Here is a 288,358-nt window from a genome sequence, read left to right on the forward strand (position 1 = left end):
CTGCTCGGTTCCTCTTGGCAAAAGAAAAGAAAACCACGGGGAGAAGGCAAGAGAGCCTGAGGCACCTGCCAAAGCATCCCCACATGCTTGGTTATGACTGTGACCCATGGTTGTATTTTATTCCATGATATACAAATTTATTTTGACATAAAAATATTTTTTGCTCCAAGATCTTCAAATGGAAATTTGTTTCTCCAAGCATATTGTCAGGAAGTTAAAGGTTTCCTGGTCTGGGGAGCATGGTATTTCTTAGAAAATCTTCAGCACCCAGAGCAGGTATTTGGCCTACTGGTTAAGACATCAGTTAAGGGGCTGGCGCTGTGGCATAGCAGGTAAAGCTGCCGCCATCAGGTGGTGCCGGCATCCCATATGAGCGCCGGTTCGAGTCTGGCTGCTCCACTTCTTATACAGCTCTCTGCTATGGCCTGGGAAAGCAGTAGAAGATGGCCCAAATCCTTGGGCCCCTGCACCCACATGGGAGACCTGGAAGAAGCTCCTGGCTTTGGATCAGCACAGCTCCAGCTGTTGCAGCCAATTGGAGGGTGAACCAGCAGATGGAATATCTATCTTTCTGCCTCTCCTTCTCTCTCTGTGTAACTCTTTCAAATGAATAAATACATCTTTTTTTTTTTTTTTAAAGACATCAGTTAAGATGTCCATGTCCCATATCAGAGTACCTAGGTTCAATACACAGTACAGGTATTGAACCAGGCTCTGGCTCCTGACTCCAACTTCTTACTAATGCTGGCCTGGAAGGCAGTATGGGAAACCTGAACTGAGTACCTGGCTCCTGGCTTCAGTTTCAGTCAGGGGCATTGCAGGCATTTGGGGAGGGAACCAGAGGATTGGAGTGCTCTCTCTCCGTGACTCACATGTTCTCTCTCTCTCTCTCTCTCTCTCTCTCTCCCGAACACCCCTCTGCCTCTCAAATAAATTTTTTTTACATCTTTAAAAATGTGTTGTTTTTTTTTTTAAATCAGGTGTGTACAAAAGTGTTTCGTAGTTTTTAAGTCTCAAGACAAATACCCCCAACCCTCCACCCACAGCCCACCCTGCTGTGATGGTATTTCTGGTAATCCACCCATTTTTCCCTTACAGGAAGTTAACGGCTCAGAATAGACCTCCTACAGTAAGTATCATCACTAACAGACTGTTTAGGATAGAGACCGAGAGAAGCTAACAAGCACGGTTCTTTCTCAGTGAGGTTAGTGAAAATCCCTACAACGGCAGTAGACTTCCAGCAGACACCACAACAAAGCACCATCAATTGCTGAAAGCTGAAAAATAGGTATTATTTTCAATAGTATTTCATTTTCTATTGGAAAAGTCTTTAAATTACATTAAATAAGTCTCTTTCCCCCCCACCACCAAAGAAACAGCCTAGTTTTTATGCCGATGCCTATCAACAGTAGGTGATGGCAAGCAGCCAAGGACGGGAGCAGCACAGTGCAATGATTGCTATCCTAGAACTCAGCGTAGCGCCGAAGTTGTCCACTGTGCCCCACGTGATTATATACAGCAGCATGGTTGAAATAACCGAGTAGAGGGTGACACATCCACCACTTCCACTTAGGTGATGAAAGCAGGTTTAGAGGGTAGATCAGTACAACAAAGCAGTAACTACCACCAGGACAAAGGAGACATTAATGCTCCCCTATCCCTATGCTGCAAGACTGTTGATTGTTGATCTGTATTGCCACAGTGCAAACAGAACGCGTGACAGAAAATGCTGACACTACAGAAAAGTCACACTGGGGAAGAAACTTTATCAGGAAATACTTCAGGTTGCCTTCTTCCCAGTGGAATCAGTTGGCTGATGATATTTATTTTAAAACAAGTACTAAATGGAAATGCAAATTTTTTAAAATCAAACGACCTCTACCCTGGAATTGAAATTCCTTGAACTAGAAAAAGTAATTAATACATCATAAAAACCAACACCTCCACCAAAGACAGAGAAGCAAACCTCAAGTACATTGTAGATAGTATATAGTTGGTATAAAACATCTTTTTTAAATATATAATATTTTAAATTATCTATCTCTTCCTTTCTCTGAAAAGAAGAGCCTCAAGAAAATTTGAGTCCTGCTGATCTTTCTCGTCCTTTAGTTGCCCCCTGAGTCCTTTCTTCCTTCTACCCATCCCCCTTCCAGTCGGGGCTCTAGGGGCTGGCTCACAGTGGTGCCCCCAACCCAAGACTTCCATGACTGTGCGCTTCAGTCCTTCGTTATTCAAAATGTGATTTCATGGCCAGCAGCTTCGGTCACCCAGGAGCTGTTCAGAAATGAAACTCTCTCAGGCCCTGCCCCAGAGCCACAAAGTTGGCATCTGCATTTTAACAAGATCCCTGGTGACTTTTGTGCTTATTTATGTTTAGGAGCCTGAGCTCCAACCCTCTTTCCGTCTAGTTCTTTGTGTGGATTAAAAACAAAATATTTTAAATTTATTTGCAAATCATAGAGAGGGAGAGGAGGCAGAGTGGGAGATTTATTCCATCCACTTGTTCACTCCCCAAATGCCTCAACAAGGGTTGCACCATGCTGAAGCCAAGAGCCAGGAATTGAATCTGGGTCCCCCGAGTGGATGGAAAGAACGTAAGTACTTGAGCCATCGCCTGCTACACTTTAGGGTGCACATTAGCAAGAAGCTGGAATCAGAAGCAGAGCTAGGGCTTGAATCCAGGACTTGAACCCAGGTACTACAGTGTGGGATGTGGGTATCCCAAGCAGTAGCTTAACCACAGTGCCAAATCCTGCCCCTTGCATGGGTATTTATTTGTGGCCATTCTCTCTCAGCTGTTCCAGAGGAAGAGCATTCCGATCAAGTATCTGCTCACAAGTTATTCCTGATAATGACCTAACCTAAATGTGTGACTTAACCTGTTACTCCTAAAAGTTCTAACCCCCAGGCAGGATTAACTCGTGGGATTTCAGGCAACCCAGCTTGCTGAAAAAGGAATTTTTGATGAAGGGGTTTTCCTCTAGTGCTCCTCAAATCATACCATGGAAAACACATTAAAACATTAGGATGCAAACTCATTAAAGGATAATAAATAAAGATGATTCGAGGATATACACAAGACTGAGGCATAAGAACTGTGTCTCTGAGGGAAACCAGTTTCCTTAACCTGAAATTGCAAAAGCAATTTCAGATAGAAAATATAATTACAACATCTCAGGGGTTCTATTATGAAATTTTGTTTTCTGATTTTGTCCAGCAACTAAAACATTTCTAAAGAGGAGAGTAAAGGTTTTAGTCAATCTATTGTGGAACATATTGTATTTTGTAAGCTACTATAGTCCCATTAAATTTGGACTGCAGAATCTCAAAGTACAAAACTGTAAAAACATAAATTAAATCAAAGTAAATGAAATAAAAGTGAGACTCTACACTACAGAGCCAAGGTAATCATAGTTACTCCAGTTTGTAGGTCTGAAGTACAGAATTCTCAACACTTAGCACAGGTACCTTGACTCCTTGAATTGCACTATACTGCAAGTGCATCCAGGTTCTTGATTACAACCTGTGCCTTTTTTTAAACCAAGGTAAGTCAGTGGGTTTTTTTTCTTTTGCTTGTTTATTTTATTTATTTGAGAGAGAGAGAGAGAGAGAGAGAGAGAGACATGGAGAGTGTTCCCATGTGCTGGTTCACTACCCAGATGGCTGCAGCTACCAGGTTTGGGCCAGGCTGAACACAGAAGCTAGAAACTCAATCCAAAACTTCCCATGTGGGTGGCAGGGACCAAGTATTTAAGCCATTATCTGCTGTCTCCCAGGGTTGCATTAGCAAGCAGCTGCAGTCAGGAGCCAGAGCCAAGACATAGACCCAGAAACTGTGATACAAGAAGAGAGTGTCCCAGGCAATATCTTAATCACAGTGCCAAATTCCCACCCCAGTCAGAGTCCTTTTTTTTTTTTTTAAAGGATTTATTTATTATTTGAAAGGCAGAGCTAGAGTGAGAGAGAAAGAGAAAGAAAGAAAGAGAGATCTTCCATCCTCTGGTTCATTCCCCAAAATGGTGGCAACAGCTGGGGTCGGGCCAGGCTGAAGCCAGGAGCGTGGAGCTCCTTCTTGGTCTCCCACATGGGTGTCAGGGGCCCCAGCTCTCAGGCCATCTTCTGCTGCCCTCCCAAGTACATTGTAGGGGGCTGGATCTGAAGTGCAGCAGCCAGGACTTGAACCGGTGCTCCCATTTGGGATGCCAGCATGGCAAGGCAGAAGCTTAGCCTGCTGCACCACAATGCCTGCTCACAGTCAGTGGGTTTTGAAGTGGTTTATTTCACCATAGCTATATGTAATATGGCTACATGAGACTGTGCAACATTTTGTGGAAAGTTAGCTTAGATGTAGAGGATGTTGAGGAAGGCTTGAAATATGAGAGAAAGTTACACCAAAGAACCAGCAGTAAGACCAAGAGCCTAAAGTAAGATGTCCTTCTCCTTTGGGAAAGGAACTCAGTTTACCTAAACAATCAAATAAAAATTGATGTATGCCTATAAGTATGGATTTGTTAGATGTTATCAGAAGGGGAGGCTAGGTAAAGGATCATAGTGCTCTCTTTGCACTATTTTTGCAACTTCCTCTAAGTCTGTAATTATTTCAAAATAAAAAATTTTAAAAATGATGGCTGCTTACTGGGAACGAAGCATTGAGGAACACACTCAGTGCAGGGATTCTATCCTGGGACTCGTTGAGCTTGGTGCACAGGCAGGTCAACACATAAATAACTGATCAAAGTTAGACTGAGTTACAAGGCACAAAGTGTGGCAGCAGGAGGGATTCCATTGCAGGAATCTGAGTAGTCGCCTTAAAGAAGGTGGATTTTTTTTTTAGATTATGTTATTTATTGGAAAGGGAAAGTTAAAGAGAGACAAACAGAGAGAGAAAGAGAGAGAGGTCTTCCATCTTCTGGTTTACTCCCAGAAAGGCTGCAATGGCTGGGGCTGGGTCAGGCTGAAGTGAGGAGCCAGGAGATTCTTTTAGGTCTCCCCTATGGGTACAGGGGCCCAAACACTTGGGCCACCTTCCACCGCTTTCCCAGGCACATTAGCAGGGAGCTGGCTCAGAAGTGAACAGCAGGGACTCACTGGTGCCCATGCAGGATGATGGTGCTGCAGGAGGCAGTTTAACCTGCTACAACACATTATCAGCCCCAGAAGGCGGAATGTTTTGAGGTGATAAGGGTTGGAGAGTACTCTCTCAAGAAGGAACAAATGAGGGAGAGCTCAAGGACCCATGGAGAATGGGAATTGGTCTTCTCTGAGGATAAAGAGGTTTGGAAGGTAAGACTACTAGGGTAGGTTAGGTGTTTAAGTGCCAAGCAAGGGAGGTTGGACTTTGTATTTAAACAGAGAAGACACAATGATCTTAGTATATTTAGGACAATAATTATTTATGTAATATTTAGAATGGATTGGAATGGCACAAAACCTATATGATATATAGAAACTTATCCATCTAAGTTGTCTAATACATATAATTTAGTAGGTGGCATTTGGTAGTGGTTACGAGCGTAGGTGCAAGAATCCGACTGCATGCACTCCAATGCTGGCTTTACCATTATCCTAGATGTAGTGGGCAAATTATCGAACCTTGCTATACCCCCAATTTCCTCATCTATAAGATGGGGAAAATAATGGTAACCCCAATTTCTCAGCATTTTTATTCAGTTAAATAACTTCTGATGCTTGGAACAGTGCTTGGCATATGATAAGAATGCATAAATGTGAGCTACCATGTTCACTTAGGAAAAGGAAAATTTGTATACATCCGTCACTCTGCAATAAACCATGATAATAGAAAGGACTCATTATACAAGCGGTGAAATAATAGGAAATCTCTAACCTACTTTTCTTTGATAGTGGAATATATTATATGTAGTCAGGTAATGGGATAGCTATGCCTTAATATATTTTGAATTATAATGCCACATAACAATATCATAGGCCATAGCAGACCACATATATGATAGTTGTCCCATAAGACTATACTGCCCAGAGGAGGGAGTTATAGCACAGTGGCTTAAGCTACCACTTGGGATACCTGCATCCCACAGTGCAATGGCTGAGTTCCAGTCCTGCACTTCCAATCCAACTTCCTGCTGTCACATACCCCTAATGCAGCAAGTGATGGCCCAAAAACTTTGAGTCCCTGCCATCCATGTGGAAGACCCGCATGGAATTTCAACTCCTGACACCAGCCTAGCCCAGCTCTGGCTGTTGAAGGGATTTGGTGAGTGAACCATCAGACAGAAGATCTTTCTCTTTCTGTTGCTCTGCCTTTCAAATAACCATAAGTAGATATACTTAAAAAAGATTATATTCCCAGTGATGTCAAAACCATCTTATTTTGTGGGATATTTGCACAGTGACAAAACTGCCTAGTGACATATTTCAGAACATACAGTCAGTCATACCCAATGCACTGCTGTAATTGGCTATTTCCCCAAATTCACCAAAAAGGCACAGGGGAAAAAAATCAGCTTAGAATATGATGAATATTAAAGAAAATGGTCCTTCTTAGCTTTATTACTTTCATTACTTTTAAACTACTATTTCCTATTTGCAAAATAAGATGCAAATATTTATGCCACACATGTTCATAAAGTGAACACATTACTATGGACCCAGCTTAGAAACTGTGGTTGAGGCTGGCACTGTGGCTCACTAAAAGCTAAATCCTCCACCTGCGGCACTGGCACTCTGGGTTCTAGTCCTGGTTGGGGTGCCGGTTCTGTCCTGGTTGCTCCTCTTCCAGTCCAGCTCTCTGCTGTGGCCCGGGAGTGCAGTGGAGGATGGCCCAAGTGCTTGGGCCCTGCACCAGCATGGGAGACCAGGAGGAAGCACCTGGCTCCTGCCTTCGGATCCGCGCAGCGTGTCAGCCGTAGTGGCCATTTGGGAAGTGAACCAACTGAAGGAAGACCTTTCTCTCTCTCTCTCTCTCATGTCTAACTCTGCCTGTCAAAAAACAAAACAAAACAAAACAAAACAAAACTTGTGGTTGAGAAAGCTTGATGGCCCTCTCATCTCATTCTTCCACTTCTCAATAGTGGTAGAAATTTTAGCAGGCAAGCGGGTGATCTCACTTGTAGCTGGCTGTAGTAGCCAGAGGACTAGGGCCCAGCCAGTGTGATGAAGCAGAAGTAATGCGCACCATCTAGGTCACAGCTTTCAAAGAAAGGGTCACAGCATCCCTTTGGTTTCCCCCCTTCCAGTTGCTTGGGAGTTGTGCCCAGTCATTTTGACCTTAGTGGCAGACTAATAACATGGGAGAAATCGGTGTCCCTGATAACAAAGAACTGCTGTGGCAGCCCTGGATTATCTACCCAGATATTAGGTGAGTAGAAAATAAACTTCTATCTTGTTCAGGTTGCAGTAGTTTACCTTACCATAGCTTAAGACAATCACTAATACCTTTGAGTCCTCCTGTGTGTTCCTCTGCAATCTCATCTTCCTAACTTTTCATCAGGAGTTATCACTATCTAGAATTGTATAACAATGTTTTTCCTTTTATTCTCTGCTTTACCACACATGTTCCTAAATGCAGTGTCCTGCATGTTTTCAACCTCTATGCAAATAAATTCATACTGGGTGTATTTTCTCTGTTCTCTGTGACCACGGACTGAATAGTGTCCCTTCCCCCACTGTTTCATACACAGAAGCAGTGTGATAGGTAGAGCCCTTGTGATGGGATTAGTGTCCTTCTAAGAGGTACCAGAGAGCTTCGGTCCTTCTTCTTGCTGACCCCCAGCCATGTGAAGATATAAAGAAAAGCGGCGGCAGGATCTACAAGCCAGGAAGAGATCCCTTACTGGGAAGCCAGATCACCTTTCACCTTGGACTTTCCAACCTCCAGAACCCTAAGATTTCTGTTGCTCGGAGCTACTTAGCCCAGGGTATTTTGTTATGAAAGCTCAACCTAATACACCTGCTTTTTTTCACTCAACATTGTGCTTGTGAAATTCATTCATGTTAATATGTGTAGCTAGGGACTGGGTTGTGGCGTAGCACGTAAAGCCACCACCTGCAGTGCTGGCATCCCATACAGGCACTGGTTCGAGGCCCAGCTGCTCCACTTCCAATCCAGCTCCCTAGTTTATGGTCAGGGAAAGCAGTGGAAGATGGCCCGAGTCTTTGGACCCCTGCACCTGTGTGGGAGACCCAGAAGAAGCTCCTGGCTCCTGGCTTTGGATTGGCCCAGCTTGGGCCATTGTGGCCATTTGGGGAGTGAACCAGCAAATGGAAGACCTCTCTCTCTCTCTCTCTCTGCCTCTACCTCTCTGTGACTCTGCCTTTCAAATAAATAAATCTTAAAATAAAAATTTTAAAATATGTAGCTAGAGCACATTAACTCCTCACTACTAGATTCAACTTGGATTATAAGTTAAATTACATGAAAATATCACAGTTTACTTGCCCATTCATGGTGGATATTTAGGTTACTTTCAGCTTTTTGTTATATCTACAAAGGTGCTGTGAATACTATTATTGTATCCCTTAGGATACAATGTGCAAGAATTTTTCTAGATATTCTCCTGGCTATGTTTCCCAGATAATAAGATTGTTTTACAAATTGCCGAACCCTCTATTTCTCCCTTGTTAACACTTGTGCTTAGGTAGGCCCTGCGATGAAATTCTGGCCACTGAGATAAACAAATGTGTCTGGGATTTAGGGAAAGTCCGCTGAGTGGTAGCCATCACTTTCCTAGCCTCTGCCTCTTTGCTGCTCTTTAAAATGCAAACAGGATGGCTGGAACCCTAGCTGATATTCTGAATCATGAAATGACGTAGTAGACACAAACCAAAGATGTTAGACTAGAAAGACAGAGGGCTTCCTGGTGACCACGTTACTGCCATACCACCCTGTACTGTGAGTTATAGACTTCTTTTATGAGAGACAAATGTGTTTCTATTTTGATTACATTACCATGGTTTAGGTTTTTGCTATAGGTATTTCAACATAAACCCAATGGATTATTTTTCTTATTATTTTTAAGCGTTCTTTATGTAAGCAAGGTACTCTCATTGTGGATTTTATGGAAAATATCTCAATTTATGGCTTTCAATGTTCTTGGTGCCTTTTGGTGTACCTTAGAAATTACCTTCAATGTGTCTGAGTTTGTTAATCTGGGACTGGATTTTTCCTTGAATTATTCATGCCACTGGTAAATTAAAGAGTAGTTCATCCAAGTTCACTGCACATAAAGCCTGCAGAGTTAAAAGTGATCTCTGTCATGTTGGTTTCTCCCCTGTTTGTCAGCATCATTTTTCACATTGAATATTAGGAGACGTGTCCAGTGAATGGTCTACGGGTACTCTCACGCTGTTCCAAGGCAGCGGTATTGCCAAACTTTCTGTAATGGACCAGGTAGAAAATACATTAGTCTTTGCAGGCTGTATGTTCCCTGTGAGAGCCCTGCTGTCCTCGTAGGGCGAAAGCAATCAAACAACGTGTAAGGAACAAACATGGCTTTAGTCAAAGCACTGAAATCTGAACTTCATATCACAAAATATCATTCTCTTGATTTTTTTCCCAATTATTTAAAATCGCAAAAATCATACTGAGCTTGTGGGCTGTAGGCTGGGTTTGACCTGCAAGTAGCCGATTGTTGACCTCTGCTGTGTGCAGCTGTGGGGCAAGATGCATCTACTGGTACATGTTGCTCAAACCAAGTATCTTGGAAGCTTGGTCTTGTCCTATTGCCTTAGAAAAACGCCTGGAGGTCAGAACTGGGAAGGGAAGAGCAAGGTAAGCGACAGGTGTGTCTCAGGCGGTGCAGTATGTCGGGTTTATGACACACTGTCTCCTGTCCAAATGGCTGCATTGTGAGGTAAGGGGCTGGGGAACTCCCATTGGGTGACAAGTGAGCCTGGTCCACGCCGCCGCGGTGAAAGGACATTCGTGCATTCTTGCCCTCTATTGCAGGGCAGAAGAGTGCGTGAAAAAGTTCCATCGTGGTTGGTTTCGGATGCTCTGAAAATCAGGCCTTTGGGGTTCAACCATTGAGTCCCCTCGTTAGTGTTTCCAAGCTTTGATTTTTAATTTCAAACCTTAGTCTCCGAACCTGTGGTAAAGGTTCTCTTAGAACCTAGACCAGCAGAAGGTAGGGCCGCCTGCCTCCATGTTGGACAGAATTGTTTACCAAGCGGCACAGATGGGGCCATCATGTCGGCGACCCAAGGCCTGCAAACTCGTGTCCTTAATTAAAAAACAAAAACAAAACAAACAACAAAAAACCACTCCAACTCCTCAGGCGGCGTAGTCCTCCACAGGTCGGCAAAGCCAGAACATGGGCACTCCGAAGCGGTGTGCCCACCTCCCCCAGGTGGAGGAAGTGGCTCTAACCATCCAGCTAGCGAGAGGACTTTTCCCCAGGACCCGTTATCAGACAGCCAGGACAAGACACCAGCCCTTGGAGACAGGTGCAGGCGGCCACCGGGCAGTCGGGACCCGCGCGCCCACGGGAGAGTTACGGAGCGCGAGCCCTGCGGCGACCCGCGGGCGTGTAGGGGCGGGCCCAGGCCCCGCACACCTCCCACGCGCGGCCCCAGCCCCGAGGCCCCGCCCCCACGGCGGCCCCACGGCTTGTGGGCGGGGGCCCCGGGACCAGGGGGCGGCGGCGCGGCCTGACCCCATCGCGGCCGCGCGGGCCGGACCGGCGCAGGCCCCGGCCGCGAGCCCCACCCCGCGTCGCTCCCCGCCCCTGGGGGCCGGCTCGGGCTGCGCTCGGGCCCGCAGGCGGCCATGGCGGCGGGCGCCGGGGCCAGGCCGGCGCCGCGCTGGCTGAAGGCGCTGGGCGAGCCGCTGAGCGCGGCGCAGCTGCGGCGGCTGGAGGAGCACCGCTACAGCGCGGCGGGCGTGTCGCTGCTCGAGCCGCCGCTGCAGCTCTACTGGACCTGGCTGCTCCAATGGATCCCGCTCTGGCTGGCGCCCAACTCCATCACCCTGCTCGGCCTCGCCATCAACCTGCTCACCACGCTCGTGCTCATCGCCTACTGCCCCACGGTCACCGAGGAGGTAGGGCTGACCGCCCGCCCGCGCCCCGGCGGCGGCCGCGGCGGACGGGAGCCTCCAACTGCCCCCTCGTTCCCCGCCCGAGCCCGGCCCCTCGCGCGGCTCAGCCTTCCCGGGGCCGTGGAGGGGCGGACGCGGCCACTGCCCCCCTCGTGCAGTATCAGTCCCGAGCCTCCCGGGGCCACCTACGGGCTGTCATGCCACTGCCCCAGTCCCGTGACCATCCGGAGCCTCCACCGGACAGCGGAGGGGCGTCAAGGTCATTGCCCCACGCCCAGGTCCGTGGGTCCGTGCAGTTGCTCCCGGGGGCCGCCAAGCCCTCCCTCCGGAGCCAACCTGTGGATGCACCGGCTGCCCGGCGGGGCGGGGCGGGGCGGGGCGACTCGGCGCGCAGCGCCTGGGCACCCCCACCTCCATCTCTGACCTGCCTGGCGCAAGGACTTGTGGCCGGGTTGGCCAAGCCCAAGATGCCCTTTGGACATTTGTATAATCGGTTTCTCAAAAGGGTGTGCTAGTGAACTTGAAATAGCTGGTAGCTCTGATCAAGTGCAAGTTACTTTTAAGAGGCCACTTCCTCTTTGCTTCCCTGACTTTTTCATGAAAAGCACACCAGGACATTATCGAGGCAATATCATCCTTGTCATCACTACACAGGGATCAGAGAAACCAACCTTTTTGTTAGCGATCATTGTGTTTGGGCCATGTTGGAAGAGTAAAAGGCGTTGGACAGCTGATAATCACCAGGCCCCCCTTGGGCTGAGCGAGGAGAGGGATAGGCAAAAGGTGGGGTTCCCTACTGTCTGTAGCTTACTGTATGTAGTACATAGGATAAATATTAAGTGGCTTATTCTGCGACAATGCTTTCTTTTCTTTGCCCTCCAAATAGTGAATTACTTTGTAGTCATATTTGAGTTTAGGTGCTTGGAGGATTAGTGGGGATTCAGGTTGGATTACAGGGATGCAATGAAAAACAGTTCTGCCCCCATCCAATCACACGTTTAAATATATATATGTATATATATATATAAAATGTATATATATTTGAGGGAGCCTGCATTTGTCAATGGATTGATGTGTTTATTGTCCAGTTCTTAGCAGGCATTCACTTGGCTAATCATTGCCATATTGTTTAAAAACGGTAAACTTCTTTAATATTTGTTTTTCGTTGCCTATTCCCAGAATTTCCCAGAAGGAGAGTGTTAGAATGGAAAGATCGTTGGGGCAGAGCAGAGCGCTTGGCTTCTTATCTGGCTGGGCCACCACAGACCTATGCCCGCCCAGCCGATTTCACAAGGAGGCAGTGAGGATCGAACGACAGATGATATGCATATGCGATGAAATGGAGAAAGCTGTGATTTGCCGCACAAATTTAAAATGTTACTTGACACACAGAAAGTGGTACTGTTATTAAACAATGTCCTGAAAATGCCTAATAGAAATTAGCTTTGAGTGGGCCTAGGTTGGCCTAAAGTGTTTGGGTGCTTCTCCGGCCGGCCAATTGTGTTGTGGGCTCTGCCTTGTTATTATTCATTTAAGAAGCACTTTTGAGCACTTGCTAAGAGCAGGGCATGCAGACAGTCCAGTAGCTTTTCCTTAGGGGAGTAAAGGGCAGCCTTGTTGAAGTAGAACATTTCTAATTAGTTTTTTTTTTTTTTTTTTTTTTTTTTTTTTGACAGGCAGAGTGGACAGTGAGAGAGAGAGACAGAGAGAAAGGTCTTCCTTTGCTGTTGGTTCACCCTCCAATGGCTGCCACGGCCGGCGCGCTGCAGCCGGCGCACCGCGCTGATGCAAAGGCAGGAGCCAGGTGCTTCTCCTGGTCTCCCATGGGGTGCAGGGCCCAAGCACTTGGGCCATCCTCCACTGTACTCCCTGGCCACAGCAGAGAGCTGGCCTGGAAGAGGGGCAACCAGGACAGAATCCAGCGCCCTGACCGGGGCTAGAACCTGGTGTGCCAGCACCGCAAGGCGGAGGATTAGCCTAGTGAGCCATGACGCTGGCCGTCTAATTAGTTTTTAGGCTTATGGAGGTGCTTTTCAACAAAGACAGAAAATTGAAATATAACCCAACAAGGGGGTTTCGGAGTGAAGATAGGAATGTGGGAGTAGAAGCAGGTCGCTGCATAGGCTGCTCAGTGGCTGAAGCAGTGAGGGGGAACCCTGACAGCATCTATAAGGCTCCTTTGAGAAAATCCCAACACCAATGTGAAAGAGCATGGCGGTTTCTGGCTGTTTGACCTTCAAAGCCGTAGAACTCATAAGCGACAGGACCAGGGAGGAGTCACACCGAAGTGGGCCTGACTCCAAAGCTCAGACTCTTCTTCCGACGTCCTGCCACCTTCCGACTTGGAGTTCCCACCTTTCTCTGCCCGTGTATTATATACACAGGTGTGGAAAGTGCTTTCACATCTTAGGCTTCACATTCGGTTTTTAAATTTAGGTGCTGTTATCTGCTCATTAAGGGAGTAATGCTGACTACATATCTGTATTAAAGTTTGAGATGTGTTTGAACTACTGTGTTGATTCCTGGGACTGACCATGGATAAAAGGAAACTAATAGAAAAAATTGCGATTTAGATTAAACTTCTGTAGTGGTGCTCCGAGATACTTCTGAGGCCCTTTCTGCTCTAAGCAGAAACTGCTTATCACAGCAAGGGTTTCTCTCCTGCAGGTCCCTCTCTTTTTTGCTTCCTTTTCCTTTCTTCTGTCCCGCTTATCCAACGATCTCTCATATTTCCACGCCCAGTGCTAAAACTCCCTGCTTACGATACTTCTTTCTTCCATGTCAGATCAACCACTTAATCCTCTGACCTCCCATAACAGTGACAATCATTTACATTTATTGAGTATTTACAGGCTTTATTTTAAGCGGATCTTGTTCTTTTATGTCATTGGATCTTCTCAACAACCTTTTGATTAGCTACAGTTAATATCCCTGTTTTGGGGCCGGCACTGTGACGTAGAAAGTTAAACCTCTGCCCGCAGTGCTTGCATCCCATATGGGCGTTAGTTCAAGTCCCCAAATGCTCCACTTCCGATCCAGCTCCTTGATAATGCACCTGGGAAAACAGCAGAAAATAACCCAAGTCCTTGGGCCCCTGCACCCACATGGCAGACCCAGAAGAAGCTCCTAGTTCCTGGCTTTGGCCTGGCCCAGCTTTGGCAGTTGCAGCCATTTGAGGAGTGAACAAGCAGATAGAAGATCGATCCATTTCTTTCTGTCTCTCTATCTTGCAAATAAAATAATTTTTTTAAATCCCCGTTTTATAAATGAGGAAATTAAAAGGAAATTCATCTCTCCTATGGTTACAAAGCTTTAAGTGGGGTTGTGTGCATCCTTACTGAGCTAGGACAGCCTACCAGATTTTAAGTTTATTTATTATCTCCTTAAGCATAGTGCCTTGCCTAAAATAAATGCATAGTAAATATTTGCTGAACTATTGACTGCATGAATGAAATATTACAGGGTAGTCTTGAGAGAGGATGGTTTTCAATCCTTACAGAGTTGTAGTAATTCTTGGATTAAATACTTACCAGCAGCTTGGCATGGGTAATTTTAAGGAGAGTAAGCAATTGTTAAGGCAACCAATTGGAGAAAAAAAAAAGAATTGAGTTGTCTCCTTCAGATCTTGATGAAGCAATTCTCCATGCCCACGGTGCTAAGTGTGGAGTCCCTGCCGCATCCCTTGGCTACCTAACCCTAAAACAGAACCACAGATTCTTAGAGTTGGAGAGGACGTTAGTGCTCATTTAATACAATTCCTACGTTTATCTAAATTCTAGCTCCAGCCTAGTAGGCATATTGTGTCCAACTGCCCCTTTACTGGCTTTCTCCCTCAGGCCTGGATCTCAAAAACATCTTACGTTTGCTCAGTCTTTTCCTACAAGTTCCCCTGTTTTTATGCTTTAACAGTGGATCTAATCGTGTGTGTGTGTGTGTGTGTGTGTGTGTGTATTTAAATTCCTGCTTTCCTAGGAGAGCTGCTTAGGACATGGTAGGGCTCTGCTGGGCTGATTCCAGACTCCTCTGCTTAGAACCTTGCCAGGGTTTCTGCACACCTGAGCCATCATGACTTTTCCCAAACCCTGGATCAGGACTCCGTACACAGGCCCCCTTGTAATTCACTTTCTGCCAAAGACTGTAGCTTTAGTATTGGCCTTGTGGAATGTACTGGCAAATGGACTCACGTTGGTTCAGTAAAGTCGCTTTCTCCACTGTGAAACCCTCAGCCCATACCCCTGTGGAGCTGGTGGAAACTGACCCCATTGTCTTTTACTTATTAAATGTTTCTGCCCTGCTTTCTCTATCTTGGTGTATGTAAATCCATATTTGTGTCTCTGTTAAAAGTGTGTTTGAGGCAGACAAGTTCCTAGCTTAGGACCAGGTCAAAAGGTGTTGAATATCACATTTATTAGTTTATGAAAGTTGAATCAAAAAGCAAGTATAAATGAAGAAGTCAGAAAGACCTTAAGAAATGGTTTATATCTGTTTAAATAACAGATCATGGTTGCTTTTGTACCATATAGTAAAGAGTTAATTTGTTGGGGGAAAATAAAGTAGGCAATCACCTGTCGATTCCAACTCAGATTTTTTTTTATAGGTTGGGTTTCCTTGAGATTTTTATCACCTACTCCTTTATTTTTAATTAAGTCATTTATCACTCCTCACTTATTAAGACAGGGCTCTTGTAAGGGAGTGACCTCTGTCACTCTAGGGAATTAAAGTTCCAGTAGCAGGGCCGGGACGAGGTGAGGCAGACCCAGGCCTCGGGTGTACAGAAGCACTTGCCGGCCAGGACAGTGAATGAATGCCTCCTTGAGTTCTGTGGCCCAGGTGCCTCTCACCACGCCCTCGGTCCACGCTGTCCGGAAGAGCAGCTGAGGGTAACGTGGAGGTAACCTCCCCGGTCCCTTTGATTTCTGTGGCTTCACCATACTTGCCAAGGAACAAGCCGTTTCTCCTTTAACATTCCGGTTCAAGTGTGGCCGAAACAGGGCCCTGAGGAACACAGCAAGTGTAAGCCCCTGGTGCATAGCGCTGCTGCCGCTTGGCTCCCCTGAGGTTGAAGGACGGATGGATTTGCCCGGAGAGTCCGTTCGCGCTGCCCTCCTGTTCCCTTCCCCACAGTGAGAGGCTGGCATTTTCAGCAAGGCCCCTCTCCAGCTACGGGTGTCTCAGGTCAGGAGAGCGCCCTTTGGCCCTGCACCACCGGTTCTACTACCTTTGTGCAGCGAGCTTATCACCTGCTGCGTTGCCCATTGCCCCAGTGGAGGCTTTTCCTGAGCTTCACGGAGGAGGTGGGGTGGACGCGGGAGTCCCTAAGGCCTTCCTGGCTGACTGACCTGACGGTCATCTTATCTGTCAGATAAGATTCTTTCTTCTTGGCAGCCTGCTAACACTTGAAAGCCACTAATCTGTCCTCTGCCGGCTTCCTTAGTAGTTAGAACTGGTTTGTTCCTATATGTAAAGGACCTTAAACACTGTGTATAGAAAATTTTTTTTTGAAACCTGTGCATAGTTTTTTCATCACATATATTTCCACGAACTTTTTTTTTTTGAAAATTCCCCTCCCCCTCTCATAATTTGAATGTTAAAGTGTCTTGTGGCTTAGGTTGTCCAGGTAGAAATGTTTCCATCCTCTTTCCCTTGAGACCTCCTCCTACAAACAAATAGAATAAAAGAAGGAGGAAAAATGTATAATGTAAAGGAAAACCCATTTTTTTTGAGCTTTATAACTGAAAAGTGCTACACTCTTCATATTCTCATCTATTGAAAAAAACCACATCTTTGGCAGATTATCATTCACTTTTATGAAGTAAAGTGATTATTATTATTGAATCATTGTTTACAGGCAAAAGAGAAAGGGCAGTTGTCATTTTAAGATAAATAAAATAAAATACCATCATGATTCAATTTCCAGTGTTTAAGCTGATAGAGGAATTTAGTTTCCTTTTATGCTTTTTTTTTTAAAGATTTATTGATTTGAAAGTCAGAGTTACACAGAGAGAAGAAGAGGCAGAGAGAGAGATCTTCCATCCGCTGGTTCACTCCCCAGTTGGCCAAAGACCAGAGCTGCGCCCATCTGAAGCCAGGATCCAGGAACTTCCTCCGGGTCTCCCAAGCGGGTGCAGGGGCCCAAGGACTTGGGTTGAAGTAACACCTTGACAGTAGGGACTCCATTTTGGAAAACCTGAGACTCCATTCTGGGAAGGTGCCCACCCCCACCCCCCCCCGCCACGCCGTGAGACTGGTCTGAAACTATGATCTAAAACAGTTAACAATAGCAGTCTATTACATCACACTTGGCAGTGCACAGAAACCCCCTAGCATGATCGCTTAAGCTTGGAAGTGGATAGGCTGCACCTGGGTTAATGATGATAAAAATGCAATTTGTCTATGTCCTACATTTGATTAAAACCAATACCTGGATTAATATCAAGATTATAATTGGAATTGTTAAGATTGTAACTGGTGTTGTCAAGATTATAATTTATACTAGTTTTGCATAGGTTTTAGGTCAGCTTGACCCCTGTAACCATGTATTCCCCTCCCGACTTTGCGGTTTTTGCCTATATTTATAAACCCTGTTGCTTTGGGCTTCAGGGTTGAGAGTTCTTTAGGGCATGAGCCCACTCTCCACCGCTGGCAATAAAGGACCATCAAAGTTTATCAGTGTGTGGTGCTGCTTTGTTTACACTCGCTCAGTTGCAACAGGGTCATCTTGTACTGCTTTCCCAGGCCATAGCAGAGAGCTGGATCGGAAGTGGAGCAGCCAGTGCTGTGGCACAGCTCTGGCCGTTGCAGCCATCTGGGGAGTGAACCAGTGGGTGTAAGACCTCTCTCTCTGTAACTCTCTTTCAAATAAATAAAATAAATCTTTTTTTATAAAAAAAAAAAAAAAGGAAGTGGAGCAGCTGGGACTTGAACTGGTGCCCATATGGGATGTCAGCACTGCAGGCAGCGGCTTGCTCACTATGCCACAACTCTGGCCCCTCCTTTTATCTTATACTGGACAGCATTTTGTACCTTTACAAGATTATGAAAATATAGGAGCAAGCGCTGTGGCACAGCGGGTTAAAGCCCTGGCCTGAAGCACTGGCATCCCATATGGGCACCGGTTCTAGTCCCAGCTGTTCCTCTTCTGATCCAGCTCTCTGCTATGGCCTAGGAAAAGCAGTAGAAGATGGCCCAAGTCATTGGGCCTCTGTACCCAAGTAGGAGACCCGGAAGAAACTCCTGGTTCCTGGCTTCGGATCAGCACAGCTCTGGCCGTTGCGGCCATCTGGGGAGTGAACCAGAGGATGGAAGACCTCTCTCTCTGTCTCTACCTCTCTCTGAAACTCTGTCTTTAAAACAAACAAACAAACAAAAAAACAGTATAAAGAGAATATAGATTTCCACATATGTAAGAGTTTGAGGTGGAAGCCTTGATTCTATAAGAATTCTTCGTTTGTTTACACTCATTTTATTGTAGATTTAAAGATCTTAACTAATTATTATTTGAAGAAATGGCAGGCTCCCTCTGTGAAACCTTAAGACTGTATCCCTGCGCTTGGTTAAATCAGGTTCTTACTTCTTTAAGGAGACTACTTCAGAACTTTGCATTTTTAACGTATTGCTGCCACCTATGAAATAATGTAAAACCCAGGAAGCTGTCATAGAAACAGTGCATTGTTATAAGGCCATGAACACCATCCCCTTCTGTGGTTTCTTCTGTTGGGATCTTGCGTTAGCCGGAGATACCAGTGATCTGATGAGCACACCTGATAGGGTAGAAAGCCTCCTTTATTTGCAAAGCAGCTTTAATGTTGAAACATTTGTGAAAGGCATATTTTTTTAAGTGGAATACATAGGATCATACTGACTAGAGATAGGCACATTAGCATTCTTTGATTGCTCCTTGGGGAAACATAGGTAGACAAGGACGTATACCAGACAGGGCACGTGAGTGCTTTGCTGAATTGAGTGAGAAGAGTGTTTAGGAAGGGAACAGCCATAAAGCAGTCTCAAGTCATAAATAAACCCACAAGCTAGACATGAGGACTGGGGCTGTGCTGAAACTGATCTATTGCTTGCAAGAGCTTGTGTTCATGCCATGAACTTCTTCTAAGATTAGTTTGGGAGGGGCGGCCAGAGAAGCCTCCAGAACATGACGGCCCTGCCCCGGTTGCTCTGCTATACACATTGAATGAGCATTTTTGCACAGAGACCTTTTTTTATCGCTCTTGGTCCCACATACTGTGTGCCAGTCACTGTGCTAGGGGACTAAAAATGTGACAGTGAACAAGAAAGACACTCAACTTCCATCAATTCGGCCCTAGAAAGTGAAATACTTGGGTGAGGAGAGAGGAAAAGGGAAGAGACAGTTGGTTTTGAGTTTTGGTCTGGAGGGAGCTTTGACTGGAGAGTGGTAAGCTGGTGCTATTTTCTCTCTGCGATGTAGAGAGGTAGGGAGTGGCTGGGTTGAGGGCAAGGAGAAGACATAGACGCCCCGTCTCTCACTTGAAGATTTTTAATTTTTTTTTTTCCACTTATTTGAAGGAGGTGGGGGAAAGAGCTTCCATTCACTGGCTCATTCCCCAAATGCCCACAACACCCAGGGCTGGGCCATGCTGAAGCCAGGAGCCCAGAACTCTGTCCAGGTCTGCCATGTGTGTGCCAGGAACCCAAGTATGTGGGCCATCGTCTGCTGTCTCCTGGAGTACACATTAGCAGGAAGCTAGACTGGAGGCCGAGTAGCCAGGACGCAAACCAGGCTCTGCTGTGTGGGCTGTGGGCGTCTCAAGCTGCAGCTTAACCACTGCACCCAACGTTGAAGAGCCCTGGACCCACGGAGTCTTTCCCAAAGAATGCTGAAGGGTATACAGGATTTGGTCAGAGGTGCTGTTCACCTGTGCGTGCTTTCTGGAAAACCAAATCAGATATAAGATGGAAATCAGCTAGTAGACTATCAGGCTCGCCGTCTGCTTTCTTCCAGTGTGCGCTTTGTGCCTTTGAGACTAAGGTAGAAGTGGATGGCTTCAGCGCTGTCAGTTTATTTTGTTTATGCTTCTGTAAACAGTTGCAGTGTTTTGTTGTAATTCTCAGAAAGCACTATGGACGTTTTAAAACTAGAATGTAGCTTTCTCTAATCTTACAATGAATAATAACAGCATGCTAGAAATAATTCAACTAACTAGAAAAGGTAAACTTTCCCCAGTACTTATTTTTATACAGCTGTTTTTCAGTGGTGTAACTGAAAAGCAATTTAAATTTATTAGTGGAGCTTTTTTCTTTTAACGACTGGGAATTATGATTTTTTTAAAGATTGATTTTATTTGAAAGGCAAAATTAGAGAGAGAGAGAGAGATCTTCCATCTGCTGGTTCACTCCCCAAATAGCTGCATCAACCAGGGCTGGGCCAGGCTGAAGCCAGGAGCCAGGAGCCAGGAGCTTCTTCTGGGTCTTCCAAGCAGGTACAGGGGACCAAGAATTCGGGCCATTCTCCACTGTTTTCCCAGGCTCATTAGCAGGGAGCTGGATCGGAAATGGAGCAGCTGGGACTCGAACTGCTACCCATAAGGGATGCCAGCGTTGCAGGAGGCAGCTTTACCACTATGCCACAGTGCCGTCCCCAAGGGAATTATGATTCTTAGTCATTATTTTGTTTTCTAGAATAAGCTTATATAATATTATAATCTAATATAGTAATATAAGCATTCCATGAAGTCACATCAGATTCATCATTAGAGAAGTTACTACTTAAGTTACCATACAGCCTTGTATTTGACTACCATGTAGACTTTAGGGAGAATAATGTAGGTTGGTGTGTTTGCTCTGGAGGATTTCCGTGGTATTATGTTAAGTTCTTCTTCTTTTTTTTTTTTTTTTTTTTTTTTTTTTAACAGGCAGAGTGGACAGTGAGAGAGAGAGAGAGACAGAGAGAAAGGTCTTCCTTTTGCCGTTGGTTCACCCTCCAATGGCTGCTGCGGCTGGCGCACCGCGCTGATCTGAAGGCAGGAACCAGGTGCTTCTCCTGGTCTCCCATGGGGTGCAGGGCCATAGCAGAGAGCTGGTCTGGAAGAGGGGCAACCGGGACAGAATCCAGCACCCCGACCGGGACTAGAACCCAGTGTGCCGGTGCCACTAGGCGGAGGATTAGCCTAGTGAGCCGCAGCGCTGGCCTTCTGTTAAGTTCTGATCTTAAAGGACACAGTAGATGTTATGAAAGCTATATAAATAAGAATTTTAAGTGGTAGGCGTCTGACATGCTGAAAAAGTCCTGCTATTTGGAGTAGGCTCCTTCTCTGGCAGTAGTCTGGTATATTGCTATGATTATCATGCACAAGCTGCATCCTTATGTTAGAATATATTTGTATTAAAATTGTAAAAGAAGTCGCATCAACGCTGGAGTTGTGTTGAGGTGGTTCTGTAGGTCCCGCCTCCTGCAGGAGTTGCTTCTCTGTCCGTCCTCTGCAGGGGAAGACTGGAAGGGAGGGGCTACTGGCCTGGCCCCGCATCCCCAGCAGGTAGGCTGTCTGCAGAGATGGCAGGTCAGAGACTGGTGAGAGCCTCCACCTGTTCGCACCTGCGGTGGGAGCCACAGGGAAAGGGAAGGTAGGTCTGGCTCCTGGGCTTCGGGAAGGCCGGAGAGGAGGGAACAGGTTCCAGCAGACCAGTGTGCCTTTCTGGGTATAGGGGCAGGAGGCCAGGGTGCTGGCAGGCACTGCTCTGGCCTTCACTGCCGCTTGAAATTGCCTTGTCGGAGGGGAATGTGCTGCTCAACAGGTTTGCAAGGAAGAGTTCAGATGAGGCGCTGTGTCCAGGCTGCAGCCCCTGGCGTGACAGCTCAGTCTCCAGAGTCAGGAGACCTGGTTCGATTGCTGGCCCCAGGCCAGCTGCAGGCCTTGGTAGGAGCGATACCTCTCCCTCCTTTCACTCGCGTCTTTCATCACAAGCACACAGTAATAACTGCCCCCTCTCTGAGGGTGTGGGTACCGTGGTAATCTTGCCTCTCTCTGGTCATGACCTGTGGATCAGGAACATGGATCCAGAAACTGTACTGAATAAACCTTTCACTTTCAGACTCTGCCAATTTTTTCTTTTCCCTCTATTTAAATCCCTAGCTCCTCGTGTATCCCGATGAAGTAATGTTGCACTAGGGATCCTGGCTTGATTTCCCTTCTCTGAACGAGGGGCAGAATGTGATCTGGGGGCAGGGCTACTTGCAGCGGAAGATGCCTCAGCTGGAGGGTTTGCTCTCAAGCGCGTCATTTAAGGAAAGAGGGATAGAAATAGACGATGGGGGGAAAAATGACATTTTATGTCACCTCATGAATTTTAATAACCTCAGTTTCTAATTGTACATATATTTGAATTATAACTTTGCTCTCCCAATTTAAGCAGTATGATTTTTCACAGTAGGAAAATAGGTAAAAAAGTGCAAGTTTGAAAAGGGTTGGCTGGTGCCGTGGCTCACTAGGCTAATCCTCTGCCTGCAGTGCTGGCACCACAGGTTCTAGTTCCAGTTGGGACTAGAACCATAGCTAGATTCTGCTCTGGTTGTTCCTCTTCCAGTCCAACTCTCTGCTGTGGCCCGGGAAGGCAGCGGAGGATGGCCCAAGTGCTTGGGCCCTGCACCTGCATGGGAGACCAGGAGGAAGCACCTGGCTCCTGGCTTCGGATTGGCACAGCACGCTGGCCGTAGCGGCCATCTGGGGAGTGAACCAACGGAAGGAAGACCCTTCTTTCTATCTCTCTCTCTCACTGTCTAACTCTGCCTGTCAAAAAAAAAAAAAAAAAAAAAAAAAAAAAGGAAAAAAGAAAGAAAAGGGTTAACAAAATTGTTCCCTGCCAAAACGTTTACTCTGTAATTCTTTCAGAAGATTCTAGGTGGGTTGTGTAGTGTTTTGTTCAATGAGTGTGTGTGTGTATTTTCTTTTTTGTACTGCCATCATGATATCTCAATTCTAGTTTTTAGCTGGCTGTTAAATTGTTTCGTAGTTTCCAGATAAGCCTTTGAAAGCGTACTATTCAGAGCTGAATGTGATATTTTCATATGCATTTTCATAATTCAGGTTAATTCTACTCTTATTTCTAACATATACTGCTTTTCTATTAAAGAAAAGAAACTTAATAATTCCTTTTAAACAATTATTAGTGCAATCATTAGTGCTTGGGATGGAGTATTAACTAACATTTTTGATAAGTTTAGTTTATAGTAAACTTGTATTTACTTACAAAGATTAAGGAATGAGATAGGTCAGATTGGTTGGGTATTTGCAGAATTGCCACATACATCATACATAGGTTGGTAAGGTAAAAAAATTATATTTGCCACTAAAAGTATTCAAAACCAATTTAATGACAATAGCTGACCTTTGCTAAACACTTACTAAATGCCAGCATCTGTGTAATTAGCAATCTAAGAATGTTTGCATCAGATACAATAAAAGTATTAATCACATCTTTGAGATGAGGTAATCAAGGCTTAGAGAGTTTAAAACACTTGGCCCAGTCACATGGCTGTTAAAAGACAGAGCCACAGATGGCAAAGTTTAACTTAAAAATTCTAGTCCTTAGCAATTTTGCTAGCCTTTCCTCCAAAATGTGTAATTTTGGGCTGACCATTTGTCCCAGGAAGAACTTGTAGTAGCTGGAATATTGGGTAGAGTTCTCAACAGTGTATTACTTTAGCAGTGGGCACAAAAGAGTCCTAGTCTGAGGGCTTCTCTGGAAAACCTTTCAGAACTTGAAGTTCAAGTTCAAAGGGATCCAGTTAATTTACCGGTACCTTAACTGCAGCCAGCATATAGTACATCTTAGGGAAAAACAACGTAGCACCCCAAAATATAAAATTCACAAGGTTTGACCTCTAATAAAAAATTCCCAATCATGCAAAGAAACAGGAGAATAGGATCTACAACTAGGAGTAAAATGAACCAATATAATCAGATCCAGGAATGACAGGAATAATAGACTTAGCAGACGGAGACATTAAAATCATTTTTATAAATATGCTGTTTGTGTTCAAGAAAGTAGAGGAAAGTATGCATATTATAAAAAGCCTCCCATGAAATCTTTTTTTTTTTTTTTTTTGACAGGTAGAGTTATAGACAGTGAGAGAGACAGACAGAAAGGTCCTTCCATTGGTTCACTCCCCAAATGGCTGCTATGGCCAGCGCTGTGCTGATCCAAAGCCAGGAGCAGGTGCTTCCTTCCTGGTCTCCCATGTGGGTGCAGGGCCCAGGCACTTGGGCCATCCTCCACTGCCCTCCCGGGCCACAGCAGAGAGCTGGACTGGAAGAGGAGCAATCGGGACTAGAACCCAGTGCCCATATGGGATGCCGGCACTGCAGGCAGAGGATTAACCAAGTGAGCCATGGCACCAGCCTCTCTCCCATGAAATCTCTAGAATTGAGAAACTACAGTATTTGAATTGTGAACCACAGTGTAAAGTCAGTAGCACATTAGATACTGCAGTAGAAAAGATCAGTACATTTGCAGACTACCAATGGAAACTGTCCAAAAGGATGCATGGGAAAAAGAACCAATAGTAATTGAACTGGGCATTGATGATCTATGGGGAAGCAAAAAGCAGCCTACCTTAACTCTTATTGGGTCTCACAAATAAGGGAGAGGGTATGACATAAAAAGTATAAGAAATAATGGCTGGGGAATTTTCAGATTGGATGGAATCTATATATTTATATACCCAGGAAGCTCAACAAACCCCAAGTAGAATAACTACTTTTTTTTCAAAACCCACCAAGGCATATTACAATCAAATTACTGAAAACCAGTGATAAAGAAAAGACAAAAAAAAGACAGACTACTTGAGAAAAATGAACAGCAAGCAGTCAGTAAACATGAAAATAGGTCAATTGAAATGATACAAGTTGATCTATAGAAAAAAGACGTATTGACCATCCTTTTGTGATAGTCTTCCTAGATGTATTCCACTTCCCCAGGGCCCTGTGTGATGACAACAGTGGTCACTGGATTTACTCTCCTGCCTTGTATAATTAGAAAAGCAATAAAATAAAAGGTGGTGAACTTCACATTTTGGGCTGCTGGATTTTCTCCCCCTAAGACGTGGTGATGCTGGCTGCAGTGAAGGTGTGCGGAGTTAGCTGGCTCCTTTTCCGGCGGGATTTGAAGTCCTGTCTGTGCTTTCCAGAGGAGCCTTTATACCAGGGCTGTTCTGGGCCCACTGCCAAGGCAGTGCACCTCTGAGAACGTCACCCAGTGCCCCGGGTAGCACAGGGTCTTTCTGCTCTGCCTGCTGGGGCGTGAACTATTCCCAGCCTTGTGTGAGCTTCCGGACCTTCCACTGAGCAGCGCTGCTTTCCCTGACCTTGGTTGGTAGTAGTTTTGTCTCATCCAGGCACAGGTTGGTCTGAGATTTAAAGGTGCTTTGTACAGACTTTACTGCTCGTGCTCCTTTCTCTGTGCAGCACCCTTCTCTCCCATCCTCCCCTCACACATTCCAGCTGGCTTGACCTGTGCTCTGACTATTTCTCCCCAACACAGCCACACACACCACTGGGCTCAGGTTGGGTCCCTGTTCTGCACTGTGGCCTGGGCAGGGCCTGTGGACAGTTAGCTGGAGCCATCCTAGGGCTCACCTCACTTGCTTCCCCTTCTCTTGGGAATACTAAGCCTTTGCTACCTGTGGGGTCTGACAGCCTCTGTTCGTGGATTTGCTTGCCTTTCTAATTCAGCAAATTGGGAAGTAAATCCAGCGCGTGCTACTCCATTGTGAATGAAAGCCGAGGTCTGTAGTTTGCCTTTAAGTTCTGTATTCATACCAAGGACTTACTGAGTAACTTCAGATCTGTGCCATCCACACTCACACATCACTGAACGACAGGGTTACATGCTGAGAAATGCGTCGTCAGGCGATTTCATCGCCGTGTGAACATCATACAGTGGACTTACACACACCTAAATGGTGTAGCCTACAAAGGCTGTGCAGTACACCGTTAGTCCTGGGCTGCAGACCTGTTTTACATCTTACTGTGCTGAATGCCACAGGCCAGTAAAACACAATGGTGGGTATTTGTGGATCTAAACATAGAAAAGGTATGCTAGAAACTCCAGGTGATTGGAATTTGCCCTTGTACACGTGGTCAGCTGTTGACCAGAACGGTTATGCGCTGCGTGACTCTGAATGGTGTTCATTAAAAGAGCTGTGGTCCAGGGAATCAAGACCTAGGCCCTGATCCTTGCTTCAGCCATTGCGCTCCGTGTTGCTTACAGCTGGACCTCTGTGCACCCTTCTACCCAGCTGACTTAGGGCAGTTCATTTGATTCTTCAGTTTATTTCTTATTCATGGAAGGCGGGTTATGATGGTTCTTCATAACACACTGAAGTGACACAAAGCACAAACATGAGAAAATAACGTCAGTCGGCTTAGGTTGAAGTATCTTGAAACAGAAGCTCGCTTGTAGCCTAACAGTCTTTATGGTTTATGTTTACTCCTAGGCACCATACTGGACATACCTTATTTGTGCACTAGGACTCTTTATCTACCAGTCGCTGGATGCCATTGATGGGAAACAAGCCAGAAGAACTAATTCGTGTTCTCCTTTAGGAGAACTTTTTGACCATGGTTGTGACTCTCTTTCCACAGGTAAATTAATGGAGGTTTTTTTTCCCCCTATAATGTTGTGTTCCTGTGTTGTTTTTTTGTTTGTTTGTTTGTTTGTTTTGTCTTGATGGCTTTAAAAACCTACAATTGAGCTGTTGGGTCAGTTTTTTGGGAACAGTTTTTGTACAATATTCAAGAATTCATTTTGTTAAGTGTTTCTTATTTTTATTTTTGAAAGTTTACTTATTTATTTGAATGTTGGAGTTACAGAGAGAGAGGGGGAGAGAGGGAGAGAGAGGAGGGAAAGAGAGAAGAAGAGAGAGGGAAAGAGAGGGAGGGGGGAGAGAGAGAGAGAGAGAGAGAGAGAGAGAGATATCTTTCATTCACTGATTCATTCCCCAAGTGGCCACAGTGGTTATTTTAATGACTCTTTTATATCACTTAAAACTGTGTTTCTAGGCCGCCGCTGCAGCTCAGTACGCTAATCCTCCACCTGCAGCGCTGGCACACCGGGTTGTAGTCCTGGTCGGGGCGCCAGATTCTGTCCCGGTTGCCCCTCTTCCAGGCCAGCTCTCTGCTGTGGCCAGGGAGTGCAGTGGAGGATGGCCCAAGTGCTTGGGCCCTGCACCCCATGGGAGACCAGGATAAGCACCTGGCTCCTGCCATTGGATCAGCGCGGTGCAGTGGCTGCAGCGCGCTGGCCGCAGCGGCCATTGGAGGGTGAACCAACGGCAAAGGAAGACCTTTCTCTCCGTCTCTCTCTATCTCACTGTCCACTCTGCCTGTCAAAAAAAAAAAAAAAAAAAAAAACCATTAAAAAAAAAAAAACAAAACTCTGTGTTTCTAAACAGCACTGAGCAATTCTTTCATTAATTATTTAAAATTCTTACTGGTTCTTAAACCTTTCTGTTCCTTCAGTGTTTATGGCGGTTGGAGCCTCCATTGCTGTCCGCTTGGGCACTCACCCTGACTGGCTGTTTTTCTGCTCTTTTATTGGGATGTTCATGTTTTACTGTGCTCATTGGCAGACTTACGTTTCTGGCGTGTTGAGATTTGGAAAGTAAGTATGTTTCTTAAGTTGTACATTAAAAATACGGTTGAATTCATTTTCACAATCTCTTGTGCCATTTTTCTGTAAGGAAACAAAGCTCCAAGCAGTAATTTAAATATCTTTTTGTTTTTTTAATTGACACGTCCATAAATGCTGCACTTTAATGTCTTTTAGTATTCCATGTTACAAATAGGTACTTTATTTGGTAATAATTTATCTGCGTCTGTCTTTCACTAGCCCAAGCTCATAGTAGACCATGGGAAAAGAAAAATGAGGGACCTGGAGAGTATAGAAAAGGACAGGCAGTTCTTAAGTGTGCAGTGTTTCGTTCACTTAGTAAAATACTGTGCATTGGAGTCCAAGGTCCTTGCGGTCAAATCTCCCTGTGCCCAACAAGGGGGCTGCGCTCCTGACCGCACTCACCACCACCGACCGGTAGTCAGGGCACTCTCGGCTGTGGGGGACACACGGCGAGATAATGTGCAAGTGCCGGGAACCTGCTCGAGTTAAACGTGAAATCCCACCTGTGCCTCTGTGGTGCGCAGAGCAGGAACGCCCTGTCCTAGTCCCGTTTCCTCCCTGGCTCCCTCCCCGGCTCCCTCCCCGCCAGCTCCTTTAAGAACTCATTTCCAGCTTTGGCTTCCAGTGCCGACGGAGTCTTTTAAACTGCACTTTACTGTTGCCTAGGGGAAACAGGAGCTCTTAAGGAAGATTAATGAGAGGAGCAGCTCCACGCCATGCATGAGTTAGTGGGAGACAGGCGTCAGGGCGTTTTCCAGACTGATTCTAAGCTGTGGCCTCACCGCAGCCACCCCCTACGGGGCACTTCCGTATTTCGGGCACGATACTAAGAGCCTTACGGGCGTCACCTCGTATCTTCCTCGTATTAAGCCTGGAAGGTGGGCATTGCCTGCACTGTCCAAGTGAGGCAGTGCCGACATCCACTGCGCAGAGGCGGCCCTGCAGATTCCCTGCCAGTAAGAGGTAGGGCTAGGATTAACATCTAGGTCTGTTTGACTCCAAACTCCCTACTGTTATTGAGTGCCGCTCAATACCTAGACTCAGCTAATACATCAGATGCCGTGGATGGATGCTCGGAAGGGCACAACACGCTTTCAAAACACAGGCTTGTAGTCCATTGCATTAAAGGGATGTGGTTGCCATGACGCTGCTGACGTAGTCGGCCCGTGGTGTACGATGGCCTGCTTCAGCTTTCCAGAGTAAGGGGAAGGCAACCTAGGCGGAACTAGCTTAGGGAAATTTCTAAGGAAACTATGAATCTTTGTTTCCTTATATACTAGTCCAGAACCCAGGGACCCAGAAGCCTTGCTAGAAATGCAAGGCAGCCATGTAAATTAAGAGTCTGCAGCTCTTTGTAGATACGCTGCAAGAGAAAAGCCGCTGTGCAAAGCCAAACGCGTTTTGATTTGCTGAACTCGCTGTGGGAAACTGGAGTAATGATGCTGTGTCCGGGTTAATTGCCATTGTTGCTATTCCTCCATGACTAGCACTTCACCTTTTTGGTTCCTGGCTTCTTTGAACATCTTTCTGAAATGAGTCCGTTTGTATTTCCAGCCTGGTGGTACATTTTGCGCTCATTTGCTCCTTATCAGGAACCCAGAACTGGGGATGCAGGGATGAGTCGCCTGTGGAGCGGAATCTGCCCGACGGGCTAGGGAGGATCTTTCTGGGCAGCAGCGAGAGGAAAGAACTCAGCACTTTAGGGAAATGGCGGTTGTGGTGGAGCCCAGGGAGAGTGAACCCGAGCTCCCGCAGCGTCCCGGGGGCCAGCCATTTACACACTGACTCCGTGCCGCATCGATCCTAAGCAGTACGTTTTTGTTCACCTTGCCAAAGTGAAAATATCTCGGAGGACTGGGGGTAGGTTGATGCTCCTGCTTCCCAGAGCTACGAGAAGCGTCCATCTGTCGGCCCTCAGCCAAGGCCCTGCAGCTGCCTACAGACGGAGCCATGGCCAGTTGTCTGTGAGCTGGGCCAGATTTCTTGAAAGCCTGTCCGTATTTTAGTTTAATTTCTACAGTATTTGAGTGCAGATATATGCAACCAGACCAAACAATCTTGGAATGTACTGTGGAAATTTGTTTTGTGAGTACATTTCTGGTTTAAATCTTATTTATGTGCTTTCGCTCGTAATGAAACACTGAAGAAAAAGCCAGCCAAATGCATTTGTTTATTGGGCTGAAGAACCTGAGGTTTTACTACTATTACTACCTTTTTTACAGTATTTTTTTCTACCCTTTAAAGCCATTTATATTATGTACTGGTCAGTAGTGATTCTGTCTTAAGTAGAACAGTGAAAAGTCCAGGCTCTGAAATCAGATTTAGTTATCTGATCGGAAATACTAATCTCATTTTCTTCAGTTGCTTCACCTGTAGAATGGGAATCTTCACAATTGTCTAAAAGGTTATTGTGAAGAATGAATGATAGTGTGTGCAGAGGGCTGAGTGCAGAATCTGGCACAACAGTACACAGTAGTAAAGTTCTCATTATTAGGCGATGCTGTTTTTGTTTTAATTCAGTTTCTTTTGTATGCTTTCTTTCTCTCAAACGACAGTTAAAAAGTGGTATTTACTAAGGCAGACGTAGATATCTTACTTATCAATTGGTAGGTGTGTAAATAACAGATTCTTTAACGAAATAAGCATACAGAAGAAATGGAGTTAAAATAAATTTGAAGGTAGGAAGTCAACATAATTTGTTGAGTGATTTTGTGGAATACCAATGCGATAGTTAAACAATGAATTTGAATAAATATTTTTCTGATGCTTATTGAGCATCTATTGTCTCCCAGGCCCAGTTCTCAATACAAAAGTAATGAGTACACTAAACAGACAAACTCCCTGCCTCCAGAAGCAGAGTTTGCATTCTGATCTGGGGGCATGCAGTGAGAATGTTTACAGGCTAATCCAGCCAGTGATCAGCACTGTGTGTGAAGGACTTTAGCCCACTTAGAAGCTCCCAGGAAGCCTGTTCATGTTCCATGGGTGCTGGCAGAAGACACAAAGCTCCTGACCAGAGGAAAAGGATGCATTTATCACCCTGGGCAGCAGCACCGGCCAGAGGTTCCCTCCTTCACCCCTGCCCAGCAGCCCCCGGAGTCCTGTCCCCACAGCTGGGCCTAGATGAACACCTGGACCTGCAGTGGGTTGTACATGGGAGAGGAGCAGTGAGGACTCTGACAGTTAGAAGCAAGCCTGCTTGTTGTCTCAGGGAGATGTGACCTCATCCTTGAAGGTCGCTCACTGTGAACATGAGCTGGATAAAAAGCCCAGGTGAAGAGTATTCAGGCTCTTGATTCCTGGCACATCCTGCAGGAATCTGCTGGGATGCTCAGCTTGTGTGGCAAAGTTGCCTCTCTTAATTCAATGAAGAAAGAGTAAGCAGGGAAGAAAGAGTGATTTTTTTTTCATTGTTAATTTAAAAGAAAAATCTCTTTGAAAAGAAAGAGAGAGGGAGAGAGAGTAAGAGCTAGAGAGAAAGAGAGTCTTCCATCTGCTGGCTCACTGTCCAGACGACTACAGCAGCCAGGACAATGAGGAGCCAGGGCTCAGTCTGGATCTCCCACGTGAGTAGCAGGGAACCAACTACTTTAGCCATCACCTGCTCGCCCCCAGGGTGTACATTAGCACATTGGCTTAGCCTTGGCGGCTGTAGGTATTTGGGGAGTGAACCAGTGGAAGGAAGATCTCTCTCTCTCTTTTTTTCTGTCTCTCTTCTCTTTTTTTTTTTCCCCAGAAAATTTTTATTTAAGGTATACAGACTTCATGCATTTCATAAATACAACTTTAGGAACACAGTGATTCTTCCCACCATACGCACCCTCCCACCCAAACTCCCACCCTCTTCCTCCTCCCTCTCCTATTGCCATTCTTATTTTATACTAAGTTCTATTTTCAGTTAACTTTATACACATAAGTCCTTCTCTCTTTGTCACTCTGCCTTTCAAATAAATACATTTTAATAAAAAACCAGTATGTGATATGAATTTTGCCTATGTGAAACCAGGTTTCTAGCTACATCTCCATATGTGTCATTTAGTTTCACCAGAGAAAGTTTGTTCCAAAATCCCTGCCTGCTTTCTGGCCACTTGTCACACCCTGTGAAAATTATGGATGACAGTGGAGTTCTGTCATTGTTACTGAGAGGAGAGGGTGACACTGGCAGTGAGTCCCAAGTGTAGTAGGAAGAGCGTTGGCTCTGAAGTCGTTCTCTTGTAGCAGTAGTCAGCTTGTTCTAATTCAGGCACTGAAAAGTCGTTTCAGTTTCCCTGTCCAAAAGCAAGAATAGCTTCTAGCTCACACGGTACATAAAGGAAGCTCAGTAGACATTAGTGCTGCCCTCTTCATTTCTTCCACAAAGCACCACGTATTATCATAATTACCTTTTTTTTAAAGAATTATTTATTTATTTATTTGAAGGCAGAGACAGACAAAGAGAGGGAGAGGTCTTCCATCCACTGGTTCACTCCCCAGATGGCTGCAACGGTTGGAGCTGCACTGATCTAACTAAAGCCAGGAGCCAGGAGCTTCTTCCGGGTGTCCCACACGGGTGCAGGGGCCAAAGCACGCAGGCCATCCTCCCTCCACTGCTTTCCCAGGCCATAGCAGAGCTGGAAGAGCTGGGACACCAACCGGCACCCGTATGGGATGCTGGCACTGCAGGCAGTGGCCTCAGCACCGGGCTCTCACAGTCACCTTTTACAACCCACTCGATCCCTTCTTCAGGCAGCTGAAAGCCTTGCCTCTGCCCGCCGCCGACCTTATGAACACTAGATGTCAGTTGTTCATACTTGGACTTTTATGTGTAGGGGAAGGTTCAGTTCACCTTTTTCTTTTCTTTTTTTTTTTTTTTTTTTTTTTTTTGACAGGCAGAGTGGACAGTGAGAGAGAGAGACAGAGAGAAAGGTCTTCCTTTGCCGTTGGTTCACCCTCCAATGGCCGCCACGGCCGGCGCGCTGCGGCCGGCGCACCGCGCTGATCCGATGGCAGGAGCCAGGAGCCAGGTGCTTTTCCTGGTCTCCCATGGGGTGCAGGGCCCAAGCACCTGGGCCATCCTCCACTGCACTCCCTGGCCACAGCAGAGGGCTGGCCTGGAAGAGGGGCAACCGGGACAGAATCCGGCGCCCCAACCGGGACTAGAACCCGGTGTGCCGGCGCCGCTAGGCGGAGGATTAGCCTAGTGAGCCGCGGCGCCGGCCCCAGTTCACCTTTTTCTTCTAACTGCCCCCAAAATAACTGGTCGAGAAGTCTTCCGTTTCAAACCCAGTTTTATTTTATCACTTAATCCCGACATTTCTTATATTTACAGAGCAAAATATATTCTTCTGGGCATGTAAAGACTCCACGGCATGCGAGTGGAATGTTAAGTTGGTAGACAGATATAAAAATCTGGAGTTGAGGAAAAAAATATGTCATTTGGAGATATGGACTTAAAGGTCATTCGCTTATATATGGTAATCTTAATTGTGGGTGAACTTGTTCAGAGAATATGAAATTTCAGGTGGAATTCTAGAAACTATTTAAAATATGGAGGAAGAAGCAGACTAGGATAGAGCAAGAGAAGAGCTCTAGCCAGATAGGAAAACCAGGAGAGAGCATGGAATTAATAAGAATATAGCAAAGCATTTCAGGAAAAAGGGAATAATCAGAATCTTAAAGAATTACACAAGATAATTACCGAAAAAGAGATCTCCTAGATTTAACAAATTGAAAGTCACTAAAAAATTTTAGTAATGGGACCAAAAGCCAGACTGCAGTGGGTTAAACAACAGATACAAAGAGAGGAGAACATTACAGATGTAACTCTGCTTTCAGTTGGTCTCTTTATGGTGCAAAGGAGAAAGGGTTTTTGACAGCTTCAGGGGAATGTGGACTAGAGAGAGTGTTGGTTGGTAAGTGTTTTTTGAGAGAAAATTAAACACATTTCTGTATTAGAAGAATGTGGGAACAAAAAATTGTAGTGGCTGTCAGTAACTTAATAAGAAAGAAAGGCTGGCGGAATTCTCCCTACTTTTTAAGTGAAATCGGCATGAGAGTGTTTAAGAATGTGCCTGATATCACTTGTTCAGTTTTGTGTTATAATTCTTTCCCGATTTCTATGAGGAATGCATATTAGTAAAAGCTTCGAACTTCACAGAAGTGTATATACAGTAGGAAATAAGTCTTCGGCAGTCTCACTGATAACTATTAGAAGTCTGAACCAGGCTATACATCTTTCCCTCTGCATATATTAATATTCACCTGTGTGTGAGAGTATGTCCTGTAGCCTTTTTCACTTCACAGTGTGGTCAGTTGATAATTTAACGATGAAGGTAAAGGTAGAAAGAAGCTTACAGAGATTTTCACATTTTTGGTGTTTAAGTCTATGATCAACTAACCTTCGTCTTCAGGAATTTTGTTACAAACACCTTATCTCTTGTTTGTTCTTCCTCTTTAGAGTGGATGTAACGGAAATTCAGATAGCTTTAGTGATCATCTTTGTGTTGTCTACATTTGGAGGAGCGACAATGTGGGACTATACGGTAAATCTGAATATTTATATTTAAGTACTTTTTAAATGGTTAGGAAAAATATTACAGTCAAGTTTCTTTAGTCCTTGGTATTTAATACTCGTTCTATTTCTTAGCCTTTTTCTTTCATTTTATGCTATTAATATCCTATATACCTTATGCCATTTTCTCCTATACAAGAATACATTACCACATAGAAGTGAATGACTCTTATTCCTCTAAGACAAAACAAAAGCAAAAACAATACACGTATTGGAATTACTTTTTCTAGGCCAAAATTTGTTTCATATAATAGATCTTTTGTAAACTATTTTATATATGAAACTTATTCCTCCATATTAGGAAAGAAAAGTGGCTAGTTTGCATTTTATAATTGTCTCAGGGTGAAGATTCTCATATTAAGGAGTAGCTCTCTTCTGCTTTGGTAGCTTTTGACCTCAGTGTTTTGATGAAAGTTGGATCTTAGGAGGCTACTCTCTTGAATTCAGGCTTTGCATAGGAAGAACATTTGTGAAGAATCAAATAATTCTGTCACCACGAAGTCCACAACACTGGCTGACAGACAACTTTGTGCTAAGTGTTAAGAAGATAATAGCCAATAATTACCATTCTTTCAACACTTATATTCCTAAACATTTTGCCATCAGTTTCATCTTCCTGTCAGAACAATTCTATGCAATAGAGACTATCATTTTCCTGTTTTGTAAACAAGTCTTAGAATGATTAAGTACAGGAGCTAGGGATTAAACAGACTGATTTCAGACTCTATGCATGTAATCACAGAGCTATACACCTCCAGTAAGAATAGTACGGGATACACAGCTAAACATACTCGTACTGTATGATCAGCAGTCCCACTCCTTGGTACTTACTCAGATGAACTGAATGTTTTTGTCCACATGAAAACTTGCACACAAATTTTTATAGCACCTTTATTCTTAGTTGTCAAAACTGGGAAGCAACCGACATGCACATCACTAGGTAAATGGCCAGACTGTGGCACATCTAGACAGTGGACTACCAATCAGAATTTAAAATAAAGTAGACTAGGAAGCCATGAATAGAAGCGGAGGAACTTTCCGTGCTTACTAAGAGCAAGAAGACAGTCTGGGAAGACTGCGTGCTGTATGCCTCTTGTGTATAACTGCCTCACAGTCTACAAAAGGCAAAACTATGGAGGCAGTAAAAAGGTCAGTGATTGCCAGGAGCTGGGAGAGGGAGAGAGGAATAGATAGAGCACAGAGAATGTTTAGGGCTATGGATTTTTTTGGATACGTGTCATTATATATTGATCTTAACACACAGAATGTAGGACACTGAGAGGTGGAACCCTCCTATGAACTGTGAACTTAGCTTGATAGCGATGCATCAGTATAGGCTCATCAGTTGTAACAACTGTACCACTCTGGTGGGGGATGATGATAGTGGGCAAGGCTGGGGGGAGGAAGAAGGAAATATGTGGGAACTCTGCTTTCTGCTCAGCTTTGCTGTGAACATAAAACTGCCCTTAAATAATAAAGTTTATTAAAAGCATAGTATAAGATTTCCTTGGCATTTAATATCAGAATTGCCAATTACCAGTAGGCTCAGAAATAGATTTGGAGCATATTCCTAAGTAGTGATGCATTAGGCGAGACATGCATAACCCTTCTTGTCATGTAACAACATAGCAAAATTAAGAATATATTACCATAGGTCCATACAATATACCAGAGAGATTCTACGTGTCTTCTATGGTAGCTGTTTTGCTAGTTCCCCTAAGATGCTAAATGTGGACCCAGAAGCAGTTGGGCAATACCAATGATGAAGTCAGGTGTGGTTGTCTTACATTTGGAATTGAATCTTCAAATTGTAAAGTTCAGTGTTTTGGCAGTATCATAGGAAGGAAGCACACTTGCTTATTTCACCAAAAAAAAAAAAAAACACAGCAATTTATTTTTTATGTAAGTTTCTAAATTCAGTTGTTAACCTGTAGTTTCCACAAATTGCAATACAATATTTCAAAGTCTATTTTCAAAACACAGTAGCCTGTAGCTTCTGGCAATTCATTGTTACTGTTTTTTAAATCCTTTGCTGCCTGTGGAAGTTTTCTTGAACAGCTATTGACCAACAGGTAAATATGTTGCTAGAGATTTAATCCTGGATATTAACCACACAACGTTTTTGCATGCCCACACATCATGATATTTGTCACATTTATGATGCAGATCATGGCGCCTGCCTCTCCTGGGATGCTGCCTCTGAAAGGCTACTGAATTCAAATGGACTATCCTTTTTCATGTTTAAGTCGGAGGAAAGCTTGTGAGATTAAATATTTAATAATGATTATATCAACAGATGGACATGACTTTGTGGATTCATTTTTCACTTAATAAATAAAGCAATTAAAAAAAAATTCCGGTTTGGCTACATTCCAGAAGTTAAGATTTGTTTACAAGAAAAAGGATAGCTTTTTTTTTTTTTTTTTAAGATTGATTAATTTATTTAAAAGTCAGATTTGCAGAGAGAGGGAGAAATAGATCTTCTATCCGCTGGTTCACTCCACAAATGACTGCAATGGCCAGGGCTGGCCAGGCTGAAGCCAGGAGCCGGGAGCTTCCTCCAGGTCTCCCATGTGGGTGCAGAGGCCCAAGAACCTGGGCTATCTTCCACTGCCTTCCTAGGTGCATTATTAGGCAACTGGATTGGAACTGGAGTGGCCAGGACTTGAACCAGTGTCCATATGGGATGCCAGCACTGCAGATGGCAGCTTAACCCACTGCACCACAGTGCTGGCCCTCAAGGATAGCTTATTGTATAGGGCCATATAATAGTGTTTCTGTATTATTTAATAGGGGAAAAATGCTGTTTTCTTAATGATTTGTTTCTTTCCTCTACCCCTAAAGATACCCATTCTAGAAATAAAACTGAAGATCCTTCCAGCTCTTGGAGTAGTAGGTGGAGCAATATTTTCCTGTTCAAATTACTTCCATGTTATCCTCCATGGTGGTGTTGGCAAGAATGGATCCACAATAGCAGTAAGGAATTGATTTCATCATCATTAATTTTTATGATACATTTTATCATCAGTTATAAAAATATACTTAAAATATGCCAAAGTTAAAGACTGAGAAAGGAAAGTAAATAAAGAATTCGTTTTAGGCACATAGTACAAAAGTCATTTTAAAAAGTTTAGACTGATAACAAATCATTTTTCCTCTTTCTACAGGCTTGCTCAGCGTAGACTTTTCTGGCATTTCATTTAATCATCCACTGTTTCATTACTGTACATAAGTAAGAGTTGCCATTTGTTCTCTTGCATCTCTCTCCTTGAAGTAATAGGGGAGAGGAGGAAAAGTAGGGAATGATTCCTGACTAGATGGCAGGAAAGCTGCCAAGGTCAGTGGTATCACCTTTGGGGCAATAAATTACTCGTAACATAAATTTTGCTGGGATTTCACTGACATATACTTAAAAGAACTATTCTAATATTTTTAAAGGTAAAAAATTTCACCTTCATTCTTGAATGTGGATATACTTTGTATTTGTGTTCCTTATAACTTAATCATGCTGTATTACTCTTATATTTATTCATATTTGTTTTTAAAAACTTCTTTAAGAAAGTAGAATTCCTACCAGTTCTTAAATGCGTAGCAGTCATGTTTCTTTTAAAAGCTTATTGTCCAGGCCGGCGCCGCGGCTCACTAGGCTAATCCTCCGCCTTGCGGCGCCGGCACACCGGGTTCTAGTCCCGGTCGGGGCACCGGATTCTGTCCCGGTTGCCCCTCTTCCAGGCCAGCCCTCTGCTGTGGCCAGGGAGTGCAGTGGAGGATGGCCCAGGTGCTTGGGCCCTGCACCCCATGGGAGACCAGGAAAAGCACCTGGCTCCTGGCTCCTGCCATCTGATCAGCGCGGTGCGCCGGCCGCATCGCGCTGGCTGCGGCGGCCATTGGAGGGTGAATCAACGGCAAAGGAAGACCTTTCTCTCTGTCTCTCTCTCTCACTGTCCACTCTGCCTGTCAAAAAAAAAAAAAAAAAAAAAAGTGTGGAGAAAAAAAAAGCTTATTGTCCTCCTCTAGGCAGCTGAAGTTATGAAGATAAGTACTTATCCCCATGATGCAAAACATGAGAATGCCTTTTGTTAAGGATTTCTTTAAACCATAACACAGTCTCTTTAAATGTCTTTGGTTCCACAGTTCAACATTTCTATTTTTTATGGCTCAACTTGATTTTAGAAAACAGTCAAAATCATTTGGAGCCTGGTCGAATAAATACGAGGAGTAATAAGTGTGAGATACACCATTTTTATTTAAAAAGTTTCATTTGTTAAATGAAATTGTTCCTAAGACAATTTCAAAGCAGTCTCCATAATTCATAAATTATCCACCTTTGTGAATAAATTACATATGTATTTAATTTGAAAGAAAAATATAAAATTCATTTAGATATGTAAGTTCTGGTATATTTGGGAAAAAATGTCATTTCTTGAGATCTTTTGTCAGTTAATCTCTGTATCATATTTTGTGTATTAGGTGCTTAGGAATACATGTTGCTTGACCATGTATGATAAAATAGAGCAGTAGCTGAAATGTAATTTCCACTAAAGAAAATAAGCTTTAGCTTATCAATGTATACTTTAGAGAAAATTTACCAAGAAATAATTATTAAATGTTTAAAGGAAAACAGAAGAAATTGAACACAAGCTGGAAAGTGGTTAATTTCAGACTCCTAAACTGGCGTTTTATTCAGCTTTTTTAGCAGCATCTTTGTGTGTGAATGAAATCTAAGAACTATAATATATAAAAGGTTAAATAATATTTGTGTAAACCTTTATAATTTATTACCATATAATAGTGTTTTATTATAATTTTGTAATTTTATAGTAAATTCTAACCTAAAACATGCAAATTTTTTTGAGAGGCAAAGAAAAACAGAGGGCTTCCATCTGCCAGTTCACTCTCCAAATGCCTGCAACAGCTGGGTCTAGGCCAGGACCAGAGCCAGGGTCTGAGAATGCAATCAGATGTCCCATGTAGGTGGCGGGAGCCCAGCCAGGTGAACCCTCACAGCTGCGTCTCAGGGTCTGCATTGGCAGGAAGCTGGAGTCAGGGCTGAAGCTAGGAATAAAACCCAGGCACTCTGATGTGGGACATGGGTGTCTTTACTGCTAGGCTGAATGATGGCTTGCAAAATGGAAATATGATACTCCAGAGTAAGACTGTGCTAAAGAACACATTTAAATTGGTGTTTATAGATTTAGTAAGTCTTAATACATAATGTGTTTGAATATTTTATTTAGGATGGGCAGTGCTGAAAGAATCCTGATTCACATAAATAAACATGTAATGACTAGATCATAAAGTTTTACAACTAAAGGGAAATGTTGCTATAGAGAGAAACCACAGGAGAATTAAACTCCTCCTAATCATTGATTAAAATGTTTTATAGAATTGTGACAGGATAAGCTTTATTTCATTATATCTAAATCTTTGCACAAAAAAGATGCTCAGAAAGTTTGCATTGTAATAAATGCAGTATTAAAATGTGACGCTGTTTTTCTGCTTTATTCCTTAGGGCACAAGTGTCTTGTCACCTGGGCTCCACATAGGATTAATTATTATCCTGGCAATAATGATCTATAAAAAGTCAGCAACTAATGTGTTTGAAAAGCATCCTTGTCTTTATACCCTAATGTTTGGATGTGTCTTTGCTAAAGTCTCACAAAAATTAGTGGTAAGAAATTCTTCTGTGATTCTTCTGTAAATACTGTATTCAGTCTTCAGATGACAAAGATGGATGCTAATACAGGTTTTCTTCCATGGAGTCAGCATCACAGTAAATGGCCATGTGCCCCAAGCCAAATTGATTTGTTACATCTAGTTCTTATTTTTCATGCTTAATCATATTAAGAATGTTTATCATGTTTAACTATCAATTAGAATTTTCTGCTGTCAAGGAATTTGAATACTGAAAATTTTAATTAGCTACCTAGTTATGAATTTGAGGTGTACGTAAGTTTTCCCTTATCAAATATATTAAATGGTCTCTGCCTTTAGTAGTGAATTAGTATAATGCTGTTTGAAAATAAAAGCAAAAACATTTAAAATTTAGTAGTGAAATTATTTTACTTCTTTTATAGATAGCTCACATGACCAAAAGTGAACTCTATCTTCAAGATACCATCTTTGCTGGGCCAGGTCTTTTGTTTTTAGACCAGTACTTTAATAATTTTGTAGATGAATATGTCATCCTATGGATAGCAATGGTAAGTAGTTTCTTGCTTTCTATTTAACCGATGTCAGATCAGGCTGTGTTTAACAAGCATTTCAGTGAGGTATCAGTAGCTTCAGTATCTATTACAGTAAATGTTTCTGAATATTTAAGATTATTTCTCCTAAGCATGATTCTTTTATATTACATGTAGAAGTGGCTGAGGTACCCCGAGGTCTGGCTTCTAGTAACGGATCCTTAGAAATACAATTGTATACCTAAAGATAACTATTCTGCCTTCCCCACCCCGCCACTGCCCCAAACTAATACAATCAAAAACCATTTCACCCTGCCCAAGGGACTTTCTGAGCAAATCAATATTTTTAGAATTAGTCACTGCTTTTAGTAGGTAGGTTGCAAGCAAATTAGATGGGATTAGTGCTAGCAAAGGTAAGCACTTATTGCGTCAAGAACTGACAGCTAATGTTAAGGAAACAAAACAGAATAGGTATAGTGGACATGACTAAGTACTTAATTCTGAGACCATTTTATACTAGAAGCAAGCAACCTTGTACATCTGTAAAGGCTATTAGTGCATAATTTGTATTAATAATGACTTAGTCCTCAGCAAAGGTTAATAAATTCTCATTATGTATTGCATATGAAAGAGATGTAAATAATACCTATATATTCAAAATGATTACAAAATTCAGAATATGGTGCTTATGAGAGACACTTTAGCCATTTGAGGAGAGATTTGTTGGTAACATTTCATCCACAAGACTGGATAAGTGGAAAATTATTAATTTCTTAAAAAAATAGTATTGAGGTGTATCTTTATGGCTGATCTTCAACTAATGGTGGTTTGGAACAGCTTTGCTATATTTTACCCCATCTCTGGACTTTGCCAGCCATCACCAAATCGTTATATAATCATACTGAGGTGCTTTTAAAGAAAAATGCTGCAATGAATCTTTTGATAGTTCAAATTATCTCACCCTATGTTAGATTTAGATATTTTAAAAATTCTCTATTCTGTTCATGAATCACTGAGTTGCATCTAATGATCTTTCACTAGGCTGTACAATATTATACTTTTTCTAGGGTAATAATATTCACAGCCCATTCAGAAGTCTTCTACTCTTACTATGGTGATGAGACATAATTCTTAGTCCTTCAAGGTGGACAATGAAATTTTTCAGGCAATATTCTAAAAAGTGCTTGAATATCAGAATTTCCTTTAATTTTCTATCCACTATAAATGTTTTTAGGGTTTATAAACAATCAAGATTAAGAAATGAAAGTGATTATTAAATATATCTGAAAATTCAATCTACGAGTTTTCTTGTTTCTTTTTTGTTTAGTGAATTTGATTACATATTACTGAATGGAATTATTTAACATAATTAAAATATCAGGTGTTAAAAGCTCAAACATCAATTTTTTAATGAGTAATTGTCTTGGTTTATACCAGTGATGGTGAACTGAAGAGTCCAATTAAGTTTTTATTTTCATTTATTCATTTCATTTCATTTGAGAGGTAGAGAGGGAGGGAGAGGAAGAGAGAAGAGGTGTTTCATCAGCTGGTCCTTTCCCCAAATGCCTGCAACAGTCAGGGCTGAGACAGTTGGGAATCAAGGGCCCAGAACTCCATCTGGGCCTCCCCTCTGGGTGGCAGGAATCCAACTACTTGATATTGTCTGCTGCCTCCCAGGGTGTGCATTAGCAGGAAGCTAGATTGGAAGAACAGTAGCCAGAACTCAATATGGGATGTGGGCATCCCAAGGAGCAGATTCGCCACTGCACCAGAAACCCATATACAGTGTTTTGTAAAACACTGTATCAATTTTATAACCATTTAAAAAGACACACACGGCTGGCGCTACGGCTCACTAGGCTAATCCTCCGCCTTGCGGTGCCGGCACACCGGGTTCTAGTCCAGATCAGGGCGCCGGATTCTGTCCCAGTTGCCACTCTTCCAGGCCAGCTCTCTGCTGTGGCCAGGGAGTGCAGTGGAGGATGGCCCAAGTGCTTGGGTCCTGCACCCCATGGGAGACCAGGAGAAGTACCTGGCTCCTGCCATCGGATCAGCGCGGTGCGCCGGCCACGGCGGCCATTGGAGGGTGAACCAACGGCAAAGGAAGACCTTTCTCTCTGTCTCTCTCTCTCACTGTCCACTCTGCCTGTCAAAAAAAAAAAAAAAAAAAAAAAAGACACACACACACACCAACGTGGGCCAAACTATATATATATACTAAATGGAATCTCTAGGAAAAAGCTTCCTGCTTCAAAGAGAAAAGGACTTGATAGAGCTTTCTAAGTAAAATGAGGGATTTCTCCCTCATGAGTGAGAATTTCCTCTTGAAGGGCATAGCTGTGAGGCTCCTTTTCCACCTTGCTTGTCTGAAGGGAAGCATCTGACTGTTCTCTGGGCAGTCTAGAGACCTTCCTGCTTTATTCCGTATAGAACACAATCTGGTACATGCTTCAGCTGTCATGTATTTTCCAGACTTACCTTTTTTAACCTCAAAGGACTAAGAAATACATACGATAGAATGGATTCATTATAAGGTCATGGCTGATAGCCCCTTGAAAGAGAAAATTAGTGGCTTCATTGCATAGCACAAAGTTGAGAAAGTAGAGGTAGAAGATGGATTTGGTGACCTTTGTAGTCTAGTCCTTTTAACTTCTATATGCCTGTTCCTACAACTGTGAAATACCCTGCATATTCCAGACGACTCTAGTGAGGTATGAATATGAAACATGAAAGTACTTTAAATTTAGTATTTTCAACTGAGAATGTTTAAGATTTGTAGGGAAACAGAAAAGTAGCTCCAGCTTCAGAAAAGATAGACCATAATCCATTTTATATTTTCTTTTTTTGCTTCTAAAGGTCATTTCTTCATTTGATATGATGATATACTTTAGTGCTTTGTGCCTGCAAATTTCAAGACACCTTCATCTAAATATCTTCAAGACTTCATGTCATCAAGCACCTGAACAGGTTTACAAGCATATTGACTGACTAATAGTCCAAGGAAAAGAGGAGAAGCAGTTAGGGGAACCTATGAGTGAAGGAAATCTCCCTATGCAGGAGGCTAGTATATGATCAAATAAGGATATATTTGAATATAAAATGTATATCCTGCAGTCCATTATGTCTATTTCTGTTGTGAAGCCCTTATTATATAGCAACGTTCTGATCACAGGTACTGTTAGAGTAATAAAGCAAAACCAAAAGAAGAAATTTCAATCCTAGGAATAAGAAACTAAATCCTGATATCAGTGTCTTTAGAACCTGTGAGAAATACTTATTTGATACTTGAGGTTTTTATTGCCAAAGGATTATATAAAAATTCAGAACTTAACCATCTTGAGGCTGATAGTTCCTTTGATTATTAAAGGTTCAAAGTGAGCTTATAATACCGCCTCAGAACATGACTTAATTGAGTCAAGTGACACTATTAAGAAATACACATATTTTTAATATTAGCCCCTTTCAAAAGAAGTATGTTAACTACTATGGTATATAAGGAAATACTTGCTTTAGTATATAAATTAGAATTTAAAAGGCCTATAGGATTTTTAAATAATTTGTATTTATAAAAGACATTTGTCATACCAGTCCAGAAAAACATAAAATCTTCACATTGAGAGTACTTTGGTTCTTGATATTCTGAGTTCAAATTTCACTGTCACAAAGAAATTGACAATGTTCCCTTTTATGAAAAATAAAACAATATCTAAAATAGTTGACATATAAGAATTAATAACTTGTGAAAACACTGAAAAAATATCTTCCCTTGAGAAATTTGCCAGTTACTTTAAGTATATATATTGACTTGTTTGAGGTGGTAAGAGGATACAATGTTATTTTAATAAGTATATAAGGTACTGATTTTTATCTTTCCATTCATATTTAGATTGGTCATTATGAATACTGTAACAGAGATCTCTGGTGATCCAAATTTTCAAACTGCCATATGACCCTATTTCTAATTTTATACAACACATCTGTAGACCACATGCCATATGATAACCAGGGAAATAAGAGTAATGTTATTATATCTGTCTTAAGCAAAAGAAAAAGCAGAAAAACTTATATGAAGTAAGCACACAAAAAAACACTTTGGGGTACTCATTTTGCCTCTGTTACTATTGGTAAAAGCTCTTAAACCTTAGAAGTTAACACAGAATTTTCCAATATTTACATTGGCAGAAAAGGAAAATCTTTTACAAAGCTTAGAAATTTAGGAAGTAAAGTGCCCTTGTAATGTCAAATATTTGTTGATGGTAGAGGATTAATTTATTTCTAAATTATCACAGTTTCAAAAAGGTTAAAGTGGGTTATAGATACCAAAATTTGAACTTCAAACATGGAAAAGCAGGAGGCAAATTCACTCCTCTTCTCCTAACAAGCATATTTTTTTATCCTTAATTATTCATGGGAAGCAATGTCAGAAAAAAAACAATACTAAGCTTAAGTGATTTATTTCAATCAAATGTTAAAACAATGTAATATCTCACAAATCAAATATCTCATGTATTTTTCTATGTAAAATGCACATTTTAAAAGGTATAAAATTAACTATAAGTTTACAAATGAATATAAATATCGTATTTCCATGTATTTATTAAGTTTTAAAGTTGAAGATACATTGTAGGTATTCTTTAAAGACAGATGTGAAGTAGTTAAACCACAGGTAATTGGGTGGGAGGGTGGGTATGGTGGGAAGAATCACTATATTCCTAAAGTTGTACTTATGAAATTTGTACTCATTAAATAAAAGGTTTTTTTGGGAAAAAAACCATAGGTAATTAAATAAGCTAATGATATGCTTTCAATCTTGCTAAATGACATTTTGATGTCTTTGTGGAAATGACATATTTAGAAATTCATGAATTAAAACTGATAACCTTATTTAATTGTCTTAATAGGCAGTTTATTCCAGAACACAAACTTCAGCTTCTGGCAGTATATTTTATAAGTCAATAGATTTTCTTTAGAAATATTTTCATCAGAATGTAACAATATATAGAAAAAGATGCACATGTAAAATAGATTTTGTATATATTTTTTTCCTTTAGGAAGAACAGTGTAACCTTCTGTCCTTTGCTTTCCACTTTTTGGGACTAATGCAGATACACAGAAACTAAAATCTAAATTTAAATCTTTATTGATAAAAGCTAACTAACAGATCTTAGAAAAATTCTGTACTATAACTAAAAGAGCTGAAGAAATTTTGATACATAACTATTTGGATTTTATTTGGAAGTTAACAGAAAGGAAGAAGGATTTTACACTTAACAGCTAATAATTAATGATGTTATTATCATTTAAACTAGAATTTATGAAAAAAATGCATCTTAATTAATCTTAAAATTGTATCATTTAGGTTCAAGTTCTTTCTTCAAAGAGTCATCAAAGTAACACGGATTGAAGAGACTGTCGAACACTTGCCATCTGTTGCTGCTGCTGTTTCATGAAAAGAGATTGTAAACATTTGTTTTTTAGTTAAGTGTTAACATATTTCAGCAAATAAAATATTTCAGTGCTTACATTAATCTTTTTTCTATTCTAAATGTGATTAAATCATGACTTACTGTCTCCATCATAATTTTTTTGTGCAACATGGCCATTTCTTTTTTAAGTTCAGTTTGTGCATTACTAAATTGATTTTCATGATCCTTCTCCAAGTCCTCCATACTCTAAAACATAAGAAGTTCATTTGCAAACCACAGCTTTTCATCTTAGGCTGTAACTTATTCAATTAATGTTTAAAAGTAACAACTTCTTAATATCCAAATGATGCTCATTTATTCCATATAAAAACAGCTAATATATGAAGACCAGAATACATAAAGGAATTAAAATATCAGACATTAATCATGTTATAGGAGCTACAAAAACAGTATATTTTGCTCAAAACAATGTGTTAATGACTGTTAAGGTCAAGATGAAACAAAAAAGATTGGGACTCATACAGAAATAAATACTATAATTTGGAAAGTTTTCCAAACATCAGATAATCTAATTGTAGTAATGGATGTGACATGAATTCACTAGAGAGAATAAAGTAATTTGTAGTAAGAGCTCATTTATCAATTATAAAGAACAAAAATATGTTTTAAATCTTTACTATTTATTCAAATAAATAGTTAGCTAGTGGATATTTTTAAAAGTACTATGTTAAGTGCTATGGAGAAATTTAAAAATAATACATGACTGTTCCCTTATTCCAATGAGAACATACAAACAAAACACAAAACTTCTTAAGAGCAATGAAAATAAAACTTGCTGTGACTATGTAAAAGAAAATGGGAATGAATTCCAATTTAGTTGGCAAAAGAGTAAAAAAAAAAAATTTTTTTTTTGACAGGCAGAGAGAAAGGTCTTCCTTTACCGTTGGTTCACTCTCCAATGGCCGCTGCGGCCGGCACACTGTGCTGATCCAAAGCCAGGAGCCAGGTGCTTCTCCTGGTCTCCCATGCGGGTGCAGGGCCCAAGCACTTGGGCCATCCTCCACTGCCTTCCTGGGCCACAGCAGAGAGCTGGACTAGAAGAGGGGCAACCAGGACAGAATCCGGCACCCTGACCGGGACTAGAACCTGGTGTGCCAGCACCACAGGCGGAGGATTAGCCTATTGAGCTGCGGCACCAGCCGAGAGTAAAATTTTAACAGTTAAAAAGGAGTTAAAAGTATTCTTGGGGAAGAGCATAAGCAAAAGCATGACAGTAAACGGTGTGAATTCAGAGAAAGTGATTATGTAGAAAGTTGAGAGTAATGGACTAGTAAATAAAGCTTAGTAAGGGGCTCATAATGGGGGGTATCTCAAACACCTAAGAATGGGAAGCTACTGACACTTTTTCAGAAGAAAGAGGTATGTTTTAGAAATACAATATGGTATTGTATTCTATTGGTTCTATTGTATTCTGTTGGTAGAAATACAATATGGTACCTATGAAAGATAGATTACAGAGTAATCAATTAAAGAGGTTTTTTAAGATTTATTTGAAAGGCAGAATGAAAGAAAAGGAGTAAGAGACAGAGATCAATCTTCCATCTGTTGATTCACTCCCCAAATGACCATCCTGGTTTCCCATATGGGTAGCAAGAGCCCAGATAGTTGTGCCACTCAGCTACTGCTTTCCCAGGCACATTAGCAAGAAGCTGGATCAGAAGCGGAGCACCCAGGACACAAACCAGCACTCGCTTATGGGATGTCGATTTTGCAATAGCCATTTGTCTTGCTGTGCCACAATGTTGGTCCCAAGAGTTTTAATAGTACAAAAAAAGAATGATGAGGTCCTGAATTATGGTAGTAGCAGTGGCAATTAAATAACAAGGGGTCAGCAGTGTGGCATAGTGTGTAAAGTCACCACCTGCAATGCCAACATTCCACATGTGTGCTGGTTCAAGTTCTGGCTTCTCCACTTCCGATCCAGCTCTCTGTTATGACCTGGGAAAACAGTAGAAGATGGTCCAAGTCCTTGGGTCCCTGCACCTTGTGGGAGACCTGAAAGAGGCTCCTGGCCTTGGATCAGTACAGCTCTGGCCGTTGCAGTCATTTGGGGAGTGAACCAAAGGATGGAAGACCTCTCTCTAACTGCCTTTCAAATAAATAAATCTTTAAAAAATTAAGAAATAAAGAACCACCACATAGGTCAAAATTACAGGCCTCAGTAATAATTAGGTGTTAATGTTATACTACAGTTCCTATTCTAAGTGTTAACATTTAAGAAATTTTTTCTAGTACTTTATGAAACATTCACAACAATTAGTAAATTATTCTCAGGGAGAATCAGAGCAAGCTAACAAGTTCTCTACACAGAAACACTTTTAAAAATCACTTTTTTGTTCATATATATTTATCTTAAAACTATTTTACCAGCTTACTTAGAGCATCTCAATTCATTTAGAAAAGTGTTATTTCAACATGTATTTGGACTAGAGTATCTCAAAGCACCCCTTCTACAATTAAAAAAGGAGATCTTTAATATTCCATTGATCTGATATGAATATTTACTAAAAACTAAGTATATTTCTACATAAAGAGGTCAGTGTTAGACTATTATTTGCTAGCAGGCATATATATCGGTAGGTAATTCTCAATCCACAAATGGTGACTCCTTAGCTGTCTCATAAATTGGCATATAAAGCCATTTTATAAAAGCAAATATACTATAAAATACTTTCAGTACATTAGAAAATGAATGAAATATTCAGTGATTTCATTGGGTACTTTGAAAAAATCATAGGATATAAAGACAAGTAAAAAACTACCTAGATATTATTTATAAACTTCTCAGTTAAAGAAAAACCACTAAAGTATTAATGAAGTATGGATCTGATGCACATTAAGTACATTTCCATGTAAAATTCCTCTGTTTACCATCTGTTTTGAATAGTTGCCCACAAAACTGTTAGAACCTAAGTAAAGATATTTATTAAAGTTAAATAAAAAATTCAAAATGGAAAGTAGTTTAAATTTTTTAATCTATAAGCAAAGCTTTCTTCCCAATTACTGGAAAAAAATTACCTGCTGGAAATACATTATATTTTATAAGAATGTACTGTGTCACCATATACCACAGACCTTTATTAACTGCTCATATAGCTGTCTAATTGTTTTCAGTCTCTGGCTCTGAAGATTTCTAGATTGTTGAAAAACCTTTTGTTGCTGTCGAAACAAATTCTACAAATACAAAAGAAAAAGTTATGTAATAACAATTTGGAAAAGATTTTAAATTTAGCAAAAATAATTCTGAACTTAAAAATAGTTTCAAAGTCAATACTATTAACATTTTATCTTAACTGTTAACGGCAAATTCAGATCATTTGTGTTCACCACTAATATGCAGTAATATATATATTTTTATTTATTTATTTATTTGACAGGCAGAGTTAGGCAGTGAGAGAGAAGGACAGAGAGAAAGGTCTTCCTTCCATTGGTTCACCCCCCAAAATGTCCGCTGCGGCCGGTGCGCTGCGCCAATCCAAAGCCAGGAGCCAGGTGCTTCCTCCTGGTCTCCCATGCAGGTGCAGGGCTTAAGCACTTGGGCCATCCTCCACTGCCTTCCCGGGCCACAGCAGAGAGCTGGAATGGAAGACAGGCAACCAGGATAGAATCCAGCACCTCAACCAGGACTAGAACCCGGGGTGCCAGCGCCGCAGGCAGAGAATTAGCCAAGTGAGCCATGGCGCAGGCCAATATGCAATGATATATTAATCCTCTAAGTCCTGAGTAGAAAATATTTTTGTCTTTTCAAAATTTTTTTTATTATTTTTAAGACTTATTTGTTTATTTGAAAGGCAGAGTTACAGAGAGGCAGAAGCAGAGAGAGAGAGAGAGAGAGAGAGAGAGAGGTCTTCCATCCATTGCTTCACCCCCCAGATGGCAGCAACAATTGGAGCTGTACCCATCCGAGCCAGAAGCCAGGAGCTTCATCCTCCACTGCTTTCCCAGGCCACAGCAGAGAGCTGGATTGGAAGTGGAGCAGCCGGGACTCAAACCAGCGCCCATACGGGATGCCAGCACTACAGGCAGTGGCCTTATCCGATACACCACAGCGCCAGCCCCACTAAGTAGGAAATCTTAAGATAAATCTTGGTAATTTGACTATCCACCAGATGGTCTTTCAAGTAATGAGTGTCTTTTCATGCCTTGACCTGTTTTCCAGCAATTTTTTTTCTTCTACCCTACTTCAGCCATATGCTTACATACCCATAATCTAGATTTTGCCATTTCCAATAATTTTTACCTCTATAAAGTATTGAAATGCCTAATATATTAACTATGTGTTAGATATTACTCTAAATCCTTTGTTTTTTTTTTTTTTTTGAAGATTATTTATTTGAAAGTTAGTTATACATGGAGAGAAGCAGAGGGAGGGTGGGGGGGTCTTCCATCCGCTGGTTCACTCCCCAGTTGGCCACAATGGCTGGAGCTGCGCCAATCCAAAGCCTGGAGCCAGGAGCTTCATTTGGGTCTCCCATGTGGGTGCAGGGGCCCAAGGACTTGGACTCTCCTCTACTGCTTTCTGAGGCCTTAGCAGAGAGCTGGATTGGAAGTGGAGCAGCTGGGACTCCGTAGCCCATATGGGATACCAGCACCACAGGCAGCAGCTTCATCTGCTATACCACGCGCCTGGCTTCTATAGCTTTTCTGAAGGTGACTGATATGTGAATTGCTGTTCAAATTGGTGTCTTGCAGAGAGACAATATACTTTCCCCAAAATGTGTTCTGTAGAATATCAGTCCCAGTCATTGTACACAAACTGCAGTTTCCTTTGCTCTCTATCCTCCTTTTAGGTTTGGTTTAAAAGGAGAGTGGTAGGAGAGAATGGAGACCAGCAAGAGATCAGATAGGGAAATAAGGCTTAGAATTTAGTTTTTTTTTTTTTTTTTTAAGGGAAAGGGTTTATTGTGGAAACCCAGCAGGCCAGAGGGAAGGGGCGAGGAAGGAAAAAGAGAGAAGGAGAGTGTAACAGAGAGAAGGAAAGAGAGAGAGAGAGAGAGAGAGAGGAGCTAGTGAGGAGAGAAGAGCTCTAAATCCTTTTAAATAAACTTATAATGAACTCATTTAATCCCCCAAACAACTCTATGAAATAGGTATTCATTATACCCTTTCATAGATGAGGTACTAATTTGAATAATTTGTCCAGTTCATGGCCAACAATTGCTGAAGCCACAATTTGATCCCAAAGAGTAGTGCAACTCAGGTTTAACATTTCCAAAACAAAGCTGATCAACCTCCCCCTCCCCCAATTATTTGAACAGTAGCTCAGCTCTTAGATAAAAAATGTTTGATAATGATTAACAATAAAAGGATGAAGTAAAAGGTAGTTACCCAATATGAGTGGAGCAGAATTCCACCTCCCATAGGTTTAGACATGCAACACAAGTCTGGCTATTAAAAGTAATCCATATCCTGATGACTGGTTCAGGAATAAGTCTAGGAGTGTAAGAACTATTTTGCTTACTACACTGAGAGAGCCTACCAAGAACTAGCAACAGCTCAGATACTACATGAACAATCCCTCCCTATCCTTATCCAGCTGTACCACCCCGATTTCATTTATATAAACCAGTAATCCTTTTATACTTGGACAAATTTCTGTCACTTGGAACCAAAAAATCCCAATCAGTATAAAGTTCAATGGCTTTTGAGTATGGCATGTACCCATACTAAAACACATAGCCAACAACGGATCATAGGATCTGGCTTAGTTCCAGCCCTAACACAAGGTTAGACTCTCCATTCCTATTTAACACTTGGTTATAATAGATTAATTACAAAACTAATCATGATACCAACAGTTAGTTTTTCTTCTTGTTCCCCAGATTGCTGCAGATCTAAATCCCACTCCTCAAACAAAGTTAGAAACTGCTGAGAAAATTCTTGGTGAAGCTTCTGCCTGTAAAACACAGAAGTGATTATTGTCATATTTCATATCAAACATTTATAGTAAGGAAATAACAGCAGCTTAAATATTCTGATGGAAACCAGCTGATTTCAGAAGTATATTTTTTCCCCAAACAACCTAACAGAAAAGCCTTCTCTCATGCTTTAGCTTTTGAAAACTAAAGAAGTTTTATTGTATAAATAAGTTCAGAAAAACTCTATGTCCAAGTAGTTCATTTTTTTCCTTCTGAATATAGGCTCTGATACAATTAATATACTAAGTGACTTTTTTTTTTTTTTTTTTTGACAGGCAGAGTTAGACAGTGAGACAGAGAGACAGAAAGGTTTTCCTTCTGTTGTTTCACCCCCCAAATGGCCGTTACGGCCAGTGTGCTGCACCGATCCGAAGCCAGGAGCCAGGTGTTGCACCGATCCGAAGCCAGGAGCCAGGTGTTTCCTCCTGGTCTCCCATGTGGGTGCAAGGCCCAAGCACTTGGGCCATCCTCCACTGCATTCCCGGGCCACAGCAGAGAGCTGGACTGGAAGAGGAGCAACCGGGACAGAACCCGGTGCCCCAACCAGGACTAGAACCCGGGGTGCCGGCACCGCAGGCAGAGGATTAGCCTAGTGAGCCGCGGCGCCGGCCATAAGAGACATTATTATATATATCCTATATAGTAAAAATATCTAAGTTAATTTTTCCCCATTTTGGTACAACAAAGATTGTGTACAAATGAACAATTAAAACAATTTTTTTACAATGTAAGACTAGTGTTTTTCCACATTGTTTAACATAGTTAACCATCAGATGTGTTTCTATGATATTTACCCTTTATTCAACCAGTGTAGTTTGAGAATTACTCTTTTATAGTAAAATAATCCAATTGTTATTTAAAAAGAAAAAAAGACTTTATTTACTTTTAAGAAATATATTTTACTTCTAAGAAAGAGAGGTTATGGGACTAAAAGGTTTATATGTGCAGAGAAATGTCATATATACTTTCACTAGGAATTCCAATAAATAGAAGGTGAAATTTATAGTAAGTAATTTGCTCTAATTATTGCTCAATAAATACTAAGAAATGATACAAATGTTATAGCTCTTAAAAAGACCAACAATCTTACCTTTGCTCTTGTTGTATTCTCCAAAAATGTTCAATCAACTGATTACTGCTTTTGAAACAAGACTTGGAATAAATTTCAAGTCTTCTTTTCTTGGCAAGAAGAGCCTTGTGAATGTCAGCTACATGGAAAACAAATATCCATTAAAACCCAATATTAAGGAAAATTATTTTGACATATTCAAGTGAATATGTGTGAAGTTGATTTGAAAAGATCAGAAAGATATTTAAAATTGAATTTAAAAATAGGCATAATTTTAAATACAGGATTATTTCCCCCCTCCTTTTTTTATTTTGAAAAAACTTTCAGTTATTAGTACTGAGTGAGCATCCCTAATCCAAAGTCCCAAATGCTGCAAAATTTGGAACTTCTGAGCTCTGAAATACTCAAAAAGTTTCAAATTTGGGGCACTACAGACTTGGGGTTCTTGTACTAGTGCTTCTCAACCAGTATAGTCTTTGCAAATATTCCAAATCCAAAAATGTCTGAAATCTGAAACACTTCTGATCCTCGGCATTTACTCAACCTATATACTAATTCTGATTTTCCTAACTGAAGATCATTTTTTTTAATTTAGGGGTGGTGAAGATTGTCAATAAACACTGAAATATTCAAGGCATTCTTCATGAGAAAGCTAATAAAGCCTAATTTTTCTAAATTTATATAACACCTTCCAATTGATTCACTTAGCAAAATTGTTAAAACCTATTATATATTTAACAGAAAAAAGTACTCTTCCCAAAAAGGTTAAATCCAAGAATAAGAATTATTTTTTAGGTGGCTAGTGCTGTGGTGTAGTAGGCTAAGCTTCCACCTGAGGTGCCAGCATCCCATTAGGGCACTGGTTCATTTCCCAGCTGCTCCTCTTATGGTCTAGCTCTCTGCTATGGTCTGGGAATTCCAGCTTACTGGGAATGCAACAGCAGACAGCCCAAGTGCTTAGGCCCCTGCACACATGTGGGAGACCTGGAAGAATCTCTTGGCTTCAGATTGGCTCAGCTCCAGCCATTGTAGCCATTTAGGGGAGTGAATCAGTGGATGGAAGACCTTTTTCTCCGTCTCTGCCTCTGTCTGTAACTCTGCTTCTAAAATAAAAAAAAAAAATTTAAAAAAAGGAATTATTTTTAAACATATAAAAGTTTTATTATTTTTTATTTATTTGAAAGGCAGGGAGAGAGACTGATTTTCCATACACTAGTTCACTATTCAAATGATCACAACAGTTGGGGCTGGGCCAGGCCAAAGCCAGAAGTCCTAATTCCATCTCTCTTGTGGTGTCAGAGAACCAACTCCATGAGCCATCATCTGCTACCTCCCCAACTGTGTATTAGCAGGAAGCTGGATCAGAAGTGGGGTAGCCAGGACTTGAACCAGGCACTTTGATACAGGATGTCTGGCATCCCGAGTGGAGACTTAACTGATGTGCCAAATGCCTATCCCAGTTAGATACTTCTAAATATGTTTTTATTAAAATGGCAAGACAAAGACCAATGATATACAAATCTTAGTTTTAATAAATACCTAGAGACATTCAAGAACATTTTAAAATGTGGATATTTTTACTGCTAAGTACCTCATTTCATAAAATCTGATACTTCAAATATGCTTTGCTCAATTTGTTTATGCTTTGGATTTACCATAGCTTTCTTTCAGTAATCATGATGGAGCTATATATATATTTTACATTTTCAATATAATGAATTTTCTGAGTTTATAAAGCAAGTACATTGCTATCCCCAAATACACACTTTTTTAAAGATTATTTATTTGAAAGGCAGATTTACAGAGAGGCAGAGGCAGAAGCGCAGAGAAAAAGAGAAAGAGAAAGAGACAGAGCGAAAGAGAGGTCTTCCATCTGCTGGTTCACTCCCCAAATGGCCACAATGGCCAGAGCTGCGCTGATCCGAAGCCAGGAGCCAGGAGCCAGAAGCAAGGAGCTTCTTCCAGGTCTCCCACGTGGGTGCAGGGGCCCAAGGACTTGGGCCATCTTCTACTGCTTTCCCAGTCATAGCAGAGAGCTGGATTAGAAGTGGAGCAGCTGGAACTCAAACCAGCGCCTATATGGATGCCAGCACTGCAGGCGGCAGCTTTATACACTATGCACAGCACCAGCCCCCATATTTCAAGAAAGCCTTGTAGTGACTTTTTTTAAGTATCATCCTCCAGCAAAGTTCACATAAGTGGTATTTAACAGTGTAAGGGGGTGAGTGTTTGGCACAGCAGTTAAAATGTCACTTGGGATGCCTGCAATTCTTATTGGAGTGCCTGAGTTTGAGTCCAACCTCTACTTCCAATTCCAGCTTACTGCTAGGAGGTAGCAGGTGACGGTTCAGGTAATCTGGGTCCCTGACACCCATGTGGAAGACCCTGCCCGAGTTTCCTGGTTCCTAACTTTGTCCTTACCCAGCTCTCCCTGTTGCAGGCATTTGGGGAATAGCTTAGCAGATAGAACATTTCTGTCTTGCTATCTTCCTTTCAAATAAAAATAAATTCATAAATGAAAAATGTAAAAGCATTAAGTATTTTTGGACTCGATTATAAATATCTATCTGGCTAGCAAAGTTGTTCTTAGTTTAGTTTCCTTTTTTTTTAAAAAAAAAGATTTATTTATTTATTTGAAAGAGTTACAGAGAGAGAGGAGGCAGAGAGAGATATATCTTCCATCTGCTGTTTTACTCCCCAAATGGCTGCAATGGTTGGGGCTGGGCCAGGACAAAGCCAGGAGTCAGAGCTTCCTCCAGGTCTCTGGGTGCAGAGGCCCAAGGACTTGAGCCATCCTCAACTGCTTTCCCCAGCACAACAGCAGGGAGCTGGATCGAAAGTGGAGCAGCCAGGACTCAAACTGGTGCCCATATGGAATGCTGGCACTGCAGATGGCAGCGCCTGTTCTTAGTTTTCAATCGCATAGCTTATTAATGTGAAAATAAGAGTTAAATTACAGGTTGTGGTTTACAGCCCTCCCTAAAGAACGCAGGAAAAATCATAGGAAGTAACTAAATAAAGGAAAAACTGAAATATATACAGATATGTATGTAATACTTAGTCTATGAATACAAAGAAAGGTAAAGCCCTTTGCCATCTGTTTGAAAATTCCATAGTCCATTAAATTCACACATGTATAAAAGCACTGTTGTTTTTCACATCATGGAAAAGGTAAGGAAATCTATGATGCTAAATCACAATTACTTATGCAAAATTCGATATGAGAACAAGGCACTAAATAACAGTCATATACTCTAACATTTCTTACTATACAAGTTATGATATGATTTAGAATTTTCTTTAAATAAAAATCTAATAAAAATACCTCCAAATCGTTCCAGCATACTGTGTACTTCACCTCTGTGAGAAAATAACATTTAAAAAAATGTTTAATTAAGGATCGACAAAATATCATGCCCATTCGGGAAGATACATGTCAAGTATTTTACACATAATACTTGCAAGACAAAGTAAACTTTTCTTGAAGTATTTTACCAAACAAAAGTTATTCTGAATATGTTACCCCACATCTTCAAATAGTCTTGAAGATCTTTTCTTCCCACGTTTATCAATTACTGGAGTCTTTCCTGTATTGACAATAAAAGAAAGAAAAACATTTTTGAAATTAAGTGTGGTTTTCATTTTAATAAATTAGTATCTTTACTTGGGTATCTTTTGGGCCTTTGAAGTTTTTAAGTAGACACATAAATGTAATGCTTTTTCTAGGTTGGGTGAAATTAAATCAGGATTCAGGGCCACATAAGCTTCTAAAACTCTGATAACATGTACCACAGTCAAAAGTTCATGAAACATGAATGTCTTCATTATAGTTTCAAATGTAGGTTCCAAACAAATGCACTGCAGGCCATCATCACTGCACACTAGATTTACAGTACCTTCCAAAATATCCTCCTCTGACTCGCTGAAGTCTTTTTTAGTTTGTTTCCGGATATTATAGGCTCCTTTAGGATCATCCATTGATACCTTTCGTAACTTTCCAGAATATTTTCTGCCAGAGGGTGCCATATTTAGATGTTCTCAAAAAAAAAAAAAAGTTAAAAACCTCTCAAACCTGAATCAAAAACATCATTTAAATCAATATGATAAAAGTTAAAAATAAAATAGCAAATACAATTACCTTAGTTAAAATTTAAGCAGTAGCCTAATTTCTTTTATTGGATCAAAAAGTCAAAAAAAGAAGATACACACATCTGTAGAAAGAAAAGACAGAGAGATGAGAAAGAGAGATGAGAAAGAAAGAAGAAAGAGATTTGAAAGAAAAACAGAAAAAAAAAAAACAGAAAAAGAGGAAGGGGGAAAGAAAGGAAGAAAAGAAAAGAGGGAAAGAGAAAGAAAAAGGTTTGAAAGAGAAAAAGAGAAAAAGACTAAAAGCAAGAGGGAAAGACAAAAAAGAAGAAAGAGGAGGGAAAAAAAGGGAAAGAAGGGAAAGGGAAGGGGCCAGACAAGAAACAGGAGGCAAGCGCATGCGGGGCTGCAGGCGCGCTCGCACCGAGCCCGGGGCAGTGCACCCGCAGGGCCGCGGTGTTCAGTCGGTCCCTGTCAGAATCCGGCTGAACCTGCGCAAAGTCCAGCTGCCTCTCCGGCCCACGGGGAGCTCACGGCTGAGCACCTGGCCCGCCGAGGGTGCAAAACTCAGCTCCCAGCAACACAAATGAAACAGACATTAACAATACGATAAACGAAGGCCAAAAACGGGCTGCAGTCCGGGCCTTGGGAAATGGACATCCTTGTAAGATTTCCACAACATACAGAACGAGGAAAAACAAAGCCGCGTCCCCAGCTCATCGGTTTGTTCTTTTGGGAGTTTGGGGGCAGCTAAGAGGGAAAGATGTGCCCGATCCCGTGCCTCGAAGCCCCTCCGGCCACGGGCATGGGGCCCAGGGACAGTTCAGCCCACCTTCTTTCCTCCTGTCCCTTGCCTGCGGATGTCCCGGCCTAAAGTAGTAGGTCCGCTACCGCCATTTTCCTGTCAGAGCCCCAGAGCTGTCACCAGGCCCCACTCCCGCGCTGGACGAACTCCTCCCCCACTCACGACTGAAAGATTCCTCAGTGGTGATGACCAGCTAACGGTCTCCCGAGGGTCGAGGGTCGCACCTCACAGCTCCTCCCCCGCTCCGCTCCTCACCTACGGAGCCGATGCTTCGCTGCCTCGAGGCCTCTGAGGTAAGTGGTGATTCCCGCGGGGGAAAACCCAGCCCGGCCTCAGCCAGGCGCGTCCCTGATTGGCTGGAAGCCAACGCGCATGCTTACTGGAGAGCAGAGTCTCCGCCCCCAAGTCAGACTGCTAAATAAAAACGTTGGGTGCTATTTTTAGGCAACCGCCAGCGGTATGTGGGTGTGAGGTGTGCTGTTTTCTGTTTTCAAGTTTAAATTTTTTTTAAGTATTTGAAAACCCACAAAAAGAGTATGTAAATCACAAAACATGATTAATACACCACCTAATTGTGAAGTAGAATTTTACTAATATTTGCTGAATCTCCTCAGGACATTTTGCCCCCACCCTCCCTTCAGCCCGGCTTCCCGCCCTCCCTGTTCAGAAATTTTAGCTTGAATTTTGTAAATGATCACTACCATATAGATAGGCGCCCTTAAGCAACACGATTTACCTTTGTGTTTGCGCATTACAGAAAACTGTACCATAATCTATATAGTATTCTGCCGGCCGCTTTACTCCACGTTCTGTCACCGAGAGAATATTCCGACACGTACCTAGGGTTCTTTCACTTTCATAACTGAATAATATCCGTTGTAAGTCTATTCCTCAAAGTTTTCATTGGTTGTCTCGCCTACAAACATCTGGGTTATTTCCAGATTAGGATATAGAAACAATGTTGCTATAACTAGTCTAGTCTTTTACGTGTTTTCACGAAGTATCTAAGTGTTAAGGTGTCAGGCAGTAGGCTGTGATAATCAGCAGTGCCAAGTTGTTTTCCAATTACACCAACACCAGCCGAATGAGTTCCCTCTGTTGCATGTATTAATCGTACCTTGGTACTGTCACACTTCTTAATTTGCCATTATAGTGAGTGTAAAACATTTCTTTGAGATCCTTTGTATTTCTCTAATCATTAAAAAGTAATCTCTTTTACACAGCCAGATGCTTGCTTTTTCGTATCCTTAAAATGTCTGTTTGGGTTTTTTGCTCATTTTTCAATGGTTGTTTTGTTTCTTATTGACTTGTAGTCTTTATATATGTTGAATGTTAATCTCCATGTCTGTCGTTCTGTGTATTTTTGAAGGAATTTAATCTTTAACCTGAAATCACAAAAATATTCTCCTATCGCTTTATATAGATCTTAAGGTCTTACTTTACAAAGTCTTCCCTCATCACGAATTAATTTTTGTGCTTGGTATCATATAGGGATCTAATTACACTTTCTCCCTTAATGTGGAAATCCCACCTTCATTCCGTGGGTTGTGAATGCTTTCTCTATAATAGCTATGTCACTTGTCAAATTTCCATTTGTTCTTGGGTCTGCTGCTTTAGCGTGTTCCGCTGCTCAGTTTGCCTAACCACAGTTTTGATCACTCCAGCTTTATTAAGTTTTGGTAATGACGACAAGTCTCGCATTTTATTTTTCCTCACCAGTTTCCTTAGCATTCTTGAACTAGAGTTTCTATAGGAATAACGATGCCTGTGTAGGTTTTTGGTAGTTGCCCTGCTTGAAATTTACCTTCTATTATTAGTTTGTTAAGTCTTTTGTTTTGTTTGCTTTGCCTTATTTAAGTCATGAATATTGCAATTTATTAAATTCTGTATTCAAATGATCATATGCTTCTTTCCTTGTTAGTGCGGTAAATAAGATTCATACTTTTAAAATGTTAGCTCAGACAACATTCCTGTGATAAACTTCAGTTGATCAACCTTAATTTTTTAGGATACTGCTGGTTCGCTTAGCGTTTTTCAACCATTTTCAAGACTGAGACTGGCCTGTTTCTCTTTTTATCCTTGTTACGTAACCAAAATAAATTTGCCCTGTACCAGCCGCCATACTTCCTGTTTGGCCCAAATATCTATATGGGCAAATAGAGTGAACTGCAACCTAGCTTGATTTGTAAGCGTGCTATAACCTAACCTAAGAATACAGCTTGTAACCAAGCAACTGAGTCGCAGCCAATCATCACAGCTAAATATCCAGCCAATCAGAAGCCAAAGGCTGCCAAATCATGCCCAAATAAGGTAAACGCCGCCCTGCCCCCCACCAGGCAGCTTTCTATGTCATTTCCAGTCTGTGAATAGAGTTACGTTCTGAACCCTCTTTGGTCAGGGGTCCAGTGTGACTCTAAAACATTTTTCTTGCTCCAATTAACTTTGTTACACTGACCTTTACCATTATCTAACTTGGAATTAAGGTGACGCTGCCCCCTTCCCTCAAGTCCGCGCGGACGCCATTATTCACCCCATCGAGGCTTTCCCTATCCCAGTCTGGAATTGTAGTTAAAAATTCTGTACCTTATTTATTTTTCCGTATTCCCTTTCCCAGTGCATTCCTTTGGCCTGTATGTCTACTCCTGCACTGTGGTGCACTGAATTATAGAGGCTCAGGAGTATATCTGCTAGGGCAGTTTCAGACCCCTGCCCCAAAATACTTTTTCAGTGTTTCCCTATTTGTGCATTTTTAAAGTAAAATATTGAGTGTCATCTTGACTCTCCAAGGAGGTGGGAGAGACCTTATTGATATTTTTATTGGTTTTTATATTTATTATTGTTATTTAAATTAATTTAGGTGAAAATGATATCTTGATGTTGAAACTTCCTAACAATGAACAAGGGATGTATGTCTTTCCATTGGATCAAATATATACGTTTGTGTCTTTTTATATTGTTTTAAATGTTTTATTATATTTACTCCTAAATAGTTTTGTCTTTGGTAGTATAGAAAATGTTTTGTAGTGTTTGTTGACTGTACACATTAAATTCCACTGTAAAGGTGGTGTTTTTAATGTACATTTTAAAATAAATTAGTGGAGAACAAGAACTGTCTTTGGCATTTGGGAGCACAACTGAAAGTTAAGACACAATAAAGCCACTGAAGGGTTCATGCAGATCAGAACATGAAAATTGCCCACCTCCTATATGGCATAAATTAATGGGTCTCAAAATGATAGTGTGCATCAACTCTTTCAGGAAGATTGTTTATGTCTGGCATGAGAACAAAACATGTTAACCTGCACCCTCAGGTGATCTGAATACAGGGGGTCAGTGGGTAATGCTGGCATAATACAATAAGATAATCTAAGTTAAATATTGTGGCAAATCTTGTATTTCCCTAACAATTGTATTCTTCATCCTAACAGAACTTTGACATTCTTTTTAAAAAAACATTATTTTCATTTTCATTTCATTATTATTTATTTTCATTCTATTAGAAATAGGGGGAAGAGGAGAAAGGGGAGGGAGGAGAGGAGGGGGGAGGGGGAAGAGAGGGAGAAGAGGTGTGAGGAGGAGGGGGAGAGGAAGGTAGAAGAGAGGAGGGTGAGAGAGGGGAGGGAGGAGGGGGAGAGAGGAGAAGGAGGGCAAGAGGAGACAAGAGAGGGAGAGGGGAGAGGGAGGGAGAGGAAGAGGAGGAGGGGAAAGGGAGGGAGAAGGGGGAGAGGGGAGAGAGGGAAGAAAGAAAGAAAAATATGAATATCTTCTCCACTGGCTCACTACCCAAGTGGGGCTAGGCAAGGCTGAAGCTGTGAACTGAAAAGAGGGAGGGAGGGGGAGAGGGAGAGGGAGGAGGAGGAAGAAAGGGGAGAAGGAGGGGGATGGGAAGGGGAAAGAAAGAGGGCGAGGGGGAGAGGGGAGAGAGAGGGAGGGGCAGCGGATGGGGAGAGGAGAGAGGGAAGAAAGAAAAAAAGAAAGAAAAACATGAGTGTCTTCTCCACTGGCTCACTCCCCAAGTGGGGCTAGGCAAGGCTGAAGCCGTGAACTGGGAACTCAGTCTGGGTCTCTCATATAGGTGGCGTGGACCGAACTAGTTGAGCCATCACCTGCCTCCCAGGTTGAGTACTAGCAGGAAGCCGACTTGGAAGCAAAGCTGGAACTCAAACTTAGGCACTCCAATACCGGATGTAAGCATCCCAAGTAGTAGTTGTTGTTTTTTTGTTTTTCTTTTTTGTTTTTTTTGTTTGTTTGTTTGTTTGTTTTTTTTTTTTTTGGACAGGCAGAGTGGACAGTGAGAGAGAGAGACAGAGAGAAAGGTCTTCCTTTGCCGTTGGTTCACCCTCCAATGGCCGCTGCTGCGGCCGGCACACCGCACTGATCCGATGGCAGGAGCCAGGTACTTATCCTGGTCTCCCATGGGGTGCAGGGCCCAAGCACCTGGGCCATCCTCCACTGCACTCCCTGGCCACAGCAGAGAGCTGGCCTGGAAGAGGGGCAACTGGGACAGAATCCGGCGCCCTGACCGGGACTAGAACCCGGTGTGCCGGCGCCACAAGGCGGAGGATTAGCCTAGTGAGCTGCGGCGCCGGCCCCAAGTAGCATCTTAAGTACTGTGCCAAACACACCCAGGAATCTCAACACTCATACAGGTGCACATAGATAGATGACTCAGTTCAAAGACTAGGTTGGCCATGCAACCCACAAGTCATAGTATGGGGGCATTTAAATGAAAGTTTTTTGAATTGGAAAGATTCAGTTTGCACTTTTTCCGCACTAGAAAAAATTTTTCTATAGAGTAGAATCATATTCACTTCTATTGGTTATCTGCTACACACAGATACACAATTTCTCACACAATGAAGGTTGCAAAAACCCCACAGAATCAGGTGCTTACAGGGCCAGCACTGTGGCATAGCAAGTTAAACCACTGCCTACAATACCAGCATCCCATATGGGCACCAGTTCCTGGCTGCTCTACTTCTGATCCAGCTCCCTGCTAATGCACTTGGAAAAGCAGCTGAAGATTGCTCAAGTCTCTGGACACTTGCATCCACGTGGAAACCCTGAATGAAGCTCCTGGCTCCTGGCTTCAGCCTGGGGAGGGAACCAGAGGACAGAAGACCACTCCCTCTTTATGTTAACTCTTTCAAATAAGTAATTTCTTTTTTAAATCAGTGCTTACACACTATTTAGTTTTAGTTTTCTGTTTTAAGATTTGTTTATTTTGAAAGGCAGAGTTAAAGACATCAAGAGATCTTGCATCTGCTGACTCACTCCCCAGACACCCAGGCCGAAGCCAAGAGCCAGGAACTTCATCTGGGTCTCCTACATAAGTGTCAAGAGCCCAAATATTTGGACTATCTTCTGTTGTTTTTCTCAGGCCATTAGCAGAGAACTGGATCAGAAGTGGAATAGCCAGGACAGAAACTGGTGCCTATTGGGATGCCCACATTACAGATGGTGGCTATACACAACACTGGCCCAGTAACTTAGTTGCTATTCAAGAAACCCAGTAATTTTTCTGGCTCATTTCAAAGTCCTTCACAGTTGTCTCTCTCATATAGAAGGGAAGAGGAAAAATGGACATTTCCTAGACAGTGCTAGTGTTTGGCACCTTCCTTTTAATTTTTTTGCCTTTGTCCTAGAACACAGATGTGACCTAGAGACAAAAGCTACGTACTGAGGTTTTAAGAACAAGAAGAGAGAATCCACTTCCTTAAATTATGGCAGTCTGGATTACCTGTTCCTGCTGCTTCTTACCTGAAAAACACAAAGCTCAAATTTTGCTAATCCATTATTTATGGTGCAGTCAAATGCAAATCAGATTGATATGGAATGAGCTGGCACTATGGGTAAAGCCATGGCCTGCAGTGCCGGCATCCCACATGGGTGCCAGGGTGAGACCTGGCTGCTCTACTTCCAATCCAGCTCTCTGCTATGGCCTGTGAAAGCAGAGGATGGCCCAAGGCCTTGGGCCTCTGCACCTGCGTGGGAGACCCAGAAGAAGCTCCTGGCTCCTGGCTTCAGATCAGCGCAGCTCTGGCCATTGCAGCTAATCGGGGAGTAAACCAATGGATGGAAGATCTCTCTCTCTGCCTCTCCTTCTCACTCTGTGTAACTCTTTCAAATGAATAAATGAATCTTTTAAAAAATGTTATGGAAGAACTGAAATTCATTTTTAAATCCAGTTTGAGTTAGCCAGGACAGACTATCACTGCAATAAATAAATCCAAGCATGTGTTAAACCTTTAAAAAAGGTTCATTTCATTCTCTGGGAGAATAACTGGGCCCTCAGGGCAGCCAGATAGTCATTGAGGGTCTCAGACTAATGGAAACTCTACCATCTTCAATGGGTGGTTTCCAGGGTTGCGGTAGGTAGTCTCCCTCCATTCCAGCCGGCTAAAAGGGTAAAACGGGTATGGAAGAGCACCAGGCAGAAGGATTTTATGGCCAGGTCTGGAAGTGACACACATCAGTTCTGCTCACACTTTATTGCTAGAACTCACCTAACAGAGCACACCTAATTAGAATTACACCTAATAGCAGGAAGGCTGGAGATTATTGCCTAGCTCGGACAAGGAAGAAGAGAATAAGGAACTAGGTGAGTAGCTTGCAATGGCTGTTTCCTACACAGAGGGATTCCAAAAAGAGTTTTCAAAGTTAAAAATTTTATTCAAGGAGAAAGTAAAAAGTGGTTTAAGACATGACATGAAAATTCAGCACAAAATTAAATTAGTCTTGCTTAGAAACTGTGAGGCCTTGGTCTATTAGTTGATTCTCTAAGCTTTAGTTTCTCCTTTGCACTAGCTTCATGAGCTTAATATTTATCTCACAGTATTTTATTTTAAAGAGTGTAATAATCCATAACAACTGTATAATAGGCACTCAACAGCATATAGCAAATACTCAGTAAATGTAGGCTTATCAACATTGTAATATAATGGGTACTTATTGAGTCACTGGTATACAATTTCCTGAATGTCAAACATATGAATGCCAACCAGTGACAGACATATTTAATAACTAAAAATACATATTTTAATAAAAATTAGAGCATTTTATTACCAAATAGCAATTTTTAAAAAAGATTTATTTATTTATTTGAAAGGCAGTTCCAGAGAGGTAGAGACAGAAACAGAGAGAGAGGTCTTTCATCTGCTGGTCCATTCCCCAAATGGCCACCAACGGCTGGGGCCTGACTGATCCAAAGCCAGGAGCCAGGAGCTTCCTCCAGCACTCCAACGTGCCTGCTTTCCCAGGCCATAGCAGAGAGCTGGACCAGAAGTGGAGCAGCCAGGACTTGAACTGGCCCCATGTGGGATGCTGGCACTGCAGGTGGTGGCCTCACCTGCTATGCCACAGCGCCGGGCCCCCAAATGTAGATTTCGGGTGGAAAATATCACCGTTCAAATATGAGTGACTGGAAATTTATAAAATATTGCAAGACATTTCTGAGTTTTTTAAGGAAGCATATCTCAAAAAAAGATCTAACAAGTTGATAGCTATTTAATCGAAAGGACAACTGCTGGCACAGGCTGGTTTCTAGGGGCCCTGTGGTAGTCACTCCTCTCACACTGTCCTGAGACCAGTTTTTCCTATGGTATCTTATCCAATGCTGCCTATCTGGCAAGCGATATGGATTCAACTAATGGTTTGGTGAGATGTCATTTGTATATGTCATAGACAACCTTGTGGATATCCCCTTTCACCAAAGATCTTTGCCCTCAGGTTCCTGTAGGAGATCTTCTTGCAGCTGCCAGTTCTGTGCTACCCTCTCTCTTGCTGGCCTGCCCATTATAGCTCTTCTACATTTTTCCTCCTCCCCCACCACCCTCAGGAGTCACTCTATCACCTTGTACTATAAACACAGTTTTCTCATGCCTTCATTGTATCCCCACCTATAACTCCACTCACCAGAACAAAGGAGTTATATCCAAGGCCAACAAATTAACTGTGGGAGAGGAACGGCATTTTAAATAGGTGCTCCAATTTGGAATCACTAATTTGATGCATTTAACAAGGACGGCTGAACATCTCCATCTGGTGGCTTACTAATACCACTGCCTTATTTTTCCAAATGTCAGGAAATTATTAGAAATGAAAAACAGTAAAGAAATAAGGAACCAAGGCTATAAATGGGCCATCTACTCTATACATATATAAGATCATATTACATCACCTTCCAACTTTCCTACTTGAAATGAAAATTCATTTTATACTCAAGTTTCAAACATTATTACTTATCCACTTAAGTAAAATCACAAGAATTGAGATAACTGTTTTACCAGTAAATTTCTTACAATGGAACCAAGGTTGGCTAATAAAAAGCATTCCACTTTCCACTAAAAATTTAATATGGGTCACTTTCAGTTTACATAGAACTTATAGTTCAACTATAAGTCCAGACAAAAAAGCAATAAATATTCATAGTAAGATAATTTTGAAGATGTAAAATGAAGGAAATGAAATTCATTCATAATGTCACCACCTAGGGATAACACAGAGTTTAAATTTGGGGTTTTCCAGTGTGTGTATATATCACTGCCCCCAGATAATTTTAAAATACATTTCAAATTTTGTACCTGCCTTAGCTTATAACAGCTCCACAAGCGTTTTTGTTTTAAGTCCTATATTTTATCTCTTTCATCTAAGATCTGGCAAGCAAAGGTTTCAGGACTTTATTGACTAATTATTTTTAGACTCTCTCCTTCAAGCAGTAAGTTCGAAGTAACCCTCCTGTTTATTGTTTTGCTTTGAATCTTCTTCCCTGTGATATTTAGGATTTCACTGGCTCATTTAAACATCCCAGTGTATTGGCTGAAGAATGATGAATGATGACTCCCAGATTCTTTCCTGGGATACACACCATTCACTGTTATCATTACTGAAAATCATCTATCATTTTTCTTTATTCATAGTAAAAATTAACTAAGAGTGCATGGAATCTAACCACAGAAATCGCCATTACAACCAAATGTTCATTTCCCTGAAATCTTTCTGGGACAAATTCTTCTCTTTTACAAAGATATCTAGATATACCCTCTAAGTTTTTACCATATAAATTCCATCTAGAATCTATTTCCTGCCTCCATAAAGCAACACTCACTGGTGCTTTATAATACTAATCTCTCCTTATATTTATCTTCCACTTAATTGTACAGAACCTGACATACTATATAAGCACTCAAGTTACTGCTGAATTGATTCAAAAATTCAATCTTCAAAGACTTAAAATGAAAGCATCAGACAAAATGAAACTTTTATGACACTTTAGTTTTTCAAATACATAACTGGTACAGCACAAACACAATATTTACATTTCAATGTCTTTTTACAAAATATGTGTGCCATTTGAGAACACTATGAGATCCTGATCTAAAATATCAAGAGTTCAAAAAAGACTCCTGGACCGTGGTGTCCACAAATCTGCTGTATAATGATATAACAAAATATGGCTAATGTGAGGGTTCACCCATACATAAAAATACTCTCAGTCGTCATATAGTGATGGTCTGTGGGTCAAATCCGGCTGGTGGCCTGTTTTCATACAGAGCTGTAAGCTAAACATGGGTTTTATACCTTTTGAAGGGTTATTCAAAAAACAAAAAACTAAACATAGAAGATTATGTGACAAACACACTTGACGCCTGCAATCATTTACTAACTGGCCTTTTACAGGAAAAGTTTGTTGACCCCTGTTCTATAAGAAACTGTGAGAGAAAGCTACTGGAATATACAAGTATTAAATAAGACACCACTGTAATGTGCCAATCCCATCAGCACTACTCATTTCTAAAATGAGGCACTTCTGTTTGAATATGTACATTTCCAAAACATAATTACATCTGGTAAGTAGCACTGCTACTTAACTCTAGCCCTTTGAAATTAGGCCTGCACGCGAAATCACAGTATTGTAGGGGCTGAAGTAAACAAGCACAAAGTATTTTAGATAAGAATCATGGAGTTCTTCAGTAGTTGCCAGTGGTTTAAGACTACTTATAGTCTAAACTTTAATATAAAGTTTGTGATTTAGATATTGCCAACAGGAGGTGATATTATTGTATTACTTAAATAACATCTAAAAAAACATGTTTAGACTCTCCTGTTCAGAAGCAAGAATATGTAGTTAACTTAGTAGCTACTTATTTGAAAAATGGGAAAAGAAGAAAATAAAAAGCACAAAACTATAGCAAAAAAGCTCTGGAATGCAAAGACTGGGGTTTCTCAGCAATCCCTCTCAGGCTGGCCTAGGCCTCTCATGTTACAGTTAGTTTGCAAGAGTTGCTGTGGGAAAGTGGCAGCTGTCTCCCACCAGTGAGCCTTTTTATAAAAGGATGAAAGGTCAAGAGCAAATGCTGTAAAAGTAAAACACTTCAGAGTTGCTCAACACACCAGTTTGTAGTGGGCTGGTTATTAATTCCTGGGCAGTGGGTAGTACACTCGCCACTGGACTGTAGGGTACTGTATGTTTACCCTTCTTCAGGCCAAGCTGGCTAAGCTTCGCATCACAAAGACACCTCTGTGATGCCGAGTTTTAAAATACTCAGTAAATGCTGAGGTAGATGATTTTCAAGGGAAGATCTTCTATACCCTGATTCGATCAGGGCTAGTTTCTTTGTGTATCCGTCTTCTGGGAAATATCTTCCGCTTAAGTGCAATTAACTGAATGATGAAAGACAGAAAATAAATTTCAATCACCATGTTGATCAAAGACTGTAAAATACTTCAAACTTCTGAGAGCCACATGACTTTCATCATAGGAACAGATAACAAACAAGACTCTGTCAATTTCTCCTCCCCCCAAATGAAGCCAACCACTCATTTTGTTTAGCCTTGTAAGATCAAAATGCCTATTATGTGCCTGCAAACAGACCCAAGAGGATTAAGATTATTTTGACCCATGCTTCATTTATCTAAGACCTATGACTACAGATTTTCACAGACATTACCAAACATTTATTTTCAAGATGTCCTTTTCTCCAGTCTTTCTGTGGAAGGATATTGGCTCTGTTTAGCCATTAAGACACTGTCTCTGGGTTTGGTAATGCCTACATTAATAAGATAGGATTTTAAAAAATAAAAAAAGAAGACAACTATGGGTAAAAATCCATTTTTTCTATATCTATTCTAAAAACAATCATCTGAAAATCTAATTTATGAGTAAGAGGTAATATGAAAATTAATTTATTAGTAGCTTAGAACTCAGAAAAGTACTTCTTTTTCCTCCTCATAAAAAGAGTTTACTCATTATATATCTGAAATTGAAAACCTAAACATCATTATAATAAAACTTCAGTGAGAATAAGTGTCTTCCTTGTGGTTTCCATTTGGGATCCCTATTGATCGCCTTCTCTCTCGCCAGCTTTGTGGGACAGTTACTCCTTTATCTAGAAGTGGGAAGTGAGGCTTTGCCCAAGCAGAAGCCACCAGGGTTTGAATAAAAAGCTGGGACTGGGGAGGACAGGGAGGAGCAGAGCTGGCTGGTTTGCTGGTGAGGGTGGCAGAGGAAGCAGTCTGACTACATCATGATGCTGGAGAGGGGAGGGGGCTTAACCTGCCCTTTCTTTCTCCCTCTTCTTGCCTTTCCAGTCTCTATTCTTTGCTGGATTCAATGGCAGAGGCAAGACTGACTGACCCTTCTCTTCTCTTGTACTGGCCCCAGCACACTTGAGTCACTGGGGCCAGCAACAAAGTTGCTCACTAGAGCCCTGCTCCAAATGCAAGTACTGTCTTTTTGAGATTTTTTTTTATAAGATTTTTATCAGCCAGGACCAATGACAACCAAGAACAAGAGGTATGATCCCTGGGAAAGATGAATGTTAAGTTGCCCTCCTGATCACCTACTGAACCTCCGTGTCCTCAATTTCCTTCCATCTGTGGCAGGAAGCCCAGTCATCATCCGAAAGCTCTCAGTACACACAACTTACCTCCCTCCTTCTTGGTATAAATAAACTCAGTGTCCTTTCCTCTGACAGCTGGAAAAGCCCCCTTAAACTGGTCAGAGGCTGGGGTGGGGTCACATGCCCTGTGTAAGTCATGTGTGCCCATGACTGTTCCCGTTTCAATCCCTTCTCCTCAGAGTATTTCATGCCTGCAAGCTAATAAGGATTCTTTTATCCTTTTCCTTTTACTGAGTAAGTCTCCCTCCTACTCCTGAACCCTCGCCTGAAGGAGACTGTGTGTGTGCATGCATAGAAGTGAGCCCCAGGGCAGAGGTGCTGACAACGAGAGGAGTAAGGGGAGGATAACAAAAATCTCAGCAAGTCAAAGGCATTGTAAATGGAACACTGCCAGTGTGAGCAGAGCCAAACACAAAACCATGGGTGTCTGAATATAAGACTCTGCAGTCAATCTAGAAAGGTTAAGAGAATGGAAAAAAGTGAAAGACTCATAAAAATTACTATCAGATATCCCAAAGGGACAAATATCATATGTTCTCCCTGATCGGTGACAACTGAGCACCAAAGGGGAAATCTGTTGAAGTGAAATGGACACTATGAGAAACAGTGACTTGATCAGCTCTTGTCCTGACTGTTGATGTACAATGTAATACTTTATCCATTTTAGTATTTTTTTTGTTCTGTTCTAGTACTATTGGTTGAACTCTGTAATTAATACACAATTATTTTGAGGTGTTTAAATTTTAACTGAAAAGTGATCCCTGTTAAATATAAGAGCGGGAATAAGAGAGGGAGGAGATGTACAATTTGGGACATGCTCAATTGGACTTGCCCCAAATGGTGGAGTTGGAAACATGCCAGAGGATTCCAATACAATCCCATCAAGGTGGCATGTATCAATGCCATCTCACTAGTCCCAGTGATCAATTTCAGTTCACAATTGATCACACTGATAGGTCTAAAGAGTCAAAGGGATCACACAAACAAGACTAGTGTCTGCTAATACTAACTGATAGAATCAAAAAGGGAGAGAACGATCCATCATGGGAAGCGGGATACACAGCAGACTCATAGAATGGCAGATGTCCTAAACAGCACTCTGGCTTCAGAATCAGCCCTTAAGGCATTAAGATCTGGCTGAAGAGCCCATGAGAGTATTTTAGGCATGGAAAGCCAAGACACTCTGGGGAAAAAACAAAAAACAAAAAAACAAAAAAACAAGAAAAACACCTAAATGAAAGATCTCTGCGAGTGAGATCCCAGTGGAAAGAACGGGGCCATCAACGAAGGAGGTACCTTTCTCTGAAGGGAGGAGAGAACTTCCACTTTGACTATGACCCTGTCTGAATAAGATCAAAGCTGGCGAACTCAAAAGGCTTCCATAGCCTTGGCAACTCATGACTAGAGCCTAGGGAGATTACTGACGCCATAAACGAGAGTGTCAAATTGTTAAGTCAACAACAGGAGTCACTGTGTACTTCTCATGTGGGATCTGTCCTTAATGTGCTGTCCAATGTGAAGTAATGCTATAACTAGTACTGAAACAGTATTTTACACTTTGTGTTTCGGTGTGGGTGCAAACTGATGAAATCTTTACTTAATATATACTAAATCGATCTTCTGTATATAAAGAGAATTGAAAATGAATCTTGATGTGAATGGAATGGGAAAGGGAGCGGGAGCTGGGAGGGGTGCGAGTGGCAGGGAAATTATGGGGGGGGGAAGCCATTGTAATCCATAAACTGTACTTTGGAAATTTATATTTACTAAATAAAAAAATAATAAAAATAAAAAAATAAATTACTATCAGATGAGGATTATAGACAGTTTTTGGTTAAAAATATTTAGAGCTTTTCAGTTTTAGCCTGAAGTCCAAAGTTAATTATTGAGTTCCAGTTGAAAAGAAGACTGGTAATAGATTTGAAGATGGATCAATAAAAGGCTACTATGTTGGCTGCCTGAATATTATAAAATATATCTGCCATACTGACATATGATCAAGCTACAAAGCCAGTAGGAGAAACTGAAACTTTCTTGATATGAATTTATATCATTTTCTAAATGATTCAGATGCTAGGTTACACCAAAAACAGTTTAATAGCCAAACATATAAAACTTACTTGTTCAGCAAAAAATGAGAATATAGTAAATATAATCAATGTTGCTAGTACACAGTGGGTCCAGAACTTCAATCTGTCTCGATATGCCCTCCTGGTTAGAGAAAGAAGAAAGCAAACATGTACTTCTGTATATGGTCTCATGTGTACTTCTGTATATGATATATGGTCATTAGTTAAAAGTGATTTACACACTAGTTTTACAAAAACAATACTATGAACATAAAAACATTGCTACAGGCAATTTTAAAATGTTAACACAATATACATTCTCAACATGAGTGCAGATTTGTTATTGCGTCAGAGTAAATATACTTGAATCAGTTAGTTACCAAGTCAGAAAAGAGGACTTCAAAACAGAATTACTTCTGGCACTCAAACAAAACCATGGTCTCTTTTTACTTATTCATTCATATTCATATACTCATTCAGTCATTTGATAAATACTTCCTGTGGACTCAGTGAAATGAACAAGATAACGCCCCCTCTGAAAAGTGTTCAGATATCTGTGTAGTCACCAACATGTCATCACCTAAGACGGACAAACAGGTACTATCAAAAGTCAAGTCTTACAGAAAAACTGAAAAGGAATGCAGACAGCACCACAGAGACTGTGACGCTTTAGCTTAAGAGGGGAGGGAAAGGGCGTGGCTGAGAAAGGGAGCTGAGTAGCAGCAGAAAGGCTGAGTCAGGAGCTGAGCCCTGCAGAACCGAGTGCAGCCAGACCCAAGGAGCTCAAGAGAGCTAAGCAATGGACAAGGGGCTGGGAAGGAACTGTAGCTGCTCTGGAAAACCCTGCAAAGGGGACTGGACATATTATTCCAGTAGGAAAGTGGATGAAATGGCAGCGGGCAAGTGTGGGTGACACAATGAGGGCAAAAATAGGGGCCGGTGTGGTGGTAGAGCAGATAAAATCCTCTGCCTGCAATGCCAGCATCCCATGTGGGCTCCGGTTCCTGTCTTGGCTGTTCCACTTCTGATCCAGCTCCCTGTTAATGGCCTGGGAAAAGCTGTGGAAGATGGCCCAAGTGCTTAGGCCCCTGCTACCCATGTGGGAGACTTGGATGAAGCTCCTGGCTTCAGCCTGGCTCAGCCCCAACTGTTGCAGCCATCTGGGGGGTGAACCTCTTTCTCTCCTCTCTCTATAACTTTGACCTTCAAATAAATAAATATATTTTTTTCAAAGCCCATATGGAATGTAGGCACTGTAGGAAGACGCTTAACGTTTTACCTCACAACACTGGCCCCAATAAATAAATTCAAACAAAAAATGAGGGCAAAAACAGTGGCCATCAGAAAGATGAATGGATAAATAATACAGACAGTCCAGTGCAGTCCAATTATAAGAACTAGATGACAGTTGTCCTAGGCAGTGAAAATGAAAAGAAATAAGCAAGAAAGGAGACAGCATCCTGTTGATGACAGGATACTGAGGATAAAGAGAGTGGTACAACCAGGGGCTGGCACTGTGGCGCAGTGGGTTAAACCCCTGACCTGAAGCGCCAGCATCCCATATGGGCGCCGTTCTAGTCCCGGTTGCTCCTCTTCTGATCCAGCTTCTGCTATGGTCTGGGAAAGCAACAGAAGATGGCCCAAGTCCTTGGGCCCCTGCACCCACACGGGAGACCCGGAAGAAGCTCCTGGCTCCTGGGTTTGGATTGGCGCAGCTCCGGCTGTTGTGGCCATCTGGGGAGTGAACCAGCAGATGGAAGACCTCTCTGTCTCTACCTCTCTCTGTAACTCTTTCAAATAAATAAAATAAATCTTTAAAAAAAAAAGAGAGAGAGAGTGGTACAACCAAGTTTCCTCACCTGTAATTTGGAAATAATAATTTGTTATGAAGATTGAATTTTAAAATGCTAACATAAGCTTTGGAAGATATGCTAATAATTACCAAATTCAGGCCTTTGCACTGAGTTCCAGAGTCTCTCTCACAACTGTTTGGGAACGGATGTCTCTATCCCAAGTCACATGTCCAAAATGATTCTCTCCCATATGTGGTTCTTCCTCCTATCTTCCCCACATCTATTTACAGGATCACAACCAATTCAGTCAACTCTAATCAGACTCTATGTGTAAGTTAAAAAGCCAGGAAGCCACAGGCTATATGATAGCTACTGTGTTTCCTCAGCAGTCAGAAAGCCCATTCACCTACTATGAGCAACTACTATGTCCTAGGGAGGAAATGCTGGATGCAGAGGTGAGGAAGGCACTGTCTTTGGCCATAATGAGGGCTCACAGACTACCAGGAGAGACAAAGGCAACCAGATTGCTGTACAGTGTTGCAAGTGCTCTACCTGAGAAAGGAAGTGGGCTTCTGTGGAAATAGGAAGAAAGTCCGTGCAGGAAACCAGGGTTGGATGACCAAAGATGCATGAAGAGAAAAAGAAAAAGGACAGTTTCTAGAAAGTAGGGCTGGGTTGCTGGGTCAGCAGTGAGACACAGACACTAAGGAAGGTGAAGAACAAGCCACCCCCAAATCAGGGGGTTGCAGAGAATACACTTGATTCGTGTCATTTGTACTGGAATCAAAATCCTCTCAAGTTAATCTTATGCCTACTCTTTTCTTATTCATTTGGGCTCTTAAAGGTAAATTTAGTCACAAACTGGATTTGGATAGTTTATACTCAGAACCATATAAAGATGTTTTCCCTCTAAACCAAAGGAGAGTGAAAATGTAGAGAGGCAGTTTCTTGCCAGTTTTGGAAACTGTGGCTCAATAATAACTTGTTAACAAAAATAAAATATATACAAGGGTACTTCAAGGAGTTTGTGGATAACAGAATTAAAAAATAAGCTTACTTGGATGTAAAAAATTTTGAAATCCATGCAGTTTTTTCATAATAAACAATTTTCATGAACTTTCTGAAGACCCCTTGTAGATTTCAGAATAGACCTGTTTAATATCTGTCTTATCCAACTCTAACATATCAAGGAGTTCTAGTGAGTCTGACAGGTTCCCCTTTGAGGTCTCCCCTATTCTGTCTGCTGCCTTCTCTGGATTCCCACAACTGTCTCCTCGGATCACACCTTGATGATCTATTTCTGGTTCTAGTCACATGCTTATTACTCGTCTCTGTTGCCAGTTCCCACACAATTCTGCCCCACTCCAAACAACTTCCTCATCAGTCTAATCTTCACATGACTATTAGTTATCATTTCAATTCATGACATCTGATTATAGAAAACACTTTTAAAAAAATCTATCATGGGGAGGTTTATTCTCTAAAGAAAAGTCTAAATCAGATACACTCCTTCACAATCTTTCTTTTCCCTTAACAAAGCATTGTCTGCCCCTCTGTGTCTTTGCACATGTCATTCCTTCTATCAGGAATGCTCTTTCCTACCTGGAAACATTATTTTCATAATTCCAAAACCAAGTCCCAATATCTCCTTTGCCCACCAGAATCAAGTGTTCCTTCCTGTATACACTAATAGCATTGAACTCTACTGACCACATGATATACTTGCCCAGTCTATGTCACCAGGAATAGACTATGAGCACCTCTAAATGTGGTATCACACACCTTTCATCTTTGTACTCCCAGCATGTGGCACAGGGACAAAATTTTCCTAACCTGAAAGATTAAATTACCATCTGAATTAAAAATTAGCAATGGCATTAGTATAAAGGATGAAGATCACTTTTAAAGAAGCTTTGGGGTATAGGAGAATGTAAAGAGAGTTGGGAGCCAGGCCGGATTTGCTACTTGCCAGCTACTATAGCTTGAGCAAATTACTCAGCTTCTATAATGGTGTTCTCATCTATAACATGGCAGTAACAATACCATTAATGTAGGAAGCAAATATTAAGTCCAGCACAGTGTCCGGCATACAATGGGCTCTTAGGCAAGAGGGTAGCTACTCTGCTGACGATGACAATGACTAAGGCTCAGCAAGTGTGCTCTACCAGGCTGGAAATGGACCACCCAAGTTAATATCTGGGCTTCCCCGTTCACAAGCTGAGATGCCTCATGCGAGTTACTTCCTAGCTCTGTGCCTTAGTTCCCCTTCTACAGAATAAGGATACAGTGACCCACCACAGAGTTGTTGGAGAGATAGATGAAAATCTCTTAGGATGGTGCTTATTATTTAAACACTCAATACCGGTAGTGGTCATTACCACATTGTATATACTTAATAAAAGTCACCTGACTGAACAAACATTAAGAATGAAATCAAGCAGAGCAGGAAAAAAAAATGGTCACATCAGAGGAATCTCTACTGTTTCCCTGGATGACTAAGAGTTGCTTCAAATATCTCTATCAATGGTTTCTTTTTCTCATTCAGATCTCACAGTTTAACACCCTCAAATTTCTTTTCTTGATTCAGTGAATTCTCTCCCTGAGGACCAACCTTGGATCATGATTTTAACTACAAGCTCTGTGAAAAATGGTTTCCCAAATCAAGCCTTCCCTAGCTCCAATGTCCATCTTTCTACTTCAAGTCTCTCTCATGTGTATAACTGTTACTACAGCACAACTACACCACCCTTCTCAATACCCCCACAGGCCAGGGGCAGCATGATTTCTAAGATAACCAGGCTTAAAACCTGTCTGGCTATGCCCTCCCTCCTCTCTGGTAAGTCACCAAGCTCAGACTGCCATTCCTCAGTAAAAGCCTGCTTTTCTTTTCTACTCCGATGATTCTGGTTTAAAATAGCACTCATTATGGCATCCAAAGGTTACTCCAACGGCAATGATGCTATATACCAAGTGAGAGAAACCAGACACACAAGGTCATATGTTGTCCATTCCTTTCATAAGAAATATATTGATAGGAAAATCCATGGAGAGAAGGCAGATGAATGACAACCAGAGGCAGACATTACGGGAAATAGGGAGTGACTGATTAATAAGTATACAGTGCTCTTTTGGATTGATGAAAATGTTTTCAAGCAGATATTATATGACATTATCAATGTGCTATATGCCACTAAATTTTACATTTTAAAATGCCTAATTGTATACTATATGACTTTTACTTCTGCCTTTAAAAAATTCTTCCTTTCATGCTTTCCCTCTCATTTTTATTTTTTATAACTCTACTAAGTAATTTTTTAAAAATTTATTTGACAGATAGTTAGTGAGAGAGAGACAGAGAGAAAGGTCTTCCTTCCGTTAGTTCACTCCCAAAATTGTCACTACAGCCAGAGCTACGCTGATCCAAAGCCAGGAGCCAGGTGCTTCTCCTGGTCTCTCATGCGGGTGCAGGGCCCAAGCACTTTGGCCATCCTCCACTGCCCTCCCGGGCCACAGCAGAGAGCTGGACCGGAAGAGGAGCAACCGGGACTAGACCGGGGCGCCCATATGGGATGCTGGCGCCGCAGGCGGAGGATTAATCAAGTGAGCCACGGCGCTGGCCCCCTACTAGGTAATTTTTAAACAATTTAAACAACTCAACCAAATTTCAATCCTTCACTCATTACCTATAAAAGTTTCCTAGTTAGTTACAAAAGTTAATGTAAAGTCTGATTGTTAAGAATCTTGATGAAATGGCTTCTAACACTTCTCCAAGGTGTATTTCCCACCATTTGAGTGCACGAATTCTCCAGCTGAGCCGGGCCAGTCCCCAAACTGCCCATCTCCAAACTTTCGTTCATTGTTCCCTTCCCACCACTTTCTGGGATTCTGCCTTCAGGACTTAGCCCAATCCCATTTTCCCCAGAGTTCCTGACCAGCAGCTTTACCCACAGTCACATTATACATCTACTTGTACTAGACAACAAGCTCTCCCAAGCTGGTATTCCTGCTCACCTATACAATGGTCAACGAACAACTGAATAAAGGAATAAACTTTCAATTAAGCTGAGAACACAATTATGTATTTTTACAAATCTCTTGAAATATTGGCAAGCATCTTTCAAATATTAAACTAAGAAGAAAAAGTATAACTATTTTTACAAAGAAATTACAGAACAAATAGCACATTAAAGAAACCGTCACTCTAAAATATATATACATATGTACGCAGGCACACATGTGAATACAAAAGAGAACTTACCATTCCTGTAGCTCATGCATATGAAGGAAACGGTTTCGATACTCTCTGGGAAGCTCAAACTGGGAAGGTATGGGAAACATGGACTCATAGAAGTCCCTGAGAACAGCCTTCACCGTCTGGGCATCTTTATGATTGTGGTCAATGTTGTCATTCAGGCAAACAAACTTCCTAAAATAACAGAAACCCAGGGTTATTGGTTATCATTGGATGATCCTGTCCTAACAAAAATGGAAAATGGATTTCAAATGTATTTTAAATGGACTTATGTCTCAAATAGGTACTTTTTTTTTTTTTTTTTTTTTTTTTTTTTTTAAGATTTACTTATTCACTTGGAAGCAGAGTCACAGAAAGAGAGAAGGAGAGACTGAGAGTCTTCCATCCACTGGTCACTCCCCAAATGGCAGCAACGACCCGGGCTGGGCCAGGCTGACCAGGAGCCAGGAGCTTCCTCCAGGTCTCCCACGTGGGTGCAGGGGCCCAAGGACTCGGGCCATCCTCTGCTGCTTTCCCAGGCCACAGCAGAGAGCTGGGTCGGAAGTGGAGAAGCCAGTACTTGAACCCAACTGGCACCCATACTGGATACCAGCGCTGCAGGCTGTGACTCAACCACTGTACCACAGCGCCAGCCCCCATCAAGTAGGTACATTTGCTGATATGATTCTCCCAGGGAGTTAATGTTTGAGAAAATATTTCTTTACATAGTTTTCACCTATAAAACAAGAGAACTAGGGTAGATAACACCTTAAAAGAACCTACTAGCTATGAAAGTAAATTGCTTTAATGATATTCATTTACCATGTACTAAGTCTGTTAAGTACTTAAAACGAAGTTCTCTGAACTGATAGTTATGCTATGAAGAATGGGCACATGTAGATAACAAAGAGAGAAATGGTGCTTTTTAGCTACAAATTCTATATGTTTGATGATTTCTTTTTGATAGATCTCCAATCAAGCATTAAGATTCTAGACTTCCAGGGGCCAGCACTGTGGAGTAGCAGGTAAAGCTGTCGCCTGCAGTGCCGGCATCCCATACAGGTGCCGGTTTGAGACCTGGCTGCTCCACTTCCGACCCAGCTCTCTGCTGTGGCCTGGGAAAGCAGTAGAGGATGGCCCAAGTCCTTGGGCCCCTGCACCCATGTGGGAGACCCAGAAGAAGCTCCTGGCTCCTGGCTTCAGATTGACACAGCTCCGGCCTTTGCGGCCATCTGGGGAGTGAACCAGTGGATGGAAGACTTCTCTCTCTCTCTCTCTCAGCTTCTGCTAGCTCTGCCTTCTGAACTCTTTCAAATGAAAAAATAAATCTTAAAAAAAAAAAATCAAATAAATGGAATAATGCAAAATACAGTGTCTTCAAAGAAAACAATTCTAGACTTCTGGCAAAAAGCAGATTACAATAATGCTTCCCTACTTAGTTCAAATAGTCACTGAATTGAAGGCCCATTAAAATGGTAGATAATGCTGACAAAATTTTTGCAGTAGACTTGCCAAGATTAAAAACAAAAACTCAAATGTGATTAAAAATGTTTGGATCTAATTCCCAATGTATGGGAATTATAGGGGCTGCATGAACATGTTAAATAACTGATCAGATAAGTATAAAATATAAAAAATGGTAGAATATATATAATCTGATTTCTTCATATACAAATGGAAAAATTAGTTAGAAAGAGATTGAAGGGAAATTTTTAGATTTAACTGCAATGAATTTATTTAATACCACTTTTATTTTTCTATTTTTTGAAAATTTTCTCTTTTTTAAGATTTATTTATTTTTTGGAAAGAGTTACAAATAGAGAGAGGGAGAGACAGTTGATACCACTTTCAGCCAACAAACAAAAAACATATAGTTGCTCATAGTAAGAAATCATTATTGGTTAAGGGTGATGATGGTATTGTGGTTATATTTTTAAAAATCCTTATATTTTAGAGATGTGCACTGAAAAATATATACATAAAATGATGGAATGTTTGAGATTTACCTAAAATTAATCAGGAAGTAGTAGTGAAGAATTAATGTACTCAGATGAAACAAGATCAAATATAAATTAACCCTTGCTGAAGACTGGTGATGGGTGTGTGAAAGTTCGATAAATAGTCATATACAACTGTGGTTCCCTAAGATTACATCATCCTGTGACATCACAGCCATCTTAGCTTGTGTAAATGCACTGTGATGTCTGTACAATGAAGAAATGCTTACAGTGTATTTCTCAGAATGTCTCACTGCTATTATGTGGCACATGACTACACTATCTAATCTCTAAATTTAGGGACTACTTTAAATGAAAGGATACTAAAGAGCTATGTCAACCAAATGCAACACATGAGCTTTGACCACATTCCTGGATTTAAAAAGCAAATTGAAAGCTGACAACAGCAATGAGGAACATTTGGAGGCAGGAAGGGAAATGTGAGTATAGGCTATTACCTGTTATTGTTTAATCAATGTTAAGGTTCTTGGATATGTTTTAATAGTCTAGTGTCCTGAGGATGAAACCAACACAAGCAGGAAGGCAACCAAGCTGTGGTCAGAACAGAGCAAAGCTTTTATCCCAGTCTCCCTATTAATGAGATAAACATAACCTTAAAGCTGACGTCACTAATAAGATTTCACTGACCTAAAATGAGCCCTCATTAAAGTAAGTAAGACAAAATAAGAGTTTAAAAGGATAAGGTCTGTTCTAGTACAGAAGAGGCATCTGGGCCTGGCACACTGGGGAAGCAGCCTTGCTTGCCATGTGTCTTTAACTAAGGCTGTCCCTTTAAGTACCATAAAGATGTTACAGGAGCTGGCACTGTGGTATAGTGGGTTAAAGCCTCAGCCTGCAGCACCAGCATCTCGTATGTTCTGACTGCTCCATTTACAATCCAGCTCCCTGCTAATGTGCCTGGGAAAGCAGTGGAAGATGGCCCAAGTGCTTGGGACCCTGCACCCACTTGGGAGACCCGGAAGAAGCTCCTGGCTCCTGGCTTCAGTCTGGCCCAGCCCCAGTCGTTGCCACCATTTGGGAAGTGAGCCAGCGGATAAAAGACCTCTCTCTGTCTCCCTGCCTCTACCTCTGTAACTCTGCCTTTCAAACAAATAAAATAAAAGCTATTCAATTTTATATGCTGATGTCTTCTTTCCCAAGAAAATTGGTGAAATACATATTCCCCAGTAAAGTTAAAAAAGAAATTCAGGGCCGGCACTGTGGTGTAAGTGAGTAAAGCCGCCACCTGCAGTGCTGGTGTCCGATATGGATAATAATATAAATCTTGTTAATATAAATCTAAACACCAAAACAATTGCTCTAGAAGTATCTTTTGAAAAATGCTACTAGGAGACCCTCAGCTTTCTAGCCTCTCCCTTCCCCACAAAACTGTTTGCTTCTTAGGTCACCAAACAGCTCATGTCTCCTGACACTCAGAAGTCCATCCCAGTTCCCTGTAGAGGGGATCTACTTCAATGACCAACTACCTTGTAGTCAACCCCAGCCAAATACTGTCTCCATCATTATGCCTTTCTGTATGCTGCAAAAAGAAATGTCATTTCCTTCTCTCTAGTCCTATTGCCTTTTATTTGTATGTAGTTGTGTAATCAGAAACAATACTTTTTAAAATTAATTAATTAATTTGAAAGGCAGAGTGATACAGAAGGAGAAACAAAGAGAAATCATCCATTCGCTGGTTTACTCCCCAAATCCTGCAATAGCCAGGGCTGGGCCAGGTTAAAACCAGGAGCCAGGAACTCCAGGCAGGGTTCCTATGTAGTTGGCAGGAACCCAGGTACTTGGGCAGTCAACTCCTGACTCCCAGGTGAAGTACCAAAAAGCTGGATCAGAAGTGCAGAACAGCTGGGGTCAAAACAGACACACTGTTATGGGATGTAGGCATCTCCAGTGGTGGCTTAACTTACACACTCACCCTTAGAAATAATTTTTAAAAATCAGTACCTGGGGTTTTTTCTTATGTCATCCAACTGGCCAACCACATGAGAAACATTAGTACGAATCATTTTAAAAGCAATTTCTTCTTCTCCCATGATTTCAAACCTAATTATCAAAACATATTTAAAGAGTAATTTCAATAGTAAAACATTTTTCAAAACTTTAGTGGACTTAACAGCCAGAGAACAACTTAACATTTCAGCACTACTAGAGAAAATACTCTCAAATAAATAATAAAAGAATGTTTAACAGATAAAATATTGTAAAGTTATGAAAACAGACCTCTGTAATTATACTTAAACTAAACTAATAAGAAATATGTGTACTACTTACCTATATTTGTTTTTGTCCTTATATGCTTTGTGGATTTTGTCAGTTACTGGTTTACAGTTGGTTACTAGACTTTTAGTGACTGGTGGCTGTAAGAAAATACAAGTAGAGCAGACACTGCATCAGGGCCAAGAGTAGGGTGAAGTGAGGCACTCATCTTGAATGCAAAACTTAAAGGGGCATCAAAAGGCTCAGTAATCAAGATGAATATTTTAATGCAAATTTAAGAAGATAAAATTACATACTATAGCTCAGTGGTTAGTAGCCTGATTTCATATATAAAGTTTTATTTTAATCACACCTCACTGTACACCATCTGTTAAAAGTCTTAATAAGATGTTACTTTTATTTTCAGAAAGGAAGCTAATTTCTAAAACAAAATACAATTAACTAGCCTATATGTACTCATAAGCTACCTTGTGACTCTTATAGTCTAACTAGAAAATATTTTCTTCATCCTATGTGTAATTGCAGTTAATTACAATGATGAAGCCTACACCTTAAGAGTTCACTCAAGTATTATGAACTGATACTGCCAGTATAATGAATGCTTATTACATAAGTAGCTTTTAAACAGTAAGTGCCTTTTAAACAGTTTATGTACATGAGCCTCAAGACTAAATTATAATAATTAACAATGTGGCCTTATTTAATTTTTAGCTTTCAAAGAATATTTGCTTCTAAATTTCATGCCTGAAATTTGGCAAACACTAAAATATTATTTTGCTAATGAGTAAACTTGTATGTATTTTTTAAAAACATAAAAATTTCTCAATAATCTTTTATTGTGGCTATCACAAGGCAAAATAAATAACTGCTTTCTATGTGTACCTCATTTTTCTTAGAAAGAAAACACTTCTACAAATTTAAGTGCAGGTATTACTAGGAACCCAGAGTTTGCAAGAAAAAGGAAGAAAACTAGAGGAGGAAAGACTGGCATGTGAAAGAACAAATGCAGACACAGACGTGGGCAACAGTGAAGCCTTGAGAGCTAAAATAGGCTGGGCTACTGGCAAAGCTCTGTGGTGCTTTGGGTGAGGTCAGTGGCCTCTAAGCAATCTCCTATCACATCCCTACATTGTCCCAAAGAAACCAAAACACAAGAGGAGGAGGAGCAGGAATTGGTTTAGGCCCACACTGTCTTTCCTTCCCTCCTCTTCTCTCCTGGCCCTGCTCTGGGGTTGTACATAGATGTAAAAAAATGCTTTTAAACCGGACCACTGAACTCTTGACAATTTAGACTTGATTGCATTATTTTATTAGTGCTGGGATAGCCCCAAATTTTGGGAAAATACAGAAAGTCCTACAACTGAGAATATTCTTTAGATTATACAATCTAATTTATATATTTTTTAAAATACATCTATGATTCTATTCTCTCTAGAGGCAGGAAAAACACCTAATGTGATTACATTTAAGTACCTTTTAAGTCATTAAAAACACACTGGTAAAAATAACATTTACATAAGTAGTCCATAGTTTGCAAAGCATTTCTCATAAACCTACAGTACTCTACCCTACTGGATAATGCCAAAGGTCCAGGAGAAACTGCTAAAGCACATCGACGTGCTGCGATTCTGTTATTAACTCAATGCAAGGCATTCTGTGAACCCACAACCCAGAACCAGTCTCCTTTTCGACTTGCTGATTCAAATCTGCTTCCTCCACTGCTGTAAATTCAGTTCTCTGTCTCAGCTTTGTAGTTTTAAGATACAGAAATACAGAATTATCTTTAAAGCAGAACATAGGTACATAGTAACTCATGTCATACACTACATGATCGGCAATGTTTTTACTTGGTCTCTATATTCTGACAGCTGACATGCTGACCTTTCACCAATGGATGCCCTGTCACACCGTATTTCATAAGTGAGCCTCCATGGGGTTCTCTGAGAACACAAGTGAGAAACATAATGCCTGACATACACAATGGATGCTACATAAATGCACTTCTTCCTTCAAGAATCATATTTTTAACGGACTTTATCATTTTTCTCCATAGTTATTTACTTATCTGTAGTCAATGAAAAAGTATTTGGGCCGGCGCCGCGGCTCACTAGGCTAATCCTCCGCCTTGCGGCGCCGGCACACCGGGTTCTAGTCCCGGTCGGGGCGCCAGATTCTGTCCCGGTTGCCCCTCTTCCAGGCCAGCTCTCTGCTGTGGCCAGGGAGTGCAGTGGAGGATGGCCCAAGTGCTTGGGCCCTGCACCCCATGGGAGACCAGGATAAGTACCTGGCTCTTGCCATCAGACCAGCGTGGTGCGCTGGCCGCAGCGTGCCGGCCGCGGCGGCCATTGGAGGGTGAACCAATGGCAAAGGAAGACCTTTCTCTCTGTCTCTCTCTCTCACTGTCCACTCTGCCTGTCAAAAAAAAAAAATAAAAAGTATTTATATAGTTTGAAGATTTTAAAAATAGCAAATTTTAAAAAAATAACATTTTATTCTGATTATGAAAGCAAACATCATTATTCATTACACAAAATATGGAAAACACTAGTGTAAAAAAAGAATACTACAAAATTACCCATGATTTAATCTCTTATTATTTCTATGACTTTTAAGGGTATGTACCTTGTGTATGTGTGTGAGAGAGGCATACTTGGGAGTTTTCCATAGTTTAAATAATACTGTATACATGATACTACCCATTTCCCCCATGTAATTTTATTTTGTAGGCATTTTCTCAAATATTAGTACAAATTAACTGTAACCATTATGTTAAGGGCTGAATGATATCATTGTTTCATGACTTCTAAGATGCACTTTTTTTTCACATTTTTAACTTCTCTGAAACTTGAGTATCCTGTATGTCTTCAGGTTATTTCAACCAAGTGGTATTTAAATGTAGTTGTGTGCAAATCATCCACTAGTCCTACAAAGAAACTGTTAACACAAATCAGATGAACTTTTCCTTGGTCGATGTTTAATCTCGGGATTTTTCTCCTTGGACAACAAGAACACTCTGGGGCTACATTTCTACCATCCTTGATGATGACAATGTCTGCTAATGGAACATAAGCAATGAATCTGTATATTGGGTTATATATCCTTGTGGGGGAGGGATATTCCAAAGCAAGATACAAATTATTCTGGATTATCTGTTACTACTTTGCATCAAAGACATGAAAACATAGAGCTTGCCTGTAATTCTGAAGTGCTATACATAAATGACATAAATAACATCTGATCAGTAGTTCATAGAGTAACCTATGCTACTTACCAGATTGGGATCATAGTATGCTTCTTGAGTTGGTGGAATATTGTTTAGTTGAGTGATATTAGCAGGAAGCATTTTTGAACAGTTTATTAACATGTGTTCCAAACTTGTCAAATCCTAACAAAGCAAAAATAAAAAGACAAACATGTTATGTGCATTGTAAGTACAACTGTCTTCAAGTAAAAATGTGAGTGTACAAAAACAGTTTAAATGCTATCTTCAAGGAGAATTTTTATAATTTTTCTTGTCTTTCTTTTTTTTATTTGAAAGGCAGAGAGAGACACAGAAAGATCTTCCATCTTGTGTGTGTGTGTGTGGGTGGGTGTGGGTGTGGGTGGGTTGGGGGGCATCATTCTCAGATGCACAATAGCCAAGGTTGGCCCAGGCTAAAGCCAGAAGCCAGGAACTCAATATGGATCTCCCACAGGAGTGGAAAGGGACCCAAGTACTTGAGCCATTATCTACTGCCTGCTAATAGATGAGCATTAGCAAGAAGCTGTAAAGGAAAAGGAGCCAGAATTTGAACCAGGAACTCCAATATGGAATGTGGGCATCGGGAGTGGTATCCTAATGAGACAATGTAAACACAAATATTTCCTATTCAACTCATAGTAGAACATAATAGCTGTCAGATACATTTTATATAAGGTGGTCCAAGGGATCACAAGAAGGAATACCTTGTAGCTCCATGCATCTTGGCATTCTCAATGCATGAGTTTCCTACTTCTGGGACTCTAGGATGCCGACACAAGATAGAAGGGGTCTGGCTTAGAAAACTACAGCCAGCCACAGCTGAAGTCTCTGAATTTCACATGCATTTCACATGCAGGTACAACCTGCTTCTTCCCCAGAAAATACAAGATTGATCCCTACTGAAAACCTAACAAGAGGTAATCTCATATGATACTAACTTCCAATTTGGTTTTGATTCTGGTACTAAAAACGGACTAACTATAAACACCCATATTAAAATTAAGAATTACTTTTACTTGCATTAAAATGAAATATGTGTGTGTGTGTGTGTGTGTGTGCGCACATGTGTGTGAGACATTGCCAGAATTATACTTTTCATTTAAAGGGTAACAAAGTTTAGAATAAAACAAATACAACACCTGCAAACTTAAAGGTAGGTCATGAATCCTGGTAGCCAGTGTTCGGATTTCTCTGTCAGATAAGACCCCAGATTGGTCTGTATCAACTTCATCAAAGACTTGAGATATATTCAGGGGTTGAACAGCACTCATGAGATAATAAAAATAAGAGAAGGCAAACTGCATATCCTCAGAATGGCGCACTTTGTGAAATGATGTCTTGTCGAATTCTTCAGGGAACCTGTTCAAATGCAACACATAATGAACTGTATTCAAAGAATATAGGATATCTAATATCCACAGAAATAGAAACTTTTTCTTCTTATCATTTATTTATACAATATATTTAATATGTTAGACATCAAATATCAGAGCCATAATTTGAGGTTGGTAAATATGCAAATTTCAGATCACCTTAGTTCTGAACATATCCAAGCAACTCAGATACAAGTCAAACTTACATATCCTGCAGTTCTTGCATAACAATTCGGTCAATCATGTGAGGCATGTGTGCAGGGACTTTCCGAGATGTGAATCCAAACTTGCTATTTAGAATCTTATTTACATATCGGAGAGAATCTGCAAACGTGTCTTGTAGTTGCCGCCCAGTATATTTGCTATCAGTAAAGTATGCCAACTGTGTCTTCAATGACTCTTCTTCCTGAAAAGAGAATTCCAAGGAACTCAGAGTATGCTTAGCACATTTTGTTAACAACAGATAAAGGCACCAGTTTAAATAATGTGTTATTAAACAGTCTCCATCCAGGAGGAGCAAATGATATTCATACCAAGAGGCCACTTGCAGCATCCAAAGAGCAGGACTGGAGTGGATTTCAGTGCAAGTGTCACTAAATAACAGAAGCTGCTGAGTGACAAATGTCTACTTATAGAGTATTCTGTAAGGACTGGTCATGGATTATGAGATTTCAAAAACCAATTCAATGCAACATTTAGGGAATTTATTTACACAGAAAATTTTTTAAAAGATTTATTTATTTATTTGAAAGGTGGAGAGTTACAGAGGGAGGCATGGAGACAGAGAGATATAGACAGATCTTATATCTGCTGGTTCACTCCCCAAATGGCAACAATGGATATGGCTAGGCCAGGACAAAGCTAGGAACCTGGAACTCCATATGGGTCTCCCAAAGGAATCACAGGGGCCAGAGCATTTGAGCCAACTTCCACTGCTCTCCCAGGTGCTTTGGCAGGGAGCTGGATCAGAAATGAAGTTGCTGGGACTCAAATTGGTGTTCATATGGGATGCCAGTGTGACAGGCAACAACTTAACCCCCTGTGCCACATGCTAGCCCCTATATAGACATTTCATAGAGTTTTAAATATGAAGCTGTTTTTTGTAGATGACATCAAAGCACCTAGCACTTGAGTTTTGAGCATAAGCACTAGAAACAAATTTGTATTCATCATGTAATAGTATTAATATCATGAAATCAAAACTATTAAGAGACAGAACTACACAGGCAAAGAAAACTGGAAAAGAATTCAAACACATTTTACAAAAGAGAAAGTAGTTTGACTCCTCAAGGTGATAAAAATGTACAGACTGATATTAAAAATGCTGTTGTTTAGTCTGTAGAAAAACAAGCACTCTACATACTGTTGGTGGAAGCGCAAAGTAGTACAAAATTTTAGAACATACAAGTATTCAAAGTTTAGATGCACTAGATTTGTGAACTTTGAAGTTCTACTCACCAAAATAAAGATTTATTCAAGTGTAAGATACATATCCAAGAATATTTATTGCAATACTAAATATAACTGCAAAACATGAAAGATAGTGTGCAGCTGCTGAAAGCAACATTGGCACTAACACAGGCAGTTTGTCCACACAAGAGGGGGTCTTCAAAAAGTTCATGGAAAACATGTAATATGAAAAAACTGCATGGATTTCAAAATTTTTTACAGCAAATAATCTTTTAAATCCATTTCTTCACAAACTTTTTAATTTTATTTATTTATTTGCAAATCACAGTTATAGAGAGAGACGGAGAGACAGAGGGTGAAATCTTCCATCATTCCCCAGATGGCCGCAACAGCTGAGGCTGGGCCAGGCCAAAGCCAGGAGCCAGGAGCTTCTTCTGGGTGTCCCACATGGGTAGGAGGGGCCCAAGCACTTGGGCCATCCTCTGCTGCTTTTCCCAGACCATTAGCAAAGAGCTGGATAGGAAGTGGAGTAGCCAGGACTCAAACCGTCACCTATATGGGATGCCGGCACTACAGGAAGTGGCTTTACCTGCTAAACCATGGCGCCAGCCCTCCACAAACTTTCTGAAGTACCCTGTGCTACTACATTAGAAGGCAATGGCAGGAAAAATATATATAGTGTAATTCCACTGTTACAAGACAGAAACTATACAGCTTATATGTTTGTGTATCTACAGAAGGATATTCACCTAACTATTAATAGTGATTACCTCAAGGTGGGGAATTGGGGAAGGAAGAAAACCTTTCCTTTTTTTTTTTGTATATTTCTGCATTGCTTGCAATTTTTACCACTTATAAAAGCTTATAGTAGTACTTTTATAAATACATTAAAAAGAAGAAGAAGAAAGGGGGGAAAGTATAGAAATAAACATAGTCAAGAATTCTGCAGTTCTGCACTTAACAATTGGTAAATGCCTAATGCACCAGCATAAGATGATTTTTGTGAACTCTTAAGAAGGAAGATACAGTTCCTCCTTCACTTCTGTTCTCCCAGCACTACAGCCATTACTGGCTGTGTTCTTCTCTTTCCAGCCTGAATCACATGACTTTTCTTGGTCTCATCTCCCACCAGCCCAAAGGCCAGCTCACAAGACACTTCCTGATGGATGCTTTCCCAACACCTTTAGGCAGAGTTAAGGAGCTTTCCCTTTAAACTCCTTGGTTATTCCTCAATGAAGACACTTATCTCGTTGCTACAATGATCTGCCCACAAATCTGTCTTCCCTACAGGTCTGAGTTTCCATGAGCAATGAATGTCTTCTAATCACTTTGCATTCCACAGCAGTAATGCTATCACAGCATTTGGGAGAGACACCCGATGTCACAGCATGATGGAGGCCGACGTTCTGGGTAAGAGGGCACCAACTTTGAGGTTCAGCTCACACTGACTTGCCGTTGTGATGCTGGGGAAGCTGATGAACTTACCTCAACCTTGGGCCCTTTTTCCCCAATCAGTAAAACTGGAGAAACACCAGATCTGACATGCTAAGTAGGGACAAGGTATCATCTCTGTTCCCTTACTTCCTCAGAGAAATCCCTGACTCATTCACACTAGAGCAGTTTCCTAAACTGTAAAATGCGGTAACAACAGTACACTCACTTACATGATATTTTTGTTATCAGGCTTATTAGAAAACTAAATGAAACCATGTCAGAAAAGCACTTAGTTCAGCAGCTGGCACAGGGAAATGCTGAATAAATGGTAGCTATTATTATATTATCAAATAAAGGTTACTATTTTCCCTGAGCAGACGAGAGAATAAGGCTGAATATAACTTACATGGAGAAGATCCTGGAAAAACTTTCTTTTCTCCCATGGCAAAAAGCCCGGGTAACTCTCTGTATAATACTGTAGCTTTCTTCGAGGTAACAGTTCATTGGCACCTATGTGATTTTTAGTTCTTTCTTTCATTCTGTTTGTCTCCTCTTCTTCCCCTGTGATTTTTTCTTCCGTCTCATGGTTTTCCAGTGGAACAGCGAGAGATGAGAAGTTTATACTCCCGCCTACTACTTTGTGGGTCTGAGTTTCTGACCTAAATCTCCCTTTGGTCCCCAAGACCAGGGTCTGACTCTGGTAGTGACCATTTGCTTTTACTGTCCCTGCTGGAAGAGCTGACCTCTGTAATTGCTGTGATACCCCTAAGCTGTTTGGCAAGATACCTTCATGGCTCTGTTTTGCCAGTGGTGGAGCTTCTACACTGTCATTTGTTTTATCTGTTATGGTTGGACTTATTTTTATTTTAGCATCCTGTGAGTTCATCAGAAAGGATCTCAGCAAGGCTGACTTTGACAAATTGTAGCCTTTCAAAGTGATGTCTCCATGTTCCAGTTGCAAATCCAGGTGATTGAGCTTCAGCTGGATCTCTTTTGGAAGGAGAGAAATATTTACCACAGGAATTTTCACCTCCTCTTGGACTCTCTCTGTTGTGTTAGGATATCTCTTGACCTTTGGGAAGCGTTTCTCTTCTGGGATATCCTCAAAAAGGACTTCTGCCTCTGGAAGCAGAGTTACGGGGCTAACCAAGTTCTCATAAGACTTCTGGGTTGTAGAATTCAATTTTGGTCCCTCCCTTGTATCCACCTCTACTGTTAGCTGGATTTTGAATTCTTCATCATGTGCATTTTGAAATGTGAGATTAAAACGTATTGTGGTTGCATTCATTCCACTGTGTAATATGAGATGGATGGTTTTCCACTTATTGGCAACAGACGCATGTCGGATTATTGGATTGTCACTGTAGGCACCTTCAACTCCTCTTTTGGCTATTTCTGCAAAGCTGAAATAAGGCAAGCATTCACCTTTTGGAAGAATATAGTGAGTCTGGTTTGGGAGAAGAGTTACTTTATACAATTCATGAAAATGATCTAGAGAAAAAAAGAACAAAAATATGACTTTTTAAAAAAATTAGGAATTTTACTTCTTTCCCTTTAATTCTTTGGGTTTGAATTTTTATTTCCAAAGAGTAACTTCAAATTGATTTTAAAATAATCAGAAATTCTAAAACTTTTGAGGCAATCATAATAAATAATAGGGAATGTTCACCTGACTTGCTACAGAGGTATGTACCATTCTTAATAAATTCCAATGATCAATGATCAATTTCCATCTCTATTTGTCCATTTGAAAAAATAAATAAATAAAATATGACCTCCCTGAAAAAGCTATCAACAAGACCCAGTATTTCAATCATCCTTATTTAATGAATTTTGAGCCTCTTTCTGTATTTCCAAACTAAACTCTCACTACATGTTTTTAGTTAAGGTAAACCTGCTTAGTCTGAAAAAATGACACGAAACCAGTAACAGGAAGACACATCTTTATAGTCTATTGTTTCCTAAAGATCTGTGACCTTTTACTTGTAACTTCCAATTATTTTGGATGCAACCCTAGAAAGGGGGCAAACAGGGCATGATTACTTTAAATAATAATATCCATCACAAATCCCGTCAACTTGTCAAGGATTTTTATCACTATCCTTAATGTTTTTATGACAATAAAGATACCTTGCCCACAGTCTCCAGCATCAAATCCACAGGACAACACATTGCAGGCTTGGTCACAGAACTTATCAGCGAGCCAGGAATTTGCACATCCTTGATTACAGTAAGAAACACTGTTTATTCCTCCACCAAACTGCCAGGGCTGTCCAACTCCAAGGCTCCCGGTACCCCCACCTCCTGCAGCGTAGCGATGCCCTCCACTGTTACCTGCAGAGAGAAGGAGTGAGACAGAATCTTGCTGTGCTTACAATTCTGAAAAAAGTCAGCTCTTTATTTTTTGTTAACCATTTGAAAATTGATACACTGTAACCAGCCTGTGGCCTAGCAAGTTAAGCCTCCGCTTGCAGTGCTGGCATCCCAAATGGGCACCAGTTTGAGTTCCGGATGCTCCACCCTGATCCAGCTCCCTGCTAATGTGCCTGAGAAAGCAGAAAATGGCCCACGTGCTTGGGTCTCTGCATGCACATGGGAGACCCAGAAGCAGCTCCTGTCTCCTGGCTTCGGTGTGGCCCAGCCCTGGCCATTGTGGCCATTTGGGGAGTGAACCAGAGGATAGAAGATCTCTCTCTCTCTCTTTTTCCCCTGCTCTATTTCTGACTTTCAAATAAATAAATAAATAAAATCTTAAAAAAAAAAAAAATTAAAAAAAAAAAAGGTTGGAGCTGGTGTAGTGGGTAAAGCCGCCACCTGCAGTGCAGGCATCCAATATGGGCACCAGTTCAAGTTCTGGCTGCTCCACTTCCGATCCGGCTCTCTGCTATGGCCTGAGAAAGCAGTAGAAGATGGCCTAAGACCTCGGCCCCTGTACCCGCGTGGGAAGACCCAGGGGAAGCTCCCGGCTCCTGGCTTCAGATCGGTGCAGCTCCGGCTGTTGTGGTCAATTGGGGAGTGAGCCAGCAGATGGAAGACCTCTCTTTCTCTTTGCCTCTCCTTCTCTCTCTGTGTATCTCTGGCTTTCAAACAAATAAATAAATCTTAAAAAAAAAAAAAAGGTCAATACATGAATTTCAGTCAGAAAAACTGTACTCCATTCTTCAGCTGAAGATTTCATTTATCTTAAGAAGAAAAGAGGGGCTGGCGCTGTGGCATAGTGGGTAAAGCCACCACCTGCAGTGCTGGCGTCCCATATAGGCGCCAGTTCTAGTTCCAGCTGCTGTTCCACTTCTCATCCAGCTCTCTGCTATGGCCTGGGAAAGCAGAAGATGGCCCAAGTCCTTAGGGCCCTGCACCTGTGTGGGAGACCTGGAGGAAGCTCCTGGTTCCCGGCTTCAGATCAGTGCAGCTCTGGCCATTGTGGCCAATTGGGCAGTGCACCAGCAGATGGAAGATCTTGCCTCTTTCTCTCTCTGCCTCTCCTTCTCTGTGTAACTCTTTTAAATAAATAAACAAATCTTACAAAAAGTAGAAGAAGAAGAAAAGAAAGTGAAAAGGGAACATCACTTTACAGGAGTGGTATGATGAGGCCTTGATTCTTGGTAGCTGTGGGACCCATATATACAAGTCTCTAATTTGTTTAAAGGAGGCACATGAAGCCAGGCATGGAAGAGCAGGGAAAAAGGAAGAGATTATTTGGAAGACTGTGGTTGTTAGAACTGTCAAAAACATGTATGAACCTGGATACTGACCTCTTCGCAACCAATGTTAATGCTCTACTAGTGGCTGAGTTCTCTGGTCTGCGTTATTTGTGTTCTCTCCCTGTAGGTGCTTTTTCCTAGGGGTATCTGACAGATATGACTGAAATACAGCTTGAAGCTTTGTTTCCTCTGCTACTCACATTTCCAAATCCATCTCTTCATGTGGAAGATGAAATGGCAGACAACATCAGTGCACTTACTCTCTCTTTCTCATGTAGCCAAAAAATCCAAGTCAATGATGATTAGTGCTCTATAAATGCAATACTTTATAAACCAAAAAGCATTATGTAAAAAAATGCTATCATCGGGAAGAGATATATAATTTGGGACATGCTCAAGCTGACTTGCCCCAAATGGTAGAGTTAGAAACATACCAGGGGACTCCAATTTAATCCCATCAAGGTGGCATGTACCAATGCCATCTCACTATTCCAAGTGATCAATTTCAGTTCACAATTGATCATAATGAAAGGACTAAGAGTCAAAGGGAGCACATAAACAAGTCTAGTACCTGCTAACACTAACCGATAGAATAAATAAAGGGGAGAGTGATCCAACATGGGAAGTGAGATACTCAGTAGACTCATAGAATGGCAGATGTCCTAAATAGCACTCTGGCCTCAGAATCAGCCCTAAAGGCATTCGGATCTGGCTGAAAAGCCCATGAGAGTATTTCAGGCATGGAAAGCCAAGACACTGGCAAAAGATCTCTGTGAGTGAGATCTCAGTGGAAAGAACAGGTCTTCAAAGAAGGAGGTACCTTTCTCTGAAGGGAGGAGAGAACCTCCACTTTGACTATGACCTTGTCTAAACAAGATAAGAATCGGAGAACTCAGAGGGCTTCCATAGCCTTGGAAACTCATGACTGGAGCATAGGGAGATTACTGATGCCATAGACAGGAGTGTCAATTGGTAAAGTCAACAACAGGAGTCACTGTGCACTTACTCCTCATGTAGGATCTCTGTCCTTAATGTGCTGTGCATTGAGATTTAATGCTATAACGAGTACTCAAACAATATATTTCACTTTGTGTTTCTATGGGGGTGCAAACTGTTGAAATCTTTACTTAATGCATAATAAACTGATCCTCTGTAAAAAAAAAAAAAAAAAAAAAAAAAAAAGAAAAGAAATTATCAACTCCCAACTTGACTCTCACTGGGATTAAACATGACAATAGGTCTGATCTGATTTCATCATCATTTAAAAAAAATCATCTATTATTTTTCACTTTATGTTTCTGTGTGGGAGCAAACTGTTGAAATCCTTACTTAATGTATACTAAGCTGATCTTCTGTATATTAAGATAATCGAAAATGAATCTTGATGTGAATGGAAGGGGAGAGGGAGTGGGAAAGGGGAGGGTTGTGGGTGGGAGGGACGGTATGGGGGGGAAGCCATTGTAATCCATAAATCGTACTTTGGAAATTTATATTCATTAAATAAAAGTTAAAAAAAAAAGAAAAAAAAAAGAAAAAAAATGCTATCATCAACAAGTCCAAATAAAAGTATGTGAAAAAGGGAAAAGAGTCACTGAGGAAAAAAGAAAAATGTTTGTTTCAGCATTTCTTTACTTATTCTGTGACCTAATCACAATTTGCCACGGAAAGCTACTAGTCATGAGTTCTTACAAAAAACAGCGCTTCTTGCTTGAGTTTACATAATTAAGTGTATTCCACAATTATTCCGTAATTAAGATATTCTTAACCTTAACTTATTATCCTCAAGTCTGTTTTCAAGCACAGAGCCAACATGAGAAAATATCCTCAACAATGGTAATACAAATGAACTGGGAACATGGGAACACTAACACCACCTCTAAAGAGTCTATAGTTTGCTGAGTGTTTCAATATGTGAAGAATGTTTAAGTCTACACACGTGTAGACATGTTCAATAATGATTAAAAATGAAAACTATCTCAAAGACATAAATAAATCACATCTTAACCAGTCTTACCAGAGCAATCACCACCGTCCCAATCACAGGCTGAATTATTACAAGCCTTGTCACAATAGCCATCTTTAATCCAGGAACCCGGACAGCCCTCAGCACAGTTGGGTACAGGCCATGTCAAATAAACCTACAATAAAACCAAACATACAATAAAATGATTTCTGGTTTCTGACAGTTTTTAATTAAGCTTGAAACTCTTCAACAGTTAAAACTGTCCAAGGGCTGTCAGTATTCACATGTGCTTTAAACTGTCCATGCCTACAGCAGTTTCCTAAAAATTACCATGCTGATGGTTGTAAGCCTATTTATTCTTTTCCACTACTTGAAGAAAGCTGAGGACTCAATTCATGGATTAGTTTCTCACACCATGGTCTAATAATCTTTGATATAAATTAGCAACACATCAGTACAAAAGCATGTGAAAGCAGGTGGAATGTACAGCACCCGTCAGTGCTTTTGTGTCAGCTGTCAGTAACTCTTGTGTGCATTTGTGTGTAATCTTGTCTCAAGGCTGAGAGAATAAGCAGATGAACTCTCAGTATCCTTTATCTCCACCCATGAGGCTCTGTGAGGGGTAATGAGCAGTGCCCTGCTCATGTGCACCTGGCAGCATAGAAAGTACTGTACACAGTCACTGGTTTTGTGCTTGTCTCCCTGAGAAGCTACAATCTAACAGAGGTGGCAAATGAACAGAGAAACAGGGGATTGAGGCCAGTGGGGTGGCATAAACAGCAACAGGCAAAGAAGCTTTGTGCTGTTAGCACTCACAGATGCAGTCTTGTAACTTAGAAGCTTACAGTGATAATTCTCTCACTTATCCTTGATTCCGTCTAATACACATGGGTATTTGTATCTCCCCTGCTATGCAGACAGAAAACACAGGGTGAAGTCATTGTTTAGGATCACTGGGTCTTCCTAGACAGCTGGCTCCTGCATCTGTGCTCTTAGCCACTTCTCCATTGTGTTTCTCAAGAAAGCCACAGTGAGACAGGTTACCTTAACCGAAATTTCATTTATATCTTTGAAGCACTAATTTAAGCTAACTTTCCATGTCTGTCATTTTGCCAACAGTCAAACCAAAAGTTTGTGTTTGTGATTTTTCTTTTATTTTTGTTGTTGTAACATAAAATTTAGAGGGTCAGAAGAGTGAGTTGCTCTGACTGAGAATTTAGAGAAGCAAATTTCCTACTGCAGTTTTTTAAATTGCCCAATTGCTGACTCTCCTGAGTTATCACTCAAAAATACTTATTTGATCACATTTGAATATAGCAGTATATAAACATTTGTGGAGAGATTTCCAAGCTAGGTATGTCCTCCTCTTAGGCACTCACCTTCTGACCTTTGGAGTGACTGTAAAAATCATCTGGCCAGACATCTTTCCCAAACATCACATCATCATTTAAGTAAATAAACTTCTGAGATAGGCCTTCGATACGATGTATGTGACTTTCTATTGCAGGTGAGCTAAAGGTAGGCAAGTGACTCAAATTTCGAAAAACATCCTTGAACAGGAAAAAAGAAAAAACGTGGAAAAGAGGGTGAATGAGTTATTTTGGTCTAGTTTTTGGAAGGAAGGCAGGCAGGCAGAAGGGGAGGGAAGGAAGGAGGGAAGGGGTTGGAAAAGTTAAAAGCATTTGTATAACAGAGAACAGTAAGGGGAATGAAATTATGGAGACCCTATACCACATTAAAAGAACACAACAGGAGACTACAGCCTTGTGAGGTTTGGAAAGTCAAGCACCTGGTGTGTTACTATTGTCACTCGGGGATTGTCAAGGTTCAGCCAGGATGGAATCTGTCCATTGGTGACAATGAAAATATTTCGAACCCATGGTGCATGCCTCTCAATAGAGCGCAGTGAGTATCTCAGCTCTTCGTTATCTTCAAAACGGCTGGCAGAAATGTCTTCATCCTGCTTGGACTGAGAGAAACATGGAGCGTGGACAGGTGAAATACCCAGAAGCACACCTTCTCTTCCTCCTCCTCCTCTCCCCTGTGCTCAGAGTGCTCTGGCAGACTCGCAAAGATGGAATCTAATTTTACATAGGACAAAAATGTGAAAGACTAAGTCTACCATAAAAATCCCCAAACTCAAATACAGCATTTCTTTAATATATTTATAAAAAGGTGTCTGGATCCAATTCTAGGTCACTTCAATTAATATTAAAGCAATGGTGGTGAGTGGACAATTTGAAAAGTTTCAATCAACTCACTTCAAGTCCTTTTCCTTCTCTTAACGTAGTGGCTTACATAGTTTTATCCTTCTAAACCCTCAAACTGTGAAACAATCTCCATAACCCATACCTGGCTGATGGCGCTCAGATCCCATAACAGGTATGCAGGACTTATGGTCAATTCTTTTCCATCAATGGTCATGTTCTTCTTAGTTTGCTTATTCAGTTCTTGGAAATCCTTGGGGTTATTCAATTTTAGAAGTGCCACACTGGCCTCTGAATACAACTGCAACTATTAAATAACGAGAGTTACACAAAGGAAGAAACACCTTCAAATTCCCACTTTTGTCTTCAATCTTGAAATACCCAAGCAGTTTCAAAAAAAAAAAAAAAAAAAAAAAAGAAGACCTTAAAACAAGGAGTGGGAGGGGTGGTCAACTGACCAGACAGAGCAGGACCCATCTGAAGGCTGCAGCTACTGCTCAATGCTGCCAACAGCTGCCAGATCTCCTGAGATGCCAGGACCTCCCACTCTCATTTGATATCTTCCCAACTTTTCAACGCTGGCTCAAATGTTTTTATTTCCCTACATTCAAACAAAGCACGTGCTGGCTAACAGCTGGTGACTTTTGATCAAAAATATTACAAATCTGCTCAAACTGGAGAAAACTCCACAATGTGACTTCACTGGAATTGTTGATAAGCACAGTGAGGTGTCTGAGCACTTTTTCTTAGTCACATGCCTAGGAAGGGCATCTTTGTCAGGGTTTCCTGAAGTACTTCTACAGGAAGACCACCTTTCAGGGGAGAGTTTTCAAGCAATAATAAATCTAAGAGGGAGCATCATAATGTCAGCCTGCACCCTGCTGGAGTCCCCATCCCCCTATATGTTCTGACTCTATATCATACCATTTCCTATGAAAAGAGGTTTGCAGATCAGAAAATGGGGACAGGACTGAAACCACTAATTTAGGACTGCCAAATCCTTCTGCTGAACTGGCTCTTCTAATGGAGCTGGTGGTCTTCTCTCCTAATTTCCATACTCTTTAGAAGATTTTATTTGAAAGGCTGAGTTACCAAGCAAGAGGGAGTGACAGAGTGACACAGAGATCTTCCATTCGTTTGCGCCACAATGGTCAGGGCTGGGTCAGGTGGAAGCCAGGAGTCAGGAGCTTCTTCTGGTCTCCAATGTGGGTGGCAGGGGGCCCAAGCACTTGGGCCACCTTCTGCTGCTTTCCCAGGTGCCTTAGTGGGGAGCTGGATTGGAAATAGGGCAGCTGGGACACAAACTGACATCCATATAGGATGCTAGTACTGCAGACTGCGGCTTAACCCACTGCATCACAACGCCCTCCCTTTTTTCTTAATTTATACAATAAACACAAATTTATGATGGGCTTATTTTGGGCTCTTTCAATGGGTCCATGACTACACTTAGCTCATTTTCTTAGCAATTCCCCAAGTTTACCAAGGCTAAAAAACAAGAAGCTAGACTTAGAATTGCATTTCTATCTTCTTCCGTCCATTATTGAGTAAGGCATTAACTCTTACATATATGTAATTCCTTCTTGACTCACTATTTTCTTTTACCTTGTCAGTGCCTGGCATGTACTAAGCACCCAATACAGTCAGCTTTCATTGCTGTCAACACCCTGCCTCGGTATGCCGTGAAAGTTAGGAGGCATGCCCTGCAGGGCAGACATCCATCTACCTGGGTACCTGCTTATCTCCCAGCTTCCCCTAACCCTTTCCTCCTGCTCACAATGGTTCCCACAGCACCTCTGAGGGCTTCTGGAGTGGAAAACACCATTACTCTAGAATAAACAATTCTAGTAATATATGAATATATAATATCAGTATAGGTAATAAGTCTATATACTAATATAGAATTTAAATTTTGTAAGTAAATACCTTTAATCTAATCTCATCTACCCAAATTGAATTATTTTGAAATTTCAAAGACATTTTAAATTTTCATAGATTTTTAAGCTTACTTAAGATAAATTCAAAATATAGAAAGGGATCTGAGACTAATATATTCCTGAAATGGAACAATATCCAACCGTGATCCTTGATTTCTGCTGCTAGCAAAGGTCATTTGCTGTTGGAAACTGATTTATAACAGTATTTCTTGTTTTGTTTGCCCAATGATCAACTTCACAGAAGCTGTAGATAAAATATATGTTATGGGGCACATGTTTTAGTTTACCAGTCAAGATCCCCACGTCCCACATCAGAGTGCTTGAGTTCAATACCTGGCTCAGCTCTTGACTCTAGCATCCTACTAATGCAGACCCTGGGAGGCGGTGTGATGGCTCAAGTAGTTGGGTTCCTAACTCCTACATGGAAGACCTGGACTGAGGTTTCCAGGTCCTGGCTTCAGCCCCAGCTGTTGCAGGCATTTGGGAGTAGACCAATGGATAGGAAGTCTTCTTTTTCAAGTAAATATATAAAGAAATTTTTAAAGTATGTTAAAGGTGCAACATATTAAAGTTAAAAATTAATGCCTTGACATTCATATTTTAACTTCCTAATACAGAAACTTTTTCACTTCAACTTCTACAACTGACTGAGTGCATATTTGCTAGACATTGCCCTGGGATTTCAGTAAATATCCAGGCTAAAGATTCAAACTCAGATCTATGTAACATCTAGGTATGGTCATCTACTTTTGCTTCTGCTGCTGGTCTGTGTGATACATTGAGATGGATGGTGACTACCCAGCAGCCCCAGCGGGCAGACAGCCAACCAGATACCTACCAATACAGAGTGGTAGCTGCTACTGTAGCTGTGTTAACCGAGGCAGGAAGAAGACGAGGGGTGAGTGATCAGCCCTGCTGGAGGAGGTGCTGGCTGAGCTAAGCTCTAGAAATAAAAACTTGACTATCTAATACCAAGGGAAATGACCTTCTCAGCTCCATTTACAAAAGTCAACGGATATCGCCAACCAGCGTCAGAGAAGAAACTACAGAAACTGGCTGGAGAGTGAAACAGGAGCCAGGCTTTCACTGGTGAGTGTGCTCCACTTTTTACTACACTCTTTTCCTGACAGGTTCCAGGCTATGCACCATGTAAGCCTATGTAACTTCAACAGGAAGGTTGAGGGTTTCCATAATAAGACAAAAAAGAACACAAAATATAATCTCATTTCAAAATTAGTCACTGAAGTATGAAGAAAATTTACAAAAATAAGAAAAGATAACGTTTCAACTCCTGACACTAGAGGAAAAGAAAATTTACTTTCAAAAAGGAAAGTATATTAAGATGTTTCAGAAGCTGAGAAGGGGACTTCAGAGTCTCAATAAGGTGTTTAGAAATTCATAAGCATTGTTTTAGAATTATATCGGTTTATTCCATAATTTGTAGTGGCCCTTTGATAAAAAGGTCCATCACTTGGACTACCATATTAGCAGCCCTACTTAGGGCTGATTTCTAATTACATATGCATTAAAGGGCAGGAATATATTTCCCACAGTAACTATTCAATAATTGAGAGGGAGATTACAAAGAGTTTAAGGGAATATTTACATGTATGAGAAAGATTTCCTTTCACAATCATCATCCAAATTCTGAGTAGACAAGGGTGAGGAAGTGCCCTCCGCTAGCCACAAGGTGGCAGCTCACTCATGATCTTCATTACTATTGCCACAAAACAGGAGGCAAGGAAGAGTGGTTGCAGTTTGGGCCCTAGACAACTGTCAGCATGTGTAACTTCCCACTTGAAATTATAAGTTCATCTAAATTCTTTCAAATCTAAGTTCCTCAAAGAAGGAACAACCTCTCAACCCACAACAGACATGTTTCTCAGCTTGACTGAGAAATTCTTTTTTTTTTTTTAAAGCCACTGAGATTTCAAGATGTTTGCTATTTTATCATCATCTTGAACACAGCTCTGCACATCAGCACATTAGGCACAGAGAAGAAGAACAAAAGGGTAGTCAAGGACAGAACCTGGGTAAGCTATGATAGCTGGGCATCAGATGGATGGATGTGAGTCAGTAAAGGCCGATTTGGATGATAATCAAGAGAAGTGCTGCAGAAACCAAGAAACAGTTTCAAGAAGAAAAATGTTGGAGTAGGCAGTTATGGTGCAGCATGTTAAGTTACTGCTTGGGGGTCCAGCGCTGTGGCGCAGTAGGTTTCCATGTTTATAACTACATTAAAACCTGATTATCAAAACTCCTGGTTTCTTATTCCCTTAATTTTGATATCTGTTATTTATCTTAAAAAATATATCAGGATTCAACATTTTTCTTCTTCTTTTTTAAAAATGTTTACTTATTTTTTCATCTACTTGAACAGCAGAACTAGAGGCAAAACCATTCCCTGGTTTACTTCTCAAATGTCTGCAACAGACAGGTTGGCCAGGCTGAAGTCAGGATCCCGGAACTCTGCGGCTAATTGGGATGCATTATCAGAATCAGAATTGGTACAGTCAGGACTGGAACTGGCATTCTGACATGGGATGTGGCTGTCCAAAGGAGTAATTTTTTTTTTAAGATTTAGTTATTTACTGGAGAGGCATAGTTACAGGCAGAGAGAGGCAGAGAGAGAGAGAGTACCTTCCCTTAAGCTGCTACTTGTGATGCCAGCATCCCATATGGGTGCCAGTTCGAGCCCCAGCTGCTCCAATTCTGAAGTTATCTTTTAATGTCATGTTAAAATAAAAGTAATGTTAAAATAAAACAATTTAAAATCATAATATCATACTGGTCATTTATTTGAAAAGCAGAAAGAGAGAGAGAAAGAAAACAAGACAGAGGATATCTCGGTCTTACATCCACCTGCTCACTTCCCAAAGTCCCACAACAGTTAGGGCCTGGCCAGGCTCCAGCCAGGATCCAGAAATGCGGTTTGAATCTCCCAGATGGACGTCAGAGATTCAAATATTTAAGCCACCATCTACCACCTACGAGGATGCACATTAGCAGGAAGATGGATCAGAAGCATGGAGTAGCCAGGATTCAAACCAGACTCTCAGATATGGGATGCTGGTGACCCAAATGACAGCTTAACCCACTGTGCCATAATGCTTGATTCATACTGGTATTTTTAAGTGTTAAAAAAAGAGGCTATACTGGGTTGCATAAATAATTGTGTGGAAAAACAAACAATTGCCTGTGTGCAGACACTATTTCTAGGACACTTTCAATCATGGGTGATTTTGTACTCAAGGAAACATCTGGCAATGTCAGAGACACTTCCTGTTGCTACAACTGGGGACGGCTGCGTTACTGGCATCTACAAGACAGAGTTCTGAGAAGCTATTAGAAATCCTACCAAGCACAGGACAATCTCCTACAGGCTAGCTGTATCTGGACAAAACTCACTATGCAGATTGAGCAAACCTGCTCTAGGACAACAGGCAAATTGAAAACAATGACAAAAGCTTTCCTATAATAAGTTATAGTCCCAACACTTCTAAAGTGCTAAGATCCAATCTGTTTTAGGTTGATTTGATATAGTCATTAAAAATATTTTAGGAAAAAATATTTCTGCTAATAACAACTGAAAAAACGAAGTAGCACCTTTTAGCAATTTGACAACTCAAGGTATGTCCTGGCAGTTTTCTAAAAATTAAATCAGCTCGAGAGTTGGGTGTTTAATCTACTAAAAGGATACTATGCTTTAAAAGAACAGGTACAGGGGCCAGTGCTGTGGCGTAGTGGGTAAAGCCACTGCCTGCAGTGCTGGTATCCCACATAGGCGCGGGTTTGAGTACCAGCTGCTCCACTTCTGATTCAGCTTTCTGCTGTGGCCTGGGAAAGCAGTGGAAGATGGCCCAAGTGCTTGAAGGGCCCCTGTACCCCTGTGAGAGACATAGAGGAAGCTCCTGGCTCTTGGCTTATGGATCAGTGCAGCTCCGGCCATTGCGGCCAATTGGGGAGTGAACCAGCAGATGGAAGACGTCTGTCTCTTTCTCTCTCTCAAACTTTGCCTTTCAAATAAATAAGTAAATCTTAAAAAAAAAAAAAAAAAGAACATATATAAGGAATGATTTCAAGAAAGTCAATGAAAGGAGGACACTTATAGGGCCTGCATTGTGACACAGCAGATTAAGTCACCACTTGCAACAACAGCATACTACACTGCCGTGCCAGCGTGTGCCCTCGATGCTCTGCTTCCAATACAGCTCCCTCCTAATACTAATGGGAAAACAGGGAAAGATGGTCTAAGTCCTTGTGCATCTGCCACCCACATGGGAGACTCTGATGGAGTTTCAGCCTCCTGGCTTTGGCATGCTCCAGGTCCTGGTCATTGTAGCCATTTGTAGAGTGAACAAGATGGAAAATCTCCCTCTCTGTCTCTCCCTCTCTCACATTACCTTTCAAGTAAATAAATCTTAAATAAATCATAAAGGGTGGGAGGACTATTAGTACAATATTACAGGTTAGTCATCCATTATCCAAAATGCAGTATATACATATGTATAATGAGATCTCTTGGGGATAAGACCCAGCATCAATTCATTTTTTTTAAAGATTTATTTATTTATTTGAAAGTCAGAGTTACAGAGAGAGAGAGAGAGAGAGAGGTCTTGCATCCGTTGGTTTACTCCCCAATTGGCTGAAACAGCCTGAGCTGAGCTGTTCCAAAGCCAGGAGCCTAGAGCCTCCTCCAGGTCTCCCATGCAGATACAGGGGCCCAAGGACTTGGGCCATCTTCCACTGCATTCCCAGGCCATAGCAGAGAGCTGGATCAGAAGTGGAGCAGTCAGGACACAAACTAGCACCCACATGGGATGCTGGCACTATAGGCAGTGTCTTTACCTGCTACACCACAGCGCCGGCCCCAACAATTCATTGTTTTTAAATAAAGATTTATTTATTTATTTGAGAGGCAGAATCACAGATAGAGGGAGAGACAGACAGAAGGTCTTCCATTTGCTGGTTCACTCCCCAGATGGTGCCAACGGTCGAAGCCAGACTGATGCAAAGCCAGAAATGAGGAGCTTCTTCCAAGTCTCGCACACTGGTGCCTCTTTCTCTTTGAAAACTTCATGCACACCTCTGACCCATGCAGATATTTCCTGTCTCTACGTGTGAAGTCTTCAGTCTGTACTTCTGCCCTAAGTAGCTACTCATACACTCTCAATTTGCTCCCTGAACACCTGACATATACACAGTCAGCTTCCAAAATGTGACTGTAAATACTTGAAGACAGGATCCATGACCCCCATCAGCATTAGCACAGCCACTCAGCACTCAATCCTACCAAATTAACACAAGGTGAGAATTCACTTGAGAGCCCTTAGAAGATCTCCCACAATCGTTAACATGTTAAAGACATAAAGAGAAACACAAACCAAAAAACAAATTTTAAAAACTCTACTTGAATGAAAATATCCAAGCACTGAAAGAATGATTCAGAGTGGCTTGAAAACAAAAACTAATAGATAAATCCACTCTATTGCATCAAAACAAAACTAATACATAAATCTACTCTATCAAAAGGTGAATTCTGTGTTCATCTTACCCAAAAATTCTACAGCTAAATTACAGGACAAAGAATCAGATCATCAAAGGGCACAAGCAAAGGTGTTGCAATCTAGGCCTCTCATAGGAAAAAACAATTTATAAGAGTCAACAGGAGGCCGGCGCCGCGGCTCACTAGGCTAATCCTCCGCCTTGCGGCGCCAGCACACCGAGTTCTAGTCCTGGTCGGGGCGCCGGATTCTGTCCCGGTTGCCCCTCTTCCAGGCCAGCTCTCTGTTGTGGCCAGGGAGTGCAGTGGGGGATGGCCCAAGTCCTTGGGTCCTGCACCCCATGGGAGACCAGGATAAGTACCTGGCTCCTGCCATCGGATCAGCGTGGTGCGCCGGCCGCAGTGCGCTGGCTGCGGCGGCCATTGGAGGGTGAACCAATGGCAAAGGAAGACCTTTCTCTGTGTCTCTCTCTCTCACTGTCCACTCTGCCTGTCAAAAAAAAAAAAAAAAAAAAAAAAAAGAGTCAACAGGAGAGTTTTTATAAATTTTAATTCATTATCTTGCAAATTAACCATTTTCAAATTCCAAGTCCCCTCCTCAAGAAAAACAAAACAAAACAAAACAAAATGAAAACTCAGGTTTTAGTCTAAACTGGATGCCAAAGACAAAGCTGTTGTTTCTAAGTAGTAATTATAGAGTAAATATTTCTGGTAGCAAAAACCTAGAGTAACTTATGTGAATAATCACACTGCTGAAAAGTTTCCCTTTATTTTATTCCAAGGCCCTTTACTGTATGTTGACAGTCACAATTTTCTTCTTGCTCGTTCCTTCAGCAGAGATTTCTTGAGTGACCCTTGGAATACCAAGTAATCCCAAGGGGTCCGAAGGTGCCTGTCCTGAGATGTTCTTTCCTCAGGAGGGTCTATGGGACAGAATTGAGACCTGAAGGGTTGGAGGCTCCACAAAGGCCTCTTGGAGGAGCCTGGGAGGGCAAAGTGGTTCAGCACTTTGGGTTCTCCCAGCGTTCAGGTCAATGCCCCAAAGGCCCTCTCTTCCCACATGTCACGTGCATTTCCAATGCAACACACCTCAGAGTGGGCTCTGGCTCCCTTCCCTCGAGACTTGCTTCTCCACGGAAGCTCTTCGTGGGGTTAATGCCACCACTTCCATCTTCACTAGAAACATCTGCTTCCTCTTTCATTCTGGCTTTCCTCTTTCCACATATGTCATCAAGTGATGCCGACTCCCTTTCAGATGTTTCTGGAAACATTCCCAGTGTTGGCATCTACTTGCAAGGCACTTACGGAATGGCCATGTTGCTGGGCTATAGAAGCAGTGACTGAGCTGGTTTTCCTGCCTCTAGCCTCTTCTCTAACAGCTATCACATGCTCCCCTACAATGTTCCTTAGACACAGATCAGACTGTATCCTGCTTCCTGCTCTCCATGCTTCCAGGAGAAAGTGCATGCAGATGCCTTGACAGACACCTACTCAATCTGGCCTCAGCAATATCCCTCCTGTGCTCTGGCTTCTAGGAACTGCTGCCTTGGCTCCCTGAAAACACCATTTACTTTCAAGCCTCCAGCCCTTTGCTTAGGCTGTTCCCTCTGCTTAGAATGGTTTTTCTCCCTTTTCTGACAGAAGAAGGACAGCTCTGCTCAGGGTCCAGCTAAAGCCATTCCCATCCTGCGGAAGCCTGCCATGCCCACCAGCACACTTAGGAGTTTGAGTATTCTTGCATACTTTGTATAAATCTTTACTTGGAACTAGTCTTAGACCAAAATAATTTAAGTGCTTTTATCCACTCAGCTGTTCCTGGCACAACCCTTGGTACAGGAGGTATTTAATAAATGCTATCTAAATGCATCAGGAACACAGTGGTGGGAAGCTTCATTTTCAGAGTACTCATTAAATCCAGGAAGTGTAGCCTAAGGAAGGAGAGTCACTCGAAGAACTGGGCTCCAATGCTAACTGTCCTTCCTCTTTCTCATTTTCTCTCTAGCGTCCTCAACTCACAAGTCCTATTCTCTGAAGGGGACTGCAGGTGTTGAGATCATGTAAATGATCTGCAACAAATGCTATGAATGATGCATGAGCCATGCGGGGGCTTCACAAAGATGAGCCTGAAAATCCAAATAAATCTCAAAAGGGTGAAAGAACTGTGGAAAGGGATATTATCATGTATGGGGCCTGCTGGTGCTCCTTGTCCAATTCAAGTTGCTACCCCACTCTTATACCACGCCCCGTGCTACTCAAAAGAGTTTGCAGAAGGGTCAACCATTGCTTGGAACTGGCATTTTCTGGAAGCACACACCCACCCATCACTAGACACATGAACACCAGGCAGCACTGGAGCAACTGCAGCAGGTGAAGAAATCTGGAAGAATCTGGAAGTGGAATGAGCTTGTATTTTAATAATGTTTTCCAGTTGGAATTAGATAAATAGAATCAAGATTGTTGTTTGTTCTGCCTAAGAAGTTGAGCTGACAGTCAAAAGTACAGATATGCATGCATGCATCTATAATTCTAGGACTAATAAAACTAATCTTTGATTTTATCTGAAATAAAAACTAATCTATGGTTTTATCTGCACAGATCAGTACAAAAATAACTGCAGAGAATAAGGGTAATATTTATTTTTAAAATAACTGCAGATTAACAAAAATATCTACCCTAATATTACACTTCAAAGCACAATAAAGAATGCCATAGAGGAAAAAAGACAAAAATGTTATTCACATTAGCACTGTATTACAAAGTAAAAACATGGCATAAAAAAAAAAAAAAAAACTAAGAGGAATTTTTGGACATTGTATAAAAAATAAGTAGGGCTGTTGTTGTGGCATAGTAGGCTAAGCCTCCTCCACCTGCAGTGCTGGCATCCCTTATAGATGCCGGTTCATGTCTCAGCTGCTCCTTTTTCAATTCAGCTCTCTGCTTACAGCCTGGGAAGGCAGTAGAAGATGGCCCAAGTGCTTGGGTCCATGCATCCATGTGAGAGACTCAGAAGAAGCTCCTGGATCCTGGCTTCGGATTGGTGCAGCTGCAGACATTGCAGCCATCTGGGGAGTGAACCAGCAGATGGAAGACCTTCTCTCTGTCCCTCCTTCTGTCTGTAATGCTACCTCTTAAATAAATAAATAAAATCTTTAAAAAATAATAATTAGCATAGGAACTAGTAAGAACTCCCCTAATCACAGCTCACATACTACTATCCCTGTCTTCGATCTCTTACCCACCCTCAAATTGTTCAGTGAAGCATGATAGGAGGACGAAAAAAAGAAACAGGTGATCTAAACCCAGTGGCAGAATTCAAGAGCATTTCATAATAAAAAATCAAAAAAACTGGGGCTGGCATTGTGGCATAGTGGGTTAAGCCACTGCTTGCAGATGCTGGCATCCCATATGAGCACCAGTTTAAGTCCCAGCTACTCCAATCCAGCTCCCTGCTAATGTACCTGGGGAAAACAGAAGGTGGCCCAAATACTTGGGCCCGTGCTACCCATGTGGGAGACCTGGATGGGGTTCCAGGATCCTGGTTTTGGCCTTGCCCAGCCCCAGCCTTTGCAGCCATTTAGGGAGTGAACGAGTAGATAGACTTCTGTTTCTTTCTCTTTTTTTCTAACTCTGTCTTTCAAATAAATAAAATAAGTCTTAAGAGAGAGAGAGAGAGAATGAATTAGGGCCTAACAAACTCTGAGCCAGGAACTTCATGCCCTCTACTCTAAGATAAAAGATATTAGAATATTTTTGACAGAATAGCAGGCATCTTGATATAAAGCCAAGTAGAAAGTACACCCACATGGACTGTGTCCTAAACCACTCCAGCAAATGGCTCTGGGAATAACAACTGTTAAGGAAAAGGCATGTCATTGACCATCCTCAGAAGTCAACCCCAACAAATGACATCCATGTTCATGCCTGAAGAGTTAGTAAGTATAAATTCTAAATACACTAATGCTTTAGCAATTCATGAAAAAGGGTTTTATTTTATAAAAGATTTCAAATACCTGAAGCATTCTCCCTAATGAGACCAAGTCTTGAAGGTGCAGGTTGGAGTCTGTGTGCACTGACTACACTCATGACCTTCCCCATCTCCTCCTTCCTAGCGCCCACTGCTTACACTAACTTATAGCAGGGTTCATGCCTGTTTTGTCTATACCTATGACATCACTTGATACATTACAGGAGTTCATTTTTTTATTAATTTTTTTTGACGATTGACTTATTTATTTGACAGGCAGAGTTACAGACAGACAGAGTTCTTCCATCCACTGGTTCACTCCCCAGACAGCTGCAATGACTGGAGTTGGGCTGATCTGAAGCCAGGAACCAAGAGCCTCCTCTGGGTCTCCCATGTAGGTGCATAGGCCCAAGGACCTAGGCCATCCCTACTGCCTTCCCAGGTGCATCAGCAGGGAGTTGGATTGGAAGAGGATCAGCTAGGACTTGAACTGGCCCTCATATGCGATACCATCACCACAGGCGGAGGCTCAACCTACTATGCCACAGCGCTGGCCCCAGGAGTTCAATTTTTAAATAAACAAATCGAATCCTGCTCTGAGAAGCCAGCAAACCAAGTAAGAGTCTTATTTTTTAGTTTTGCCCACTAGAAGTAAGGAGTGAGGATCTTCTATAAAGAGCTACCTTTTTGACAACCTATTATGGCAGCAGAGTCACCCTCTGCTTCTTATCACGGGCCACAAGAGGACGGTCATGTACTGAATGAGATATGCCACGCTGGTGGCTCTATTTTCTTTGTTCTTACCAATTTTATTTTAGAAGACAGATTTTCTGGCAATTTTGTTTTTAGTTGACTTGTTTCCTTGAATGTCGGAGGAAATCCACTTAGGAAAACTAAATCTTGCATTAGTACTAACCCAGGAACTTCTTTATCTGTTGTCTAAAATAAGGGTGGAAAAAGCACAAGTCACTTCCAACATCATGAAGCTGATGAAAACTTACAGCTGAGAAAACTAGTAAAGTTCCATTGCGTCATACAAGCTTTGGATTAAGAAAGTTAAGATTACTTAAATCAACACCCATTAACACTAGGAACCTTATCTTAGAGAACAAGTCAACATTAAAAGGAGTCTCTCCACCACAAAGAAATGGTACATGTTTGAGTAGACATCATCTTAATTTGAACATTACACAATATTGACATGTATTAAAGCATCACATGGTACCCCACAAACATGTATAATTTTATGTCAATTAAAATACATAAAGAGTGTTTAAAAAGGGGTCTCAGTGGAAAAGCTTTATCATTCATACATTTAATCTAGTCTAATGCAAAAATACAGTTAAATTTAAAATGACATACCAAGTAGCCCCTCCAAACTGTTTGTTTGCTGTTTCCTTTAGACAGTCCAGTGTAGGCATCTTCAACTACAATAAAGAACACAACAAACAAGTATATTTTAAATAAATACTTAGCAGAACATTGTACAAAGCATCTTAGGAGCCATTCAAGTAGCATAGTACATGGTCTCAAAAGAAGGGAAGTTGGGAGAAACAAAATTAACCCATTCAACAAAGGGGAAACAATGTCAGTGTAAAATTAAACATTAAATGTTGCAATGCTGAAGAAGAGCTTTGTGCAGACAGCAGAAACATGGAATGCTTTGTGGAAGGAGGCAAATTTAGGCTGATCTCAAAGAAGGAAATGATAGGATGACAGCAATCACAGATGTATGATCAAACATGAATATGTTTAAGAAAAAGAAAGAAAAAAGAATTGACTAGAGTTAAACATTTTTGATTGGTAAGTACTAGAAAACAAGCGTAACCAGACAAAGGGGGTCCTTGAATGCTAGACAGTGGTATTTATTTTAATAGCAGGGAGCTACTGTACATTCCTTAGGAATTCACTAGTTCTCCTAGTCCCTTAGGAGTCACTGTTCTCTCACAAGGAATCCCTAAAATGCATCAGGTGATGCTGAAAAAAAGCAAATCAGGTTAGAGTGAGAATGGGAATGGCCCAGCAGTGAGTTCTAAAGTGATGGAGACAAAGTCAGATCAGCAAACTTGCTGCTGGCATTCAGGGAGGGACAGAGGCAAACAGGACATTGGAAGGCTCCAGTTGCGATCTTTTCAAGATGGGCAAAGTGGGCAGGTTTTGCACACTGTAGCCTGCTGTCATTGATAAGATGCCAATCCTGGGTAAGAGTCTCAAGTGTATTATACAAACACAGTTTGTATGGGTTCAGGCATTTAGCTCAGTGGTTAAGACACCTGTGTTCCAAATCTGAGTACCTGGGTTCAATGCTAGGCTCCAGCTCCTGATTCCAGCTTTCTGTCAAGGCAGACCCTAGGTCCCTGCAATCATGCAGGAGACCCAGACTAAGTTCCCAGCTTCTGGCTCTGGCCTCAGCCCAGTCCCAGCTGTTCCGGGCATTTGGGGCATGGGCCATTAGACTGGAACTCTGTATCAAATAAATAAATAAATAATTTCTAAAAAAATATTTACAAAAATTTATTTCAAAAAGAGAACTTTGAGTACTAGCACAGGTATTTTTTTTTTTTTGAAACTTACAAAATTTTACTGAAAACAAAATACAGAAACACAAAATTCTCAACTTAAAGGTAAAACTGACAGTATCTTCCAGAACTTTTCTAGTATTGCACCATTCTTGTCAGTATCAAAAAACAAAACCAAGTTCTAGACCCAAAGTAATAAATGAACCTGTGGTAAACATTCTTTTCATGGCCCTAACTCCTAGCACATGTATGTTTTCTAAGAAAAGTCTGAGTTTTAGTTGACAATGAGTTCAATGAATCAACAATGTGCTAATTTTCCACTGCATTTTTTGTGCTTTTAAACAGAAATACAAAGTAGTTAGAATAAAAAAACTGATATTCCTCAGCACCAACTCATCAGGAAACCTTGTTGAGTTGACCTACACAATGTTCAGAATCCAAACACTTGTCACCTTACTGCACCACGCTGTTCTAAGTCACCTTCCTCTTGCCTAAATGGTTTAACTTTTGTTCCTCCTTGTCTATTCCCACCATAGCAGCCAGACTGATTCTCAGGAACACAAATCAGACCCCATCATTTCTCTACTCAAAATCCTCCAGTGATTCCTCATCACATTCGAGTTACAGTCTGTGCCATGGCTACCTAGCCCCATATCTTCTGGTGCCCCATTATCTCTTAGGGCTCATCTCTTGTCCTCGCTCCTTTGTTCAGTCCATTCCAGATACACCGACCTCCGTGGCCTTCTTCAACATGCCAGACACACTGGGCTTTCAGGGCCTTGGTACTGGGTGTTCTACTTGCCCAGATCATTCTTTCCCCAGATATTCATGCTGCCTCCCTCATCCTCTTCCCACTTTCACTCAAAAAGTACCTTCTTGGTGAGGCCTGCTCTTAAAACCCAAATTAGAATTGCCAACCCCTTTCCCTCCAGCTGACAGGTCCCCTCTTTCTTCTCCTGCTGTTTTTCTGTACCACACTTCCACAAACTATGTAATTGAGTTATTTGCTTTATTGTTTGCCTCTTTCTACTAACATGTAAACTCGATGAGGGCAGGGCTGTTTATCTAATCATATCTATCTATTCACAACTATCTTCATATCTACCTATCTCTCATGCTGTAGGCACTTAATAAACATTTACTGAACAACTAGTCCTGCTCTCCCTACAGAAACTCAACCACACCAAAACAGAATGTTCACTCCCTGCTGACAGCTTCTCAATGGAATCTGAGAAGAGAAAACTGGGATGCATACAAGCCTCTAAGAGACAGCTAAGGTGCCGGCGCTGTGGCGCAGTGGGTTAATTCCCTGACCTGAAGCACCGGCATCACATATGGGCGGTGGTTCAAGACTCAGCTGCTCCACTTCTGATCCAGCTCTCTGCTATGGCCTGAAAAATCAGTAGAAGATGGCGAAAGTCCTTGGGCCTCTGCATCTGCATGGGAGAGCCAGAAGAAGCTCCTGGCTCCTGGCTTTGGATTGGTGCAGCTCCAGCCATTGCAGCCAACTTGGGAGTGAACCATCAGATGGAAGACTTCTCTCTCTCTCTCTGCCTCTCTCTCTGTGTAACTCTTTCAAATAAATAAATAAATATTTTTTTTTAAAAGACAGCTAAATGAACAAGAATGGGGGAAAAATGTCACAAGGGAGAGGGATTCCATTAATTCTACATGATCAGAAGGGTACATCTTTAATCAGTGTGAGAAAGTTACAAGGAAGCAGTGTGTACCTCCTTCTAGAAGTCAGTTTAGTTTAGAGGTAAGATAAATTGCCACAGGAGGAAATAATTTCCTATAAATCAAAAGCTATTTAAGCTTGACAAGAAAAACCACTCAAACAAGAAGTCACAGATCCAGGCTACAGGGTTGGACTGTTGAAGTAGAAAGCAGTTTAGGAACAGATCAACAGTGTGAAATGACAGTTAGTCAAACTTAAAAAGGTTAATGCTCCCTTTCAAACTAAAAATAACTTGTTAACTACCAGGAAGCCAGCATTATATTAGATAAAGTTCACAATAAAAATGGTGAGTGGTAAGGTTTTTGTTCAATAAAAAAAAATGATAAAAGAACATCTTAAAGTCCTGTGTGATCAAAAACTAAATTATAAGGCCAACATTGTGGCAAAGCAGGTGAAGCCTCTGCCTCTTATGTCGGCATCCCATATGGGTGCCAGTTCAAGTCCCAGCAGCTCCACTTCCAATCCAGTTTCCTGTTAATGTCTGGTAAAAGCAGTAAAAGATGGCCCAAGTACTAGGGGCACTGCATCCACATAGGAGACCCAGATGAAGCTCCTGGCTCCTGGCTCCTGGCTTTAGTGCGGCCATTTGGGGAGTGAACCAGCAGATGGAAGATCCCTTCTCTGTGTCTCTCCCTCTCTCTCTGTAACTCTTTCAAATATATACATAAATCTTTAAAAAAAATAAACTAAGTTATGAATTAGATGACAGGAATGCAGGAAAACAAAACAAAACAAAAGTAAAACCTCTGGGAACATATGAGCTCCAGGAGCTTCATGGAGGAGACACAACTTGAGATGGGCTGGACAGAATGAAGATGAACTAAGGAAGAGAAGGCAAAGGGGAGATGCAGCACTAGCCAAGGCTCAGGGCCATATGTATGTGAAGACATGCACAGCTACGGAAGACCATGTACAGGGATGTGGGGGTTAACGGGCAGAAGTTAAACAATTAATGATGAATACTGAATACCAGGAACAGAAGTCTGTATTCATGTCAAAAACAAACACCACACAAGGCTGGCACTGTGGCACAGCAGGTAAAGCCACCACCTGTGCCAGCATCCCATATGGATGCCAGTTCAAGTCCTAGCTGTTCCAGCTCTTTACTATGGCCTGGGAAAGCTGCAGAAGATGGACCAAGTCCTTGGGCCCCTGCACCCACGTGGGAGACCAGGAAGAAGCTCCTAGCTCCTGGCTTCAGATCAGCCCAGCTCCAGCCACTGCAGCCAATTGGGGAGTAAGCCAGCAGATGGAAGACAGTCTCTCTCTCTGTCTCTGTCTCTCTCTGTGCCTCTGTCTCTCTCTAACTCTTTCAAGTTAATAAATAAATCTTTAAAGAAAACACACACACATACTACTACTATACTTTCTCTTCAAATAGAAGGTAAACCAATAAAATCAGGCCAAGCAGAACTCTGCAGGTAAAAACAGAGCAGCCAGGACTTTATTACTGGAGTTCGTGGGGAGGAATTCAGACTGGTGTAGAGGAAAGGGATGAGTAAGGTAAGATTCTAAGAATCATTTGTCGGGGGCCAGTGCTGAGGTCTAGTGGGCAAAGTGGCTGCCTTTGATGCCAGAATCCCATGTGAATGCCAGTTCATGTTCCAGCTGCTCCATTTCCAATCCAGCTCCCTGCTAATTGCCTGGAAAAAGCAACAGAAGATGGCCAAGGTATTTGGCTTCAGCATGGCCCAGTGCTGGCTGTTACAGCCAACTGGGGAGAGAACCAACAGATAGATGATCTCTCTCTCTCTTTCTCTCTCTCTCCCCACCTCCTCTCTCTCTGTAACTCTTTCAAAATAAATAAATAAATCTTAAAAAAAAAAAAAGAATCATTTGCCAAAAACAAATACAAGTGATGGAATGAGGTTAATTATAGTTAAGGGGTTAAAAAATAAAAAGGGGTCAAAAATGTTTGCAGAGATTTAAACTGAGGGGTATGGTGCTAACAGAATGAAAGCTTGAGAACGAACTCAGTGATGTTAAAGTCACATGGCAGCTTTCATGTTCCACAAGTAAAGGCCACAGAGCCTCCTCGTGGAGATGTTAAACGCAGAGAAGGAATAAGACAAGAGGCCAGGGCAAGAGATACAAGCATGGGCTCACAGTTCACTGGCCAATAGGAAGATGGCTTCTCTGAGGATATGGGTACAGTTTTTTTCTTTTTCTTTTTTTTATTTAATTTTTTTTTTTTCAGGCAGAGTTAGACAGTGAGAGAGAGAGAGACGGAGAGTTATAGACAGTGAGAGAGACAGAAAGAAAGGTCTTCCTTCCGTTGGTTCATTACCCAAATGGACGCCACAGCCGGCACTGCGCTGATCCTAAGCCAGGAGCCAGATGCTTCCTCCTGGTCTCCCATGCTGGTGCAGGGCCCAAGTACTTGGGCCATCCTCCACTGTACTCCCGGGCCACAGCAGAGAGCTGGACTGCAAGAGGAGCAACCGGGACTAGTACCCAGTGCCCCAACCGGGACTAGAACCCAGGGTGCTGGCGCGGCAGGCAGAGGATTAGCCAAGTGAGCCACGGCGTTGGCCAATATGGGTACAGTTTTATACCAAAAATTAAAATTTGGGGGCTGGTGCCATGGCTCACTTGGTTAATCCTTTGCCTGCAGTGCTGGCATCCCATATGGGCTCTGGGTTCTAGTCCTGCAGATGGCAGTTTTCTTATTGTAATCTCTGAGGTGCACAGCAGAGTTCTCTGGGGCCTCTTTATTAGGCATGAACTCATTCATGATTAGACTGCTTTCACAATCTAATTCCCTCTCAAAGTCCCTACCTCCTAGTACTATCACACTGGAGTTAAGATTTCAACTTATGAACTAGGGTAGCAAAAACATTCAGTCTACAACACCAGTACAAACAGATGCTTCAGAATACAAAGCAAGAATGCTCAAGGCTAATCTGTCTGAATTGCAGGAAACAACCTTGTTGAGGAGTGCTATGATTGTAAAAAAGAGCTTACAGAATAATGTACAGCCAAGGAAATAAGGTGATGGTGAGTATCAGATTGAAGACTGATGCTCCTCTCCACAGCACAGAAAGGTACAAATGTGTATTACATGGAGTAAAATATATGCAATTCCTGTCTAAGGTGAAGGCTGACATACCAGGGCAGCTCATTTGCTTCTCTCTGTGTGTTTTCAGTCCATCAGATATTTCTCTTTGTTTTCCAGGATAGGAATCAATTATTTTATTTGAAAGGCAGAGAGAGAGAGAGACAGACAGAAAGAGAATCAAAGAGACAGACCTCCCATCTATTGGTTCACTCCCCAAATGTCTACAAAAACCCGGGCTGGGTCAGGACAAAGCCAGGACTGGGAACTCAATCCAAGTCTACTGCAGAGGTAGCAGGGACACAATACCTGCGCCACCACCAATGCCTTCCATGATGTGCATTAGCATGAAGTGGGAATCAGAAGCAGAACTGGGAGTCAAACCCAGGGACTCCAATGTGTATAAGTATCCCGTGGTGTCTGAACTGCTACACCAAATGTCTACTCTTCAGACATTTGTTTAAAAGTGAATCACTTCCATTCCATTCAGGATTGTGTTATTCAAACTTCCAATAAAATGATTTTAAAATATTCATAAAACAATCTTACCATCCTTAGTACTGTCGAAAACAACAACTGAGACATTAGTAGAAGGGTTTTTTGGTTTTGCAACATTAAAGATGTCACTGGCAGAATGGAAAGAAGGATAAAGAGATGGCAGGTCTTTCAGGGTGCTGTTGGCTGGCAGGGCTGGATCCAGGACAAGCATTGGCACCTTAATGCAGTGTGTCAGCAAACATTCCAACTGCTTCTCACTGAAAAGAAACATCGACATGCTCATAACTGCATTCTTGACATTCAGTCAACAATGAAAACTGTTAATACCACTTACATTGATACCACAGATCCTAGTCTATGGCCTATAAAAAAAAATCATAATATTTTATGAGGAAATTTATCTCAAGACAAAAACTTAGTAAGTTAGGTAAGTATGGTATAAAATTATTTAACTAAAGTCCAACTCTAAAGATAGAGCTTTCAAAATCCTATTAATAAACAAACATTGCCTCTGAAATTTACTAATTCAAAACTGCACAAAAAATTAAGAACTTAATTACCAACATTTTTAAAGATTATTTTTAATTGCAATGAAGTTCACTATTGGGCAGATTAGGGAATAGATAGATTCTGGTTAACGGAATGCCATCTTACAAGATACAATTTACCAATTCCTGCTAGAATATAAATAAATACTTTGGATATGACACTACTTATATCAAGTATTTCTATATGAATATAAAAAATTCCTAGAATAAGCATATTACCTGAACAAACACAAGGGCAAAGGACATGGTTAGAATATTCACAAAATGGGAACTACACCTAGTTTAACAATATATAAAATTGTTCAACCGCCCTAGTAATGAAAAGGAATACAAAAGTACACAATGGGATATCACCTTTTGGTTACTAAGTTACCACCCCTCACAAGATGATGATTCAATGCTAGTCAAGTACAATAAACCTATCCTTGCAAACTCTGCTGCTGTCAAACCCTTTGGGGAAGCAATCTGGTAATAAATACATATTATGTATAATATACGAATGTACTTATTATGTGTAATATACAAATGTACTTATTCAGATTCACAAAAACATATATATGCTTCTTCCTCTGTAATCATATTTCCAAACATCTGGTATAAGCAAGAGGGAAAATAGAAAAAACAAACAAACCTACACACAGAAAATGCCACAGGCTCAAATATAAATACCACAAAATATTTACAATAGTGAAAAATATAGAAAAGCTCAACACTTGGTCAAGTAAGTATAGTCACGTTACAGACTGTATGGCTATTAAGGTGAAAAAGTATGAAGCATGAAGTTAAGGTGTCAAAACAGAAATATTTATGATTACATAAAATTATACAGGAGGGTCAGCGCTATGGTGTAGCAGGTAAAGCCACCGCCTGCAGTGCCAGCATCCCATGTGGGCACCGGTTCCAGTCCTGGCTGCTCCACTTTCGATCCAGTTCTCTGCTATAGCCTGGGAAAGCATAAAAGATGGCCCAAGACCTTGGGCCCCTGCACCTGCGTGGGAGACCAGGAAGAAGCTCCTGGCTCCCGGCTTCAGATCAGCGCAGCTCAACTGGCCATTGCAAACAACTGGGGAGTGAACCAGTGGATAGAAGACCTTCCTCTCTCTCTCTCTCTGTGTAACTCTGACTTTCAAATAAATAAATAAATCTTCAAAAAAGAATAAAATTATAAAGGACACATAACCACACAATGATTATATACTATAAGGATTAAAATATGCATCAAAAGATAAAATAATAGTTGAGTAAGGGATCATAGAATAATGAAAATTTTTACTTTTCCCTTTCTAAGCAACCTTTCTGTAATGTTGTACCATTATTTTTATTTAAATAATTTATCACTGAGAAAAAACTAGTATTAACATTAGTACAATTTACAAATATAGCTGCACAAGTAAACAAAGAGATGATAATCTTACAATTTCTCAAGATCATCTCCATGAATAAATATCTTTTCAAGCCTACTGATAAAGTATGGAAGTGGCAGTTAGCAGAGAATTCTGCTTGTCATTGAGACAGTCTTGTTTTTAGAACATATCAGAGTCAAAGATGACTCAAAACACGTATCTAGCATGAAGGATAGATTCGATTCTTGTCATTGCTAAATCCCCTGACCAGGTCCTTAAATACAAGACACACAATGTGACAGCTTTAAAGATAAGAAAATATATATTGAACATGTAATAGGTCATGTTTATACATTTTACTGATGGAGAAGCAGACATATGTTAGAGTTTTAGTGGGCCAAGAAAACAATATACCAGGACAGATTCATGGGAACTAGAAAAGAAAACCTGGGTGCTCTAACTTTTCCAAAACTAATAAAGCTTTGATTAGTTAAAATCCAAAGAACCAGAGTTCAGAACAGCCACAATTTCAGCACTGCAAAATTTCCCACCTAATGGACACACTTAGTTTAGGGGTCAAAAACTAGCAGAAGAGGAACTGAATATGAGCAACTGAGTAAATACAAAATACTGTGTACCCACAAAAATGTAGTACTTTGAAATTTTCACTTCAGCTCTTCAATTTTTATTCTTGAGAGGAAATCAAAATGCTTACCTCTTTTTAGTTGGTTCTGTTGTGTTCTTCCCAAGGAGTTCTCTGACAAAAAAATAAAAAATAAACAGAGTTCATACCATATGTATGAGCTAATGCTAGACCCAAATGTGCATAAGAGGGACTAACAAGTTGATTTTCTTGGTTACTCCACAGTAATTAACATATCGCTAGATGCTATGACAACTAAAGTACATAATAAATTAGGTGCCAATGAAATACTATCAACAACATTGTATCTCCCCTGTAACCAAGATGGTTTACTTAAAATACTGAACTTTTACTAGTAAACATGGTACCAAGTACTTAAAAAGGTCTTATAGCCTCTAACACAGAAATAACTCGTTACAGTATTGGGTGGCCAATGAAGCTAAGGTACACTCATGGCATTTATAAATGGTTGGGGAGGTACTCCAGGAGGCCACTGTATCTTTCCCAGATAAAGCAAATAAGGTGATTAAAGTCATACATTAAGTAATGTCCATGACATGACATTAAAAGCATACACTTTTGTCTTTTTCTAATAGAAATCAATCTGTAGGTCCCTTTTAGTTTTCAAGGGAATAATCTGTCTTACTGCGAAACTATTTTGCATAATGAAGCTTATTTCATTTAGAGATGAAATCTGGGACTGGGACTGAGTGAGCATGCAGCCCAGGGCTCCATCAGGAAGCTCTCCCACCTTTAGGCCCTTTGGAGACCAAACCATCTCCAGAGCAGCTGATTCATAAAACAGCCATCAACAAAGTGAGGACTGCATGTGACACAAGTGGCTGAGTCCTCCTTGGGCACCAAGAAACAAGGATCAGATAAACTGCCTTAATATCATAATGGCATGAATCTAAGAGGCAGAGTTTTGTCTGGACAGCACTGTAAAAAATCATTATTGCGGGCCGGCGCCATGGCTCAATAAGCTAATCCTCCACCTGCAGCGCTGGCACACTGGGTTCTAGTCCCAGTCGGGGCGTCGGATTCTGTCCCGGTTGCCCCTCTTCCAGGCCAGCTCTCTGCTGTGGCCAGGGAGTGCAGTGGAGGATGGCCCAAGTGCTTGGGCCCTGAACCCCATGGGAGACCAGGAGAAGCACCTGGCTCCTGGCTTCAGATCAGCACGGTGCACTTGCCGCAGCATGCCGGCCGCGGCGGCCATTGGAGGGTGAAGCAACGGCCAAGGAAGACCTTTCTCTCTGTCTCTCTCTCTCACTGTCCACTCTGCCTATCCAAAAAAAAAAAAAAAAAAAATCACTATTGCCTTTTCAAGGTACACTTGTGGCCGGCACCGTGGCTCAATAGGCTAATCCTCTGCCTGCAGCGCCAGCACCCTGGGTTCTAGTCCTGGTCGGGGCGCCGGATTCTGTCCCGGTTGCTCCTCTTGCAGTCCAGCTCTCTGCTGTGGCCCGGGAGTACAGTGGAGGATGGCCCAAGTACTTGGGCCCTGCACCTGCATGGGAGACCAGGAGAAGCACCTGGCTCCTGGGTTCAGATCAGCACGGTGCACTGGCCGCAGCGGCCATTGGGGGGTGAACCAAAGGAAAAGGAAGACCTTTCTCTCTCTCTCTCACTGTCCACATCATCAACAACAACAACAAAGTACACTTGTGCTCACAGGACTGTGTGTGTGTTGCCTGAAAAAATCCCTTTTACCTCATTGCTTTCTGCTCCTCCTCCATCTGTTCTCTGACCTGCTGCAGTTCCTTCAGTAGTTCAAGATCCGTCCCGTTCACCCAGGTGTAAACCACGTCGATCGGCATGGGCAGACAGAGCCTACAAAAAAACCACAAATCCTCTGGCTCATATGCATTTCTCCAGTATATTTGGGAGTAAGAGTATAATGGAGTTTAAACTTAGAGGTTATGAAAAGTCAATGAAAGGGTAACCTAACCATGACGTATATCATAGAGCTGCATGCTTCAAACTGGAGCTGGGAGGATAATATTTGTGAAGTACCTTTGCTATGAGTTGTAATAATCTGGACATTCTGTGTAATTTGCACCATTTGATTCTCATAACCAACCTATAAGGGAGCTGACATTGCTCCATTTAGAAAACTGTTGAGGGGCAGGGTCCTGAAATCTTAGTCTAGATTAGAAATTGGGTCCATATTCTCATAGTTTAGCAAATGAGTGAGTGGGCAACAAATAGCAACCAAACTTAAGAAACAAATTAGAAGTTTCAAGAACAAGTAGCAGACCATGATGAAGATCTGGCCGTGTTCAATGCTACAGTCTGCTCACACCTTGAGGCCTCCCAACCCAGGACATCTCTATATGCCTAAAAGCCTCAAGCAGTGCCTGGTCCATGGGTGGGACTTAATACGTTTGTTACACAAATAACTCTGCCATTCCTTCAGAATATATATCATTATCCTCCACTAAAAAGCAAAAAAAAGAATTATCTGCTTCACATTGTACATTATGTAAATTATTCATGGTCATCTCATTCCCAACCTCTTCCTAGGTGGTCTATGCTCAGACTAAAAAGAGATCTTTTTAAAAACTGCTTAACTGACATATTTAAAAAAGAAAAAGTTAAAGGGCACGGAGTGTGGGAGGACTATATTTTTCTGAAGTTTCCTGTAAAAGTAATGATTTGTTGTTAAAGGTTTTTTTTTTTTTTATTGAATCAAGAGATACCCACAGATACATTCAATTGAAGAAATCAACATGAGTATATTATTCATTTATAGAATTGGCTCTAATAAGGCTTTGTTGTATGATAAATTTAATTCTCTGGTGAAACTGAAAACATGAAGGAGATCCTGTGATCTTCTCAAGGTCAATGAGTCAGTTATTTAGCCACCAATGGACATGGTCGCTGAGAGACTGAGCTTTCATTCTAACCACCAGACCACTAACTTGGTTCCCAGATGAGAAGGAAGGCTTCATCTTATAGCTAAAGACTAACTCATTTCTGACTCAGAACCAAAGCAGAAGTGACACTGATACAACTTATTTTAATCACAGGTTACTTTTCAGTGAATATTAAAGTCATTTAATAAAATGGAACTTCAAAAAGTTCATGGAAAATACATATTATGAAAAAACTAGGCCTACATTTCAAAAATGTATTGCACCAAAATAAAATTATCTTTTACTTTCATTTTTCCACACTTTTTGAAGTGCCCTTGTAGTTCCTTGGTTCTACTTTCTATAAATAGGTTCAAAAATACAGAATTTAAATAGTATCTTAGAACCAAAGAGTTGGAAGAGATTTCACATTTAATCTAACACCCACATCTTACAGATGATTAAGTAAGTCACAGACTGATTTTTGGTGCTGCACAGCTATTCACAGTAAGCAATTTGCATATTCACTCATTATTGATTTTTTATTTTTTCTTTCAGGGTAAACTAGCAAAAAATGAACTTTCTATAAACATTATGGTATTCAAAATATATTAGGACACAAGATACATTACATATGGCTCATTTATTTATCATCACCAAAGTTAGGCAATTTTGACATACCTGCATACAAATCCAACTATATTTTAGTGCAAGCTAAAATGGGGGGAAGGGGTAAGCTTTGTAGCATCTCAGGTAAAGCTGCTGCCTGAGATGCCAGTATCCCACAGGGGTGCTGGTTCAAGTACTGGATGCTCCACTTCCCATCCAGCTCCCTGTTAATTGTCTGGGAAAAGCAGTGGAGTTTGGTCCAAGTGTTTGAGTCCTTGCCACCCACGTAGGAGACTGGGGCACAGCTCCTGGCTCCTAGCTTAGGCCTGGCCCAGCCCTGGCTATTGGGTCCATCTTGGGAGTAAACCAGAGGACGGAAGATCTCTCTCTCTCTGTAACTCTTGACTTTCAAGTAAATAAATAAATATTTAAAAATACAATAAAATAAAACTAGGAGAGGAGTGGGCAATGGCCCTGGCGGTTAGGATGCCTGAGTTTCCTGTAAGAGTACCTAAGTTTGATACCCAGCTCCATTCCTGACTCCAGTTTCCTACAACGCAGATTGTAGGATGTGGCAGTGATGGCTCATGTAATTGGGCTCCTGCCACTCATGTAAGAGACCTAGATTGAATTTCTGACTCCTGGCTTCAATCTGGACCACATGTTGCAGGGATGAACCAGGATATAGCTGGCAGTGCTCCATCTCTGTCCATCTGTCTGCCTGCCTGTCTTTCTTGTTTTTGACTCCAATAAATATATTTTGAAAATTTTTAAAAATAAAATTAGGAGAAGTATTTCACACCAAGATTTCTAAAAATTCTTTAGAAAGAAGACAAGAACACTTGATTAAATCTGCTGAACCCCAAACCTGGATTTTCTAGTAGGGTGGTTTTCTACTCTATCCTACAAGTCTGAGGCTTCTTCAGGGAAGATTCACACATCTGTGCTCTGTCAGAATGTGGCACAGCTCATGGTACAAAGTAGGTACCCAATATTCATGTTTCAGCAGAAAAAAAATCAATTTTGGAACCTTCTTTAAGGAAATCAGCTGTTGTTTAAAATGAAAATCAGAAAATTAGGAGAATTATAATTCATTAAGAGTCCTTTATTTCAGCAGGTCTTAGAATGTGCTAATCAGACTAGCAGCTTTAGCAGCAACAGGGAACTTGCTAGAAATGAAAATTCTCAGAAATCCTGTAAGACCTACACATTCAGAAATTCTGGGGTGGGATGAAACATTTTCTCAAACCCTCACCTACATACTAAAGTTTGAAAACTACTACTTTTAGGATATGTTTCTCAAAATTAAGGATTTCAAGAAGTTTTGTTTCCAGGTTATATATATCCACATTGGCCATATTTAAATAAAAAAAAAAAACTTTGAGGGGAGCGTTGTGGTACAGTTAAGTCACCACTTAAGAAGCCTGTATCCCACATCAGTGCCAGATCAAGTACTGGTTCCTCTGCTTCCAATCCATCTTCCTGCTGAGTTGGGAGGCAGCAGATGGTAGTCCAAGTTGCTGGGTTTCTGCCACTCACATGGGAGACCTGGATTGAATTCTGGGCTTCAAGCTTTAGCCTGGCCAGGGTCCTGGTTTTGTGGCCATTTGGAGAATAAACTAGGAGATGGAAGATACTCTCTATCTTTCCACCTCTCTCTGTCATTCTAACTTTTAAGTAAATAAATAAATCTTTAGATGATACTTATTAATTCATTTCAATGTAGCAATAAACTTCACAATTAAGATTGATAACTTTTATAATAAAAGTAACTATTTTCTAAAACAAAAAAAAATCACTGAGAAGAAAGTTATTGTTTTATACTTTTGCAACTCTTCAAATTCTGGCTTAAAAGAAGAAAGCTAGCATCTCAAATCTTCTACATTCAATCCATTCCCACATGTTGTTTTGATTTGAAGTATATAGAGAAACCAAAGCTCAAACAAAACCTGACTACAAGTTAATTACCCTTTATCTTTTATTCAAAATGCTTGGGGCTGTGATTTTGGAGTTTTTCAGATTTTACAGTATCTAAACTGACTTTGCCTGTTAAGCAACCCTAATCCTAAACCCAAAATGTTCGAATATCCAAAATATTTGGAGCATAAAGTCATGTTAGCATTCAGAAAGTCTTAGATTTTGGAACATTTTTTGATTTTTTGATTAGGGATGTTCAACCTGCACTCCAAAATAAGTGGTAGTTTCCTAAACATTAGTTGTAATGTGTAAAATGAAAACATGTTGATGAATTTTTTTGTGTTTTAAAATCTACTGACTGTTCTTGAACTCTGAATGGCTCTTTCATCCATGTAAAGTTCTGTGACATAACTGACTGATTATCTACAAAACAGCAGCTTATTGAGTTATGAAGACATGCCAATGTCAACACATTTCATTAATTTTATGTAATATTAACAAAAATGCAGATTTTAAGGATGACACTGCAAATCTAATCAGGAAAGTTCTTGATTTTGTGAAGCTGTTAACCTCTCTGTGACAGCAAATTCTGCAAAATTCTAATCGGCAACAAATACTACCATTTGTTTTTGTTCAAGTGACAGTATTGCTTTGTTCATTGTCAAGGAAAAACCTGGTAATAATCAAATCTAATAATCACAATGGCATCTGTCCTTTCAAATCACAATGGTGATCCATGAAGAACACTAGTGGAGTTTGCAACTCAATCACAAAAGTGCTTTGTCTCAAGACAAATACCGTGCAGTCAAGTGCTTTCTGTGCACTTCCTTTTTCATCATTCAACAGATACATTCAGGTAATAATTTTTACTGCTTCATTTTACTGAACATTTTATTTGTTTCCTCTTTTTTCTTTGCCTTTTTTATCATGAACAGTTTTAAGTGTAATTAGTTTTCTTCTTCTCCCTGCAAATACATGGCAGAGAAGAACATAATGATTCATAGCAAGGTATGAGCAATTTTACCCGCCTTTGCTTTCACACCTTCAAATGTCAACGCAGTTGGAAATGCACATAACATCTTAGTATTTGTTATAAAGAGTTTTGATTTCACAGACCCCCTGAAGGGTGTTGAGGTCTTTGAAAACTGCTACTTTAAGAAACTCTAAGAAGCACAATTCCCTTGCTTTGCTAGATATTTACAGACTCTCTCCCTACTAGATCGTTAGATGAGATTAGCTCAGTGTCTAAAACAGGATAAGGCTCAAGATTCAATCTTTGTTGAAGGGACACAACTCTGACCTAGGGCACTTTAAAGAACAAAATAAAGTTCTAGGTAAAGTTTTAGGTCAACTCAAAGACTCTTCCAGCCCTTCTTTATGGAAACATTCAAGATCACATTAGTATTTTGAAATCTACTTATTTGCTAGAAACCACAAAGGCCCTTACAACACATGAATGCAGGGACAAGGAAATGCCTCTATGCGGGGCAGGATTTCCAGTGTAGATGGTGAGCAGTCTAGAGGTTCTCAGGAAACTCACAAGCTACCATGAGCATGCATGAACTGATACCAGTTACTCCCTGAAATTTAATTAGGCTCTCTGGTTCAGTGACAGTATAAAGAAGCATCTGAGACCTATCCATAGAAAAATGGAGCATCCAGAGAGGCTTCCAGTTACGGCCCCTGACAATTCAGATGAGGGCTTTTGCGGGATTAACTACCTTTATTAGCCACTCCACATTTACTTTGGTCACTTCTTGTTCCTTATCTTGTACTGATTAGCTGTGTGTCAGTACAAGGAAAAGAAGAATCAATAGCTAATGCATAAATGTGAATTAAAAAAGTAGAGGGCTCAACTTTATTTTTTTGCGTTAGAATGATCATAACAGAAGAATCCACTGCCTACACCCACAGATATATATTGCTTTTATGTATAAAACAATAGGAGCTATAAACAGTAGTTTAATAACAAAAAAGGACCTGTGTGATTTACTTTGCAACCAAGGGAAGGAGGACAGTGGAAAAAATTGCTTCCATTCCGTGGCCTATGTAGTGAGGAAGGACAAAGATCTCCAAGGACAAGAAGGGGTGAAAGTGGGACCAGCGTAGTGGCTAAAGCCGCTGCCTGCAGTGCCAGCCTCCCATATGGGCGCCAGTTAGAGTCACAGTTACTCCACTTCCAATCCAGCTCTCTGCTATGGCCTGAGAAAGCAGTAGAAGATGGTCCATGTGCTTGGGCGCCTGCACCCACGTGGAACACCCAGAAGAAGCTCCTGGTTCCTGGCTTCGGATCCCAGCTCTGGCCTTGCAGCCATTTGGGGAGTGAATCAGCGGATGAAAGACCTCTCTGCTTCTGCCTCTGCCTCTCAGTAACTCTTTCAAATAAATAAATAAATAAATCTTAAAAAAAAAAAAAAAAAAAAGGGTGAAAGCAGAGAAAAGACCCAGCCTGTGAGGCTTCACTCCTCCCCCACAGAGGCAACCTAATCAGGTGAGCATCTGGGTGGAGTTCAGACCTGGAGGTTACCTAGGGAGTGGCCCTGGTTAATAGAGCACTGTCAACAGAATTCTGGCCAGGGCTCAGAAGCAGCTGTGTATCATTCATCAAAAAAAAACAGGGGGAAAAAATTTCCTTTATCTCACAGAACCTTTATCTCACAGAACGGGGCAAGATAAAGTGATATCAACTTAAAGTACTCAATAGACTGCAGGGGCGTGGGGGGAGGGAGGGGAGAGGAAGGGCAGGGGTTACTCTCTGGGAATCAGATTTTTCATACGTTACATGTGAATTGGTTTCTTCAGATGAGTGCATTCTTTTTTTTTTTTTTTTTTTTTGACAGGCAGAGTGGACAGTGAGAGAGAGACAGAGAGAGAAAGGTCTTCCTTTGCCGTTGGATCACCCTCCAATGGCCGCCGCTGCAGCCGGCGCACCGCGCTGATCCGATGGCAGGAGCCAGGATCCAGGTGCTTTTTCCTGGTCTCCCATGGGGTGCAGGGCCCAAGCACCTGGGCCATCCTCCACTGCACTCCCTGGCCACAGCAGAGAGCTGGCCTGGAAGAGGGGCAACCGGGACAGAATCCGGCGCCCCAACCGGGACTAGAACCCGGTGTGCCGGCGCCGCAAGGTGGAGGATTAGCCTAGTGAGCCACGGCGCCGGCTCTAGATGAGTGCATTCTTGAACATGCTAAACCGTATCTACAACTTGGAAAGACAGCTTCATGGTCACGTTTAAGACGCAGATGATCTCATGACTCATCACTTAAGTACAAATAACAGATACTCTCTAAAATAGATGTCTTCTCACCGATTCTGAAAGGATTTTCCAGCAATATTGTCTCTATAGGAATCAAACAAAACGTGGTATTGATCCCGGCTCCATTCCAGAACCACCTAGAAAGAAAAGAAAAGAAAAGAAAAGAGGCAATGTTTTCTTTGCAACAAAAAGAGTATTACATAACTTTCGTTTTGTTAGAAATCACTAAAAGAACAAGTAAAGGAACCAAAAATCATTCATTCATTTACTTAGCACTTAACACACACCAGACACAGTGCTAGACCCAAATGAATAAGCTATAGTTCCCTGTCTAGACAGCCTAAAAGACTCAAGTGTCTCACTGGGCTTAGAATGAGGTTGCACAGAGAGGTCTAAAAGGCTATCATAGTCCAATTGGGTCTTATTTATTTATTTATTTGACAGGTAGAGTTACAGACAATGAGAGAGAGACAGAGAGAAAAGTCTTCCTTCCGTTTGTTCGCCTCCCCCAAATGGCCGCCACGGCCGGAGCTGCACCGATCCAAAGCCAGGAGCCAGGTGCCTCCCCCCTCAGATCTCCCATGCGGGTACAGGGGCCCAAGCACTGGGCCATCCTCCACTGCCCTCCCCCTCCCCCTGCCCCAGTCACAGCAGAGAGAGGGACTGGAAGCGGAGCAACTGGGACCAGAACCCAGCTCCCATATGAGATGCTGGCACCGCAGGCGGGGGATTAACCAAGTGAGCCATGGCTCCGGCCCCCAATTGGGTCTTGAAACACGAGTTCTCTAGGCAGGGGAAAGGGACAGTGCCAGCTGGCTGGAAGGGCAGGTTCACAGGCTGAAGCATAACAAGGGCAGATATTTTGAGGGCAGCTGTGTAGTCAGTTTTATCTAAAGCATTAGCTAGGTAGATACTTAGAGAGAAATGGGGCTGGGAAAGGAAAATGGGCTCTGACTGTGACACACTACACATGCCTTTGGAAGCAGAGACAATGAAGATTTTTTTAAAAAGATTTATTTATTTGAAAATCAGAGTTACACAGAGAAAGAGAGGCAGAGAGAGTCTTCCATACACTGGTTCACTTCCCAGTTGGCCACAACGGCCAAAGCCAGGAGCTAGGAGCTTCCTCTGGGTCTCCCATGCAGGTGCAGGGTCTCCCATGCAGGTGCAGGGGCCCAAGGACTTCAGCCATCTTCTACTGCTTTCCCAGGCCATAGCACAGAGTTGGATAGGAAGTGGAGCAGCCGGGTCTCGAACCGACACGCATGAGGGATGCTGGCACTGCAGGCGGCAGCTATTAACCTGCTTTGCCACAACACCGGCCCCAACACTGAAGGATTTTAAAGGAGCCACACAATTCATCTGAATTTTGGGAAAGTCTTCTCACAGCAAATAATAAACACAAGGTAGAACAGAATGGACAGACAAGAAATGGGAATAATGACATTATCACTCATAGGTGAAAGCTGATGACCTTGCTAAATATTTCAGGAGAAAATGGAAAGTTTTAGACACAAGCTCCCTCATACCTGCATCCCAAATCTGTAAGTCCACCCACACATTGGCCCCACTTTCTTTCTTATTCCTATTCCTTTTACCAGAAAGGAAGTTATCATCCTCCTTGCAAACATCTAATATTTGTCCCTTTGGTCTGGATCTCAAGACTTTCTGATGTTCAAGACCTTGACTCCTTTCTCTTTTCTTCTCTAAAGGATTATTCCTATTAGCATATAAACACATTCCACTATTTAGAAAGCTTTCTCTTCTCTCCACAATCCTCCAGCCAGTCTGTCTACTCCTCCACTCCAAATTCTCTGTCCCTTTCTAGATCATTTCCTACTCTATAATCACCCTTCATCCCATTCCAATGATCACTTTTGTCCTCACTTCAGTGGCCTTGCCAAGGCCTCTGTGTTGTCAAATCGATCATATTTTCGCAATATTACTCAATTTACCGTGGTTGCCCAGTGCCTCTTTCTTGAAACATTTCTTGGTTTTACTCTCTATCACTCAGGTGGTTCCTTTTCCATCTCTTCTGCCAACTCATCCTCTTCTATCTGGTAATTAAATGTGTCTTTCATTCTGTTTATCTTCTTAGAAGCCCTCCTTCCTGCCAGGGCTTCTTCCAACTTCCTAGTCTACCACTTCTAGAATGAGACCCTGCTGTATAGATGGCTGTAGAAGCTCTAGTCATCTAGATTTCATTCCACCCAGCACAAAGGAAAAAGACATGTACTTCCTTTAAGGAGATTAGGAAGGCTGTACCTGCCACTTCTGTTTCCACTGACCAGATGAGTTCACATGATCACAGCTAGCTACAGAGGAGGCCATGTATTGTAGCCTTGCTACAATAGCTCATTTCTTAGCTAATCAACATATTCATCACTTCATATACTTTGTGTGTGTGTGTGGTGAGAATTCTGTTTATTTATTAATGAGACAGAGAGAAAGAGAGCCAGCACACCCATCTACAGGTTCACTCCCTTAATGCCCACAACAGCCAAGGCCAGGGTAGGTCAAAGTCAAGAGCTGGGAATTCTATCTAGGTTTCCTAAATGATTGGCAGCAACCCAATCACTGCAGTCATCGACGCTGCATTCCATTTCCACTGGCTGAAAGCTAGAGTTAGGAGCCAAAATCAGGAATCAAATCCGGGCACTCTGATAAAGAATGCAGGCAAATGCTTGCTCCCTGGTAAGAACATTTAAGATCTACCCTCTTAGCAATTTTCAACAATACATTATTCTTCAATCCAATATCCTGTACAGTACAGATATCTCCAGAACTTACTCATCCTAACTGAAATGTACCCTTTGACCAATACCTCTCCACTTCCCTGAGGTCAATTAATGGAGAAGTCTATTGCTGGCTACAGCTACACTGAAGACGGAGCATCTCACCCTTCTAGGAAAGTATCAAGCAAGATTTCTCTGACTAAACATTAGCAGAGTCATTGAAGAGAAACAGGAGTCTTCCGGCAATTCAGCTGGGTGCCTGTTCATATCCCGGATGCTCTGCTTCCAATCCAGTTCCCTGCTAATGGCCTGGGAAAAGCAGTGGAAGATGGCCCAAGTGTTATATGCTGTGATGGCTCATTCATTTCCCACAAAAGGATCAGCACGTATAGCTGTTTTGTGGTAGGAAGCACTGAGCAGGCCTGAAACCAGTGCCTGGACTCCCCAACACAGAGTTGGCTGTGTCAAATGCACAGTTATGAATGTGGTCATTCAACCCATCCTGAAACTGATGTGTTGACGTAACCTACTTCAATGATCCAGACTGTTTCCCTGGCATGTTTATAAATGAACACATGCATATAGCAAATATGTTTTTCCTCTGTACTTTTTAGAACGTCTAACAGTTCTTTAAAAGGTTTTTACATACAATTGCTAAGATCTTCAAATGACTAAACTTTTCAAAATTATAAAACAAGACAATTTTGTTGAAGATTTATTGGTGAAAGAGACAGAACCCAAAAATCTTTCCTATCAGAGGAATTCTCCAAGGAGATAAGAAGGTAATTAGAAAGATAGTTGATATACAATGCAAAGATTATAAAGATTTTAAATCAGAAGACATGAGTTTAAATCTGGCACTTATCACTAATATACAACCAAGGCACTTTGGTATCCTCAATTTCTTCTTTTGTAGAATGAAGATATTAATACACTCGTTTCACAACACTGTTTTGATGAGTAAATTAAATGCAAATCATGGGGCTGGCATTGTGGTGTGGAAGGTAAAGCTGCTACCTACAATGTTGGCATCCCACGTGGGCACCTGTTCCTGTACCAGCTGCTCCACTTCTGATCCAGCTCCCTGCTAATGGCCCCGGGATAAACAACAGAAGATGGCCCAAATGCTTGGGCCTTGTACCCAGTGAGAGATCCAGCTGAAGTTCCTGGCTCCTGGCTGTAGCCTGGCTCAGCCCCTGCCATTGTGGCTATCTGGGCAATGAATGAGTGGATGGAAGAATGGAAGACTGATATCTCTCTCTCTCTCTCTAGCTCTGACTTTCAAATAAATAAATAAATCTTTTTTAAAAATTAAAAAATATGCAAATCATGCCAGACTATGCAGTACTTGTATGCAAACTGTTCCCAGGGTCTGCATTAGTAGGATGCTAGTCAAGAGCTGAGCCAGGTATTGAACTCAAGCACTCTGATGTGGGATGTGGGGATCTTGACTAGTAAACTAAAACATGTGCCCCATAACATATATCTTATCTAGGCCGGCGCCGTGAATCATTAGGCTAATCCTCCGCCTTGCGGCGCCAGCACACCGGGTTCTCGTCCTGGTCGGGGCGCCAGATTCTGTCCCGGTTGCCCCTCTTCCAGGCCAGCTCTCTGCTATGGCCCGGGAGTGCAGTGGAGGATGGCCCAAGTCCTTGGGCCCTGCACCCGCACGGGAGACCAGGAGAAGCACCTGGCTCCTGGCTTCGGATCAGCGCGGTGCGCCGGCCGCAGTGCACCAGCCGCAGCGGCCATTAGGGGGTGAACCAACGGCAAAGAAAGACCTTTCTCTCTGTCTCTCTCTCTCACTGTCCACTCTGCCTGTCCAAAAAAAAAAAAAAAAAAAAAAGAAAGAAAGAAAAATTTTCAATATAATATTATCAAATGAAATTCAAAAATATATAACAAGAATTATATTATATTTTGTGGATATAGAAAAACTGACTCTAAAGTTATATAGAAAGACTAAAGGCTCAGAATGGCTAACAAAATATTGAAGAACAAAGTCAAACACTAATACCCCCCAATTTCCTACAAAGCTACATGACTAAACGAGTAGAAAAATAGACAAATGTTTCAATGGAGAGCCCAGAGACAGACCTACAGAATTATAATCTCATCTTTGACAAGGAAGCAAAAGTAAATCAACAGAGAAAGAATAGCTGTTTCATCAAATGGTGCCGAACAACTAGACACCCACTACCAAATAAAGAGCATATATCTTTAAAGAAAAAAAAAAAACCTAAATGGCAAATATGAAATTATAAAACTTCCAGAAGTTGGAATTGGTGACTTTTTAGATAACACCAAAAGCATAAACCAGGAAAGAAAAACTGATCAGCAGGACCCTTTAAAATTAAAAATTTCAGGGGCCGGCACTGCAGCATAGCGGGTAAAGCCTCCGCCTTCAGTGCCAGCATCCTATACGGGCTCCAGTTCAAGTCCTGGCTGCTCCACTTCCCATCCAGCTCTCTGCTATGGCCTGGGAAAGCAGTAGAAGATGGCCCAAGTGCTTGGGCCCCTGCACCAGCGTGGGAGACCTGGAAGAAGCTCCTGGCTCCTGGCTTCAGATTGCCACAGCTCTGGCCGTCGTGGCCAACTGGGGAGAGAATCAGTAGATGGAAGACCTCTCTCTCTCTCTCTGCCTCTCCTTCTCTCTGTGTAACTCTGCCTTTCAAATAAATAAGTAAATCTTTAAAAAATTAAAAATTTCAGGGACTGGTGTTGTGGCACAGTGGATTAAGCCATCTCCTTGCAATGACAGCATCCATATTGGAGTGCCAGTTCAAGTACCAGCTGTTCTGCTTCTAATCCAGCTTCCTGCTAATGTGCCTAGGAAGGCAGTAGATGATGGCCTAAATGCTTGGGTCCCTGCCATTCATGTGGGAGAGTTGGATAGAGGTCCTGGCTCCTGGCTTTAATCTGGCCCAGCCCTGGTTATTGTGGCCATCTGGGGAGTGAAACAGTAGAATGAGCATCTCTCTCTTTCTCTCTCTCCCTCTCTGTCATTCTGTATTTCAAATAAATAAATGAATCTTTAAAAACAAAATTACAAATTTCAGTTCTCAGAGATTATGTTAAAAGAATGAAAACATAAGAACAGAGTGGGACAAAATATTTCCAAAACACATCTGATATGAGACTGGTATTCAAAATATACAGAACTCTAAAATTCAACAATAAGAAAACAAAAAACTCAATTAAAAATGGGAAAAAGTTCTGAAGATACCTCATCAAAGACATAAAAATGGCAAATAAGCATAGAGAATGATGCTCAACATCATACATCATTTGCGAATTACAAATTAAGACAACAAAGAAATCTACTACACAACTAATGAAATGGCTAAAATCTGAACACTGACCACACCAAGCTGTGAAGATGTGCAATGACAGGAATTCTCATTCATCACTGGGTAGAATCCAAGTGGTACAGGCACTTTGGAAGACAGTGCAGCAGTGTCTTACAAAGCTGAACACAGGTGTACTAGATAACTCAGCAATCAGGTTCCTAGGCATTTATTTATACAACTGGCTTGAAAACTTATACCCATAGAACACTCTGCACACAAATGTGTACAGCATTTGTCTCAGTCCATTTTATGCTGTTAAAACAGAATACCTGAGACTAAGTAATTGATAAAGAACAGAATATATTTTTTTTTCACAGTTCTGGAGGCATAGAAATAAGGTCAAGGTGTCAACAGGTTAGAGCTTGGATTTTCTGCTTCTAATAAGGCACCAGAACACTTTGACCTCTAGGGAGGTGGGAGGCAAAGGGGAAGGTAAGAATCACCATGTCCTCACATGGTAGCAAGAAGAAAGAGGGAGACAGGGTTGGGGAGCAGGGAGGGAGGCAGGTAAAGCCGCTGCCTGCAGTGCTGGAATACCATATGGGCACCAGTTCGAGTCCCAGCCACTCCACTTCCAATCCAGCTCTCTGCTATGACCTGGGAAAGCAGTGGAGGATGGCCCAAGTCCTTAGGTCCTTGCACCTGCATGGGAGACCCAGAAGAAGCTCCTGGCTCCTGGCTTAGGATCAGCACAGCTCCAGCCATTGCGGCTATTTGGGAGTGAACCAGCAGATCAAAGATCTCTCTCTCTCTCTCTCTCTCTCTCTCTGCCCCTCTGTAACTATACCTTTCAAATAAATAAATAAATCTCGGGGGGCGGGGGGGAGAAAGACATCCATTCCTACAAGTCCTTTCCATGGGAGCACTGATCCTTTCATGAGGGCAGTGTCCATATAACTGGAACACCTTCCATTAGGCCCCACCTCCCAATATTGTTACATTGGGGATTACATTTCCAACACATGAATTTCATCAGGTGGACACATTCAAACCACAGTAAGCTTCATTTATAATTGTCCCAAACTGAAAGCAAACAAGATATCCTCCAACAGGTGAATGAATACACAATGGACTATTATTCTGTGTTGGGAAGGAATGAGCCAGCAAGCCACAAAAAGAGGAAACTTAAATGTGTGTTACTAAGTGAAAGAAACCAGTTTGAGAAGGTTCCACACTGTGCTATCGCGACCACATGACATTCTGGAAAAGGCACACTGTCGCTCCCCCTCTTCGTGGAGGAGCAACACAGGACCCTGCGCTGTTCTTTCGTCTGCTCGGCCCTCCCCGGGTTTGCTGCTGGTTCTTCCCGGGTTGGCTACTATCCCTTCCACCTCCGTGGAAGGGCAGTTCCCCCTGGCCGCATTCCCCACTTCCGCAGGGGAGCGGCACACCGCCGGCCAGCTTTCTCGGGGGCTGCACGGGTGTTCCTTCAGCTAGATGTTCCCCATAGATGTTTCCGGTGCATGCCGTCTCTCTCCTCCTTTATAGTCCTCCTCCGCCAATCCCAACTCGGCTGCCCACACGCCGAGTATGCTGCTCTCCTCCAATCAGGAGCAAGTCCTACAGTTTATTGGTTGAACTGGAGGCAGCTGTGCGGAAGCTGTTTACTTCTCTCCCAGCGCCATATTGTGGGAGAGCAGATGCATAGAATAAGTCCTAATTCGAGTAACTTAGTCTAGTCCGGATTGCTCCCACAGCACACCACCGGCAGAGTAAAGAGCAGTAGTTGCCAAGGGAGGAAGATGAACAGGTAGAACACAGGGCAGGGCATTTTTAGGGCAAAAAGCCATTCTGTACTATACTGCAACATGAGGTATATGACTTTATGCTTTCCTCAGAACCCAGGGAACTTGGAGCCAGCATTGTGGCACAGAGGGTTAAATCTCCACCTGTAATGCAGGCATCACATTCGAGTGTCTGTCAAGTCCTGGCTGCTCTATTTCTGATACCACTACCTGAGAAAACAGTGGAAAGTGGCCTAAGTGCTTCAGTCCCTGCTATGCAAGTAGGAGACCTACATGGAATTCATGGCTCCTGTCTTCAGCCTGGCTCAGCACTGGCCATTTTGGCTATTTGGGAAGTGAACCAGTGATAGAAGAGCTCTCTGACACTTCCTGTCACTCTGCCCTTCAAATAAATAAATAAATCTTAAAAAAAAAATTGAACAAAGAAGTTCTGATACCTTAAAAAAAAAAAAACTATGGAATTGCACAACACTAAGAATCTTAATGTAATCCATGTACATTAGTTAATAAAAATGAATCAATATCATTTCATTAATTATAAGAAATGTTATTAACCACACTGATGTAGAATGTTAAAAATAGGAGAAACAGTGCTGGCAAAGAGGGGGTATTTAGCAACACTTTGTACTTGACACATAATTTTTCTGAAACTTAAAATGGCTCTAAAATATAGTCTAAAATTGGATATATGTGTGTATGTAGTCGATACATATACCAGCTAAGCCCACATCTTTCTCTTAAGACCAAATTTAGAAACTGCTCACCACAGGTGACCTTTCCATATTAAGACAGTAGCAAAAAAACACTTCTGTACTCAGCTTACTTCTAAGATGCCAGGCTTCTAGGGGTTGAAGATACAGTGAGGAATAATAAGACAAAAAGGCCCCTGCTCCCACAGAGATTAAATTTAGTGGGAAGAAATAAGATTTCAAGTAAGATAATGGTACAGACAATCTCAGACAGATACTAAAAGTATTACTTAAAAAAAAAAAAAAAAAAAAGAAGTAAAGAAAGGCTAGGGAATGTAGTAAGAAGTAACCTGGGGAAAGAGGCTGCTCCTGGTGGGGTGGTGGGGAAAACCCGATGAGGAATGTGTTACCTACACGACAAGCATAAGCAAGGCACAGGATGGTCTGCAGTGGTGTTCTTCAGGCTGATGGAATAGCCATCACAAAGTTCCTAATGCAAACACAAGCCTAATGTGTTCAGGAGACAAAAAGCAGGAGACTGAGCACATGAGTTCTAAGGCTGGCCCTCAGAGGGGTTTGCAAGAGTCTGCTTGAGCTTTTGTGCTTTTACCCTTGTCTTGCCTGGGCTACAGGTCCCAGGAGCATGAAAGCTGCATGTGAAACAAAGCCAACCATAACCCTGATCAGTTAACTCTATCCTAGCCTATATACCCCAGAGAGACCATAACTGTCAGTTTTAGGAAATTTACTTTTTTATTTGAAAGGCAGGGTTACAGAGAGAGGAAGAGATGAAGATATCTTCCATCTGCTGGTTCATTCCCCAAATGTCCTCAGCAGCCAGGGCTGGACTGGGCCAAAGCCAGAGGCTTCTACAGGGTCTCCCACATGAATGTCAGGGGCCCAAGCACTTGGACCATCTTTCACTGCTTTCCCAGGGGCATTAGCAGGGAGCTGGATCCTATGAGAAGCAGATGGGACCTGAACCGCTGCCTATATGGGATGTCGATGTCACAAGAGATGGCTTAATCTGCTATGCCACACCAGTCCACATAACTGTCATTTTTAAGCCAGAGGTTAGGGGCTGGCACTGTGGTACAGTGGATTAAGCTGCTGTTTGCAGTGCCAGCATCCCAAATGGGTGCCAGTTTGAGTTCCAGCTGCTCCACTTCTGATCCAGCTCCCTGATAATGTGCCTGGGAAAGCTTCAAATGGCCCAAGTGCCTGGGCCCCTGCACCCATATAAGAGACCTGGATAAAGCTCCTGGCTACTGGCTTCGGCCAGGCCCAGTCCTGGCAGTTGTGGCCATTTGGGGAGTAAAACAGCAGATGGAAAATCTCTATATATATAATTCTGACTTCCAAATAAATAAATAAATCTTAAAAAAAAAAAAGCCAGAGGGTTCCCTTTTTTTGCACAGGGAAACAGTAAACACCTTAGACTTCACAACCCATGTGGTTTCTGTTCCAACCATTGAATTCCACTACTGTAATGTGAAAGTAGAGATGGACAACATGTAAACAAATTGACATGGCTGTTTGCCAATAAAAATTTGTAGACACTGGTTATTTGAATATCATCTTCATGTTGCTATAAAATATTATTCCAATTTTTAAAAATATTTATTTATTAAGTTATTTGAAGGGCAGAGGGAGGGACAGAGATCTTTCTTTTTTTTTTTTTTTTTTTTTGACAGGCAGAGTGGACAGTGAGAGAGAGAGACAGAGAGAGAAAGGTCTTCCTTTGCCGCTGGTTCACCCTCCAATGGCCGCCGCTGCAGCCGGCGCACCGCGCTGATCCTGGCAGGAGCCAGGAGCCAGGTGCTTTTCCTGGTCTCCCATGGGGTGCAGGGCCCAAGCACCTGGGCCATCCTCCACTGCACTCCCTGGCCATAGCAGAGAGCTGGCCTGGAAGAGGGGCAACCGGGACAGAATCCGGCGCCCCAACCGGGACTAGAACCCGGTGTGCCGGCGCCGCAAGGTGGAGGATTAGCCTATTGAGCCACGGCGCCGGCAGAGATCTTTCATTCACTGGTTTACTCCCAAAATGTCCACACAACCAGGGATAGGCCAGGCCAAAGCCAGGAACCAGGAACTCCATCCTGATCTCCCACATGGGTGGCAGTGCCCCAAGCACTTGGGCCATCATCCACTGACTTTACAGGTACATTAGCAGGTAGCTGAATTGGAATAGAGCAACTAGACTCAAACCAGCACTCCGATATGGAATGCCTGTGCTGCCAGCAGTGGCTTAACCTGCTGTGCCACAATACCAGACATCCTTCTATTTTTAAAAAATCTGGGGCCGGCGCTGTGGCGCAGTGGGTTAATGCCCTGGCCTGAAGCGCCAGCATCCCATATGGGCGCCGGTTTGAGACCTGGCTGCTCCACTTCGATCCAGCTCTCTAGGAAAGCAGTAAAAGATGGCCCAAGTCCTTGGGCCCCTGCACCCGCGTGGGAGACCCAGAAGAAGCTCCTGGCTTCAGATCGGCACAGCTCCAGCTATTGGGGCCAACTGGGGAGTGAACCAGTGGATGGAAGACCTCTCTCTCTCTCAATCTGTAACTCTTTCAAATAAATAAATAAATATTTTTAAAAATCTGTTTAAAATGTAAAATTCATTCTTAAATTATAGCCCATATAAAAATAGGCCTAGTTTTCTGTTCTCCTTCTTAGCCAAGAAATTTTAGGGTCACTGTTACAGAAATTTTTGCAGAAACAGTTATATGATACATGTGGTTACATGATACAGGTTGCTTAGAGAAGGGGACAGGCCGACACACTTAGGGCTGTACTTAAAAGCCACTGGGGGGCCAGCACTGTGGCAGTGGTTTAATGCCCTGGCCTGAAGTGCCGGCATCCCATTTGGACGCCGGTTCAAGGCCCGGCTGCTCCACTTACAATCCAGCTCTCTACTATGGCCTTGGAACGCAGTGGAGGATGGCCCGGGTTCTTGGGCTCCTGCACCCACGTGGGAGACCCAGAAAGGCTCCTGGCTCCTGGCTGCGAATTGGCGCAGCTCCGGCCATTGCTACCAATTGGGGAATGAACCATCGAATGGAGGACCTCTCTGCCTCTTTCCTCTTTCTGTGTAACTCTGACTTTCAAATGAATAAATAAATAAATCTTTAAAAAAAAAAAAAGCCCACTGAAAGGAGCCTGCATTTTCTATTATGTACAAGAGGCTTTAAAATGTACTCTGGTAGCAATATGACTTGTAACAGAGGAAGAGTTGTGAGAGATGCCAGTGATTTACACCTGTTTTTTGTTTGTTTGTTTGTTTGTTTGTTTTTAAGATTTATTTATTTATTTGAAAGTCATAGTTACACAGAGAGAGAAGGCGAGGCAAAGAGAGAGACAGGTCTTCCATCTCTGGTTCACTCCCCAATTGGTTGCAATGGCTGGAGCTGCGCCGATCTGAAGCCAGGAGCCAGGAGCTTCTGGGTATCCCACACGGGTGCAGGTGCCCAAGGATCTGGGCCATCCTCTACTGCTGTCTGAGGCCATAACAGAGAGCTGGATTGGAACTAGAGCAGCCGGGACTTGATCAGCACCAATATGGGATGCCAGCACTGCAGACAGTGGCTTTACCCGCTATAGCACAAGCACCCATCTGTTCTTATAGGATAGAGATATATTCCTTTTTAAATGCTTGAAACAACAACTCTCAAACTTTTTGGTCTCAGGATCCCTTTAACCAGGGGTAACTAATGTGTGGACTGTGGATCAGGCCATATGAAATCCGTGAAATCATTTGGTCTGGTCCCGTCAAGGCAACCAAAAGACCTCAAAATTCAGTAAATCTACAGCATGGGCCAGCACTGTGGTGCAGCAGGTGTGACGGCACCCCGTATGGACCCTGCTTCAAGTCCCAGCTGCTCCATTCCCATGCCAGCTCTCTGTTAATGTGCCTGAGAAAGCAGTGGAAGATGGCCCAAGTTCTTGGGGCACTGTACCACATGAAAGACCCAGATGAAGCTCCTGGCCCCTGGCTTCTGCCTGGCCCAGTCCTGGCCATTGCGGCCACTTGGAGAGCGAACAAGCAGATTAAAGATCTCTCACTGTCTCTCCTCTCTCTCTGTAACTTTACCTTTTAAATAAATTAATAAATATAAAAATAAATAAATAAATCTATAGCATGCTAATTTTTAAGTTGATAATTTTGTGTGGCCATGAATGATAACATCAATATAAATATCCAAAAAATTTTTGGAAGAAAAAAGGTTCCCCACCCCTGCTTTCAAATGGTTGATAAAAAAATTACTTAAGACCCCAGAGTTGTGTTTTTTGTTTTGTTTTGTTTTTTAATGTATGTGGATTGGGTCTGACGTTGTGGTGCAACAGGCTAAGCTGCTGCCTGCAACTCCAGCATCCCATACTGGAGCACCAGTTCAAGTCCTGGCTGCTCCACCTGTGATCTAGTTTCCTGCTGGTGCACCTGGGGAGGCAGCGGACGGTGGTCCAAGGAATTGAGTATGCCACTCATGTGGAAGATGTAGATAGAGTTTCTGGCTCCTGGCTTTCCTCTGGCCCAGCCCCGACCATTTTCAGCCATCTGGGGAATGAACCAATGGATGGAAGATCTCTTTCTCTCTCTCTCTCCCACTCTGTCACTCAGGGTTTCAAATAAATAAATAAATCATTCAAAAAATATATATGTGGGTGCCGGCGCTGTAGTGTAGCGGGGAAAGCTACCAGTTGCAGTGCCAGCATCCCATATGGACGCCGGTTTGAGTCCCAGCTGCTCCACTTCCAATCCAGCTCTCTGCAATGGCCTGGAAAAGCAGTAGAAGATGGCCCAAGTGCTTAGGCCCCTGCACCTGCGTGGGAGACCCAGAAGAAGCCCCTGGCTCCTGGCTTCAGATCAGCGCAGCTCTGGCCATTGCAGCCATCTGGGTTGTGAACCAGCGAATGGAAGACCTCTCTCTCTCTCTCTCTCTCTCTCTCTCTCTGCCTCTCCTGTGTAACTCTGACTTTCAAATAAATTTTAAAAATCTTTAAATATATATATATATATGGATTTTGTCTGCTATATACTATATTAAAATTAAACCTGGGACAGGCATTTTGGCACAGCAGGTTAAGCCACTGCTTGGGACATCTGCATCCCATATTGGATTGCTAGCTTGGGTCCCAGCTACTCTAATTCCCACCCACCTCCCTGCTAATGCACCTGGGAAGGTAGCAGATGAGAGCCCAAGTACTGTGGTCCCTGCCACCCATATGGGAGACCAGGATAGAGCTTTTGGCTCTTAGGTTTGGCCTGGCCCAACCCTGGTTGTTGTGGGGATTTGGAGAGTAAACCAGCAAATAGATGATCTCTTCTGTCACTCTGCCTTTTAAATAAACAATTTTTAAAAAAAGAAAGAGTAGCTTGCATTAAAGTACTCTAGTCCTGATGGCAGCCTGCAGAAGTAAGCCAACAGTTCTCAAAGTGCTGTGTCCCAAGCAAGTCCTCGCTGTCAGAACTATTTTTATAACACAGTTTTTACTATTTTATTCTCATTCTCTCATGAGAACATGCTGGAGTTCTCTCACACCTACAGACCTTTTGAGATTGCAATAGGCTAATGCAGAACAATCTTATTCCATTTGTCTTTCATTAAGCCAGACATTAAAAGAGATTTTTAAGAATTAAAAAATGCCACTTCACTGAATTTTTGTTGCTTTTGAAAAGACAGTTATTTTTACATAAATATTTAAATTTTTCTTTAGGCTTAATGTTTCAAAAGATTTATTTAATTTGTTTATTTGAAAGGAAGAGTGACAGAGGGGGGAGACACTGAAGAGACAGATCTTTCATCTTCTAGTTGACTCCCCAAATACCTGCAATGGCTAGGGCTGGGCCAGGCTACAGCCAGGAGTCAGAAACTCCATCTGGGTCTCCCACATGGGTGGCAGGAACCCAATTACTTGGACCATTATCTGCTTCCTCCTAGGCATGTTAACAGGAAGCTGGATAGGAATCGGAGGAGCTAGGATTTGAACTGACACTTCAATATGGGATGCAAGTATCCCCAGTGGCAGCTTAACCTGCTGTGCCACAATACTTTCTCCTAATCTACTTTAAATATTATCCAGCAAGGACAATTTATTTTTTAAGTTTTTTTTTTAATTATTTGAAAGACAGAGTTACAGAAAGAGAGAACGAGAGACAGAGTGAAAAAGATCTTCCATCTGCTTGTTCACTCCCCAAATATCTCAAAGGTTAAAGCTGGGCCAGCTGAAGCCAGGAGCCAGGAGCTTCTTCCCTGTCTCCAAGTGTGGGTGCAGGGTCCCAAGTACTCCGGCAATCCTCCGCTGCTTTCCCAGGTGCATTACCAGGGAACAGGATCAGAAGTGGAGCAGCAGGGACTCGAACTGGCACCCATATGAGATACTGGTGTCTCAGGCTGTGGCTTTATCTGCTACACCACAATGTGGGCCCCACAAGGGCAATTTTAAAATAAAGAGACTTACTCTAAGTCAAACAATAAGGCAGTGATAAGTAATGCCTATTTCCAAAAACAAAGACACCAAACTTTCAGGCTTTTGTATAATTATGTTTAAAGCCTGCTGATTCTGAAGCACTACAGTCAACGTGGGATTTTCACCTGGATTTCTACTACAAACTAGTTTCCTGCTGCCAGTTCTCTTCTGCCTACAATTCATTATCTCTGCCACATTACCTCTACAGCAATTGTTTTAAACACTGATTTGATATCATTATGTCTTGTTTAAAATGCTCTGATGGGCCCCAAATCCCTCAGCACCACCCAGTTGGCAGGTCCTAAACTGGTCCTTGCTTGCCTCTTCAGTTTGCATTCCCTGTCACTTCCCAAATGCCCAGCCCTTCTGAACCACTTCTGTTCCTGGAAGGCAACAATGCCTCTCATACCCACACCTTTACACCTATGGCATACTTTGAAAGGAAACAAAAACAAAAGGCTTCCCTTTCTTCCCCCTGCCACCCTCTTCAAGACCAAACTCCGATACCACTTGACTGAGGAAGTTTGCCTGGTACCCAAGCCTTTCTCTTCAACTCCATTTATTACAACGCATTTTAAGGTTGTCTATTTGCTTGTCCATCTATCTTCCTGTCTGGACCATGAGTTCCTCAAGAGGAGAAAGAAAACCATCCTTGTGTTTGTAACAAGCAGTAGAGAACCTGGCCTAGAGTAAATACCTCCAAAAATTTATTGCATAAACAACTTCTGAAAATAAGGTAAAGAAGCTTTACCCAATTTGAAATTAATGACAGCAGAAATGAAATTAAGAGAATGAGGTAATGAAAAGAAGAGCCTTTCAAGAGAGAAAGAATAAACTAGAATTCTAAAAGCAGCATCAATATTAGAAAATGAATTGGGGCAATACATTTTTCAGTCTGATCATAGAATGCATTTCACTTTCTGTTTGTGACTTAAGTCTGTAACATTTCATTTTTTTATTATTTATTTATTTATTTTGATTACTTGACAGGTAGAGTTACAGACAGTGAGAAAGACAAAGAGAAAGGTCTTCCTTCCGTTGGTTCACCCCCCAAATGGCCGCTACGGCCAACGCTGCGCCAATCCAAAGCCAGGAGCCAGGTGCTTTTTCCTGGTCTCCCATGCGGGTGCAGGTACCCAAGCACTTGGGCCATCCTCCACTGCCCTCCCGGGCCACAGCAGAGAGCTGGACTGGAAGAGGAGCAACCGGGACTAGAACCTGATGCCTATATGGGATGCCAGTGCCGCAGGCAGAGGATTAACCAAGTGAGCCATGGCGCCGGCCAACATTTCATTTTTTCCAGTTTAATTTAGTGCATGCACACATCACACACAGGCTAATTACCTGCTAAAGATCCTGCACTTGGATCACAACATGGTTAGAACCAATGCAGACAGCAACAGTAATTTAAAGATACATCACGAATCTATATAATACATAGTTAGGCTTGTTACATTTTAGAGGAATTAGAGAAGCCTTTATGTTATCATAGTGGGAGCCACATTAAGTTAATAAAGCTCTTGCTCCCTCTGTTTTCATAATCATAGTAAAGCACACTGAGATAAAGAGATTTCTGTGAGCTGTTCTACTCCTTCTAAGGGAAGCCCAACTGGCAGCTGCCCAGAGGGGTCTCCTGTTCCTACCATGCAGGAGCCTCATGGCCATATGGAAAGCAGATCTGAGATGGGACGTTTGGCATAAATTAACACTCCCTGGTGTCTTGCCCAAACACCATGCAAGATGCCTCACCTCACTGAGCTCAATCACAACAGAGAACAAAAATAAATTCTAATTAATAAGTATTCACCGAACACTGAGTTAAAGTCTGGGAGAGCAACCGAACTTGTCTATGCTGCTCACTTCTGTGTTCTAGAACGTTGCAGGAGTGTCTGACACATAATGGAACACAGGGACCACATGATTTTGCTTCCTAAACTTCTCTGTTCACTTCTCTTTCTATGTCCTTCCACCAGTCTAGGCCAAGGCTTCTACAGGCTAACTGCCCTGCAGCAATTCTCGCTGGTTCTAATCTAAGCTTTCTAAACTTCTGGCTTTATTGACATTTGGGGCCTGATAATTCCTTGCTGTGAAGGCTGCATGATTCGAGAACATGATAACCTTTAATGGTACCCACTGTTCTCAGGACAAACAACAAAGTCCTAAGTGCCTAATCTACCAGGTACCCAGAAAAGGACACCAACAGCTGCACCAATCTTCCCTAGATGGACATTTTGTTTGGTGTCTTCTCATCACGTGAGTTTCCATTTACCTTCTCACATACACCCTAACTTCAAGGCCTTCACAGTTTCCTAAACTGTGAACAGGGTTTCTCAGTCTCAGCACCACTGACATTTTGGGCTGGATTATTCTTTGCTGTGGAGGGGTTGTCTTATGCATTGTAAAATGTTTAGCAGTATCCCTGGCTTCTACCCACTAAATGCCAGTAGTACCAACTCTCCCACCCACCACACCCCAGCTATGACAACTGAAAACTGTCTCTAAATATTGTCCAGTGTTCCCTGGGGAGCAAATTCATCCATGGCCTAGAACCACTGTTCTCTTCTGCCCTGTGCCTCAGTAATGCTTACCCTTTAGAGTTCAGCTCACACAGCACCAAGCAAGCCTCTCTTGACCCCCTGCCATCAGCAAAGACTGACTCTCTGCCAGTCTCCAGCCCCCCCCCCCAACATCTTCTACTTCTTTGTAGCATTTCTCACAGTTGTAACCCAGTAGCATTTAATGTCTGATTGCACAAGCAGAACATAAGCTCCTTGTCAACAGGAACCCTGCTTGCTTTGTTCACTACTGCATCCCCAGGGGACTGGCACACTGCTCAACAAATACTCACTAACTGAATGAATGAGCCAGACACTCTGCTGGGGGCACAGGCTTGGAAGATAAGAGATTGTGCTCAGGATGCTGAGGACAAAAGCACAAAGAAGGTCCACCTCCTGGGCAAACTTAGTACCTGCACTAAGAAGCTATGCATGGAAGAATAAGTTTCTTCTGAGGCACCAAAATACAAGCTATCACACTGCAAAATGAAGTATCAGACCAAGATGCCAAGTTTCCTACAGAGTGGTTGAAAATAATCTGAACTGTGACATAAAGTGCTAGGAGTGGGAGATCAGAGATTTTCACGTGTAGCCAGCAGTCTGTGCCAAGGGCAGAACCGCACATTTCTTTCCCATCCCCTTAAAAGCCCAGGAGAAGGGCCCAAGAGTCTCAACAAAATTGTGGGGCAGGCGTTGCAGTAGAGCAGGTTATGTTGCTGCCCGGGACACTGGCATTCCATAAGCGCTCCCATTAGTGGAGGATGGCCCAAGTGCTTGGGTCCTGCCACCCATGTGGGAGACCTGGATGAAGCTCCTGGCTTCCACCTGGCCCAGCCCCAACTGTTGCAGCCATCTGAAGACTGAACCAGAGAATGGAAGATATCTCTCTCTCTCTATCACTCTGCCTTTCAAACATAAATAAATCTTTAAAAAATAAAAAAATAAGCATTGCTCACTATGGGTCTGTGGAGTTGGGTGGGCACCACAATTGTCTCACACTTGAGAAATACAAAGCACTGGCTGGCTAAAGTAAGTTGACATCATGATGGAATCAGCCCACACTCCCCTAGTCTGGGCGAAGGACACTGGTAAGCTTATGCACCAGATGTGGGCAACATACAAGACAGAATCATCTGAGGGTTGCTTCAGATCAGGTCCAGGGTTCCCTGGAGGGGCAACAATCTGATGAAGAGGCATTTGGTCTCATCAGATAAGTGATGGCCCCCAGCCCAGGTGCAGCAGTCTTAGGGGATGCCCCGGAAAGTGCTCAGAAAACAAGCTCTGACACCTGCAAATCACAAAGAGCTCTGCACCTATTTAAGGAGGACGCGCCTGCCCTCGCTCCCTTACTTTCTCTCATGTGCTCCAACACAAGAGGCCCCTGAACCAGCTTACAGAGGAGAAAGACGCATCAGGTGAGGAAAGAGAAAAGGTGCCCACCTACCTTCCTCAACTGCAGCTGTCTGGCCTGGAGCAGGCCTGAAGTGGGAGGGAGCAAGAAGTCTCAACTTCAGCTCCCTGTTCTATGACTGGTGACCTTGACTGCTGTTTTGTAATGTGCAGCACTCACAAGAGTTATTACCTGGGAACAGCAGCAGCAGTCTTAGGCCTACCTGAGTTTCATCCAGGAGCAGAGGTAGAGCTAGATAAAGAAACTTGCTCCATATCTCACAGGTTGTGCTCGCTCAGCAGGAGAATCAGAGCCAGGGGCCTACCCGGCATCACCTCTTCCTCCATAAAGAAACCCTCCCCCACATAACACCAATGGTCAGTGAGGGTCAGCCTGGTCTCAAAGCAACCCCCTCTCCTCAAAAGGTGTGTTTACTTATGGCTCTGTGACCTAACTGGAGCCAATGCCAGGAAAACACTGGAGTAGGTCCTCCCCATCTTCTGGGAGCACTGTCAGAAGCTGGAGGAACCCACACGGAACAGACATTAATCAGAAACTACGGGCTCAGGGAGGAAAAAGTACCATGATGAATAAGCACTGTCACAGAAAGGCAGTTTAGTGTGTGGGGGAGGCAGCATCATCAACCCCAGCACTGAGACTGAGGAGGAATGAGCAGATGGGAAGCAGAGTGGGGAGGGTGCGCTTCATGAGGGAGTAGGAGTTTCCAAATGCCTGAGTGCCACGTGCTGCAAAAAGGCCAGGCTAAGTCTCCTTACATGTTAAAGTTCATTGAGGGCAGGGAGGGCAGCTGTGCAGCGTAGAAGACTAAGCCACCGCCTGTGGTGCTGGCATTACATGTGGGTGTCAGTTTGAGTCCCGGCTGCTCCTCTTCCGATCCAGCTCTCTGCTAATGGCCTGGGAAAGCAGTGGAAGATGGCCTAAGTGACTGGGCCCCTGCCCCCACATGGGAGACCCAGAAGAAGCTCCTGGATCCTGGTTTCTGGCTTTGGATCCGCCTAGCTCCTGCCATTGCAGCCATTTGGAGAGTGAACCAGCGGATGGAAGACTTCTATCTCTGTTTCTACCTCTTTGTAACTGCCTCTCAAAAAATAAATCTATTTTAAAAATAAAAAATAAAAGCAAAATAAAAAAATTCAATAGAGGCCAGCAGTATGACACAGTGGGTTAAGCTGCCTACAACACCGGCATCTCATATAAGCACTGGTTCGAGTCCAGGCTGCTCCACTTACAATCCAGCTCCCTCCTATGTGCCTAGGAAAGCAGTGGAGGATGGCCCAAATACTTGGGCCTCTGCCACCCTCATGGGAGACCCAGATGGAGTTCCAGGCTCCTAGCTTTAGCTTGGCCCAGCTCTAGCCTTTGTGGCATTTGGGGAGTAAACCAGCAGATGGAAGACCTCTCTCTCTCCCTCTAATTCTGCCTTTCAAATAAATACATCTTTTAAAAAAATCCATTAACAAAATGAGCAATATGTATATTTAAATCTCAAGAGTTGGTCTAAATGCAACTATCAAATCACCATATAAATTACAGCAATATACTGAATCACCATAAACACATTTATAAGGGCACACTTTGAGTTGTGTTAAACAAAGCTCTATATGAATATACCCACCAGAAACATAAGTGTCACAGGTAGATTCACTGATAGGTTGTTATAAATCAAAATGGAAATGGAAACAACCCGCTTTTACATCTTCCAGAACAAGGAAAAGGGCTAAAAGCTATCACAGACATGTTGTCCATGTTAAGGTCAAGGAAAGGAAATGGGTTTGACTCAAGCCAGCATCTAGGACATCGGCTGCCCTGGCCCTTTTTTGATAACAGCCTCACGATCATCTTCCAAGGAGCCCCTCTCAGTTTATCACTGCTGAGTGAGTTGCGACTGAAGCCACGCCTACCGCCCACAGCCCTGGAGATGATCCAAGGGGTTAACAAGGGAACTCACTCCCCAGGCTAGGCAGGCAGCCCCAGGCCTAGCTGGCACTAATGAGAAAGAGTTTTCTTTTCCGTGCAGTTACTAAACTGGCAGAGCAGAAGCTGAGTCAGTTACCAGCAGACACCTTTGCTCTTATGTAGGGACAGCTTGCCTGAGAAGAAAACAGAAAGAGGAGAAAGCAGAGGTAGAGAACAGAAGACAAAAAGGGATTTCTGACATCATTTGATGCCTTGATCCAACCCTTCCAGAAACCCTGTATTTTTCAATTACACCAGTTAATAAACTGCATTTTCTCAGATCTGCATTGGATTTCTGTCAAGGGCAACCTAGTACTGTCAACTAACACCAGCAGCAATTTTAAACTACTAGTAACTCAAAAAGAAAAAGGAATCACAAACATTTAGAACATTACCGAATTTATCTGGAAATTACTCCCTTTACTGCCTAGAACAGCCTTTTCTCATTTCTCCTATGTATAGGTTCCTACTCATCCATCTTTTTTTTTCCTTAATGATTTATTTATTTATTTGAAAGGCAGAGATACAGAGAAGGAGAGATTGAGATATTCCATCCGCTGGTTTATTCCCCAGATGGCTGCAAAGGCTGGGGCTAGGCTAGGCCAAAGCCAGGAGCTGGCAGCTTCTTCAGGTTCTCCTACATGGATGCAGGGGCCCAAGCATTTGGGCCATCTTCCACTGCTTTTCCAGGTGCATTAGCAGGGAGCTGGATCAAAGTGGAGCATCTGGGACTTGAACCAGCACTCACAGGATGCTAGCACCACAGGTGGAGGCTTAACCTTCTGTGCCACATCGCCAGTCCCCATTAAGCTTCTTAAAGCTCCTGCCTCCTTATAAGCTCCTCTAGGATGTTTCAACTCAATTTTCTTCCCTTCTTTTGAATTCCTAAGCAATCACTGTGTCCCCATTCAGGCATTCAATGACTTAGTCCCTTGTATTATGACTCAATCCTCATTACACTGTCAATGTATATGCGCATTCTGGTCTCATCTCAACTAGAAAAAGATAGCCAAAGAAGGTGAGCTACTACAGGCTTCGAGTTTCCAAAAAAAGCACAAACAGGAATGATTTGCAGAACATGAAGATTATAATCAGACCATCAGTCATGTTTACATGTTAAAATCATGTCTAAAAATTAGAGATGCTCAGCATCAGAGTAGAAAACTTAATTAGAAATGAACTCAAGGATGTTGGTTAAGATTACCCTCGAGAGCCGGCGCCGTGGCTCAATAGGCTAATCCTCCACCTTGCGGCGCCGGCACACCGGGTTCTAGTCCCGGTTGGGGCGCCGGATTCTGTCCCGGTTGCCCCTCTTCCAGGCCAGCTCTCTGCTATGGCCAGGGAGTGCAGTGGAGGATGGCCCAGGTGCTTGGGCCCTGCACCCCATGGGAGACCAGGAAAAGCACCTGGCTCCTGGCTCCTGCCAGGATCAGCGCGGTGCGCCGGCTGCAGCGGCGGCCATTGGAGGGTGAACCAGCGGCAAAGGAAGACCTTTCTCTCTCTGTCTCTCTCTCTCACTGTCCACTCTGCCTGTCAAAAAAAAAAAAAAAAAAAAGAAGATTACCCTCGATTCATTCATCCATTAAGTATTTATTTGGAACCTGCTAAGCACTTTCTATGTGCTACGAATATAGCAGAGAATAAGACAAGGTCCTTGCTTTGAGAGTGATTTGGGCTTTGTATCTCTCTTAAACCTCCCAAAAGAAACAGACATTAACTGAAGCTAGCATTCAGATCCAACTCTGCCCAATCCTGCAGCTCCCCTTTTCCACGGTGTGGTGCAAATTAACTACAGGCCAACTACCTCCACCTCTCACACCATCTATTGACATTTTTTACAGCTATATCTGCGGTGTGTTCCAAACTTTAAGATCTGTGGCCATTTCAAGACTATAATAAATGTCTCTCTTTTAGCAAATGAATAACCAGGCATGGAATGAGAGGAAATGAGGTATAAAATGAAAAACTTTAACAACTGATGCCTTTAAGTCACCTCGACTGCAAGGGAGTTAATAAACAACTAATATGAAATTAACCAGGATAAAAAAAAATCATCAAAAAGCAATAATGCACTTAACCGTGCATGCATATATTAACTGTAATACATGCAACACCACCTGTTAAGTACATAATCCATGCTTACAAGTCTGGGGTTTTCTCACCCTTACCAGTAAGACTTATTTTCTAGCCCCTAGAACCAGAGACCCCTAAAAGTACACACCTGGAAACCATCCCATATAATCTAGCCATTCATTAAATATTTAGACTGCACATTCTGGCAGTACCTGGGCCAGAATTACAGCATTTAAACAAATGACAACTTCTCCTAAAGAAGGTTACAAGGGAGATAACACTGTATATTGTGGTAATTCTAAGAATCATTCTGTTCATCATAAAACCTTTCGCAACCTCCTGCCCACCTCCCACCCCCCCCCCAAATATGAAAACAAGGACACAGAGTTCAAACTACTTGAAAATACAGCTTTTCTCTCAGTTGCTAAAAACAGTATTCTCTAAAATCACATAAACATACTCTTCAGTTCCTAAGTACTTGTAGTCTCTATATATTTGTCTATGATAAAAAATGCAACATTACACTGTCAATAATGAACTAACCATCAAACTAAACCAAAAGCATTATTTCATGCCACAAAAGTTGAAAGTGTATATTCAGAGGGGAACAAAATCCATTCATCCTGGGTGTTTCCACCCCCCCACCCCACCCCCACCCCCGCTGTGTGGACCCTGTGAAGAGTTTACAGTCTCACTGAACTTTACTGCACATTAACCAAGAACACATCAAGAAAGGCCAGGCTTTGATCTCAAATCTAAATTATAAGCCTGTCCCATGACCCAGCAGGTTGTTCAGGCTCCCAAGAGGTCGAGTGCTGGAGTCCAAGACAGTTAACCCAGTGCCTGGTCATATGACAATCTCTGATCATGGGATGGGGACACATGCTTGGAGCTGCCAAGAGAGCTTTCTCATCAGAGAGTGCACACCCACCAGTGGAGCCTCCCCCCAACTAGCTGACGGACAGCTGTCCAAAATAACAGGGAAGACGTGCAAAGAAAACAGAAAAGCCTATCACACTTAAGTGCTTTGGATAATGGGCTCACTCACAAGAACACGAACACACTTGCACACACACACATGCCTCTTGAACGAAAGTTTTGAGATCCAAGAAGAAACAGGATTAAGATAAGGTGCCTTGGTGAACGGTGACAAGATTAGAAAGGGGACCTTAGAGGAGAGGCAGAGGGGCGGATTTAGGAGCGCTACGACAAACGGGGAGAGAGAAATAAACTCGAGGTGCGGGAGGGGTCTTTATAGGGAAAGACAGGCCTGGGGATACAAAGTCCATGGCTTGAGGACCCTGAAGGCTGCACCTGCTGGAGACTACAGAGAGCGCCGACGCCCCTCGGAAACCGACAGGAGGACGAGATCTCGCCTCCGGACGCTGAAACCGGAGCCCTCGGGGCAGATTCGAGATACCGGCGCCTCGGGGGAGCTGACGGGCTCAGGGACTGGTCCCGGCGCTGCAGGGAGGACGGGCGGCAAAAGCGAGGCGCGCCAGGGCTCCGGGCACTGCGGGCAGGACGAGGGCAAGGCTGGGGGCGCCGTGCGCGTCCTGCGGGGTCTCCCGCGCCGCTACTCACCTCTCCGAACTGGAAGGCGGAGACGATGGTGACAACGACGCCCACGAAACAGACGTAGAGCCCATACCTGTGGGACAGGCAGGTATAGGTCTGTCTCTGCAAGAGCTTGAGCAGCATCCCCTCGGCCGCCGCCACGCCACACCACGCCCGGAGGAGCCACAGCCGCCGCCGCCTCAGCGAGCCGCCATGTAGGGGCCCCGGCCCGGCCGCCGCGCTCAGGTCACAAGCTCCAGCCGCTGCGCATTGCCACTCCAGCGACGGTCGCCTGCTCGGCTCCACGCCGCGGCCGCCGCTTCCGGGAGCCGGGAGCCCACGCCCTCAGCGCGGCGGAGGCGGACCCGTGGCCCGCGAGGCGGCCGGCGCCGCCCGGGTCTGTCCCGGCTGCAGGCTGTGGCGGCGGCGGCGGCGGCGACGGCGGCGGCGGGGTCGCCAGCGCCACCTGGAGGGCGGAGGGGCAGAGGGCAGGCGCGCGCCCTCAAGGTCTGCGCGTGCGCGGAGAGATCGGCGGGCCGACCTGCCATCTGCGAACCGGCTAGGGCCGGCGCCTGCGTCTAGCCTGTGCCACGGCTGGTACTGTAATAACGTGAGTATTTTGTGCACAATGCCTTTTCTTCAGCTACAATAATTAGGAAATCTTAGCTTTTCGCAGCGCTGGAAGGAGATGCTGTCTGGTGCTCCAACCCCCTCACACATCCGGACCGCGACCCCGACCATTGGGCTTTGCGCCAAAACTAAATTTTATTCACTAATATTCGTTAAATACTATTTCATACCTAGTGCCTGGTATAGTCCTTGGTGTCGGGTATTTGGCTATAGTCCCCGGAGAGAGTAGGGAAGGAAAAAAAAACATGAAAACCACCAAAAACGTAATGGCCGTCATCCTGGCGTGAGGAGAGGGGTGCCAAGGCAGAGAGTGACCAGGGACCCCCACCCCAACACTAGGTTATTTTAGGAGGTTTTCCCCCGTGGCACCTCGGATTTAGGAAGGTTTTGTGGCTTTTTTGTTTGTTTGTTTAATCCCAGTACGTACCACTTCACGTGGGTTTTGTCTTAAATTTGGTTACTCCGGGTAATCATCCATTCATCCAGTGTTATCAATTCAAATCATTTTTAGGATTGTCTTTAGAACTGGCTTCAGGAAACACACAAAAGTATGCCCCTTGGAATTAAAGTTCACATGGAATGAACAGAATTGCAAAAGGAGTTTCTTTTGCTCCAATCCAAGGCAAGCTTTTCACACATTCATGCCTTTTCATCTTTTAGGGAAAGCTGATAGGTTGCTATATGTGCAATGACAAAGGTTGTAGCAGTTGTCCAAGGCACACACGGTCCTGAGGTCTTGGCTACGTGGAACACTGTCTCTCCACAGAACTGTGACGCTGGTGGCCAATGTTGACTTCACTAGTGCTCAGATCAAGGAGGGCTCTCAACAACCTTACAAGGTGGATACCACTGTTATCTGTGTTTTACAGATCAAGAAACCAGGGTCAAAGAGGTTAAGTAACTAGCCTTAGGCAACTAGGAAGGGACACAATTGAGATTTGAACCAGGTGCTTACTTAGGCTCTAGAACAAGGCTAAGACTGGGGGCAGGGGAGATGGGATACAGTGGAGGTGAATTAATGCAAGTGCATGATCAGGTCTTGACTTTGTTTAGAATTTTTATATTTTCTTCACCATAGATATTGTGCAGTAATTTTCATCTTTTAAAATATTGCATGAAAATGTTATTCCGCTTCAGGATAGGTGTTGTGGCCTAACAAGTTAAGCTGCTTCCTGCAACATAGGCCTCCTGTTTGATGCCAGTTTGAATCCCGGCTGCTCTACTTCTGATCCTGCTCCGTGCTAATGCACTTGGGAAAGATGGCCCAAGTCCCTGGGTCCCTGCCACCCACGGAAGAGACCCAAATGAAGCTCCTGGCCCCTGGCTTCAGCTTGACTCAGCCTTGGTTTTTGCAGCCGTTTGGGGGAGGGAACCAGTGGATGGAAGATCTCTCTCTCTCTCTTTCCCTCTTTCTATAACTCTGCCTTTCAAATAAACAAAATAAATCTTTTTTTTTTAAAGTTATTAAGCCTTATTAGTGAGCTTTTTGGTTTTCCTTTCAATTTTCACCCAAGGCAAATGCCTCACTCTCCCCATCCTAATTTGGGCTGTGCCTAGAATCTCTGCTTCTAAAAAAAGATTTTTTTTTTTTTATTGTTAGTTATTTGAGAGACAGAGAGCTTCCTTCCACTGGTTCTCATCCCCAAATGCTTGTAATGCGGAAGTGGGCAGGCAAAGGGTGGGGAGTGGGTAGGGTGGGGGTGGGGGATGACAATGAAGCTTGGAGCTAAGAACTCAATCCAGGTCACCCATGTGAGTGTCAGGAACCCAACCACTTGAGTCATCACTGCTGCCTCCCAGGATTCACATTTGCAGGAAGCTGAAGTCAGAGCCAGAGCCTGGAACTGAACCCAGTTACTCCCTGTAGCATGCAGATATCTTAAATGCTAGGCTAACCCCAGCCACAGGATGCTTTTTTAATAGTGTGGGTTGTCTATAAAATGTCCAGGTTTCAGCAAGAGAAACTTAAGTATCAAGAGCATTGTCTAATTCCTTCCTCTGGGTCACTCTCTCCCTTGCTTCCAAGCCAGTATGATTGAACTTGGCGTAAATGTGGGTGTAATATGATGCCTGCTATTGCTACTTTACAGAATTATTAAAATGGCTAAATAAGATAATGCATGAAAATGCTTAAGTGCATAGATATTTTAAGAGTTGGGAAAAGCGAAGAAGAAATACTTGACTTTGTTACTAATGAGGCTTTTCAACAAGAGTGAACTGGTTAAATATACACACCACGAATGTTAACCTCTGTCACGAGTGCCTGCTGTCATGCAGCTCAACAGAGCTTAAGGGCAACGTGTCGGAGTATGGGGAAGAAGGAACACAGGGACACCAGGCTGCCTTTCCAATGAAAGGTTTTTACTGCTCACACCAATTCACACTAGGGCTTCACCACTCTGCATACCAATCTATATAGTTATATTCATTAATCCACAGATCTTAACACACACCTAGCATCAAAACAGTCTCAAAGGCAATCCAACTATAGTAATATAAGTACAGCAAAGCATATGGCATTATTCTTAATCATAGGGTCGAGGCACATTCCTTCATATTCCACATGGCTTTTATCATTATAAATGCTGCATTCTCAAGGTTTGTATCATGGTGACGAAAAGTCAAAGTCCAAAGTCCAGATTCCAAAGTCTCTGTTATCACTTGGAGAAATGGATCTCAGAATAGTCACTTACAGGAAGGAAGTATGGGATGACTGTCACTCTGGGCAGTAGGCTCGGAGTTCCCGGGCAGATGGCGAGGCAAGGCGAGGAGTTGGAGAGGTCCCCTACTGAGAGGTCTGGCAGCAGGCTGATGAGAGGTGTCTTGGAGGCATCAGCTCTGATGGAGTTTTGTTCCGTAGTCGGCTTGTGCGGCTACAGAGTAATGGGCTGGCTTTTCTGCTCCAGATAGGAGGAAATCCAGAGGTTCACAGGTACTGGGCCATGATCCCCGAGGGGATGGGGAGTGGTAAAAAGAGCTCTCCTTTAATCCTTGCCACTCCAGGGGAAAAAGACCTCTGGTGGGGGTCCAGGTGTCAATCAGTCGTGTTCTGGAATTTCCTGGGGCGCCACCAATCTGCTGTCTAGAACAGGGCGTACCAGCTGTGTCCAGTGCTGTCAACCGCCATGCTATTATTGGGGGGACTTGAGGTTATCGTCCTTAGCACACATGTTATCAGACTGTCCAGAGGCGTCTGTTCAGTCTGAAGAGGAGACACTTTTCTTGGCAGACACTAAACTTGGCATAAACGGTGTCATCAGCTCCTAGCTTAGCATAAGTAACTCCATTCTTATTTTTAGTTTATTTGGGACTGCCATGAATTTCACCATGGTCCACCTCCTATTAGTTGCTGGGTAAGCTGTGATCCCTGACTTGTGACTCATCTTTGGGACTCCTGTGGGATTTCCTACAACGTAGTAGTATGTAATTTGTGAAAATGATTCTAAACTACCAGTATCTGAACAGTGGAAGAAATACATATTATTTCATTTATCTAAAAATCTAAAAGATCGGCCGGTGCTGTGGCTCAATAGGCTAATCCTCCGCCTAGCAGTGCCGGCACACCAGGTTCTAGTCCCAGTCGGGGTGCCGGATTCTTTCCCGGTTGCCCCTTTTCCAGGCCAGCTCTCTGCTATGGCCCGGGAGCGCAGTGGAGGCTGGCCCAAGTGCTTGGGCCCTGCACCCCATGGGAGACCAGGATAAGTACCTGGCTCCTGCCATCGGATCAGTGCGGTGCGCCGGCCGCAGTGCGCCAGCTGCGGCGGCCATTGGAGGGTGAACCAATGGCAAAAGGAAGACCTTTCTCTCTGTCTCTCTCTCTCACTGTCCACTCTGCCTGTTAAAAAAAAAAAATCTCCCTCCTCCCAAGAAAATGCAAACTGTTTGTCAGGAACTCAGTAAAATGCCCAAGTTTTGCTTTTAGAAGAGTATCTCAATCCATCTCTCAAAATGTAAATATTATTCTGGAAAATCTTGTTATCTAGATTTTCAGTCCTTAACAGATCAAAGCAAACAAGGAACTCCCTTTCCTGTCCGCCCCTCTGGCAACCCCTTGATCATTAACCCCTTGATAGTGAAGGAAAATGGAGGGAAAAAATGTTTAAAAAAGAGGAAGTGCTGCAAAAAATGTAGCTGTCTTGAAACTAATGTAGAGGCAAGAGCAGATACGATGTCTTACAATGAAAACATCAGAACCTCCAAGTGCAGCTGGATCATATGTCATACAATGAGCCCAATCTTTGAAAAAAGTTTAAATTCTATTTAGTATTTATTTATTCAGCAGTTATGAACGAACACTTGGGGCTGGGCATTTTTAGTATACAGAAAATCTACTAATAATGACCTAGTCGCCTGCATTCATGGGAATTTCACTCTAGAGCGACAAATATTGAATTAGTCCTGTGAAGAGAACTTGCCTGGCCTGGGAGGTCAGGGTTGGCTTCCTGGAGGAGGTGATACTAAAAACAGGACCAGAGAAAGGGAGTAGGAAGGAAAGTGTGTTCCAGGCAGGGCTGGCCCTAATCCAAGGCAAGAAGGGCTAGAGGTGCAGTGAGATAGGGCTGGAAAGATTAGTAGGGCCTTGAAGGCCATATTAAGAATACAAGATGTTGGCCGGCGCTGCGGCTCACTAGGCTAATCCTCCGCCTAGCGGTGCCGGCACACCGGGTTCTAGTCCCGGTTGGGGCGCCGGATTCTGTCCCGGTTGCCCCTCTTCCAGGCCAGCTCTCTGCTGTGGCCAGGGAGTGCAGTGGAGGATGGCCCAGGTGCTTGGGCCCTGCACCCCATGAGAGACCAGGAAAAGCGCCTGGCTCCTGGCTCCTGCCATTGGATCAGCGCGCCGGCCGCGGTGGCCATTGGAGGGTGAACCAACGGCAAAGGAAGACCTTTCTCTCTGTCTCTCTCTCTCACTGTCCACTCTGCCAGTCAAAAAAAAAAAAAAAAAAAAAGAATACAAGATGTTACCCTAAAAACAATGAGGAATTTTAATAAAATCCAAGAAATGGAACAGATATGAATTTTTATTTATTTATTTGTTTGTTTATTTAACTTAAAAGTGAGAGTTGCACAGAGAGAGGAGAGGCAGAGAGAGAGAGGTCTTCCATCCACCAATTCACTCCCCAGTTGGCCACAATGGCCAGAGCTACACCAACCCAAAGCAGGAGCCAGGAGCCTCTTCCAGGTCTCCCATATGGGTGCAGGGGCTCAAGGACTTGGGCCATTTTCTATGGCTTTCCCAGGCCATAGTAGAAAGCTGGATCGGAAGTGGAGCAGCCAGGACTCAAACTGGTGCCCATATGGGATGCCGGCACTGCAGGAGGCGGCTTTACCTTCTACACCACAGCGCTGTTCTCCAGATACAAATTTTAAGGATCATCATAAGGCCTGCATTGTGGTGTAGCAGGTAAAAACCTCCCACCTGCGATGCTGGCATTGCCAGTTCATGTCCCAGATGCTCCACTTCTGATCCAGCTCTCTGTTGATGTGCCTGGGAGAGCAGCAGAGGATGGCCCAAGTGCTTGGGCCCTTGTACCTAAGTGGGAGACCCAGATGAAGCTTCTGTCTCCTGGTTCCTGGCTTTGGCCTGGCCCAGCCCAGCCCATTGTGGCATCTGGGGAGTGAACCAGCAGATGGAACATTTCTCTCCATCTCTCTGTATAACTTACTTTCAAATAAATAAATAAAAATTTTTTAAAAAATAAAGGCCGGCGCCGCGGCTCACTAGGCTAATCCTCTGCCTTGCGGCGCCGGCACACCGGGTTCTAGTCCTGGTTGGGGCGCTGGAGTCTGTCCCGGTTGCCCCTCTTCCAGGCCAGCTCTCTGCTGTGGCCCGGGAGGGCAGTGGAGGATGGCCCAAGTGCTTGGGCCCTGCACCCCATGGGAGACAAGGATAAGTACCTGGCTCCTGCCATCGGATCAGTGCGGTGCGCCGGCTGCAATGCGCTGGCCGCGGCGGCCATTGGAGGGTGAACCAACGGCAAAGGAAGACCTTTCTCTCTGTCTCTCTCTCTCACTGTCCACTCTGCCTGTCAAAAAAAAAAAAAAAAAAAAAAAAAAGAATCATATCTGTGGTGTGGGAAATGTGTTGGCAAAGGCCTGAGGAATTGAAGTGAGATTAGTGAGAATAGAGTTACCAGATACAATAAAGAACATCTCGTTAAATTTTTTTTTTTTTTTTTTTTTTTGACAGGCAGAGTAGACAGTGAGAGACAGAGAGAAAGGTCTTCCTTTGCCCTTGGTTTACCCTCCAATGGCCGCTGCAGCTGGCGTGCTGTGGTCGGCGCACCGTGTTGATCCAAAGGCAGAAGCCAGGTGCTTCTCCTGGTCTCCCATGCAGGTTCAGGGCCCAAGCACTTGGGCCATCCTCCACTGCCTTCCCGGGCCACAGCAGAGAGCTGAACTGGAAGAGGAGTAACCGGGACAGAATCCGGCGCCCCAACCAGGACTAGAACCCGGTGTGCCGGTGCCACAGGCGGAGGATTAGCCTAGTGAGCCGCGGCGCCGGCCAACACCTCATTAAATTTGAATTTTGGATGAATGATGCTTTTTTTTTTTAGCATAAGTGTATTTGGGACATACATACACTAAAACAGTTATTTATCTGAAATTCACATTTAGCTGGGCATCCTGTATTTTTATTTGCTACAGAGATCTGAGCCACTCTTGGCTAGGTCTGGGAGTTCTTGCCTCTAGGCCTGGGCCAATGCCTGGAAAGTCTGTTAGTCAAGGATGAAGTATTGACTTTGAAAGGTCACCACAAAACACACCAAACACCAGAGTAAGGGAGAAGGTCTGCTGTCATGTGGGGGAAACCTAACAGGCTACCTCCCCATGCATGTGGGAGAACAGCAGCCTGTACTGGGAGAACAGGTCTTATGTAGCTTTGCAGAGGTAAGGAAGTGGGAGCAGCAAATCCCATCAGGGTGGGGGTGGAGCTGACGCTTGTGATTGGGCCATTTGGTCACCTGACTTCTAGGGTGGGCTTAGGAAGACAGCACCATTTTACTAACAGACTGCCCTCTTGTCCACAGATGTAGAACAGTGTTTTCCCAGACTGCCCTCTTGTCCACAGATGTAAAACAGTTTTCCGATTAGTTTTATTGTAACTAAAGCTGATCACCATATTTCTGTGCACAGCTCTCTCAGTTGGTTCAAAATTTAGGAGACCATATGAATGCCTGCATGTATTGGGCCCTTAAATATCAACCATCTTTGAGTCTCCTTTTGTTCAGCCTTGATGAAAAATAAATAACCATAGTAAGCAACCCTATACAAAGACAAATCTGCATATATTTTGTATGTAAAGATTGTGTGCTTGTGAGGCCTTACTTTGAGCTGATAAGAAAATTGAACTTAAAGGAAGTGCTTTAACCAGCTGATTAAGCAAAGTTGCTATATTTAGCAGAGTCCTTGCTTTATCCAAAGTAAGAAGATAAAATGTTCATTTTGTGAAGTGCTTTTATTTTTTAACTCTAGACTTGAAAAACTTGCTTGTTCTCAGGAAGCACATTTTGATTTTGTCTCCCCCTTCCTCTCAGGATTTAATGTGTGTTTATTCAACATCTAAGTTGTTTCAAATGACCTCATCTCTCTCTTTCTTTATTCTAAGAAAAGAAAGCCAGGGCAGCTTTTAATTTTTGTAAAATAGTAAATAAGACAAAATTTTGATAATTTAATTGTTTCTGTTAGAATTTCATTGCCAAAATAGAGCATAACCCACTGCTAATTTTTTGTGAGTTCTGATACATCATGTGTGAATGTTTATAAACCAATATATAATTTTCACATAAATGTGATAATAGTTTATTTGATTTTATAATTAATTAAATAATTTTGGTATGTTTCATCTAATGAAATATAAGCACCATAAAGGTAAAATCTTTACCTTTGGGTAAAAGGTAACACTTTTGGGGGCCATTGTTGTGGTGCAGAAGATTAAGCCACCACTTGGGAAGCCCACATCCCATATCAGGTACTTATTTGAGTCCCAGCTGCTTCAATTTGGATCCAGCTTCTTGCTAATGTGCCTGGGAAGCAGCAGATAATGTCTCAAGTACTTGAGTTCCTGCTATTCATGTGGGAGACCCTGAAGGAGTTCCTGGATCCTAGCTTTAGCCTGGCCTAGCTGATGCTGTTGTGGCCGTTTGGGGAGTCCAGTGAATGGAAGACAGCACAGTCTCTCTCACTCCCTTGCTCTCTCTGACTTTCAAATAAATAAATCTTAAAAAAATAAGTGAGAAACTTGCTCATCTTGTTCACAACTGTATCCTTATCCTTGGCATTATGCCTCACTAACATTAGCCAATTAATAAAAAATTACATGAATTAATATATTTTGCACTGATAAAAGTATCAACCAAACAGTGGGCATGTATTAAAAATTTGATGAGTTGAATGGTAATGTATTATTAAAGGAAACAGAATATTGTGGAGAAGAAGCTTAAACTTTGAGGTAGGAATCATTTGGAAAATTGTCCAGGACTGGATCATTTTTGTATAGGGATTGTCTAGCTTTTAAATTCTCCACAGTGTCTATTGTTATCTATCCCCATTTGTTTCATGTATCGGTTCTTTTTAACTTTTCTGTTTTTTTTTTTTATAAATAATCTGTTCAAAGAACCAGTTTCCTCTTGACTCATTCTGTATTTCTGTGAATATAAATATATTTCTATGTTTCTTTTTTTAAATTTACTTTATTTATTTGAAAGGCAGAGTTACAGCAAGAGAGGTGGAGAGAGAGAGAGAGATAGGGAGGAGTAAGGGGGAGAGAGAGAGAGAGCTTTCTATCTGCTGATTCACAACCCCCAAATGCCCCCCAAAGCCAGGAACCTGGAGCTTCATCCAGATCTCCCTCGTAGGGGCAGGGGCCTGGGTACTTGGCCCATCTTCTGCTGTTTTCCCAGGCACATTAGCAGGGAGCTGGAAGTATAGCAGGTGGGACTCGAACCTGTGCCCATATGGGATGTACAACTCCAACCCCTGTGGTTTTTCTATTTCATTGATTTATGCCTTTATCATTGTAATTTCTTCCCTCATATCTTAGTTTGCTCTGTTACTCTTGTACTAGTTCTCAAATTTAATATTTACCTCAAATTTTCAGTCTTTATTTTTTTAAAGTTTCTTTTTTTCTTTGTTTCTTTCATTCTTTTAAAGGCAGGGTAGCAGAGAATCAGGGAGACAGAGAGAGCAACCAAAGGCTCACAAGAGCGACTAAGCTAGGCTGAAACCAGGAACCAGGAACTCCATCTGGGCCTCCCTTGTGGTGACAGGTACCCAAGCAGTTGAGCCATCATCTGCTGCTTCCCAGGCACATTATCAGGAAGCCAGATCAGAAGCATGGAGCCTGCCATGGGATGCAGGAGTACCAAGCAGTAACTTAACTTGCTGCACCACAATACCTGTATCGTCTTTTTTGTTTTCTTTTTTTTATAAATCTTTTCAAAACTGTAACTTTCCCTTTAGAGGCTAATTTTATTGTACTCCGTAGACACTGGCATGGAAAGCAGGTGTACATAGGAAGCTGGGATGCTGCTGTGGGTGCCAAGCTTAGCATACACAGTGTCCCCATCAAGGGGGGCTACACCCAAGGGATCACCAGGCCCAGGCCAGGGCAGCAAAGTCAAGGGACACCATGCTCTCTGGTCATGCAAGGCTGGGGTAGAGCACCATCACTGCCCTCCCCTGCTCCTACACTAACCCACCAAGTGTTAGGAGGAATGAGGGCAAAAACCACATGTTGCAATGGGGAAGAGGAGCTCCCTTCTTCCTGCAGTGGCTCTCTATCTCCTTCTACTGGTGAATTTTTAGCATCACACTCACGGAAAAGGAGAAATGCACAGAGCTCACTCAGTTCATTATTAAGCTGGGTTGGTGGTGGTGGGATGAATTTGGAGCTGAGAGGCAGCCATTGATTACTGGTACTTCCTTGAATCTAAGGTCCCAGATGTGATTGGAGTCTCCAAATTAGATGAGTTCACAGGTTTTTACCTGGATGTGAGTTACATACTTACACACACACACACACACACACTCATACATGGGGAGGTGGGGGGGGGTCTGGTGGTACAAGTTACCTATTTTTGCTACAGAAAGTTGACGCAGATATTGTGGGGGTTCATTATTAAAATTTTTTTTTACGATTTACTTGTACTTATTCCAAAGGCAGAGAGACAGAGTTAGAGAGGCAGAATCAGTGACAGACAGAGAGACCCAAGTCCTTGAGCCATCACTGCTGCCTCCCTGGGTATACCAGGGTATCAGGAAGCTGAAGGCAGAACTGGAACTGGTACTTGAACCAAAGCATTCCTACATGGGATGCCCGTGTCCTAGGCAGCTTTTCAAATGTTGCACCAAATGCCACCCCTGTGGGCATGGTTCTGAAGCCAGCCCTGCTGGAAGTGGTTTCTTGCTTCTCTAGAGGCCCTCCTGATCCTGTTGTTCTGACCATGACACAGCTGGCTGCTCAATGCAGGTGAGGTTTTAGGAGCTGATCCTACAAATTCAATCTGAAGTCTCTCTTCAGCCCTACCAGTGGTTCATGGGTGAACCAGCTTAATCCCTTCCTGCTTAAATCAGTGAATGGGTTCCTTTTTTTAATGTTTTTTTTTTTAAAGAAATTGTGGTATTTTAAAATTTTATTTATGAGAGAGCATGGAGAGAGATAGACAATGTGCTCCTACCTATAGGTTCACTGCTCAAATGCCAGCAACACCATGGGTTGGGCCAGGCTAAAGCCAGGAACCAGAACCTCAATCTAGATTTCACACATGGGTGGTAGAGACCTAAGAACTTGAGCTTTCACCTGCTGCCTCCCAGAGTTTGCACCAGTAAGAAGCTGGAATCTGGAGCAGAGCCTTGGACATAAACCCAGGCACTCTGTGTATGGAATGCTGACCTCCCAAGGGATGTCTCAACCATTATGCCAAACTCCTATCTCCTGCTGAGTGGATTATTTCATCTATAAATACTTACCCTGACCTCAGCGTAATGAGCAAAACTAGTTTTTGTTATTAGTTATTACTCTGTTGGAATTCATTGAGGATTCCTTTGTGCCTAGTATATGATCCATCTTCTAAAGTTTCTTTCCTTTCTTTTCTTTCTCTGCCTGCCTTTCTTCCTGCCTTTTTCCCTCCCTCCTTCCTTTCCTTCCTTCCTTTCTTTATGTATTTATTTATTTAAAAGGCAGAGTTACAGAGAAAGAGGGAAAAACAGAGAAATCTTCCACCCCCTGGTTCACTTCCAAAATGGCTGGCCAGACCAAAGCCAGGAGCCTGGAGTTCTGTCGTGGTCTCACACATTGGTGTAGGGGCCCAAGCACTTGCATCATCTTTTGCTGCTTCCCAAGCACCTTAGCAGGGAGCTGGATTGGACATGGAGCAGCTGGGACTCAGCCTTCTATAGCATTGCTCACATCAATCCCGTTTTAGAGTATTTCTAACATCCCAAGAGTTCTCTAGCACCTGCTAGCAGTTAATTGTCACACCCACCACCAACCCAACCAACTGCAGGCACAGGTCTGCTTTCTGTCTCTCTAGATTTGTCTTCTCTAGACAACTTGTATAAATGTAATCTCAGAATATTTACAGCAGCTAATCTGTTGTGTCTGCCTTTTCTCAGCGTGTTTTTGAGGTTCATCTATATTGTCGCATGTGTCCTTAGTTCATTCCTTTTCGTTGCCAAAGATAATTCCATGGTACACTTTCATTTTATGTATCCATTCACTGGTTGATGGATTTCGAATTGTTTCTATTTGGGGCCTTCTATGTATAATGTTACTGTGAAGAAGCATTTGCATGTTTTTGGTGAACATATGTCTTCAGTTCTTTTGGGTAGATACCTAGGAGTGGAATGGCAGATCATTTGGTAAATTTATGTTAACTTTTTAAAGAGTTGGCAAACCATTTCCCAAAGGGGTTATACCATTTTACATTCCCACTCGCAAAATGTGAGGATACAGTTTCTTCTCATCTTAGCAAGCATTTGTCACTGTCTGCCATTTTAGTTTCAGTCATTAGGGAAATGTAAATTAAAACAACACTGATAGGATTTTTGCCATTTTTTGTATCTTGTTTGGTGAACAGTCTATTCAGATCCCTTGTGTATTTTCAAAATTGGGTTCCCCCTTTTTTAAAAAAATATTTATTTATTTGAAAGGCATAGTTACAGAGAATCAGAGAGAGAGAGAGAGAATCTCCTATCCACTAGTCCATCCAGGTCTGCCAAATGGGTGGCAGGGTCCCAAATATTTGGACCACCATCTGCTGCCTTCCTAGGAGCATTAGAAAGAAGCTGGATTGGAAACAGAACAGTCAGGATTCAAACCAGAACTTCTATATGGCTTGCCAGCATTGCAAGCAGCAGCTTGATCTGGTGCAGCACAATGCCAGCTCCACAGTACTTGATAACATCTTCAATAACTTTTCTTAAAATATCATCTTACTTAGTTGTCCAGGACAGAATACTTTCCTGATTATTCTCAAAGATCTTCAATAACTTTTTCAATAACTCCCTTTTGGGGTTGCAGTTCTACCCTCTCTTAAACATGGGTCTGCCTCCCTCCCTCCCTCCCTTCCTTACTTCCTTCCTTTCTCTCTTTTTCTCTCTTTCTTTATTTCTTCCTAAGGTACAATTACAGAGAGAGAGAGAGATCAATCTTCCATCTGCTGGGCTCAATCCTAAATGGCTACAACAGGGGCTGAAACACTTAAGCCATCCTCTGTTGCTTTCCCAGGCCATTAGCAGGGAGCTGGGTTGGTAGTGGAGTAGCGGGACTTGAACTGGCATCCATATGGGATGCCAGCATTAACCTGCTGTGCCACAATGCCAGTCCTGTCCTCCTGTTCTCTCTTGGTGATATGGTCCACATGGACTAGATCTCTCCTCTCTCCTTTTCTACACTTTACTGCATGGCACATTATAAGGTCTGAAAGGAAATTTTTAGAAGGAAATAAGATATTTGACAATTTCTTTAAGGAAATGGTGTTATCACAGCCCGATAATAATAGGGAAGCTGCATGGGAGGAGCTGCAGCAGCAGAGGGATGAAGTGGCTGTGAACAGGGATTCAGCAAGGCAGGGAGAGAAATCTCCCACACTTTATCTGCCTTCCTCTTTCCAGTCTCCTACTGGTGCCATCCAATGGTTGAAACCAGAGGCCAGGAGAGGCTAGGTGAAACCACCCATGGGGTCAAGCAGTGGCTTAACCCACTTGTGCCACAATTCAGGCCCCAAGAGTCCACAGTTTTATGATGCTTAACATGGTTTTCTTGCAGTCCTCGTGTGTGTGCTTATCCCTGTGCTTCATACTTCTCCAAATCCTCATTGTACCAGTCAGTGTTCTATTAAATTAGGGACTCGGCAAATGTTTCTAAAATAAATAAATAAATAATATGTTCATAGTGGGATAAACTAAAATTTGCCTAAATCCATTGTCCAGACTCTGGAATTTGACAACAAATAGTTAACTCATTTCACCACTAAGTGGCAGCATCCACAATAACTTCCAAAGATGACCCAAGACTAGCAAGGACATCATTGAGAGGTCACTGAAAATATGCATGATAGGAGTTAGTTGATCAAGCTGTTCTCTTCCTGGTGAAAATTACCAATAAATTACTTTCTGTACTCAACTTACCACCAAGTTGAGCTCCTTGAGAAAATTCAAAATCATTTGAAGCCTTATTTTAGCAAATGATATATTAAATAACATCAAAAAATTTAGATTCTATGGAAAAATATTTGCAATGCATATGGTTTAAATGTGTGGTGCACCTAGTATTAAATTAATGTCAACAAGATAACACGATGATGGTTCAAAACTCCAAATATAAATGTTGACTCAACCCCTCTGTTTGATGGTCCTCGAATGTCTCTGGGCATTCGGCTTTCCCTTGCACACAGCCACCACCATAAATGGCTGTTGGTCCCCCTGAGGCGGGACTGAGAAAATCATCACAGAATATGCTGGAGAGGTGTTTCAGGGTTCATCCTCCTGGTGACCTGACCACCTCATCAATCAGTCAATACTAGGTCTGAAAACTGAGTCAGGTTCAATAACTGGTCAGTGACGGACTATTGGGTGGCAACCCAATTTTTCTATTTTTTTTAATATAAATTTCTTTTTAATTGAAAGGCAGAGGAGGGGGGAATCATCCATCATCGACTGATTCACTCCTCAAATGCCTGCAATACCAGGGCTGGGCGAGGCTGAAGCCAGGAGCCTGGAACTCATTCTGGGTCTCTCACACAGGTGGCAGGGACCCAAGTATTGTAGTTGCCACCTGCTGGCTCCCAGGGTGTATGTTAGCTGGAAGCTAGATCAGAAGTAGAAACAAGGCTCGAACCCAGGCACTCTGATATGGGATGCAAGCTTCCCAAGCAGTGTCTTAACTGCTGCACCAAATGCCTTACCCCAGCCATCCCAATTTTATCAAATACGGCTTTTTTTTTTTTTTTTTAAGATTTATTTACTTATTTGAAAGGCAGAACTAATGAGAGGGAGGAGAGGGAGAGAGAGGGGGAGAGAGGGGTAGAGAGAGAGAGAAAGAGAGAGAAGGTCTTTTATTCACTGGTTCACTCCCCAAATGACGCAACAGTTGGAACCGGGCCAATCCAAAGCCAGGAGCCAGGAGCTTCTTCCAGATCTCCCACGTGGGTGCAGGGGCCCAAGGACTTGGGCCATCTTCCACTGTTTTCTCAGGCCGAAGCAGAGAGCTGGATCAGAAGTGGAGCAGCCGGGACACAAACCGGCACCCATATGGGACACCAGCACTGCAGGCGGCAGCTTAACCCACTATGCTACAGTGCCGGTTCCTCAAGTGCAGTTTTTTAAGCAATATACAACTGACACACAGTAAGAACTCAGAAATATTTGTCAAATGAGTGAATGACACTTTGAATATCTTAGACATTTATCCATGAAAGAATTTCTTAGATATTTATCCATGAAAGATAACTGAAGCATTTATCTTTCATAGAGTATCCTACTTTGCACACAGAGAAAACAAAGAGAACTGCTCATGGGGTGAGCATTTGGAATCCTACATTTTATTATGGAGTGTGTGGGGTCAGGTTCCACCTCCACTTCTTTTTTTTTTTTTTAAACTTTTATTTAATGAATATAAATTTCCAAAGTACAGCTTATGGATTACAATGGCTTCCCCCCCATAACGTCCCTCCCACCTGCAACCCTCCCCTTTCCCACTCCCTCTCCCCTTCCATTCACATCAAGATTCATTTTCGATTCTCTTTATATACAGAAGATCAGTTTAGCATACATTAAAATGCACACCCTGGTAGGCAGCAGGTGAAGGTTCAAGTACTTGGATCCCTGCTGCCCACATGGAACACCTGGATTGAGTCCCAGTCTCCTGGCTTTGACCTGGCCTAGCCCCAGCTAATGTGGACGTTTGGGTAGTAAAACAGAGGATGGAAGATCTTTCTGTCTCTCTACCTTTCAAATAAAATGAAAATAAATTTTTAAATTTTTTAAAAAGAAATGCTCAAGAGATGAGTCTCTGGAATCAATCAGTATGATCTGATAACTGGTTCCCCTCTTGTTATCTCTAAGTCTCAGCTTCCTCATCTGTAAAACTGGCAACGTAATACCTATCTTACTATGTGGGGATTAAATGAGATAATTCATGTAAGAATCTTATCATGATATCTGACCCATAGTGTGTTTATGAGGTTTAAATACAAGTGCCACAACCCACATATGCCACAGAAGTTTTTCCATTGTCTCTATTTTCTCACTACCACCCCACTTGATTGGGGGAGTGGGATGCCACCAGAGTTAACTTGCCAAGTGAAGAAAGGTACCTTAGTTGCTGTTGGTTAGAAATACTCCTACTAGGTTATTCAGTAATTTAAGCTTTAACTCCACATCAGAGCCATTTCATCCTCCTCTTCTTTTCAATGTGTCTGGATCCTACGAGGGAAGCCATGTGTCTTCTTGGCAGGAAGAAGGAGTCCTTGTATCCATATGTAAGTTTTTGCTGTAGGATTTGGAATCCTTATCAGCCTCAGGGTCCTTGTTCAATTAAATATTGATGTCTGAGGTATGCCTGGCCTCTGGAGACCCTGGGGACATCTGCTGATATGTGTGCCGGAAGGACCACTGGGCTATCCTCTTGACTGGGCCAGGGCCCAGTGATCCATAGATGCTCCCTTGACCTCACCTGTGCATCCCCTGTTGACGCAGCCCCAGTGAGCGAACTACCAGATCACCTTTCCCCATTCCCCTTCTTCATGGTGACCCCTTGGCAAGTCCCACTGATTACCTTCACTCTTCCCAGAAGGCAGGTTGGGGAGGCTCACTGTCCCACAAACTACAGTTGCATCACTGCAGCCACCCTGTGTAGACTTGGGGCACTCTGCAAAGTGTTGTTTCCTTCATTTCAGCACAAGAAGCCAAGCCAAAGCCCCCCTTTGCTTATCTTCTTGGAGAAACTGTGGTTTTCCTCTTTTCTAATCAACTACAACCATTCAGGTTTCTACAGGGAGAAGGGGCTATTTGCAAAGCAACGGTCTTGGTATGGAACATCTTTTTTTTTTTTTTTTTTTTTTTTTTTTAAGATTTATTTATTTATTTGAGAGGCAGAGTTACAGAGAGAGAGAGAGAGAGAGAGAGAGAGTACTTTCATCTGCTGGTTCATTCCCCAAATGGCTACAATGGCCAGGGCTGGGCCAGGCCGAAACCAGGAGCCAAAAGCTTCCTCTGGGTCTCCCACATGGCTTCAGAGGCCCAAGCACTTCGGGTATCTTCTGCTGCTTTCTCAGGCCATCCGCAGAAAGCTGGTTCAGAAGAGGAACAGCTGGAACCTGAACCTGCACCCATATGGGATGCTGGCACTACAGGCGGCGGCTTAACCTATGCCACAGCTCCTGGCCCTGGAGTAGAACATCTTTCCCCACATCTTCCACACTGTCCCACTAGAGCAGACAAAGACTCTCCTCTGGGTAGAGTTTCCTTTTAAAGAAAATCTTCCTTCTTCCTTACCTAAAGTTAATTCCCCTCCCTTTCTCTGAGGCAATAAACCTCTCCCAGTCTTAAAGTTAGACATGTTTGCAAGAGGAAACAGATTACAGAGCAAAAATGATTAGGGGAAATATTTCTACAATTTTATATCAGGCATATCATCTTTAAGCAAACTTGAGAGTTCTAGTACATCCTTCAATTTTTGGGTTAAATATAGAAAATCATGAAGCTATAAATTTTTTACATAGCTAAAATATATTTAAATTTTAAAAATAATTTATTTAAGAGAGAGAAAATGCTCCTCCCTCCACTGATTCACTCCCTAGATGCCCACAACAGATCCAGGTGTCTCTTACGGATAAACTGACCCAACCGCTTGAACCATCACTCTTGCCTCTCTGGGTCTGTATTAGCAGGAAGACAGATCCAGGGATAGACAGAAGTCACTCTGATGTGAGAAATGAATGTCTCTACTGGTGTCTTAACTGCTAAGCAAATTTCTACCCCAATAATTAAATTTTTGATTATAAAACATTAGAGCTCAGATGATGATGACAAGTATGACAGAGTCAGCAAAAACAGAAAAAACGGACTTAGCAGGAATTAGCATGCATACCACCATGTATTTTTGTCCGCTGATGAGTACTTTGAGTGAATCTTCAAAAGACTTCTCTTATTTCAATACTTTGACTCAACGAATGTGGGGCCAAAGGTCCTAGACAAAACCACAGAAGCTGAGCTTTGATTTTTATTTGGTGACTCTGCCACTGCATTTTCATTTGAATTTGAACACATTACCTCTTTGGTTTTATGGTTTCCTTTTGTATCAATCCAAATGATTGGATCAGGTAACCTCTAGAAATTCTCTGTACATCTATGATTTTCCCTGAAATAGTCAGGTGGTTCATTGTCCATTAGTGTGACAGCAGGCTTTTATTCATGGGTCACATGTTCAGCCTTTACTGGAATTGGAGTATAGCATGGTGCTGTTATGCAACTCTCCAGCCTTTCAGGGTTTGGGTCATTAAAGTTGGCCAGAATGGAAAGTACCCTGAATGATATGTTGATTCTAAGCACAGGCATAGAAATTACATGGCTGAGATGGGTAAACTTGAAAAATTCCTGAAAACTAAACATATTTTTCTCCTGTTTGTTTCTTCTTCTCCCTCTTCCTCCATGACCTTGTTTCATCACTTACTTCCTCTGTTGAGTCTTCAAATTCTCCTGCAGATGGGATTCTGTCCAAACTCACAAATATATTTTTCCATTTTGCCTTCCTGCACCGCTTCTCTCCAACCACTCTTATAATAGAGAACTTACTGCCTTCACACCTCAGTTCAGTTCAATGCAACTTCTGTTTGCACCACTCCACAGAAATTCTTGTCAGGATTGTCAGCGACTGTTAGTGCCCAAACCAACCTTTTCTTTTCTCCCTGTGCTTGATTTCACTGCAGCCTTTGTTCCTCAGTGAGCTTACCAGTTCTAATGATGTTCTAAGGACTCTGTCCACTAATGCTTCCAAGTCATCTCGGAGCCATCTTCACCTAGGTAATCAATAGATACTTCAAACTGTTGCTTGCCTAAAACCAAATTCATAATTGTCCATACTTCTATGCCCTGGCTTAAGTAATGATCAGTTTTCCCTGAGCCCCTCAAGCTGCAAACCAACTCTGCTTCTTCAATTCCTTTCTTTCATTCTGCTTCTCAAATGTGCCACCATTTTTTTTTTTTTTTTTTACTTTTTACTTTTTTTCCATCCACAATCCTTTACCTTAGATTAGGTCTTAGCATCCCTTAAAAGGACCCACCAGACCCCAAGCACCAATGCTATCTCTAGTTCAGTACTTCAAGGGCCACAAACATAAGTCTGATGGTGACACCACCATACTCATGAACATCCCTTGTTACTTCCTTATCATGTTATACCAAACCCTTTATAGCATCATCACCACCAAAGTCCTTAGCTTTTACCTTCATATGTTCCAGTCACACTGGACCACTTATCATCCCCTTGGACAAATCAAGTTCATTTGAACACTGTGACTCTGATTTCAAGCACTGAATGTTCTCTTTGTATATCTTCAATTAGAAAATTTAATGCCAACAAGTTTTAAAACCTTAATTGATGTTTATTGAATGAATTATCCAACCTAGTTGGATAAAATTAATAAAAGATATTAAGTAAAATAATTGTGAAAGAAATTCTCCCTTAGAAGAATGCTTGTCTTTCAACCATATCATTATTTAATAAATGAACAATATAAAGTGACTACAAAAATAGCTGAGACAGGATTTTAGATTTCATTCCTAGAGGATAATGTTGACCCAGTGACAGAAGGTGCAGATGGTGTCTAACCTGATGGTGTTAGAAGCAATCACTTGTACAAGGGACTGGAACACTTGAACACAGAAGACACAACCACCAGTGGTACATCAGAGTATCTAAATAAAGTAACATTGAAGGATCTGAGAATCTTGGTCTTGAGTGATGTGATTCTGTGCCTGAAGGTCAACCAAAGGAAGAGAATTGGGAAGCTTGGTGAGGTGGAGAAGACTTTCCCCACAGATAACAGAGCAGCCTCATAGAGAAGGGAGGGATGTGTTGGGGTTTTCAAGTCTACCCGCGGATTTAATCATTGAGCCAAGTCAAAGGGATCAGAAGTAGTTATATTTGCACTTGTTACAGTATAAGAATACAAACAAAATCTGCACAGTGGAAAGATCCATGAGCAAAGTCTAGATGAAAGCAGGCGCAAACTTCCGAGTTCACTCCCGGTCAAATTGTTGGTTTTTGGAGAGGAAAGGCAAACAATTGCCTGTTGACCTGTTTCATTACCCAAGCCATTTTCAAATCTTGTCCAATTTAGGTCAGACTATCAAAAGAGGAACAGTTGACAGAGCCAGTTACTCCCTTTCTGTATTATCTTTAATAGACAGAGAATTAAATTAATGAGATCTTTGCCAATGGGAACATCATACCTCAGTGTTTCTGAAGATATGACAACTAAAGCATGAATTGTTCCCTATAGGAAAACCCTATATAGGACTGTTGAAGTAAAGAGAGATTTAAGATCAGCTAAACGGAAAATGTCAGATCATGTGAGTTCCTATATTTGTGAGTTAATTTGGAAACTTTTCATAAGGGGAAGGGGAAAAAAAAACTGACCTCTTAAAACTTACAAGAAATCTTCAACTTTGTTGTCATAATGGAAATTCCCAAATTTCTCAAATGCTCTCTTTTTTTCCAACCCCCACAGCATAATTGCATTTGCTAGAAATTGTTATGAAAATGAAAATGTATCTGATGCTGCCTCCCAAACCTACAGTAGCTTGTAACAATCCTCTTATCCTCTGGCAATTATGTTATTCCTACCAAAGGATTGCTCTGTCCCTTTGAATAACTGAACTTCTAGACTTTTGCTGCTGCTTTTTGATTTCTGTTCTCACTGATATGGGGTCAGCTGACAGTGCCTCTTATGAGATTCTGTGTGCTGCTGGTGTGTACAAATGTACAGCACCCAATTCTTTAAGTAATAGACTTCAACCAGAGCCAAGCATTCATCGGTGCATATTCTTTTAGTAGACTTTAAGTAACCACTTATTTTGTGCCAGTACTTGGCACTGGAGATACAAACAGAAGAGAGTTAGTTCCTGCTTACAGAATATTTAGTCTAGTGGGTAGGCTGACAAGGAGCAATTGTGAAATATGTAATAGCAGTAGTCCCAAGATGCAGAGAAGTGGCACAAAGGGCAGGGTTAGGGGTGTTAGAGAAGACTTCTTGAAGAGCAACCTTGAGGAGGAGAATACATTTAACAGATGTCAAGCAGGCCTGGGATACCAGGAGTGAACAAAGCACAAAGATACCTCTTCCTTTGTGGAGCTTACCTTCCCGGAGAATAACCTGAAGAAAGAGCAGGAGCTTGCCAGACAATCTAAAAAGAAGCAAACAAAGCATATCTAGGCATTAACTATATACAAGGTTAGGTATCAGAAAAGTTGAGCTTACTGTGTAGTCTCTATTTTATTCAAAACATGTTGAAAACACGTTGAAATTTCCTGACTTTGTGTAAAGATGGGTGACTTCCCTCCGGTGCTGGGAACAGGGCCCAGAATCCGTTCACAGCTCAGGGGCTCTTGTTGTGAAAAAGACACGAGTATGCTTGTACACACGTGTAAATGCACACACACACTTGGTGAGTGATTCACATGATGGCTGCTGACACTGCTCTGCCTGCTCCTAGTCTTGACTTCCCCATTCTAACAATGTCCCATTGCTAGAAGCAAGATTATGAGAAGACTCTACTCAAACCCTACCTCCAGGAACTTATTTTTAGTTTCTTTTTGATCACAAAAGGGTGGCTTGTGATATATGCAAATATTGAAGAGGTGGTATACCCTTTGGTGAGAGTGGTAGTTATGGGGGCCGGCGCTGTGGCACAGCAGGTTAAAAGCCCTGGCCTGAAGCGCTGGCATCCCATATGGGCGCCGGTCTAGTCTCCCGGAGCTCAGTCCTGGAACCAGCAGATGTCTCTGTCTCTCTCTGTAACTCTGTAACTCTTTCAAATAAATAAAATAAATCTTTTTTTTTTTTTTTTTTAAAGAGAGAGTGGTAGTTATGCTCATTCACTCAAACTACTTGACTGTTTCAAAGGACTCTTGGAGGCCGGTGCCGCAGCTCACTAGGCTAATCCTCCGCCTAGCGGCGCCGGCACACCGGGTTCTAGTCCCGGTTGGGGCGCCGGATTCTGTCCCGGTTGCCCCTCTTCCAGGCCAGCTCTCTGCTGTGGCCAGGGAGTGCAGTGGAGGATGGCCCAGGTGCTTGGGCCCTGTACCCCATGGGAGACCAGGAAAAGCACCTGGCACCTGGCTCCTGCCTTTGGATCAGCGTGATGCGCCGGCTGCAGCACGCTGGCCGCGGCAGCCATTGGAGGGTGAACCAACGGCAAAGGAAGACCTTTCTCTCTGTCTCTCTCTCTCTCTCACTGTCCACTCTGCCTGTCAAAAAAAAAAAAAAATAAATAAATAAATAAATAATAAAAATAAATAAATAAATAAATCAAAGGACTCTTGGAAGAAGGATGGTTCCATTCACTTAGGTGGAATGATCCCTGTGATCTTACCATTGAAAATATACCATTGATTTATTATTATTGTCTTTTAAAGATTTATTTATGGGGCCAGTGCTGTGGTGTAACAGGTAAAGCTGCCACCTGCAGTGCCGGCATCCCATATGGGTGCCAGTTCAAGTCCTGGCTGCTCCACTTCCAGTCCAGCTCTCTGCTATGGCCTGGGAAAGTAGTGGAAGATGGCCCCACTCCTTGGGCCCCTGCACCCATGTGAGAAGACCTGGAGAAAGCTCCAAGCTCCTGGGTTTGGATCGGCGCAGCTCTGGCCATTGTGGCCAATTGGGGAGTGAATCAGTGGATGGAAGACCTCTCTCTCTCTCTCTCTCTCTCTCTCTCTCTCTCCCCCTCCCCCTTTGCCTCTCCTTCCCTCTCTGTGTAACTCTGACTTTCAAATAAATAAATAAATCTTTTAAAAAAATTTATTTATTCGAAAGGCAGAGTTACAGAGAGAGAGAGAGATCTTCCATCCTCTGGTTTACTACCCACGTGGCCACAATGACTGGGACTGGGCCAAGCTGAAGCCAGGAGCCAGGAACTCATCTGGGTCCCCTGCCAGGGTGGCAGGGACCCAAGTACTGCTGCTGCTTTCCCAGGCACGTCAGCGGGGAGCTGAATTTGAAGCGGAGCCAGGCAGGTCTCCAACTAGTGCACATATGGGATGCCACTGTTGCAGGCAGCTTAATGTGCTGCGCCACAAGGCAGCCCCCCCATTGGCTTTTTTTAAAGATATAAATGTGTATATATGAATGACATTTTTCATTTTCCTTCCTTGCTTTCCTTCTTCTCTCTCTTTTCTTTCTTGAACACATACTATTTACCAAATGTAAACAAATTGGGCATGCAGATATTTTTATAATGGAAATCACAAAGGAGAAAGTATCCTCTAATTCCAGATGACCTCTGCTAATATTTTGGTATATCCTGTTACAGATTTGTTTCCCATACCTATTTCTTATATATTAATAAATACACATACACTTTCCTTTACAAAATGATACATAGTACTCTGCAACCTGCTTTTATAGTTTAACAAAATTTTGTGAACCTTGTAAACAATACGTATTGATCTATAGTATAGCTTTTAAGGGCTATGTGCATTTTATTTTTTTTAAAGTCACTGTATTGATCTATGATTGATATATAAAATGCTGTCTATATTTAATGTTAACATCTTGAGTTTGGGAATAAATATACATCTATGTATAATATTTACAGGTATATACTATTTTTCAGTTTAATTACTTTATTTTCATTTTATTTTAAAGGCAGAGAGACAGACATAGAGAGATCTTCCATCTGATAGTGTTGATTCATTCTCCAAATGCCGGAAATAGTTGGGACTGGATCAGGATAAAGCCAGGAACCTGGAACTCCACTTGAGTCTCTCACATGGATAGCAGGGGCTCAAGTACTTGCACCTCATCTGCAGTCTCCCTGGTTGCACATTATCAGGAAGCTGGAATTGCAAATGGAGTGTGGACTGGGGCTCACCACACTCTGATACTGAATATGGGCATCCCATGTAGCAACTTCACTGCTGTGCCAAATGCTCGTCCCAAGTGTGAGATTATTCTAAATATGAAAACTTGACATTGAGTTAGTGCTGAAGAAATTACAGCATTTTTAATAAAGTTTTTATTTTAGAATAATTTTAAATGTATAGAAAAGTTGAAAAAAAAGCAGGGAGTTCTTGTATACCCTTCACCCAGCTTCCCCTAATGTGAACATGTTATCTAACCATGGAACATTTCTCAAAGTTCAGAAATGTAGACTAGCACATTGCTACTGAGAGATTTTATTCAAATTTCACCATTTTGCCACCATGTCATTTTCATGTACCAGGATCCAAGCAGGGCTTGCCATAGTGTATTGTCATCATGTCTCCAGAGTCCTCTGCACCCTGTGACAGTTTCTCAGTCTTTGTTTTTCATGACCTTTACACTTTTGAAGATACTAATCAGGTATTTTATGGAATGACTCTCAATTTAGGTTTTTCTGATGTTTTCTTGGGATTAGATTGAGATTATGGGCTTGGGGGGAAAGTATCAAAGATAAAGGAGGGGTGTAGCGGGTAAAGCTGTGGTGTAGCGGGTAAGCTGCTGCCTGCAGTGCCGGCATCCCATATGGGCGCTGATTCAAGTCCCGGCTGCTGCACTTCTGATCCAGCTCTCTGCTATGGCCTGGGATGGCAGTGGAGGATGGCCCAAGTCCTTGGGCCCCTGCACCCACATGGGAAGACCCAGAGGAAGCTCCTGGCTCCTGGGTTGGAATCAGCTCCAGCTGTTGCGGCCAACTGAAGAATGAACCAGCAGATGGAAGACCTCTCTCTCTCTGCATCTCCTTCTCTGTCTGTGTAATCCTTTCAAAGAAATAAATAACTCTTAAAAAAAAAAAAAAGGAGATGCTCATCACATATATTTGTATCTCATTCTGTCAGTATGATTTATTTATTTATTTTTAAAGATTTGTTTTTTATTTATTTGAAAGTCAGAGTTAGAGAGAGAGAGAGAGAGAGAGAGAGAGGGAGGGAGAGGGAGAGCGAGCTCTTCCCTCAGGTGGTTCACTCCCTAAATGGCCACAACAGCTAGGATTGGGCCAGGCCAAACAAAGCCAGCTGCTTTCCCAGGCACATTAGCAGGAGCTGGATAGGAAGTGAAGCAGCCCAGTCTTGAACCCTTGCCCATATGGGATGCTGGTGTTGCAGGTGAAGGCATAACCTCTGGCCCCATGATTTATTTTTTTGTGATGTTAACATCAGTTGACTGGTCAAGATGGTATCTGCCTGATTTCTCCTCTGTGAAGGTCATTTTTTTCCCCTTTCCATACTGTAGTCTTCAAAAGCCACACTCCAGGCCACACTCTAGGTGAAACAATACTGCGGTCTTTAGAATGGAGAAGAAATTTAGCATTTTACTGCCTGTGAATAAAAAATCCACAGGTAAGTAAAGACTTGGTGGGGGAAATGGGATTACCAGAGCTAATTTTCATACCCTTTTATCTAAGCTTGAGTTTTTAAAAAGTTGCTTTTGCAAGAAACATGACAATTTATTCCCAATAAAAGAAACAAACCTAATTCAGTGCCCCCAGATTATGTTTCTTTTTTTTAAGATTTATTTATTTTTTACTTGAGAGTCAGAGTTACACAGAGAGAGAAGGAGAGGCAGAGAGAGAGAGGGAGAGGGAGAGGGAGAGAGGTCTTCCATCCGATAGTTCACTCCCCAATTGGCTGCAATGTCCGAAACTGTACCGATCAAGCCAGGAGCCTCCTCCAGGTCTCCCACATGGCTGCAGGGGCCCAAGGACTTGGGCCATCCTCCACTGCTTTCCCAGGCCACAGCAGAGAGCTGGATCAGAAGTAGAGCAGCCAGGACTAGAACCGGCGCCCATATGTGATGCCGGTGCCTCAGGCCAGGGTGTCAACCTGCTTCGCTACAGTGCAAGCCATTCATGTTTCTAATAATAGTAAACCTGGTAATTCATACAACTGAAAAATCTGGGGAAATATAAAAGCATTCTCTTAAGCACACCAAAGATTTAACCAAATGATGAGGATTTATTGGTTTTAGATGTTGATTGCCCAGGGGCATTTGCCATTCAGGAGAGAGCACTGCGCAGAGCTCTCTATTGTCTCATGGGTGGGGGCTGAGGAGTTAAGCCTTGGAGACCAGAGCTCTGAGGCCAAAGTTAAGAGTGGGCAAGAAAAAACCAGGTCTGGCTTCAGGGTATCTGGGTGGTAGAGAAAATTTCAAAATTTCAGGCTCTAAAATGCTGAATAAACAGTGTTCCAAGTATCTGGAGAAAGGCAATAATATTAAGATTTAAAATTATTTCTAAAGTTAATTTTTCAAGTATGATGTCAGCATTCAATGAAAAATAACTTAACATAACACCTTAAAGTGGGAACTCCAGTGATAAAAAAATAAAACACTTTAAGAAGGAAACGGACTACGATATGAATTTGTAAATATTATGGGACCTGGTAGAAGGAAGAGGCAGGCCTCTTAAAGCAAATTTAGCATGTCCATCAACAGTAGACTGGATAAAGAAATTATGGGACATGTACTCTATAGAATACTATACAGCAGAAAAAAAAACAATGAAATCCAGTAATTTGCAACAAAATGGAGCAATCTGGAAAACATCATACTGAGTGAAATAAGCCAGTCCCAAAGGGACAAATATCGTATGTTCTCCCTGATAGGTGACAACTAACCGAGCACCAAAAAGGAAACCTGTTGAAGTGAAATGGAAACTATGAGAAACGGTGACTTGATCTGAAGCCAGGAGCCAGGTGCTTCTTCCTGGTCTCCCATGGGGTGCAGGGCCCAAGGACTTGGGCCATCCTCCACTGCACTCCCAGGCCATAGCAGAGAGCTGGCCTGGAAGAGGGGCAACTGGGACAGAATCCGGCGCCTCGACCGGGACTAGAACCCGGTGTGCCGGCACAGCAGGTGGAGGATTAGCCTAGTGAGCTGCGGCGCCGGCCCCAAGCTGTATCTTAACTGCTAGGTCAAATGCTCACTCTTGCATACTCGTTTTGTCAAAGATTTATTTGAAAGGCAGAGAGAGAGAGAGAGAGAGAGAGAGAGAGAGAGAGAGATACATATCTTTCATCTGCTGGTTCATTCCTCAAATGCCTGCAACAGTCAAGGCTGGGCCAGTCTGAAGCCAGTAGCCAGCAACTGCACCCACTTCTTCCACATGGATGACAGGGACCTAAGTACTTGAGCCATCATCCACTGCCTCTCAGGCACAATAGTAGGAAGCTAGGTCAGAAGTAGTGTCCAGTACTCAGACCAGGCACTCTGGTAAGGGATGTGGGTTTCCCCTGTGGTGGTGCGACATCCACACACACTCATTTTGAACAATGTATGTCTCTACTGTCTTCAGACACCTGGGAGTCCTCTGTGCACTATCAGGGATTCACTAACTGATTCCATCAGGGAGTCAGAAGCAACAGGGGAGCCAGATGACCCAGTGAATTCCCTTTGATGTCACAATTCCTCTGCATGAGGGAGAGTTTTTTTTGTGGTTTGTTTTTGCTTTTTAAACCTGATGAGCTAGTAAGAGAGCAGGAAAGGAGAGAAACGAGGGAAGAAGATGGAACAGAGAGGGTTTCAGAGCAGAGAAACCTCAGTAAAGTTGTACATTGGAACTCCATGGAGGACAGGTTTTGTGATTTTGAAACAGTCCTAATTTAGAGCTTCTGCTCTATTCAGCGTGATGGGCACTCACCCCACAGCCACATGCTCTCCTGAAAGAAAAGTCTGTTCTGCCCTCTTCACTATCAAATCACTCAGTCAACCAGAAGTCTGTGTTCTTACACTCCTCACTGCCAAATCAGTCAGTCAATCAGTTACCCCAAGACTCTCAGCAGGCTCAGCGGTAACCTGGCTTCTGGGCCCCTCTCCACCCCCTGCCTCCCAGTTCAGTGCTTTGCCAACTCCAGGCCAACAAGCACTCAGGCTCCCCGTTTCCACCTGTTTCCCCGGGCAGCTCTACTCACTGCTGTGCCTGGTGGGCCAATGTTTCCTTTAGAAACCTCTGATGTCATCCAGCAGACAACTTCCCCCTTCGTCTGACCTGGTTCCTGTCCTCAGCCCTGTGCATGTCTCTGTTTCACTTTTTTAAAAGTTATTTTTACGAAATTCTCTTTCTATTTAACATTCCATATAATTTTATTATTTTGATGTATATATCAGTCTCCTAGTCCCGACTGTACTATTTAGTCTTTGTAGCCTATCCCCTAACAGAGTGTGGCACCCAAGACATGTGTCTGTGACTGAAATGGACCCATGCTTGGTCCCTGATGACCCGGTGACCTCGGCCACATCCGTAGCCTCCGCATCGCTCAGCCACAGTTCAGCATCACCGACCTTGCAGGCGCCTTTCGCAACTCACCGCTCTTCTGCAGTTTGAAATACAGGGTTATCATTACTCATTTTAGGGAAAGTCTTCACCTCTGGGCTAGCTCAGATTGTGAGAGAGAAAGGGAAATGTCACTTGTAGGAAACAAATACTCCAGGTATTTGGAGAGATCGTATTTATTGGTGAGATCGGCACGATGGGCAGCCCCCAGCCGCAGCCCACCCGCCAGGTTTGCAGGTGCGTGCCCCGCCACCGCCTGCCCGGCGTCGCCGCACACCTCTGCCTGGGTCCCCGCAGCAGGAAGGACAGCCACAGCGGGTGGGGCCGGGGCGCGAGCCCGGGACCCCGGAAGCCCCGAAGGGAGGGTGCCGAAACCGCCCCCGCCCCCAAGCCCGGGAGGGAGTGACTCAAGAGCTAGGGCCGCCGAGCCGAGGTCGAGGCCGAGGGTAAGCGCCCGAAGCGCAAGGATCCGGCCATCGTGTCCGGCGGGGAGGTGGCCGCGCGCCCCCGCCTCGGCCCGGCCACCGCTTTGTGACTTCACGGGTTTCGCAACAAGCCCCGGCCGACCGCGCCCCACCCAGCCCGGCCGGGCCGCCTCGCCGCTCGCCGCCTCGCCCCGCTCTTCGCGCTCGCCCTCCCGCCCGCGCCGGGCCGTCCCGGCCGTCGCGGAGCCCGCCTGCCCCGCCGCTCCGCCCGTGGCTGCCCGCGCTGGGGCCGCCGCCTCCAGGCAGCCCGCAGCCCTCAGCCCGCCGGCGCCCGGCCGCGCAGCGCAGCGCCCTCTCGGCGGCGTTGGCGAGATGTTTTGCTTCCTGAAGGGAATGGCCTTCGTCCCCTTCCTGCTGGTGACCTGGTCGTCTGCCGCCTTCATCATCTCCTATGTGGTGGCCGTGCTGTCCGGGCACGTCAACCCCTTCCTCCCCTACATCAGGTGAGGGCCGGCCAAGCGGGCAGAGGGATGGGAGGGGTCGCGGCAGCCTCGGTCCCCGCGGTTGGCCTGGACCCCGGACCCCACGGAGCCGCGGCCGGAGGTCGGGAGGGAGGCCCAACTTGCACAGGGGCGCGGGAAGACGCTTGCCTGGCGATGTCGAATCAAAGCTGGGTCCTGCGAAGTCAGGTTTACGGGGTGGGCAGTGGATCCCGGTGTGGGCCAAAGAGCACACACGGTGCCCTCCTGCTCCCAGCATCCCTCCAAGTGGCTGTGGAGGTTCATTTTCCCTGTAGGGAAAGGGAGAATGAAACACATGATCCGCTGTCATCGAGGTCACACTGATGGCTATCGCTAGTCACCCAGAGAAGCAGCATTCGTACCCAGATTGCCCCATGCCAAAAGCGATGCGTGCTGCCTCCAGGTCCTTGGGAGTCTGACCCAAGTTCCCTTGGAGGACTACGGGCACTGTGCACCCAAAGGCAGAGCCTTGAACTTGCCAACAACTTGTGGCATCTCTTGTGTTGTTTTCTGCTAAGTTTTTCACGTGTTTGGGCCCCCACCTTTCTGAGGGTCGCATCACCAGTGCCAGGGACAACGGCCTGGCCCTTTCTGCTGTGGCTCCCAGCGATGTGCTGGAATAGAATAGAACACTAGAATAATCCATTCTTACCTAGGCAGTGGACTCCTCTGGATCTGCACTGGTTGATGAACCAATGATAAGGTTGGTGACACATCCAGGGTTTGTTAGCACTTCATGATAGAGACTGCGGGGCCTGTCCTTCCCCACACCCATTCTGTGGAGTTCTGTGGGAGTATCTTTGTGGGGAGGAACAGGTAAGGAAGAGGAGGCAAGAGGCGTCCAGATTCTAAAGTTGCAAGGAAGAGAGCAACAGATGGAGCAGTGCATAGAAGCGCATTGGTGGTGGCGGTGGTGGATTTGCCCATGCAGGAAGAGATGTTCTGTACAGAATTTCCCATCTGGTCCCGGGCTTGGCTTCTCATGCACATCTCTGTCCCAAGTACACGTACAGGTTTTGCTTCTCCTGTTCTGAAGCCTGCTCCTCTTAGGCTTCTGTGAAAAGGAAAAGCTGCTCTCTCTGCAGTGGTTTTTATTGAGAAAATAGTAGCTGTGGTTGTCCCAGATGTGAGCGTCAGAGACAGACAGTAGGTGATGTGCTCTGACCAGGCTGTCGGGGCCAAGGCTGGAGTCTTGGCAGAGGTGCCTGGCAGAGTTGTGATTCACCTCCCTCCATGGTGAACTTGAAAAGGGAGACATTCAGTCTTGCAGAAATAAGATGACAGGGTGCACCTCACTTGTCAGATGCTCAAGGCACACACACTCCAGAGAAGCAGGTTGAAATTTAACAAGGAAAGCCAAGAGTTTGGCTCAGAGGTTAAGACGCTGCTTGGAACACCTGCATCCCGTATCAGAGTGCTTGGGTTCCAGTTCTGGCTCTATTTCAGATTGCAGCTTCCAGCTAATTCATGCCTTGGCAGGCCGCAGATGATGCCTCGAGTATTTGGGTCCCTATAACCCATGTAGGAGACCTGAATTGAGTTCCCAGCTCCTGGCCTCTGCCTGGCCCAACCGTGGCTGTTGTAGATATTTCGGGGTTGAAAGAGCAGATATGAGTTCTTTCTCTCTCTTGCTGTCTGTCTCTGCCTTTCAAATAAAATTAAATAAAAATTTTAAATTTAACAAAGAAGCTTTCAGGAGAAACAGAATTATGAGAAAAAAAAAAAACACGTAAGGTTGTCTCCTGTTGCCAGGAGCTGTTGGCCAACATACACCAAACGCATGCTGTTGATTGCATGGACTTTTGACTTGTATGCTTTCTGCTAATGTGAGCAGCTAGAGCACTGGGTTTCTCCTTCCCCTCCTAGAAAATGAAGCTCCTGAAGCAAGGGCAAGATGTACATAAGAACCAGATCTACACAAGAAGTGATGGGAAAAACACCAGATTCCTCCACTGACCCAGAAAAATTGGCCATTCTCTCTTCTCTGATTTCAAAGCCTCCTCTTTTCCTCCACTCCCACTCCCTGTACATCCCTCCAAACACCCTGGCCTCCTTCCTCCTTCTTGGATACACCAGGCACACCTCCTTGTGGTCTTTGCACTGTCTGTTACTTCTGCCAGAATGTTTTGCCCTCAGATATGGCCAAGCTTTCTCCTTGTTCTGTGTTCACATATTACCATTTGAGTGAGACTTGTCCAGATCACGCTATTTTAACCGTACCCTACCACTCCTGATTTCCCATGCCCAGTCTTCCTGTTTACCATAGCACCAACCACCATCTAACCCATTATGTTATTTAACTTATGTTCACTACCTGTTTTCCCTCAGTGGCATGTAAGATCCATGAAAGCCCTTGAATATTTCTTGGACACTCTCCATTATTCCAGGGCAGGGCAGATCCTTTTGGGGAAAGTTTGATGAGGTCATTCAGTCGTGTGGTTGATCAGTGATTCGAAAGTTCTCAAAGTGAGTCCACTTTTACATGCTAACATTGTTCAACCAACTTGGTGGTACTGATGTTGTTAGCACAGTTGAGGAGCCAGGAAAACATTCAAAGTCAGTTTTTTTTTTTAATCGTATATTTGCTCCTTGTAACATTGTTCAGTGTGTCAGATAAATAGGCAGATAACTAGATAACTTCTAGATTTATGGAAGTTGCTCAGTTTCATAAATAGGGATAAAAATTCAAGTTAAAACTCACTGATAAAAAAAAAACTCTCTGATGCTATTTTTCATCTACTGAATTAGCAGAAATCCAAATGTTTGATAACACTGGTGAGATTTTGGGGAAACAAGCTCTCTCATACAGTGCTCATGAGACTGTCAATTGATCTGTGTCTATGGAGGCCCTTTGGCATTATCTATGAAAATGATACCCCCACACACATTTCCTTTGATTCAGCAACCCTCTTTTAGAAATTTATTCTGTAAGTGTATGTGCCCATATGAAGAGTAGCATACCTGCAGAGTTACTCAGAGCATTTGTCTGGTAACAAAACATTGGACATAATGCAAATGAGCATTATCCAAGGAATCCCTCAAGAAAAAGCCCTCTGTAAATAATATAAAATATAAAGCAACATAGTGATATGGAAAAATTTCCAAGAGACATTGTTATAAGGAAAAAAGTAAGATGCAGAACAAAACATACTACCATTAGTTGGGAAAAGAGAGGAGAAAAGTAATATATATTTACAGTAGCTTGTGGAAAGAAACTAATAGAAAGATTTATCTGTGTGTGATGTAGAGAGAGGTATGATCAGTGAGATATTAGAAGATGGGGCATAACAGTGATTCTACGATTCTTCCTGGCTTACCTTCTCATAGGTATGTGTATTTTTAGCCAAGTGGATAAGTTTCCTATCAGAAAGTTAAATTAAAAACTTGAATTCAAAAAACCATTAGATTTAACAAGTTGGAATAGCAAAAATGAAATTTCTGTATTTTTATGAAATCACTAGTGCAAAGATTTCAAAATCAAGGACAAATAAAAGTCAGCTTCAAAAGATTAAATTTTTACAAGGCCACACCCACATTCTCAAGCACATTCATGCTTAACTTGTGAGAGTTTCTCATATTTACTCTGTAACAAATCCCTTTGGCTCTCTTGAATCAACTTACCGACTTCTTCCTGCTGGTAGACCCCTTCCTTATACCTTCGTCTCTGGTACACGTCTCTTGCACCCATGATACTCTGTGACCCTTTACTCAAAGCTCTTCCAATCTTGCGTCCTAGCTTTGCTTTTCTTTTTAGCAGTTGTCTCACTTTCTGTGCAGATACAGTTTTGGTGGACAATAGATTGTGGGTTTTGGCCCCTAACGTTGTTCCTACTCATGGCCACAATCTCTACTCAAGAATTGATGGCAGAAACTGAATCACTTAAAATTAAGCCCCTTTAAAGGAGAACCAAATTGCCTGGTTAATGAAGTCAGAGGTTTGGTCAGGCCTTTGACTTCAAAAATGAAACTAAAAATTAGGAAAATAGCTATTTTAACTTGCATTTCATTAGCAATCAAAAAATTTAGTCTATAATCACAACTATGTGCTAATTCTTATAATGACAAAAAGCTGATTCTGATGCTGGTATTTTTAAAATTTGTATGTATTTTATTTGAAAAGAGAGGCAAGGGAGGAAGAGAAGGATCTCCCATCTGCTGGTTCCTTCCCCAAATGCCCATAATGCCGGGAATGGGCCAGGCTGAAGCCAGGCACCAAACTCAATCTGAGCATCCCACATAGGCGGCAGGGACCCACCTACTGGAGTCATTACCTGCTGCCTCCCAGGATGCACATCGGCAGGAAGCTGGAATCAGAAGGCAGGACTCAGACTGAGGTACCGGACAACGGAAGGGGACATCCCAAGCAGCATCTTAACCATGATGCCCCCAACGCTGATTTTTTTAAGGTGAGGATGCGTGAAATTCCCAGTGCCATCTTATGACTCTGTGACATAAAGTCCCTCCCTGTTGAAGGGCAATACACAGAGGTCCATTTTTGCAAAAATGTTTAAAATCTTCAATTCTCTTGATCCATGCCTCATCTACATATAAGGATAATGTCTTGTTAATTGACTGTCAAACAGAATATATGCCCCGAGAGGGTAGAGATTTGGAGCATATTGCATCTCCAGCATTTATCACAAGTCCTGACATACTGTAGGCAAATATTGGCTGAATGAAGACTAAGATATTTTATGCCAGACGGGCTTCTTTTATTCTCTTGTCAATTTCCTTTTCTTTACTGTTCACGGGTTCTGCCAGCACCTCATCATTCCTTGACTTGCCTGTGATTCCATTTGTTATCCACCACCACTGCTGACTTTATGAAATCCCCTGTGTTTTATAAGATTTGTGATTTCACTTTGTAGTCAGTTAAACTTCATTGTTGAATATTTTCAACATTTGATGATCCTCGTGGGAAGGAACAGAGAGTGGAGGCTAAGAACAATAGCTTTGGAACAGACAGACTAGGCTTGGATACAGGGTTACTTTAAAGTTTGTGGAAAAGCAGAATTAAAAGTTAAGTTTATTTTGGTGCAACTGTGTATAATTATTTTCATAATATGCATTTTCCAGAAGTTTTTGCAGACCTCTTGGTTGGCTCAACTATGTACTCCAGCTATAGGACTTTGGACAAGTTGCTTGACTTTGCTCTGCTTCCTGATGGGTTAATAATGGCACCTCTTCATGAATTAATATGTAACACATTGAGAACTCAACACCCTGGCACAAGGTCATAGTGAGTTCCCTATAAGCACTTGTATTATCAAGGGACCGATCTGCCTAGGTCTGGATAGATACTCGTGTTAGGTAGGAAATGCTGTGAGATTAGGGACTAATTTAGAAGTCATGAGTTTATTTGTAATATAACACCAGGAACTCTCCTAACCAATGTTGTATTAATGAACTTGCTGGGTTAACTGATAACTGCTTTCTCTGAGAAAATGCTGCCTGAAGGTAGTGGCCCCAGAAGACCTCTTCCAGTGCTGGCTACTCCTTGGCTAGTTGGTCACAATTCTTGCCCAATTCATTGTATTCTTATACAAAAACCAGTTATGTTTATTTCCAAATGGTATTTATGTTTATGCCATCATACTCTTTATTGTAATTGTGTGAGCTAATATATTTCAATTGTTGATCTATGAATGCAGAAAAAGTGTAGTTTCTAAAACAATTTAGTTGAGGGGCCAGTGCTATGGCATAGCAGGTAAGTTGCCAACTGCAGTGCCAGCATCCCATATGGGTGCCGGTTCGAGTCCTGGCTGTTCCACTTCCAATCCAGCTCTCTGCTATGGCCTGGGAAAGCAGTAGAAGATGGCCCAAGTCCTTAGGCTCCTGCACCCACATGGGACCGGGAAGAAAATCCTGACTTCTGGCTTCAGATCAGTGCAGCTCTGGCTGCCAATTGGGGAGTGAACCAGAGGATGGAAGATCTCTCTCTCTCTCTCTCTGCCTCTCTTTCTCTCTCTGTGTAACTCTGACCTTCCAATAAATAAATAAATCTTAAAAAAAAATTTAATTGAATACTTTGGAAAGATTCAAAAGAGATAGATTGGCAAAAAAAAAAAAAAATAGTTGCAGTCCATTTAGTAGTGGATCTGCAAACTATACAGATCCAGAAAAACTGTTAGGGAAATTGGAAAGATTCTATACTCAAATTGCTTCTAAAGTATCTTCAAGATTTCCCTCTACTTTTTTTTAAAAAACTTTTTCTTAAATATTTATTTATTTATTTGAAAATCAGAGTTACACAGAGAGAGAAGGAGAGAGAGAGAGAGAAAGAGAGGCCTTCCATCCACTGGTTTACTCCCCAATTGGCTGCAATGGCTGGAGCTGTGCCAATCCAAAGCCAGGAGCCAGGAGCTTCTCCCAGGTCTCCCACACAGGTGCAGGACTTGGGCCATCTTCTACTGCTTTCCCAGCCATAGCAGAGAGCTGGATTGGAAGTGGAGCAGCTGGGACTTGAACTGGCACCCATATGGGGTACCGGCACCTCAGGCAGTGGCTTTACCCACTAGGCTACAGCACTGGCCCCATCCCTCTACTTTAAAGAAAACGAAATTGGAAATGAGGTGATTCAGAGCAGATTTGGTTTATGTGCCGGTAAGACATAACATAAACCTATACTCTAGTGGCCTTGGTCAAATCAATGTATCTTCCTATGCTTTTAGATAAAATGTTTGTGATGTGCATGTGTCTATGTAATTTTTTGATGACTTTTGCTTAAAGAAGCATTATTTTTAAAAGATTTTATTTATTTATTTATTTATTTGAGAGGTAGAATTACAGAGAGAAAGATCTTCCATCTATTGGTTCACTCCCTAAATGGCCACCACGGCCAGAACTGAGCTGATCTGAAGACAGGAGATTCTTCTGGGTTTTCCACGCAGATGCAGGGGCCCAAGCACTTGGACCATCTTTTGCTGATTTCCCAGGCCATAAGCAGGCAGCTGGATTAGAAGAGGGACACGAACTGGTGCCCATATGGAATGCCAGCACTGCAGGTGGAGGCTTAGCTACACCACAGCACTGGTGCTTAAAGAAGCTTTAAAAAAAAAAAAAAACAACACAAAAACAAAAAACAAAAAAAACAATTTTAAAAACTGAGAGGCAGAAAGAGAGACAGACACAGAGAGAGTACTCAAATCTCTGGTTTATTCTTTAGATGCCCACTATGGTTTCAGGTCAGGACAGGCTGAAACTGGGAGCCCAGAACTCCATAAAGGTCTCGCAAGTGAGTAGTAGAGACCCAGTCACTTGAGTCATCACCAACGCACCCCACACGTACATTGGCGGAAGCTAGAGTCAGGAACTAGAGCCAGAAATAGACTCAGGTGCTCAGATGTAGGACATGGTTGTCTTAACCACTAGACTAAATGCTTGCTCCGAAAACAAGTTTGGTTTTTGTTTGTTTTTGATTACTGAGACTACACTGAATTTCATGCATTGGTGACTTTTGCTTCACTAGTCAACTATTCCAATAGGGACCAGGAGAATATTCAAATAATGAGGTCTGTGTGCGTAAAGTCCCTTATTCTGTCATGATGTTAATGAAACTTCGGTCTTTATGGTGCTGTGATTATTATCCCATAATATTTCTTAACCATAGTGTCATAAGGAAGAAAACACAGGTATGTCATCTAAAACTTCAGGCTAGAAAAGCATCATCCTTGAAATGGTAATTCAAAATTGACTATTTTCTTCAAGAAAGCATGACCCAAATTGTTTAATTCTAAGAAAGACATAATAAGAAAATTGGAGATCCCAAGCTTTCACAGTCCCAAAATTAAGGTGATGCATGCAGTGTTGTTTGACCTCTGAGCCAGTTATATAGGTACATAGTTTCTCCTCTATTTGGTTTAAATTTTCTACTTTAATTTGAATGCTGAGTACACTAAATTAAATAAAGTTGTGAATATCTTTCTGCTGTTGTTCTCACTTTTGAAAAGGTCTTAGGGGGCCAGCATTGTGGTGTAGTGGGTAAAACTGCTGCCTACAGTGCCAGCATCCAATATGGGTACCAGTTCAAGTCCTGGCTGCTATGCTTCTGATCCAGCTCCTTGCTGATATCCTGGGAAAAACATCTGAAGATAATAAGTGTTTGGGCCCCTGCCACCCACATGGGAGACCCAAATGAAGCTCCTGACTCCTGGCTTCAGCCTGACCCAATTCTGGCCGTTGTGGTCATTTGGGGAGTGACCCAGCAGATGGAATATTTCTTTCTCTGTCTCCCCGCCCCATCTCTATTTCTGACTTTCTTTCTTTCTTTTTTCTTTTTCTTCCTCCCTCCTTCCCTCTTTCCTTCCCTCCCTCCCTTTCTCCCTTCCTTCCTTCCTTCCATCCTCCTTCCCTCCCTCCCTCCCTCTCTTTCTTTTTTAAAGTTTATTTTTTTTATTTGGAAGATAGAGTTACAGAGAAGCAGAAGCAGAGAAAGAGGTCTTTCATTGGCTGGTTCATTCCCCAAATGGCTGCAACAGCTGGAGCTGGGCTGATTTTAAGCCAGGAGCCAGGAGTTTCTTCCAGGTCTCCTACATGGGTTCAGAGGCCCAAGGACTTGGGCCATCTTCTACTGCTTTCCCAGCTTTAGCAGAGAGGTGGATTAGAAGTGGAGCAGCCGGGCCTTGAACTGGCCCCCATATGGGATGCCGGCTCTGCAAGCAGCAGCTTTACCTGCTATGCCACAGCGCCGGCCCTAACTCTGACTTTCAAACAAATAAATAAATGTTAAAAAAAAGAGATAGGATATTGATCAAATGTCAATTGATGCAAGGCTGACAACTATCAGACTTAAGTGTTTAGTCTCAACTTAAAAAAAAAATAGTGCTCTTGAGCAAGTTACTTACCTATAATTGTTTCCTCATTTTTAAGAGCAATATTAAGTACTTTCCTTATAATGTTAATGAAACTTCAGTCTTTATGGTATTAGTAAGATTGAATAAGGTATCCCTGGCAGAGTATAAGAGCTGAGGAAATGTTTATTTCATTTTTTTTTCTTTGTCTATCTGGTAATATTAGCATCTGTAGTCTAAACAGGGAAGATTTCTAGAGACTTCCCTCAAAAAAATGTCCCCAATCTGCCCACTTTTCACCTATCTCTTTATCAGTGTGCTGTCTGAGCCACTGCTGTCTCTTGATAAAGTACGGAAATGGTTTACCAACGGCCTCCCTGGTTACTCTTGGCTCTTGCAACTCCTTTAAAAATGTCATTCAACTTCATGTCACTTGGCTGCTCTCAGCTCTCTACTGCTTCCTGTCATTTTTAGGGCAGGATCCAAAATCCTGTCCAAGACCATGACTCCATCCTCCATGTGGCTCCTGTACCACAAACTCTCCTCCTTGTTCAGGCTTCCTTACAGTTTTGCTAACACGTTGCCATCCCAAGACCTTTGCCCTTGGCTGTTCCCTGTGTTTGTGGTTTTCATGGCCCAGATATTTGAATGCACACTGTCTCCATTCGGGCTATCATCAAGGTTACCCTTTCCAATTAGCTTGTAACAATTTTTTGCTTTTTTTTTTTTTTAAGATTTATTTATTTATTTGAAGGTCAGAGTTACAGAGAGAGAGGAGAGACAGAGAGGTAGAGAGGTCTTCTATCCAATGGTTCACTCCCCAAATGGCACAGCCGGAGCTGTGCCGATCCAAAACCAGGAGCCAGGAGCTTCTTCCTGGTCTCCCGTGTGGGGTGCAGGGACGAGGACTTGGGCCATCTTCTACTGCTTTCCCAGGCCATAGCAGAGAGCTGGATCGGAAGTGGAGCAGCCGGGTGTCGAACTGGCGCCCATATGGGATGCTGGTGCTTCAGGCCAGAGCGTTAACCCGCTGTACCACAGCGCCGGCCCCATGCCTGTGACAGTTGAACAGCTCACCTCCCTAACTTCTCATCCATGTTTCCCTTTATTCATGGCACTCATTGTTCCTAGATTATTAATTTTTATTGCCCCTATAAATGTAAATACCACAAAAGAGGGACTTTGTTTTGTTCACCTCTGTACTCATCATGCTTACAAAATTGCCTGTTACATAAAAGGCAATCGGTAATCATGTATTGAATCAAATAATCTTTGAGTTTTTTGTGATATGCTAAGCTTTTGGAAGGTAGTGAATTATCTTTTCATCTCCATGTACCCATCACCAACCACTGTTTCTGACACTTAGGTGGTACTTAACAAGTTTTATTATTATTATCATTAGTAGTAGTAGTAGTATTTAAAGATTTATTTATTTGAAAGAGTTAGAGAGAGGGAAAGGGAGAGACAAAGAGAATCTTCTATCCAATCACTCCCCAAATGGCCACAGTGGCTGGGGCTGGGCCAGGCCAGGCCAAAGCCAATAGCCAGGAGCTTCATCTGGGTCTCCTGCAAGGGTGTCAGGGGCCCAAGCACTTGGACCTTCTTCTGCTGCTTTTCCCAGGCCATTAGCAGGAAGTTAGACTGGAAGTGGAAGCAACTGGGACATGAACTGGAGCCCACAGGTGATGCTGGCTGCAGCATTACTATGCCACAATGCTGGCCCAAACAACTTTTTAAAACTTTTGTTGTATATGTGAACAAAGAGGAAATTCAGATTGATGAAAAGAAGGAAAATTGCTTATGTTGATATAACTATACTCTGGTGCTTCATATCGTAGAATAGTCCCCACCACAAAGTTAGCCCTAATATTAAAAACATCGAATAAAATGTAGTGTGACTTGATTTTTTATTAGCATACTTTTTCCTTTCAAATAATATGAAGGAAATAATGGTCTCCTTGTACTGGTACTTTGTTACTTTATATTTCCAATCCTCTTCAATCTTCTAAGCATGAGCCTAGCGTTTCAGGACAATCTAATAAGCCCTAAGCCAGAGACACTGATAATGTCGCATCTTGTTAACATCTAAATCCTTCCAATAAACCGTAACTCCAGTCTTTGGAGGTAATGCAATTACGGGTATCAAATTATTTAAAGAACAGCAGTTGACCAAGTTTCGGGAAGTCTTCTGTTATCAGGCTTTTTTTTTTTTTTTTTTTAGTCTTGTTTTCATTTCTTTAAGCATCAAGTGATTATGCACTGGCTTAACATTTAAAATTAGTCTGGAAAAGGGTGCTCCAGTTGGCTTAACTTATGGAAGTGTAAATACAGAAAATGTGGACATAAATTGATTTCTAGCTACAACCTACCCTAAAACAACTATGTACATCAAACAGCCTCAACAGCTTCTAAGCCACATGCAAATAGTTAGCTGTTCTTATCCCTGGACAGTTTCCAGGAAATGCCATTTTAAGGAGGAGACCTGGGAGGTCATGAGTGGGTCTAGGGTGGGGCCAGCCACACTGCTGAAACCACCTATGCACAATGGTGTGGTGGAAGATGGGTAGAGAGGCTACTACTGTTAGGTTGGGAAGCAACTGTCTTGCTGCTCATTCATTCTCTATCATCCAACTACGGGTTTCCTTTGCTGTCTGCAGGACATTGATTCCAGGATCCCCTCAGATACTAAACCAGGAGGTGCTCAAGTCTCTTGAATAAAATCATGAAGTATTTGCTTGTAACTTTAGGCACATCCTTTTTTACACTTTTAAATCATCTCTAGGAGGTGGACATTTGGTCTGGAAGTTGGGACACAGATTGAGATGCCCACATATTCTGTTGGGGTGCCTGAGTTCGATGCCACGTTTGATACCCAATGCTAGCTCCTAACTTCAGTTGCCTACTAATGCAGCCCCTGGATGGCTTAAGTGATTGTGTTCCTGCCATGTATGTGGAGCCTACACTGGCTTCGAGGCTCCTGGCTTTGGGCCCAGCTAGGAGTCCATAGCTGTTGTGGTTGAGAAGTGGGCCAATGGATAGAAATTCTTTTTCTCTGTATCTCCACCATAAAGAAATATATAGAAGAGTTGACTTAAAATCATTTTTAAATGATGTATTAATACCTAATAAAATATAAGTGCCATATAAATAGTTATTACACTCTGAATGTGGGGAATAGTGGTAAGTGATTTAAAAATAAGAAAAAATCTGAGCATATTCAGTATAGATGTCGTTAAAAATTATTGTGGATCCCTCACTGGTTGAATGCATGGATATAGAACACATGGCCAGTTGCACCTGTATCCTTGCAAGATAGGATCCTTTAATATGAGCTTAAAATTAAAAGCTACCTAAGCTCTCTTGATTGCATTCTGGGTAAACTCATTTGGATTCCAACATCAGGCAGAAGATGTGACTCAATATGTACTTATGAAGTAATATTTAAGATCCGAGACTGACTTATAAGAACATTTTTCATTTAGAGTTGTGATGTCTTTCATTTTAATGAAAGGTAATGGACAGCCACTACTATTCTTGATCATTCTTAGAAGTGTCCACATTTTCATTTTTGTCCAGAAAATTTTCATGAAACATTCTTGAGCAAAATTTCAGCTATTATAATTAGGTACCATTTTGCCATCTAGTGAATATAAATCACAAACTCCAACACTGCTTTCCTGACTCAGGGATTTGAGACTCAGATTTATCTAATATTTTATTGCTGAACAATGATTGTGTCTGACAAGTATTTTGTTGATAAGTGAATAAATTTTATAGTTGAGTGCAGAGCCAAATCTAAATTTTGGAACAATGGTTGTTTAATCCAATACCGGGTTATGAATTTAGCGCATTACTGTCTCCCCTAGTTGTTGTTGTATTGATATTGCTTGTGTTGTAATGAAAAGGCATAGGAAAGTGGGTCCACTGGTACTCTTGCATTGATGGTATATGTTACAGACTTGGTAATCCTGAAGGAAAATTAGATTTACCATGGTAGTATTTGTTTAAAAAGTTTTGCAATTAAAATATGGTATTTGAGAAGCTATAAGGTCTTGCCTAGTTTATATATTCCTGGTATCCAACCAAAGAATAATGATCCTTTCTCTGTACGTGATGGTTCATTCCCATGTGCACTGGAGCCACCTGGTGTCTGCTCCTGCAGGTCAATGGGAGTGACTCTTCTTCCCAGCTCCATCTTCACTGACGTGCTTTTTGACAGTCTGAATTTTGATGTGTTGGAAGTATTTTCACCATGGAAACTGGCAAATGCTACACACCAGGTGCCTTCCAAGGACTGGCTCTCAAATATTTGCTAGCATATCAGTGTTTGTTCTCTGTCCCCATTCTCCTAATAGTTTTGCTCCTCAACTGCTGTGGGAGATGTTAGAGGCAGGAAAGTTGGGCATTAGATACCCAGCTGAGGATACAGATTCCTTTATGTAACCATGTGACCTTGAATATATTATATAACCTTGCTAATACCCAGTTTCCTTTTTAGAAAAGTGGGGTCAATATAGGACCCCCTCCTCCAGGGTTGTGAAGATGAAATAAGATCATGCACAGTAAGCATGTAACAGTGCCTGGTAGATTGTTTATATTCATTGTGGTATCTGTTAGGTCAATTTTCCCTCAGTACATACTGATAGTTGCTCATCCAACAAATACGCACAGAATGGCTATTTGAAAGTACTTTTGGTTTTTAAATGTCTGATTAGACAAAAAGAAAAACACCACCCTGAAATTCTGAGTTTTCAGATCCCATGTTTGATGTAACCTGAATGTACATCTGGGCTTTTGACAGAGGTCCTGGTTGGCCATCAATAGACATAGCCCCTCAGTTGTATGCCCCTAACTCTGTCTTGTAAGTATCTTCCCAGCTCTTCCATTTCCTTCCCTTTTTCCACAAACAAGCAAACACTGCTCTTCCTAAGACATTTCCTCTGCCTTTGTTCCCATCTGTGGCTGGAGGCTGCCTCAGGCAACTGTAGGCTGTCCCCTGGTAGCTGCTCTCTTATACCCTGAGACCAAGAGAGGAAGGCTCTCAGAGTTCATTATCCGGCACAAGTGCTGCCCAAGATTGTGAAATGTCTCTGCCTTTTTTGCCTCTTGCTGGTTCCCACCCCCTTCTCATTGCCCGCTCAGCACCAGGCTCCAGAGGAGATCTTGCACACTGGGTGACCTTCCCCACCTTGGTCTTCTTTTAGTATGAAAATGGTGCTGTAGAAAAGGTGGTCATGTTAAATTCCAGATCCTTCAGTGTCTTACAGGTGAAAGGGACACTGAGATGGAAATAATTGGGAATAAAGGCATTTGTTGTACACGGGGCCATGTTCCTCTTTATTCTCCTCTTTAAAACATTAAGTGTTCATTAAACTTAAAGGTTCCTGCTTTCTGCACACACACAGGCTTCTTGTAGGATTCTTCACACACTTTGAAGTCGATTTTTGCGGCATGACCAGTTTTCCAATACTTGAATTTAGGTGCTACTTTTAAATGTGGAAACACTCTAAATGGGTACAAGTTGTTTCATGTTTGGAGCTTTTCTGTCATTGGTTTTAAACTGGAAAAGTTGTTACGTGAGCAAATAACAATTTTAAACTTGGCAGTAATGAATTAAAAATTTAACCCGTCAAAGACTATTTTCCAAATCATTTAATTGATAGACTGTAGTTGAAAATGTTTTATAGACATTTTTTGTTAAAATAACTTACCACAATTAATATAACCTCTATCCTCTTGTTTCTACGAAGTACCAACAGAGATAATAATGCCCAGCTTTTCATCATTATGTTTTTAGCAGTACAAAGTCTTGTGCACAAATCCAATTATTTAAAAATTAAAGTGGTATATTTTTATATAATATCTAAATAGTGCAATTTTCAAATGTGATTTTAGATTTGTTGTTGTTAAGAAAAGCCTTCACAATTCTTCACTGAGAATGAACACATACTAAATTTTTTTTTAGGTTTGATCATTTGAGGAACAGCAGTACCATCTATTTAAACATGTCCTGGGGCTGACATTGTAGCACAGCAGGTTAAGCTGTTGCCTGTAACAGTATCCCATGTAGGAATTCTGGTTCTAGTTCTGATGTGCCTGCTTCCAATCCAGCTTCCTGCTAATGCACCTGGGAGGGCAGCAAAAGATGGACCACGTGCTTGCACCCCTGCCGCCCATGTTGGAAACCCAGACAGAGTTCCTGGTTCCTGATTTTGGTCTGGCCCAACATCAGCTGTTGCAGCCTTTCTCTTTTTATCTTTAAAAAAAAATAATAAAATATTTCCTTGATTTTTAGTGTAGAAAAAAATGTAATCTTTCATGATAGAAACAGAGATTTTAGATTTTTTTTAAAAGATGTATTTATTGACTTATTTGAAAGGCAGAATGTCAGAGAGAGAGAGAGAGAGAGAAGGAGAGAGATTGAGATCTTCCATTCACCAGTTCACTTCCTAAATGCCCACAACAGCTGGAGCTGGGCCAGACCAAAGCCAAGAGCCCAGAATGCCATATGGGTCCTTCCTGGCATGGGTGGCAGGGCTCAAATACTTGGGCCATCATCCACAGCCTTCAAAGGGGCATTAGCAGAGAGCTAGATTAGAAGCAGAATAGCCTTGACGCAAACCAGCACTCCAATATGGCATGTGTGCATCCCAAGTGGAGACTTACCCTCTGTGCTATCATGCCTGCCCAATCTAAATTTTAGATTTTTCAGAGTTGGAATGGAAACAGTTTAGAACAAAATCAAGATAAATCTTTGGAATTCAAAGTGGCTGGACTCTAAATTCAACAATTGTGTGTCTGCTCAGAGGTCTGAATTCCTGTGTAGTAACTGGGTTGCTTTTTAATTTCTCAGTGATACAGGTACAACACCTCCGGAGAGTGGGATTTTTGGATTTATGATCAACTTCTCTGCATTTCTTGGTAAGTACACATTATTATGAATACATGAGTCACAATCCCAAATGAAGGAGAATGTTATTTATAGTTTGTGTATTTTTTAAAAGTACAACCTTTGCAACTAGAAACTTCTCCCTACTTTGAGATACTAAAATGTATAGAAATCTAAAATTATTTATACTCCCATTTTAGAGCTATTTTTTACTTTATCTGCCAGTTTGACACAGGATTTTCCATAGGTGATTTTAAATACCAGACTTCTAAAATGGATCTCAATTTTTTAAAAAAAAGATTTATTTATTTATTTGAAACACAGAATGACAGAAAGGGAGAGAGGCAGAGAGACAGAGAAAGAAAGATCCATCTTCCATGCACTGGTTCACTCCCCAAGTGGCCACAATGGCTGAGGCTGAGTCAGGCTCAATCATTCCATCTTCTGCTGCCTGCCAGGGTGCTCATTAGCTGGCAGCTGGATCTGGAAGCAGAGCTGGAACTTAAACCTAAGCACTGGATGTTTGCAGTCCAGGTATGATATGGGATGTGGATATCCCTAGTGGTGTTTTAACTGCTGTGCCAAATGCCCCTTCCTGAAATAGATGTTGAATGAGGTATGGGTCAGAGTTTGCTCCGTGGTTAAGACACCCACATCCCACACTGAAGTTCCTGGGTTCAAGTGCCAGCTTTGGCTCCTGGTGCATCTTCTGACTCATGCAAGCCCTGGAGGCAGCAGCGATGGCTCAAGTAATTGGGTTCTTAGCAGCCAAGTGGGAGACCTGGATTTAGTTCTCAGCTTCTGGCTTTTGCCCTGGCCCAGCCCTGGCCATGGTGATCATTTAGGGCAGTGAATCAGTGAGTGAGAATGCTTTGTTTTACTATTTCCTTCTCCCTCTCCCTCTCCCTCTCCCTGTCCCTCTTCCTCTCCTCCCTCTCCTTCTGCTTCCCTTCCTCCACAAACATCCCTCTCTGTCTCTCCAACAGAGAGAGAGAGAGAGAGAGAATAAAAATAAATGCTGTCTTTTTTTAAAGTTTTGATATATGGCCAAGGCACTTGTATATGCCAAAGACACCTAATGGATAAGATAATGTGTCTCAAGGTGTTGTCTAAAAGCAACTTATATGAAAGTCATCTGGGATTATGGATAAAATGCTTGTTCCTGGGCCATACTAGGAACCTATTCAATCAGAACCTTTGGGAGTGAGACTGTGTGTTGTAAATAAGCACTCAAGGTCACTTGGACGCTCACTGAAATTTAAAAACCACAGACCTGTTAGAGACCTGTTAGGAAAGAGGAGAGCTGAAGCAAGGGATAGTTTGTTTCCAGTCCAGGAATGATTTGTCTTTTCAGTTTCTCAAACGCACCTGAGATGTAATTGGTAGGATACACACTGTTGTAAGCCAATTAATATAATGTACATTTATTACAACTCTTTTACATTGAATGTAAAACCTAACTCTATCATGAGGAGATCCAAGTTATAGATATCAGATATAATCCCACCCCATGGAACAATCAGGTGTTTGCCAAAGACCTCCTTCGTTAACCGCCACTTCCTGTCACTTCACTCTCTACCTGTGTGGGGTCAGAAAAGAAAATGCTGGAAACCCTGTTCAGTGACTTGGCGTCTTCGGAATTTGTTCATCCTAGTTGACAGGGAAAATTTTACCTTGTTGCTCACTATGGTCCTTTCTCCTCAAGGTTTTGGAGGAGAACCAGGGGAAGTAGAAATTTGGGGTTAGTCAATCCTGGCATCCTGTTTCCACCATCCTAGCCAAGAGTCCAGACCCAGAAGATAGATTATTTTTATCACTGCAAGTGATCAATGTGGTTTTTTGCTTCTAGGCATGGCAGAAACTATATTAAATATTCATTCAAAATTGTCTATGGTAGGGATGGACATTTAGCCTAACAGTTAATACTCCAACCAGTAAGATGCCTGTGTCCCACATTGCAGTGCCTGGGCTTGATATCCAGCTCTAGCCCCTGACTTTGGCTTTCTGCTAACACAGATCCTTGGGTGCAATGGTGATGGCTCAAGTAGTTGGGTGTCTGTCACCACATGGGAAGCCTGGACTAAGTTGCTCTAGCCTTTGCCAGGTTTCTCTCTAAAACATTCTAGGGTATCTGGTTAATTGATGAGCTATTCAGAAAGACACACTTGTAGTAACTTCTTTATACCATACACGTAAACCAGTCACCTTTGAAAGAAGTAAACAAGAAAATCAAAACTCTGAGATAATTAAATCATTGGAGAGTATTTTAAAAATCCTGTGATGGGCCGGCACTGCGGCTCACTAGGCTAATCCTCCGCCTATGGCGCCGGTACACCAGGTTCTAGTCCCAGTCGGGGCACCGGATTCTGTCCTGGTTGCCCCTCTTCCAGTCCAGCTCTCTGCTGTGGCCCGGGAGTGCAGTGGAGGACGGCCCAAGTGCTTGGGCCCTGCACCCCATGGGAGACCAGGAGAAGCACCTGGCTCCTGCCATCGGATCAGCGCGGTATGCCGGCTGCAGCGGCCATTAGGGGGTGAACCAACGGAAAAGGAAGACCTTTCTCTCTGTCTTTCTCTCTCTCTGTCCACTCTGCCTGTTAAAAAAAAAAAAAAAAAATCCCGGGATGGTGAGCCTACTCAGAGCCCAAAAGCTAAATAGGAAAAAAATTGACAGATTTGAACAGATAATGACAGTCGGGGCTGGTGTTGGGGGAGGGGCAGAGGGGCAGTTAAGGGTGCTGCATGGGAAGCCTGCATCCCATATTGGAGTTCTGATTCCAGTTCCAGCTTGTCTGCTTCTGATCCAACTTCGGGCTAATGTGCACTCTGTGAAGCAGCAGATGCGGCTCAAGTACTTGGGTTCAAGTATAGGAACAGAAGGAGTTCCTTGCTCCAGGTTTCAGCCTGGCCCAGCCCTGGCTGTTGCAAGCCTTTGGGAAGTGAACTAGCAGATGGAGATCTCAGTTTCTCTCTTTCCTTCCCTCCACATCTCTTGCTTTCTGTCTATCACTCTGCCGTTTAAATAAAATGAAAATTTTAAAAGCCTAAAACTTCTAAATGATGAAAGATATAAAAGACCAAGTTAACAAACAACACACCAGAAAAAAATTGTAATATTTATATTAGACGTAGAAAAATGGACATAATGCATGGAAAGCAACTACAAATTAAACATGAAGGAGCTGGAGCTGGTGCCATGATGCATCAGGTAAGCCACTTCCTGTGATGCCGGCTTCCCACATGAGCATCGGTTCGAGTCCCAGCTGTGTCACTTCCTATCCAGCTCCCTGCTAATGCACCTGGGAAAGCAGCAGAGGATGGCCTAAGTGTTTGGGCCCCTTCACCCACAAGAGAGACCTCGATGAAGCTCCTGGCTCCTGGATTTGGTCTAGCCCAGAACTGGCCCTTGTGGAGTGAACCAGTGGATGGAATCTCTCTCTCTCGCTCTCTTTTGCTCTCTCGCTCTCTCTCCTTCTCTCTCTGTAATTCTGACTTTCAAGTAATTAAATAAATATTTTTAAAAATCAAGTGATGAAATTCACCAAAGTGCTTTTCTGTTTCAGGTGCAGCCACAATGTACACAAGATATAAAATAGTAGAGAAGCAAAATCAAACCTGCTACTTCAGCACACCTGTTTTTAACTTGGTGTCATTAGCCCTTGGATTGGTGGGATGTATCGGAATGGGCATCGTAGCCAATTTCCAGGTATGGCCTGAGGCTTTTAGGTTATTGGGATGATGGTGTCCATGTATCTAAGGAGGCAGTCTCGAAGGCAAGCAGTGTGCTTGTGCCCAGGTAGCTTTCAGATGGTTGACGAGTTTAAAAACAAAGGGTTTGCTTTTTTTAGAAACAAATCTTTCATATTTGAATGTCAGTCTTGCCTAGTACTTGGGAGAGATGGATGTATGTTTGCCTGAGTATGAAAGAGTGCACACTTCAAAAGATGCTATGGACCATGCATTGCTACATGCTCTTAGTGATGTGGTTTGATGTGTTGGGAGAACTTCTTCAGCCAGTGTAATGATTTTGCTAAGAGTGTGAGAATATTTGTGCATGTTTGCTGATTTTTACCAATTTTACCATTTGAACCTCTAGTGTTCAAAGAGTGGCATATGATCTCTTCCTTTTGCAGGTGAGGATGTAGGCTTGCGGAGGGGAAATAAACTTGCTTGAGGTTAATCAGTTAACTAATTACAGGGCTAAAATAAGCCCCCACTAGACTGAACCAGCTACATGGTGACCATTGCAGAGGCTGCTCCACATATTCCTACCGTGTCAAATGTTTGAGAAAAACATCATTCTAGTTTGTGGATTCCTGTTCAGCCCAAGGTCTCTTTTAGGAAAACATGGGACCTATTCATATGGAGACAGTATTTGATAATCTAAAGATACTTATTGAAATTCAGGTTAATACCAGCAAGCATAATGCCCGTTCATAGGGTTGCTGCCAGAGATTCAGTGAGATGATGGAGAGCAACCAGCCCTCTGTACTGGGCAGCTGTCGTAATTATCATCAGTGCATCATTATAGGCTAGAATGAGCCCTGCTGAGTCACCTGCTGTCTCCATGTGAGAACAAACGATTACACCAGAACGACCTTCACCTCTCCCCGTGGGTACTCCTTTAACTTGCCTCCCATCAGAGGTGGGGTGATCTTATGTATTGCTTATTTTCACAAAAGATGGCAGCCTTCACTGCTGATGGACTGATGTCCATCTGTGAAAACCCTTAGGCCTCCACCTTTAGAATCTGTGATCTGTCCATTCTCTAACGTCCACTCCTGCACGAAGCTGAACATTGTCAGTCTTCTATTTGGCCTGCACCACATAGGCCTCATAGACTCATCATCTCTGTATTGCTCCTGGGGCCTGCTGTGGGTGGGGGGAATATTATAATAAAGTGCCTCAGAAAACTTGGTGCTGTGTTGACTAAAAGATAAAGGGGAAAGCACCCTTCCTTATTTTGTACAGCATCATCAAGAAGATTCACAGGCCAAGGACGGTCTCAGAGTTCTAAGGGAACACACGGCTTAGGACACCCACACGCCCCATCACAGGGCCTTGGTTCGAGTCCCTGCCCCACTTCCCGCTGGTGCACCCTAGGAGCCCCTGTCCAGCGGCCCCTCAGGCTGCCCATCTGGGAAAGGGGCGCTGTGCTCCCGAGGAGTCTAAGCAGCATCCCAGGCGCCCTGCGCGCGGACGCTTCAGCTTTCGGGTCCGTCAGCGGCTACCCTGCGTCCCCGGCCCGCCTGCAACTTCGGCTCCCGGGCTGCCTGCCCACCCCGCGGGAAGAGCGAACACCAAGCCGCCCTCTTCCGGCGCTACCCGGAAGTGCTCCGCGACTCCCGGCAAAGAGGCTTCTGGGGATTGCGCGGGTTCCCGCGGGAGGAGCGGGGGGCGGGGGGGGGGGGGCGTTCTAAGGGCCAACCACTTTCCATTTTTGAATGTGGTAAATCCTGTGATTATTTGTGTTTCCTTGTTAAACGTTGGGAGCTAGAAATGTGAGAACCAAATCTAGCTTTCCGAAGCTGGTGCATAGGGTGCATAGGGCTTTATATCTGTGTGTGTGTGTTACAGGGATGGGGCAGGGTGGCTGGTGTATAGGGGGTAGATCTTTTAGAACTACATTTGCTTCTGGCTCCATTTTACTTTCCTGTCCTCATTATCCTCATATGGGGAAATAGGACAGCCACAGAGAGCTGCAATGGGTGGTGACATGGGGTCTTTGTCAGGAGTTAAGAGCTCCCACTGACATTTCTTTATGTTATATGACAATATGCATTCTGTTTTTCATAACCACTAGCATTTGTTGAAATTTTTTATGTGACAGTGTGTTTAAATAAATATTCCATGCTTTCACTCTAATAAAATCCTTACAACTTAGGTACAATTATTTTCCCCATCTATCAGCGGGGATTGTTGGAGTAAAGTGTGCTGTGGGTGGGCTTTGAATTGAGCAGACTGTCCTGAGCCTACAGGAAAGAGCCATCCTGAGTGCTAGCAGGAAGAAATGTCTGTGAGAAAAAGCAAGAACAGGGAGCCCTCTGTAGCCATAGATTCCACAACCATGCATTCAACCAACTCAATGGGAGACTTTAGGGAAGATAATTGCAGCTGTACCAGGTATGTAGAGACTCTCTTTTCTTGTCATTGTTCCCTGAACCATACAGTGGAACAACCATTTCTATAGCACTTAGATGGAACTAGGTATTGCAAATCCTCTAGAGATGTTTTAAAGTACATGGGAGGATGTGTGTTGGTTATATGCAAACACTAGGCCATTTTTACATAAGAAATTTGAGCATCTGAAGATTTTGATACCTGATCCTGCCTGAGGATACCAAAGAATGATTACTGCTCACAGCTTTACCATCAGGACCCAAGAAGAGAAAAAAATAGAGCCACTAAGGGTCTAATGGTATGGTTTTGTCTAGAAGAGTGTGGCGATGGTCTGTTCAGTGGGGGTAGTATATACTATATCATATCACTTTAGCCTCTGAATAAAAACTCAACATACAGATGTCATTTTTTTAAACCCTAAAAGCCAGGCTTTAACTGCAGAAAGGAAACTCAGATGGTTAGATAATTGACTGTTTGGTTCTCTTTAAACCTTCCATGAAGTGATTAAAGCTTTACAAAAAACAGAAATAGAATCTTTTTAACTTCCCTGGGAGCCGAGTGTTTGCCTTGTCACGGTTCCCATAAATATATCATTACAACTTCCTTGTTTGATATCCTGTAATTTATTTTCAGCATGCCATGAGCCAACCAACTTGAAGGCCAATAGAGAGCGTGACAGTCTCTGGTGTTTTTTCTAGGCACGAAAATTACATTTATGAGAAGTTCACAGATAACTGTCTTCCCGTAATGTGTGGGTGGGACAACCACCTTTTGGTGTGTCTTCATGAATTTCTGTGGATGCTTTGTTTTCCCTCAAAAAATTTCCTTTTTAAATCCTGTTTTTTGAGGTTGGACCTGGAGGGCATTATGTTAAGTGGAATAAGGCAGATACAGAAAGGCACTACAGAAAAGCCCTACAGAAGTCAAACTGAAGTAGAGAGTGGACTGATGGTTACCAGAGGGAGCGTGAGATAGAGGGTGAGGAGCATGGGTAGGGGGAATATTTGTTCAAAGGGCACAAGATTTCAGTTAGGAAATACAGTATAGCACGATGACTGATTGATACTAATGTGTTATATATTCCAAAATTGCTAAAGCAATACATTTTAAATGTCCTGACTACCAAAAACATCTGCGGATGTAAAGTAATCTATATGTTAATTTGCCTGATTTAATCATTCTACAATATAAGCACATAGTATATATAAACGCCACAGATATATATTTGTTATCTGTGAATTACAAATAAAATAAAAAAAATTTTTTTGAGAAGACAGCTTCCAAGGTTTTAATTCTCTTAGTAGTCTAATGTTCTTTATTTTTTACTATGTTTTTAATTTTTAAATTTTTATTTATTTGAGAGGCAGAAAGAGAGAGGAGAGAGAGATACTGAGAGATCCCATCTGCTGGTTCACTCCCCACAGGCCCACAGGTGGGAATCAAGCACTCAGTCCCTGTGGCTGGCCTCCCAGAGTCTGCATTAGCAAACAGCTGGAATCAGGTGCCAAGTCAGGTGCCAAACCCAGGCACTCGGACACAGAATGCGGGAGTCTTAACTAGTATGTTAACTACTAGGCCAAATGCCCACCCCTTCATTGTCTTTTTAAGTTAGCAAGAGAGAGCATTTCTAAAAAGGGGTGGGAAGAATGTGCCAGGTTTTCATCTTACCCTTCGTTCAAAATCCTGTGTGATCCAAGCAATCGTGTCCTTTCTAAAAGACATCTATAATCAGGCCGGACTCTACAGTGCAAAACACACGTTACAAATGGAACTCCCACTAAAGCAAGGGCTTTCTGATATGGTGCTGTCAGGATTCAAGGGAGGTGGTTGGGAGGCATGAAGTTTGCAGATTAAGATCCTAAAAAATAAAGGGTTGTTGAAATGACCAGGATAGAGGAAGCAAATTCCTTGACTGCGGGGAGGAAACAAGATATGGAAATTCTTAGCATGGAAGGTACCAGAATTCTCAGATGACTGCTGAGATGACCGATTCATAATAATGGCTCATGGGAGAACAGGGGATTCAAGTGTTAGTGTGTTTGGAAACTGTTTTCGCATGGCAAGAGCAGTGACGTTACTTAACTGGGGTGTTCATTTGGGGTGGCTCAGGAAGATCGAAGCAACTTCCACAAACCTGCAATGCAGGAATGGTTGTGCCCATTTTACAGGTTACAGAGCTTGCGGTTTACACTAAGGTCATGGAGCCTAGTGGGGGAGCTGGGATTTTTGATCCAAGTGTGCCATATGCTAAAGCCCACCATTCTCACCTCTCAGTCATTCTATATGTCATTCTATATGCATGTCCTGCTTGTGCAATTTTGCAGCAAAACAAATCCACTCTGGTGTTTTTATTTTTTTAGCACTGGCAGGCTTTTTTTTTTTTTTTTTTTTTTTTTTTTTTTTTTCAGCTTAAGAGTCTTCTGTGAGCAGCCACATTTTCCATGGAGGATGCATCTGTGACTACCGAGGGCTTGGAATAGCCAAGAGTGAGTGTGTGTTCCCTTGGACGCTGGCAGAGGAGTAACAGCACATTTGTCACCTTCTTTCCAGGAGTTAGCTGTTCCAGTGGTCCACGATGGGGGTGCCCTTCTGGCTTTCATCTGTGGTGTCATCTACACACTCCTGCAATCCATCATCTCTTACAAATCGTGTCCCCAGTGGAACAGCCTCTGGACATGCCATGTACGGATGGCCATCTCTGCTGTTTCCTGTGCAGCTGTCGTCCCCAGTATCCTTTTCACATTTGTCAGTTGTTAAAGGGGGAAAAAAAGGTGCATGACCTTATAAGAGCATGGGAAGGAAGACTTGATTAGGACCATTAAGGGTTGGGATGGGGACCACTGCAAACAGGGTCTTGCAGTAGAGGAACAAGACTGGGCTCAACTCCAAACAGCATAGTCAAGCAGGAAATACAGCAACGAGCAGGGTGGGGGACCAAAGGATGGAAAATTACTCGGAGGAAATATCAGGGGGAGGGGAACATCCTGGCTAAACTGACCCAGCAGGATGCTAGCTGAAGACAGGCCAGGATGAGCAGACATCAGTTGGAGGACAGTGAAGGATGAGGATCTCATTGGAGAGGGAAGGCGACCTGGTATCAAGGATGAGGGGTTCTTGGCTAAAACTGGGTTTTTATAAGCAGGGTACAGATGGATCACGAAGATTCAGGAGTCTGACTAAAGTTTGGACAGGCAAAGATTGTTTGTCATAGTGTCCAAGCGAAAGGCACAATAAAAGTGAAGCAGCCTTCACTTGATCACAACTAAGTTTCCACATTTTTCAGAAGAATAATGGGGAGAAAGTGTCAATATATTAAGCAGATATCTCAGTTCTGGAACTCTGTCACAGTAGGTTAAACTACTGCCCACAGTGCTGGCATCCCATATGGGCGTGGGTTCAAGTCCCAGCTACTCTACTTCCCATTCAGCTCCCTGCTAATGTGCCTGGGAAAACAGATGAAGATGGCCCAAGTGCTTGGGCTCCTGTCACTCACATGGAAAACCCTGACGAAGGTCCTGGTTCCTGGCTTTCGCCTGGCCCAGCCCTGGCTCTTGCAGCCATTTGGGGAGTAAATCAGCAGGTGGAAGATCTCTGTCTCTCTCTTTCTGTCTCTCCTCCTTTCTTTCCATAACTCTGCCTTTCAAATAAATAATAAATAAATATTTTTCTTAAAAAAGAGACTATCTCAACTCGGGTTGGTTAGATCAAGAGTTGTTGGGGGAAAGAATCATGGGAATGGAGGAAGGAAAAATATAGGAACACTTCAGGCTCTGTTTACTTTCCTTCCCCCAGGGTCAGTTTCATGAGACATGTAAAAATATTTATTTTTCTTTCTAGTGCTTGGCTAAAGATACCAAATATTGATATTATCCTTTAAGTCATGTCCCCATGAAGTCCCAAGAGGCTGGAAGCTTCTCTCTGCATGTTGGTGACAAGACAGTTTGATTTACTTGACCGTATTAAGAAAATTAAAAAAAAAAAATTCTGCATCACTTAGTACTAATGATATTTTTAAAGACTTATTAATTTGAAATGGAGAAAGAGGAGGGGGGGGAGACATCTTCAATCTGCTGGTTTATTCCCCAAATGCTTTCAACAACTGAAGCTAAGCCAGGCTGAAGCCATGAGCCTGGAACTCCATCTGGGTCTCCCACGTGGGGGCAGGGACTGAAGTATGTGGGCCATCATCTGCAGCCTCCCAGGTGCATTAACAGGAAGCTGGGCTGAAAGCTGAGACTTAAACCAGGCACTCCAATATGAGATGCAGGTGTCCCAAGTGGCGACTTAGCTACTGCCCCGCAACACCCACGCCAAAGAAAAGTTCTTTATTCCTGTCTTTATCTTTTTTCTTTTATTTGATAAAGTAGTTGACAAATGGGAAAGCTTTTTTTTTCTGGGATGGAGAATTCACCATCTTTTGAAATGCCATCAGTCACATTCAAGAAAGCTGCAGAGTTGCTGAAAAATGGTGATCGATGTCAGATAGTAGGAAAATTGAAACTATTTTGTTAGCAGCAATTTTGTTAGCCTGGGCCAGGTTATGGTATAGTGGGTAGAAGTCATCCCACATGCTTCCAGATACCAGGCTTGCATTCCCATTTAAAATGAAAGCTATACAAAATCTAAAGCATGTTGTTTTTATTTTATTTAACATTTTATTTTAAAGGCAGGGTGCTGAGGGGAGAGAAATCTCATCTGCTGGTTTACTTCCCAAGTGCCCACCACAGCCAGGGCTGAGTCAGGCTGAAACCAGGAACCTAGACCTCAACCCAGTCTACTGTGTGGGTGGCAGGGACCTGAGTACTTGAGCCATCACTGCTGCCTCTCAGGTGCACGTTAGCAGGAAACTGAATTGGAAGCAGAGTAGTCTAGGTGTGAACCAAAGGCCACAAGCCCACCTGCTTCCCCACATCCCTCATGGGGAAGGAAAATTTTAATTATAAAATTCCCAAACACAGAGCCACCAAATCTTAGTACTGTGAAATTTACCAAAAAAAGTCCATCTCTGTCCTTAAGAGATTTCCTTCTCTGTTTTCTTGTCCTATTTATGGGTTGAAGACGTGCTTTCTCTTCCAACATATCTCTTTAAAACTTTTAGTAAGTTGTAAAACTTATAGTAGAGGTATTTGAAGTGTTAAAAGCAAAGATTCTTGGTGTAGGAAACCTTTCCTCGCTTCTAACTTTAGGCACAGATCCCTAAACACTGAAATCAGAGAGTTTTAGTAGAATAAACACTTCAGGCCTCAGAGTTTCATGTATTAATAGTTCCCATTTCTAGGAGCTTCTATGTCCTTGTATCAAATATTAACTAATGAATTCATCCACATGATCAAGCCTTTTGTCTTAAACTTGAGCACTGTATTAATATTTCCTTAATAAGAATTGAAAGCATCTCTATATGGGCTTCTTTCTTCTTACTGTAATGTTTCTGTGAAACGGCCACATTTGACCACTAAAGGAACTAAGGCACTGAGAGAAGCAGTGGTTAGACCATGCTTCTCACCCTTACTGGTAACTTCTGGCTTCTGATGTCCTCAAAAGCCATCACAAAAATCACTGCCAGCACAGAGGCCGACTTTCTTGCATGAGACCCAGCACCTCAAGCCCTAGTCTTACTGCTGCTGTTTCTTAATGTTTTTTTTTTTTTTTTTAAGATTTATTTTATTTATTTGAAAGACAGAGTTACAGAGAAAGGTGGAGAGAGAAAGATCTTCCATCCGCTGGTTCACTCCCCAGTTGGCCGCAGCGGCCGGAGCTGCGCCGAGCTGAAGGCAGGAGCCGGGAGTTTCTTCTAGGTCTCCCACATGGGTACAGCGGCCCAAGGACTGTGCCATTCTCTACTGCTGTCCCAGGCCATAGCTGAGAGCTGGATCGGAAGAGGAGCAGCCCGGACTAGAACCGGCACCCATATGGGATGCCAGCACTTCAGGCCAGAGCTTTAACCCGCTGCGCCACAGCACCGGCCCCTTGCTGTCTGTTTTTGCCTTTACTGCTCTCCTTGGCTGGATTTTCCTCCTCTCCTTCACCTCTCTAGAGCTGCATTGTTGGTCTAATGCAGTAGCCATGCATGGTTTTTGCATACTTGAAATGTAGCCCATCGAAATTGAGATCTGCTAAAAATGTAATACAGATTCTCAGTCTCAAAGACTTAATAAAGGAAAAATATGCCAAATGTCTTACTAATAGTAATTATTTATATTATTATACACTGAAACAATATTATCAACAGTGATACTATTAGATATATTCAATAAAACATCCTATTTATCAATATATAAGATATAATAGTGAATACTATGTTGATATTATTATATTGATAATAATACTTGGGTTAAATAAAATATGTTATCAAAATTAATTTCACACTTTTGGGGACAGTGGCAGTAGGAAGATCTGGGCAGAGGATGTTGGATTCATTCAGTCTCAGCATATCTTCAAGTTCCCCCAGTCCCTTAAATTCTTCAATAAAGTGTTTTGGTTTCCTCCACCCTCAAATTTATTTCACTTGGTTCTTTTCCATTTTTAAAAATGTGGCTTTCAGAAATTTCATTTCATTTTCTTTGAAAGGCAGGACGAGAGAAGGAGATCTTCCATCTGATGGTTCACTCCCCACATGGCTGCAACTGCTGGGGCTGGACCAGGCTGAAGCCAGTAACTCCATCGAGGTACTTTGGCCATCTTCTGTTAACTTCCCAGGCACATTTGGAGACAGCGTAGCTGGGACTATGTCCAGCCAGATCATGCCGGCATTGTGCTGCAGTGGGTTAAGCTGCTGCTTACAATGCCCGCATCCAATATGGAGAGTCAATTTGAGTTCTAGCTACTCTGCTTCTAATCCAGCTTCCTGCTAGTGCATCCTGGGAGGCAGCAGATGCTGGCTCAGGTAAGGGGCCCCTGCCACACATGGGAGAGACCTGCGTGGAGTTCTGGGCTCCCGGCTTTGGCCTGGCCCAGTCCTGGCCGTTAAGAACATTTGGGGAGTGAACCTTTCCTTCTGCCTTTCAAGTGGATGAAAATAATGAACACTGAAAAAGAGGAAATCATTTAAAAAAGAAGCATTGTGAAAGAATGACTGTATTTCTGTGTTGTAACTCAACCACCATCATAATTGAACGTTAGATTTGAGATTACCGAAGCTAAGATAACTGGATTGTAGAAATATTGGCGTTAGGCCGGCGCCGCGGCTCATCAGGCTAATCCTCCACCTGCAGCGCCAGCACCCCTGGTTCTAGTCCCGATCGGGGCACCGGATTCTGTCCCGGTTGCTCCTCTTCCAGGCCAGCTCTCTGCTGTGGCCCAGGAAGGCAGTGGAGAATGGCCCAAGTGCTTGGGCCCTGCACCCTCATGGGAGACCAGGATAAGCACCTGGCTCCTGGCTTTGGATCGGCGCAGCGCCGGCCATTTAGCGGGGTGAACCAACGGATGGAAGACCTTTCTCTCTGTTTCTCTCTCTCACTGTCTAACTCTGCCTATCAAAAAAATATATATATATTGGCATTAACATTTTAACACAGCGTCACGATGATACTATTAGTAGAATCACCTAGTTTTCACATTAGAGGACTTGTTTTCCTGGGTGGTTTTCCTTAACAGTTTCCCCTTTTTTCAGTGATTGCCTGTGCCTCACTAATTTCCATAACTAAGCTGGAGTGGAATCCAAAAGAAAAGGTAACATTTTGGTTGTTCTCAATGTGACCGTCAAACCTGGCCACCTAAGATTGTGGCTGGGCAAAGCCTAGGAAGCATCCCTGTCATTTCTGAGAGAAAGCTACAAAATTGTGCAGGAAAATGTGCTTGTGCTCTAGAAAGTTCATGGAAAATGGAATGAAAAGATGTGCTTATTTTGGTGGAAAAAATGAAATCCATGAAAAAATTCTTATCATAATATGCATTTCCATGACATTTTTGAAGGACCTTTGTACAGTATGTAATCAATTTATTGTCTTGCTATTTTGTACCGGGTATAGCAGTTAGCTGTCAAGATGTAGGCTGAGCCGGCGCCGTGGCTCACTAGGCTAATCCTCCGCCTTGCGGTGCCGGCACACCGGGTTCTAGTCCCGGTCAGGGCACCGGATTCTGTCCCGGTTGCCCCTCTTCCAGGCCAGCTCTCTGCTGTGGCCAGGGAGTGCAGTGGAGGATGGCCCAGGTGCTTGGGCCCTGCACCCCATGGGAGACCAGGAGAAGTACCTGGTTCCTGCTATCGGATCAGTGCAGTGCGCTGGCCACAGCGCGCCAGCCGCAGCGGCCATTGGAGGGTGAACCAATGGCAAAAGGAAGACCTTTCTCTCTGTCTCTCTCTCTCTCTCTCTCACTGTCCACTCTGCCTGTCAAAAAAATTAAAAAAAAAAAAAAAGATGTAGGCTGAAGGGATATTTCCCATCTACCATCTGTGAATGTTTGCTGGGATAAACTCACAAGGATGAAACAAGAGAACAGGTATACAAATTTATTATCATGCAAAAGGGGAGAAAATCACAGCCTAGAGGGAGAAGCACAGGAGTATGATTCCCACTGACACAAAATCACCCAGAAACGTATATGCCCCTTTCCTCTACAGGGGATGGGGAGAATAAGGACTGTCAAGGGAAGAGTGAGTGATTTTTAGAGGAACTCATTGGGCTTGCAGAACTACCATGTGGGGACGTCTTTTTGACCTGTAGAATGGACAATGGCTTGTGATTGTTTTTTTTAACTTTCCAATTTATTTAAGTTCATGAATGCTGCAAAAATATGATGTGCAACAAATCAAGACACAGTGATTGCATTCCTAACAGGTCAAAGGAAAAGAAAATATTACATCACCTTAGTAAATCATGACCAACCTTAGTATTTCTTAAAGGGACCACATCGACATCTTGCACACACAGACATCAAAACTGAATTTCTCACACTGTTAAATGATGGTCCTGGGCTAGGCAACGCTGTCCTACTAGCTATAAAACGATTGTGATTGGTTTTCTGTGGGACTGAAGTGGAGGACAACAGAGTGTGGCAAAAGTCAGTACAGGTGTGTGGACAGTCTGATCTTTCCTCCTTCACTGAGCGCCCAGGGAAAGGACAGAGGTAATTGCTTCTTTGGTGGGCCCACACTTCAGACAGGGGAGGGAACTCTATAGGAGCTCTCTCCCTGCTCTGGGAGGGGTAGACAAGAGGGAAGGCCCAGGAGAGACCTTGACTCTGAGGCAGGAAATATGGCCTCTCAGCAGGTCACAGCACCAGTCTTTGGGGGTGTGGTTCCCTGAGCCCCAGCAGGGAAATCCCAAATGACTTCTGGGATGACTTGCCAAGTTTTGGAACCCTGATTTCTGTTTTAAGCTCTTCAACTGTCTAGGCTTGGTGATACATGGGCATTTCAGGGTAGGGTGAGTGAAGCGTGTGAAAGCAGGGGAAGCACATGAAAGTCAAGAGGAGCAGAGGAGAGCAGGTCCAGTGCAGTGGGCAGCTCATTCCAGGAGGGAGTGAGGAATACCCTGGTCAGCGATGACTTCTCCAGGGAGGAACAGTTTTCAGAAGCAGGTAAGAGAGGCTTGTTACTGGACTTAGGTGGTCAGAGTAAGTCACTGGACACTTCTGCACAGTAAGAAAACTGAGAGTATTAGTGGACAAACGCTAGGCAGTAACAGCGCCGGGATGGAGTGAAGAGTGCTTAGCATTAGGAGGTGGTTCTGTTACTTCAGATTTCAAATCCAGATGAGCTTAGATTGGAAATGATAGGGGCAGAATGTTTGATGGGTGCCAAGTGACTAATACAAGAAAGAAGGCATAAGTTGAGTCATAGATCACTTCCAAGATTTTATCTTGGGTGAGCCAGAGAATGTATTGCCATAAGGAGAGAAATAATGTTTCTGACCGAGATAAATGATTCCAAAGCAAAAGTGGATGAGTTTGATTTTAGCATCACTGACTCTGAATCCCATCATGAGACATCAAAGTGAAAGATCCAGTTAGATATGTGTTATTAGGCTTCCAGCCTTTCTGTTTTCAGCTCAGAGAAGGACAAGGTGCAAATTCTCTTTGGTTATCCCAAATCTGAGTTCATCTGACCCCAGCAGCCTCCACCATGCCACCCAGGTTTGACCCCAATGAGGTCAGAATCATATACCTGAGGTGTGTGGTGGCAGGGTTGGCACGTGGGCCCTAGTCCCCAAGATCAGTCCCATGGGTCTGTCTGCAGAATGCTTGGTGATGACATTGCCAAGGCAACTGGTAGCTGGATTACAATGAAGCTGAACATTCAGAACAGACAGACCCAGACTGAAGTAGTACATTCTGTCTCTGCCATGATCATCAAAGTCCTCAAGGAACCACCAAAAGAAAGAAAGAAACAGAAAAACATTAACACAGTGGGAATATTCCATTTGATGAGATTGGCAACACTGCTCCACAGATGTACCAATGATCTTTAGTCATAGAACTTTCTGGAACCATTAAAGGGATCTGGGGCCTGCCCAGTCTGTGGGCTGCAATGTTGAAGGTTGCCACCCTCATGACATGAACAGTTGTGTAGTAAATAAGTACAAAAGAAAATGTTTCAAGAAAGGATCATCTGACAGCTCTCCTTCACCACCACCATGAAAAAAAGGACTATGGGACTGGACCTCTGGTGCAACTGGAGCCATCAGAGCGTAGGGGAAGAGGGAGTGGTCATTTTCAGACCAGCCCTCAGAACACATGGGACCAGATGTGTGTGGCTGAGATGGACCCACAGAGTGAGCTGTCAGCAGTGGTGGTTCAACCTGGTTGCCATGGAGGAGAATGAATGGATGGAGCCCCAGGAGAGCGGAGAGTTAGTGAGAGAACAGCAGGAGATTTTATTTTATTTTTAAAAATTTGTATATGATTCTTACTAGAGTTATATTATTTATTTGAAAGATGGAAAGAGAGAGAGAGAGAGAGAGAGAGAGAGAGAGAGAGAGTCTTTCATCCCACTGTTTCACTTCCCAAATGGCTACCACAGCCAGGTCTGAACCTGTTTGAAGCCAGGGGCCAGGTGTTCCATCTGTGTCTTCCACATGGGTGACATTTGCTGCCTTCCCACGCCCATTAGCAGGGAGCTGGATTGGATGTGGAGCATGCACGGCTCAAAACAGCACTCTGATATGGAATGCCAGCACGGAAAGCAGCAGCTCAACCCACTATACTACAACTCTGGCCCTGGAGATTTTTTTTTTTATTTTATTTTCTATTTTTTAAAAGAGTTTATTTATTTATTTGAAAGTCAGAGAGTTACACAGAGAGAAGAGAGGCAGAGAGATAAAGAAGTCTTCCATCTGATGGTTCACTCCCCAGTTGGCCACAACGGCCAGAGCTGTGCCAATCCAAAGCCAGGAGCCAGGTGCTTCTTCCGGGTCTCCCACGTGGGCACAGGGGCCCAAGGACTGGGGCCATCTTCTACTGCTTTCCCAGGCCATAGCCGAGAGCTAAATCGGAAGAGGAGCAGCTGGGACTAGAACCGGCTCTCATATGGGATTCCAGCACTTCAGGCCAGGGCATTAACGCACTGCGCCACAGCACCTGCCCCTGGAGATTTTATTTGTTAAGGAGTTGGAGAGATGTTTCCAGCAAAGGAGAAGTAAAGGGGAGGAGTCATGGACATAAGAGAAGCGATAGGATTGTGAGGTAGAGTCAACTTCCTTGAGTCCCTACCACAAGCAAGACTGCTGTGGGTGGTGGAAGGAAGGGTAGCTGTGGCACGCAGGTTGAAGAAGCAAGCTGAGAGCCATCATTATAGTTTATAGTCAGGCCGGCGCCGTGGTTCAATAGGCTAATCCTCCACCTAGCGGCGCCGGCACACCGGGTTCTCGTCCCAGTCGGGGTGCCAGATTCTTTCCCGGTTGCCCCTCTTCCAGGCCAGCTCTCTGCTCTGGCCCGGGAGTGCAGTGGAGGATGGCCCAAGTGCTTGGGCCCTGCACCCCATGGGAGACCAGGAGAAGCACCTGGCTCCTGCCTTCGGATCAGCGCGGTGCACAGGCCACAGGGCACCAGCCGTGGCGGCCATTGGAGGGTGAACCAATGGCAAAAGGAAGACCTTTCTCTCTGTCTCTCTCTCTCACTATCCACTCTGCCTGTCAAAAAAAAAAAAAAAATAGTTTATAGTCAGCAGGATAAACCACCATTTTGTTGAGTGCTATGTGATACTTTAAAGAATAAAACAAATGCTGAATTGAAGTCCAGACAACTTATTGTGAAAATGCAGGAGCAATCACAATGAAGTCTCTATGGAACAAGCCAAGACATCCCAGAGGCTGAGGGAGGGCATTTTTCAAGGGAAGGGAAATGATTAACCATGGTGAATGTAGCCTCAGGGTCTTTAGGATGGACGTCACTGAATGCAGGCAGAAGGGAGTTGCTGACGTTTATCAAGAGGCAGTTACAGGGGCTGGCACTGTGGGGACACTAGGAACACAAGCGGGTAATGTAGCGGGTAATGCTGCTGCCTACAGTGCCAGCATCCCATGTGGGCACTGGTTCAAATCCCGGCTGCTCCACTTCCAATCCAATTCTGCTATGGCCTGGGAAAGCAGTAGAAGATGGCCCAAGTCCATGGGCCCCTGACCTGCATTGGAGACCTCGAAGAAGCTCCTGGCTCCTGGCCCAGCTCCAGCCATTGTGGCCATTTGGGGAGTGAACCAGTGGATGAAAGACCTCTCTCTCTCTCTCTCTCTCTCTCTCTGCCTCTATGTAACTCTGTCTTTCAGATAAATAAATAAATAAATCCTTAAAAAGAAGCAGTTACATAAAAGGTTTGGTTGGAAGCCAGTTGAAGGAGGTTAAAGACATACTGAGAAGACTGGTCCATTCAATCACCTGTCAACCAAATGTTTGTTGAGTTCTATTCTGGACTAGAGATGAGAGGAAGGAGAGAAACACCATTGTAGTGGGATGGAATAGTGGAATCAGAGTGAAGATTTTCCAGAGCAGAGGACTGTGGCAGGGACCAAACAGAAAAAGGGAGAAAGAGAGAGAGAGGAAGAGAGGAAGGAGGGAGAGGGAGAGAGAGAAGGAAGAGAGGGAGAGGTAAGAAAGAGAGAGGGAGAGGGAGTGGGAGGTAAAGTGGGGAAGAGTATGATCCAGAGAGGAGTTCTAAAAGTGGTTCCTTTGAATGTAACTTTAAAATGACTAAACTAGTAAATAGGTTACACACACACACATTTATATATATATATAATATATATATATATTATATATATATAATCTGAGATGTGGGAAATTAACTCCATTTGAAGTGGGATTGGTTTCTCATGCTGTAGGTAAAAACCTTTTTCTGAATGACCTTAGCATGGTTCCAGGGGTACTGTACTCTTCCACCACAAGGGGGAGACCTTCTATCACGAATCAAACACAAATCAACTGCTGAGAAGTGCTCATCAAAGTGTATATTCCCAAGGAGTTTGAATGTTACATTCCACTTTCTATCTTAAAATTGTGAGAAGTATTTGGTTTTCTATTCACTCCATAAATTACAGTGCTACTCTTGCGTTGCCTTGTGTTCCTAGTGTCAGTGGCTGCAAAGAAAACCCTTTACATGAGTTACTTGAATAAGCATGTAATGTCTGCCCCAGGTTTCTGTGCAGTACTTTTATGTGCACTGATGGACTTGTTATGGAGGGTAGGAATCATTTTTATTTATTTATTTATTTGACTGATAGAGAGACAGAGAGAAAGATCTTCCTTCCATTGGTTCACTCCCCAAATGGCCGCTACGGCCGGAACTATGCTGATCTGAAGCCAGGAGCCAGGTGCTTCCTCCTGGTCTCACATGCAGGTACAGGGGCTCAAGCACTTGGGCCATCCTCCACTGCCTTCCCGGGCCACAGCAGAGAGCTGGAGTGGGAGAGGAGCAACAGGGACTAGAACCAGTGCCCATATGGGATGCCGGCGCCACAGATGGAGGATTAACCAAGTGAGCCACGGCGCTGGCCCCAGGAATTATAATTTCGATGTCTCATTTCACACAACTGAGAAATTAGAGCTTCACCTGCATTCACACAGGTTGTCAGGACTCCTGGTTCAATGTAGTTTCTTTAATATTGTACTGAAAAAATTTTCCCCAAAATTGTGCCTGTTTTTATTTTTATTTTATTTTTAAGATTTATTTATTTATTTGAAAGTCAGAGTTAAACAGACAGAAGGAGAGGCAGAGAGAGAGAGAGAGAGAGAGAGGAGAGATAAGAGAGAGAGAGAGAGAGAGAGAGGTCCTCCATCCACTGGTTCACTCCTCAAACGGCCACAATGGCCGGAGCACTTGGGCCATCTTCTACTGTTTTCCCAGGTCATAGCAGAGAGCTGGATTGGAAGTAGAGCAGCCGGGACTTGAACCAGTGCCCATTTGGGATGTCGGCACTGTAGACCGCGGCTTTACCCGCTATGCCAAAGCGCCGGCCCTGTGCCTATGTTTTTATAAGCTATCTTCATTGTCTAGGAATGATACGAGATAAGGCAGATTCCCTGCTGCTGGCACCAAAAAGGAAGCTATGCTGTTCTCTATGCTCTGTTGTAGGCTAGTCAGTTTCTCCCCAGTGTGACCTTGGATGAGAACAATGGCTGGATATGACCCGTCCATGGGGAGAGTGATGAGTGATGAATATGAGAGTGTGACCTGCCTTGATTATATCTTTTAGGTGAAAATGGGATCCACAAACTTGCTGTAGAACTGACCAGCAGTTCAGCATGTTTGTTTACTCATTCTTTGTCACCTGTTGCAGAGCAGAAAGAGGATGAGAAACAAATGAAGCCATTATTTGAAGTCAGAGGGGGTACACTGACAGTCCACAGTGAGCTAAAGTGAGCTAAAATGAGCTAAAGTCAGAATGCACATGTGCATTTTTGACGTAGAATTTAAAAACGCTTTTAAATAAGTTTCCTGCATTATCAGATGAGTTCTCTCTCTCTCTCACATGCACACACATAGGCTTTTTAAAAAACGCCCCTTTCAAAACAACACTGATGTTTTTATTTTTTCATTTGGTGAAAATAGAATTGAGTTGATGAGACATGGATTCCCCAAGTTCCCTCTCTTTCAACAACTATCAGTTCCATTCATTTTAAAGAATTTTCTTGCCTTCCTAAGCAACTGAGTTTTGAATGCCTGGTTAAAGCCATTCAGATCCCTGGCTTCCATGTTCTGGTTCTCGTCCCTGAGAAGATACACAGTAAACCTGTGGAGTTCCTTGTTGGCATTTTCTGTGTTGCCATATCTGGCCTGTCATGTTGAGATGAACTGTTTGCTGCACCAACACCTTCTGCAGTGACAGAGAACACAGGTGCTGGTGGGGGGTAATCGCACACTGTGGGACATCTGCAGCATGAATGCAGCATGAATGTTCAGCATGCCCTTCAGTTTCTGAATTCCAGGTGAGGGGAGACCAAGCCATGCCCTTCATGGGAAGTTCTTTCTTTGGTTGAATCCTCAGTTGCTTCGCATTCTCAGTTCTTTTGTGGTCCTTCTTCTGCTCTTTGAAGTTAAGTAGACTAAGTCTTAAAACCAGAGTGAGATTTCTCTGTTTCTCTCTCTCTGTCTATAACTCTACCTGTCAAAGAAAAAGAAAGAAAGAAAAAAGAAAAAAACCCAGAGTGAGAGCCAGAAAGAAATTCTAAAATAATGGAACTTTTGCTCTCAACAGGCAGAATCCTGACATGGATCTCCGTGGCTTTCCTTACTCGATGAGCATTCTTCAAAGAGTTCACAGGAAAAAGGAATAGACAAGTTTATTTTGGTGCAAGCATTTTTGAAATCCATGCATACAAGAGGAAGGGAAGGCTTCAAATTTGATGAAAGATGCATATTATGAAAAAGTATGCATGGATTTCAGTTTTTCTTCATCTCAATAAATTAATCTTTTAATTCCATTTTCCATGAACATCTAAAAGTGCCCTTGATCGCCTCCAGGCTACACTTTACGTCTGCACTAGAATGAGTCCTTTAGGCTAAATTCTCTTTCTTTATCATTGCTTCAGGATTATGTATATCACGTGGTGAGTGCAATCTGTGAGTGGATGGTGGCCTTTGGTTTTATTTTCTACTTCCTAACATTCATCCAAGATTTCCAGGTAAGTATTTATTCATTCAAATATTATAAATTGTCAACAATTAGGATTAGTAAAAATTCACAGAAAATTCCTTGCACTTGAAAAAAATAAAGCACTTTCTTTTTACCCTTAATTTGTTTGGGGGGAAAAAATGTGTGTTGTGCAACTTAGTTTATTAGCTTGTTCCCAAAGGAAAGTGTCTTGACAGCTTTGCCAACCAATGAAATTTTCATTTGTCCTCTGCCATTTGATGCTAATCGTCATGTGCCCTGGTTGTTTTCCTTCTGAGGAGGTCTCACTTACTAGTTCCAAATAATAGGAAATGTGTCTTTTAAAAGAATTGAAAAATGTTCCCAAAGCAGAGCAAAGGTGGGACTTATCAGATTTGGCCACAAGAAAAATCCTATGTTTTGAAACAAGGGAAATATTAACTGAAAGGATATAGAAAGCCAAGAAAATCCTTTAGGACCCACCTCAAGGTAGCACAAGGCACACAATAGGGTCATTTCTGTGGTGGTGCAAAGCTGTTAGAGAGGTCGTTGGCAGCTCTGGACTTGAACTTCTAAACCGTTTCCCCGCTTCTTCCTAACAGAGTGTCACTCTAAAGATATCTACAGAAATCAACGGTGACGTTTGAAGAAAGAAGCGTACTGTCTCCCTCAGTGAATGTCACAGACAAGTTCTAGAAGTGGTGCAGACAGGCAGGGTTTCGATGCCGCTCTGAGGGGAAGGCAGCTGTGGCACGTGTGGGACTTGCACGTCATTAAGAATTCCCAGTAGTTATATTATTCCCAAAGGTACGTTTCCCTAGAGGGCACACATGACACTGGAGCAATGTTTTTATACTTTCCTAAGTAGACACTTTTTTATATGAACATATTTGTATACAGAAAAGATAAGATGTTACAGAAAATGGAGAGTTCTTATTTTTGTACAGATTTTACAGTTTTTTTGTGTGTGTGAGTGATTTGTGAAACTACACTAAATAAGGAGCCTAAGTAAAGTCAATTACTCATTTTTAAATTGCTTTTATAGAGAATGTACTGTATATTTTTATCATGAGAGCATTTATAAAATTCAGTTTCTAGAGGTGATACACCCAATCATACAGATTTATTAATGAGCTAACACTAAGCTACTCTGGTTTTTAGCTGAGCTAAGCAAAGTGCTTCTGTCGAGATGCCTTAATACCACTCACTATGCACATCCACTCTCAGTGAGCACAGGAGACGGCGTCTTGAAATTCTGCCTCTTCGTTTCTCCCTGCTCCCAGGGCTGCAGCCCTGACCCTCGATGCGAGTCGGCAGTGTGTAGTGGAGGTGATTCCAGGTGAGATGGATTCAGCAAGGCAGACTAGAAATTCTAAACCCCTCCTTCACTGTTACTGCTGTCAATTGACCCATCACGGCCTGACTCAGAAACTGCAGCTCACAGCTCCCGCTCATTCCACGCACATGTTGAAGAGAGCCTAGGTCCAGAGAGAGACAAGGAGAGAGGAGAGGGGCAGCCGGAGCTCATGGGAGCAGGGTGCTATTAATTTGCTGCTCCGTTGAGTGCCTGTGGCTGGATGTCCCACAGCACTGTAGGACGTGAGAGCTAGGCCCTTTGTGTTAAGCCCAACCTACAGGCTCCGCTTTGCACCCAAATCACCAGTGATAAGTGAAAAGCCAGTCATTCCGGAGGAGGAAGTAGCCCTCACAGTATTGGGTGTAGGGTTGGAAATCCAAGAGAAGGAACTCTCCTTATCAAACACTCCCCCAGATCACAACCCCGTGTCTGGCCCAGTGGGAGCAGTCCTTCCAGGTTAATGCCTAAGGTTCAACTGCCCACCTGGACGGCCTTGGAGGGTGTCTCGGGAGTCAGGAGCATGGGGAAGTGCCTTACTAACTGCTGAATGAGCAGAGGGGTGAGCCGGGACAGTGGTCAGCCACCTCGGCGATAACCCACTGCACCTCCCCTGAGCACTCAGCAGCAGCAAGGCGCTAACCGTTTCTGGGTCTGCTGTAACTTGTAAGGCTGCAGCTCCCCGTTGTAACACTGGGACTGCAAGACAGGGACCAAGACTATTAAGCTTTCATGTGTCCGTGGAGGAATGCCACATGCCTTCTTTGTGGAAGCTACAGTGGAGTGAGTCTACGGTTCTGTTTTGCTTTGAACAGGCTTCAGTGGTCAGCATTAAATGTCATCGTCACATTGCACTGCCCTTCATTCCCATATTTCTCCATGTCGTTAGACTGAAAGCTCCTTGGGGGCAGACTGAGTGCCTTAATCTTGTAACTCCAGCATTTAACACAGTGCCTGCCGGTGTCCCGCAGGGACTTAAAAATACCCATTCACCACATGCATGCATAGAAGAATAAACCTATGAGGGCAGTGCCGGGGTATTTGTAGTGCTACAGAGTGAGATTCACCATGGTTTACTAGCTTGATGATAAGCAGTCTGTGTCACCCAGTAATGTTGACCATTTTGCTTTGTGTACTGAACCTTTCAGTTGTTTGGGCCTCATGATTCTATGACAACTCTCTTCAGCCTGGACAAGTTATCACAGAGATTGTTACATGGGCTAGACCAAATGTTACACCTGACTTGGCAAACTGAGAAGGGCAAAAATCACTCAAGACAGTCACATTCTGCTGATTCCATGCAACTTCTAACGCTGGTCAAAATCACATTTTGGTATTTTTAGTTTCCATGAATTTGTATTTCCTTGGACCTCATGGATGGAAGAGTAAAATAAAATGGAATATTTCTTTATTTTAGTAATTTGTGTCTCTTTTAAATTATAAGATGTCGCCTGGGGGTTACTATAAATGTATGTGGCTGGGAGATTATATCAGATACACTTGGACTTTATAAAGGTATAATTTAAACCTTATATTTTCTTAATTCATGTAGCTCTGCATGGAGGCATGACAGGTTTATCTTTTGCAAGTTCTAAAACATGAGTCCCAGAAATTTCTATCAGTCAAGACCCTTAGAATTAAAGGCATCAAGAAACCCAGCTGTGCTGAAGGAGAAAGGGGCGTCTGCATTGACTCAAGTGGGAAATCACAAGTGGAGCTGGCTTTAGGGATCCCTGGATCAAAAAGTGTCCCCGGGACTCCACCGTACTCTCCTCTAGGCTCTGCTCTCCTCTCAGATGCCACCATTCTCAAGCAGGCTGTCCCCTGGTGGGAGTGGGAGGGCTTCTGGAATGTTCCAGGCCACAATCTATTCTGTGGAAAGAGAGGGTTTCACAATGAATTGAAATTCACTGTCCGATTGGTTGGCTTGAATCACATGCCCAAGGAGAAAGGATGCTCTGATTGGTCAGACCTGTGTCACATGTCCACTTCTGGAGCAAGAAGGGGTCAACACCACTGAGACTACTGGGTTGATGGAAGGTGAAAGTTAGTTTACGGAAGAAAGGGCTCTGAAAAGGAGCTTGGACTGACAAAAAGCACAATCCACCGAGGAATGAATCCTCCCCTCCCTCCCCCAGAATAAATTAATGACACTTGCTCACAACCTTTTCAGATTGAAAAAAATGGGGGAAAAGTAAATGTAAGCTGTTTAGATAATACAGGTGCTGTCTTCTAACTTCAAAATTAAGTTTATGTTTTCCAAGACTCTTGTGTTCTTATTTAACACCCATGGGGTGCATCAGACAGTTAATTATCACGTTTTTCTCCATTGCACTGAGAGCTTCAGTGACCTGCAAGTAGTTCTACACAGGGCAACAGATTCCAATCTGGGATTCTGGTTTCCTGCTTCCTAATCAAATGGCCCTCCTCCCCTCCTCACCCCTCCTCTCTTCTCTTCTCTCCTCTCCTCTTTTTTTTTTTTTTTTTTTTTTAACACTAACATAGAGGATCCCACAGAAATTGCAAACTGCATTTCATAAACCAAATTAAGTACATCAGTGTTGTGCTGTGTTTGGGTTTCCTAACATCCCTTACATGTGGCATTGTCCCATGTTCCCATTCTTTTACACAGTTGGAGACATCTTGGCCTGGTGTTTGGGCCTGGAATGAGGAAGGGGGAGTAGGAGGGAGATAAGTGGTCTCCCATGCTCTCCCACTCCCTGCTTCTGGCACGCCAGCAAGCCCAGCCGGCTCCCCACTCACATACTCTTGGTCTGGCTCTGAATGCCCCGCATTCTCAAGTCCAGAATGTCATGCGTCTGCATCGTGGCTGTTGCACAACAGAACAACCACAGCCTCAAGCCCTAGGGGAGAAGCTTCTGGCGCTCCTTCGTCACCCCCAGCAGATCCTCTCCTGCAGTGAAGGGCAGCAGCAGGCTACACTCATATCGGGGTGACAGCAGCCTCCAAAGCCCATGCTTGGAAAATGCTGAAGGAGATGTGACAGTCCGCTTGGGGGTGAAGCCTGGGCACCAAAAGGGGCCTCGACAGTTTGAGATTTCAGTGGAGGACCTCCAGAGCACTGCTCCACGCCCTGCTGACCCCAAAGCCAGTCCACTCCTGGACTTTTCAGTTAAGTGAATTCACAGTCTCTCTTCCTCTTGAATTTTATGTATGTATATATGTATTTGAAAGGCAGAGAGAGTGAGAGAAAGAAGAGAGATACCTCCTATCTGCTGGTTCATTCCCCAAATGGTTGCAACAGAAGTCTGTTCCTTTTTAAGGCTGAATAATCAATTTATGTAGAGATAACATTTTGTTTATCCATTTATCTGTTAATGGACACTTTGATTGCTTCCACACTTCAGCTATTGCAAATAATGCTTTTTATGAACATGGGTATACAGACATCTTTTTAAGACTCTGCTTTCAACTTTTTTGGGCATATATCCAGAAGTATAATTCATGTGTCATATGGTAATCCTATGTCAGAGTTTTTGAGGAAACATCATCCTGTTTTGTACAAGGCTATACCAGTTTATACGCAAACCCACAGTACACAAAGTTTCCAATTCTCATTAACAATTATTATTTTCTATTTTTTTCTATAATAGCAATATTATTGGGTATGAGTTCATGTTTAGTTGTATTTTTTTATTTGCAATTCCCTATTACTTGGTAATGTTGAGCGTTTATTCTTGTGCTGAGCCACCATTTGTGTATCTTCTTTTGACAAATGTCTATTCAAGTCCTTTGCTCATTTTTGCATTGGGCTGTCTGTTTTCTTCAGATATTGCTGTTGCTGTCTGCTTATACTTGTCAGATGGATGGGGTGACAGCAGACACCTGGTATGCAACTTAGTCTTCTCTGAGCCTCAAGAAGGAGCAGGAAAGGGTCAGGCCTTGGGGTCCTGGATCCCAGCTCTCCTCTCTCTTGCTCATCAGGCTAATATTAGCACAAGTGACTGGAAAGCCTAGAATACAAACTTCACCTTCCTTAACGATCTTTTGGTCAGGGTCGGCCTAGACTAACAAGTTCCGGGTACCACCCAAGGCATCTGATTTAAGGTGAAGAGTGATGTTTTTAGAATTGGCCAGCGCTTTGACAGCTGCTAACATAACCTTTAACACATGTATTAAAATGAATACTGAGCTTAGCTCAGTCTTTCATTTCCTCTTAATACTTAAAAACCCACAGTTTTGTTTTAAAGCTCCCTCAAAAGGCTGTAGTGGGTGAATTTAGTCTTCTGGTTGACCGCATGTAGAACCCGTCAGTAAGAGCCACCTTGAAATTGAAACTGGGAAAACTCCAGGACTCAGACCAACAGGAAAAGCAAGGTATGTTCTGAGGTTTATGAAATAATTACCCGGCTGTTGACATGCTGTGGGAGGAGGAGAAAAGGTAAGGTGTTGGCAAATATGGATAGGTAAGTAAGTATCTTTGGTCACAAGATTTACAATGAGGTGGAAGAGCTTGGCGTTCTTTGAGTATTGGCTCCAGTGGTCAAGCCAGAGGATGTGTTCTCAGACTCAATTACCCAGCCTTTGACATTGTCCATTTCTTTTTTTTTTTTTTTTTTTTTTTTGACAGACAGAGTGGACAGTGAGAGAGACAGAGAGAAAGGTCTTCCTTTGCCGTTGGTCACCCTCCAATGGCCGCTGCGGCTGGCGCACCGCGCTGATCCGATGGCAGGAGCCAGGTGTTTATCCTGGTCTCCCATGGGGTACAGGGCCCAAGCACTTGGGCCATCCTCCACTGCACTCCCTGGCCACACCAGAGAGCTGGCCTGGAAGAGGGGCAACCGGGACAGAATCCGGCGCCCCGAGCGGGACTAGAACCTGGTGTGCCGGCGCCACAAGGCGGAGGATTAACCTAGTGAGCCGCGGCGCCGGCCGACACTGTCCATTTCTGTACTATCTAAATGACCGCTGCAACTGTGAGCCAGGGAATCATGAAGATACTCAGTCATTGGTGCTTTGGAGCAGTCACAGCAGTGACTCAAAGCAAAGCAAATAGGGAGTGAGAAACAAAACCCAGAATCAACTGCCTTTTGGACATCCCATATGCAGTCGGTTCGACCAGCAGATTGGGCTGATTCCTGATGAAATGAAAGAGACATTATTAACAGTTCTAGTCAGCATAAATTGCCTGAAGCTAATGGGAGTGTATGGCCAACCTCTCCATGTGATCTTAAATCTCCTTTCTCCTTCCCAGTTCCCACCACCAGGGCTCAGTTCAGGCTTTCATAATTATTTGCTTAGACTTAGACTTTCGTAATTATTTGCTTAGACAATAGTAGCTTGTTGTTGTGTCCTTGATTTCAGTCTTTGTATTTTGGTACACATCTTACTACAAATACATGCACCTTTGATTGATCACCCTCTTACTAAAAATTCTTCAGTGACTGCCCATAATGCCATAAGAGATTTCAAATTCCTCAGTATGATTTGAGAGACCCTTCATAGGTCTGGTGCCTTTTTGTCTTTCCCATCTCTGGGCTTATTCATCTGTTCATCCATTCAGCATTTACTGAGTGTTGATCTGAGAGAGACCCAGTTCTAGGCTCTGAGAATATATCAATAAATAAGATGGATTTCTGCCTTTCATATATTTAAAGTAGAGTGGAGAAATAGCCAAGGAATATATTTTCTGTTTATTTATTTACTTATTTGAGAGGCAGAGTTACAAAGAAGGGGGAGAGACAGAGTTCGTCCATCCTCTGGTCCATTCATCCAGTGGCTACAATGGGCAGAGCTGAGCAGGCCTAAGCCAGGAGACTGGAACTCCATCCTGGTCTCCTAGGTGACTGGTAGGGGGCTCAAGCACTTGGATCATCCTCTGATGCTTTCCCAGGCACATTAGCAGGGAGCTGGATTGGAAGTGGAGCAGCTGGGACTCAAATAAGTGCTCATATGGGATGCTGGTGGTGGCTAAACCCACTGAAACACAATGCTGCTCCCAACAAGTAAATATGGTAGTAAACAGTGTCATGGGATAAACACTGTACCCTATGGCCTTGCTAATCAGGGTGTGATCCATGGACCAGCCACCTGGGCATCACCTAGAAGCTTTCTAGAAATGCAGAATCTGGGGCCAGCATTGTGGTGCAATAGGTTAAACTATTGCCTGTGATGCTGGCATCCCACATGAGCACTGGTTCAAGTCCTGGCTGATCCATTTCCTATCCAGCTCCCTGCTAATGCATCTGAGAAAACAATGAAAAAGAGCCCAAGTGCTTGAGGCCCTGCCACTCACATGGGACTAGTTCCAGGCTTCTGGCTTTGATTTTGTCCAGTCCAGGCTATTGCAGCCATTTGAGGAGTGAACCAACAGATGGAAGATCTCTCTGCTCTCTCTCATGCTCTCTCCCTCTGTCTCCATAACTCTGCCTTTCAAGTAAATAAGTATTTTATTAAAATATTCATATATTTATTTGAAAGGCAGGGTTTCAAAGAAGCACAGGCAGAGAGAGAGAGAGAGAGAGAGAGAGGTCTTCCATCTGTTGATTCACTCCCCAAATGACCTCATTGGCCAGAGCCAAGCTGATCTGAAGCCAGGAGCCTGGAACTTCTTCCAGGTCTTCTACGAGGTGCAGGGACCTAAGGACTTGGGCCATCTTCTACTGCTTCCCCAGGCCATAGCAGAGAGCTGTATCAGAAGTGGAGTAGTTGGAACTTGAATCTGTGCCCACATGGGATGCCAGCACTGCAGGTGGTGGCTTTACTGGCTAATCCACAGTGCCAGCCCATAAATCTTTTTTAAGAAAAGAAAAAGAAATGCAGAATCTCAGGATCTGGAACCAGCCTCACTAAATCCATATCCACATTATAACAAAATGCCTAAATGATCAGAGGTAGACTCTGCACTTGAATCCCTGATCTATGGAGACCACACTAATTGAAGCACTTGATTCAGATCCCCAGCAATGATCATGCCTGGTGGGAGGCTCAGGGCACAGAGAGTTTGCAAAATGAAAGTACCATGGGAAAAGCCACGCCTCTTGGAGGGACTGGCAGGTGCTGTTTAGGGGAATTGCACGTTGTTCTATATTTTGACAACATAGGCTGCAGGAGGTGGTCTCACCTAGATGAATATATATCATCAATTCACAAAAACAGTTTGGATCAAATTCAGCACCTCCATTTCTTCTTTGAACCCATCCTGAAATATACTGATTAAGAATGAATACTTTTGGAGCAGGCATTTGGACTAGCAATTAAGGCATTGGTTAGGCTTCTAGCAGCTCACATCCTACATCAGAGTGCAAGGGTTAGACTCCCGGCTCTGGCTCCTGATTCCGGATTCCCGCTAAGGTGGACCCTTGGAGGCAGCAGTGACAGCTCAAGGAACTGGGTTCCTGCCACTCACATGGGAGACATGGTTTGAGTTCTTGGCTCCAGACTTCAGCCCCCCTACTCTTGCAGGCATCTGGGGAGTGAAGTAATGGATAGGATCTCTCTCTCTCTCTCCCCTTCTCTGCCTCTTGAATAAATAAATTTAAAAAGAGGATGAGTGCTTTGATTCATAGAGATGAAATGCAGAATAGAGGTGGCCAAGGATTAGGGGGAGGAGACAATGGGAAGTTGCTGTTTAATGGGTAAGAATTTATGTTTGGGATGTTGAAAAGTTCTGGAAACGGATGATGGTGATGATTGCACAACATTGTGAATGCCACTGAATCATGCAGCTAAAAGTAGCTAAAGTGGTACATTTTATGTTATCTGTATTTTACCGCAATTAAAAAGAATGACTACTTTGTAGTCAAAGAAGACCTGATTGTCAAGTTACAGCTCCACCGCTTCCTTGCTGTGATGCCTCTAGTGACTCAAGCACCTCTTGGAGTCCCACTGCCCCGCTCTGTACAGTGGGGGTAATGATGGAAGCTGCTCCACAGACCGGTCACAAAAGTACCTTAGAGCTTGTTGGGTGATTCTTATGCCCATTAAGCTTGCAAAGCTTGGCCTTTGCACAGGGTCTGCCACATTCGGAGCTCTGTATTGCAATCGCTGCTATTCCTTCCAGCTCTCTTAGGTGAGGACACACCATCACTTGCGTTCTCCCTCTATAGCAGTGGTTTTCAACCTTGGCTGTTCAGGATAGCCACCTGGAGCGCCTTGTAACACCAGGTGACCTCGATGTGCATCAGAGCCAGGTGCACCCACTGCCGGGCACGCTGGGATCCACTGGAGGGCTTGTTGAGACGCTGCTCCTGGGCCCCACCCGGAGTTTCACGTTGATTAGACACAGAACAGCCCTCCCACTTTATTCCACCATCTGCCCAGTGCTCTTTCCTTTTGATTGCTTTCTGTATTTTTCTCCCCACTTCCTAACAAGCTCTTCCAGATCATTTACCGAAATTTTTCTCGGAAACACTTGTCTATGGCCTTCTTCGTGCCAATAGCTTCAATATTCTTGAACACAGCTGGCCTTGTCTCGTAATTCTCCTCTTTGAATTCTGAGTCAACACTCTGGGTTTTCCTCATTTGTCGCTTCTATTCCCTCCTCCTCTTACCACTGGCTTGGATCCCTATACTTTTTTAAAAAAAATGGAAAGAGAGAGGGAGGCAGGGAAGGACAGAGAGAGGGAGGGAGGGAGGGAAGGAGGGAGGGAGAGAGAGCAAGCTTACATCTGCTGGTTCGCATCTCAAGTGACCACAACAGCCAGGACTAGGCCAGGCCAAAGTCAGGAGTCTGAAACTATCTGGGTCTCCCATATGTGTACAAGGACCCAAGGACTTGGGCCATCTTTCACTGCTTTCCCAGGCACATTAGCAGGGAGCTAGGTTGTAAGTCAGGATTTGAACTGGCACCAATATGGGATGCTGGCATCACAGGCAGTGACTTAACATTTTGTGCCATAAAGCTGAGTCCATCTACTTACCCTCCTTTTTTTAAGATTTACATTTATTTGAAAGAGAAGAAGAGGCAGAGGCAGAGGCAGAGGTAGAGAGAGATCTCCCATTTGCTGGTTCAATCGCCAAATGGCTATAAGAGCGGGAGCTGGGCCAGTCGGAAGCCAGGAGCCTGGAACTTCATCCAGGTCTCCCATGTGGGTGCAGGGGCCCAAGGACTTGGGGGATCTTTTGCTGCTTTCCCAGGTGCATTAGTAGGGAGCTGGGTCAGAAATGGAGCAGCTGGATCTCAAACCAGTGCCCATATGGGATGCCAGTGCTACGGGCAGCTTTACCAACTACACCATAGCACTGGCCCCTGTTGCGCTCATCCCTTTAAATGAGCAGATGTGGAAGAGAACCAGACGTGAGTTTATATCTGGTACCTGGGCAGTTCACGTAAACTCTGAACCTCATTTTCCTCATTGATAAGTCACAGGTGATGATAATGGTGCTGCTGTGAATCCCCAACATAGTCCCCTCAACTATCAGCTGTTAGTGTTTTACCCTTAAGAACATGGTAAAATCTTGACATTGAGAAGATCTAGGAGTTGTGGGGCCACTGAATGCAGAGGGCAGAGGTGAAAATGCAAAAGAGATAGCATGAGGAGTAAACCGGGACTTATCAAGAGCAAGGAAATCGTTCCAAGGATTTTCTAGGAGGCTTGGACCGGCAGGGAGGTGAAGGATGGGATCTGACAACAGGCAGTGACCAAGAGATTCCCTGAGGCTACACTAAAATGTGAGCCTATAGGCTGGACCACGCCTGGGGAGGGTGCCATGAGCATGCAAGGATGGGCTGTGAAACAGCCCCAGAGGAAACCCACAAGGGGATTTCAACTCTGTGGGTTGGAATTTAGTCTCTTTGGCAAGGAACAGAGTGATAAGGAACCTGTTACAGTTTGCACCATTTATTATAATCAAGTGCAAAACATGATCGTGGGGGTGTTCCACAGAGCTCTTGTTACAAGATAAGGGCTCTGAGTGCTGTTTCTGGTAGATGATGTTATTCAACAGGATGGCTCACATGTTGAAATTTGAAACTCCTTGGGTGAAAAATCTCTCTGCAGGCTCTACCAGATGTTGCTTGTGCAGCTCCCCAAGCCCAGAAAGATGAGTTAATCCTTGAAGGAAATTATTTTGAACTTGCATCAAACTCTGAGGCTTTGATCCAACAGGCCATGGCAATTAAAAACAAGGCTATCAGAAGAGCTGTGGGTGGTAGCCCTGTCTCTGAGAAAGGAACAGGGCCACTGGCTGACGGCTGCATTCCAGGACGCCTCCAGCTGTAGAGGGCCTCTCTTGGTGTGATGTTGTGAAAATACTGCACTTTAAACACATGCAGTCATAAACAAAACCTCCTCACCCTTTCAAGACCCTGCAGAAGGGTCGCCCACTCCAAAAGGTTTTTTTTTTTTTTGAGTGTTCCCAGCTTCACTGACCTCACTTACCTGGAACTTCTCCTACCCTCATTACCCACAGCACACAGCTTGCATTTGATCATTCCCCAAATGTATAGTTGTATGATAAATTCCAAAAATTCCTAAACCAAGTATTTATTATATTTCTTTTATCTCTGATTGCTTAGCACTCTAAGAGGCACATGATTTTAAAAGACACTTTGTCAAAAAATAAAAAAATGGGCCAGCGCCGCGGCTCACTTGGTTAATTAATCCTCCGCCTGCAGCACTGGCATTCCATATGGGCGCCTGGTTCTAGTCCCAGTTGCTCCTCTTCCAGTCCAGCTCTCTGCTGTGGCCTGGGAGTGCAGTGGAGGATGGCCCAAGTGCTTGGGCCCTGCACCCGCATGGGAGACCAGGAGGAAGCACCTGGCTCCTGGCTTCGGATCGGCACAGCGCCGGCCGTAGCGGCCATTTGGGGGCTGAACCAATGGAAGACCCTTCTCTCTGTCTCTCTCTCTTTCACTATGTATAACTCTGTCTGTCAAACAAATTAAAAAAAAATAAAAAATTTAAAAAAGACATATTGTTCATCTTTGCACCTCTAAAGTCTAGCACAGTGCCTGGTACATAGCAGACAGTAAGTGAGGAGGTGCTTATTAAATGAGTGGAACTGTTGGCTGACAGCTAAGTTGAATTGACATGAAAAAAATCAATAAGGGAAGATGTAGCAGGCATCTGAATCACACCTGCTCCCTCCTTCCCACCTCTTTTTCCAGAAGATTCTCCTCCCCCAGCACTATCTTTGTGGCTCCTACAGAAATTGGCCATATTGCTTTATGACTCTCTGGACTTGACCTCACTCCAGCTCCTTCGGTGAGTCCTTCCCTGGGACTTTCGGACTTGGAACTAGAGAGAATATTTGTTCTCTTTCTAGTGACTAAAGCTATGTAGATGCACGAGTAAATTTTTCCACATGGAGAAAGCTGATCTCCAGCTACAGAAAAGGATGAAGCTAATGAAGAAAGTGAGTGGAGCCACAGAGACAAGAATCAGAGTACCCTGACGGTGCTTGAGTTGCTGGTTCCACTTGTTCCTGAGCTACAGGCACAAAACTGCTTTTGACTTTCATGGTCATCATGTTGGTCCTTGTGATAGCCCTTTTGCTTATATTTGTTTGAGTTAGATCTCTGTCACTTGCAACCACACAAGTCCTAACCAATACTGAAGTGCCTGCTGCATGACAGACATGCAATAAAAAAAGAACAGATGAATATAATCTCATCATACCGAGACAGAGTTTTGCAAACAGGAACTTTCTAGAACTTCCCATCCTTATTTGTGGTTTTAGTAAGAACCACATTGCTATTCCTCCCAGAGTTAGTGTAGAATTGAATATAAAAGAGGCACATCATATGCATGAACACTACAGTTTCTGGTGGGTTCATTCTTCATTTTTTTTTTTTTTTAGCAAAATCTTTGTGTGTGTGTGTGTGTGTGTGTGTGTATGCAAGCATTTGCTGGGAGGTTCAGATGCTTGGGTCTGCAACGCAATCAGTGCATGATGAGAAACACTTGTAAGGACCTAAAGTGCACAAAGGGTGATGGGCGCTGAGCAGTAGCCATGGACTTACCACCAAAGAACCATCTTCCTGGGCAAGAGCTATAAGAAGGAGTCTTTGGATTGCTCCACGGTGGGGAAGGTGGTCCCGGAGACTGAATTGTCCACATTTTATGAGCCTCCAATCCAGGCACATGGCTCAGAGCATGTCAGGGAATTAATGGGAACAGTTATTTGATGTTGGGTGACCAACTCAGCATCTCTGGTTACCAGATTTATAGAGCTAATCTTTAGCACCAAATCCTTCTTTAGACAGGCTGCTTTACTTACTACCACCCAAATAGACCATGCTGGTTTTATTGTTAGCACATGCGCTCCCCAAATTCCTGGTGCCAGATACCTCTCCCTCCCTTGCTTCATCTTTTTCCCATTCACATTCAACCCATCCTCCAGGTCCAGCTACCCTACCTCCTCCAGAAATGACTTGTGTTTAAGCTGCTACTCTTGGTATTTCATTATTCATTCTAAGAATGGCAAGTACATATCACTTAACCACAAATCCACACTCCCCACAAACATCATCCATTGATACTGGTATGCCTTCTCTCTGAAGTTGGTGAAAACCTCATAATTCTTCTGAACAAAAGAATTTAAGTGGCACTTGAAGCAGCCGCTAAAGACTGAATGTTGTTGGCAAGCGACATGAAACCTAGTCGCTGTCTCTGATCCATTCTCTGATATCATTATTTACAGTTTCCAAGAGTGTTTGTCTCCTTTCTCCAGTGGGGCTATTAAGTCCTTGAGGGCAGGGGATATGCCTCTGGAATCATAGCAACAACATTAATAATAGCAGTGGCAGGCACAATGGTAACTTCCGAAAGTTTGTGGAAAGTAGAATTAAAAATAAGTTTCTTTTGGTACAAAAGAAGTTTGGAGTGTGTATATAGTATTGTCACAATACGCATTTTATGAGCTTATTGAAGAACCCTTGTATTTGCTGAGCACTTCTATGGGCTGGCACTGTACTAACCATCTTATGTGTAATATCTCATGAAATCCTCAACAGAATCCATGGAGGAAGCATTATCATCTTCATTATAGAGATGGGAAGCCTAAGCCCAAATATACACAGCCGGATTGTTACAGAATCAGCACCTGACCCCCCAAACCTTTGCTCTCATCCGATGTGATGCTTTCTCTTGTCCTCCTTTGTGTGTGTGCATGGTAGAGGCTTAACAAGCATTTACTGGACAGAGGTTTCATGGTCATCACATTATCCCTTATAATAACATGAAGCTATTTGTCAGAGACAGAGAGAGAATGAATTGAAAATTCTGGAAACAAATTCTCTTCGTTAAAGGGTTGGGATATCTTGAAAAAAATCTACTTAACTTTCTCAGTATCCTTGGCTGAAGGTAATGCCATCCCCCAAGCCACAAATAAACATGGTTTATGGATGCAGAAATCTTAAATGCCAACTCTGAGTGGAGGGAGAAGAAGCCACCTGGGAGCCTCTTGCCAGGAGTGCTTGCATTGGCTCTACTGCCACCTAGTCGCTGGGTCTCAGTTTACAAACTTTGGGAATGATTTATTTAGATGCTCTGAGCACTTCCCAGATGTGTTTCCTGGACTACTGGCTCTATAGGAAACTCATATAAAAAGTGGTTCTGGTGTCAAGTGAGACTGGGGAATTTCATTTCCCTTTGGACCATACACAGACCCTATTAAATTCTCTGGGAAGTCCAATAGGAGAGAATCTCCTTATTTAATCTTTACTTAATGCTTATTTAATCTAGCCTATCCTAGCCCTCTTTAGTTTCTCGTGACAATGGTTAGTATTTCTTGTAATCAATCCTCCACTTGGTTAAAAACAAAACATCACAGGCAAGTGTTGTGGGGCAGTGGGTTAAGCCAGGGTATAAGGCACCAGCATCCCATATTGGAGTGCCAGTTTGAGTCCCAGCCACTCCACTTCTAATCCAGTTTCTGCTGGGAGGCAGCAGATGATGGGTTACATGGCTAGGCCCCTGCTACTCATATGGTAGACCTAGCCGGAGTTCTGGGCTCCTGGCTTCAGACTGCCAGAGCCGTAGGTGTTAAGGGCATGGGAAGTGAGAGAGTGAATGTAATGGAACATATTTCTCTCTCTCTCTCACTCTGCCTTTCTAGTAAATAGGGGGAAAATCAAATAACAATTGGTTCCATATTTTCTAAGGATCCTTTCTAACATTCTATGAGTCTATGAAATAATAATGTAAGTTGACTGTGAACTGCCTCACAGTGAAGTAAAAGAATTACAATTCTGAATCTTTAAGATTTGTCGAAAAAGTGGTTTGAGTTTAGCAGTTCATGCTACCTGGTTAGTTTACTGAATTGACAATAGGGGGCACTAGGGGACTGCAGTAAAGGCCACCCCTTCTGCACTGGGCAAGAAAAGGCAGGACAAAGTTGGAGCAATCAGAGGGACTTCAGCAATTCCTTTTCCAGCCGAGTGGAAAGCTACTGAGAACAAACCCCTCTCCTTTTTAGTTTTTCTTCCTACCTCTCTCTCCTTTGGAGAAAAAAATTGGGAAAGATTCAGGATAGGGAAGATTATACTTTTGTCTGTCTTTTAGAGACAGAAAATTACATGAAACGACACTTTCAACTGCTTGGGGATGTTTTGTGTTCATTTTGAGACTCCTACATCAGCAGTGGGAATTCTCATAGGAGTGAAACTAGAAACTTTGAGTGGAAAGGGAATTCCTGGGGCCAGCATTGTGGTGTAACGGGTTAAGCTGCCACCTAAGACATTGGTATGGGTGCTGGTTCAAGTCCCAGCTGCTCCACCTACAGCCCAGCTCCCTGCTAATGGCTTGGGAAAGCAGTAGAAGTCCTTGGATACCTGCACCCATGTGGGAGAGCTGGAAGAAGCTCTTGGCTCCTGGCTTCAGCCTGGCCCAGCCCAGGCTGATGCGGCCATTTGGAGAGATGGAAGATCTCTCTCTCTCTCTCTCTCTCTCTCTCTCTCTCTCTCTCTCTCACTCTGCCTTTCAATAATAAATATTTTAAAAGGGAAATTCCTTTTTCTTCATCAAGTCTCTCTTTCCAAAGAAAAAGAATATATAGATAAGGAAAAGAACACATTTTGTGGGATATGTTAGAAGACTTCCAAAGGCTGTGGAGAAATGAAATTAAAAGGTAAATTTAGGGGCTGGTGTTTGACCTAGGGGTTAAGATGCCTTTGTCTTGTATCAAAGTGCCTGGCTTGATTCCTGGCCCTGGTTCCCGATTCCAACTCCCTGATAATGCAGACCCTGGGAGGCAGTGGTAATGGCTCAAGCAGCTGGGGTCCCATCACCCATGTGGGAGACCTGGATTGAATTCCCAGATCCTAGTTCCAGCCTTGGCCCAGCCCCAACCATTTGGAGAGTGAACCAGCACATGGGAGCTTACTCTCTATTTCTCTCTCTTCCTCTTGAATGATGAAATTGCTTTTTAAAATTAAAAAAGAAGATAAATTTTATTGCAAAAAATTAAAATACATGCACAATTTTTCACAATATGCATTTCCATGAACTTTTAAAGGTCCCCTTCTAAGTTTTTTTTTTTTTTTTAGATTTATTTATTTATTTGAAAGACAGAATTACAGAGAGAGAGAGAGAGAGATCTTCCATCTGCTGGTTCACTCTCTAAATGGCTGCAACAACCAGCACTGGGCCAGGGTAAAACCAGGAACCAGGCACCTCCTCTGGATCTCCACGTGGGTAGAAGAGACCCAAACACTTGGGCCATCTTTCACTGCCTTCCCAAGCACAGTAGCAAGGAGCTGGATTAGAAGTGGAGCAGCTGATTAAAACTGGCACCCACACAGAATGCCGGCTCTGCAGGCTGCTTCACCCACCACGTCACAGCACCAGCCCCTCTAAGTTCTTTTTAATTAAACATTTTTCTCTAGATTTTGATTATTTTTTAATGATGTGTAGGCTGTATGAGGCTTGTAGGCAAAATGGATACACACAACTTTTTCACATCTTTGTCATTTCTCTGTGTAGTAGAAGGAAGCATGCAGGCCTTCCAACTTAAGTTAAACACAAGCTGTTTATGGGGTGGGTTATGCCAAGTGTCCTGGGTAGCAGCAAAAACCCAGGTGGGCTTTTTTCCTCCTCTATATCCTGCCTTGCTATTCCTGTCTACCCTGCCTATACAGCCCCTACCCAGAGCCCCTTCCTCTAAATCCTCCCCACATACACTTAGAAGAATTTATATAGACTTTCAAACTTTTTCCTTGAGAGACACTGTAAGGACGATTCAGGAATATGACCCACAGAATCCAACAGTGATCACAGAAACTTGTTTCTGCCCATAGAAATTGTCTAGGTTGCCAGCCCAGGGAAACTCAATGTGGAGGGTCCTGAGCATTCACCCCATTTCATTTTTCCATTGAGCATAACAGGGGATTAGGGTCCCCAAGTCAGGCAGTGGAGTCCCAGCCCCACCAGTGCCTGAGCTGCAGGCCAGCAGTGCCTCCCCTCACCCTATGCTGGACCCCAGTCCCAAACCCTTGGGAGAGTTCATCTCGGCAGGCAGGCAGGTGCACAAGCAGCTGCCACATCCCTCTCCGAATCTGCCTGCCACATGGAGCCTCTTAGGTTTGACAATCTCATTCCTGTTCCAAAGAGAGCAGTGGAGAAATGGAACGTGAAGGGGTACCATTGGACCAGCAAGCAAAGTTCAATTTGTCCGATTTCTGATCCATCTCTACCACTCGCCTCTCACAGTAATGCTGGGAAGAGCTTGGAAGCTAACAATGAAGTAATTTAAACTCTTGGAAAGTTTCTAGTGCCTTAGAATTCCAGGAAGTGCTGAATCATGGAGTCACAGAATAGCAAACGATTTATAAGAAAAAGATGAATATTTATCGGACACTTTCCATATTATTAGCTATATCTCAAACTCACAGTCGCTCTCAGAGGCAGACATGCTGGGATTTCCTTTTTACAGAGGGAGAAACTGAGGATCAGAGCAGTTAGGCAATTGGCCCAAATCATGGAGCTTGTTAAACTAGGATTTGAACTCAGCTCCGTTGTGGCTGATGACACCACTGCTGCGAACTCTGACACCCATTCCGTTCGGTTCTCTCTTGTGTTTCCTGCTGGAAGATGCTCGGTCCATATCTCCTGCCTGTGAAATTTGGATTCTTCAAATTCCCACAGGTAACAACATCCCATGAGCACACGCGTGTCTGCCTTTCACAACTTGTGCTAGCGTGATCGATAGAATCTCACTTCCACGCCCCCCTCCCCCACCCCAACCAGATGCACTAAGAGCCACTGGCCCTGCCCCTGGGGAACGTGGAAAATGGCTGCAACACTCCAGTTAGCAGCAGCTTGCTAGTCCTGGTTCCAAACTGCTTCTGTTAAAAGAATTGCCAATTCAAAACACATGCGCCGACGTGAAGCCTCGCCCGGCCCCAGATGCTCAACTCTTCCTTGGGCTCTTTTCAGGGGGAGCTTGAGTATCACTCAAAACCTGGCCCCATTGTCCAGATTGCAACCGAGGTGGACCACGGTTTTTCTGCCACCCCTATTCCTGAGCTGAGCCCTGAGTGGATGCCCCTTTTCCAAATCTATTCCAGGCCTGATATTTTACAGAATCAAATAATGGACCTGTTTGTATCTGAGCTGTGTCAGGGATGACAAAACAACATTTCTTCATGAAGAATACAGGTACTTTCTATGATTGTTTACTAATAGAAAAAAAAACTAGCCCTTTGCAAAAACATGCAAGAGTATTCAAGTCTGTGGAAAATGACATTAAAAGATAAGTTCGTTTTGATGCAAAAATTTTTGAAATCCATGCAGATGAGGTATTTTCAAGAAAGATTGTGAAAAATGTATATTGTGAAAAAATGCTTGGATTTCAACAATTTCTGCACCAAAATACACCATTTTCCAATCCATTCTCCATGAACTTCTTGAAGTCCCCTCCTATGTGTAGAGCATGAGAACATAGCAGTACAACAACTGGCATTTAGGAGCGAGGGCAATTTGTGGGAAATGTGGGGAATCTGAAGGTGAAAGATCGGGTTGCACTATGACCCAGTTCCTTGCTAGCTATGTGATCTTTGGCAAGCTACTTACCCTCTCTGAGTTTTAACTTGCTCTGTGAAATGCAGGTAATAATATATAGCACCTTGAGTTGAGGAAAAGTTGCCTGCAAAGGGTGCCCCCATTTTTTTTTTTTTTTTTTTGACAGGCAGAATGGACAGCGAGAGAGAGAGACAGAGAGAAAGGTCTTCCTTTGCCGTTGGTTCACCCTCCAATGGCCGCCGCAGCCGGCGCACCGCGCTGATCCAATGGCAGGAGCCAGGTGCTTATCCTGGTCTCCCATGGGGTGCAGGGCCCAAGCACTTGGGCCATCCTCCACTGCACTCCCTGGCCACAGCAGAGAGCTGGCCTGGAAGAGGGGCAACCGGGACAGAATCCGGCGCCCCAAGCGGGACTAGAACCCGGTGTGCCGGCGCCACAAGGCGGAGGATTAGCCTAGTGAGCTGCGGCGCCAGCCGGGTGCCCCCAAATTTTTAAAGACATGATTATTAGCACTACTGCTAGGGCTGCAGCACTAAAAAAGCCTACCTCTGATCTGACAGAACTTTAACCTTCAGTCTTCTCTTGTTGAGCGCACTTTTATTCCTTATATATTTGACTTTAACAACAGCTCACATTTGATGCTAATTTCCTATGTGCCAGGCTTTACATTTTTTAAGCTTTGCATGTTTTGTTCATTCCTAACAATTCTGGAGAGTAGCTATTGTCTTTAGAATCCTCATTTTACATTTGAGGCAAAGAGGTGAAGCAAATTACCTATGGCTATGAGCTAAGTGAACCAGGCAGTCTAAGTCCAGAGTCCTTGGTTCTGAGCACTACATCATTTGGGGTTCATTTTGGCTGTAACAGATGCAATGCCAGCATTCCATATGGGTGCCATTTTGTGTTCTGGCTGCTCCACTTCTGATCCAGCTCCCTGCTAATGGCCTGGTAAAAGCAGCAGAAGATGGTACAAGTGCTTGGGCCCTGCACCCATGTGGGAGGCCTGGAAGAAGCTCCTGGCTCTAACTTCAGCCTGGACCAGCCCTGGCTATTACAGCCATCTGGGAAGTGAACCAGAAGATGGAAGATCTCTCCTCTCTCTCTGACTTTGAAACAAATAAATACATATTAAAAAAAGGCAAAGCAAAATAACAAACAGACCCAGGATGCTGTTGGACATTCTAGTCTCTTGTTTCTCTAATAGAGAAAAACCATTTAGTTCCTAAATCTGTATATATGAAATACATGGAACTCAAATAACTTAAATAAAATTTAAAAAAGGAAAACTATTCATTCCACATTAGTAGATTTACCAAAACACAGTTCATTCCCTGGGACACAGAAAAAGTCCATTCTGTAGATATTTAATATAACAGTTAACCTAATACACAGATGTGAGTCTTGTCACTCGACACCAATGTTATAGAAAAGTTCCACTCTACTTCATAAACTATTTGTTCATATTGAAGTGCCAAACGAGATTGGCCAAGAGGAACATATATTGGCCTTGAATGTTTACTCTACTCATGAGCACACATCTGTTTTTGTTAATGGGGATGAGGACAATCAGAGTGAACTCTCAGGAGCAGACATTCTGGACGGTGGAATTCTCTCTCCCCATCTGTGAAGTTTGATCATCCCTCAGGCTGGAGAGCAGGTTGTCAGTTGGGACATCGCTCTGTTGAACCCAGAGGCTTCTGGGCTCTTCTGTTCTTTCAAAAGAGGATTGTTTTTTTCAGGGTTGAAGTTGAGTTTTAAGGAGCTATGGGATTTTGTGGCGGAGTAACTACATCCAAAGGGCCTCAAGTAGAACTGCAAGAGTAAACCAAGTCTAAAAACCCTTTCCTGCAGTGACAAGTTCAATGTACAACCACTGAGTCTGTCAGGGACCCCATTTCTCTGCCCGCTTTTATATCCACTGTCTCTGCCCAAAGGGAGGGGAGGCTGCCTGCACTGGGATGTTTCCATTTTCTTCCTTCCACCTCTTTATAGAAGACATACTGGGCCGGCGCCGCGGCTCACTAGGCTAATCCTCCGCCTTGTGGCGCCAGCACACCAGGTTCTAGTCCTGGTCGGGGCGCCGGATTCTGTCCTGGTTGCCCCTCTTCCAGGCCAGCTCTCTGCTGTGGCCCGGGAGTGCAGTGGAGGATGGCCCAAGTGCTTGGGCCCTGCACCCCATGGGAGACCAGGATAAGTACCTGGCTCCTGCCATCGGATCAGCGCGGTGCACTGGCCACGGCGGCCATTGGAGGGTGAACCAACGGCAAAGGAAGACCTTTCTCTCTGTCTCTCTCTCTCACTGTCCACTCTGCCTGTCAAAAAAAAAAAAAAAAAAAAAAAAAAAAAAAAAAAAAAGACATACTGTAGGGCCAGTGCTGTGGCGCAGTGGGTAAGCTGCTGTCTGCAGTGCCTGAATCCCCTATGTGCACTGGTTCAAGTCCCGGCTGCTTCACTTCCAATCCAGCTCCCTGCTAATGTACCTGGGAAAGCAGCAGAAGATGGCTCAAGTGTTTGGGCCCCTGCACCCATGTGGGAGATTTGAATGGAGTTCCTGGCTCCTGGTTTTGACCTGGCCCAGCCCTGGCCATTGCAGCCATTTGGGGAGTGAACCAGCAGATGGAAGATCACTCTCTGTGTTTCCTTCTCTATCTCTCTCGTTCTCTGTAACTCTGCCTTTCAAATAATAAATAAATCTTTAAATGCACACAGATTGCACTGGCAAATGTTGCATTTTCATGTGTTTGGCAGTAGCAGACTTCATGTGATTCCTTACCAGTTTTTCAGTCATCTTAGATGCGGGTGACCTGGCCCCTGCACTGTCAGATGGGGGCCGAAAGGACTGTGTGTAGTCAGAGGGCTTCTTAGGGGCTTTGCTTTCTCCCTCAGCTCCTTTTCCTGCTCTTCAAAGACAATGCCTATGAGTGGGATTTTGGATCCGCCCACAAACCCATGTGATGACATCACTTGTTGGTTTATTGACTGACAGAAGCTAGACCTTCTGAAGTGGGTGTGAAGCTTCTGTAGAGAACAGGGTATGAAATAGCAGAAGGCGAGAACACAGAGAGCCCTGGTAATAGAAGTGTCCATAGTCTAACTTTGATTTCTATCTCAATAAAAATGTTGGTTTTTCCCCTCCTTGAGCATAAAAGAAATATAATGGCTTGTGGTCCAACACTTCTACCTCTGATTACTTAAACTACTGATATTACATCACATTTATTTTTTTTAAAGTTTATTTATTTATTTGAGAGGTAGAGTTACAGACAGTGAGAGGGAGAGACAGAGAAAGGTCCTCCTTCCACTGGTTCACTCCCCAAATGGCCACAACAGCTGGACCTGTGCCGATCCGAAGCCAGGAGCTTCTTCCAGGCCTCCCACATGGATGGAGGAGCCCAAGCACTTGGACTGTTGTCTACTGCTTTCCCAGGCCCTGGCAGAGAGCCAGACTGAAAGAGGAGCAGCCGGGACTAGAACCGGTGCCCATTTGGGATGCCGGCACAGCAGGTGGAGGATTAACTCACTGTGCCACAGCGCTGGCCCCTAAATCACATTTCTCACAGTTAAAGCACTTGCCTTCTGAATTCCACCAGGAAAATCATTTTGGAATACCCACAACCCTCGGCTAGCCCAGCCACCTCCCATTACCTCCCCATCCTCCACACAGAACACTTAAGCTTTCTCAAATTATAACTCTGCCAAGTACAGGGAACTAGAGATCTGCATCTTGTCTTCCTGTGGTACTGACAGACTTGATACTGGGCAAGCAGCCGGTAGGTAAAGCTTGGAGCAGGAGGGAGACCTGTATTCACTCCAGTATCTCTGAGGTAGGTAGATCTCAATAAAACATGTTTACTGCTCTCCAGGCTGTGGAGCCAAGTGGATGAGTTTCCCCCGAGGGCCTGTCTGAGGGAGAAGAGGCCCCAGCACAGGCCCCTCGACTCACACTGCCTTTTGCAGAACCCTAGGTTCCCACTCCATCTAACGGAGAGAAATGCTGCTGGGATAAAAGAGGCCTGCCAGCTTGGTTCTGTTGGGCATTCAAGTTGGATTCAACTTAATATAGATAAATTTAAAATCAGTCATCCTTTACATAGTAAGATTTCTTGAGTGTTAACAACCATTAAAAAGTTCAACCTCAATTTGCATAGAAATTAAAATGGTAGTGGAAAAAACCCTTCCCTCTTAGATTAGTAAAGATGTTTTTAAAAGCTCACACTGAGCGATGATGAGTGGAAGTGCAGTGAACTGGTCACCCTTACACACTTTCATTAGGTATGTAAGTCGGTATAGATCTTCTGCACATCATTTGCTAAGGACTAAGAGGATTATATTTTGACCCATAATTCTTCTTCCACCAGTCTGTTATTATAGTGGAGGTTTCTATTATTATGAAATAACCAGAAACTTGGATAAAAATTTATATACAAGGATGTTTATGATAGTGTTATTTATAGTTGCAATAAATGTGATGTCACACATTTGGTAATAGTGTGATTCTAACAATAATAAAATGGTTAAATAAATGATGGCACATCTACAAGATTTAATATTGAGGTAGACATGAAGGCTTCCTTCCAGATTAAATTAGAGATAAACATGTGTACAAGCCCGTTCTTCCTGCAGAACAAACCACCACAAAATTTAGTGGCTTAATGCACTGTCAAAATCTGTGCATTGGCTGGATGCTTCTTTTGGTCTGGGCTGGCTCAGCAGGAGCTGGCTGATTGAGGATGGCATCACTCACATGTCTGGGACAGCTGGGAAGCTGCGACAGCTCAGCTTCTCTTGCCATGTCATCTTTTATTCTCCAGGTCAACCCTAGGCATTTTGAAAGCATTAATAGAGAAAAGCTCCAACATACGAACACACAATAAGTCTCATCAGCCCAAGTTAAGTCACATGGCCATGCCCAGAGTTAAAGAGCAGATAAATAGACTCAACCTCTTGATTTGGGGAGAGGGGGTCTGCAAAAATATTACGGCCATTTGAATAAAATATATCACATCATGTAACTTGCTTAAGCTAATAAACTGTGCAAGCTTTGGGGTCAGAGCTTTGGATCTCGTGCATGGTTTCCCATATTGTCCTTTGCCTACATTTGAGATGGCGGCTGCTGCATCTGGCTCCATTCCCAAGGGACCAAGATGAACAAAGCGTCTGTGGCATCCTGCACTGGGCATGCAGCTTGAATAAGAAATAAACCTTTGTTCTGTGGACTCACAAAACCAAGTTGAAGAATTTCTGTTATTGCTATAAAACCAAGTTTATCTGAACTAATACAAAAATTATGCAAGCACTGAAATATTTCTTAAAACTATTTATGTGGGAAAGAATTCAATATATAATTTTATATAAATAAGCAGCTTATACTTGTATATGTTACATAATCCTAAGTTTGTCAAAACAAGCAATGTACTTATACTGAAAGGAAATACATCAGAATGTTAACATTGAGTTACAGGTCATTTTTATTTTCTTCTTTTCTCACTGTGTTTTCCAAATTTTCCATAATGTGTTTGCATTACCATGGTAGATTGTATTACTTGCTTCTATTTCAACCTATGCCCTCCCTATAAGAGTATTATTCGTCTCTCCCACTGTCACATGACTTGCCATGCTTCCTTTGGGGGGATTTTATATCTCCCCCTCACTGGACCTTGGCTGGGCTGTTTGGCATGACTCGGCCAATGAAATGTCAGTCAATATGGCATTCACCGTGTTGACACATGAGGTTGAGGATGCATATTGTGGGTTGGCCAGTGTTCCTGCTCTTTCCCAGGCATGCTCCACAGAGGGACTGCGTTCTGAGCCTGGGTCCTAGAATGATACCACAGCAGAGACGGAGCCTGGTGCAAAACCACAGCTACCTCTGCCTCCAGGAAGCATGAACGAGAAAGACTGTTGCTTTAAGTCTCTGCGATTTTTGAGAGTTTTGTGAACCCAGCAAACCTCATTAAGAAAATTCCTTTTTTTACTTTTAAAAACACACCTAAAACTATGGCCATCAGTGACTCATAGGCCACCAAAGTCTAAGTCCTGCCTATAAAGGATACTTTCATCTCTCTCTCTCTCTCTCTCTCTGGAATACTAAAAAATCAGGTTGTTCTGAAGTAAACAGATCACAGATCCATTGGCTCTTCCCAGATCCTTACAGTATAGCAAGCCACATCCCTGTTTTGGGCGATGTACCTGCGGTTGCTGTCTTTTCAGACCTGAGTTCAGATAGGAATCCATCTCTTCTACTGAATATTCTAAAGACTATCTTAGCACTGGCCAGGAGTGTGGCATGGTTCAGAAGTCAGTAACCAGCCAAGAATCTTTATTCTGAATTAAGTTATTCTCATTTCACTTAAAATCTTGTCAAGGAGATTCTCAAATACAGAGGGTTGATAATTTACATGAAATACGCTCATTTATTTAGGGAAAATGTTGCTGTCTTTTCTAAAAATGACCTAGTCTTTCTAAGGAGCACCGTCCTGCTGAGCAAGAAGGAACTTTATGTTTAAGGATCTAAGGATCCCCTCCCTATTCTCTAAGCTTCACTCCATGTGCCATTATCTCCTGGCTTTGATCATTGTTGCTATAGCAGGGGGCAGGTAGAATTCAGACTGTGTGCTCCCTGGATGGTTGCTGTCTTTGCAGAAGTGATTTTCCTATTTACCGGGTCACTCGTCCCTCTCGAGGCATCTGTAGGCATCTGAGCCTGCACACTACTTCAGGTTTGCTGTTTCTCAGCTCCTTCAGGGCTCAGGGGCCTCCTAGCAGACTTGCTTCCTCTTACCTTCGGCGGTTGCTGATTTCTTTAAAGCATCGCTAGACTTTCCGCTGTGCACCAGCTCAAGCAGTCTGCCCCGTAAGCCCTCCCTTTGGTAACCATCTACTGAGCTTGCCAGTGGCACCACTGATTCCCGGCTGTGTCCTTCACTGGGCCTCTGCAGGGCATCTGGTCCCTCTCCCTACCACACAGGAGCCAAGGATGGCTGGGCTCAGCCAAGGCCAATGCAGCAGGCTACAATGGTCATTCCAGTTATTTCCCTGGTGTGGGAGAAGAGAGGTTTTCTGCTCTGCGGGAAGGGTGCGAGCTAGACTTCCTGTCCTTGGCCTCAGGTGGAAGTCACAGAATGTGGTGGGTCATATCCCAAAGGATGGACGTAAGGGCTCTAGGGGCTCCCCATGACCTGGATGAGATTCCCTTTTGCCTCTCTCAGAGCCATGTTCAAGCTATGTTTGAGAGCATATTTCCCATCTGTTTTTCATTTTCCCAGCATAGAACGTGGGAGGCCAGGATCACACAGCATTCCCTGTTCATTCCCAAGATGTCTCTGAACTGCTTTCCTGAAATATTTTGCTCCCATCCATGCTAAATTTCTTGAAGAGCTTCCAGCACACACTGTGCTACTTCCTACTCCTGAGTCTCCGCCCAGGCTGCTGTCCCTGGCCAAACTGCCTTGCCAATGCCCATTTCTTCTGGAATACTTCACCTCATTCCCTAAAACACTGCCCAGGGACCCTTCCTTTAAGACACTCACTTCTCTCTGGGCACTTCACACATGGACTTCATCAAAGAGACATTTTGTGTCTGTCTTCATCCTGTGGGGCATGGGACCCATCTGAAACCTCTTTGTTTTCCTAATGTCTCATGCAGAAAAATGAGATCAACTTTACTCATTTACAACACTAAACCTTGGGTAGAAGGTACGTGGGATCTCTCTGTATTATTTCTTTTTTTTAAAAAAAGATTTATTTATTTATTTGACAGGTAGAGTTACAGACAGTGAGAGAGAGAGACAGAGAGAAAGGTCTTCCTTCCACTGGTTCACCCCACAAATGGCCGCCACAGCTGGCGCTGCACTGATCCAAAGCCAGGAGCCAGGTGCTTCCTCCTGCTCTCCCATATGGGTACAGGGGCCCAAGGACTTGGGCCATCCTGCACTGCTATCCCAGGCCATGGCAGAGAGCTGGACTGGAAGAGGAGCAAGCAGGACTAGAACCGGCGCCCATATGGGATGCCGGTGCCGCAGGCAGAGGATTAACCTAGTGTGCCACGGTGCTGGCCCCATCTCTGTACTATTTCTTAAGAGTGGCATGTGAATCCATTATGGTCTCCAAATGGAAAAGTAACTTTTAAAAAAGTGAACAGAACCCATTATTTTCTAAAGCTCCCTGGTTACCCACTGGTTGAAGACCAGAGCTCAAGATAAGTCCAACATCTTCACAAAGCTTCCATTTCCAAATGGGTTGTGTGTGGATGTTTTGAACAATTGGTGTTGGGTGTCCTGCACCAGATTTGCCCTCAGAACCATAAAGATTGGAATGGCTTTGAGGGAAGCTAGGCACCTGCTAACACAGACAAACCATGCTCATTATAAAAAGGAAACACTCTGGGCAGACAGATTGAGAAAAATGTCCTCTAGCCTTTGTGGGTGGAGAGTGTCTCCATGTGAAATCACAGCTCAGTATGCCTTCCTACAGGTGGTTCTCCCACATTGTCGGCGTAAGAGAGAAGAGGAGGCCAAGTTTCAGCACCCCCTCCCCTTCCTCCCATCCCACCTCAGCCCTACACGCTTAGGTAAGGCATTGCCAGCACCCAGCAGCCCAGGTCTGAAAGTTTTCTAGGTTTGCTCTCACACTCCAAAGGGTCAATTTTGATGTTCTCATCTACTGGAAGGGTGCAAGCTAGAACAGTGTCTGTTCATGATGAGACCCTACTTGTGGGTATAGCAAAAAATGGGTGTCTTCTGAAACAAGTCAGTGTAAGTAAACAGTGAACGTGTGGCTTATTCTCCACAAAAATGAGTTTCCCCAGTGACTATCTCCTCCTCTTAGCCCAGTCAGCCTGCTGCAACCTACACTATACAGGGAGCAGCTTATGAACAACAGAGACTTATTGTCACCATAAGTCCAAGATTGAGGTGCTGGCAGTCAGCGTCTGGTGAGGGCCTGCTTCCTGGTTCATCTCTGGATGGTGTCTTCTCGCCATAACCTCATGTTAGAAGGGAAAGGACAGGCCGGTGCCACGGCTCACTTGGCTAATCCTCCGCCTGTGGCGCCAGCACCCCCGGTTCTAGTCCCGGTCGGGACAACGGATTCTGTCCCGGTTGCTCCTCTTCCAGGCCAGCTCTCTGCTATGGCCCGGGAGTGCAGTGGAGGATGGCCCAAGTGCTTGGGCCCTGCACCCGCATGGGAGACCAGGAGGAAGCACCTGGCTCCTGGCTTTGGATCGGTGCAGCACGCCGGCCATAGCAGCCATTTGGGGGGTGAACCAACGGAAGGAAGACCTTTCTCTCTGTCTCTGTCTCTCTCTCACTGTCTAAATCTGCCTGTCCAAAAAAAAAAAAAAAAAGGAAAGGATAAGGGAGTTCTTTCCAGCCTCATTTATAAGGGCACTAATCCCATTCACAATGGCTCTATCCTCAGGACCTTGTCTCCTCCCAAAGGCCTTGCCACTATCGGGTGATATTAGGAATTCACCATATGAATTTTGGGGGATACAAACATTCAGAATATGGAACGCTCCATTGGGCTTGTTCCCTGTGGACGTTTCCTTGTCAGTATCAAGTTTTCTGAGGGGGCTTCTTTTTTCTCTTGGAGAATACCACTGAGGGTCTAGGAACAAAGTTCTGGCTCCATATGTGTCATCTCAAAGGTGTGGCCCTCCAGGACTTGGGGAAGCAGGAAGAAATGCTCATCTTAGTTCAAATAACCACTGCACGTGTTGACACTGTTGCCTGGAGAGGGGCTGAGTAAGAGCCTGTGAAAGCTGATTCTCATTGTCACTGTCTCTAAGTGTATTTGCATCTGTTAGTGATGTTGGTTTTTTTTCCACAACCCTGTGAACTCTTCATGCGTAGGGACCTGCATGCGGGCCTGATGATTCAGGCCGAGGTGGCACAGACACCCACCTGACGAGTAACATGGGCAGAAGGGAAGTAAGGTTTGTTGAGGAAGCTCCCAAGGTAGAGTGAGCTTCAGTCACCCAACGGGAAGGTGTGTGCTGGGTCAGCAGGACTGCGTGGGCTAGACAGCATGATTGCCATGTCTAAGCAGACCCTGCCCAAATGGTGATGAGGTTCCACTTAGCACATGGGGACTACCCTGCCCAAATTGGAGCAGGCAGCAGCTCCAGGGGAAGGAGTCTGCTCTTGTGCTTACAGGAAAAGAACAGCAGAGGACTTCTAGCACATGGTGTCACACCAGGAACTTCCTGCTCAAGGAAGCAAACTTGTTAGAACATGCGGCCTCCAGAGCTCAGCCACTGGCATCGGCCTGTGTTCCCCTGAGCTAACACAGGCCTGCTCAGCCTGCTTCTCGCTCTACCAAGAGGGCTTCTGGAATTTCTCTCTCTTCTGGCACCAAGCAGGAAACTGGGCACTCCGTAAGTGGTGCATGAATAGGACTATTATTGTTGGGAGGAAACTCATGTTTATTTCTTTTAAATTTGCTCTCCTCTCGTAAGTAAAGCTGCTTAGGAGTAGGTGGGCTGGGTGAGGTCAGGAGAGATTTTTCTGTGCCCGCCTACTTCACAGGGAAGGGAATGGGCATATTAGCTACTGTGAGTGCTTTTTTGCATCTGGATCCTTAGCATGGAAACTAAGCAAACTTTTCCCTCCTGCTGGGGAGAAGGAGTAGCTGCTGGAGGCACAGGTCCAGAGCAACCAGGCTGAACGCAGCTTTCTGCTCCGATTTGGGCAGAGTAGTCCCCATGTGCTAAGTGGAACCTCATCACCATTTGGGCAGGGTCTGCTTAGACATGGCAATCATGCTGTCTAGCCCAACATCAGGGCATGTGGCAGCCACAGATAACTGTTCAGTGCTCTTTGGGAGATAAATATTTGAAACCAGAATATCGTAAGTGGGTAACAACACAGGATCCATCATCACTTTGGGTTCCTTGAAGGCTGCAGCACCCCTGGAGTTCCAGGTCTGCTGCCCTTGAGGTCAACGCGGAGTGGGACGAGGAACCTGCTGAAACCCAAGTGAGAGACTAGCTGGGAAGACTTTATATCACAAGAAGGCGACTGGTGGCAAGTCTCGGGGCAGTGAGAGGAGTGGCATCCTTTGAGAAGTTGGGGCTCTGGTGGTGAGGGATCCTCACCACAATGAGGGTAGCAAACTAGATTGTGTTGGGCTGTGGAGTAAGAAGGTGCATTTCCTTCCATGAGCAGTAGGAGGCACTGTAGTGGGGACAGGTAGAGGATGTGTTCCAAGTACTGGGCAAGTCTTTTTTTTTTTTTTTTTTTTTTTTTTCCCTCCCTCTTAAAATGAAGGAGGTCCTACTCTGAGATGGATCTGGCTCTAGCTGGTGATGGTTGGACCCAAGAACTTGTGATACCAAAGATGAGGAAATTTAATAGTTTTTTATGCTAAAGATCAGTCTGCTCTCTTCCCACTGCTACCATGGCTGTTAAACAGGCACATTCTTAAAAGTTGTGTGAGAATTTTTTTTAACCCTTTGAAGTAGGTACTACCACAGTTTAAGCATCTGAAATGCAGAAAAGCTGTGTAAATTGTTCAGGATGAAATATCTTGGAGAAGAGTAGCCTGGGACAGAGCACAGTTAAATTGGAGGCCAGAGTCCACAAGTCTCCCCATGGCTCTGTTTTGTGTGTACTTCAGATGTCTCAACAAAAATGATTCCTGCAGCCAGGGGATCATCCCTCGGTGACTGCCATGTGGCAGAGATTGTGTTTATTCTCTTCACCACTGTGGTCCTAATGCCTTGCCCAGTGCTTGGCCCCACTAGATATGTATTTGTGGAATGAAAACATGCATGTGTGTGTAGCAGAAAACCGGTAGTTGGTACTGAGTCTCTTTCCTGAAGTGAGCCATGAGTGATATTCCTACACCAGGTCAAAGGAAGGAGACTGTGACCGTCAGGCTATTTGTGCTTTCAATATTTCAGTTTGAAGACAACCATTGTTTTATGATCAAAATGAATTACCCTGACATTCTATCACATCTTATCAGACTCCTCTTTATTCAAAACGTTGTTGGTGCTATTACTTAATAAACTGGAGCAAGCAATAAATTCCACTAGTCTACAGAGACTGAGGTTGGGTTCCCAGTACCAAAATGATTTTGATTATTGAGTTGGCATATACCCCTACACATTCCTAAATCAGTGGTTGGCAGCGGCAAGATTCTGAGAGAAAGAGGAAAAACCAGTACGTGTGTGCGCACGCACACACACACACACACACACACATCCAGCAGCTTCAAAGCCTCTTACACATTAATGGGTTCCTTATGGATTACATGGCTGTAATTGTGAAAGAGGGAAAGAACTAGAAAGACCTTTACTTTTTGAAACAATTTTTTTTAAAAAAAATTCCTTTGAAAAGTCAAGTTTTTTGAAGAGAGCAGGAAAAAAAAAAGCCCCAACATAATGGAACTCTTAAAAATGTGTGTCAGCAACACAATAAGAAACCAGAATAAACGTAGGCAAGGCAACCACATGAAGCCCATAACAGAGGGAGTTCATTTGTCCTCCAACAGTGGACGTAGATGGAGAAAACAACCCGCAGTGTAGAGTAGTGAGAGCGAGGATGCCAACTCAGAATAAAGGGGACTCATGGAGGGGTGCAGTACGTGGTAGGGGGAAGAACATTCTAGAATTAAAAACAACAGACTCTTCGTATCCTAAAATCTGTATCATGAAACCTGTTTATATTATCCTCAAATTAATTGTTCAATGTTCAAATTTCAGCATCCTGGCCAATGACCCACCAACAATTTCCTTGTTCATAACATTTTCTTTTCTTGGTCCTTAGAAAAAAAATAACGGATGAGTTTCTCCATTTATAAAGCTGCTCTGAAATGTCTTCTTACGTCACGGGGCTGGGAGGTCACGCTGGGACACTGGAGTGATGGGGGGCCCTTGGCCAGAACCAGGAGATTTTTGTGATTGTGAGGCAACTTCTGATCCCATTAGCTGATGGTTGACTGACATTTTGGAACAGGATTTTGCAAGAGACTGGGGAAAGGAAAAGAAGGAACATGGGAAGGAGGCACTTAAAAGATTGAGAAGGCAGGAATGAGCTGAGTGCTCCCAGACTTGAGGCGGATTTTATTATTGGATGCAGATCTGCGGGGAGCTTACAGCCAGGATCTTGGAGGCCTGATTTAAGGGGCCCAGTTTAGGTTTTTCTTATCAGCTTTGTACTGACTTTACCAAGCAAACTGGCTCTGTGCAAAAAGAGAAGTTAATTTCGCATTTAGAATTCAAGCAGCACGGAATACAGGCACGAGGGGAAGCCATTCCTGGAGGGTTCAAGCTGATGTTTTAGAGAAATTACAAGGATGTACAGCTTTATATGTCTGCAAACTGTATCCAAGAGAAGAGACACAAGCTACAAATAATGGGTTCCATGAAATGGGGATCTGACGTCCTAGGTGTTAGATTTGCAATGATTTTCTTAGTGGAAATGAAATAGTTGAGGGGGTACCCTAAGGTTCTCTCAGTTTTCCTGTCACAGGTAGAATGCTGGTTGGATTGAATAGAATCTAACTGATTATGTCATTTCTCGCTGAAAATAATAATTGTACTGTGGAAGCTTTTGGGAAGCCGCCCTACCTGAAGTGTGAGATAGCGGGAAGAAGGGATGGGCCTGGGAGTCAGGCAGCCAGGGGTTAAAGCTGACTGGTACTACCCTCTGGCTGGAAGACTTTGGGTAAACTCCTCTGCCTCTCTGAACTTTAGCTCAATGTTGAGGAGAAAAATACGTGCCCGTGGGGCCTGTGTTGTGGCACAGTGGGTTAAACAGTTGCTTGTGATGCCGGCGTCCCATATTGGAGCCAGAGCTGGGGAGTTTCAGCTACTCCACTTCAATCTATCTCCCTGCTAATGCCCCTGGGAAAGCACTGGAAGGTGGCCCAAGTGCTTGGACTCCTGCCACCCACATGGAAGACTCGTATGGAGTTTCAGGTTCCTGGCTTTGGCTTTGCCCAGTCCTGGCTGATGTGGCCATTTGGGGAATGAACCAGTGGATGAAAGAGCTCTCTCTCTCTTTCTAACTCTGCGTTTCAAATATGTAAATGAATCTTTAAAATATATATATATGTGCCTACCAAGGTTTCTGTGAAAAGCAAACAAGCTCATATATGTGAAAACCAAGCATGGGGTCTAGCACACAGTAGGTGCTCAATAAATATTTGCTCCACTTATTTTCTCACCTGTTTCTACCACCTTCTTTATTCAAGTCTGCTCTTCAATTCTTGAAAGTCCTGGAGCCAGTGGCAGAAACTTTCCTTGCATGATTAAAAGTAACGATGATGATGATAAGTATAGTACAGCAAAAGATAACTAGCACTATCCCTTATTGTACATCTCAAGTCATCTGCCTCTCAGAACAATCCCATGAGATAGGGACCATCCTTGGCCCCATTTTACAGAGGAAGAAACCAAAGCATAGTGAGGTTAAATGCTGTTTCAGCCATCTGTTGGTACAGAGTGGCTTGAAATAACCATCATTTTATTGTGTCACAGTTTTGTGAGTTTCCTGGGCTCAGCTGGCTAGTTCTGTTCCATGTGATGTTGTCTTGGGTTGCATTTATCTGGAGGCTCCACTGGGCTGGCATATCCAAGATGGCTCATTCATCCAGCTGCTAACGGGTATTGGCTGTCAGCTGAGAGCACAGCTGGGAGTGGCCAGCAGAGCCCATCCCTGTTCCTCCCTGGGCCCCTCATGGGATGGCATCCAGGCCCCAAGAAGAAACACTGCAAGAGGAAAGAACAAGGAGTGCCCATTTTTCTGCAAGCCGGAGCTCGGCAGTCTCAGACTGTCACTCCTGCCACCATCTAGTGCTCAGAGCTGTCACAGGCCCAGCAAGATTTAAGCAGAATGGAAAGAAGGCTTACCCTTTGAGGGAAGAGAAGTATGAGCTTGCGGGGAGGGAAGGAGCTGATGACAGCCACGGCAGGAGACTTTGCCTCAACTCAGGGTCAGTCAGTGTCAGAGACAGGATTCCATCCACGCTGATCTGACTTCAGAATCCACATACTTGGCACGAGACCATACCCACACTTGTGATGATAGACAATCAAGTGTCGAAGCCTATGGAAACCACATTAAATACAATGTAAGCTCAGAGGAAAGATCAGCACAAAATGGAGAGACTGTACACCGAAAAATATACCCTTTTCCATGTCCCTTCTCATACAATACAGAATAATGTTATTTCTTAAAATCTCACAAGAATTATATATGTCAAAATGAAAATAAAGCCTTTCTGAATTTTTCTATTTCAAATATCTGGATATATTAATCAAAGCTGGGGTATTTTTGTGTGTGTGTATGAGTGTGTGTGTAGGGTGTGGTGAGGCAGTGGCAGGGGTGAGGGAGGATGGGATAATACCCCTGCCTTATGCATGCTCCAAGCACACTCAATTTGCCTACTGTGGAACCCATGACTGTGTGGAAGACATTAGCAAGACCTAGAGTGGGCAGGTGATGCTTCCAGGAGAGGCAGAATCGGCTTGACTTTGTAGTTTAGTTAGGATTTGAAACAGAGAATGAGAAAGAGAAAAATACGAACAAGAATGAGAAGCAAGTAGCTAGGGATGGAGCAAGAGACCAGGCTAGAGTGATTTGGAAACAGGGGCGAGCTAGTTGACAATTTTTGCGCTGAGTGGAGCCAATGTGGCTGTTCATCTTCAGAGGTACCCCAGAACAGCACTGAGCGCTGAGAACAGGATCATGAAGGATGGAATCCTGGTGAAACTCAGCCGCACTGTGCAAGCTGTGCTGAGCTTTGGTTTTGCTGAAGGCAGCTTCCTGGGGAGTCCTCTTGGGCACTGGGGTGGGGAGAACTCTGCTTGAGGATGGCCCCAGGGGCTGGTCAGGAATGGCTTCCTAGTTTCACTGGGAAAGGGATTTATAAGGGCTCCGCACACCCAGTCGTGATAACCCTTCTCACAGCATTCTCCAGAGAGTTTGTTAAACTAAATGGCTCCAACATAACCTGTCGACCAGTCCTTCTTAGAGGAGACAAGGACTGGGGATTTTGCTTTTGGGCCATTCTGCACAAACACCGTCTTCAGATTGTTTTCTTACAAAGGTGGCTTCTGTCACATTCTCATTTGCAAAACCTTTTCTCTTTCTTCACATTTGAAAGAAACCCAATATGACTGTTGTAATTTTTTCATGTAAATTACAAATATTTAGAATCCCTGTCAAGGGAATAAAATAAAAGCAGATGTTTTCCCTTATGCTGGCCCCAAGTAATACCACATTAGAAAACAGAGAGTATTTTCAAGTCTTGTTCAAAAAATATTTCAAGAAAATAAACATTTGTTGAATGCAAACAAGAACAGAGTATGGTATTTTTAAATATTAATATAGAATTTAGAACTGAGGAGTCTGAGGCCCAGAGAGGCTGAACGATGTGTATAAGGTCACAGAGTGAATTTGCAGCCATGTCTGCATCTGACCTCAGTTCTCTCAAGCCCAGGCCTACGGTGCTTTCTGTTCTCTGTGTAGTAGATTCGTGGCAAAGGTGGCCATGGTCCTTTGTCCCTCATCTTAACTATATCCCTTGCATCATGACCCTGCCGCTCCTCTCATGGTGGGGTAGACAATTCCCTATGTCTTTAATCTAAGCTGGCCTTATAATTTGCTTTGGCCAATAGAATGTGGTGGAAGTGATGGTGTGCCACTTCCCAGCCTAGGCCTCTTAGAGACCTTGTCTACTTCTGCTTGAGCAGATGGAGCCTTGTTACCACCACGTAGACAACCCAGACTTCAGCCCATTCCTGCGACTGTAGTAAAATATCTGAATTGGGTAATTTATAAAAAATAGAAATTCATTTCTCACAGTCCTGGAGTTTGGGAAGTTCATCAAGGTGCCAGCAGGGTTTGTGCCTGGTGAGGGCCTGGTCTCTCCTTCCAACACTGCACCTTGAATTCTATTTCCTCCAAAGGGGATGAAAAAATGTTTCCTCCAGAGGGTTGAAGAAGTACAAAGATAAAGTCAATCATCGCAGTCACGAGAGCACCACCAATACTTCTTAGAGGCCTCAGCTTTTAATAACGGCACATTGATGATTATGTTGCAACATACGAATCTGGGAGGTACGCATTCCAACTACAGCAGTAGGCTAGCCTGACAGAGTATGAGAAGTCATGCGGAAAAGACTCCAGGTACTCCAGCTAAAAGCATCCTGTGCTGGTTAACAATCAATCAACCACTGCAGACTGTTCATGAAACATGGAAATAAAAGCAGCTTATCTTAAAATGGCCTACCAGGGACTTTTCAACTTCCATAACTGTGTGAGACAATTTCCCTAATAAAACAACCCCATCAACTATTGTCCATCTTGGTGGGCCTCTCTAGAGAGTGCTGATCCACACATCAGACAATGCATTGGCAAAGATAAGGCAGAGCAGCAGGAGACACATGTCTGGTTATTTGACGCTCACAGCTTAGCTGCCTCCAAAGTCTATCACAACATTGTTCTCGTTGTTGTTGTATACTGGATAGGCTGCTGTTGTAGAACAGCTATTGGGTTATATTGCTGTCATGTAACTGCTATTTCACTCCTCATAAGTAATGTTTCACGAGGACGGTCACACTTCGGAGGCAGGGGGAAGGGCAGGGAGTTATTCTGATGGCAGACTCGGTTTGTGAGCTTCCGAATTCAATTTTCCACCCCACCGAAACAGATTTCAGAGACGCCTGCAAGCATCTCAAGCCAGATTCAACAGCCCCTGCCTTGTTCTCCTCATGCCGTCTCCATAGCATCTGGTGCCTCTGACCCACTCTCATGAAGTCCCCTCCTCTTTGGTCTCGCAGGTTGCTTCCCGTTCACTTCTTTCACCCCTGGTCTGACAGCAGGAACCCCCATTCACAGTCATTCCCTTCCTTGTACATTTCGGTCCTGAGCCACTTTTCTTCTATGTTCTATGCGAGTGGGTATTCCTCAGGCGTATTACCAGAATTCTCTACTGGACTCTGGAACACTTGGACGTGTAGTTAGCTGTCAATTTGCCACAGTTTCTCAAGTGGTTTTGATAACTACTCAGGTAACAGAGGGGTTTTTCCAAAGATGGCTCCAAAATATCTCCTTCTGCAATGGGACTGTGCCATAGACTGGTTCTCACCCTCTTGAATAAGCTTAGGTACCCTGTGCTCTCTGACAAAGAGAAGGTGACACAAGCGATGCTGTGCTACTTCTAGGCGAGGGCCTGTGTGGGCAATGGTGGCTTTCACTTCCTGCCTCTTGTAGCAAGTGCGATTATCTTGATCCCACCACGATATCAGACACCCAAGCCATATGAAGCGTCCTCAAAGGATGAGAGCCCATGGGTGACAGGATGTATCATCTTGGAAGTTGGTCCTCTAGGCCCAGCCATTGCCTCTAATAACATGTGGAACAAAAGCACCCAGGCCTGCCCTTTCCAAATCCCTGACTCACAAAATCATCAGCAGAGAAATGGTTGTTTGTAAATAGGTCTTGAAGTTATTTGTTACTCGGTAAAGGTAAACTAGACCAGGCTTCCCCACCTATCCACACATAAGAACCACTGAGGAGCCTACAGTCTCTATTTGGCCTGTATAAATTAAGCCACTATCTGTGGGCTGATAATTTATAAATTTTCCTCTTAACTCTTTCCTAAACTCTGGACCAGAGATTTATGTGTGCTGGTACCTCAAGTGCAATGCAAGCTACACTGAGCACATTGTCTCCATTTTCTTTTTTCTTTTTTTTTGACAGGCAGAGTTAGAGACACACACACACACACACACACAAAGAGAAAGGTCTTCCTTCCGTTGGTTCAACCCAAAGTGGCCGCTACGGCCGGCACTGCGCTGATCTGAAGGCAGGAGCCAGGTGCTTCCTCCTGGTCTCCCATGGGGTGCAGGGCCCAAGCACTTGGGCCATCCTCCACTGCCCTCTCGGGCCACAGCAGAGAGCTGGACTGGAAGAGGAGCAAACGGGACAGAATCCAGCACCCCAACCAGGACTAGAACCCGGTGTGCCGGCACCGCAGGCGGAGGATTAGCCAAGTGAGCCATGGCACCGGCCACATTGTCTCCATTTTCAAAATTCCTTTTGCAGTTACCCCACTGTCTTTTTTTTTTTTTTTTTTTTTTTTTTTTTTGACAGGCAGTGTGGACAGTGAGAGAGAGAGACAGAGAGAGAAAGGTCTTCCTTTGCCGTTGGTTCACCCTCCAATGGCCGCCGCTGCAGCCTGCGCACCGCGCTGATCCGATGGCAGGAGCCAGGAGCCAGGTGTTTTTCCTGGTCTCCCATGGGGTGCAGGGCCCAAGCACTTGGGCCATCCTCCACTGCACTCCCTGGCCATAGCAGAGAGCTGGCCTGGAAGAGGGGCAACCGGGACAGAATCCGGCGCCCCGACCGGGACTAGAACCCGGTGTGCCGGCGCTGCAAGGTGGAGGATTAGCCTATTGAGCCACGGCGTCGGCCCCACTGTCTTCTAAGTCACCCTCAGGGATGATTTTTCACTCCTCTCTCTCCCCTGGAGCAGTCAATAGACCACAAAGCTCTTTTTATGCTCTCCTTTCTACGCACTTGCTCACTGTCTTGGTCAGGTATCTCTCATCTCTCAGCTACACTCAGTGGTGGTCTCAAAGGCGTCTTTGTGCCTTTCATGTCTTCAGTCTTTCCACAAGGCAGGTGCAGTGAGATTCTTAAACCATGGCTGCTCGACTTATTTTCTTCCTTCAAATTGTTTACCAAAAGAACGCTATGCTTCTCAGTGGATCAATCAATATTTTCCATTTTTGAGCAGCAGAGCAGCTTCTTCTCCCTTCTTTTATAAGCTCCTCGTCTCAGCGTGATTCTCAGCCACCTGATCTACCAGCTGCCTTTGCTTTACTCTGGATTTCTGCATCGGTTCCTTCCTGGGTCTGAAATGCCCACACTCTTTTCTCCACATGTAGAAATCCTTTGTATACCCAAAGACCAGTTCAAAGTCCACATTGTCCTGGGTGCATTTTCTGATTCCTCTTTTACCCCAGAGTTTGTACATACATCTGTGCAGGTTGTATGTTACGCAGCTCTGAGGAAGACATTCACAATAACTACCATGTCAGAGCTGCAAAAGGAATTACTTATAACAACTCCCCAGTTGTACGTAATTATTTTGTTCCTTATACTCCTCCAATTCAGTTTTGTATCCTACAAATATTTCTATAACCTCTAAAATATGTTAGGAATTGACTGACGACCACAAATAAAAAGATCAATATTATCAAGTTTTGGCCTTGAGAACCTTTTTTTTTTTAAACTTTTATTTAATAAAATAAATTTCCAAAGTACAGCTTTTGGATTACAGTTGCTTTCCCCCCCCCCATAACCTCCCTCCCACTTGCAACCATCCCATCTCCCACTCCCTCTCCCATCCCATTCACATCAAGATTCATTTTCAATTATCTTTATATACAGAAGGTCACTTTAGTATATACTAAGTAAAGATTTCAACAGTTTGCACCCACACAGAAACACAAAGTGTAAAGTACTTTTTGAGTACTAGTTATATCATTAATTCACATAGTACAACACATTAAGGACAGAGATCCTACATGAGGAGTAAGTGCACAGTGACTCCTGTTGTTGACTTAACAAATTGACACTCTTGTTTATGGCATCAGTAATCTCCTTAGGCTCTTGTCATGAGCTGCTAAGCGATGGAAGCCTTTTGAGTTATTTAGACAAGGTCATAGTCAAAGTGGAAGTTCTCTCCTCCCTTCAGAGAAAGGTACCTCCTTCTTTCCGCTGGGATCTCACTCACAGAAATCTTTCATTTAGGTCATTTTTTTTTCCCACAGTGTCTTGGCTTTCCAAGCCTGAAATACACTCATGGGCTTTTCAGCCAGATCCGAATGCCTTAAGGGTTGATTCTGAGAACCTTTTAAATTTAGAACAGACATATAATCAAATGTATGGTACAGAAATCTTTCACCTCTACTTTATCCTTTCTTTGTTCTTCACTGCAAGAGAGTTGGTTAGGAGCTCTATTTTAGTGCAAATTTCTTTCTTTTTTTTTTTTTTTGAGGAGAATCTTTATTATTGTGTACAGGGAATTCAACAGTGCACATCTATCTCAGCTTTGTGGCTAATTCTTTAGCCTTGGCCTTTTCCTTGGTAATGACAGTCACAGATTTAGGACCCGTAACGTCTCTCCAGTGGCGGCACACCTCATCATATCTTTTTTTAAAAAAGATTTATTTATTTATTTGAAAGTCCGAGTGTCACAGAGAGAGAAGTTGAGGCAGAGAGAGAGGAGAGAGAGGTCTTCCATCTGATAGTTCACTCCCCAGATGGCTGCAACGGTCGGAGCTGCGCCAATCTGAAGCCAGGAGCCAGGAGCTTCCTCTGGGTCTCCCACGTGGGTGCAGAGCCCAAGGACTTGGGCCATCTTCCACTGCTTTCTCAGGCATAGCAGAGAGCTGGATCAGAAGTGGAGCAGCCGGGTCTTGAACTGGCACCCATATGGGATGCTGGCACTGTAAGCAGCGGCTTTACCTGCTAGGCCACAGTGTCGGCCCTCATCATATCTATCTTTGTAGTTAGCCCTGATGGCTTCCACCAGCTTAGCCAGAGCTCCTCTGTCTTCTGAATTCACCTGTGTGGATGCGGCAGTGTGAAGTCTTCCCGTGGACCAGGTGCCCCAGGCAGGCCTTTACCTTGATGATGCAGTAAGGGATCCCCATTTTATAAAAAGGGCAGGCAAGAAGACAATCAACCCGGGGAATCCACATCTTGTGTAATCACCACCAGCTGGGCCTTCCTATTCTCCACCAAGGTAGCGACAGTGTTGACGCCTGCCCAGAGGACAGGTGATCTCTTGGTAGGGACGTCCCCTTTGCCAGCAGCTTTTTTCTCAGCCTGGACCAACAGCCTCGGCTTCTTCTCTTGTTTCATCTCTGGCCTGTTCTTGTGGGCCAGTTTCAGCAGTTGAGTAGCTGACTGGGGTCCGGGGCCCGGGTGAACTGGTTAATGGAAGGAGGTATCTTTAACTGCTTATACAGGATGGCCCTATGCCACTGTAGCCGGAAGTAGCGGGGCATTTGACAAAAGAGGAGAGGTCCCTCTTGGGCTGGATGTCCTGTCCAATGCCAAAGTTCATAGGCCTTTTCTCAAACAGAGGATTTATCACCTTCTTCACAACAGCAGGGGCCAGGGCCACCTCCTTCCTCTTGGCCTTCTTTCCTTTTGTCATCTTGGGAGGCTGGAGGAGAGAGCAGGGTAAAATTCTTAAAGGAAAAGTTCATGTCTTATTTATCACAGCTCACAATTAACACTAGCCTTTGTCCCACATAGGGGCTCAAATAATGGTTTTTAGATTGTGTCAAGTGTACCAATAGTAACAAGAGTATTTATTGGTTCTTTATATAGAACATTGCCAACCCATAATACTAGATGGGAAATATATACAGAGAGCTGTGGCAGAAATTTCTATGTTGTTCACACTAACTGGCACATTTCCTTTTCTTAGTGGGCACTCAGCTAGGTTACATTTCCCAGCCTTCCTTGAAGGTAGGTGTGACCAATGGCCAAAAGGATGTGTGCAGAAGTGATATGTACCTCCTGGCCTATCAAAACCTTTTGCTTAGTTTTTCACATGTTCTCTATTTTCATCCTGAAATCTAGTGGATAGAATTCTGAAGACCTAGAGGAAGTGGAACTCCAAGATGGAAAGGACCCAGGCCCCTGTGTTTCTATTTAGAGGATCAGTGGCTGGCCAAGGACACTCATATTACACTCTGAAATTTGGGGACTACTTATTACAGCTGTTAGTATACTTTGGATAATTCAAGTTGTAAGTTTAATGAAACCTTGCTAGATTGATCTTGATTAACTACCTGTTCTCTTTGCTCCCCCTTTTAAAAAGATTTATTTATTTATTTGAAAGGCCAAGTTACAGAAAGAAAGTTATTCTATCTGCTGGTTCACTCCCCAAATGGTTGCATCACCCAGGGCTGGGCCAGGATGAAGCCAGGAGCCAGGAGCTTCGTTTGGGTCTCCCACATAGGTGCAGGGGAACAAGGCCTTGGGCCTTTTGCTGCTGCTTTCTCAGGCCATTAGCAGGGAGCTGGATCAGAAGAGTTTGAGAAGCTGGCAGTGTAGGCCACAGTGGGTTTAACCTACTGTGCACCGGCCACAGTGAACTACTTTTCCAAAGGATGCCCAGTAAAAAAAAAAAAATTCAAAACTGCATCTATTATTCCATTTAAGTATGAGCATTCTCATTTCTATGATCAGAAAAAAAGGCTTTGTTCAATGTCCAATCTCTAAATTTTCTAGTCTTCAAAACATGTAATAATAATACCAAAAGAGGCTGGCGCCGTAGCTCACTAGGCTAATCCTCTGCCTACGGCACCAGCACCCTGGGTTCTAGTCCCGGTTGGGGGCACCGGTTCTGTCCCGGTTGCCCCTCTTCCAGGCCAGCTCTCTGCTGTGGCCCGGGAGGGCAGTGGAGGATGGCACAAGTGCTTGGGCCCTGCACCCCATGGGAGACCAGGAGAAGCACCTGGCTCCTGGCTTTGGATCGGCGCAGCGCGCTGGCTGTAGCAGCCACTTGGGGGTGAACCAACAGAAAAGGAAGACCTTTCTCTCTGTTTCTCTCTCTCTCTCACTGTCTAACTCTGCCTGTCAAAAAAAAAAAAAAAATACCAAAAGAGAGTCAATTTCCCTAAAATATGCTTTAATCTACTCACAGAAAACCCTTAGGGTATAGCTGAAAAGGTCTCAGGTTCCTGACTGCAGAGGCCATCATAACAGGGACACCTCCATTCAGGCCAGCTGCAAGTTGGGAAAAAATAGGGGGACTAGGTTTTGACATCCTTGGCGGCTGACAGTCGGTTTGCCACTAGTCAATGACCCCAGGATTTGTATTCGTATGACAACCTCACCACTTATTTTTTACGCTTCTACATTGTGAAATGGTTAATAACAGCCAATTTACCTGTTTAGATCCCCCCAAAAAGCCTCCAGAGGAGAATCAAGGCCACAAGCTGTAGAAGGCACAGCGTGCCCCTTTTTTCTTCTGTTTACTAAATACATATTTACCAAGCACCCGCCACGGATGCTTCTGTGAGTCTGTGTGGTGGGGGACGGCTTCAAACAAGCAATCAACAGAGCTGTTTCCAGGGAAGACTTTAGAACATTGGGATTTGGCAAAGCGACCCAGTCTGAAAGATTATATAGGGTAAAAAGTGCATTGACCATGGTAGGACAGGCTTGGGGTCAAATTCTTACTCTCTCACTTACTATGGTTTGAATCGGGTCCTTCACAAGTACCTAAATTCCATTTCCTTCTTTTGAGGATTGTTGACAGAATTAGGAAATTCTTTAGTATGGTGCTCAGAAAACAGTAGGTACTTAAACAGTGATAGCTATTCTTATATAGAGATAAGCACACATCCCCCCCCCCACACACACACATATATACACACACCATCACTAGTTGAATATATGAGAAAGGGAAAATAATTAGCATGAACAAGAAAAGATAGACAAGGGTCGGGGAGGAAATCACATTGGGTTGGAATGGAAAAAGTGGATCATTAATTTTTCCTAATCAAGGCTTCCTTTGAGAACATTTCTCATTTCTAATCTAACAGGGATGCCAGATCTAAATGTACAAGTCTCATGCAGGCATCACCAAAAAAGGATGAAGAGAGAAAGGAATTCATTGTTCCAGAAAAAAAGTTCCTAGAATGGATGAAAAAGGTCACATAAGGCACTGTTGACTCACAGACACACACTGTGTGTGTGTGTGTGTGTGTGTGTGTGAGAGAGAGAGAGAGAAAGAGAGAGAAATAAGCATGATACTCATATGAAACATAAATCATACAATTTGTTCATATTTTAGAAACAGATAAGATATAATTTCTAACACTACAGAGAACCAGAGTTAAGAGATCATTCTTTTTTTAAGTGTTATTTTAATAAGACTATTTTCTAAAGATTTATTATTTATTTATTTGAAAAACAGTTACAGAGAAAGAGAGAGAGACAGAATCTTCCATCCACTGGTTCATTCCCCAAATGGCCACAATGGCCGGGAATGTACCATGTCAAAGCCAGGAGCTTGGAGATTTTTGGGGGTTTCCCACACAGGTGCAGGGGCCCAAGTGCTTGGGCCATCTTCTGTTGCTTTCCCAGGCATATTATCAGTGATCTGGATAGGAGATGGAGTCTTTTTCCTTTTATTTATTTATTTATTTATTTATTTATTTTTGACAGGCAGAGTGGATAGTGAGAGAGAGAGACAAAGAGAAAGGTCTTCCTTTGCCGTTGGTTCACCCTCCAATGGCCGCCACAGCTGGCGCGCTGCGGCCGGCACACCACGCTGATCCGAAGGCAGGAGCCAGGTGCTTCTCTTGGTCTCCCATGGGGTGCAGGGCCCAAGGACTTGGGCCATCCTCCACTGCCTTCCCAGGCCACAGCAGAGAGCTGGCCTGGAAGAGGGGCAACCGGGACAGAATCCGGCACCCCGACCGGGACTAGAACCTGGTGTGCCGGCACCGCTAGGTGGAGGATTAGCCTATTGAGCTAATGGGCTATGAGCGCCGGCCGGAGGTGGAGTCTTGAACATGGTGCCCATAAGTGATACTGGTGTCACAGGCAGCAACTTAACCTGCTACGCTGTAACAGTGGCCCAAGAGATCTTTCAATCCAAATGAGTCTTTCACCAAAGGGCTAACAGATTCAGAGACGTGAAATGGCATCCGCAGTAGCTTAACCTGCTGTGACACAATGCCAGCCTTGGCTTCCATGCATTGACTGCCTGCCATGACAAGCACTTTTCCAAGTACTCTGTGAGTTAATTCCACAGTAGCCCTAGAAGATTGCAACAGCTATGCTTTGAATAGGTTTTGTTCTTGTGAAAACTCATGTTGAGGTTTAATTACCCAGTGTAACAGTGTTGAGGTGGTGGGCTATTTTTAAGATATGTTGAGGCCTCCAAGAGGCATTTGGGGTTATGAGGGATTCACCCTCTTACATATTTAATGTTTATCTTGAGAGACTGGGTTAGTTCCCTGAAGACTGCATTAGGACTCATGGGACTGGACCAGTTTCCATGAAAGCGAGTTGTTAGGTGGATTGCGGCTTTTCGGGATCTGCTCTCTACTTCTGCTCTCTTGCACACGTGTGCCTTTTGCATGCTTGCACTTCTCTGCCATGCTGCCGCCAGGGAGCCCTCATCAGATGCTGCTGCCAGGCTGTTGACACTTCCCAGCTACCAGACTCATGGACCAAATCAGCCACTTTTCATTATTGACTACCCAACAGATATTTTGGTTTAGCTACACAAAACGGACTAAGACAGGAAGCTTAAGCGACTGGTTCAAGATCACATAGGTAGTAACTAGTCAAGCAATCACTAGAATCAGACTGTTTGGTACCCAGTGCCAATGATCTTAATCACTGCGTTATACTACATGACTTTTTTCACTAAGAGAGGATACATATTATGGCAAGACTCTTTTAGTGACAGCTAGGATCATGGGAAACATAAATTACTTTGCCTACAGACACATCGGCTGAGAACACAAATGTTATTTTGTATATAACATTTACTTGAGTTCTTACTATAGGTCAGAGTACCATACCCAACACGTAATGCTCTCCAGGTAAAACAACAAGCATAATGTTGGCCCTTAGTCGGTTCTCCATATTGCAGGAAAATGATAAGCAATACAAATAAATAAGGCTTGAAAGAGCCTACAAATGATTGAAAATTTGAGGCTGCTCACCCAATATTGCTGGATCTACATTTGGACAGAAATCTATAAATTTTGCAAGGCTTGCTTTGCTTTATTTAACTACAGAAATAGCAAGGATCAATATAAACTTTCACATACCTGTTATAAAGAGAGTAATTTCTGTAAAATTATACATTGGCCATAACATTTACTGTGAAATATAATTTACCATCTGTTTGATTTCAGCCCATTGCAAAGCATTTTTTATTCTTTGAGAATAAAAAATAGACTAGAAAAATTCTCAGTTTCAAGTGAATTCTTTTTAAAAAGAATAAAACAGTAAAATCACAGAATTTCTCCATTCTCTTCCACCATATGGGTTTCTTTGAGGTTTAATAATATTATAAATAAAGCAACTTTGAGATAAAATACAAAACAGTGAACAACAATTTAGAAACATTGTGGAGAAGCAAGCATTATATCCCAGTGTTGCCAGGCTTTCAGTGTAAGACAGAAAACAGAACAAGGACTCTCATTTGTTCTATCAAGAAAGCATAAATATTGGCTTCGTATGAAGCCAACCTCTTGCAGCTGTACACCAGCTCTCAACTATTAAAAAGATTCTTAAATTCCCAGGGAAATAAAAATCAATTTCAGCCATATAAGTCTGTATATAAATTTATTGTGCTTCATTCCAAATATTTTCTCATCAAGGAGTTTGGAACAAAATTTTTTTGAAAGTCTCCAATTCACCTATTACACCATTATGAATACTTGAATGACTTCCAGTAACTGTGCTTTGAAACTTTCTATGTCTGTATAACATGCCAATGACAGCTCAGCATTAATGTCAATACATTTCATTATTTGGCAAGATAAACAGCCATAGTGACAGAGTGGAATTCTGATGGCTGTATTCTCATATTTCATACTAGATGGTTGCTCTTGCCTTTTCTTGCTCTCTTGGCAAGATATTCATTTCTTGAATTATATTAAAATCTGTTTTTATCTGTTAAAGCTTAGAATGAGCTAAGTGATTATTGTTTTAATCCCAAATCAATACTTGTACGTGGTTCTTGAAAGAATTCCAATCACTGTAGCGCTTGCTTATAGTTTAGATGGATAATAATGCTATTGCGTAGTTTGCCTTGGAGTTTTACATATCCTATTTGTAGAAATTTTTATTTTAAATTGTACTCTTTTTTAGATTTAGATTTTAGATTTATTATTACAGAGAGAGAGGCAAAGATAGAGGGAGAGATCTTCCATCCTTTGGTTCACTCCCAAATGCCCACAACAGCTAGGGCTGGGCCAAGTCAAAGTCGAGAACCAGAAACTCCATCCAGGTCTCCCAAGTGGGTGGTAGGGGCCCAAATATTTGCACCATCATCCACTGCCTTCCAAGGTGCATTAGAAGGAAGCTGGATTGGAAGCACAGAAGCCAGGACTCAAAACTGGCACTCCAATACGGGATGCTGGTGCTGGGAGCAGCGGCTTAGCCTGCTCTGCCACAATGTGGGTCCCAGTATAACGACTAGTGTTCACATTGTTCAGAGAAATAGATGTGATATTAAATTTTTTGGTTTTCAATGGAAAAGTGAAATGTTATATGTATTTGCTGAAGCCTGAAGAAATGGAGATGTATTTCAAAAACTTTGTGTGCATTAGAATCTCCTGGGGAACTAGTTACAACAGGTTGCAAGGTCCCATGAGGAAAGATTTGTATTCAGTAGGTTGGGTACAGTTTGGATCTTTGATTCCAATAAGTTCCCAGATGATGCTAATGTAATCAGTTCAAGCACTGGAATAGAATAGAATAGTTGGTAGCAAAGCTTAGGAGTATTGATTCAAATCTTCCTTTGCCATTTAAAGGCCTATAGATTTGGGGTAACTTTCTTAAACTATTTTTCAGCCTTTTCTTCCTCCTCTGCTCAGTAGGAGTTTGTAGTTACAATGCTGTCTATATAGCAATTGACATAGTGCAAGACACACACCTGGTAATAAATGGTAATCAAGGTTATTAGAAATGATATACCTCGGGTGATCACTGACATCATACATAAGAACGTTAATTGTTAAATCCACAGCAGGAGTCACTGTGCACTAACTCCCCATGAAGGACCTCTCTGTCCTCAAGAGTTGTATTATAATTATATCTAAGTGCTCGCAAAAGATATCATTCTTGGGTGCTTCTTTAAAGTTAATTAAGTTTCTAAAAAAAAAAAGGAATAAAATTAACTTCAAGATGCAATGACTTTGAAAAGTCCTTGTCTCAACTGTTGAGGAGTATTTTTGTGTGTGTGTGCAAATTGTTGAACTCTTAGTATAGAGTTGGTCATCTGTGTATAAGTTGATCGAAAATGGCTCTTAGTGGACAATGGGACTGAGAATGGGAGCGGGAGTAGGGAGAGGGTGGGAGAGTGGTTATGGTGGGAAGAATCACTATATTCCTAAAGTTGTACTTATGAAATGCATGAAGTTTGTATTCCTTAAATAAAAGGTTTCTTGGGGGGGGTGGAGAAGAAATGATGTAGTCCCCTTTCTTGGGGGGGGGGAAGAAATGATGTAGTCCCCTTTCTTGGGGGGGGAGAAATGATGTGGTCCCCTTTCTTGGGGGGGGGGGGAGAAATGATGTAGTCCCCCTTCTTGGGGGGGGAGAAGAAATGATGTAGTCCCCCTTCTTGGGGGGGGGAGAAGAAATGATGTAGTCCCCTTTCTTGCGGGGGGAGAAGAAATGATGTGGTCCCCTTTCTTGGGGGGGTGGAGAAGAAATGATGTAGTCCCCTTTCTTGGGGGGGGGAAGAAATGATGTAGTCCCCTTTCTTGGGGGGGGGGAAGAAATGATGTAGTCCCCTTTCTTGGGGGGGGAGAAATGATGTGGTCCCCTTTCTTGGGGGGGGGAGAAATGATGTAGTCCCCTTTCTTGGGGGGGGGAGAAGAAATGATGTGGTCCCCTTTCTTGGGGGGGGGGGAAGAAATGATGTGGTCCCCTGTTCTGGACCAGAGCTGATTGGGTTTACAGTGCTTCTGCTTCATTCCTCGTACATTTGGCAAATTATCTGTCAGGTATGCCAGGTGAGGAGCTGTGCCATCGGTGGATTCACATCTGTTTGGGATTTGAATTGTTCAGATGAGCCCTAAGACACTTAAATATTTTGACCCTTGGGCCTTCCTTCAACAGGAACTCCAGCTAAACACCCATACTAAAGTTTTGTTTGATTCTATCCTTTCAATTGTTTCTCATTTATATGGTTTTATGGTTCCATAGTTATGTTTCCTTATGAATGATCTTTTAAGAACATCAGTTTATTTTCAAAATCAAACTCGACTCTCTGGAGAATAATATCCTTTCTGTCCATATTTTGCTATTAAGACGCCTGGTGTTCTGCCAAGGCAACATATTAATAAACCTAAGCTTGATATTTTCATTGTCATGTGAACACTGAAATTGGCTCTCAATTACATAAAGCAGCCAATTCAACAGAAAACGTGTATTGGATTTGCAATGAACACGTCTGTGAAAGAATTATTTTAAAATCCCTGATTTTGTGGTTTGTTTTTAATTTGTTAAAAAGGCATGATCCACCAGTCGCAAAAGTCCTTGCCAATTCAGAACAAGTTTATTTTGGGAAGTATATGATTTTACTTTAGTCGAGTATTAATAAATAAATTTGTTTTGCATTCAACCATTCATTAGTCGTTTGTCTAAGTCCCATTTTGCTGGTAGGCACTGGGCTGGGCAGTGGGGAAAACTCTTACCTCATCCTCTCACAGCTTAAAACTAAGTGCAGAGGGGCTGGGGCTGTGGCGTAGCGGGTAAAGCCGCTGCCTGCAATGCTGGCATCCCATATGGACACCGGTTTGAGTCCTGGTTGATCTACTTTTGATCTAGCTCTCTGCTATAGCCTGGGAAAAAAGTAGAAGATGGCCCGAGTGGTTGGGCCCCTACACCCGCGTGGGAGACCCAGAAGAAGCTCCTGGCTCCTGGCTTCGGATCGGCACAGCTCCGGCCATTGCGGCCAACTGGGGAGTGAACCAGTGGATGGAAGACACCTCTCTCTCTCTCTCTCTCTCTCTCTCTCTCTGCCTCTCCTTCTCTCTCTATGTAACTCTGACTGTCAAATTAATAAATAAATCTTAAAAACAACAACAATAAAAAAACTAAGTGCATAGTTATTAGACCCTCATTTTAAACTGGCTAATAAATCTCCAGTCCTTCCCACTTAACAAGCTATAGAAAGTGTTCGTGTATGCAGCCGATTTCCTATGAATCCGTTAACACCACCAAAACTTCATCCCCATCTACAGTGTTAGGAATTGTTTTCCAGAAGTACGATCCTTGGAGTGTCTATTCAAAGAAGAACTTTACATTTCCTATTGCTTTATTTGTAAAAAAGAATATGGAGAAGACAAATGAAATCATCCTTGTGGACTGGTAACTAGCTGATACAAACTCTAGCAAAATGACATGACTAAGGCAGTGGCAATTTGTACATCAGACTTCATTTTCAGGGGCTTTTCAAGCAATGCAGGGATTTGCATTCATATGATGTATTATGGACTGCACATTTATTTCTCCCTAAAATTCACATGTTGCAGCCTTACCCCACCATGGCATTTGGAGGCATTGAGAGGTAATTAAGGTTAGAGGGTTGGGTACTCATGAAGGCATTAGTACCCTTATAAGAGACACTAGAGAGCCTGCTCTCTTTCAGCCCTGTGAGGACACAGTGAGAAGGCTGCCATTTGCAAATAAGGAAGAGAGACCTCTTCAGAAAACGAATCATTCAGCACCTTGATCTTGCACTTCTCAGCCTTCAAAATGATGAGAAAGAGATTTCTGTTGTTGAAACCACTCAGTCTATAGTATTTTGCTATGGCAACCTGAGAAGACTAAGACATCAGAAAAATCACAGGGATTTGTACAAGATGATGGAATTGCTCCCAAGTAATCTGTTATGAGTCCCAATCAGGGCCTCACATCCCATCTGCCAGGACAGCTTTTTACTGTTGCCTGAACAAAATTTGCTTTCTTGCCTCTATTATGTACTCCTCCTGTCTGTTTTCTTTACCCAAAATGACCTCCCCACATCTCCCACTTCTGGCTAAGAAGCCCATCTCTAAGAAATCTTTCCTGATTAGCCACAGTTCTCTCTCAAACAATGCTTCACCACAAACTCTGTGTTTCTCCCTCCTGGACTCATGGACTCCTATTTGCATCTCACTCTACTATGCCCGTGGTTGGTTCAAGGACATGGATCTTATCTCCTCAACTTGCCCTCGGGCATCCCCAACACAAGCCTTGGTGGAGATTTTTTCAATCATTTGTGTCTTACATTGGCCCTCAAAGAATGCTGTGCAAATAAAGTGGGAATAAAACTTACTGACTGAAAACTGAACTAGATGCTAAGAGCCAACAAATGTTCTGAGGCAAATGAATCAAGTAATACAAGGAAGCACAATAAAACTCTGGCTGGAGAGGCTGCAGTGGTGGTAGTGGGGTGGGTAGCAGGAGTTATTCTGGATAAGTGAGTTTAATAGAGGGCTGAGGATTTATCCTTTTAAACACCAAATTTTACTTTTAATTATTTTGGATGAAAAAATTTCCAAAATATAATGCCTTATAAAATAGTTCATTATTAACATAATCCAGCTAAATGATTCAGTTTTTTCATTAAAAGTCCCAACGAGCTATCACACCGAGAAGCCCTCAGGCCCTCCTGAGATATGTGGAACTGTGTGTCCCTATTACTGATGCTGCAGATGGCTGTGTTTTATTGTTGTTGTTTTTTCCCGTTCTTCTGGCCCTTCCCTTGCTGTCAGTCCCTTCCCTTGCTGTGTGACTGTGTGACTGCCCCTAATTTGCTTGCTTCTCATATACAATGGGTTTGGAAATTAAATACCCAAGTTCACTATGGTTGTTATCATAATTACTATTGTTATAAACCTTGAGCAAAGGGTTCTCTCTGGGAGAGGGCCTTCCAGGGACTACAAGGCTAAACTATAAAAGTCAAACACCTCTATTTTGGGAACTCCTAATTCAGTCTCTCTGAAGTCTCTTTACCTCCTTTCTGGATATATATCTTTCAAATAAATTAGGAATTTATATACTTGACAAACAATAGCTGAATGCTTACAAAGGGAAAGATGCAGGCTGTGTATTATAGGATGGTCCTCTAAAATAAGTGTCTGCATGTTTTACTCACTGTTCCCTATATCACATGTACTCAGTCAGTATTTATTGAATGAATGATCTGAGTAGCCTAAGTAATAACATATTGACACACAAAACACAATCAAATGCATATGAAAGAGTGATCTCTATCCCTATGTTTACTGCATGTCAATTCACAATAGCTAAGATATGGAATCAACCCAGATGTCCATCAACTGAAGATTGGATAAAGAAATTATGGTATACATACCCTATGGAATACTACACAGTGGCTAAAAATAATGAAATCCTGACATGTGCAACAAAATGGATGCAACTGGAAACCATTATACTTGGTGAAATAAGTCAGTCCCCAAAAGACAAATACCGTATGTTTTCTCTGATCTGTGGTAACAGAGTCCCTAAAAGATAATGCATAGGAGTGAAATGGACATTTTGAGATTCAATGATTTTTTTTTAGATTTTTATTTATTTACTTTACAGGTAGAATTACAGACAGTGAGAGAGAGAGAGAGAGACTGAGAGAAAGGTCTTCCTTCCATTGGTTCACTCCCCAAATGGCCGCAAAGGACAGAGCTGTGCCGATCCAAAGCCAGGAGCCAGGTGTTGCCTTCTGGTCTCCCACATGGGTACAGGGGTGCAAGCACCTAGGCCATCCTCCACTGCTTTCCCAGGCCACAGCAGAGAGCTGGACTGGAAGGAGATTCAGTGGTTTTTAACAGCCCTTGTCTTGACTGTTGATGAACAGTGCTTTTTTCTTCATACTCTTTGTTGAACTCCTTACTTAGTGTAGGTTTAATCTTATGAGTATAAAGATAATTGAAAATAGATCTTTGTAAAAATTAAAGAATGAGAATAGAAGAGGGAGGAAGAAGGGTGAGAGCATGGGCAGGAGGAAGAGTGGTATATAGGAAGTGTTGCTATGTTCCTAAATCTGTATTTAGGAAATGCATAAAATTGTATATCTTAAATAAAATTAAAAATAGATAAATAAATTAACAAAAACACAATTAAGTTTTCAAGGGTCAGAAAAGAGATGCACATAAAATATGTGCAAAGACCAACAGATGATTTCCTGCTGGAAAATACAGAACTTCATGGAAGAGGTAGCACTTCTGACTGGCATTTGAAGAATGGGGTCATATTTCAATCAACAAGAAGTTCGGGAAGTAAGAAGAGAGTAGAACACCGTAGACAAGACCAGACAAGTTCCAGATGCTGGAATGGGCAGGGTGTATTTGAGAGCTGATTACTACATTTTGGCTGGAGAACATGTAGGGTAGTAAGAGGAGATCCCATTATAATGTTATATTGGGGTCAGAACATGGGTGGGCCTTGAATGTCAGGTTTAAGAATTTAGATTTTGTTTATTAGGTACCTGGTGGGGAGGAATTGAGGGTGTTTGAGCTGGGAGGCAACATACCTAGATCTGGGCTTTACAAAGATTGGCTTTAGATGGTGGGGTTTAAGAGGCAAAGGGAAAGAGGGCTGGAGGTGACTCCGAAGGTATGGATGAGAGGTAATAGGGCCTGAACTAGAATGCTGGCTGTGGGAACCACAAGGGAGAACAACCACTGAAAGGGCAGAATAAGAAAACGTGGCCATTTATTTGTGGTCCGGAGTGATGTGGAAGGACACATCAAGTATAATACCAAGGGATGTCCTTTCCAGAACTCAGAGTCCAAAGGGACAGGTTCTAGAGACAAGAGGATGAGTCTGATTTGGGAGATGCGGGGGCAAGAGACTGAACTGTTGATAGCCACACTATAAAAAAGCATGAACGGGAAACTACACTGCAAAATACTGAAGGTTAATGAGTACTGCCAAAAGGAGTGCTCATGTGGACCCATCCCACAAAAAGGAGTTCAAAGGTCCACGTCTTATTTTTAGTTCCTTTGTAACATGACTGTATTAAAATGATTAATTTGTCTTTTAAAGTCACTTTCGGGTGAGCCTTTAAAACAAAGCTTTAACTTGTTTTCCCTGGGATATCATGATTAACACTGGAGCATTAATACTATCTACTGGACTATTCGGCATCACTGATCTTGCACAAGGAGGTACTAAGACCTCCTCCCATCAGAAACAAAGGTGTTTTAACATAAGCCGGTGACTCCCCATAGAATCAGTAGGGAAGCTGGGCACTACATGGGATCTCACAAATTGAATGAGTAGGATTTGATATGGAAACAAGATGGAAAAGTGCATTCTAGTCCAAGGAAACTGTATGTCAACCTGGCCTGACAAGATTGATAGGACATGGTGAGGGAAGGGCCAGCAGTCACTCTCCTGTGGCCAAAGCACATGTGGAGAGAGCTAGTGCGGGAGGCACCACGCCATCCAAGGAACTGAAGCACTGCTGAGAGCAAGTGAGGACACAGGAGCTGAACCAGTGATCAGCCTATAATAGGCACCGAATGAGTACTGCTTGATAGGCGGTTCAGGTTGCACCTTCTCTTGGGTTCAAATTAGCTTCAACATTAGGTTGCTGGGCCAGAGGTCTTGAAGAGGGAAAGGTTCTAGAAGATTAATACTATAGCCTATGCCAGGATTCACTTTTGGCTTGGGGTACAGTGTTTTTTTTTTGTTTTTTTTTTTTGTTTTTTTTTTTTTTTTTAAGATTTATTTACTTATTTGAAAGGCAGAGTTATGGAGAGGCAGAGGGAAAGAGAGACAGACACAACCAGAGACAAAGACAGAGAGGTCTTTCATCCACTGGTTCACTCCCCAAACAGCTGAAACAGCTGGAGCTGGGCTGATCCAAATCTAGGAGCCAGGAGCTTCTTTTTGGGTGTCCCACATGGGTGCAGGAGCCCAAGGAATTGGGCCATCTTCTATTGCTTTCCCAGGTCATAGCAGAGAGCTGGATCAGAAGTGGAGCATCCAGGACACGAACCCACACCCATATGGGATGCTGGCACACTGTAGGCTGCAGATTTACCCACTACACCACAGTGCCGGCCCCTGGGGTACAGTGTTAATAGAGAAGCAAAATGCACTAGGTTCTGGTAGACCCACAACTTTGTAAGATGTGCAGCACTTTGAGGTGTAATCACTCTGTACAGGAGCATAGTTGGTCCTTGGAGGCCATGGAAGGAGGTAATATGGCTTTTAAATAAAACCAAAGAAAAAACTGCAATGGCTCTCTATTTCTTTTTTAAATGAATAAATATGTACCATTTGATTGAGTTGTTATAATGCACTAGCCTAGCCAGATATAGCTATGGGGCATCTGAAAAGTGACTAGTTCAAATTCAAGTTTGCTGTTAGTATAAAAGACACACTGTATTTCAAAGACTTAGTTTGAGAAAAAGAAAAATATCTCATTGATTCTTTTTTATAGGTAACATGTTGAAACATTATTTTAGATATACTGAGTTAAATAAATTTATCACTAAAACAAATTTCACCTGTTTTTACTTTTTAAAATTTGACTACTAGGAAATTTCCAATAATCTCTATGTATTATATCATTTTATTGGACAGAACTGCCATAGAAAGTTTGTGCTTTTTCCTATTGAAATAAAGAAATTGCTCTATTTCCTCTGATTTTCCTGACCTTTCTTTTAGGAAACTTGCCAATTTGTTCACTAGCAAGAAATTCAAACTGTAATAAACAGGTCAATGCATTTTTTTCTATTGTCTAGGATTATTTAACTACATTTCATGTTTCTATGGCAATTACTGCCACTAACTGCAGGCTTATTTTAGTGGCTCTAATGTTCTGTTCAGTTTGTGTATTATAAAAATTATTTAAACAAGAAATTTGAGAGGGTTCATTATTTGGGGCCATTAAAAAGCAAGAAAGAAGGGAAAGGGAAAAGGTCTTTTATTAATAACTTTCATATCAAGCAAGTTGTAGTATGACATGTTCAGACCTTTCTCAAGAAGAGGTTATTGCAAAATATTCCTCTCCCACAAAGAGCTTGGAGCCAATATCTCTATTAGAACATCAAACAACAATTGCAAATGCTCAAAACACAGCACTTGAAGGATCATTTTGCTTTCACATTGATGAACAGCAAGTAACTGTTCAAAAAGGGCATTCCTGGGTTCCTGTGGGCTAGTGGAAATTTTAACATTCTATCATAGTGCTGACCTTTAGCTTAATTTGCTCTAACTTTCCTGCTTCACACCAACACTCTCCCATGATTCTACAAATTGGGTGTGTGTTAGCATTTAACAGAATGTGAAATAGCCTTAAGGATTCTCCAACAAATGGAACTGATTATACAATGAAAATAAACTTAAGTAAGGATCTGAGACATCATGTAAAGTATTTTACTATGTTTTGCAAGGCTCTTTGCATTTAGGAAGCAAGTACATTTGTTTTTAAATAAAAGAGGTCTCTTTTTTAAAAAATGAAAAGCCTTATTCACTTTCTTTGAAGTGTAAGCAAGAAAAAAAATTAGTAAGCGATGATCATGAAATCCAAAGGGAGAGTTACAACCCAAGGCGTGCCTGCTGCAGAGTCTGCGGTGCTTCAAAGGTTGAGAGTTTATGTATATGGACAGTGTGATAGTACATGGTAGACAGTGAACCTTCTGGAAGAACAGGCAGTTCTTAAATACCTGTCACCAGCGTTATGTTGCAGAGCAAGATGAAACTGAAAGATTCCCATGTCAAGCCTTTAATATCGTACAACAAAAATGACTTCATCCGTGCAATTAGTGAACAAGCTGTTCCCACTCGTGTAATAGCTCCAGGAGGAGAAATTTATTTTGACTTTGATTTGTCCCATTTTCCTCTGCACTGAATGTTGTAACCTTGTCGACTAAAATCTCTTGGCCTAATAGTTACAGTCAACATTGAAGAGCTCTGCCTTTAAATTATTTGTGCAAATAAAAGGAGGGAAAATAAATTACACTCAGCCCTTGCATCCCCACGTTACAGATGACATCCACCTGCATGTTGGAAATTTCGTGCTCAAAATGATGAAGTACTCTTTTTTTTTTTTAATCTGTGAAATCAAACTAAATGCCTGTGTAATAAATTAACTTTACAGAGTTTTGTTTCACCACCACAATCATTGCTTTTGCGGTCTGTTTGGGCTGTGTATTCCATAAAGCTGAAACATAATTGAATTCTTTTTTTACTTAAAGAAAGCAAACTCTAAGAGATCCCTTTCTTTTTCATTTCTGTTTCAACTATCTGAAGAAAGGAGGTGGAAGAGAGGGATGTGCTTCAAGAAGTCTATGGTTACCATGTAGTCACTGAGAAATACATTGTGATTTGAACATCTTTTCTGGAGGAAAACTTTCAGATATTAACACATTATGTCCCAGAAAAAAATTTTAAGAAGTTTGTATGTTTGAACTTTGACTTAATAGTGAGCCTAAACAAGCAACTCCACTGCTCCTCTTCAAAAACAGAGTAGAAGCATCCCAAAATTGTTTCAAACATACCATACTTCCAGGCATAGTCTGTTGGGCTAGTGATAAACCCTGGGAGTCCAGTACTATTGGCACTAATGATGTCAACTTCTTCTAGACTTATGCATCTATATTCATTATTCCAAAATGAAACATGAATGTAGAGCAAGGGTAATACGTTTGGAAATGTTCCCTTTAAAAGCATCCATGGTGGTGCAGGCATTTGGTGTAGAGGCTAAGACACTGCTTGGGGGGCCCGCGTCATGGCACAGTAATTAAAGCTGCTGCCTATAATGCTGGCATCCCATATGAGCAACAATTCAAGGCCCGGATGCTCCACTTCTGATCCAGCTCCCTGCTAATGTGCCTGGGAAAGCAGCAGAAGATGGCCCAAGTACTTGGGCCCTAGCTACCCACATGGGAGATCTGAATGGAGTCATTGAGGGGGTGAACTGGCAGATGGAAGATATCTCTTTCTCTCTTTCTCTCTCCCTCTCTGTTCTTTCTCTCTCTCTCTGTAACTCTGCCTCTCAAATAAATAAAATAGATGCCTGAATTTCATATTGGAGTTCCTGGGTTCAAGTCCTGATTTTGCCCTTAATGCAGTTTCTTGCCAATATCCTCCCTGGGAGGCCATACCTGACGCTGAAGTGCCTAGACCCCTGCCACCCAAATGGGAGACTTGGATTGAATTCTGAGCTCCTGGCTTTGGCCTGGCCCAGTTCTGGCTTTTGTGGGCAAATGGAGTGAATGGGAGATCTTTATCTCTCTCTGTCTCTCTCTCTGCTTTTCAAATAAATAAGTTATTTTTTTTCCAAAAAGCAGTGTAATAAGTCATTTATGCTGTGGCAGCCTTACTGTATTTCATTTTAATTTGAGGAAAATATGTTAAGAGAATAAGTCAAATTATTTTCATTACAAAAAGTGGCTCCATTTAATTTCACATTTGATTTTTTGAAAATTGTAAAAAGTGATTTTTTCCCCTCTTAGTGCTGGAATGATACACATAGTTTCACTCTTGTCATGTTATTCTGTTATTCTACTTTTTAAAAGGGCAAATGTCCTAATAGGGATGAAAGAAAACCAGCTGTAGGGATGATGAAGGGAGCCCAAGCCCTATGTGCTAACACAGTTATTAACGTTGAGCTGAATTTATTTTATCCTTCTAAAAGAGGACTGAGTTAATTTAACACAATTTTTAGTAGGTAGTATGGTAGTCTGGAAAAGACAATGTGCCAATACAGGCCATTTCCTACCATATTCTGGTCTTCAGGTCATAAATTATAGACCTAGACCAGGGCTAGGCTAAATTATTTTGACAGATGAGGCACATAAGCATTTCCTCTAAGGAAAATTTTCTTCACTGGATCACACCATTTGACAGGTACACCACGCTTAGAGAATCTGTTCAAGAAAACCATTGATTAAGTCGACTGGAGTGCCTACAGTTTATGGAGATCTTCTTTTGGGATTGTTTTTTTTACCCCAAAACATTTTAGAAATGGTTTGGAAGTACATTAACTATACCAAGGTGGATATAGAAAAGAGGAATCAATACTTCAGAAGAGGGAATCAGAATTGGCAATGATTTTGGTATATTAGGGAAATTATTAGAATTAAAAGGAGAGGGGCCAGTGCTGTGGCATAGCAGGAAAAGCCGCTGCCTGCAGTGCCGACATCCCTACACTCTGGACCAAGATCCGGCTGCTCCACTTCTGATCCAGCTCTCTGCTATGGCCTGGGAAAGCAGGAAGATGGCTCAAGTCCTTGGGCCCCTGCACCCACATAGGAGACACAGAAGAAACTCCTGGCTCCTGGCTTCAGATTGGCTCAGCTCCGCCCATTGCGGCCAGCTGGGGAGTGAACCAGAAGATGGAAGACCTCTCTCGCTCTCTCTGCCTCTGCCTCTCTCTAACTCTGCCTTTCAAATAAATAAATAAATCCTAAAAAAAAAAAAAATTAAAAGGAGAAAAAAGTCATCGAGGAGAAAACTGGGAGGAAACAATTTCATTCATTCAAAAAATATTAATTGAATGCTTATTATGTATCAGGCTATTTTACATTCTAGAAACTCACATTCTAATTATATTTAAGAGTTTAATTGAAGTTGAAGCATTAAACTTCTACTTTTTGACCATAAAGGAGTGACAGGCACAAAGTTTATCTGCCTTCTTTAGACAACTGAAAATTGAACAAAATAGGTGAAGCAATTGTTTTCAGACGTTGGAAATCTTGTGGTTCAAGACAGAACTGCGAACAACAGATTTTAAAATCCAAGAGGAGCCTGATGAATGCCCCAGAGTTTCCAGGTCACTGCGCACGCAGGGAACCCAGGATAATGTAGTAACCTCCCTGAGAGAAGGCAGAGTTTGGAGTTCCAAGAAGCCAAGGCAGCTAGACATCACGGGGAGCAGAGTACAGGAGTTTCAGGTATCTATCGAGGGTCCTCTTGAGTCTTTAGTTGAGTAACAACCAGTGCATGGATTTGAGGAAACTACCAAGTCTGGAGAAGAACACACAGGACTGGGAATACTTTATGTTATCATCATCAGTCATAGCAAAAACTAGTTCCTGACACATAAGAGTGCATGTTCAGAAAGGTGTTGCTTCAATAATAGTGTCAAGTTATCCCCAGGTTATTCTGTACCTTACCAAACAAAGTTTCAGAGGAAGCCTCGGAGCATCAGACTCTTTCCAAGTAAATTGAACTGCATTCCAGGGCAAAACCGAAAAATATTTAAAGGATTACAACCGTATCTAGAAATCAGAAAGCATTAAACTTACAATGCTTGACATTAAATTAAAAAAATTATCAGATATGCATAGAGACAGATGAGGAGGATAAAAATAAATAGAAAATAAATAGAAATAGGTCCAGATGACAGAATTAGTAGACACAGACATTAAAACATTTATTATGAATATATTCCATATGGTCAAAGGGTTAGAGAAGAACATGAGCAGAACAAGGAGGGAAATGGAAGCTATCTAAAAATACTGAAGTCAAACCTCTAGAATTGAAAGTGCACTGGTTGTGGCTAGGTTAAGCAGCAGATTATGTACCACCTGAAGAAAATCAGTGGATGTTAAGGTCATGATAGAAATGATCCAAAATAAAATGCAAAGACTAAAACATGGAAAAAAATTGAATAGAGCATCAGTGAGCTATGGGCAACATCAAGCAGCCTAACATATGTGTAATTGGAGTCCCAGAGGGTAAAAGAGAGGCAGGTAGGGACAGAAAAAAATTTAAAGAAATAATGGCTGGAATTTTCCACATTTGATAAATTTCAAGCATGACTTGAAAAGATGCAGAGGCTCTTTCTCATTACAAAGCACTCTCTTTGTAGCCCTTGCACCTAGAATGCTCTCCCTCTGCTTCTTCACCTTCACTACCTAACATGCACTTTAAAAGCCCTAGCCTAAAAAAAGTATTTCCAGACCAATCAGTGATTTCATCCTTTTCCAAACACGGAGCCCTATTTGACCATCGGTGATTTGACAATCAGTTCTTTGACAATTAGTCATGCAATGACTGAAGGGAGTTCCTGCATAGTTGTTGACACAAAGTGGTTTCAATAAGTGTGTGGGAAAATGGAATTAAAAGATAATATGCATTTGTCATGAGCTTTTTGAAGCCCTCCTGCATTTATAACTTCAACATTTTTATGCAGCTATTTTCATGAATGCAAAATTTTCATTTATGCAAATTTTTATGCACCTATTTTCATGAATGTCCTTTCTCCACTTAATACTTGAATTTTTCCTTTCCATTTCAGAAAATGCTACCTCCACCAGTTCTCCCACTTTTCTCTTCAACTTTCTACCATTTTAATGACCAAAACTCCCACGACCTTTCTACTGTACCTAAATTCTAGCTGTTTTATCCTTTCCCCTTCACAACCAAGCCTCTGAAAAAACTTTTATGTTTTTTTTTATGCCTCAAACACTTCTATGTGGCCTCCATCCCCATTATTTCCCTAAAATCGTTATCATCAAGGTTACCAGTGACCTATTTTCTACAAAGTCCAGTGGATTTTAGCTTTAATGTTTGTTTATACAACAAAACACTTACTAAGCATCTGGTATGTGCCTTGTACTGTACCTGGAGCTGGAAATATGATAAGAAATAAAAATGCCCTTCTAGAGTTCAAGTCTTGCAGGAACATCTAACAATTAAGAAACATAGTGTCATAAATTGTTATGTGGCATTTATTGCTGGGGGCTACTCCTTCCCACTTGAACTGCTCTCTGATGGTGGCTTCCATATTACCATCCCTTGTGGTTTAAATATAGTTTAAGGGTATACCCCAGAGGTTCATGCATAGGTACCAAAAAAGAATCAAATACCTTGGCATAAATTTGACCAAGGATGTCAAAGATCTCTATGATGAGAATTACAACATTAAACATTAAAGAAAGAAATAGAAGAAGATATAAAAAAGGAAAAATCTCCCATGTTCATGGATTGGAAGAATCAATATCATCAAAATGTACATTCTTCCAAAAACAATTTATGGATTCAATGCAATACCAGTCAAAATAGCAAAGACATTCTTCTCAGATTAGGAAAAATGATGCTGAAATTCATATGGAGCCAAAGGAGAACTCAAATACCTACAGCAATCTTATACAACAAAAACAAAGCTGGAGGCATCACAAAACCAGATTTCAAGACATACTATAAGGCAGTTATAATCAAAACAGCCTGATACTGGTACAAAAACAGGTGGATAGACCAATGGAACAAAATAGAAATGCCATAAATCAATCCAAGCATCTACAACCAACTTATATTTGACCAAGGAGCTAAAACCAATCCCTGGAGCAAGGACAGTTTCTTCAAAAAATGGTGCTGGGAAAACTGGATTTCCACATGCAGAAGAATGAAGCAAGACCCCCACCTTTCACCTTACACCAAAATCCACTTGAAATGGATTAAAGACATAAATCTATGACCTGACACCATCAAATTATTAGAGAACATTGGGGAAACCCTGCAAGACATTGACACAGGAAGAGTTTTTGGAAAACACCCCAGTGGCACAGGCAATCAAAGCCAAAATTAACACATGGAACTACATCAAGTTGAGAACTTCTGTACTGCAAAAGAAACAGTCAGGAAAGTGAAGATGCAACTGACAGAATGGAAGAAATTATTTGCAAACTACGCAATTGATAAAAGATTAGTAATCAGAATATACAAAAAATCAAGAAACTCACAAAACAAGCAACCCAGTGAAGAAATGGGCAAAGGACTTACACAGACATTTTTCAAAAGAGGAAACCTAAATGGCCAACAGACACATGAAAAATGTTCAGGATCACTAGTTGCCAAGAAAATGCAAGTCAAAACCACAGTGAGGTTTCACCTCCCCCCAGTTAGAATGGTTTTCATACAGAAATCAACAAACAACAAATGCTGGTGAGAATGTGGGGAGAAAGGTACCCTAATCCACTGTTGGTAGAAATGTAAACTGGTAAAGCTGCTATGGAAGACAGCATGGAGATACCTCATAGATCTGAATAAAGACCTACCATAGGACCCAGTCATTCCACTCCTGTGCGTTTACCCAAGGGAAATGAAATCAGTGAATAAAAGTTACCTGCACTCCCATGTCTATTGACATGAAATCAACCCAAATGCCTGTCAACTGAAGACTGGATAAAGAAATTATGGGATATGTATATATGGAATACTATACAGCAGTAAAAAAGAAATCTGGTCATTTGCAAAAAAAAAAAAAAAATGGATGAATCTGGAAAACATCACAGTTAGTTAAATAAGCCAGTCCCAAAGGGACAAATACCATATGTTCTCCCTGACCTGTGATAACTAATAGAGCACCTAAAAGGCAATCTGTAGAAGTGAAATTGGCACTTTGAGAAGCAAGGACTTGAATAGCCCTTGTCTTGATTGTCGAGGAACAGGTTTCTTTTTTCTTTATACTATTGGTTGAACTCTTAACATAGAGTTAATTATATGTGTATAAATTCAGCTGAAAATACATCTCAGTAAAAAAATAAGGGTGGGACTATGAGAGGGAGTAGGAAGTTGTAAATGTAAAGCTGTATAGTTCTGAATACATTCCTATGGACTTACTTCTTAGGGTTTAGTTTAAAAACTTACCATGGCATGGAAAGCCAAGACACTGTGGCAAAAAGAAAAAATGATCTACATGAAGGATCTCTGTGAGTGAGAACCCAGTGGAAAGAGGGGGCCATCAAAGAAGGATGTACTTTTCTGTGAACGGAGGAGAGAACTTCCACTTGCTTATGACCCTGTCTAAATGTTGATGGAGTTTGTGGAATCAAAAGGCTTTAATAACCTTGGCAGCTCCTTTCAAGAGCCTCGGGTGATCACTGACATCATAGATAAGAATGTTTATTGTTAAATCAACAACAGGAGTCACTGAGCACTTACTCCCCATGTAGGACCTCTGTCCTTAATGTATTGTACTATGAGAATTAACAGTAAAACTTGTCTTCAAATAGTACTTTATACTTTATGCATCTGTAAGGGTGCAAACTGTTGAAATTTCTACTTAGTATAGAGTGGGTCTTCTGTATTTAAAGATAATTAAAATAATCTTAATGAAAAACAGGATGGGGGGCTGGTGCTGTGGTGCAGTGGGTTAAATCCCTGGCCTGAAGTGCAGGCATCTCATATGGGCATCCGTTCTAGTCCTGACTGCTCCTCTAATGATCCAGCTCTCTGCTGTGGCCTGGGATAGCAGTGGAAGATGCCCAAGTCCTTGGGCCCCTGAACCCATGTGGGAGACCAGGAAGAAGCTCCTGGCTCCTGGCTTTGGATTGGCGCAGCTCCGGCCATTGCAGCCATCTGGGGAGTGAACCAGTGGATGGAAGATCTCTATCCGTCTCTACCTCTCTCTGTAACTTTATCTTTCAAATAAATAAAATAATTAAAATAAATCTTTTCTTAAAAATGGGATTGGAGAAGTAGTAGGAGATGGGATGGGAGTGGGGGTAGGAGGGCAGGTATGGGGAGAAGAAGCACTATATTCCTAAAGCTGTACCTATGAAATTTGTATTCATTAAATAAAAACTTTCTAAAAAAAAACTTGCCATGGTACCCCAAATCCCCTCAAACTGGGTGATAAAAATGCCATCTAAAGTGTTAAAGTGATCACATTACATGTTACAGTGAACATATAGATAGGATCAAGTGTTAAAGTGATCATATAAATAGAATCAAGTGTCTGGTAATAATAATGATAGAATTAAAAAGGAGAAAATGTTCCAACATGGGAAGCAGTCCATATAGCAGACTCATAGAATGACAATTGCTTTAAGTATCTCTGACCTCAGAAGCAGCCCTTAAGTCATCCTGATCTGGCTGAAAAGCCCATGAAAGCCTTTCAGGCATAGAAAGCCAAGACACTGTGGCAAAAAATGTTCTACATGAAGGATGCCTCTGAGTGAAACACCAGCAGAAAGAAGTGGCCATGAAAGGAGGATGTACTTTTCTGTGGAGGGAGGAGAGAACTTCCACTTTGCTTATGGCCTTGTCTAAATACTGACAGAGTTTGTGGAATCAAAACGCGTCCGTAGCCTAGGTCCCTCAGGTCAGGAGCCTCGGATGGTCACTGACATCACACATAATAGTGTTGATTGTTAAATTAACAACAGGAGTCACTGTGTACTAACTTCCCATGCAGGACCTTTGTCCTCAATGAGTTGCATTATGAGAGTTAACTGTAAAACTTGGTCTCATACAGTTTTGTGTATGTGTGAGTGCACACACACACACTGTTGAAATCTTTAGTTAGTAAAGAGTTGGCCTTTTGTGTATAAAGTTAATTGAAAAATGAACCTTAATGGAGAATGGGACTGGGAATGTGAGAGGGAGGAGGAGAAGGGGATGGGAGTGTAAGTGGGAGGGCAGGTATGGTGAGAAGAATCACCATATTCCTAAAGTTGTACTTATGAAATTTGTATTCCTTAAATAAAAGGTTTCTTTGGGGGAAAAAAAATCATACCATACCCCATAATTATGCACAATTATTATGAGTCAATTATGACAAAAGAATATAAGGTACATGGAGTTGGGGATTTTTGCCTTTTTTTTTTTTTTTTGACAGGCAGAGTTAGTGAGAGAGAGAGACAGAGAGAAAGGTCTTCTTTCTGTTGGTTCACCCCCCTAAATGGCCGCTATGGCCAGCGCACTGCGCTGATCTGAAGCCAGAAGCCAGGTGCTTCCTCCTGGTGTCCCATGCGGGTGCAGGGCCCAATTACTTGGGCCATCCTCCACTGCACTCCCCGGCCACAGCAGAGAGCTGGACTGGAAGAGAAACAACCGGGACAGAACTGGTGCCCTAACCGGGACTAGAACCCGGAGTGCAGGCGCTGCAGGTGGAGGATTAGCCCAGTGAGCTGTAGCGCTGGCCTTGCCTGGTTTTTTTTTTAAACTATGATATCCTTAATGTCTGAGACAGTGCCCAGCATATGGTAAGCATTCAAAAGTAATTTGTTATATATATAAATCAGTCTTTGCCTTAAGCACTTGGAGCAAGTATTCAGCATACAGCATATGTTGTTATACTCTACTGCAACCTTATTTACTTATCTGTCCCTGCTACAAGATTGTAACCTCTCAAGGTGAGTGCATTTTATTTATCTCATTATTTCCATTGCCAAGCACAATTCCTGGCATATTCTATGCTCAATAAATGAATCTTCTCACCAACTGCAAGTTCAATCAGGGAATGATTAAGGTCCCCTAATACTTAGAACAATGCCTTCCACATAAAAACAAATTCAGTGAATGCATGTTTATTGCTAGATGACCATCAACTGCAACTAAAATACTTTGTAAAAATGAAGTATAATACTAGGATTTGTGAATAGCAATATAAAAACACAAAACTCTTCCCAAACTTCACCATGAAGTCTTACCATTTTGAGTTAAAAATTATGCAGCCACACTGTAAAAAGTGAATCTTTTTTCAAACTATTAACATCCAAAATATACATGGAACTCAAAAAACTTGACAATAAAAAAACCCAAAAAATCCAGTTTAAAAATGTGCAAAGAATCAGAACAACTATTTTCAAAAGAGTAAATATAAATGGTCAACCATTCCCTGAAAAAATACTCAACATCACTAATCAGGAAAACGCAAATCAAAGCCACAATATGGGCTGGCGCAGTGGCTCACTAGGCTAATCCTCCGCCTTGCGGCGCCGGCACACCTGGTTCTAGTCCCGGTCGGGGCGCCGGATTCTGTCCCGGTTGCCCCTCTTCCAGGCCAGCTCTCTGCTGTGGCCAGGGAGTGCAGTGGAGGATGGCCCAAGTGCTTGGGCCCTGCACCCCATGGGAGACCAGGAGAAGCACCTGGCTCCTGCCATCGGATCAGCGCGGCCATTGGAGGGTGAACCAATGGCAAAAGGAAGACCTTTCTCTCTCTCTCTCTCTCTCTCTCTCTCTCTCACTGTCCACTCTGCCTGTCAAAAAAAAAAAAAAAAAAACACAATATGATATTACATCATTCCAGTTAGAATGGCTATTTTCAAAAAGATATAAAAATTAGCCAATGCTGGTGGAGAAAATGGTACACTAATTTACACTGTCAGTGGGAATGCAAATTTGTATAGTCACTCTGGAGAACAGTATGGAGGTTTCTCAAAAATTTAAAAAATAGATATACCATAGAATCCAGAAATCCCACTTCTGGGTATGTACCCAAAGGAAATAAAATCAGCATATCAAAGAGATATCTGTACTTCACAATAGCCAAGATATGGAATCAACCTGAAAATGTGACCTATTGGCCGGCGCCGCGGCTCACTAGGCTAATCCTCCACCTGCAGAGCCAGCACTCCGGGTTCTAGTCCTGGTCGGGGTGCTGGATTCTGTTCCGGTCGCTCCTCTTCCAGTCCAGCTCTCTGCTGTGGCCCGGGAAGGAAGTGGAGGATGGCCCAAGTAATTGGGCCCTGCACCCGCATGGGAGACCAGGAGAAGCACCAGGCTCCTGGCTTCAGATCAGCGCAGCGTGCCGGCCACAATGTGCCGGCCGTAGTGGCCACTTTGGGGGTGAACCAACGGAAGGAAGACCTTTCTCTCTGTCTCTCGTTGTCTAACTCTGCCTGTCAAAAAAATTTTTTTAAAAAGAAAATGTGACCTATGTGTGTGTGTGCATGTGTAGTAAGGGAATATTATTCACCCATAAAAAGAATGAAATCCTTCCATCTGCAGCAAAATGGATGAAGTTAGAAGTCATTATGTTAAGTGACGAAAGATACAGGAGGACAAATACTACATTGCATTTCTTCTCATATGTGAAAGTTTAAAAAAAAAGTTGTTCTTAAAACAGTAATTACTAGAGACTGGGAAGGATAAGGGGAGGAGGAAGGAGCATAGAAGGAGATTAGATGATGGGACCAAACACAGTAAGAGAGAAGTAATACATCCTAGTGTCCTACAGCATAGTGGGGTGACTAGTTAATAATAATGTTTTCAATATTCTGTGAAAAACTAGAGGACAGGAGCTCATAAGCTCCAAACAAAGAAAATATAAAAAAAGAGAAATACAAATTACCTCATAAGTTTACAATGAATACATGTGTTTAAAGAGTATACTATATTTCTGGGGCTGGCGCTGTGGCACAGTGGGTTAAAGCCCTGGCTTGAAGCCCCAGCATCCCACATGGGTGCCGGTTCGAGTCCCGTCTGCTCCACTTCCAATCCAGCTCTCTGCTATGGCCTGGGAAAGCAGTAGAAGATGGCCCAAGTCCTTGGGCCCCTGTACCCATGTGGGAGACCCAGAAGAAGCTCCTGGCTCCTGGCTCCTGGCTTTGGATTGGCGCAGCTCTGGCTGTTGCGGCCAATTGGAGAGTGAACCAGCAGATGGAAGACCTCTCTCTCTGTCTCTACCTCTCTTGTAACTCTGTCTTGAAAATAAATAAAATAAATCTTTAAAAAAAAGTGTATACTATACCTCACAAAACTGTGCAACTATTACATATTAAATCAAAATTTCTAAAATTATGGTGGAATCATTGTGGGGAAAAACGAAATCTACAAGAGGAATGCATTCATTTGGGAATGTTTCGTAAGCCATTTTCTTTACTTGATAATGCAAACAGATCCATCAGTTCATTAGGATCTGTGGAATGGTGATCTGCTATGAATATTTCTGTTCTTTTATTTTAGCTGGTATGTTTCTGTTAAAGGCAAATTTCCCACTGACTGATTATTATAAAGTGCAGTTCATATCGAAAAGGCAGGATGAATTACTTTTGTTGTTATTTTC

At 42.8% G+C, this 288,358-nt stretch overlaps 4 protein-coding genes, 1 long non-coding RNA gene and 2 pseudogenes across 11 annotated transcripts; 4 read left to right on the forward strand and 3 right to left on the reverse strand.

The window, feature by feature from the left end:
* The first annotated feature begins 1,096 nt into the window (after positions 1–1,096).
* LOC138844420 (uncharacterized) lies at positions 1,097–7,945 on the forward strand. The gene is made up of 3 exons (XR_011380229.2): positions 1,097–1,129; positions 7,215–7,336; positions 7,659–7,945. It is a non-coding gene; the product is annotated as an uncharacterized LOC138844420 (long non-coding RNA).
* A 2,783-nt stretch (positions 7,946–10,728) lies between these two features.
* On the forward strand, positions 10,729–45,918 carry CHPT1 (choline phosphotransferase 1). Of its 2 annotated transcripts, none has more exons than XR_001793389.4 (9): positions 10,729–11,017; positions 26,478–26,625; positions 27,502–27,643; positions 34,092–34,176; positions 37,050–37,181; positions 39,718–39,876; positions 40,283–40,408; positions 43,247–43,450; positions 45,750–45,918. XR_001793389.4 is itself a non-coding variant. In XM_008256976.5 (9 exons), exons 1-9 carry the CDS (start codon positions 10,745–10,747, stop codon positions 45,792–45,794), a joined length of 1,221 nt encoding a protein of 406 aa, XP_008255198.1. In that variant the 5' UTR covers positions 10,729–10,744; the 3' UTR covers positions 45,795–45,918. The 2 variants fall into 2 exon arrangements, 1 of the variants encoding a protein (XP_008255198.1); XM_008256976.5 differs by having other exon boundaries at positions 43,247–43,357.
* Positions 45,910–58,119, reverse strand: SYCP3 (synaptonemal complex protein 3). 3 transcript variants are annotated; one of them, XM_017342058.4, is made up of 9 exons: positions 57,782–58,017; positions 57,002–57,074; positions 56,760–56,900; positions 56,387–56,450; positions 56,189–56,223; positions 52,885–53,002; positions 51,673–51,772; positions 48,952–49,050; positions 45,910–46,062 (listed from the first exon to the last, which is right to left on the reverse strand). In XM_017342058.4, exons 3-9 carry the CDS (start codon positions 56,887–56,889, stop codon positions 45,910–45,912), a joined length of 699 nt encoding a protein of 232 aa, XP_017197547.3. In that variant the 5' UTR covers positions 56,890–56,900; positions 57,002–57,074; positions 57,782–58,017. The 3 variants fall into 3 exon arrangements, with proteins under 3 accessions (XP_017197547.3, XP_017197549.3, XP_017197550.3); XM_017342060.4 differs by lacking the exon at positions 57,002–57,074 and having other exon boundaries at positions 58,010–58,119; XM_017342061.4 differs by lacking the exon at positions 57,002–57,074 and having other exon boundaries at positions 57,782–57,921.
* An 8,887-nt stretch (positions 58,120–67,006) lies between these two features.
* On the reverse strand, positions 67,007–152,655 carry GNPTAB (N-acetylglucosamine-1-phosphate transferase subunits alpha and beta). Of its 2 annotated transcripts, none has more exons than XM_002711224.6 (21): positions 152,252–152,655; positions 127,740–127,825; positions 120,767–120,886; positions 119,129–119,170; positions 116,574–116,779; positions 110,075–110,139; positions 109,517–109,651; positions 97,454–97,615; positions 96,891–97,070; positions 96,481–96,651; positions 95,153–95,276; positions 91,568–91,771; positions 89,844–90,928; positions 86,800–86,999; positions 86,360–86,579; positions 85,251–85,364; positions 82,034–82,119; positions 81,707–81,805; positions 77,775–77,942; positions 71,775–71,865; positions 67,007–68,416 (listed from the first exon to the last, which is right to left on the reverse strand). In XM_002711224.6, the coding sequence occupies exons 1-21, from the start codon at positions 152,366–152,368 to the stop codon at positions 68,339–68,341; spliced, it is 3,753 nt and encodes a 1,250-aa protein (XP_002711270.2). In that variant the 5' UTR covers positions 152,369–152,655; the 3' UTR covers positions 67,007–68,338. The 2 variants fall into 2 exon arrangements, with proteins under 2 accessions (XP_002711270.2, XP_069908856.2); XM_070052755.2 differs by having other exon boundaries at positions 152,319–152,548.
* A 41-nt stretch (positions 152,656–152,696) lies between these two features.
* On the forward strand, positions 152,697–222,353 carry DRAM1 (DNA damage regulated autophagy modulator 1). Of its 3 annotated transcripts, none has more exons than XM_089308882.1 (7): positions 152,697–152,834; positions 197,412–197,479; positions 201,008–201,150; positions 206,115–206,292; positions 211,174–211,232; positions 219,522–219,614; positions 220,186–222,353. In XM_089308882.1, the coding sequence occupies exons 2-7, from the start codon at positions 197,455–197,457 to the stop codon at positions 220,228–220,230; spliced, it is 543 nt and encodes a 180-aa protein (XP_089165008.1). In that variant the 5' UTR covers positions 152,697–152,834; positions 197,412–197,454; the 3' UTR covers positions 220,231–222,353. The 3 variants fall into 3 exon arrangements, with proteins under 3 accessions (XP_089165008.1, XP_089165007.1, XP_002711271.1); XM_002711225.6 differs by lacking the exon at positions 152,697–152,834 and adding an exon at positions 180,980–181,751; XM_089308881.1 differs by lacking the exons at positions 152,697–152,834; positions 211,174–211,232; positions 219,522–219,614; positions 220,186–222,353 and adding exons at positions 180,973–181,751; positions 208,954–209,740.
* On the forward strand, positions 213,496–214,273 carry LOC138844419 (large ribosomal subunit protein uL11 pseudogene; annotated as a pseudogene).
* Positions 222,354–259,226: 36,873 nt separating the features above from the next.
* LOC127491065 (large ribosomal subunit protein eL8 pseudogene) lies at positions 259,227–261,049 on the reverse strand (annotated as a pseudogene).
* Positions 261,050–288,358: the final 27,309 nt, after the last annotated feature.

Source organism: Oryctolagus cuniculus, chromosome 11 (assembly GCF_051225735.1).
Source record: "Oryctolagus cuniculus isolate XC-2025 breed Fujian yellow rabbit chromosome 11, ASM5122573v1, whole genome shotgun sequence".
In the NCBI taxonomy this organism is placed as follows: domain Eukaryota; kingdom Metazoa; phylum Chordata; class Mammalia; order Lagomorpha; family Leporidae; genus Oryctolagus; species Oryctolagus cuniculus.

Excerpts from the sequence above, each read along its gene's own strand:
- DRAM1 (XM_002711225.6), top strand. The coding sequence starts at position 181,621 with ATGTTTTGCTTCCTGAAGGGAATGGCCTTCGTCCCCTTCCTGCTGGTG. Across the intron at positions 197,480-201,007 it reads CAACTTCTCTGCATTTCTTG|GTGCAGCCACAATGTACACA; the intron begins GTAAGTACACAT and ends TTTCTGTTTCAG. Across the intron at positions 201,151-206,114 it reads GCATCGTAGCCAATTTCCAG|GAGTTAGCTGTTCCAGTGGT; the intron begins GTATGGCCTGAG and ends CCTTCTTTCCAG.
- CHPT1 (XM_008256976.5), top strand. The coding sequence starts at position 10,745 with ATGGCGGCGGGCGCCGGGGCCAGGCCGGCGCCGCGCTGGCTGAAGGCG. Across the intron at positions 11,018-26,477 it reads GCCCCACGGTCACCGAGGAG|GCACCATACTGGACATACCT; the intron begins GTAGGGCTGACC and ends GTTTACTCCTAG. Across the intron at positions 43,358-45,749 it reads GTCATCAAGCACCTGAACAG|GTTCAAGTTCTTTCTTCAAA; the intron begins GTTTACAAGCAT and ends TGTATCATTTAG.
- GNPTAB (XM_002711224.6), bottom strand. The coding sequence starts at position 152,368 with ATGCTGCTCAAGCTCTTGCAGAGACAGACCTATACCTGCCTGTCCCAC. Across the intron at positions 119,171-120,766 it reads GAGGAGCAGAAAGCAATGAG|AGAACTCCTTGGGAAGAACA; the intron begins GTAAAAGGGATT and ends TTTTTTTGTCAG. Across the intron at positions 86,580-86,799 it reads ATGCAAGAACTGCAGGATAT|GTTCCCTGAAGAATTCGACA; the intron begins GTAAGTTTGACT and ends GCATTTGAACAG.
- SYCP3 (XM_017342060.4), bottom strand. The coding sequence starts at position 56,889 with ATGGCACCCTCTGGCAGAAAATATTCTGGAAAGTTACGAAAGGTATCA. Across the intron at positions 56,451-56,759 it reads AGAGGAGGATATTTTGGAAG|GAAAGACTCCAGTAATTGAT; the intron begins GTACTGTAAATC and ends TTGTCAATACAG. Across the intron at positions 49,051-51,672 it reads AACAAGAAGAAAAACTAACT|AATTTGTTTCGACAGCAACA; the intron begins GTTGGTATCATG and ends TTGTATTTGTAG.